The sequence below is a fragment of the Hippichthys cyanospilos genome, chromosome 9, assembly GCF_059441005.1.
Source record: "Hippichthys cyanospilos isolate Australia breed blue-spotted pipefish chromosome 9, RoL_Hcya_1.0, whole genome shotgun sequence".
NCBI classification, from domain to species: Eukaryota; Metazoa; Chordata; class Actinopteri; order Syngnathiformes; family Syngnathidae; genus Hippichthys; species Hippichthys cyanospilos.
The window spans coordinates 13,246,440-13,497,500 of record NC_142377.1 but is presented as its reverse complement, the minus strand read 5'-3'; the positions used below and the strand labels follow the sequence as shown (position 1 = coordinate 13,497,500).

General features: G+C 39.5%; 22 protein-coding genes across 65 annotated transcripts in view; 10 read left to right on the top strand and 12 right to left on the bottom strand.

The window, feature by feature from the left end:
• Positions 1-8,410: 8,410 nt before the first annotated feature.
• gdf11 (growth differentiation factor 11) lies at positions 8,411-32,084 on the bottom strand. Of its 2 annotated transcripts, none has more exons than XM_088423297.1 (3): positions 31,186-32,084; positions 14,437-14,810; positions 8,411-11,348 (listed from the first exon to the last, which is right to left on the bottom strand). In XM_088423297.1, exons 1-3 carry the CDS (start codon positions 31,598-31,600, stop codon positions 10,968-10,970), a joined length of 1,170 nt encoding a protein of 389 aa, XP_088279423.1. In that variant the 5' UTR covers positions 31,601-32,084; the 3' UTR covers positions 8,411-10,967. The 2 variants fall into 2 exon arrangements, with proteins under 2 accessions (XP_088279423.1, XP_088279424.1); XM_088423298.1 differs by having other exon boundaries at positions 8,411-11,345.
• A 3,014-nt stretch (positions 32,085-35,098) lies between these two features.
• Positions 35,099-39,584, top strand: LOC148418973 (uncharacterized). The gene is made up of 6 exons (XM_088424469.1): positions 35,099-35,299; positions 35,574-35,648; positions 37,272-37,310; positions 37,459-37,620; positions 37,697-37,780; positions 38,944-39,584. The coding sequence occupies exons 1-6, from the start codon at positions 35,207-35,209 to the stop codon at positions 39,394-39,396; spliced, it is 906 nt and encodes a 301-aa protein (XP_088280595.1). The 5' UTR covers positions 35,099-35,206; the 3' UTR covers positions 39,397-39,584.
• A 1,107-nt stretch (positions 39,585-40,691) lies between these two features.
• On the bottom strand, positions 40,692-51,360 carry avil (advillin). Its single transcript, XM_088424464.1, has 20 exons — positions 51,261-51,360; positions 50,076-50,179; positions 49,906-49,980; positions 48,740-48,936; positions 48,555-48,663; positions 48,356-48,466; positions 47,342-47,547; positions 46,730-46,808; positions 45,441-45,539; positions 45,198-45,351; positions 45,009-45,109; positions 43,667-43,804; positions 43,428-43,586; positions 43,175-43,354; positions 42,949-43,106; positions 41,941-42,085; positions 41,666-41,854; positions 41,330-41,398; positions 41,144-41,254; positions 40,692-41,050 (listed from the first exon to the last, which is right to left on the bottom strand). Exons 2-20 carry the CDS (start codon positions 50,133-50,135, stop codon positions 40,937-40,939), a joined length of 2,454 nt encoding a protein of 817 aa, XP_088280590.1. The 5' UTR covers positions 50,136-50,179; positions 51,261-51,360; the 3' UTR covers positions 40,692-40,936.
• Positions 50,906-56,611, top strand: olfml3b (olfactomedin-like 3b). 4 transcript variants are annotated; one of them, XM_088424467.1, is made up of 5 exons: positions 51,456-51,928; positions 52,346-52,406; positions 52,692-52,900; positions 53,552-53,837; positions 54,684-56,611. In XM_088424467.1, exons 3-5 carry the CDS (start codon positions 52,802-52,804, stop codon positions 55,466-55,468), a joined length of 1,170 nt encoding a protein of 389 aa, XP_088280593.1. In that variant the 5' UTR covers positions 51,456-51,928; positions 52,346-52,406; positions 52,692-52,801; the 3' UTR covers positions 55,469-56,611. The 4 variants fall into 4 exon arrangements, with proteins under 4 accessions (XP_088280591.1, XP_088280593.1, XP_088280594.1 ...); XM_088424465.1 differs by lacking the exons at positions 51,456-51,928; positions 52,346-52,406 and adding an exon at positions 50,906-50,950; XM_088424468.1 differs by lacking the exon at positions 52,346-52,406.
• Positions 56,612-56,914: 303 nt separating this feature from the next.
• On the bottom strand, positions 56,915-60,811 carry cdk2 (cyclin dependent kinase 2). Its single transcript, XM_088424470.1, has 7 exons — positions 60,314-60,811; positions 59,072-59,149; positions 58,879-58,999; positions 58,628-58,798; positions 58,420-58,521; positions 57,851-58,054; positions 56,915-57,657 (listed from the first exon to the last, which is right to left on the bottom strand). The coding sequence occupies exons 1-7, from the start codon at positions 60,427-60,429 to the stop codon at positions 57,553-57,555; spliced, it is 897 nt and encodes a 298-aa protein (XP_088280596.1). The 5' UTR covers positions 60,430-60,811; the 3' UTR covers positions 56,915-57,552.
• Positions 60,812-63,166: 2,355 nt separating this feature from the next.
• On the top strand, positions 63,167-69,797 carry pmela (premelanosome protein a). Of its 2 annotated transcripts, none has more exons than XM_088424439.1 (12): positions 63,167-63,325; positions 64,285-64,380; positions 64,476-64,622; positions 64,816-64,950; positions 65,057-65,218; positions 65,294-65,578; positions 65,906-66,613; positions 67,454-67,612; positions 67,698-67,800; positions 68,173-68,378; positions 68,462-68,552; positions 69,349-69,797. In XM_088424439.1, exons 1-12 carry the CDS (start codon positions 63,265-63,267, stop codon positions 69,491-69,493), a joined length of 2,298 nt encoding a protein of 765 aa, XP_088280565.1. In that variant the 5' UTR covers positions 63,167-63,264; the 3' UTR covers positions 69,494-69,797. The 2 variants fall into 2 exon arrangements, with proteins under 2 accessions (XP_088280565.1, XP_088280564.1); XM_088424438.1 differs by having other exon boundaries at positions 67,451-67,612.
• Positions 69,798-73,430: 3,633 nt separating this feature from the next.
• prph (peripherin) lies at positions 73,431-78,294 on the top strand. The gene is made up of 9 exons (XM_088424411.1): positions 73,431-74,021; positions 75,423-75,483; positions 75,825-75,920; positions 76,466-76,630; positions 76,710-76,835; positions 76,924-77,144; positions 77,220-77,272; positions 77,523-77,596; positions 77,700-78,294. Exons 1-9 carry the CDS (start codon positions 73,474-73,476, stop codon positions 77,769-77,771), a joined length of 1,416 nt encoding a protein of 471 aa, XP_088280537.1. The 5' UTR covers positions 73,431-73,473; the 3' UTR covers positions 77,772-78,294.
• Positions 78,295-78,829: 535 nt separating this feature from the next.
• timeless (timeless circadian clock) lies at positions 78,830-89,872 on the top strand. Its single transcript, XM_088424409.1, has 29 exons — positions 78,830-78,979; positions 79,545-79,670; positions 79,787-79,940; positions 80,099-80,213; positions 80,472-80,534; positions 80,643-80,744; positions 81,523-81,678; positions 81,785-81,918; positions 82,030-82,117; positions 82,191-82,367; positions 83,304-83,625; positions 83,779-83,948; positions 84,334-84,459; positions 84,991-85,142; positions 85,214-85,311; positions 85,376-85,508; positions 85,668-85,869; positions 85,960-86,099; positions 86,193-86,272; positions 86,813-86,936; positions 87,027-87,109; positions 87,210-87,364; positions 87,442-87,658; positions 88,023-88,091; positions 88,172-88,290; positions 88,452-88,683; positions 88,872-88,923; positions 89,008-89,081; positions 89,181-89,872. The coding sequence occupies exons 2-29, from the start codon at positions 79,589-79,591 to the stop codon at positions 89,300-89,302; spliced, it is 3,741 nt and encodes a 1,246-aa protein (XP_088280535.1). The 5' UTR covers positions 78,830-78,979; positions 79,545-79,588; the 3' UTR covers positions 89,303-89,872.
• A 2,941-nt stretch (positions 89,873-92,813) lies between these two features.
• LOC148418966 (transmembrane protein 198-like) lies at positions 92,814-106,742 on the top strand. Of its 4 annotated transcripts, none has more exons than XM_088423648.1 (5): positions 92,814-93,206; positions 104,049-104,289; positions 104,831-105,406; positions 105,476-105,553; positions 105,918-106,742. In XM_088423648.1, the coding sequence occupies exons 2-5, from the start codon at positions 104,133-104,135 to the stop codon at positions 105,968-105,970; spliced, it is 864 nt and encodes a 287-aa protein (XP_088279774.1). In that variant the 5' UTR covers positions 92,814-93,206; positions 104,049-104,132; the 3' UTR covers positions 105,971-106,742. The 4 variants fall into 4 exon arrangements, with proteins under 4 accessions (XP_088279774.1, XP_088279771.1, XP_088279773.1 ...); XM_088423645.1 differs by having other exon boundaries at positions 92,816-93,206; positions 105,476-105,624; XM_088423647.1 differs by lacking the exon at positions 92,814-93,206 and adding an exon at positions 94,017-94,132 and having other exon boundaries at positions 105,476-105,624.
• Positions 106,743-107,982: 1,240 nt separating this feature from the next.
• mmp19 (matrix metallopeptidase 19) lies at positions 107,983-112,187 on the bottom strand. The gene is made up of 9 exons (XM_088423642.1): positions 111,395-112,187; positions 111,237-111,322; positions 110,437-110,567; positions 109,592-109,804; positions 109,277-109,522; positions 109,083-109,205; positions 108,639-108,803; positions 108,417-108,544; positions 107,983-108,334 (listed from the first exon to the last, which is right to left on the bottom strand). Exons 1-9 carry the CDS (start codon positions 111,488-111,490, stop codon positions 108,110-108,112), a joined length of 1,413 nt encoding a protein of 470 aa, XP_088279768.1. The 5' UTR covers positions 111,491-112,187; the 3' UTR covers positions 107,983-108,109.
• Positions 112,188-112,552: 365 nt separating this feature from the next.
• suox (sulfite oxidase) lies at positions 112,553-119,399 on the bottom strand. Of its 2 annotated transcripts, none has more exons than XM_088423640.1 (5): positions 119,279-119,399; positions 117,206-117,279; positions 116,347-116,518; positions 115,245-115,517; positions 112,553-114,967 (listed from the first exon to the last, which is right to left on the bottom strand). In XM_088423640.1, exons 2-5 carry the CDS (start codon positions 117,265-117,267, stop codon positions 113,750-113,752), a joined length of 1,725 nt encoding a protein of 574 aa, XP_088279766.1. In that variant the 5' UTR covers positions 117,268-117,279; positions 119,279-119,399; the 3' UTR covers positions 112,553-113,749. The 2 variants fall into 2 exon arrangements, with proteins under 2 accessions (XP_088279766.1, XP_088279767.1); XM_088423641.1 differs by having other exon boundaries at positions 117,206-117,313; positions 119,279-119,374.
• A 1,238-nt stretch (positions 119,400-120,637) lies between these two features.
• On the bottom strand, positions 120,638-125,867 carry mcrs1 (microspherule protein 1). 2 transcript variants are annotated; one of them, XM_088423481.1, is made up of 14 exons: positions 125,593-125,867; positions 124,275-124,417; positions 123,984-124,122; positions 123,730-123,894; positions 123,488-123,597; positions 123,294-123,402; positions 123,069-123,207; positions 122,739-122,814; positions 122,473-122,501; positions 122,302-122,394; positions 121,881-121,963; positions 121,704-121,791; positions 121,497-121,624; positions 120,638-120,881 (listed from the first exon to the last, which is right to left on the bottom strand). In XM_088423481.1, exons 1-14 carry the CDS (start codon positions 125,623-125,625, stop codon positions 120,795-120,797), a joined length of 1,422 nt encoding a protein of 473 aa, XP_088279607.1. In that variant the 5' UTR covers positions 125,626-125,867; the 3' UTR covers positions 120,638-120,794. The 2 variants fall into 2 exon arrangements, with proteins under 2 accessions (XP_088279607.1, XP_088279606.1); XM_088423480.1 differs by lacking the exon at positions 125,593-125,867 and adding an exon at positions 124,886-125,093.
• Positions 125,868-126,562: 695 nt separating this feature from the next.
• Positions 126,563-134,892, bottom strand: cyp27b1 (cytochrome P450, family 27, subfamily B, polypeptide 1). The gene is made up of 9 exons (XM_088423331.1): positions 134,599-134,892; positions 133,332-133,522; positions 131,398-131,588; positions 131,056-131,256; positions 130,529-130,689; positions 129,021-129,187; positions 128,865-128,946; positions 128,583-128,780; positions 126,563-127,972 (listed from the first exon to the last, which is right to left on the bottom strand). The coding sequence occupies exons 1-9, from the start codon at positions 134,815-134,817 to the stop codon at positions 127,859-127,861; spliced, it is 1,524 nt and encodes a 507-aa protein (XP_088279457.1). The 5' UTR covers positions 134,818-134,892; the 3' UTR covers positions 126,563-127,858.
• Positions 134,893-148,739: 13,847 nt separating this feature from the next.
• Positions 148,740-155,110, bottom strand: mettl1 (methyltransferase 1, tRNA methylguanosine). The gene is made up of 6 exons (XM_088423626.1): positions 154,896-155,110; positions 154,642-154,769; positions 154,381-154,565; positions 151,551-151,664; positions 149,664-149,765; positions 148,740-148,933 (listed from the first exon to the last, which is right to left on the bottom strand). Exons 1-6 carry the CDS (start codon positions 154,973-154,975, stop codon positions 148,811-148,813), a joined length of 732 nt encoding a protein of 243 aa, XP_088279752.1. The 5' UTR covers positions 154,976-155,110; the 3' UTR covers positions 148,740-148,810.
• A 572-nt stretch (positions 155,111-155,682) lies between these two features.
• Positions 155,683-159,710, bottom strand: LOC148418960 (E3 ubiquitin-protein ligase MARCHF9-like). The gene is made up of 5 exons (XM_088423843.1): positions 159,584-159,710; positions 158,995-159,228; positions 157,071-157,226; positions 156,629-156,821; positions 155,683-156,213 (listed from the first exon to the last, which is right to left on the bottom strand). Exons 2-5 carry the CDS (start codon positions 159,196-159,198, stop codon positions 155,912-155,914), a joined length of 855 nt encoding a protein of 284 aa, XP_088279969.1. The 5' UTR covers positions 159,199-159,228; positions 159,584-159,710; the 3' UTR covers positions 155,683-155,911.
• Positions 159,711-163,292: 3,582 nt separating this feature from the next.
• On the top strand, positions 163,293-172,588 carry cdk4 (cyclin dependent kinase 4). 2 transcript variants are annotated; one of them, XM_088424047.1, is made up of 9 exons: positions 163,293-163,553; positions 165,697-165,837; positions 166,694-166,924; positions 167,019-167,154; positions 167,872-168,039; positions 168,972-169,081; positions 169,507-169,557; positions 169,632-169,767; positions 171,309-172,588. In XM_088424047.1, exons 3-9 carry the CDS (start codon positions 166,707-166,709, stop codon positions 171,408-171,410), a joined length of 921 nt encoding a protein of 306 aa, XP_088280173.1. In that variant the 5' UTR covers positions 163,293-163,553; positions 165,697-165,837; positions 166,694-166,706; the 3' UTR covers positions 171,411-172,588. The 2 variants fall into 2 exon arrangements, with proteins under 2 accessions (XP_088280173.1, XP_088280174.1); XM_088424048.1 differs by lacking the exon at positions 165,697-165,837.
• A 1,394-nt stretch (positions 172,589-173,982) lies between these two features.
• LOC148418958 (arf-GAP with GTPase, ANK repeat and PH domain-containing protein 1-like) lies at positions 173,983-194,828 on the top strand. Of its 2 annotated transcripts, none has more exons than XM_088423633.1 (20): positions 173,983-174,376; positions 174,661-175,821; positions 180,033-180,091; positions 180,175-180,262; positions 181,609-181,694; positions 181,784-181,925; positions 183,033-183,167; positions 183,252-183,373; positions 184,967-185,128; positions 186,815-186,898; positions 187,156-187,260; positions 187,346-187,505; positions 189,044-189,172; positions 189,257-189,394; positions 189,507-189,566; positions 190,416-190,567; positions 191,040-191,130; positions 191,952-192,174; positions 192,673-192,976; positions 193,527-194,828. In XM_088423633.1, exons 2-20 carry the CDS (start codon positions 174,732-174,734, stop codon positions 193,818-193,820), a joined length of 3,624 nt encoding a protein of 1,207 aa, XP_088279759.1. In that variant the 5' UTR covers positions 173,983-174,376; positions 174,661-174,731; the 3' UTR covers positions 193,821-194,828. The 2 variants fall into 2 exon arrangements, with proteins under 2 accessions (XP_088279759.1, XP_088279760.1); XM_088423634.1 differs by having other exon boundaries at positions 174,647-175,821.
• Positions 194,829-195,938: 1,110 nt separating this feature from the next.
• Positions 195,939-201,403, bottom strand: LOC148418957 (phosphatidylinositol 5-phosphate 4-kinase type-2 gamma-like). Its single transcript, XM_088424278.1, has 10 exons — positions 201,163-201,403; positions 200,722-200,819; positions 200,061-200,157; positions 199,585-199,734; positions 199,028-199,174; positions 198,692-198,730; positions 197,620-197,733; positions 197,165-197,420; positions 196,936-197,039; positions 195,939-196,828 (listed from the first exon to the last, which is right to left on the bottom strand). The coding sequence occupies exons 1-10, from the start codon at positions 201,295-201,297 to the stop codon at positions 196,748-196,750; spliced, it is 1,221 nt and encodes a 406-aa protein (XP_088280404.1). The 5' UTR covers positions 201,298-201,403; the 3' UTR covers positions 195,939-196,747.
• Positions 201,404-202,020: 617 nt separating this feature from the next.
• On the bottom strand, positions 202,021-204,505 carry LOC148418956 (insulin-like growth factor-binding protein 6). Of its 2 annotated transcripts, XM_088424280.1 has the most exons (5): positions 204,389-204,505; positions 203,760-204,033; positions 203,481-203,509; positions 203,293-203,412; positions 202,021-202,658 (listed from the first exon to the last, which is right to left on the bottom strand). In XM_088424280.1, exons 1-5 carry the CDS (start codon positions 204,428-204,430, stop codon positions 202,560-202,562), a joined length of 564 nt encoding a protein of 187 aa, XP_088280406.1. In that variant the 5' UTR covers positions 204,431-204,505; the 3' UTR covers positions 202,021-202,559. The 2 variants fall into 2 exon arrangements, with proteins under 2 accessions (XP_088280406.1, XP_088280405.1); XM_088424279.1 differs by lacking the exon at positions 204,389-204,505 and having other exon boundaries at positions 203,760-204,262.
• Positions 204,506-204,906: 401 nt separating this feature from the next.
• On the top strand, positions 204,907-219,402 carry spryd3 (SPRY domain containing 3). 2 transcript variants are annotated; one of them, XM_088424550.1, is made up of 11 exons: positions 204,907-205,026; positions 205,875-206,021; positions 207,179-207,254; positions 211,437-211,561; positions 212,950-213,082; positions 213,166-213,351; positions 214,889-215,038; positions 216,427-216,484; positions 217,119-217,238; positions 217,322-217,443; positions 217,527-219,402. In XM_088424550.1, exons 2-11 carry the CDS (start codon positions 205,894-205,896, stop codon positions 217,659-217,661), a joined length of 1,233 nt encoding a protein of 410 aa, XP_088280676.1. In that variant the 5' UTR covers positions 204,907-205,026; positions 205,875-205,893; the 3' UTR covers positions 217,662-219,402. The 2 variants fall into 2 exon arrangements, with proteins under 2 accessions (XP_088280676.1, XP_088280677.1); XM_088424551.1 differs by lacking the exon at positions 204,907-205,026 and adding an exon at positions 205,146-205,163.
• Positions 219,403-219,617: 215 nt separating this feature from the next.
• LOC148418954 (LIM domain and actin-binding protein 1-like) lies at positions 219,618-231,238 on the bottom strand. Of its 4 annotated transcripts, none has more exons than XM_088424517.1 (10): positions 231,220-231,238; positions 229,054-229,192; positions 228,831-228,876; positions 224,329-224,910; positions 223,002-223,056; positions 222,841-222,929; positions 222,353-222,431; positions 221,472-221,506; positions 221,254-221,387; positions 219,618-221,184 (listed from the first exon to the last, which is right to left on the bottom strand). In XM_088424517.1, the coding sequence occupies exons 2-10, from the start codon at positions 229,170-229,172 to the stop codon at positions 220,158-220,160; spliced, it is 2,166 nt and encodes a 721-aa protein (XP_088280643.1). In that variant the 5' UTR covers positions 229,173-229,192; positions 231,220-231,238; the 3' UTR covers positions 219,618-220,157. The 4 variants fall into 4 exon arrangements, with proteins under 4 accessions (XP_088280643.1, XP_088280644.1, XP_088280646.1 ...); XM_088424518.1 differs by having other exon boundaries at positions 221,254-221,384; XM_088424520.1 differs by lacking the exons at positions 228,831-228,876; positions 229,054-229,192; positions 231,220-231,238 and adding an exon at positions 228,351-228,495.
• Positions 231,239-233,204: 1,966 nt separating this feature from the next.
• znf740a (zinc finger protein 740a) overlaps positions 233,205-251,061 on the top strand; it is a 21,444-nt gene continuing 3,587 nt past the window's right edge. The window contains exons 1-17 of one of the 27 annotated variants that reach the window (XM_088424533.1): positions 233,205-233,535; positions 234,976-235,144; positions 235,295-235,477; positions 235,645-235,791; positions 236,217-236,337; positions 236,513-236,596; positions 238,973-239,056; positions 239,915-239,998; positions 240,404-240,487; positions 242,072-242,155; positions 242,730-242,813; positions 244,705-244,788; positions 245,114-245,197; positions 247,186-247,269; positions 247,580-247,663; positions 249,346-249,429; positions 249,763-249,846. In XM_088424533.1, coding sequence (XP_088280659.1) covers positions 235,100-235,144; positions 235,295-235,477; positions 235,645-235,791; positions 236,217-236,337; positions 236,513-236,596; positions 238,973-239,056; positions 239,915-239,998; positions 240,404-240,487; positions 242,072-242,155; positions 242,730-242,813; positions 244,705-244,788; positions 245,114-245,197; positions 247,186-247,269; positions 247,580-247,663; positions 249,346-249,429; positions 249,763-249,846 — 1,504 coding nt within the window. In that variant the 5' untranslated portion in view covers positions 233,205-233,535; positions 234,976-235,099. The remainder of the gene's footprint in view (positions 233,536-234,975; positions 235,145-235,294; positions 235,478-235,644; positions 235,792-236,216; positions 236,338-236,512; positions 236,597-238,972; positions 239,057-239,914; positions 239,999-240,403; positions 240,488-242,071; positions 242,156-242,729; positions 242,814-244,704; positions 244,789-245,113; positions 245,198-247,185; positions 247,270-247,579; positions 247,664-249,345; positions 249,430-249,762; positions 249,847-251,061) is intronic. The other 26 variants (XM_088424521.1, XM_088424522.1, XM_088424523.1 and 23 more) reach the window with 26 other exon arrangements.

The window sequence follows — 251,061 nt, the reverse complement described above, 5'->3', positions numbered from 1 at the left end:
GATGTGTGGATATACACATCATGCCACATTGTTTGCTTTGACGTGGTTCTCCCTCATGCTCAGCTGTACCTTTTCCTTTAAAACCCTTTAATGATTTCTTCTTCTGCATTCTTACTGCTCTGTCAGTGGAACACTGCATTCCTCTTGCCGAATAAGTGCTGTCTCACTCCAATTGAGCAGAGTCAATGTGAATGCCAGTGAATGGAGTGGGCTCAATGGGGGAAAATAAACAATTGCGTTGGTCCATGGGTGCAGCGGGGGAGAGCGGATGAGAGGAAGGGAGAAAGGCCTCCCTAACGTGCTAAGATTCCCATGGATACTTGCTCTTTGCTCCCTTTATAGGAAGATCTCGTAAACTTCTTCAACAGAGAATGATTTCTCGTTCCTTTCTCTCGCTTTTTTTATTAAGAGGACGGAAAGGGTGGTCAGCATCGGGGCGGTTGTTTAACATGGAGGGGGGGTTACATACTCACGTGCACACACACGCACACAATTTGTTCCTCACTTGTCGTGTGCAACGTTTCAGAAAAATAGTCCATTGTCTGGGTGTTAAAGGTTCTTGTCTTAGCTGTTTAACTACATCCAAAGTTCCTCCTACACAATAATGTGCAAAGACTGCGACCACCACTCTGTGACACCTCAAGAGGTCTTTTGACAAACACAACAAAACCTTATCCTAAAAAGGAATTAATTAATTCCTTGATTTTTGTTCATCTCCTTCACATATACTCACCAGCGAATCGATGTCATCCAACATGGTGCAACAATACACATAAATCGACCATTTACATCAGCTTGCAAGAGAAATTGAAGTTTTAACATTGTCTTTAAATAGGTGGCCACACAAATTAAAAAATAACATGGAGCAAATTGATTTATTTCACTGATGTCAAACAAATCATGGGTGTCACTTGCAGTTGCGGCATCTATTTGTGCAAACCAAAAAGTGCAACGTCACAGCTCCTTTTGTCCATCCTATTTTTTCTTCTCTGTGCACCTTGATAAGTTTAAGTAATATTGACATTTTCACAAAATTTCCTGGGGTCATACCAATAAATTTGCCTCTCACCCCACAGAGCACAAACAGTGGACTAATCATGCAGAGGCCAAGTATTTGGTATTATCATTCGTAGTTATTTCAATTGGGCATTGCTTTACATTTTAATGTGATGTAATGTAATGTTATGTTATCTCTTTCATGTTTATGGTTTCTAGTCAAGTTGTCAAGAATGAATAGCTGCAAATTACGTTATAATTATTACGATTTAGACCACACTCCTGTTATGTATTCTTTTGTGACTATGAAACTACCCCAGTTTAACAATAATTGAAATGAAAACCATTGTCATCTAATAGCTTAACGAATGTCACTGAAAACCAATCAGCTGGTGCTGAACTTACTTGTTCTTCACTTTTGTTGTGAACATGCAAAATTTGCCACTTAAAAGCTACTTACATTATAAAAAGGAGTCAAATACTTTAAGCTGAAGTACTGTAACACTCCAGCTCAAGTTGCAAAACGTTAAAACAGTGCATATTTTCTATTGTTTCCACAAATTAGTAAAAAATACAACTCACGACAGAAACTAAATATTTTTTTCCTCTGCTGAGTGAGTGTTATCGTTCCACCTCACAGCATTCGGTAAACACTCGACTTAGGGAGGAGTCATGTTTCATTTGAAGCCAATTGCTCTTGGGAGCTAAATGAGGAGCTTTGACAGAAGCCAGGAGAGGCCTGCCGGTCAGGGAAAACATAGGGTTTATGTTTGTCAGCCTTTTTGTATTGAAAGCCTGTAGATGAAACACCATAAACAAATAGTGGCAGGTATATCAGGGATTTATATTTATTTTTCTAAATCAGCTCAGCATAACTCAAATAAAACAGTTTCCCTTTGTTATTCTCTCTTGCAAAACAGACTGAAGTTGTATGATTATTCTTTGCACATATATAGATTGAAGCAGAAATTATGTTTGAATGAATCAAATAGTGTTGAATCGAAAATCATTGTGAACTGAAAATCAATTGTGAATTGAATCGATGACTCCAAAATTGAAAGAGACAGTCAAAGATTCCCACCCTTAGTTTTTCAACATCAAAATATTAATCATCACCCATTTACTTTTTAATTCAACAAAACTTGACCTCTCATGAACATTTTTGACAACTCAGCCTGCTATGTTTGTTTTGATTTCGCAGGTTACGTAGTCTCATTTTCACCCGAGATCTCGTTGTGGTGAGGTTTCGTCTGCCGGATCTCGTTATGGAAAAAAAGCCTCTTAAAAGTGCTATATTTAGGCCTGAAACAACATCAACTCTGCAATTGTTTTTGTCTCAGTGACAAATCAAGTAATTCATAATCAGGTAAACAATGAGCCAGAAGGGAAAAAGTGAAAATTAAACGCTTTGGAAGAACAAGAAGAGGAATAAAACACAAGGTAAACAAATGAACACTCAAAGTAAAAAGCAGACTTTTCTGCGTTTTTGGACACACACATTTGTAATTAAAAAAATAATGAAGGAGGTGTGGAAGACAAGGCAGAATGCAGACATTTATCACAAGTTAGCAAGAAATCTGGCTATGTGTAGCACAGGCCTAAATACAAGTCATGTGACGGGACAATGTGACCAACGCACCAACGTAACCAATGACAATGTAACCAAAACCAACTAAAACCCGGAACATGTCTGTGCTGTAATTGTGGAATTTCCTTTAATGAAATTATACTGCACAAATATAATTTTGGCGCTCTATATGTGGCAGTATGTGTGTCAATTTACTGTTTTTTTTTATTTATGAGCTATCCCATCAGTCGATTTTTATGAGTCGTATAAGCATGAGTCAGCTCTGCCCTTCTACACAATGGCATCGAACGTCAATCTATCCACCAAGCATCACATCGTTTCCGACTGTACTTGTCCTGTGATTCTCCTGGTATGTGGCCTACCTGAGTAGCTGGTAAGAGGTAAGATATCGTCCACTTACTTGTTCTTCAGTTTTGTTGCGAAAACCTGTTCACGATATTAGGGGTCGTTATGGGTCAGAAAGTCCAATGAAAGGCTCAAGAATGGAGTTCTGCGTTCTGAAAAGCATTAGGACCAAAGGGGGTGGGACGGTGCAGGGATGCCGGTACAAGAGGTGATTGTGTGATAAAAGGATATGTGGCCGAGCAGGATAGTAGTATTTGTTGATTCTTGTTTTCAGAGAAGCAAGTAAAAGGAGGTCCAGAGGTTGTCTTGATGAATGTTTTGATGGTGGCGTTTTGATAGGGGTAATTTTGGCCTGACAGGGCCCAGGCTCTCTCATGAATCAAAATGTGTCAGGCAGGCGCTGGAGATAGAGGGTCGCTCATTGTGGCTCTGACACCCAAGTGAGGGGCCGAGGCTGCTGGGGGTCAAGTGTGACACCTCATTAGGACGGTGTTGATTTAGTGCGGCCGCAGCGCAACAGACCTCCTCCCATGGGGTATACCGAGAGGCGTTTGAAGGAGGGGGTGGGGAGCAGCGAGCATCGGACAGAGAGTGGGGGCCTGTAAGGCTCCTCGCGGGTGAGCTCGTCATCTGACAGCTTGCAAATCACGCACCTATGCTGCATACGCTGCCCAGCCCCCAGCTTTTTATATGCACGCTCCCTATTCGATGCAAGCATTTATTTCACTCCAAATAACACAAGCAGTTCCCCTCAATTTGCTTTTTATGCGACATGGACCCACACCTGGTCATCTCCCCCACAAAATGAGCCCATGCAAGAGCCCCTGACCTGACAGCATAATTCCGACCTTTCACCTTTGATCTTTCGATTCGAAATTGTTTTCTACAACGTCAAGATGATTTCTGACAAGCCGCAGTTGTTCTCACCCAGCTGAAGCCTGAACTGGGGCTTTTGATTGATGTCGAGTCTTGTTTGTTTCTATCGCCCATTTTAAAAAGAAACCAAAAAAACAGTGGACAAATACCAAAAAGCAATCTTCCAACTTGTTATGAGGTTAACACAAAAAGCAAAGATGAAACTACACAATAGTTCAACCAAATGAGGTAAATAAATATTTGATAGAAATAAAAAATTAAACATTTTTGCCTACTGTTGTTTTTCTCATGTCAAAATGGAAGTGTATTACTAGAATCACGATTTTAAAACAAGTGCTTCCCTTTCTTGTGCTTCCATTGGTCTCACAATAAATTTGGATTGCTAATGTATAAACTAACAACCATGTGTAAATTAGTTTAGATCATATGTATTTTGGGGTGTTGGAAAAAACAAATTAAATGAACTTTGCCTTTGCGTTATCTGTTCATATATTGTCAATTATTTGACCTTAAGCTTAATTATAACAAAGTTATCATAAGAAAAGGAAGTACTACATGTAGGATGTTAATCTAAGTCAAAAGTAAACACAATTTAAATATCAGAATTGAAATTATGTCAACACAACGGCATTTATAATGATTGAAAGAATTCATAGCAATTAATCATCCTTATTCTTTGAGAGCAGGCTATGTATTCAGTAATCATTTTCAATCAAAGAACAAATTGGTTGAGTATCTTCATTTACAAAATAATACATTGCATTTAATGTCTGCACTGACTGGGAGACAAACAAAATACCCTAGAGGATCTTTTTTCATTAACCATGCATACCTAAATCTAGGATGATGGAAGGCACTGACTTCAAAATGAATTCTGAAGAAATGGTCATTTGAGTACCGTATTATTGAGATATCCCTTAATTATTTAAAAAGTGCAATGACACAACATGTATTCATTTTTGTTGCACAAATATACGTGAAGAGGACCAACTGTTTTGTCAAATAGAAAGACAGAATTGATATGTTTCTACTTTCTAATTTTAATCAATAGAATTTTTACGTAATCCGATATTGTATTCGTCACATTAATTAATAAATCTCGCCGAGACAAGATGATTTATGAACGCTCACAGTCCACTTTTGTTGCCTTTGAGATTTTACTCATTAGTCTGAATAATAACTGTCACTAATTCAAGCTGTTCTCAGTTGGCTTTTTGAATAGAGCGAGAGGGAGAAAGAGGCAGCAATAGAGAGGAGAGAGGCCTGAGAGATTAACTCCAGTGAGCTCACTCTGAGAGGCCCAGGAACGGCTGAATATTGTTCTAGTGCTGGGGAGATGGGGAGATGGAGAGTGGGTGTATGGGTGGGGAGGTGGCAAAAGGGGGGGAAAAATCCCTATGCAGCTCGAGAAATGAACTTGATGATCTCAGGGGGGCGGGGAGAGGATCGCCATTGCTTGCTCCTGACAATCAAAATTAGATTGGCCAGCGCTGTGTCAACACAAGACTCAGTTAAGGCATGACATGGGTGAGGGAGGGAGGGAGGGAGGGACGGAGGGAGGGCAACCCGCCCGGGCCGCCCCCACCCCCGTGGGTGCTTGAGAGATGTGCCATGCGAACTATGGAGACCCCACAGTGCCTTTCACTGACTGCCCGGCCCTCAAAGAAATACACAAGGCCTTTTTTAATGGCTGTCACTGTAAATGACAACGTCCAATATTTTCGGCAAAGCATTACATTTAAAGCAAAAGGATGAATTGTTGCGTTGCAATGTGTAAGATCTATGACCCAGATATATTATTTGTGGCGAATGGAGCTTTGCATCCTTCTAGCCCGCTTACCCAATATTGGTAAACCCCGTAATCAAATAATTAATCACCCTGAGTACGCCCTGAATCTCATTGAGGACAGATTGCAGAAGTTCTATTTTGTTGGGTGTGACTGCTGCAGTGCACAAAGCCGCATTCATAAAGGTGTGCTTGAAAGAGTTTGGCATGGAACGACTACAGCACATATTTTAGGCCTCACAAATCTTTTTCTGAATGAAAGATGATACATCACAACATTTTAGTACAGATTTTTTTTTTCAATATCATGATCATTGTTATTGCTTCTTACGTTTTCATATTTGCACAAACTGGGACACCACAAATGCAATAATAATACAGTAGTTGCTCAAGTTGCTCCATTCGTTCCCAAAAGAGAATCAATATATCCAATGCACTGTTCATGGAGGCAGCAGTAGGGCAAACAAGGACGTGAAAAGAAGCTTCTTTGAAATAGATATTGTTAGACACGAATGTGAATCAACATATGAATCGAGTGACTGGATTAAAAACACATGGATTGGATAGATGAATCAAAAACATTTCCACCCGACATAATTCACCAAAGTGCGTTCTGACAATTTTGTTGAATTGAAGTATTTTTACAAGATCATTAAAATGGATTTTACTGTAATGCGATCATCATATACTGTATGTGATCTGTTCATAATACAGTTTAGTTTTGATTAAATGACAGCCAGATCAAATGGGTAACACTTTTGATTTTGAGATTTCTCCAAATACCCTTGATAAGATCTTTAGTTTCCTTTTCCACCATCCCCAAATTTGAAATTGTAGTCATTTTTATGACCTATTTTCATTTTTAATTCATTTATCGATGTGTCTAGTATTGCCACTATTATTAACCCCCCCAAAACAACAACAACAACAAAAATTATAAAACAGCTTTCATTGTCATATGGTGCTCTACAACACTGTCAACTATAACTGTACCACAGTACCAAACGCATTGTTGGATGATTACCTGCCAGTATAGGCAACCTCTAAGAAGCCCAATCAAAAAATAAAATGTTAGCAACAAGGTTTGCTTGATTCAAACCGATAACAAATCAGAGAAGCTACATCAGGTCTCAACTTTTCCTCCTTCACTGCCACTTGTTTTTATTGTCATGGTAGATTCTTCTGTCCAGTCCTGTGCGTGTGATCTTTAGTGAACGGTTCCTCTGTGTCGACACACACCAGTTGGCGAGCCAGACAAAAAGGTGTTACTGATGACTGTGCCCAGTAATTGACGCTATTCACTGCTTGCCCCCAATTCACCTTCCTTCTCAACTTTATGGCTAATTGCCATAAAGCTCCTCCCAAATGCTCCCAGCCCCCAGCAGTCTTTCTTGAGGGCTTTGTGACATGTGCAATATTCCCGTTGGAGCGTACCGTTTCAAGAGTTTTTTTAGCATCGTCTGTTTAATGAGCTCGGGTCAGAGTTCATCATGTTATTGGTCGTGAGGCTTTTACGCACAGCTAGCTTGGCACATCAAACCTAAAAACAATGAAAGCATCAATCAATGTCCTCCCTTGTCCATTTAGGGCGACTATGAGCGATGATCCGCTCGGCACGTTGATGAACTCGAGAGGCAGGGGACTGTGAATGTTTGTTTATGTCGAGTAAGGATTTGTCAAAAGGTTTATGTCATTGCTGGCATCAGTCTCTTGGAGCTTGTACTGGGTGGCCTTTGTCCGTTTGCGTCTGTAAAGCACTTCGCTCTCACTCTCATTTGTCCCCTATTGATTCTCTAAATTAGGTTGATGAGAGGCCCTCCTATCAGGTGGCATATTAATTGGGTCAGGCTGGATCTTATATGAAATCCAAATAATGGCAACTCCAGCCCAAACACTGAACCTTTGTCCTGTGAACACTCTCTTTCACCAATTAGCCTCAAGCTGGATGCGTGGCTCGCCACCTCCGCTGATCGCTACCCTTTTCACAGATGCGCCACGCCAAGCCACGCCACCAGTTGCCGACATTAGCGTGTGCGTGGGACACAGAACTGCCCCGACAACACTGGCGGGAATCATACATGTCAGTCTATTTCGGAGTTTATCTTTGAAAATGAAAATAGAAGTAAATCGACTAGTTCTAGCACAAAAATTCTGCCTAACAGGTAGTAAATGTAGTGAAATAATAACTAATAATACCTTTTTGGTAAAGAGAATAGATTAAGTCCAAAATGAAAATTATAATTTTGTTCCAATTTCAAAACAAAATGTCTTAAACAGAAGTAATGAATTATAATTCAATCTAACACCACAGCAAAGATATAATTAAGTATACTTGGACTGTTTAAGGACAAATTTATTATTAGTAACTATCATACAAGTGAAAAAAGAAATCAGCCGTACAATAAAAACTAAATTTTAGTCAAAATGCTTGTATATACTCACCTCTATCTTTGAGGATTTTGCTTCGCTTTGGGGAGTTCAAGTTTCCAGTTTAAGAAGCAAACTGAAGAAGATGAGAAAACCAAGCAGGATTTGGAACTAGAGACGCCAACAAGAAAAATAAAACAGAGGACAAATTATCCTCTATTTCTTACCATGTGGCTGCTGACCACTGTAAAGAACGAGAGACATTTTATTCGAGCGGACTGGGGGTAACAAGAAATGGAGTGCTGTTGCAAAGTGGGGACTGTGTCTAGAGCCAAGGCACAGCAGGAGGAGGATAAGCTAACTTTAGCATATGTGTATACAGTAGTTCACATGTCAAATTTCCTAATTTTGTTGCCTAGAACAAAATATCAAGAAGTAAATCACCAATCTCATAAGCTAAATAAATGATTTATTGTACAAAATAAAAATGATAATAAACAACACGGGCAAAAATAACAATTGAACAATTATTCATATGCACAACCATTAAACTACAACGTTGGCGTGATTTATTTAAAACTACACAAAGAATGGAGGAATGAAAACCATTAGAAGCGGCGAACCTGTCCAAAACATCATAAATGTCAACATTTGGGTTGTTATTTACATAGAGGCTTTTTACTCTCATATATTTCTATGAAAACACTCGCACACATACCAGTATACAAAGACTAAATTTCAAAATGGCCATGGTGGGCACAGCTAATTCCATCTTCACATGAGCATCAGTCATTCTGTCAAAAAGTCCATTCCAGCCTGAGAGTACGGGGACCCTGTGGTTTTCTTTTACTCTTTTTGGGGGTCGTGAGTGTACATTTGCACATTTTAATCCATTTTTATAAGCTAGCTTTATTTTAGAATGCTAACGTGAGGTAGACAGACTTGGTCATTAATATGAATAAATATAGACAATTGACTAATTGAATCTTTTTCAACCACTTGCCCCCTAACAGCGTCTTCTTCCCTTTGAAAAATTCTAGCATAATTCCTGCAATGACAACACAAGTTACAGCACACGACATGTCGTCCTCTACTTTGGCTAACAATCCCTGGATACTCCTCCCATGCTTACATGGGCGCGTTTCCCTTAAAACACACACAAAGGCAAATCAGACTCTAAAGTCTCGCAAACTTTGTAGTAAAGTAGGTGGGCAGGCCATTTCCAGTTAAAGCATTCTGTAGTCATCGATGCAGAATTGTATTACACTCATGACTTGTCACCCAAGGTTTGGAAAGAAGGCCTTTCAGGCCGCTGGCATTGAACAGGACGTCCAGGTTCCAGGATGGATTGAATGTATGTGTGGAGTGGACAGGCCCCCGCTTCAGACAAAAGCCCGGACATCAAACGAGTGATAACTTTTTCTAGTTCCTCCGCGTGGTTCCTCAGCAAAAGTTTGAATCGTTTCCTTGAGGCTATACTGTCCAAGCTCGCTTGTGCTTGGTCAAAACACAAATAACACTTTACCTCCTCATGCCATAGTGCAAAATTTATTGTTGGTAAGGTAGAGTGCCCCCCCAAAAAGGTTTCCGTACGCCTTTTTCTTTTAATATATACATATATCATTTATATATAATGTCAGAAGGCTCTTCCTTGATCCAACAGCATAGTGCTTTCGTTTACAACAAATGGATATCTCTGCTAAGACATCCAGGAGACAAAGACACACTTTGAGCATACTAATCTCTACTGTATTCAAGCACTAACAATAGCAATTCTTCACGATGAGAATGAGCTGGGAAGAGGGGAGGAGGGGGTTTTGAAATGCAGTTTTCTAAATGACGGTTAGTGGCATTATCTGCATTGCCGTTTGCCTAGTCGCTGCAGTTGGGTCCCTTTTGATTTGACCTAAGCTCGCTAATGGTCGGTGAACTGGCTTGCTGGTATCATAATGACTTCCAATTTGTCGTTTAAGCACATGGACACTTTTTTTTTATTTACATCAGGTCAAGTTTTCCGCATGCTCAGCTTCCTGATGTACAGTTAAGATGCTAATTATTCATACCTTAGCCAAATGTTGATTTAAAGTGCAATGTTATTAGTTGCATGGTTATCGTTCAGCTCTGGTGAAACAGCAAGGATGCGAATAATTTAAAACAAACTAGGAATATGTCAAATATAAACCCACATAAGTCTCTAATGCCTCGTGTCATTTGGCGCTAAAACGATACCCAATTCATTAAATACAAATTCACCCAAACTCAATATTTGACCAGCATATGAATGATTTTGGCCTTAACTGTACATCTGAGATAGGTGCTTTAGCAGAACTAGCCATACTTTCCACTCACGCTGTCGTTTTTTTAGAGTTTTTACAAGACTCCAAATAAAACACATCAAAGCAGCAGTGAAAAGAGTTTGTAGATGCGCGAGAATGTCACACTAAGGTGTTATAGATTAAGGGTTTGGTTTTGGATCTCCTCAAAACGTTACATCTCGAGACATCCGTAAACAACATTGAACCGGATGTCTATTAAGCTAACTGTGGATTCCGGTTGATGTTTTCCCCCTTTTTTTTTTTTTTTTATAGATCACTCATGAGGAAGTGCGTGAACTAAAATGTCTTGAAACTTGGGACCGAAAGCTTGAGTCTCCTGTCATCTCCATCCACTAACATGGACTTTTCACAAAGATGCCATTAAAAACACAACAGAAATAAAACATGTTTGTCTCATTATCTGAAGCCGCACCACACGTTCACTTAAAATACCATAGTTCCATCACTCAGTCCCTTTTTTGATTCCTATTTCACACAGAGCTTTCTACAAGTTAGAATCATTTGAATTTCAGGAAATGGAACCCACTGTTTTTTTTGTTGTTTTTTTGTCTTTTTTTTTTTTTTCCAATCTGGTGCCAAGGAATGGGTTCTGGTGCCAGGGGAGAGCTCCATTCGCGTTTAGGGTGGTTTGATGGAATGGTGAACGTGCACAAACGTGTGTCATCCCTGCAGCCTAAGAGCAGCCGCATCGATCCACCACCATCCCAGGGATCTTGCCGTGGATGATCTGCTGCTTGTCGTTAAAGTAGAGCATGTTAATGGGCGACATCTTGGTAGGGGTGCAGCAGGGCCCTGCCGAGCCGCGGGGGTTGGCGTGCTGGACCAAGTGAGTGTGCGGGTACTTTTGCATAAACATGTACTCGCACTGGCCCGAGCAATAGTTGGCTTTGTAGCGCTTGGGTGCAATGATCCAGTCCCAGCCGAAGGCCTCGAAGTCCACCGTCAGAGGGTAACGACAGCAACGGGACTCGGTGGAGTGCTCGTCACAGTCCAGGCCCAGGTTTCTTCGAGAGCGTTTGGTCGTCTCCAGAACCTTCACTTCCAGGAACGGCTGCTGGAAACAGGGGCAGGGGCGATAGAAATAGGTGGTTATAAAGGGGGTGATGGACGGGTGGACTATTAGTAAATAGTCAATGGTAAATCTGTAGTTAAAGGGGAAGTCAAGTCCAACTGAATACAACTGTAATTAATTGCTTTACGTAATTAGATAACAAAGTAAATAACACATTAATTAAACGGACAAATATAATCATAGGTCAAGTTATCATTAAATTATATTACATGGAGGGTGGCACTTCCATGTTTGTTATAGCTACGGCCAATGGTAAATGCGGAACCTCCAGCTGTCTGTAATGAAAAACTGTCAAATCTTACACAGTGTCCGTTTAAGGTACTAAGGTAATACATTACTTCAAGTATAGAGGTAACTAATTACTTTAGGTCAATTACTAGGAAATTAAGTGCTAAAGTAATTGTTCACTTTGGGTACTAAAGTACTAAAATGATCCATTCATTTAAGTAGTAAGGTAATCAATTACTTTAGTACCGGTACTTAATAACCCAAAGTGATTGAGCCCTTTAGTGCCCTAGTAATTAAAGTAAATTATTACATAAGTACTTAATTTATGTGGTTCCAATCTTTTCTAGAGCCTCATTTAGCCAAGCATTTGAAAACTGTAGAAAATAACAACACTAAAATAAATATGTCTTTGAGTCTTTGCATGTGGAAAAAATACAAACAAATTGGATTTGTGGAATATGATGTAAGGAACAAAAATCACCCATTTTTAGCATCTCAGGGAGCGGCCATTTTACCGCTTGTTGTTGAGTTTTACTTTTGAATGTTTCTTTTTTGTCATGTTATTCTGAACATTTGTCTGAAAATTTTCACACATTACAGTATTTATTTTTTGATCAATCGAACCTCTCAATACATTATTATTAATTTAAAATTACTACATCGGTATGAATCTATGAAAATTATATTACTTTGATAAAATTGATTACAATTTATTAACAATTTATGAACATCAAACCGAATCATCCAGAATGACTAAGAAAAAATAGAGATTTTTTTTATGCTTATATTGGCCATCACTAGATGAAGATTAATTTCCACTGCATATAGTAGGTGGAGTTCCGAGTTGATTTCTGTAAATTTTATTCTCCAAATTAGCCATTCTTCGGGAGAGCTCAAAATAACCTAACTAATTAATTAATTTGAAGTGTGTGTTATGGCACACAAAGCTATAATAAATCAGTGGTCATTAGTGATTAATTTGCTCCAAAGCACATTTAACATCATACATAGATGCATTTATAAACATATATGATTACCCTTTCTGTAGTATATGGTCAGTGTGGGGCATTCTTCTGCATCATCAGAAGATCCAGTGGGGACCAAGATACCAGTTAAGGGTTAAACACAATGCTGCATAAATCTACTCTGAAATATTAGAATAAGACAGCCATGGACTTCCATCCATCAATCCATCGCTTCCTTCATCATTAGTTATTTCTGACAATAATTAACGTTCTACAGTGTGTATTTTTGTATCTTAGAATGATATTAACAGGCTTTTTTTTTTTAAACTAAGCTTATTTGTTGTCACCAAATATCCAATTCAATGCTTGTTTGGAAGTAAAATAATTAAAATGCTGCAAACTAAATTGAGTGACATTTCTGCAAAGCCTCCCACTTCCCTCAGTGATTTCAGCTGGACTACGATGAAGTTGACGTGACGCATGAGAAAGGCGATATAAACTGAAAGGCCAACGGGGTGAAACCAATTTTGACCTATAGGGTCCTTGTTGTTGGAATAAAAGTCCCAAAGGATAATGGAAACCTTTTTTCTTTGCTTATTTACTCTTCCTTGTTTTGAATCTTTTACTTTTTTTACTTCAAGAACAATAACAGACACTGCTGTGTACTCTGAGGACAACGCTTTATTAGCCAAGACACCAGAGATGACCTTTGATACGAGCCAAACAAGCACTTTCAAATATTTGGCGGAGCCAATTCTTTATTGTGGAAACTATGTCCACTTTCATTAAACACTAAAGATTTTAATTCAAGCCGGGTTTTTTTCTGTATCCTTCAACTCGTCTGATCAGATTCCTGACAATTGCAGGCCTCGTTTATCATAACAGCGATTTATTTATCTGTTCAATGCAAATTTCAACCTCTGTTTTGAATTGAGATTCAACGTCTGCATTGACTATTTTTCTGGCCACCTGGGGGCAGTAAGAACAAGTTGCAATCATGATAGTCTTGGCTTTTGCATAGAAATATAGTACGTTTGCAAAATGACTCCAACAAGCAACGCTTGAGCAAAATAATTCTTCTACTATTTTTTAAACGTATGCCTTGGTTTTCTTTGGTGTGATTGACATGAATACTTAGGAGTCTGGACTATTCCATACTGGAAAGTCTAATGTAGAACTTACATACATTATAAACATCCACTATCCAAATTAATAATTAAGTGGTTAAAGAAATGAATCAAACCAAAATATATTTGATAATTTCGATTTTTCAAAGAAGGCAACTACGACGCATATCTTAATAGTATTTTCTCAGTCAGCTTAATGAGGTGGATGAAGCTTTTATGACCTGACCTGCAATGACTTTCAATTCAGAGCTGTGCCTTATCAAAAGGTAAAAGTTTGGATTTTGTTTGGTTGAGACCATGTGATCTTGATGTTTTTTTTTTTTTTTTTTCAAAACCTTTGTCTGCTGCTGTATTACATGGTTCTACTACCTTTTGGTATCTTATTTGTACCTTGCTCTCTAAAATGTGTATAATTTGACAGAATTTTTCAGGCTCTCTAGCCACATTTCCAAGGGTCCGCAAAACATGACACTTGAAAATATCTTACATCATCAGTGAATTTTATGTTGTCATGTCTGTTTGTATGAAATTGATTGCAAAGCATAATTGAGACTGATTTTTTTTAATCTTTTAACTCAAATAACTTCAAACAATCTGTTCTGTATTATTATTATTATTATTTTATTTTTTTTATTCTTTGTATAGCATGTGGTAAGAACCGTAATTTGTGAAAACGCTATCTCAGTAGACATGTATTAGATTGTATTGAAGGGGATCCCTTGTCCCTGGGACAGGTCTGAGGGTCCTTACCAGCCCCTCCTCCCCGGGTCGCAGTGAGGTAACGGCCAGGTCATTGCCGCTCTCATCAAAGGCGTTGATGTCGATTCCCCAGTTGGTGTGGGGCTGTTTGAACCAGTTCTGCAACACGTGCTTGAAGTCAATACTTTGCCAGTGCCCCACCCTGGAGTTGAGCTCGATCTTGAGCGAACGGATGCGGATGTGGCGGCTGCCCTGGTCTGTCACAGGCTTGAGCCGCAGGATCTGCAGGTAGACTGTGGAGGTTTGCTGCAGAGGCCGTAGGTACACCCACAGCTGGGCCTTCAGAACCTTGGTGAACATGAGTTTGGGGCTGAACTTGAAGAAGCAGCAACTCGGTTTCCCATTCACCTGCACCAGTGGCTCCGCTGTGAAAGATTGCACACTCATTAATATGCAATGAAGCAGATAAGCAATGAATGACATATAAACATTATCACTGCCATGCTGAAAAAAGTATTCACATATAAATTGGGAGGTGCATAATACAGTATATGTAAAATGACAGCATATTCATCCAAACTCGTTCCCATAGTTAGAAAGTTTACACACTCCTGTTCGGATGTAGAATGTTTTTGTAGTTTAAAAAAAAACAAAAAAAAACAAAGACCAAAACAATTTCAAAACATTAATGTGAAATATAAGATGTACAATCCAAATGATTTAAAAAAAGAAAAGAACATGATAATAAACTATTGAGAAAATGTGGTTGCACAGGTATGCACACTCTCATATCAATGGGAATGTGGCCATGTTAATGAAAGGGTTAACAGGTAATCCATTACTTGAGTTGTGAGAAACTGATGCCATTTTTAGCTGACAGCAAGTGACAAAATGGCCGCCCCCTGAACTAGATGAGAGCAGGTGGATTCTGCTTCTTAATTAATACTCCAACGCAAACACCAAATAAATCGACAAACTGTGTTTGGAAGAGTGGGGGCACAGAACAAATAGAATCGATAAAACACCTTTTTTTAGGTTTGCTTCCGCTTTAAATGCCAACATTTACAATGCCTTAGCATAATATAACATTATAAAAAGCTCCAAATACCAGTCAGGATTATATTGAAAATTCTCAGACTTCTTCTAGAAAGCACAAACAAGAAGGAAAAGCCAACTTTTTAGAATAGATCCTCCTCTGCTCTGAGTAATCCTAAACGTGTAATCTCTTATAAAATGACCACTTTTAGAGCAGTGTTTTGGTAGCTTATAAATAATAATTATTGTGTTCAGACATTGACACATTGTTCATAATTTAGAGCTATATAAAACCAATTTATTATCATTTGTATTTGTTGTCGTAATTGTTATTAGGTGCGTCGCCCCATGGGACATGTGGGTGTCAGGAGCCCCCCACCCCCATCCCCATCGTCCAATGATGTCATGACGAAGTCTGTAAAGCACTGTGTCCAAGTGTCCAATAGGATTTAACAGATGTTACTCCGGTGCAGCTCCCAGCACCTTGGGGGACATATTTCCATGCTATATGTGTTTGTTATGGTATGCTGTGACAGATTAGGCAGCATTCCATTCAGCCATCGGTTTCTTATAAGGCTTGTCCTCATTCAGGACATAAGCGATCTGCGGCTGATTTGGTGCGAGGGGTAGCTAAGCAGCAACGCTGTGCTTATGTCAGTTCTGCCAACATCATTTCCCAGTAGTTAATTGTGAATATAGTACTAATTTGTTAATGCGCGATATTAATCTTTCTCAGCAGCTGCTTTTTCGCTCATCAGATTCCCAAGAATGCGTGCAAATTTGTGCTCAAAGTTCACAATTACATTTGGAACAAAACCCATGGGGAAGGTCATTCGTAGGTGGTTGAGAAAAGATGAAATGCAAATGTTAAACGTGAAAAGTTGCTTATTTTAGTCTTAATGAATTAATCTGTTTGATTTTTTGACTGCACTTAATTAACCAAATATTAACTAAAACACAAAATGTTTAATGTATACAAAAAAAAATTTGAATGTGCATTATTTGGAATAAATCAGTGCACCACTTGTTTATTGCGATAAATATATTTTATAAAGCAATAAATTTTTACTCATCAAATTTAATTCAACTAAATAATGTAAGACAGAACTATTGATAGTACAAATGTTAATACAAAATCACATTCTCACAACACTCACTTTTTTGCAAGAATGCGGCATCATCAATAACAATATCACATAATAAAAAAATTATGCAGCAATCATGTCAGGGCATCCTCAAAGCCTCCACCTAACTGGTTTGCACTCACTGAGATTGATAAAAAAAAAAAAAAAAAATCGTTCCAATGATGCTGACCGCCAATCAACAACGCCACACACATTATTTGATTAACAGTCTGCTTAAATGTAAAGATTTGCAAAGAATGGTCATGACATACTCCAGTCTGCTGCTTTTGCAAAACAGAATGACAAATGGAAACGTTATGCACCCAAATAATACCTAAATATTTACTGTAATTAACACTGAATGCTTAGATGGACCTTTTTTCTGAGCATGAAATGTCCAACAGCATTTGAATGTACCATTTTGTTAGCGGGCAAAACTAATAGTGGAGACTTGTGCCATATTACACAAGGACAGTGCAATTGACAGACGGTTTCTTAGTGTTCTTAATCAGCAATTGAATATGATACATATATATATATATATATATATATATATTTTTTTTTTTTTTTTTTGCCAGATCATGTATAAACATGACGTGGTGGCCATAAAAACAGAGTTGCGAGAAGGAGCAAAGCTAGCTGATAGCAACCCCTGCTGGGAAGGCCAGCGTAAAATAAAAGCGAACCACTTTCATTGCCTTCCTGTCTGTGTATTATTTGGTGTGTTTATTGTGAAGTCGGCCGCTGGTGTTTAACATGATGTTGTTGCCTTTTCCTTGGCTGTGGGCATTGGCATAGTTACGCAGAAGCTGACAAGATAATTTTTTTTAATCACTTATAAAATTGATTTGTGGACATTTTATATTGATTCTGAATCATGGTAAATAAGAATTTTGATTCATTTGTGAATTGATTATTTGGCACATCTCTAAAGGCTATGCAAATGGTCGACCTTTTCATCTGAATCAAATGAGTCGGGTTACAATTGTGATTACATGAGGACGGCAAAAACAAACCCGTTTGCATATTAAAACAAGGTTCAGTGATGGTGGCCAGTGGCCAGATGGTAACCTTAGATTCCCTTGGGTCAGTCATAATGAAATGGCCTACCACTGCATTACAACTAGCAAAATTACTTTTTTTTTCTCTCAAGCAGCTCAGTCTCGTAGCAAATCTACTTTGGATTTGGATTAAGGTGCACGTCAAAAAACATGAGGCGTCGTCTGAAATAGGCAGATTTATTCCTATCATGATCCCCTCGTGTTTTCGCCGATTGGCACCACATGTCAAATGTGCAGAGCGGTTCATTTACATAGACCTCCATATAATGACATCCATCCATTGCATTCATACATTCATTTCCATGTAAAGTGTTCATTTATTAAGGGAAATTTATTCCGCGCCTATCAGGCATAATAATGCGCTAACAGAATACAATAGAATATTTTATCTGTCCATTTGGGCTTGAGCGTATTTGACACCAATACCAGACGTAAGTGAATAAACTGTCACATACTGTCATTTGTTCGGCAATGGACTGCTGTCAGAAAAAGAAAAGATAAAATGTGCATGGACTTGTCAATCATTGCTCAATCGGAGGTTGCTTGGGCAACCTGCAAATGCTTCCTGGGTCAAAAGGTTATTTGGCACCTCGGCCTAGTTAAGAAATGGGATCAGGGGTCAAAACCGTCAGCCTCTTTACATCTCAGAGGTGCTGGGGAGGGGTGACACCTAATAGCCAGATTGAGTTTGAAGGTCAAGGTCGACCCTATGGCAATGCTAATATGTCTTTCTTCGTAATGCGACTTTTCAGCACAGAATCGTTGGCGCACAACCGAGCCCAACAGGCCTCTCGTTTGTTTTGGTTCTGATTAGGGCGGTGACCAAAAGTACCGGGCAGGGGGAGAACACTGCCCAGGTTTTTTGTATGTTCTTTTTTCTACGCTCAACAAGAGTCATAATTAAATTATGGCCACACATTGAGGGATACTAACCATTAGAAGAGTCCAGGCCACTGTTGAATAAGGGCCAAGCCCGGGGACAGACGTAATCCTTCGCCCTGTATGTCCAGGCCGAGTCATTAGTGCGTGTAAATAATACAGTGTCTCACGCTGGCCAAACAATATGTTCCTTTTTGGTGGGTTGCTGAGGTCATGGTAATTAACGTGTTTTCTCATCAGCGCGGAACTGCAAATGAATGATTCCAAGGTTTGCTTGGGGTTTACTTAACGAAGACGAGTTGTTGTTTCGGATCGATGAAGGTGACAAGAGTTTGTGTTTGTTGGCCTCCTAAAGTAAAGCAAACAACGTGCCAAACAATGCAAAGATGTAATTCCTCTTTCTTGACTTTTTCTCAAAAAGGACTAATCTGAGAAGCTCCAGTAAATTAGTAAGAATCTTTATTAAAAACACATGCCCGACATATGAGCAATGTCATGTCAAACAATAACTTCATTGATGAATTCAATTTGTGCCTTTATAGATCCTGTAAGTGCTCGAGTAGGAGGAGAAGAAGGAGGAGGAGGAGGAGGAGGAGGAGGAGGAGGAGGGGGGCAGCCTCCAGCTTTATTACACAGCACATTTTGGTAGAGTGATTCACTTGGGGGAAAAGCCAGTGAGTTTTGCTTGTAAAGCGCAGAAAACCAGCAGGAGACTAAAAGCCCTAAAGCTTTGGTTCTGATGCCTTTGCAAATTGGAGCTCATCTGCGTTTCATTTCCGACATAGAGTTCTGCACTTTTTACTCTGTTTTAAATGTGACTAGAGACATTTTGTGAGATCAGCGCATTCGGCACTGCTCAAGGACACACTAATTGTGAATCAAATAAAACACACACACATATATATATTTATATATACTCAAGCTGGTATTGAACTCTGCGTTGTGGGCAGAAGGCTGGGATAGGCTCCAGCAAGCCAACAAACCTAGTGAGGATAAACAGACCAAAAAATGTATATCTATATATCTATATATCTATATATCTATATATCTATATATCTATATATCTATATATCTATATATCTATATATCTATATATCTATATATCTATATATCTATATATCTATATATCTATGTACTGGCCTGGCATTCCTACTACAGCAGTTCTAGTCTCAATCGCTTGTTTTAAACCTTTCCAAAACAAAACAAAAACAACGTTCCTGCATCATTCTCATGTATAGCCCCTGAAACTAGAGCACCTCTTTCTCTGTATATAACATTAAAAAGTCAAGAAAAGTATTAACAGATGCTGTGTTTTTCCAAAGGAAATAGCCTTGTTTGCCTTTCCTTGCCATGTTTCATTACAACAGCAGCTTATTTCCCCGTGGTATAATTGCAAAATATGCAGCGCATGAATTTTACTGCGGAAGCACAGCAGGCCTGCAGGTAAGCCTATCAAGCATCTGCTTGACTCCCTTGGTACTTGTGACGCATAGTTAGCCCACAGTTTTCTATACGTTCAAGTACCGGTCGACATATAGAACATAAGGGTTTATTCAGTAAGCTGTCCATTTTAATATGAGACACAGGGCATTTTACAAGCCTCAAATAATCACATGGAGTAATGTTGTAGAGTAGGACTAGCAAACTGTTAAAACCATCTACCCAAGGGACGTTAAGCTGCAGCGATCCATTAAAAATGGTTGGTTGCAAGGACTGACTTTAAAGTTTAGATTGTATTTCATATTTTTATGGCATTCTTCTCGTTTCAATGTCACACTAAAGATGGCTGTCCACCTCTGGAACGTCACTCACAATTACTTTTACATTTGTAACTTGTATTCAGAAAATAAAAGAACTTTAATATTCTTGCCATTTATTAAAAACAGCCCACAAAGGAAGCCGTAAATACTGTATATTATATGCATGATGCCATCCAGGTGAAAGGACACAACAGAATGGTCATCTATTGTTAATGTCCAAATAGACAGCTCATCCTGGTATAAATCTAGATAGGAGTTTCATTTGCATATATATATCTATATTTTCTTTCCTTAATGGGAAATGCAAATGTGCCATTTTGTGGCGAGTGTGTGTTTGGCAGCCGTCATGTTGAATAAATGTGACTCTGGGGTATCCCCACGCACCTCGGCATATTAATCATCGTGACACGTTCACGACCCTTCTAATAAGACAGGGGCCACGGTGTACCCCTCCCTCCGAAACATCCCATCCCACCACAGCCCCTCTCCCTCTTTGTCTCTCGGCCAGTCCCGAGGGACAGGAGAAGGTGGTGGGGGAGGCCTGGCTTGAGCCGCGAGTGGAGGTTGGGGGGGGGCCTGAAGTTAGACCCCCTCATTCAGAAGCCCTCCCTCGAGACAACGGCAGGCACAAGACTCCTATTAGGACTGAGCACAGTAGCTCCCCAGAAGCAACAAAAGACACCTCCTAATGCTCTCTGTTCTAGCTGAGTGCACACAAACACACAGAGAAACAAGGAACAACACTTTCACGCACAACATACACCAAAGATGACTCCAAATTCAGTCAAAACGCAAGTTTTGGCGGTTTTAGAATCTGTTTTCCATGTGCTTTCATTTTAAAGCATAGTCGTCTCCAGCAGGACTTCGGGGGGATGGAGGGATGAATTGGGGAGGGGGGGGATGAAAAGTGCAGTGAACTGCAATAAGGTGGCCAGCTGGACAGCAGAAAGCACACTACTCTCACCGCCTGTGTTTTGGTGCGAGGCGGTAAGGTCATTTCGCTGCTCTGTTTTCCAAACTTTTTAGATGTACGTATATGCCACAGAAGTCCGCTTTTACAGTTAGGAAGGACAGAGTGCTGTTCTTATGTTAATTTAAATAAAAACCTGGATTTTTTGCTTTAGGCGATATAACAAATAAGGTTGTCAAGACATTAAAAAAAGGTGAGAGATTGATTTGGATCTGTAATTAGTTAATCTAACCAGAACATTTCTGATAAAAACTTTCAATGAGAATTTTTTTTGTTAATTTATACTCATATTGTTATAGTGACAAGTCAAAATATTTCTGCTGTATAGTAGGGACTATTTTCTTTTATCGTTTGCCAAATGCATAGATAATAACATAAAATAAAATATCATCAACCCTCACCTGCACAGACTTGTTCAAACACAGGTAGTTATTGAGTAGATTTGGCTTTGCTATGGCTTGCTATGATAGTATTTTGTCGCTATTTTCAGCCATGACTGCAGTTGCAGCTAGGTGCTTTGCATTTATGTGGTAAGCTAAACTTGAGCTGCTCCTGCTGTAAGATAGCTCCTGTTTACAAATAATGTGTTCCAACCATTTGGGTGTGTTTTTTTTTAAGTGAAATTTGCCAAATGGTGAATCTCACATGCTCCTGCAACATCACGTCTTCATCAGGTTATGCCAAACAAAATAAGACCCTTTACGTGTCCGCTTCAGACTGTTGTTCAACCCCAACAACTCAAGCACAAAAAGCAGAAAAACTGATCTAATCAGAATACAGAGAGCAAAAATTTAGAGATTCCAAATTGTATTTACATGATTAAAAAAGGCTTTAACTATGACTGTGGTTAATTGACCACTAGTAATATGCTTATATGACACCCCTAATTACTAATGGCAATTCAAACAATATTTATAACCTGAGTGTGTTCTAATCGATTACAGATTTAAAAACTTTGACTACTGAGATATGGATATGGCATGTTTTGTTAAAAGATATAGCTCTTAATATTCCTTTTTTAAATTGGCATATCACTTTTTTTGTTTTGTGTCCAGATAAAAGATATCCATTCAATACGTTTCAGAAAAAAAAAAGGTAATTCAAAACTTTAATTTAAAATGAACAATTTGGGGCCTACAGAGCTAGTCTGGTGCTAGCCTATGAACAAAAATATTGCACTAATCCGCACACTCAATTTACTAATCCATACCCTTCAGTTTACCAAAACGTACCCTCAGTTTACTAAGCCTTACCCTCAGTTAAGTAATTCGTTCCCTCAGTTTAGTAAACCGTACCCTCAGCTTTGTACCCCGTCGGGACCATTTAGTCCACACTCACTCCAAACGCTCAGTCTCCTCAACCCGCTCTCACGTCATCTCCCCGGGACACCTCCCTTCAATACAGCATTTACAGTAAACTGAGGGTACAGATTAGTAAACTGATGGAACGGATTAGTAAACTGAGGGTACGGTTTAGTAAACTGAGGGAACGAATTACTTAACCGAGGGTATGGGTTGGTAAACTGAGGATATTTTTTTTTTTCATACCTGGGCACCAGAGAGGCTCCGTAGGGGCCTAACTGTTTGTGGGCTATTTACTTATTTATTTATTATATTTGGTCATTAACATTAAAAATTTACCATATCAAGACTTTTAAAAATATTCATTTCACCAATGTGAACATGAATCATTGGCAGTTGTTGCCATTTTATCAAAATAATATTTGTTTATAAGTAATAACATGTTCTTAAAGTGACAATATGTAAGATTTAGACTGTTTTTTTATTAAAAATAAATAAATTAAATTGTTATAAATTTAAAAAACCTGCAAATACATGTGTTCTTACACATACTCCCTTTAAATAATAAATGTCAAAATGTTCCTACTGTTATGTGTCCCAAATTTCATAATTTGCTGTGTGTTGCTAATTACATTTTTTATATACAGTACAAGTCATCACTTCAATGAAGTAGAAAGCACTGTGAATATCCAGTATGCATGATCTTTGTACTCGATACTAGTGAAATTAAAAAAAAAAAAAAAACAACAACAACAAAACAGCTGCTGCCCATGTGCATTGACTATTTGAGTTTAATCGTAAAACTTCCGTCATATGAGCAGGTCTTGCAGGTGTCCTGTTTTTTATTTTTTTTGCTGATTAAATTATCTGTCTCTAATACCGGTAGGGAATATCTATACAGCATAAAACCATTCCTTTCCCCAAGTCAAACTCTCAAAAGCGTAATTGGGCCATGCATCTCAATAACATTCTTAATGGAGCTCACAGGGTGATGCGGTGATGAATACAACGAAAGCCTGCTCCCGTTTGCTGCTAAAATGAAGCTAATTAAATTTTCATGGGATAAAAATGTGGGAATCTGCTGTTAATTGTGCTGCCTTCTAACACATTTGCTCCCTCCCCTTAGAGGATCCAACATTATGCCCACTCTGCATTTTCCCCGCTTTAACGCCTCTTAGTTTTAATGGATTCCACCATAAACTGATGCCTTGCCTATACGACCACACAGAGGCTGAACGCATCCATTCCATGAACAATAATCCCTCAATGAGCTCCATTTTATCTTCTCACCCTCCTACCCCCACCCACCACCACCAGCACCTCCAACCATGTCCCTACACAGGGCTTAATTACTGGTCCGAAGTAATTATTTCCTTTATTAGTGAAACGAAACATCTGTTTCGAGTCTCCTTAAGTGTACCTATAAAACCCTTCTATGATTTCTGTCCCTTTAGGATAGAGCTGGGCTGCTTGTTGCTCCCCACGGACTAACTGCCTTCATTCCTCCACCCCCTTTTGTACACACAGCATGAGTCAAGATGCACCTAACGCCATTGCACACTCCCAAAATGTTTTGCAGAGGAGCCAAGCAGCACAAGCCAGTGAGATATTTCTTCTTTCTTCCTTAACACAAGGCACCATCAAAATGCACTTACCAATAGTCTTCTGCTACCCAACCTATTCACTTGTGTCCACTGTTGTGTCCCTAATACCACAGCAAGACAGCCCACCCAAACACATAGGACATCATATGAAAGGACATGATGTCCTCTACTGAGCACACTAAGACTTAGTAGGGTAGCCCCAATGAGTCAAAAGATACAGACCAAAAATAAATGACAGCTACTTAAATGAAAAGGATCTGTCTCAGGAGGAGGTATCCAAAATACTATAATTCTTTCATAAAATATGTGCTAAATCCTGTGGCAATATTGCAAATTTAGCAGGAAAAGTCAGCCTATTGGGACTGGCCCAGAGGAGCGTGGGAATAGAGGAAAGAGGGTGGAGGGAGCGAGATTCCAGAGGTCCCAGGCAAATTTTGTCCTTGTATTAATAGACTTTGGTCCCTTTGAAATTTTATTAGCCATAAAGTTGACAGTATGTTGTGCAATTTCAACAGTCCAGCAGACCTTTCTTGACTTTTTACTTCTTTTTAAACAAACCGGTCGTGCCCCGGCGGCCAAACAATTCAGCAGCAATCTTCCCGTTGAAGTCCCGCCATTGATGGCGGCCACAACACAAGGCGAACAAGTGTCATCGTCAAACTGAGACCTCAGTGGAATAAATAAATCTATAAAAACCTCACATAGGCACCGACTTGCCGCAAATAGCGACCAGTGAGTTGAAGACACAGTCCGGCTTTTTCTGCGCTGTCCTTTTAGCGCTCTCCCTCTTAATTTTTATGGTTCCTGCACCTTCAGGAAATGACCCTTTTATAGGGTCAACACTATAAAAGACTTGTTTTTTTTGTGGGAGTGGTTGGTGGATGTGTGTGTGGTGGGGGATAAGTGTTCAAGTTACTACCGGTTCGTCTTTGCTGCCAAAGAAAGAGACCTGATGAGGTTAATAGTCTCCTCTTCAATATATCACATAGCTGTGAACTCTGTGACCCTTTTTGTCAATAGGAGAACTTTTCTCTTGAGCGTGTGTGCGACTGTGTGTGTTTGTGTGCGCGGGTGTGCTCTAGCGTCCATGTGTGGTGACACCAGTCCAACATTGTATGTTATTGTATTTCTAGCAGCGTGCGCTTCATATACTGTACAGATGCTTGTACCTGGGGTTGTACTGAGTCTACCTCAGTTGTATAGGTTCTCTCAAGCCTTTCATTTGCTAACCTGGACAATAGGAAAGTGTGAAAATCCAATCAATGTCATGTTCAATGGAAATATGTAATTTTTTTTTGCACAATGTCGAAGAGAGTGATTTCCAGATCCTCTGCAGGATCAAAATATTGTCAGCTGGGTTCTCTGGTATCAAAAACAGGCTCAAAGTTTCTCAGAAAAATGACAGGACAGAATCTTTACAGTAACTGAAATCGTTTCCGCAAATATGATGTATCGCTTCTAGAACTGTTTGTTTGAATCTCAATTATCCGAAATAGGTTTCTTAACCCATTTCATTCCCTACAGGTTATAAAATATAGTGTTGTACTTTCTCCAAGACTGTTGACATACCTGTGTCTTCCAATGACGTATAAGTCGAGTAGTAGGCAAAAGCAATGTACATTCAGATCCATAAAGTTTAGGACAACAGTACAATTTTAATATTTAGCCAAATGCTTCAGAACTCATTAAATGGCACTTTACCCTGCAGATATACAATGACCTGTAGCAACCTGCAAAGGCAGCTAAAACTTTTTTTTCTTCAAAGCGTTATGCAATGGCCAAGTCAATCACCTGACCTGAATCCAAATGAGTATGCATTTTGCTTGCTGACGACAACACATTTGCAACACAGCAATGAGGGATGAAATCTGGTGATGTCTTTACTTTCCGGACTTTAAGCTGTAGTTGACAGCAAAGGATTTGCAACCAAGTGCTAAAAACTGACAGTTTGATTTATGATTGTTAATTTGTCCCATTACTTTAGTTGGGTTAAAAGTGGGAGGCACATTTACAAAGTGTTGTCATCCCTACAGTATATCGTTGATCTGATATTATATCTGATAAGATATTAATGAAAGCTGAAGATCTGCAGCTCCTCCACTTAGGAGCTTTTAAGCCTTCATAAAATACTTTCATAGCTCTTCAGAAGAAGCATTGACTTTCAACTACTTGAATGTTACTTTGTCATGGCATGAGCGGGTCTTTATCATTTTTATTGGTACTAAGTGAGTATGAGGTGTGGCAGAAAACTTGCCACACAAAAAACTCCAAATGTGCTGACTGCTTTCCGGCATAAACTCTTTTCCCATTGTTTACATGAATGAGAACGTCAACTCGGGCTCAAATAAAAATGATAATGCTAACATTAGCAATCGGGAAATTGTACGATAAGACATAAATACCCAACAGCTTAATAGTTTGCGATGAGCCAGAGGAAAGAGAAGTGTAATTCTGTCCAAATCCAGGTGACGGGGAGCTTAGGTTTTTATAACGCTCTGCAATGGTCATCATGGGAAACGTGGTCTTCCTTCAGGCAAAACATTATCGCTTTTTTCCATATAGTGCTGCTACAGTCAAGACAAGTAAACGTTCTTAAACAGATAATCCACTTATTCAATCATTTTCAGTCGTAAAAAGTTATAATTTTGTCTATAATTAATTTGTTTTCCTTGTGTACAGTCAATAGTTTCACAAACATATTTTGCCACTTGTCGACTAAAAATGACATAACACGAGATCTCATTTCAAATCCACTATGGTGGTGCTCAAAGCCAAAATGATGGGAATCGGGATGTCACAATATTTAGTGACATGATTCAAAGTTATCGCTCCAGTGACAAGCCGTGGCAGCTTTAAAATGAACTTTTTTTAAAACACTAATGACAGGCCCAGATGTGAAATAACAAATGGGCCTTGAGCTTCAAAACATAATTATTACTAATAAAGACCACAGCCGCTTTGAACTGCTCTGCACATCACTAGTTAAGCATGAAATGTACACCAATGTTACCTCCAGAACATACTGTATGGAGGTGGATGTTTCAGTACATTAAATGCCGCTCCATGATATAAATAGCTGTACATTTCCATGAAATTTCATAGTAATTAGCCACTCCGAAGCATGGACCCTGTAAACCCCCACTGGGGCACCCACACATACCTTGAGTGAATACTAAGAAGCAACTCTGGCACAGGTCCAGTTCAGTATGTACTGTGTGAACCCACACGGCCGTCAAAGGCAGTGAGCATGACCGTGAAAGGGTGATTGGGTTTGACGTGCGCGTGGAACAGTATACTGTTTGAAGTCCTTCTTCTTTCACAGAAAGGCAGAAAAGGAAGGCACTTATAATCCCGTGGGACCCACTAAAGCGTCACAGCCGGAAGCAAGATGCACTGGTCTTAACTCTTCCATGGGTACCGATAGAAGAGGGGGTATGATAGAAGGGGTAAGGTGGAGGCAGGTGGTTTTAGGGGAGAAGCAGAGAATGATAAAAACTGCAGCTGGCAGGAAACATGACTGATTGAGCAAAGATGTCATCCACACAAGAGGGCCCAAATAACACTTGATCAAGTTGCATTGTGCATGAAGATCGGTTACGTCTTGAGAAGATAGCACATACATATTTGGACTTCCTGATTTATGACTTCAAACATAACACAGGATACATACAAAATAGCGACGATACAAGCAACTCACTGCCTCACTCATTAGAAATAGAACCCACGCTCCTTGCATGGAAGTCAGGCCAGTGAACCAATATACTTCATCTTTTGTTTTAATTTTAAATATGTGAAACAAAGAAAAGGCTCAATTTGAGTGCGCAACGCAAGTCTGCTGCAAGGAGCACAGGCTTTGTAGGGGCAGGCTAGACTAGGTTTTGGTATTTTTGCAGATCCCATGCAAGCAGTTGTTGTGTGTCACATTTGTTAAAAAGCTGACTTTTAAAATATAAAATAAAGATTGTATTAATAATCAGGGTTTGACTTATTAAATTAGCTGATTTTTCCAAAAATAATTGGCCAAATGGCTGATGTCCCCCGATTGTTTTGACATTTTACCTTTATGTACTCAAACCAGCTCTTGGATAAAAGTAAAACTTGTCTTAAAGCTTCATTAATTTATTTTACTGTGCCATGGAATGAATTCCAGGAACCTAAAAATAAAGTTCTTTTAAATAATATGTAATATAATATTATATAATATTTGCAGTTGACCTATAATATTTATGGGAAATGGGTATCAGGCCGAGCTGTGAATATACAGTACCTGATGCTTATTGAAATGCATTAGAAGAAACAAATGCTAATTTATTTTATTTTTTTAAATTAAATGGCCCATTAATCAGTAATCAGTACTTTTTTTCTGCCAAACATTGGCATCAACGTCGGCTTCTAAAAAACAAAAAACAAAAAAAACAAACACATATTGGTAGGGCCATCATTAAAATAAAAAAAAAACTACAGAATTAATCATAGTATAAATAAAAATCAAGCATTCAATGAATTAATTTCCCATACTTATAATTTAGTACTAACTGTGTCATATCGATAATGGAAATTAAATATGATGACATTTACCACTCATGAAGACCACCACGTGTCAACACTGTCCAGAATCTGTCTTCTTGCACCTCAATAAAAAATGAGCATGAGTATGTAGTAGTATGCTTCCAAATAGGTATAAAGTATTGTCTACTTTCAGCCACCAAGCTGCCAGATGCACCAGCTGCATTTCAAAGGACGCCCCCTGTGTTTTATTTTCTGAATCATTCTCTGAACCACATTTTCCTTTTACCTTGTCACACACTTATGTTCCAAACTTATAAACACAGGTAGAAAACTCCAACACAGCTACCATCTTATACACACAACAATTCAGTATCAGACCAATTGAACAGGATAAAATTCTTTTGAAGCTAACATATGGCTTATACAATATTTTTCCATAGTGACTCCAAGATTATGGAGGCACTCTCTTCTTTGGTGAATGTGCTGAATGTAGATGTCACTTCGCCCATGACACTTTTTTGCTGAATGCCAATTTTTGTAGCAAGGATACTGTGCTCTGAATTATTTCATGTATTGTCTGCAAAATGCTGTAAGAATGGACAAATACATTTTTATTTCCTGTGTTTAAAATCTAAACCCAAGGTTTGGTTGCAAGTCTTTTTTTATGTTAATTGAAGTTCTGAATTTGTGCTTAAGGTTTTGAAGTTTTAATAATGCTTTTGCAATTGTGGAAAAAGTGTAGACAACGTTTAATAAAAGTTACTGAAGTTTCAAATAAAGATAATTACATAAATAACCTCTTGGTGTTGCAATTTAAGATGTCAAAATACTTCACCGAGAGTGCTATAAAGAATATAGATGAAAGACATGGATGGGTGGATTTATTTAAGATGCATTTGCAAGTAAAAATGAGCTCATTCAATCCCAAAGATATATTTTTGAATTTTTTTAGTCCAGATGTTCGATCCCAAGTACTTATTTACAGTTACAAAACAAACAAATAAATAAACAAACAAAAACAGTCCAAATGTTTGGCTAAAGGAGTAGTCCAATAAAGGTCGGTACTAAATAAATTAAACATCAATTACCTCAGATAATTAGGTAGTAGAATAATCAATAACTTCAGCACCTAATTGATTCTTGATTAGTATGATTAAAGGGCAAAGTAATCAATTATTGTGGGTATTCCAGCACTACGGTAATGAAACACTATAGTAATTTATTCCTTTAATAGTCAAGTACTTGAATACCTAAAAATAATCAATTACCTTAGTACTTAAGGATCTGAGCGATTACTATTTAATTACTCAAATTAATTGAATTGTTCCTTAATTCATATATATATATATATATATATATATATATATATATATATATATATATATATATATATATATATATATATATATATATATATATATATATACAGTATATGTACATACTTACACACACATAGGATTTAATGTAAAAAATGTCTTTAGGATTGAAGGAGTTCACTATGAGAAGAAACGTAGTAGACATTTCGAGAACATGGGCCATCTTTGTTGAGCGCCTTGTAAGAGCCGATTATTTGGGGCGTGTTTTATACGCCTTGTGCAGAATATATTACGTGTGTAAATGTTGTTGAACCCCACGATCCTGCAGGAAAAGGTCACACACTCCCCTCGACCCCGAGTGCTTCTCCGTCTTTGTGTACCCGCAGTGGAAAAAACGAGCTGTGCCTATAAACTTCGCATTTAAAAAGGCAAGTGCGGCCGAGGGGGGCCCGCTGCAAGAGGGGAACAATGGCAGCTTTTTGGACACACTTTTTCTCACTGCGATGAACAGCAGGGAGACCGGTAGAGGCGCCTATAAAAGAGCGATAGAGCACAGCTGCCAGGGTTCAGCAGTAATTTTATCAAATGTCTCCTAGGGGGCTCCCCGCGGTTTATCATTGCATTTATGGCAAACGAGAAGAACGCCAGCAAATTGTTCGTCCGCTGGCCGTGTCGTCATAACTCCCCACATTTAGAGCTCCGTTATCATTAATAATGCACTTGACATTCGGGCTGCTTTGTCATGCGTTCGCGCACATAAACGAGGGGAAAAAAGAGGGAAGGTTTCCACACGCTGACAGCAGCAGGAGGTGGACTCGTGAGAACAGCTGCCTGTTCCAAACGCACACACAAACACTCACCCGGGCGCACACGCGCGCCCACGCACACACTTGGTGAACCATCATCACCGTCATTATCATCATCATTATTAGCAGAGTGATTGTTTGCACCGTGGAAACAAAAAGTCCATCAGGCCGTGTTGAAGCTGCCTTCTGCTTCGCGGTGACAAGGGTCATCGTCAGGCTGGCTGAATATTGATTTATCAGTTTCACACGTAATCTCTTTCTGACAGCTGCCACCAACAGCTGATTAGCCAATTAGCAATGGTCTATTTGATTGCAGCAGCAACAGCAAAAAAAAAAAAAAGTGTCACTCGGTGTCAGAAACTCTAGTCGGCCGAGTTGCGTAATTACGCACAGTGCGCGTGTCGGAAGTGGTGAAGTAGCTACAGAATTACTTACGCTCAGAAGCCATGGTGATGACGGACTCCGTGGTGGCGTGGTACTCATCCTCCTCCATAAACTCATCCTGGGAGGACGCGTCTCCTTGGAAGTCGTGATGGTCCAGGAGTTGCTGGAGCGGAGGCGCCTTGGGCAGCAGTTGGTTGACCACTTCCCGGCTGATGTTGGGCGCCTGCTTCAGACGCAGCTTGCTCAAGATCTGCGACTTGATGGTCTCCAGCCTCAGCACTTTGCTTTGTTCCCTCCAAACGCAGGCGGAGCACTCGTGCGAACCGGCGTCCTCGTCCAGGAGCGACAGGCCGGCATCCGTGGGCGTCTCGCTGGCGGGAGGCAGCAGCAGATTGGGCTCATCGCTCCCCGACTGTCCCAGGGAAATGAGCACCATCAAGCACAATAAGAAGTTATACCTCGACATGACGATGCGTGGACACCAGGCAATGCAACTTTTTTTTTTTTTTTTGCTTGTTTCCTTTTGTCGTTTAACTCACGTTACCAGGTAAATCCCCTCTATTGGCTGTGCGTCGCTCCTGTCTTTATCAGAGTAGCATCTAATCCAACACCAAGAAGTTGCCTTTTGTAGTTGGGGGGGGTAGGGGGGGAGTGCGTTCCAGTGTGCCTTTATTGCAAGTTGACCAAATCTGATGAACGTATTGCCCGATCACGTGTAGTATGATGGTTGTTTTTGGCGTCGTCTGTACTAGTTTCAGTCCATGGAGGTGTGTGAGTGTGCAGAAGTGTCACTGGAAAATGTGCAAGTGCGGTCAAAAAGGGTGCTCTTTATATATCTCAGCTGCCCGCTGTCGTCATCCGTCTCCATTGGCTAAGATGGCAACAAAAGGCTTTTAGGTCTGTCACCAAGTCAAGAGGGACAGAGCAAAGGGAGGGTGTTAAGTCTCTTATTAGACAAAATTTGTGTGTTTTTTTATTTTTAGTGTAGGTTTGTTTTCACATTGAAGGTACATGGTCTTTAATTGTTTTATCACGTGTTCAAGACTTGTATGCCCCTCATAGCATACTAAAACCAAATAAATGAATGGATTTGTTTCTTCACATGTCAAGTTTTATTTCCCTGCGGCCTAAATAAATGATCATATTCGAATGTGTGACATATATGCCTTTTCAAATAGTGCAAAAATGATGCTGATTCATTTACACACAAAAAAACAATGGTCAACATGTGAATCTTAACATGAGATCATAACTATATTTGGACTTTAAATACTCAACGTTTTACTTTCCTCAAAGGGTCACTTATTTTATCTTGCGTTCCCATTCAGCCTCATGAAGTTCCGACCCTTGAACACATGTGCCAAGTACGTGCATGAAATTGATTTGTTTTAAGATACTTCGGCATATTACAAGTTGCTGCATATTTGTGTGCAAGATGCCTCCAATGTTCCGCTTAGTTTAGCCTTGAGTGTATCCGTGTGTGGCATCATTGACCCGCTAGTGACATCTGCTGGGGAAAATCAAACTGCATTTAGTTGCTTTCATGCACGACTTGTAGAATTTTTGATAATCTGCAATATTACGTAGTTCACCCATTTGATTCAATGAAACAGAGGGAATCATCCAAAATCTGGGTTCGATTCCGGCTCCAGCCTTCCTGTGTGGAGTTTGCATGTTATCTCCGTACCTGTGTGGGGTTTCTCTGGGTACTAAAGTTTTCTACCACATTCCTTAAAACTTAAATGGTAGTTATGTTGGACACTCCAAATTGAATTTAGGTGTGTGAATGTTCGTGCTTCTCTGTGTGGCTTACGACTGGCTGACAACCAGTTCAGGGTATGCCCCACCTGCTGCCCAAAGAGAGCTGGGATAACCACCCACCTGCAAGCCTGCAACCCGTGTGAGAACAGCCGGTTAAGAAAATGGATGGATGGATGGATGGATGGATGGATGGATGGATGGATGGATGGATGGATGGATGGATGGATGGATGGATGGATGGATGGATGGAATTTGGATGGGTGGAATTTGAATGACAATGAAGTTAGGAATGAAGTCACTGTGTGTAGGTGTGCAGCCACTGTAGGCATCAGTCAGAAAGAAGAACATTTTTTTCAACTGATGTGCCGGACTGCAAGCGATTTGCTGAAAAACAAGTAAGTAAAACGGCTATTGCACTTCAGATTCATTGCTGAAAATAAGAAACCAAAAGGAACTGGAAAATTCAGGTGGACGAATGCACATCAGGCTGCCATTTACTTTAATTGAATAGTCTCTAAGGAGGTTTTGTTTTCATTAGCATTGATGTGTTTGTTTGTATACCACTCCCTGACTACAGTTTTATGATGGGCTACTCTAGGGATAGCTCATGAGAATGCATACACTATATTATTAATGTGTTATTAAAATAATTATCCTTGTGTGGTTCCAGTTGAGTATTAAGTGCCATTTTAAACACAATATTGTATTTATTCTGCATCACCATCTAATATGACCAAATAAGTTTGTAAATTGTAAAGCTGTCCGCCCCTATTTTTACATTGTGTTTCTATGGCTCTATAGTCGATGAAACCTCGCCCCCTTAGTAGCTATTAAAAGATCTGGAGTGTATCAGTTTTGCGGGGGACATGTTTAAAGAGATGCAGATGTTTTTTTTTTCACTCATGAAATATAGATCACTTAAATTCATAACGTTATATTTTTATGCTTCTTGTTCGCATCATGATTACAGGTGACGTGGGCAAGATAGATTGTAAAAACAAACAAATATTCACAGTCCCATTTACATCTATGGGCAATTTAGAGGAATCAGTGGACAGATCATGCATGCTTTTGTAGTCAGGGGCCAAGACTGACAGGGGCTCATAGAAAGTAGTATTTCTCCATGCTCCTCCAAATCCTTTGTTGTTTTTGTTTTGTTTTTAATACAAGTACCTGTAATTGAATGCCTGGACTCTAAAAGAAGAGAAAATGTCTTTGGGATTGAATGAGGTGAAGGAGAAGTTAACCCACACCCCAAACTATATCCATTAACATGTTCTATCCAGCCTTGCTGACATAAAAACAACATCCCGATTAAATTTGTGGTTGTAGGATATGAGTTAAGCAGCAAAGTCAACACGTTTTTTATATCACAGGGGCTGTTTTATGTTGTTGGCTGAAAATGACATCATAGTTGCTTAGGCACAAGTACAACCAATTACGTCTCTCCTGTTCAATCATGTGATTTTCACAAGCTGAGTATTTCCTTAGTGCTGTAAAGTAACTAAATTAAAATACAGTATTTCAGCTACAATAAGTTGCACCCCTTATTTCTGTCTTGTTTTGTTTCGCCTAACTCAACTTTATTTCTGACCGGTCTTTGGGGAGGTCATTGATGTTTTTACCCATGCATCTGTGTCACTTTTGTTGGCAAACAACAATATATATTTATTGTCGTTGTTGTTGATACCCTATAAAAAGTATACAAGTGTATACAGTAGTTTAACAAGTTATTTAGATATACCGGACATATTGCTTCATCTTGTGATAATCGGTTATTTTAAAACTTGCTGATCTACCTCAAAAATCCTAATCGTGCGAAGTCTTATTTCAGTAAATTCTGTGTGGTTCATTTATTTATTTAATGGTGCGTAGTGAGATTTGTTGAAGTAACACGTTTGCATTTGACAAGTGAATTTAAGCTTTAATGAAAACTATTTGAGTAAGAACCATTGGCCGTCCATGTCATGTGACCTGTGAAAGTGATGCGCAAGACCGTCAATGCTGACTAAGGCTGAAAAAGTTATGATAAGAACGGGTACTTTACCAAGTTGTCATTTGTTTACGTTTAATTAGTTGAAGTTTTTTTCCCCAAAAATTTTGAATAAACTTGATTATTGTGGCTGACAGTTCAGAGCAATTTGTCCCTGGTGGCTTTCCGTATTTGACTGGGCCGGGCTTTGTCAATGTACTGTTACTTTACTTAACAGCGCCACTGGCTGCTAGTGTTGCGTAGGAGAAACACGCACAGCTTCAACTCTGAGGTGTTTGCCTTACATAAGCACACCTTGTAGAAAACGAAAACAAAACAATGCTTTCAGTCACTCTTGACAACAGCGGGTCGCCAAAGAAGCGGGCGTTCTCGCGAAGCGAAGATGAATCACTCCGTAGCATCATAAAGGAGGTGAGCGGAGAGAAAGAGTGAGCGGCTTGTTTTTTTCTTTTTCAAAAATTGTGGTGTTTAGGGTGCAACTCGAATGTGTTGTTTTGTTTCTTTAAATAGTTCAAAATCACATGATGTACTCAGACGAGTAAGTGACGATTATTGCGGCTCTAAATGACGTCTTCCGTGAGCGAGAGGTTTCAACCTACTTCCTCATACCAGCTAGCTGTGCTGGTGCTGTGTTGATCATGCTCACAGCGAGATGCTAAATTCTCTGTGCGTGTGTGCTTACCAGGCTGAGAGCTCATCCAGGCGTCTGACACGAAGCGACAGCCGACAAGGGACCCTGAAAAGGAGGCCTGACAGCCAGGTAAGGAGCCACAGTGCAACATGATTCGAGCTGGTACGTTTCACTGGTCTCAAACATAGGCGAGTAATGAAGTTAAAAGTCACTCATTTGGCGTTTACGAGTATGGTGCTGTGTCAGAAAAAGTTATATTCAAACACAGATTATGAGTTTTCCCCTTCAGCGTGAGCCAGCTAATCGATCGGAACAACTACAAAAAATCCTGCGGTGTTTGCTTGCTTTGATCAGAGCGATGTCAGGAAAAATGGTGCTCAGTCACAATCATCTGAGCATCTGACAGTTCCTCACCTAAAGAACGTCCCTGTGCTTACATCTATGGTAAGCTCTCTTTGGTATTGGGGGAGGGCAAGTCTCCTGACCTCTGCGTTTTGTGGTTAGTGAAAGGGGACGTGAATATTGTTTGACTCATTTACTTACATCTGTACAAAAACACAACATGCACTGGTCAGCTCCATACAATCTTATCAGTGCACTTGACAGTATCACAAATGAACTTTTGCAATTGAATTGTGCTGTGGCTCTGAGGCTTGTGTTAAGTAATAGGATGGGCGTGTCCACGAAGCCTCTACCGAGGCGCGCTTCATATGGGGGCAAGACCCAGAAATGACAACGGGTGAAGCCTCACTGTCCACCTGGATGACATGACTGCTCCAGGAAATGTTTCGACGGGCATTGCAAATATACCGTAACACGGCCTATTGAAACAAATGGCCATAGACTTCTCAACGCTGTTGAATTTTTGGGCTTATAGAAGTCCAAGGGACCACTTGAAGGCGCCAGAGAGCAAAAGAAGCACAATGAAGCGTTAAACCATGTGCAAACCAGTTGACTACAACGCTTCATGAAGCTTCATTTGGCCACCACTAAATTCAATGAAAATGAACCTCTACACCAGTGTGTCAATTATTTTTGCAAAGCCTCCCTAGGAATGGGAAAACATTTCGCACTCTCCCTCCCACACACACTCGCCGTGGTAAATATAAATGAGAACATTATCTCTAAAATTGTTTATGAATGCCTAAAATGGTTTCCTTTTTTAACGTTAATAAAAGAAAAAGAAAAACAAAAGTCAAGAGCATAAACGTTCCTAAAAACTAAACATATGTATGTATGTTTTTTTTTTTAACAAAAGGAGTTGTTTACAAAACTGCTTTGACGTTTTTTTGATGTTTCTTGATGTATGTTTTTTTTCTTAATGTTGAGCGGCTGTCATTATGTCATATGTGACTATGCACAGACGTAATCAGTCGAGGTCACAAAAAAGTGTTTCCATTCCCCTTTTGCAAAATATTCCTCATTCAACCAGCTCACTTTTTTGTGATTTTTTTTTTTTTTTTTTTTTTTTCCATTCCCAGTTTGCTTTTGCACAACTTGTGTTATGCTCAAATCTTGAGTAATGGAAATGCACCTAATAGCACTGCCTGGTAAATTTTAGATGGCCATTCAATTAGGAACTTTTTTTTTTAAGATTTTATACTTGATTCATTTTCCACAAACATAATGCAAATCGGCCATATTTAGACAAGTGGAAGTGTAGAGTAAACAATTGTCAAGCATTTTTCATTTTGACTTGACCTTCCAATTAATGTCAAGTGAAAATATTTTAAATAGTGTTTGTACTTACAGCAGTTGGACCAGGACCTCTCAATGGGACTCCCAGAAATGGTGACTATTTATTTCTTCTAAATATAACAGGATGCGAGTATTAATCATTTCCATCACATCTCTTGCTTCTTGAGAGCTTGTTAAGCACACATTCACTCCTACATTCTACCACGTGAATTGAGCCCACGCTGATTTTGTTCTCGTGTAGCTGGAGCTACAGACCAGTTACGACGAGGCACTGCACGAGCTGCACGGGTTGGAGGTGGAGCGTGAGGCTCTGTTGTTCCAGGTGGACGTCCTGCAGGACACTCTAGAGGGTGTGGAGGAGCTGCTGGCTGAGACCCAGAGGGAGGCCAGACAGGCTAATGTGGTACGCGGTGCAAACATTCAAGCAATTTGGTCAAAACTTGGCTTTCTGATAACAAAATAATCCTGTCTGCTTTCAGGAGTTGGAGCAAGAGCGGGAGGCCAAGAGGAAACTGGAGCATTTGGTCCACTCGCTAAGGCAGGAAGTGGAAACATTAAAAGAGGTCAATTGACATTTGATAGGAACTTTATCACATGCGATGGTTGTTCAACACACACTTCAACTGAAGATGCACAATCAGCGCATTCTTTCCATGCAAACTGAATTGAGTTGAATGTCAGGTGACATAAGCAGATGCTTGTCTTCTGCTTGTCTTTTTAAAGGATTCTGTCAAATGTTTTTTCATAAGTTGAGCATGTGTTATTTTTCTTTGGGAATTGCAGTAAGTAGATGCAACTATTCATTATTATCTTCTGTAATATACTATATACTAATTTTTCGACACCAACAAAATTGGCCTACGCTTACCGGTTTGCCATTAATGCGCGAGTGATAAGTATTTAAGGTCAACAAACGGTACATTTAGTTCACACATCCATCATGTTATATATGCATGTAATGATGTCCTTAAAGTCACTGACACGTGATGCTCCATCAATATTCCATGAGTTAACTGTGTGGAGTTGCCCTTAGCTACTAGAGGTCCTGTTCTTATTCTTAATGACAGGGCATATTTCATGTGTGATTTCCTCACTGCTTAGACATTTGCTTTAGATTGTTGTATTCTTGAGTATTACAGCTCTAGTGCTTTTTGGAAGTTCTTTATTTTTGGTAATCTCCACATGCTAATATTATCTTTACTGGAAGCCTGTTATCTACGAATTCAATAAGTTTTAAGAACACAAATAGCATCTGCCGTTCTGCCACTAGGTGGTCACACTCCAAAATGCATCTTTGCATGCCCCCCCCCCAAAAAAAATACTTCTGTGGTATGCCTTTGAACGTTTACTGTTTTTAATCACACTTTTTTTTTGATTCGGAAATGATCCCAAACGTCTGATGACCCATTTTTCTGGGAGTGTTTATCTTTGCTGCCATTGCAACACTGCCATGTGTCTGCAAGAAAGGTGTCGAAATCTGTGACGCAAACGTAGTTCCAGCGGTGCTTCTAGATTATTGTTTTAGTCGTCACTATTTATTTTTAGATTATTGTTTTAGTCGTTGTTTTTAGTAGTCACCCAGCTCCAGTTTTATTTCTTTTACCTGTGTTGTTATACTACAACAATGCAAAAACTTGGACCAAACAATGTCCTTTTAGATTCCATTTTATTGTGAGTTCTTAATGTGCTGGTCATTGGTTGCTAATATTTTGCTATCTTTTCACAGGAAAATAGCCATGCGCCTGTATCCGAGGACACAAATGAAAGTGAAGTGGACACAAAGAAACAAGACGAAACAAACAATCCCGCCTTGGAAGCCACACAATCTAACTTTGCCAGCAAAGCGACTGCTGCATCCAAGGATGTACGTCTGTCAAATGGAGACGAGGGGAGCGTGGTGACCAAAGTCAAGTGGGTGGCCAATAGCGCCCCCTCCCTCTCACTCAACAACTCGCTCCATGAGGAAGGGGTGCACCGGAGGCCTTATGAAAGCGGCGCCGGAACCGGACGAGACCCGTCCCCGGACAAGAGCGACTCTGACACCGCCAGCACATATGAGGACGCGTCTGCGGAGACTCCAGAGCAGGACATCATCCCTTTGGAGCTGCCTCATGACTCCGCAAGTAAAGACAGCGACTCCCTGAAGCTGAAAAACACTGATAGCTGCATTGTGTCTTAATTTATATTTCAAAACCGCACTCTGGTCTTTCTTTCAACACTACCAGTCTCAGGTAGTTCACAAGCTGGTAGGTCATCATAATCGCCAATCTTGGCTACGTCTTTTTTTATAGTCTTTCAAGAAATGTTTGTTAGTTGCTGCCTGGACGAGAAATAAAAGTTTATTCGTATACAGCGAAATTAAACTGAGCCCCGCAAGCAGACCGACTTTTTGGTGACATGTCCTCATCAAAGTTTGGTCTTACATCATCTTTGGGAGGCTAATCGGACATTTTTTTTGTAAGGTTGTAACTTGAAAAAGGGAATTGCTATTTATTCACTGCCGGACTGAGTGACTTAAAAAGATAGTTGTATTTTTGTCTTTTGTATTGTTGATTTTTGAGGGTTTAACTTTAGGGGAAATTGACTGCATTTGCACTTTCACAAGTTTGTGCTTTGAATACATTCCCTTAAGAACCAAACATGTCAGCAAGGGGATGGAAGTCCTGTCTGCATGGAAGACTGCGTGGTTGCACACTGGCAGTCCATTTTTCATGTCTGATTGCTGTAGAGCCCTTTTTTTTAAGATTTTTCTTTTTGCAGACTTTGGAAGCTGTTGATTGCATGGACATTTCACATTTTTCTCCCCACATGGCACATCTTTATACTATTGTAAACTTTTTTGCAAAAATAACATTTGTTATGGTGATTCATTTTTAAGCATCCGATTTTCATCATACTTGAAACAGCATGAACACATCCTTACATTTATTGTTGCTAATGCAATGAGCATGTATCACGTGAACATTTCTAATCATTTGCATATTTAGTCAAGATGATTGTTTTTGTCCTAATACTTGATGAGACATGCAAAGCTCTGATAATGATGCTGTCTACCACAAAGTCACTGGTTGTGTGTTGCCGCAGTAGCGCGTTCTCAAGTGTCATTAAAGTTCATGTTATGAGGAACACTGGCAGAGGATGTTTTGCTGTACTCAGTTTAGCAACTTTCAAATTGTTTCCTTCAATGTGTTAATTTTAAATGATCAAATCATGTTCTTTTTCCACAGGAAAATGCTAAAGAAGTATATTTTGTCTGAAATAAATTTGAATTGTTAAGTATGAATATAAGCAGTAAGTGTTTATTTGAGGTTACGTGACAGACGTAGATACAAATTTGGGGAAATACTTGGTCAAGCTGATGTGCTTCGGTTTCATATTCAAATTGGCGACAAAATATTCTTGCTTCTGACAGAACCCAAGGTTAATTAATACGTTGATATTATAGGTTTTTAAATCAAATTGATAGTCATCATCTTGGTGAACAGAACTTTTTTAGTTGGATGTGCTGTTACATCATTTGACCAGCAGATGGCAAACATTTAATCTGAAATTAACTCAAAACATTCACAGTGCTGCGTTACAGGCCCAATACGGTTATTGTGTGAAACACTGATGCAAAACACTCAAAAAAAATTACATTTTACACATCTAATTGTGCTTTAATAGTGTACGCAGTTGTTTGATATGTTGGGGAGTGACGTGGAGATATGCAGTCTATCTCAAAAGAGCCCCTTTTCTTTTTTCAAGTTGAGTTGTTTCCATTTTGGCAGGTTCGCAAACTGGTCTTTGGTGATTCCAAATATGTGGTAGAAGTCTTTGTCAGTAAGGTATCTCTGCAAATCAGTGTCAACAAAATGCAAGATTACGTTTTAAAGACTTGTTTTCTGCAAGTTTTTTTTCTTTCATGACAAACCAAAACAAAGTACCTCTTTCTGGGTGGGATCTACATTCCTCGGCAACTCGCTGACAAGCTTCTTGACTAAAACCTCAGCAGGAAAACACTGAAAGCGTGCATCTTTTTCAACACTGCTGTAAACCTTGAAAGTGACAGCATTCAGACGAACATGCTCAATAACTTGTCACTTCAAACATCTGTGCGTGCATATACATACATTAAAAACATCAACAAGGTTTGCTACGTTTCCCAGCTCCTTCTTTAGTTCCTCATAGGTCTTCCCCTCCTGCCACACCAAAAAAAAAAACACGTCATTAGGTACACTTTGACGTTTCAAAATAAAGGCTATTACAAAATTAAATATTACCTGGTCACATTTTTTTAGTTAGTAATACGTAAAAAAAAAGTAAACAAAGACCTGTAAAACGTAACCATTCAAGGTACATCTAAATCTTTCTGTCAATGAAAATCAAAATGGAGTACCTGTATTAGTATTTATTTTAAAGGCCGAATTTTTGACTCAATGTCTTCACATTTCAGTGAGCATGCTTACACTCCACTTGTAAGGATCCCAAGCAGTAAACCATCCAGTAAAGGTGGGCGGCTCGAATCCTTGCTTGACCAAGTAGATAGGGGTGTCAGGATCTCTGCCACCCGGGTGTGTGCGCAGGTACTCCTGGCTGGTCACCACTGCCTCTTTGCGTTCTACTCTGTTGGCCTCTTTACCGATCCAAAGAAACAACTAATATGACAGGATAAGCATTATTCTATCTATCAAGACAAGAAAGTGTTTTGTAGTTTTTGGTATGCTTCTTCCTCTACCCCTACCTGGTCCCATGTGTCAAGTAACATGATATCATCTTCGTTGAGATCATCCTGTGTAAATTGGGCCACTTCTCTCACAGTGATATGTCCTGACTTATTGGAGCATTCGAACAGACGTGGTTCGTGGTCCAAAACCGTCTGTTGCGGCCTGTGGACACACACGCATACAGGCACACGGGCATACAGGTAATCAAAAGGACAAACATTTACACACATTTGGACAGCTACACACTTGTAAAGAGCTGGGGGGTTAGCAAATCTAGTTTAATGCTTTGTAATGCTGTGGAGGAGGAACATATTTTTCTTTTCAAATTGAAAGCAAATTCATTGGAACTTCAATCAGCTTATTGCAAAATAGTTTTGTAGGGTTCCCTTCACAAAACATTGTATGCCTCCAGTCGTATAAAGTTTTATACGGTAGCGCAGTGACTTGTCTACCAGGAATGAAACAGATGATATGATTTAGCATCTGGAGTTGCTGAGTAAAATGTGCGCAGAGATACCACCACAAAGCAAATTGGAACATGACACACCTTATTTCTAAATTGTGTGATAGTGACTCTTTGTAAAATGTTGGAAGTTATGGTAACATTTATAGGAACGGTCATGCGTCTTCATGCACTCTTCAAGGGTACATGTACCATCATCGCACCGCCATTTGACAACCACTGGTTGAGTGCAGCAATTCTCAAACGTGGGGTACAAGCACCCCAAGAGGTATGTGAAGGGACATGGAAGGTATGTGAGATTTCAATAAGGCTTCTACTGTACATATCACCTTTCATATTAGGAGCAAATTAATTGGATTGTGATGCACCTTATACTAAATTGTGTTATCATGATCCTTGGCAAAATTTGAAGTTACGTATTTAACATTTTATACAAATGGCCATTGTAAAAAAAAACAGATGAAGTTACACGATCTATCTCCTTGAGTGCTCAAATAAAATTCACCACACGTATACAGGGACACTCATGCAAGCTTCAAACAGTACAGTCAGGCACTTTTACCTCTTGTTAGTGGCATAGGGAGTCTGTCCTCCTAGCATCTCCCAGAATTCATAAGGTTCATGACCCTCTGCTACAATCTGACCAGGGAGGCCTTGCGAGTTGTGTCCAATCACAGAGCTGATCTCCTTTGCCATGTCTCTCTCATCTCCACTCGATCCCTGAAACCACCAAACATTATTGGCTTCACCTTTGACACCATTGTTACGTGTGTGGGCCTGCTCCGTACCTTTCCGCACCAAATATAAAGTCCACTCTGACACTTGAGCAGAAACACGTCATTGGAGTTGAGAGAGGAGGCCAGGGCAGGAACCTCAATGGCTTTCGTATTGGAAGGCTCATAACCGTGAACCTGGAATAGCCGCACGGGTGGATCTGGCTCGGAGAGTCCTTTTCTCGATGAGCCTCCCTGACACACAAAATGGATTGCTTAACATTATATGGCCAAAAGCAGCCTCAAGTGTAATTCAGTCCTTTCATACCTCAAAAATGACCATTTTGCCTTTGAACATGGCTAAAAAATGTCGCGGTTCTTTCCCCATGGTCACCCTCACTTGAGCCGGCGCCCCACCATGTATGTGGTCCATATCTAGGGCATGAAGCACACACGCCGCCGCCTCATCCTGTGCGGCATGACGCCCCTAAAATAGTGCGTGATGATTTCAGCTCAGTTCAAACTCAAAACATGAGGCAAGAAGACGAATACGTTTTGGAGCTTCACCTGCCAAGTGTAGAGCAGATAGCTCTGCTTTTTGTTCACCAAGTAAGAATAAAGGATCAAGTAACAGTCTCCTCCATAAAAGTAGCCATGGCGTTGAGGGTCCACGGGCACCAGCTCCAGATTCTCAATTCTCCAAACCTGAGTGCAAACCAATCATTTCTTTGATCATTTCTTTCATCTTCAGTCAAGGGATGATTTGGACTTTTACTGTGATGTCACTTTCCTTAGCTTAGAAAAAAAAAAAAAGATTGTTGAAGTAATTGAATTGTTGCTATAAGGCAAACATTTCATGCTAGCATTTGATCATTACGAAACATCTAAATGGGTTTTTTAAAGGGGGTGAACCCAAACGTTCCTTTACAATAACATGATCCATGCATCCCAACTTGTTGGAAGACGGCATTCTGCTAAACTTTCTCAGTGCCAAGAACTTTGGTCATATAAAATACTGAGGTTGTGTGCTAGTGACAAGAATTCTTATCACTTTTTTTTTTTAATTCATGGATAGATGACACCCGTGGCCAGTGCTTAATATTATGCCAATCGAGCATTGTTGTAATGTAGTTAGATGCATACGCAAACTGTTATTTTGCCATCAAAAACATATTTTCGCTGTTTTTGTTCATGGTTTATCGAAGGGAAAGGCTGTTTATAATATGATTCAGATGCTACTAAAAATATTTGTCATAGTCACTTGTGCAGGAAACATTTTCTGCTTTATATCCAAAAAAAGCTTCTTGTCACTCAAATGACCCATTTTCAAACAGTGATTATTAAAGAAGGGAATAAGATAGAATCAAACTTTTGTTTTTCAAGATAAAGAATGGAATTCAATCTTTCATATGGTACAATGTCTACATAGTCATACAATCCAATAGGCTGTCGGCCTTGAAAGACGCGTCAAAATGCTCAAAATCGGCTGGCACACGATGGGTTGCCTTTTCAGATAACTCTTGGCACTGAAAGAGTTAATATTGTATCTTGTGGAATATGAATGAAACAGAAAAGTCCGCCTGTTTTTATCCACCTCAGCAATTTTGCCACTTTCTGTCAACTGAAAATGACATCACATTTGCTCAGAGTTCAGGCAAGGACCGAGGACGGCTCAGCTTCTGAATGTTGATTTAAAAAAAAAATGGCATATTTTGCTACAGAATAAAAATGCCACAAAAGCAGTTTTAGTCAGAATACTGTGTTTAGACTAGTGGGCTCACATGAAATATTATACTGTATGTATTTAAAAAAAAGTTTTTAGTTGACTTCCTCTTCATTAATATTCATGACATTAGTTTATATCTGACATTAACGTGGGAAGTAGATGTATTTTTGATATGCCGCAAACCTCCACTTGACCTGTGCCATCATCCACCATCCTCTCTTTCGCAGCAATCTCCGGCCTCTCGTGCAACAGCGACACATCAAATTTCTCCTGTGTGACCGTAGCTAAAACAGCAAAGAACAATGATCCATTAAAGCACAAATACCGGTAGCCCTGTTGAGGAATGTGGCACGCATATTGCATGTTACGTACCAACTTTGCCCATTGTGTGCACTTTTCCCAGGCCTTGTGTCTGGTCCTTCACTGTCCAATTCTGGAACAGCTGCTTGAAAAGTGCTGACTCGGATCCGTCACTTATCACCTCCACATTTGTCGTGCTTGGATAGTTTTTTACCTTGATAAATTCCTAAGAAGGAGATTCACAGTGATAGGATGTGACCGTAACATACAGGTGTGCATATACTTGTCAACAAGATGGGCTTGTGTTTCACTCACCAAAGCTCTGGTTATGGCCATCTGCCTCTCAGCTTTATTTGCCTTCTTCCCCTTCCATACAAATATCTTTGACCCACCGTGGTCTAGGATGTAGCAGTCCTGTAAACATGTGAGCAATGGTTGTAAAACTGTGTACACAAAGTGCCTCAACTACCATCATCGCAAACAATAAAATACAGTAGAATAACCAAAGAATATTATTGTAAAACCATTTTAGCACAATGCACTGTTTAAACATTGACACTTTAAAACCTGATCAGGTGTTCAGTTAAAATGTAAATAGAATTATTATATATGTATTGCACTCGTGATTTGTTCACATACCACTAGAGAGAACCGACACTTCAGAATCACTGGATCTCTCTCATCTATTTAGTAATACAAGATTGACCAGAGATGATACTAAATGGTTAAATGTGTGCGCTTACAATATTTATTTTCAGGGCAAAACATAAAAAAGTAAATATACATTTTAAGTGATCAATGTTAAAGCAAAACTTGAGATTTTTCCGTTTTTGTTGATTTTGGTAGTGTTGTATGCCTGAAGGCATTTCCCATGAAGACATATAGCGTTGTGAAATCGTTGTCTCGTTGCTTGCATTTGGACTGAATTACATTCTACGTTCCAGTGTATGTGTGAGGGATGAATTTAATTAACACTAATAGTGTCAAAATAATACCATACTTTTGAGATTGTTTTAAGGTTGGTAGTGTCACTATGAAACTATGAGCTAGCAAGCTAATGCCTATTTGCTACCATGCAAATTACCAGTAGTTAACATCAGCATTATAATTCTAAATTTAAGCATCCAGGAACAGAGCCAAGACAGCATTGGTTGGTTTTCCATTTATTTTGTCTCCTCAGACAAAACTTTTTATTTATTTGTTTGTTTCTGAAGCCTCTGCCATGATAGCAGTAATTGCATGTATAGTGCAAATTGGCTGCAGTCTTTGTAACAAATGGAAAACAAGGAAATGGGCACATGCCATATTGCAGTTGGCGCTTGTAGTTTGTGTGTGTGTGTGTGTTTGGGTGTTGTAGGGTTCCTGCCACCCTCCTGAATCCTCGTAAAAGAAACACACCCTCCTCACAGACATTCACGCGCCACGACAGAAGTCCAACTAGTTGTAGGTTGATGTTTCATCAGAAGTTTGTTAGTGTTGCTCTAAGTAAATAGCTTAGAAAAATGCAATTATACGACTTGATGTTAATGCTTGATGATCTAAATTAAATTACACGGGGGTGTACCCGTGTTACATTACAAACCAAGTCAAAGAAAGCACCTCACATTATTGTTGAGAAGTTCCTGAACCAGAGGTCTGCGAGCAACCTCGACGATGTTCATCTGCCCTTGAGCATCTGACACACTGAAAATAAAAATACAGAAAAATCCTCACATGGATTACAACAGTGGTTCTCAAATGGAGGTACATTTAACTGATTTTCTACAACAGGAACAGGTCTTTTTTCCTTTCAAATTAAAAGCAAATTATTTGGAATATGAAGGGACTTGTTACTAAATTGTGCTATAGTGACTCCTTTGCAAAAGATTGTATGGCTTTATTTGGTTTTATAGTTTTAGTATAAGTTTCAAATGGATGCACATTGGCATTAGTGCTACAATTTTCCATCAAAACAGCCAGAAATAAAAAAGATGGTGTTAGACAATCTATCTTATGGAATTGCTAAGTAAAATAAACCCAAAGATATAAGTGAGTTGCAAAGTGTAATTAGACACAGATGGTGCAACACGCCATGCTTTTTTTTCCCCATGTAAATACACTGCGATGGTTAGGGTTTACTTAGTTGAAAAAAATATTTTATAGGGTTAAAAAAGCTTAGAACCACTGGACTAAAAGAAAAATTGTGTAGTTTTATTGCGGGGGTGGGAGGAGCTTACTGGTAAAGAGTGAGTTTTTCCATTTGCTCCTGAGCAGGGGATTCATCAGGAGGTCCATCTGCCAGATGACTATGCCTCTCTCCAAGAACGCCAGTCAGCATATCCATGATATCGGGAAAGCTGTCCTCCATTTCCCCCTCGATCACCTTGATCTCCGCCCGACCTCCTCGCTCTCGATCTCGGATGTCTTTGGCCAACAGCATACCCTGAGTATCAAGATATGCTACTATGTTTTGATCTTGTCATGCATAATGAAACCCTTTATTTGTGCAGTATTGCAGTCATTAGTAAGTATTCAGATAATAGTGCATTGCTAAAAGTGTTGCATTGCATTGAAATATAAGCTTCTGAATCCAGATGTATTTTTTACCTCATTCCGTATCAAAAACAGATATTCATATTTTTTAAGAGTCCTTATATTGATATTTTTAAGAGCCCAGACATTCAATCTGTGGTACTCTTTATTTATTTATTTATTTATTTATTTTAGGAATTTCTAAAAATGGCTAGTGCTAAATTAATGAAGCACTAATGTAATCACTTACATTAGTACTTCAGTAGTTAACTTAAAGTCATTGATTACCTTAGGTGCTCTAGGCAATTAAGTCCTGCTTAAAGTCATTGACAATGAAGTAATTGATTACTTTGTGTACTTGTGCTCGAGTAGTTAATTTAGTATCTAGATTATTTTATTACTTTAATACTTTAGTAAACGAAATACTCAATTACTGTAAGCATTTTGGTACATCATTACTTAAGGTAATAAGTTATTTTAGTGTTTGATTACCTACCTAATACAATGAATTTTGGATTCTCAACATAAAAATACATATTTGGAACATAACGAGTTAAGGAGACTATTACTTTTAAAAATGTATTCTATTCCATTCTTTTCCATTTTAAACAACGTATAACTATCGAATATGTAATAAATACCAGTAAGGCTCTTATTTGGCTTAATACATATATCTTTCTAATGCTGTTGTACGGTACTACTAAAGCTACTCATCTTACTTTTAGTCTTTCCTGTTTGTTGCTGTTCGGTCCATTCCACTGGATGATGGTTTTACCAATGTCCAATAAAAATACATCCCCGAGGTTGAAGCTGCTCCAGCACAGCGCCACCTGAAACCAGTTGGAGCAGCGGCAGCATGTGTACACAAGGTGCTCTGTGCCCCGGTGTTACATAACCACCCTGAAATCCCGCGCTCACCTCCACGGCGACCACCCGTTTCCTCCCTTTGACATGAAGCAGCCTCTTTATGTCATAGGTGTTGATATCAGTATGCCGCATGCCTGATGCAACTCCACCTTTCTTGTACCTAAGGTTGTACAAAATAGAGTAAGCAAGACTGGTATATCTTAGCTTAAATTGCCCCAAGTTTCCTTTTCATTCACATTATTCCTGGCTTGAAATAGCCCTTGAACACGTCCGACTCATAGTGCTGAACCTCTCTGTGCTGAACTGGCGTGGAACCCAAATAGTCGTCCAACTGTGAAGTGTAAACTGCGGCTGCACCTTGTTCAGCCTGAGAGGATTGTGAGCCGATCCAGAAGTGGATGTCATAACGAAGGGAGCCCTTAACTTTCTTAGTCTGGAGATTCAAGTCATACAGCATGGTGACAGTAAAGAAATCACTTCATTTTCCATCTAAACGGCACAAACACTAGACCGGTGATTCTCAATCTTTTTTCAGTGGTGTGCCCCATGTGAAATGTTTTTTTTCAGTCAAGTACCCCTAACTCACAGGTGTCAAACTCAAGGCCGGGGGACCAAATTCGGCCCGCCACATTGTTTTATTTGGCTCGCAAAATGCTTATTTGAGTTTCTAGCTAAAAAACAGAACTTGCAAATTGTCTTAAAAAAACAATTTTTTTTTGTTCCCAGTCTGTCTTTTGAACAGTTTTTACTGGCCTCTAATTTCAAAACTAGGTAAGTGTGTGACAAAACACACTTCAAATGTATTCCAGCCCTCTGACAGAAACTAAAACTACAATGTGGCCCATAAAAATGAGTTTGACAACCCTGCCCCAACTAGTTCTTAGCATTATTGGATGGAAAAACAAAAGAAACTTAAGAGAGCTGGCAATTCAAAAGGTTTATAACTCCTGCAGACTGCCTGCCCCACTGTTTGTAAAAGACTGCTTTAAATTAAGAGCAAATTAATTGAACATGAAATACCCTATTGCTAAATTGTGCTATAGTCACGCCTTTCTGACATTTTAAGTTCTTTGAAGTTGTACGCGGATGCCCATTTTAATCACTGATGCAATTTTCCATCAGATAAGTCAGAAATAAACCAGGTTATACGATCGATCTTCAAGAGTTGCTGAATAATCGACACCTAGAGATACCACTACACATTTAATTCCAAAGTTTTATCAGACATGGATGACACAGTACTGTTTTGTCTTTTTTTTCCCCAAGTGTTTTTTTTTTAATTAATTTATTTTTTTAGTGTGGATACCTGGCTGAAAAAAGTATTTCACAGGAGGTATATCAGTGAAAACAATGTTGAGAACCACTGCACTAGACTATGAGGATGGATCTATCTTGCACTTACATGAAGAACAACATAGCAGTCCCCCTCATAAAAGTGTCCATATGACTTCTCAGGGACTTGAACAAGCTCCATTTTCTGTTTCACAAAGAAAGGATGTCTGTTTCCATCATTTCATTGTAAAAGTATTCATCACTGCTCTGGCAACATGCGAAGGGAAACTACACAAGTACCTCAATTCTCCAGATTATAATCCCAGGGGTGTGAGTTACGGCTCTAAATGTGTACTCCATGTTGCACGCAGTTGTTGCGGGACGCTTTTGTTGTTTCTCTTCACCTGTTCAAATAAAAACATCACCCGGGAGACATTTAGCCAACATCAACAGAAGTAACACAATGTTTCACAAACCGTACTGTGCAATACAATATACAGAACATACCTTCAAACAATTGAGTTTGGTTAACTTGTCAACAAAAAAGTACTTTATACAATGCAGCCGTTGAAAAAAATTTGCATGCGTTTGCATGTTTTAAGATGTGATGTTCTGCCAAATCACTTAAAAATTAGGTTAAAAAAAGATTTATTTGTATTCAAATTTCAACACACCTTTTCTATTGCTACCTGGCTGTAAATGCAACAGTGTTTGGATACTAAGAAAAAAACTCCCAAATTAAATCAAACAAAAAATATGCATGCAGCACGTAAAGACACATCTTGAACTTTGTAATTCATCATTTAAGCAGCAGCCGGAGCCTTCTGGAATCATTTTGTAACATTTTTGTATAATTTTGATCGGACTTCTCGTCTTACTTTACATTCCAAGAAAAGAGGATGAATGACAAGATTTCAACCTTGTAGAACCAAGATGTCTTATTACTTTTTCCATTTTCCAGGACTTCTCCTCACTTGTCGGCAGCATACTTTCATAAAATTTAAATAATGTTTTCAGCCTTGCAGAATCTGAAAGGGTATTTATTTCTTTCCCATTTTTCCAGGACTTCTCGATTGGAATGACGTCATACAAGTTACTGGCCAAAATGAAATGAATGACACACCATTTCAAGTTGAGACTGCTGGAAAATAGTTATGAATCACAGCGTGAGCACGGTGGGTCACTTGAGACTTTTTTTTAATTCAAGCGGAAAAATATGGCATAACAAGGAGATTGTTCCTTTCAGCTTTTTGATCTTGGAAGACTGCAGAAGGTGGAAATAATTACAGAACACCAGACTAACTTACGACTCATGCCAACTACTGTTTGGCTTCCTGCATTTGTCAACCCTTTAATTAAAGTTACTGTGATCTGGAATAGACAACAACCCAAACGTCCTTCAACAGAACAATGTTTAACTTGTGAATTCATCCACATTTTCATCTCCTGTAAAGTGAAGACAGGAAGCAAATTAATGATACTTACAAAATCTCAGCAGATATGAACAAAACGTTTAGCTTGTTCGGGATGTCTGCGTTGATACATTCTCCGTCTGCACACATTACCATGGCAACACGGGACTTTTAAGATCATGGAAAGAAAGGCAAATGATGACATAAAGAACATGAACTCTCTGATGTCATCCTGCACACAGCCACCAGAGAACCCTACAAATCCGCATGGTCCCTGAATTGGAGGTTTTTTGGCCAGTCAAACTTCTAGGAATGCGAAGAATCCCAGTAGACTTTCAAGTGATCTTGAGACGATCCCATTTGGTTTTGGATGAAGACCGGTATCAAAATAACAGATTAGTTGCTATCAGTTAATTGCAGTCATGGTTACATCAAATTAATAATAACTATGCTTTCTGCATGCTTAATGGACCTGTTTTTATGCGTCAATCCTAATGTGCTGGAAAATAAAAGGTCAAATACACCTTTAAGTGGACAGTAATTGGCTGTCATTGTGTTTGGCAAAACCTGAGAGGCTCAGGTCTTTGCCAAACTAAACAGAACACCCCGCGTTTGGACAAGTCTGCAACAGCCAGGATCGCTGATGTTTTATTTCATTTTATTTTCAATTGTTTTTATCCGTTGTCAAAAGAATGCAGTTTAATCAAAACTCGCCACACTTGGAACTGGTCTGAAATACTGGTAAATAGTTAAAATTGCATCTGTTAAAGTTGTTAAAGAATTTACAACTGAAACCACTTTTTGTTGTTGCTTAGTAACATGTTGTATAGTAACCAGAACCCTTTTATTCAGCCATCAAAACTAACGACATTTGGTAATTTTCTTTTCTTGGTAATTAACAGTAATGTAATTATTGGTTTTACCATAATTGAAACGTCAAAGTCATTATGGTATGGTGAATGCGGTATTGCAATTAATTTAAAAGAAAGATATCAATTTTTTAAGAGTAGTGAAATTTGTTATTTCCCATGGTAATTAGTTACTTTTTTATAAAGTAATGTATGTATTAAATAATGAGTAACTAGAAGTTGTTTATTTTATGAAGTAACATTCCCAACAATGATGAATAATTACTTTGGTTCCTTCATTTGTCATCAGGTAATAATAGCCAACGATGAAAAACGGGGGACAGAAGGCCTGTTTCTTCAGTGAGCAAATGGGGAGTGAAATTTCCTTATATTTGTTTTTTTTTTGAGTACCTTTTAAACATTTGTATTAAAACAAGAAGTTGCTCGGTTGGTAGAGTGGCCATTTTCTATCCTGAAGGTTGCAAGTTAATTTCCCAATCCTTATGTACCTTTTTTTTTTTTTTAACGGGTAAAAATTACTTTAAAACTCCTTCTAAAATTCATTTAGAATATTCCAGTAAATGATCTCTACTCGTTTTTTATTGTTTTCAAGTAAATATTACTCCACATTTCTTTTTGTGATGCATCTCCACCAGATGTTCCTGGCTCCTCCCTTCTAGCTCAGCTGGACATTCCAGCCCACCTCAGGGGATCTGCCGGCTCCACCACACACACTCGCCAGTCTACAGGAGCAGGAGGAGACAAAATGAGAGGACTCGTTGTCTTCATCAGTGCGATGTGCTTGGCCAGCGCACAGCACCAGGCCCTGATTGACTACTTGGAGCGCCGGCTGCTTGCAATTGAGGTAAGTCTTCTCTTTTTGTGTTCCACGAGGAAACTTCCAGGAATTGGGCAAAAGCAACGGAATGCACATGTGTGTAAATCCTGTGGAAAACTCAGCTTTGCGAGATGTATGGTCCTTATGTTCCATTCATCCACTTTTGAAATTGGTCGAACATAAACTGATGCAAAGATACAGTCATCATGTCTGTATTGTTAAAATGGCAGAACAAGTTGGAATTTCTGAGAATTGCATTTATCAGCCTGATCAAGGAAGTTGTTACTTGACCATCAATATCCTGTGGAAAGTCTCCAGAAGAGTCTCTTACTGGAGACTTGTTATACTTTAATGGTACAGTCACCATACCATTAAAGGATAACTGCTTGGCGTCAAGGAAAATTGAAGATGCTGCTCATATTACTTAGAATTTCTAACATGTAGTAGGCACTGAAATCCATGTAAATATTGTTGTTTGACATTCCTCTCTCAGAGTTTTACTTGTTAGTCCTCTTCTGGGTGGAAAAAACTCACTAGAGGGTTTTTTTTTTGTTTGTTAACTGAAGCATTTAGGCTGACGTCATGATTATCAGTGATCTTTCTCAGGGAATATGTTGAAGAGATTTTTTTTTCAAATCTGTATATGCATTACTGACCTGGCCCACTTCAACAAAACAGGACCGCATCTCCCTATGGCACGAGCAGGCCACCCGCTACGCCTCAGAGCTACGGGAACTCAAACAACACATGGTTTCTCAGCTGGAGAACCTGGACAAAGAGAAGGACACACTCCGTGACAACCTCGACAGCATGGGGACGCGTGTGGACCGGGTGGAGCGAGAACTGGACTACTTGGAGACACAGAACGGTGCTCAGCCATGCGTGGATGTGGACGAGAAGCTGATTGAGCAGCAGGTCACTCAGGTGCAGGAGAAGCAGAAGAACAAATACTTCAAAGTCACTGGTGAGGAAAAAAAAGGACTTAACAGGCATGCATGACCCATCTTTACATCACAAACTCATGAGAAATATTTTAAATAAACATTCACAGAATGTCACATAAATAAGAAACAGGTCTGGACTGCTGGCAGGCCAGTATTGTAACACATGCTTTAACATATGCTTTTGTAACAGACGCAGATTGTGGCTTGACTTTGTCTCGCTTTAATAATCAGGGAAAAAATAAAAAAGTTGTTGCTTGAATGGCAATCATAGAACCTGCTCCTTTGTACCTTTTAGAATTAATGATACCTTCACAAAGGCAAAAGGTGCCCATGACATGCGAACAAACACACCCCGTATCACCCACCACAAATGCTGACTTTTAAAATTTAAAACTCTTCTTTAGCTTTGTCCCAGAGGACATGATGTCCATATTTAAAAAAAAAAAAAAAAAAAAAATTGACATGTGGACTCATCAGACCAGAGCACACATTTCCATTTTGTGATATTTCTGGGTGCCGTTGATGTATGGCCTTTTCTATGCTTGGTTTGAGCTTGAATTTGTAGATGTAGCGTTAAAACTGTTTTAATTAACAAGCCATGTCCTTTACACAGTGATGATGGTTTTTATTGCATCATTGCATGGGGGACTACAGGTCATGAGAATTCAGTGTTGGTTTTTGACCAGTGGAATGTTGCCAATGGGAGACTTATTTCAGATCCTTTCCATTGAGAAGGTCATGACTTTTAAGTTGAAACTTAAAACAAAAACCAATGGGATTCTTGATGTGCATATAACATGGTACATTGGCGTAGGGAAACCCCTTGTGTTCCATGATGCAAATGAGTTGCTCTTTTTTTCGCTTAGATTGCAGCGACATGCTCTCCACCATAAAGGCCATGAAGATCTTGAAGAGAGTGGGAGGTTCCAAGGGAATGTGGACCAGAGACACCGGCGGTGGTTCTGGGAAGGTCTTTATCTTTAACGGAACCGATGAAGACACTATCTATGAATTTTCCACTGTCCAAGCCTTCACTCGTTCACAGGGCCTGTCTGACTCCAGGCAGCTCAAGCTTCCCTCCGCCTGGCAGGGGACGGGACATATCATTTACAATAATCACGCCTATCTTGTGATTCAGAAGGATGAGTTGACGCTGGTCAAATATGACTTGAGGAACAAGTCTGTGGCAGATAGCGTGGTGTTCCAAGACCAGGACTACATCCCAGTGTATAGTCTGAGCCCTGAAACTGTGATGGACCTGGCTGTGGATGAAGAAGGCCTTTGGGCCATTTACTCAACACGTCAGAATGAGCAGCACATCTCACTGGCCAAAATGGACTCTAGCTCGCTGAGCATCGAGCAGACATGGGACACAAGTTGCCCGAGACGGAACGCAGAAGCTGCCTTCGTCATCTGCGGCACGCTGTACGTGGTCTACAACTCAGAGCAGCCCGGCCGCTCCCACGTCCAGTGCGTGTTTGACGTCAACGACATGGTGAGCAGTGACGATGTGCCCATGGTTTACTTTCCCAAACGTTATGGTGCTCATGCCAGTCTCAAGTACAACCCGCTGGAGCAGCTGCTCTACGCCTGGGATGACGGCTACCAGATTCTCTACAAACTTGTCATGAAGAAGAAACTTGATATTTAGTACAGAAAAAAAAAAAATCGCCAACCCACATTGTGGTAGCTAATAAGTAGTTTTGGCCACACTGCATTGTCTGAACCTACCGGCCAGTGGACTTTATACACCTATTGGATGTACTTTTGTATTTCTTTGTATTGAAACACAACATGTTTACTGTACATCAATGAAAGTGTCTATTTCTTCACATTGTGGTTTATCTGCTGACAACATTCTGCCCAGATGGATCTTGTACTTAATAGTTTACTATTTTTGACATTTTTGTAAGGATTTGGGAATTTTTGTCTTTAAAAAATGCCTGCCATTTTTACTCACAGGGAGAAGTGTTGTCATTAAAAGAAAACAGCATGACACAGAGGGACAGTAAATATCTGCAGGCATACTGTAACCAAATTTCCTGCTGGCTTCCACAAATCTCTTACATGAGCAGTGGTTTGCCCTGATGGGTTTTTGTCTGGTTGTGATTATAGCTCATGAAGACAAAGCCAAGTCGGCCTGATTGAGATATAGTTTACTTAATCCAGTTATAATGAAATACAAACATGAGTCCAATCCCCCGAGAGTTATTCTGTGTTCCATGTAATCACATTTGACAGCACAAAAGTGTTTCAACCATAGCAAGCAAACCTTCAGTTCCAAATCATGGTAGGGCTCGGGGGGGCGATCAACCAGGTTGTATCAAAGAAACAAAAAAAAAAAAAAAAAAAAAAAAAACGGAAACAAGAAGATATTTTTTTTAAATACAGTAATTTTTGCAGTGCCCGGAACCAATATCCGTTGTTTCCGCACGGACATTAGATGCGATAGCCAGCTAGACACTTGGAAGTCTTCCGCCAGCAAATTTAACAATCCAAGGATTAGGCTGATTGATATAATTATTGAAATAGCTAAAATGAAAGTTGTATGTCGTTGCTGCAAAGCGGGGACGAATGGCTTGGAGATGGGAGGTGAAATCCGCTGCATCAGCACTGTCAAAGGGTTGCACTTGTGTATGTGAATGTCATCAGAGCCTTGAAAAAACACCTTTAACATTTTGTATTTTTTTCAACGTAACATTAGATTGGGATATTCTCTTTAGTGTTATTTACTAGCTTTCTAGCATCGTTGTTTCATCTCGTAGCTTTCTGTCAACAGGTTGTTTTTCACAAAATAAAATTTATGAAAAGTACCAGTGACCATTTGGTTATTCAACATAATCCACAATGCTATTGATTATTTATCACATGAAAACAAATTACATCTGTAATTTTTCACAGCCCTTTTTAAACTCTTTGTGTGAAGTGAATGATTTGCACTTGCATGGGTTTTTTAAAAGGTTTAGTCTCACATTACATTGAATTATATTATCTTAGATGTTTTCACTTTTGAATAGTAACTATAGTTTCGATCCAACAAGGCAATAAAAAAATGAATGCACAAAATGGCAAACAAAGCAAATGACTGAACTCTCAATAGTTACATAAACATTTTTATTTATTCTCAACTGTTAACAAGCAGTAGCCATAAAAAGGGCTTATAAAGGGTAGGTAAAACCTGGTGTACAAAAGATATGAAAGCACACAAAGACTGTAAATTCTGCAAAGAAAGAAAATGCTGCAACATCACCAACATATGTATGTAAAAACAAACAAAAAAATGTTTTCACTTTGGGTGACTTTTTATGGCAAGGAAAATGAATGAGCAATAAAAGTCAGTATTTGCACTATCCCGAAACTTGTGCGATCAATTTCTAAGTCCTAAAATTTTGACAAACTAAAGCCAAAACGAATATATAGCAAAAAAAAAAAAAAAAACCCACACACAGGTGTTTGGGCACAAACTTACAATACGTCTATGAAGGCCTATACAATTTAGAGGATGACAATTTTTAACTGATGAATGGCAGCTAAGGACAAATATCTAACAGAACAATGTTTGGTCTCAAGAACAGACTAGAACATTTCAGAACAGCTGTTTTTAAAGTATCAAATGACTTTCATTACGCTCAGATTTCTTCTCCACCTTTGTGAACCTACCATTGAGATCACTTACAGCTTTTTATGAAAATAACCTATTTTTTTTAGCAAGTTTTTTTTTTTTTTTTTTTAATTTCAGACTCTCAAATGAGGAAGAGGCATGGTGACATCGCGGAAGAAACGATGAACAAGTGCGTTCTTGGCCGACAACCTTTTGTTTGGATCGTACTGCAGCATTTCCTGAAAGACAAGTCCAATAAATAAGTCGGTATACTGTAGGTGCTGTGGTTTAAACCAGTCCTTCTAACCCTTTAGCTAATGTTCCACAGCGGAAAAACGACAAAACACACCACCTAATAAAAAATATAATAAGAGTAAATGTGACAGATAGGAAAAGTCATACACAAACACAATAAAAGGAAAACGTTCTCACTCGTAGCAGATCTCTTCCGTCCTCATCCAGGAGAGGAATCACTTTGGACAGATCCTGGCAGGCCCAGTTGGGGAATGACGGTTTGTAGTCAGGCATGGAAGTGACTCCCGGCCAGGTGGTCTCATCGGGGGTGCCAAGTGTGCGGAAGATGCGGAAGAGCTGGTCGATCTCCGAGTCCCCGGGGAACAGGGCCCTTCTCGTGATCTAAGAAAAAAGATATTTTGCTCAATGATGCAACCTGTGGAGATTTAGGTGGATGATGCAACCTCACAATCCACTCTGGGGTTTCGATATGTGGGAAGAGTGGAAATAATCTACTAAAGGTCATGGGAATCGAGACAGCATACATTTGTGCAGGCTTAATTCAATAAAAGTAGAGGAAAAACAATGTAAGGGCCAGCTAGCATATCTTCAATTGGATTGAAAAGATTCATATTATTTTCAGAGTCAGAATTTGTCCAGCACAAGCAAAAACTGAACAAAAGGAGGATATTTCCACATTGTCCAGACTACAAAAGTGCTCTTGACAGAAATCTTTAACAATCAATGAATTATGACAACCCCTTTACCATTTCAGCGAAGATGCAGCCTAGACTCCAAATGTCAACAGCTGTGGAGTAATACTTGCAGCCTAGCAGGATTTCAGGTGCTCTGTACCAAAGTGTTACCACCTGACACATACAGGAAATTTTGTAAAAAAAAAAAAGCATGAAAAAAAAAACAGACCTAAATGGGAGGTATTTACCTCCACTGACACAAGCGCACCCCCACATTTACCTCATGTGTGTACGTGCGCACAGGCAAGCCAAACGCTCTCGCCAAGCCAAAGTCAGCCAGCTTGATCTCACCCTGAGCATTGATCAGAAGGTTCTGAGGTTTAAGATCACGGTGGAGAACCCTGTGGGAGTGGCAGAATGCCAAGCCTTGCAAGAGCTGGAAAAGATAACTCTACAGACACAAAAGAAATATCTGTTAATCTGTGTTTATTCACAATCATGACGGCAAATAGATCAACTTAAGAGGTTTGCCTTAATCAGAGGGAGTGGGATCCCAGTCACTGTGGAAGAATCCATAAACTTCTTTAGATCCTGGTTGAGGAACTCAAAGACAAGGTAGAGCTTGTTCTCAGTGTGGATGACGTCATGTAACCTTAAATATATTAGAAGACATTAAAACTTTGGAAATAAGGAACCAGTATCCCATTCAGCAATCGGTGCTTACTTGACAATATTTGGGTGACTGAGTTCTTTCAGGAGGGAAATCTCTCGAATGGCAGTGCTCGGAACACCTTCAGTTTCCCTGAGTGGAAAACTGGAGTTTAATTCCCTTATTGTGCACCACATTTGAATGCTGTGAGGGATTACCACATGTGCCGAAGGACATGACCCGATTTTGTCTAATTTATCTGAAAATAAGTGTTTTTTTATTACTAGTAATTGGACGAAATGTGCAGGGAGCATATACAGAAAGCGTGTATTGAAGCGTGCTTCGTATAGGTAAGACCCGGAACTGATGACGAGTGAAGGTATGCTGGTTTATATTATAATAAAGTGAAAAATAAAGTGAAAAATAAAGTGAAAAATAAATAAATAAATATATATATATATATATATATATATATATATATATATATATATATATATATATATATATATATATATTAAACAGCTGTTATTTCTAAACACACATTAACAACAATAACAGTACCCTCACTTGCATTTTGTTCATAAAATAACACAACCACATTTATTTCAGTTCATAAATAACCAAAGAATCCTCCTCAACCCTGTTGACTTAAGGGTTTCTGGACCTCTTGGTAGCGCCATTAAGTATATGAAGAACCAAGACGATTACAACGGTTCTGCCAGCGGGCGAATCATTTACAACTGACGTTGATTGTCCGGCTAGGTGCTCCTAATCACACATGTTGGCATTTTCTACAGCAGAACACTGAAACTGATCAATGACACGTTGCAGTTTAGTTAACCAACCATGCAAAATATCACCTCCTCAACCCAAGAACCAAAACGAAGCTAAAACACGTGGATAAGGTCGGCGTGTGTTTACTCTAGCACGGATGGTACGATGGCTTACTATGGTCATTAGGACATTCACACGTCATGTTTTAGGGCGGTACCAGTTCTGGGCGCTCAGAATGAGCAAAGAATCGTTAGAAGTGCACCAATGAAGGCAAATAACATTTTGGACTTATTTCGAGTGAGAAATCAACATTGTAACATGGTTAAATTCTCCCAAAAGTTGAGCTTCCATGAGACGGCCCCTTTAATTAACCCGAACTCCTTTAATACACAATTGATATACTTTAATTTGTTGTTACGTGAAAGATTTGAACAACGGCACACAATTGTAAAAATTTGTTAAGAGTAAACCGTAGATGTCCAGTACCTCACGGAGAAAAAAGGGGGACTTGGTGACTCCCCAGGACAATCCTAGCTGACTTACGTGTCCAGTCTAATCTTCTTGAGTGCAACCGTTTCTCCGGTGTCCTTGTTCTTCGCTTTGTACACCACTCCGTAAGTGCCTTCTCCTATCTTTTCGACTTTCTGGAAGGAATCCATCTGACTCGGCCGGTGTTCGGAGTCACAGTCAAGTTAGCTCAAAGTCCGCCTGCGTCTTTTTGTGTCCACGCCAACAACCAGCGCGCGGACATTCATCCAACCACTGCTATTAGTTCAAATTCGCCCGCGTGTTTTGTACACATACGCAGAGCAGCCGAAAGAAAGAGTAAACTGCGAGCTAAAACAGCCCCTCGGGTGAACTAATAGTAAGCTAGCTCGTCGGAACAAGAGTTTATTCGACTGAAACGGCGTTAACAAAGCAGGGGTTTGTTGCCGACCAAGTGCAAAACACATAAGAACCAACAAAACAACGTTTCCCGCGTTGCCACCCCGAACGCACGTTTTTCTGACCCTAACATACCGAATATTACGGGGGGCGGTGTTTCTGTAAATGGCAATCGCTCATTCTGCGACGTTCTTCGTATAAAATAGTAGAAAGGATATTTACATTAAATACGCGAGTTTTGAAATGCAATTTATTTATTAGATTATGTCTTTTGGGGGATTAAAAAAAAAAACAGATTTCAGACGCGGTGCAGTCCAGTGAGGGTCACTCGGAGACAAAATCGAACGCTCATCCGGCTTCACAAGTCACGTGACGCGATGACGTTTACATAATCTGGTCTGTTCAATTCTAACCGAACACGTTTCATTAGTGAGTTCATCACCAAAACAAACTAATGTATGTGAAAGAAAAAAGGGTTTAAAAAAAACATTTTATACAGAACAAACGACCACATCTGTAAAGTTTTCCTCCAGTAGCGATAATATTTAATTTCGCTGCTTGTTGAAGCACAAAGGCATTTGAGTTTGCTGTATGCGGGCTCCCTCCAGCGGTAAGAAGTAAAATCTCCACCAAGAGTAAATAGATTTAGAAGAATAACATCTCCAACCGAAATACAAATACTGTGTATAGAATGTTAACGAACTTTAAACTGTGCATACAGTATTTTATTGACCCCGCGCCCCATTTTTCTTTGCTTCCTCAATTTAAGTACAGTGTTAATTTTTAAACTGCAAAAACATTACAGTGGTTTAATAATATTCATTATTTTGGGGGGACTAAAACTACTTCATTTTATTGTCAATGAAATTTTAGGACAACTGTGTTACCACACTATTGTTGATCCTTAAGATAAGTACTTTTAGTGTTTGGTGAATGAAGAATAATGCCATTCATGTAATGTAGATAATTTCTTGGAAGGTCCATATGATTTGTCGTTGCATTCTTCGTGGTATGTGCAGTCAGGTGCTCTTTGGGAAGGATTTATCCTTAACTCCTTGGTTAGCACATGGGAGGTCACATGCAGTGCAGCCTTACAGTCTAGCTGGCATGAGACTCTTGGGAGGAAGTCGTGAGAAACTAATCACCATCATGTACTAATAAAGGATTAAAAATCTAAACATTTTTTTTAAAAATTCGATCTCGCGGATTATACATTATCAGGACTCCTCCATGTTCATTTATGTTTTTGAAATTTAAAAATGATTTACTTCATTTTCAGTACAGTAAATGTTTTGTCATCCATCATGTTGTTTTTTTTAGCAAACAAAAAATCACAATACCATATTTCCAACATATTTAATAACTTAAACAAGCCTTTTCACTGTTCATCATTTATTCTTTTCTGTGGCATTCTGTATGATTGATAACATTTGCATATATATATTTAAATCATAGTTTGTTTAATTTTAACGTTAAGATGCTGCCTTCAAATTTTTCTTCGGTGTGTGAAAATTGTGCTTAACAGGCCACCGAATTTGGCAGTTGAATAATAATCAAAGTCTTTTACAGTCTCAATGTCTTCAATTTTTTTGTGCCAAGCTTGCTGTATTATCAATGTTCAGCTATAATGTGAAGGACCATTCTGTAGTGTAAATGCTGTAGCATTTGTCAAAAAAAAGTCAAATAAATCTTAATTATTTTATTTAAAATGTATTATATTGTTGAATGTTTTTTTTTTTAAATCCCTGGCCCTCACTCTTTCTGCACGTAAAATATTTTAGTGTGGATTTTATAATAGTTCCAGCATTAATGAATACTTGTTGTCTTATGAATGAAAGTGCGTCAAAATGGAGAATTGTCCTAATGAAGCACGAGTGCGCCTGCATTTCTGGTGACCAATTGTAAGAGTAGCCTGCGGTGAACAACCGGGGTTTGGAAAGATGGCTGTGGAGATAAATGGGCTCTATTGATTTGCCATTTGCCCTTTCATCTTGTGACACCCATGCACACATAGCTGAAAAGTCATACGTCACACACACGCATGAAATGTTAATGTGTTATGTTAATGCTAAATTAGCTGCATATTTTTTTATTATTATTACTTCTTTATTGATTAAAACCTCATTTGAATCTCCAACTAACCAGACAGTCATCCTCGACTGCTAGCATTTAATAGTCTTCAAAAACAAATGTAATATCATTAAATATAATTACACAGACTGCTTAGATATTTCATAGTGCCTTTCAGAATATCTGGTTAAAAATAAAAATATATCCAATAGGATTCAACTCATATTTGCACTTTGTGGATTCATCTAAAAATTGAAATAACCTACATTATTTGATGCTACAAGTACAGTTCTGTTTAAAAACAAAAAAATATATATTTTTTATAATACTTAATTAGTTGTGCAAAAGGGAGGCGGTGCCTGTTTGCAGACTAGCAGTGATGTCAGAGTGTAGAAGGACTGTTTATGATAATTCAACTTCAGGAGCATCTTAAAAAGAGTGAGAGGACTTTTGCAAAGTCTCTGTGGGCGTTGCGTTTGGGTTTCGGAGCGGTTGGTGAGGCTTTGGCTTCTGAGACCAGACTCACAACCTAAAACAAGATGAAGACTCTGGTACTCCTACTGCTGATGTCTCTGGCCTTGGCATCTACCATGGCACAAAGTAAGTCAGATAACTGATTTTGAATTAAATTGCTTAGTTTATCCTTTTCCAAACCCATGATGTCACATAATAAGATGATATGGTTCTGAAGCAAAAGTAAACAAGCGAAGTCTTGTTTATTACCATGACAGATATGATTCCACACTTGCCTCACATTGATTTTAGGCATGTCAGTTTGTTGAATCATGTTTGTTTAGTCACACTTGTACAAACAAAATATATGAATGGAAAGATTTTTAGAAAATGTTATGTTTTTCAGAAAAAAAACATAAAATCCGTAGGTGTTCGGCATGCATTGTTTCATTCATGATGTGCAGAAATGGGCACACAATAGAATCATATTTTTAATATTTTGGAATAATTACATGTTTTCATCAGAAACATAATATTTAATGTTGGTCGATGTTTCATTTATAATTAACTGTATTTAACTAACAAAGTTTCTACAGTATATGGACTTATCAGGATTTTATTTTTAAATTTAAATCATATTTGTGATTCTGGATCCATCAATGCACAAATGCAGGATAACACCGATTATCTGAAGGTCCATCAACCACAATTTATCAAACTGCAAACCAAGTACATACACACACAGAGCGGGGTGTGGGATCTCTCATTCCTGGAGGGAAGATTACTGATGCTGCTGCTCAGCTGATGGTCACATGAAAAGGCTTGAGGGGGATTGCAGGTCGTGTGATTTGCACTGCCTCAAACCCCCGCTCTCCTCAACTCCAACTTTGACCGCTTCTTGTTCTCTTTGGCTACTTTCGGCAGGTGTATGGGTTGAAGTAATTGTTTAGGTTCACTATGAGTACATCATACTAAGATGTGGTGGGAAAATGAATGAACTAGTCAAATATTATTTGAGGGATAGGTAGAGTTACACTGTTATCTACATGTATGATTAATGTTTGACTGATTGCTTTTAAACAAATGAACAACAATCCTTCTTACAGTTTCGCGAAGTCAGTTCACACGGTACCGCTCATGGAACTCTCGCATGTATCCTGTGTGGAAGGAGGGAGATCCAAGATTCAGAAATTGTTGGTCCGGTGAGGATGATGATTCACTGTCAAGATCGACAATTCATTTTCTCTGATAAAGCAATGTCAAGTTAACTTTTTTTTTTTGTCCTCTTCCTCTTCAGGTGGTAAAGTTACATTTGATTTGAAGAATGACGCACCCACGCTCCTTGGAGCAAAATCAACTTTTAATATTAATCTTGTTTTCCCTCCAAACCAAACTGTGCTCGCTGATGGGCAGGTGGTTTGGGAACGTAACTGCACTATTGATGGTAAGTCCATTAAGTGTGAGATCTTGAAGTGGAGTTTATTCATGACATACTTTGCATTTGAATGATGCTGTCAAACAATATGTTTTGTTTTAGCTTTCAGTGAATTTTAATTGCACTGGGGCATATCTACCCAGTACATGTGTTTCCAGTCTGGCAGAGTTAATTGTGGTAACATTTGGAACCTTATTTTCAGGTCAGCAGTATCAGGCAGGCCAGGCTGTGTATCCAGACCAAGGCAATGAGTTGACTGGTGTTTTCCCTGATGGCTCACCTTTCACCAGAACCCGAGACAGGAAACCTCGCTATGTGTATGTCTGGAAGACATGGGGTAAGACAATTGCAGCAAAAATATTAAACCATGACATTTCAAGAAACAGACTGGCAATGCACGTACAGTATATAGTGGTTTAAATTTATGATTCTGTATGTTCCAGGAAAATACTGGCAGGTGGCAGACGGCCCCTCCTCTTCGCTCACCATCTCAACAGATGACGTCTCACTGGGCTCCTATAGCATGGAACTTGTCATCTACCACTGCCGCGGAAAAAACAAGTTCATCCCACTTGGCTACGCCTCCACGATTTTCACCATCACAGGTATACCCATCAAACCGCTTTGCACCTTTCTTTACTTTTCCTAATGACACATGTAATATAACTCTTCATCATCAGACCAAGTTCCCTTCACTGTATCATTGGCTCAAGTCAATGACATAAACCAAGACGACTCAAACTTCATCCAGAATCGGGCCATTGCTTTCAACGTCAATCTTCACGATCCTAGCCAGTATTTGGGCAGTGCTGATATCAGCTTCAGCTGGGACTTTGGAGATAGCACTGGAACTCTGATCTCAAGGGAGCGCACTGTCACGCACACATATGTGGCAGTTGGGACCTTCAAACCTCAAGTGGTCCTGATGGCGAGCATTCCTAATGGTTGCGCAAACCCTTCTGCTGGTAAGATTTGAAATGTGCAACTTTTAACACACGTGAGGGCTATTGCATACAGTACATGAACAACATGATGGGTTTTACGGCACACTCATCATTCCACCAGATACTCTGCAGCCATATTAATATTCATGCTTGGCCAATAAAAATAATGACCCTGGGAAAAAAAAATATATATGTATATATATATATATATCCACTTACACATATACATAAATTAAAGCAATTGATAACTTTAGGTTCTATTGTATTACATTACTTTAGTTACTTCAGTACTAAAGTTACTGATTACTCTCGGTAAAGTATTAAAGTTATCGTGCACTTTTCCGTCAGCGGCTCCTGTTGCCCCTGCTGTACCAGCTGTAGTCGTTGTGACCCCAGCAGCTGACCCAGCAGCGGCAGATGTACCCGCCCCTGACCCAGCAGCAGCCGATGCTCCTGTCCCCGACGCCACTCCGGTCGAAGCCTCTGTGGCGCCGGCCGCAGACGCCGCCAACACTGACAACGCAGAGACCGCAGTTGACGAAGGAGCGCTGGAAGTTGAGGCCGTCTCAGCAGCACCTGCACCAATTGACGCCGCCGTTGCTCCAGCAGAGCAAGATCCAGCCGCCACTGCTGCTCCCGTCCCAGAGGTTGACGTTGCCGCTGAGGATGCTACTGCCGGCGAGGTGGCCACCGCTGAACCTCTTCAACCTGCAGCCGAAGACACAACAGAAGTTGAAACCGCTGCAGAGAATGAGCCCGCGGCTGACGCAGCTGATACCATCGCCCCAATTGCAGAGGGAGACGAAACGGCAGTGGATGTTGCGCCTACCGTCCTCCCCGATGATACCATAGCGGCGGGAGAAGAAGCTGTGCTGGCTGCTGCTGCTGAGGATGCTACAGAGGTGGTCGCGACTGAAACAGAAGCCCCTGTTGATAATGTTGTCGTTCCGGCAGCCACTGAGAGCACCGCTGTAGAACAAGCAGAAACAGCTGATGCTGAGGCAGAAATGACTGAAACTGATAACAATGTTGCTGATGCTACGCCAGCCCCAGAAGGTGTGTTTAAAAAAAAAAAGTTTTTTGTTTGTTTATTGTTTTTTTACAGTAATTAGAAAATTGGGGAGCGTCATCGCTCAACCACAGGCTTCACACTGTAAAACGGCTGTGAAAATACATCAAAATTAGTTTTTAAAATGTATTTTAATGCATAATACAAGGGAAAAATTGACATATACTGGTAATTGATGCCCATTACATTCCTAGGAATAGGTGACTACAAATGCTTTTAATTGAGAAAACTATGTGCAGTTACTCCCTTTATTTGAAGGTTCTTGCCAGGTAAATTAGGCAATGGGTAAAAGTGGATCAATAAGTTAATCAATTGATAAAATAATCTATAATAGTCAAGCATAAATAAATAAATTCTGCCTGAGGCCGACATGCTGAAATGCATTTGAATGCACCTCAAGTCGTGTGCCCATTGCGAATTGTCAACACTCCCGTCAGCAGCTAACTGCCAATGACGGAGACATGGGCCCTATCTTACAGAGAAGGTAAAATCAACAGACCTTTTTCTTTAAAATCAGGCCATTGTTTTATGAAAAAAACATTGTGTATCAAGTGGTATTGGTATCAGTAAAGTTGTATCAGTATTGGTGACTACAACGATGGAAATCACTCAAAAAACACATGTAAGAATCATTTATGACACATTTATTGTCAGTTGAATCGCTGCTCTGTATTGGCTCAAAACATAGTAGAAAAATTCAAGCTAATAATGCAGCATCACATTTTTGTAATATTTGATTTTTAATTACTTCCAGTAATGCTTGCAGTAAACCTGACAACAAACAGTAACAATGAAAAATCACCATGGTGTTACTCTAATATCAGCAGGTGATGAAGAAGTTCCAATCGAAGGAGAAGTCCAAGCGGAGGCAGAAGCAGATCCAGCACAAGTTGCCCTTGTGGTGGTCAAAAGACAAGCACCAGAACTTTCAGCTGACTGTATGGTCTACCGTTACGGCTCTCTCGTCACCTCTGTGGATGTTGTCCGTAAGTCACGTCGCTTGCAAGGATTCGACACTTATGTGTGGTTTAAATGAAATGTGATGGTCTCTTTTTTTTTTTTGCTATGCAGAGGGTATTGAAAGTGTGGAGATTGTACAGATGTCCAATGTTGTGTCATTGGCCACGGAGTTGGCTCAGAATGCCGTAGATGTCACAGTTAGCTGTCAAGGAAGGTGAGAGATTATTTGTATTCAAGCATTTGTATTTATGTCAGGTTTCATTACAAATCTCATTCATTCATAAAGATCAGTGGCATTGTTTAACCAAAGTACTCCCACATACTTGAATATTTTCTCCCTTCTTAGTAAAGCATGCAACTTAGCTCACTAAAACCTGAAAAATATTGATCAAATAAGACAATAACAACACATTAAAATGGCTATATTGCTAAGGCGTACTGAATTCTTAAATCTACAATACAAGTTGTTAAGACATTACCATTACATTGTCAATGAAAGCAAGTTGTTTTCAACACATTAGATTGGTCACTCATGGCACACTGTTTCATTGCTGATGTTTTCTGAACCTAATGATCTTTCCCCTAGTTTACCAAGTGAGGTCTGCACAGTGGTTTCGGATGCTGACTGTATCACTCCAGTGGAAACTGTCTGTAGCGCGGCCACGCCCTCTCCCGACTGCCAAATGATCCTTCGTCAGTTCTTCAATGAGTCCGGCGTTTTCTGTCTCAATGTCTCCTTGACCAATGACGTCAGTCTTGCGGTGGCAAGTGCTCGTGTCAGCGTGGCAGTCGGTGCGTGAATGAAGGAAACACTCATTTAAGTCGCTCAGTGATTCAATTGTTTACTCATTTGAGTAATTTACTTCCTATCACAGCCTCTGGTGGTTCCCCTGCTGGAACTGCTGCTATCATCCTGGGTGTGATGGTTCTTGCCTGTGTGGTGTGCTGTATTGGTTTGATGTATAGGTGAGCCAATAGATTTTGCTTCATTAAATGAAAAGCTTGACAGAGATGAAAGTATGCATTTTGGATGGAATTTTGAATTCATGGTGCATTCCTGAAGGACTTTATGGCTTGGAATTATAATTAATTAATTAGCATCATATTTCTGGTAGATCAAGTCCAAAAAAAACTTTAATTTAAAAATGTTTTCGTCCTATGATAGGGGCCATAGGTTTGTGTATTGTGAATTTTATTGCAGCTGAATTCGTCCTTTACAATAATGTCCAGTGACTGTAGGCCTCCTGCCAACCTTGAACAAGATTAGTGGTTGTTTATTTCGTTGGGTCATAAACAAGACCTATGGAAGTGCAGTGGTTCACGTAGCTGACTGGCTTGATTCCCATTTAATCCCCCGTTCAAATTCGCCACAAAATTGATAGGCAATTCATTCACGATCGGCTTCCTAGTAACCATCAACAAAATAAGCAACATATAAATGATAAATGATCATATAAATGAATTTTCATACGTATATACTGAATATGACATAAAAATAAAGCAATAATAATATCAATGTGATCCAACAAAAAGCCAGTTCCACTTAGATGAAAAAGAAAAATACATAGAGGGTAACATCAGCATATCCTGTGCAGAAGTTATAAAGCTGCTCATAACGGTAATGATGCTTGTAAATTTTTAATGGTATCTGACTTTCATCTAATCGTCTGAATTGCACCGGATCTATGCAAGACGGTAAAGCAGTGTTCTCATCTGTAAGGTGAAATCTCATTACCTCTTATCTTTACATGTCTTCAAACAGGCGCTTCAAGCAGTACCAGCCCCTGAGCGAAGACAACAATGGCGGTAGCTCAGCGGTAACGTCAGTGCCTTTGTTGCTGTGGAACTTGCTGATGCGACAGTCGCCTGGAGAGAGCCGCCCTCTGCTTCAGGGAAGGATTGTGTGAATATGAGCAACATAATGCACTAAAGGTTTGATTAGCATATATTTACCTATATACTCTATGATCATCTTGAAATAAACGAGAGCCAACTCCATTATGAAGATGAAAAAAGATGAGCAATTTTGGTATCTGGATATTTATTTTGACTTACAATATTTGTATAAACTGGCCAAATTTGTTGGCCTTATTTTATATATCGCCTGAATTGGAAAATCAATATTTGCTAATTTACTTCCAAAATTATTTAGCTCTCCTATATCACCAAGCACTGGTTCTGTAAGATAAATAAAATGGAACTTCACTTTAACGTGTTTCTTTTCCTCTTCATTGAGTCTTTTGTGATGATACTTACCCATGAAGGTGTGCATTAGAGATGTACCCCCCAAAAATCTATTCACACAAGAATCGATTCAAAGAGTCACAAAATCGATTTATTAATAAAAAAGAATACACTTGCTACCATGGAATAGGCAACAAACATCCTGTCACATGCCAAAGGCGTGCTGTAAAGGTGAACTTCAAAATAAACACACCAAATAATCCATGGACAGGAATGTGATATCAGTAGTTTGTTTTATTTTCAAGTTGCTTTTTCGCTACAGTGGAGTTTAAGTTTTACTGCTATGATGGCATAGCGCTTAGCTTGATTTATCCTCACGGCTTCATTTCTCTCCTCACATAGCAACCGACATCAACACACCGCCATTAAAAAAAAAAAAAAAAAAACACACACACATACATATAATCAGTGATTAAGTATGCCAATGAACCGCCAGGCAATTACGCTTTTGGCACAAGTCTTCAACATTAGCCCTAGGTGCTAACAATGTGGTGCATTCAAATGTAGCTCGACATTTCAAGCTCAGACAGAAAAACAGACCATCTATGCATCAAACATTAGTAACTGCAATTATATAAATTATACATCTTCCATTCTAGTGATTGGTACAGTAAGTCATGTAATCAAAATAAAGACTAAATCGCGGACCCAAAAATCAGAATCGAATCGTATTGTGAGACAGTCAGAGATTCCCGCCCTATTCTGCATGTTTGGAACATTCTTGTCACATGACACACTGTGGAGCCGGAAGAAAAGCTGACGTCAAAGTTGGAAAAACATTTCATTAAGGTAAGCAAACACTGTTAATAAATGATGCCCTTTATATCATTGTGAGCAAACTGCATGAGTCTGTTTACTATTAAAGGGTGTTGCGCTTTGTCCTCACGTCTGATTTTATTGATATGAAGATAATTGTGAAGCATCTGTCATCAGGAGGCACCTTGAAGAAGCGACATGATGACTTTCCTCACTGCCGTGCCTTTTATTTTTATTTTTTTCAAATGTGCTCCATATCTTCTAGCACAGCAAGATAGCGTTACTCCTCCGATCACTAAACAGTATTATTTTAATCTCTTGGACTCCATTCTTAACAACGGATGTGCCCGGCCTTGTGACCACCAAGCTTTCGTCATCATTTTTCACAACCCGGACGACAATGTCAGCTTGGTTAAACCAGCAGACGAGTCATCTGCTTCCTCATTGATGCCGCAAAGATTCAATCAATGTCAGAGAGGTTCACAACCAAGATTTGTCTGCCATATTGACAAAAGATGTCTCATTTGAAAACAGTTATCTATTTGAAATCTCTGTGCATTTCGCATGACAACATTACATGTTACTTTACATGCTCGTGTGCCCGTCTGAGCCAAGACCCTTGCTATATAACCACGATGTTGCTGATATCTAGATACCCATTAAGATATGAAACCTGACTCACACACCGCCAGTGGAAATGGAAACAGACATTGTAGCTCGAGCCTGTCGATGATTGGATTTATGGTTCCTCTGGGGTTTCTCTGGGAGGCAAAAGGATCAATCCCTAATGGTAACATCTGGTGAGGGCTTGGGTTACTGATAGAGCTGAATCCAACCTAAAATCATTAAATGTGTTGCTTTTTAATGAGTGCTGGCTTCTGCCACAACTAAATGTGAATACCACACATGCAGAAAAGAAGGACATATACCAAAGTATATTTAACCAAAAAGAATTGAGAAAGTAAATATGCTGTAACCATAGAGAATAAGAACATAGGGGGATGGGAAGGCTAGCTCACAATGCTGCTTGATTAGATTTCTGGAGACAAATATAGACATGGGTCATTTACATCACACAATACCAGACCTCGACGGTAGAAGACATGCAGGATGGGATGGAGGTATATAACATATTTTGCCAATTAAATGGTCAGTTCCAACTAGAGGAGGTAAATAGGATAGAATTATTTTTGTTCAAATGCCCAAGAGGAAACCCGACACTGATATTTAATCAGAAACAATGATGAATACTTTCTCTATTAAGGTTCTTTTGAACAAACAAAAAAGAAAACTGTCGTAGATAATACATATTACACTTGCTGTGTAGGCCTTTTGGTGTGAGAGTTTTAAGCAGAGCTGCATGCTGCACCACACCCAGTCACTACTGAGCATGCTCAGAATGACATCAACTTTGTGATGGGATGACAGTCTAATTAAAATTGCTATACACACACACACACACACACACACGCACCTACACACGCACACACACACATATCCATAATTTCTTAGGATGATAAAGCCACAACCCAAGCGATCCCATTAACCCAACCAGAATGTCAAAGAATCAATAATATGTGGATTACACACAATAGTGCAGTCTCATTTGAACATTAGTTTGTTCTATTACAAAAACATATTCTTTAAGACTTCCAGACTTCCAATACCATTACCTGTATGAATCAATTACTTTATTACTTAATTATCTAAATCAATCACTTACTTTAGTATTTATATACCTAAAGTAAACAATTACTTTAGCAACTATTGGATTACTTCACCATATAATTATAATTGATCAAGAACCTAATAGGTACTAAAGTACTAAAGTAATTGATTATTTCAGTTCACACTTTAGTGTATATTTGGCTAATTATCTAAAGTAATTGATTCATTTTTAGATGCCCATTCATTCAGTATCTTTTTTCGACCTTTTTTCCTTCAGTTAAACACTTGAAAAAAAACATATATATATATATATATATATATATATATATATATATATATATATATATATATATATATATATATATATATATATATATATATATATATATATATTTGGGATCGAAAGACATAAAAAGATGTATTACAACACGCATAAACTTTTCATTGCATGGAATTGTTCAGTATATCTGGGATTAAAAAGATGTTTACAATTTTTTGCGATAAGAGCTACAAAATGTGGTACAGATTCAACTTAATTTGTTGTAATAGCAATGCATTAAATTCTAAGCAGTGCTATTATCATCCTAAGTGAGTATTGTTCATTCCCCCAGATGTATTTGACTAGTGAGGATGACTGGATGTAAAGCATAAAAGCTATTGAATAACTGCAGAGTCATGGCGGTGCCACAGACGCCCAGAACGTCAATTAAATATTGAATTACTGTAAAAGGAGAGGCGGTGGAAAGTGAACAAGAGAGAGGGAGATTAATGGATCTCACAGGGCTGAATTCAAAGTATTTCATTATGAGATCAACATGAGGACAGCCTTATAAAAATGTAAGAAATATTAAAAGCGGGAGGCAAGCTGAAATCATATATTGAATACATATGAAGGAATTAAAATGGATTGAGCCAAACCACCAAGGAGGACATAACTCACAACGGTCGTGAGGAGAAATCTTTTGATGTTGAAACAGTAATGTGATGTCTTGTTAGAAGGGTGGAGCTGTCCAGACAAAAAGTGGTGCTGGAAGGACGGAGCGGCAGGCTCCCTCTCTTTGTGGAAGGGAGTGGCCTCAGTCGACAAGAGAGATGGAGAAAGGGAGGGCGGGGGTGCAGAATCACGAGCCACTATATAAACCTCCAGTACTGGCTTGAGGACAGTGTCCAAGCCTTGCCACTTTTCTTTCTCTTAAGAGATCAACCCAAGGCACCAACCATGAGCCATTCTTCCATGCATTCCTCAACTTCCTACAGGCGCACCTTCGGGAGCCCACATCCCATCTCTATGTCCTCTTACTCCAGCGTGTCCTCTCGTCAACCTGTCTCCGGGGGTCGCTACATGCGCTCCGTGTCACCCATGGTGTCCTCCCGCTCCACCACCTACCACCAACAGCGTTCCCGTCCCAGCGTCCAGCCCCAGCGCCTCACCTATGACAAGGTGGATTTTACCATGGCAGAGGCCATCAACCAGGAGTTCCTCACCACCCGCAGTAACGAGAAGGCCGAGCTGCAGGAGCTTAATGACCGCTTCGCCAGCTTCATCGAGAAAGTTCGCTACCTGGAGCAGCAGAATGGTGCACTGCAGCAAGAGCTGACCCAGTACAAAGGCCAGATGCAGCACGGCCAGCCCAACCGCGCTACTGAGATCTTCCAGGATGAGCTGAGGGAGCTGAGGCGCCAGATGGACGCCATTGGCAAGGAGAGGGACCAATACCAAGTTGAGAGGGACAACCTGGCTGAGGACCTGGGCCTGCTAAAGCAGAGGTTGGTAACTTAGATGTGCACCCAGGTATAGATAGATAGATAGATAGATAGATAGATAGATAGATAGATAGATAGATAGATAGATAGATAGGTAGGTAGGTAGGTAGGTAGGTAGGTAGGTAGGTAGGTAGGTAGGTAGGCAGGCAGGCAGGCAGGCAGGCAGGCAGGCAGGCAGGCAGACAGACAGACAGACAGACAGACAGACAGATAGATAGATAGATAGATAGATAGATAGATAGATAGATAGATAGATAGATAGATAGATAGATAGATAGATAGATAGATAGATAGATAGTGCTACAGGGCGTGGCCCATCAACAGACTGGATCATGCTGCGGCATGCTACAGGTCACGACTGCATCATCCTATTATGCGAAGACAACAAGGTGTGGTTGGTGTTGGTGCTGAAGTATTTTCTCATTTGAGATATATAAATGATTTAAACACTAAAGGACCCCAGCTTTGACCTTCTTGACTAACATCAACAGCAACCCCCATGCATTGACCGTTTTAGTGCCCTTAACTCTTTCACTACCATTGACAGCTATACAAGTAGATGTGAAAGAGCCATTTTAACAAGCCCTTGACAGTTGTATAACTTAAAATTTGATTTTAACTGTGCTAGCTTCTTTTTACTGCATTCACATTAATGTTCATTTTCATTGGCGTGCATACATAGATGTGAGGAGAGAGACCAGACAAAGGGTGGGGTCATTAGAAGAGCAGGGAGGAAATGGATGCAGCAGGGAAAAAAATAATCAATGTGACTCAGTGACTCCATTAGGTGAGTTTTCACTGTCCCTTCGCGCTGATTAAATGGTGCCAGAGACCCCATTAGGAAAAAAAGCCCCTTATAACCCAACATGAATTAAAGATGAGGCAACCATGTGACGTTTTGTAACTAATCTACTTAATGTCCAGTGTCTTCATGATTTTAACCACACAAGACAGATGATGCAGCGCTCATCAACCAAATGGACCGAAAACCAGGTTAAAGCAGGGAATCAGCAAACTTTTTTTGTCTATTGTAATGTTCAATAACAAGAAGTATGTCATCACAATAATTATATCATAACATAACTTTACTTTGGAAGCCAATCTGTCAGAAATAATATACAGTTGTCATTCCAAATTGCTCACAGTGCATTTTGTACATTTCTTCAGGGAAATAAAAGATGAGAAGCATGGTTAACCTTATAAAGTGAGATGGTGACCTTATTGAACTGCATTAGTGGAGAAGCGGCAGCTGGTGCTCCCACAAGGCGCACTTCCAAAAACCTTTTACAGAACAGTGAATCAACAAATTGATTGAGAGTGCCTTCCCTCCCTAGCTAATACCCTTTGTGTAAAAAGATTAGGAGTGCGTCTAAAGAACGTGTATGGATTTGTGTGTCCGCATAGGCTGGATGAAGAAGCCCAGAAGAGGGCAGATGCTGAGAATAACCTTGCAGCCTTCCGCAAGGTAAATACTCTGTTGACTGTCAAAATACTGTATACAAGCTGTATTCCAGGACTGGTGGCACCAACAAAAGGTATATTTCAATTCCAAACTGCAAATTCTTTCACTTTAAGTTCCTCAATACTCTTTCTCAGGCTTCTCTGTCATGTAATCGAGTACTCCTTTTGTAGCACCAGTCCTGGAACCTTTCTGACACACCTCCAAGAGCTCTTATATGGATGGATATGGATGCAATGATAGCTTTATTTCCAGTATACTATTGCAAGTTTTAGAACTAATAATAGATGAATATTTTCCCTACCCGCAGTTCCAAATGCTATGTCTTTATATTTTACCCTAACAAGGATGTGGACGATGCCACATTATCCCGCCTGGAGCTAGAAAGGAAGATCGAGTCCCTGATGGATGAAATTGAATTCCTCAAGAAGATGCATGATGAAGTAAGTTTCGATTACACATGTGACATGCTTTTTTTTAAGTATTTTTAAACTTTCTAAAGTTACTTGTAGGCATATATATGATTATATATCAGCTTTGGCACAATGGCGATTAAATTTCAATTAAAATCTGCCTCTCACAATGTGGCTACCGCGCCCCTTTCATGACGTCTGAAAAAGGATAAGAGAAAGTAAAAGAAGTGATGAGTGTAATAAGTTAAGTGTTGTTTTTGACTGAGTTACTGTGTAGCAGGTTAAGCTCCAACAAGCTAGTACACGTATACAGTATATGCTATTTTCTTCCTCCTAATGCAATGCGATGACTTAACAGTAAGACCATGAGGCTAACGTTTTGACTTTCAGACATTTGATTGTATTTTATTATTATGCCCTTTAACGCTTCTATTCTGAAAACGAGAAGGGTTTGAACATCCCCGCATCCCCTCAAAGAAGCAATATGAAGACAAGTGACTATATAACCATAGTAAGATGGTGCCCAAAGTTACATTGGTTCAACAAGAGTTTGTTTTTCTTGCTTTTTATTCTAGGAAATCCAGGACGTCCAAGTCAGTGTGCAGACTCAGCAGCTGAGGATGGAAGTGGATCACGGCACCCGACCAGACCTCACTGGTGCGCTGAGGGACATCAGGGCCCAGTATGAGACCATTGCATTGAAGAACATGCAGGAATCTGAGGACTGGTACAAGTCCAAGGTTGGCAACAACATAAAGGCACAAAACTCACACTCGAAGATATACTTAAATGCTAATTGTGTTATCATTATGTTTGTAGTTTGCAGATTTGACTGAATCTGCAAAGCGCAATGGAGATGCTTTGAAGCAGGCCAAGCATGAGGCCTCAGAGTCCAGGAGGCAGATCCAGTCCCTGAACTGTGAGATTGATGCACTGAAGAACACGGTCGGCACAACACTTGATCTTCTTTTGCATGACCTCATATTTCATGTATCACCTGCTACCTTGATGTTATTCAACGATGTAATTTCAGAATGAAGCCCTCCTAAGGCAGATGCGGGACATGGAGGACCAGTTCGCCAATGAAATCGGGAACTACCAAGACAACGTAGGTAGACTGGAGGACGAGATCCGCCACCTGAAGGACGAGATGGCTCGGCACCTCCGGGAATACCAGGACCTCCTTAATGTCAAGATGGCCCTGGACATTGAAATTGCGACTTATCGTAAACTGCTGGAGGGAGAGGAGAGCAGGTAAGCGAAGGCTGTCTTAGTTTCAATGATATTTAACAATAAACGTGCCCTGATACTTTGGTCATATTGCAACAGGATCACCATGCCTATCATGAATATTGGCATGACAAATCACCTTGGTGAACGTGGTGAGTATTAGTTTCTATTCAAACAAAAGAAATGTGTTGATTTAACAGGTTGCTTTATGAAAAGTCATAACGTCATTGTTGTCGTAAGGCCTGCTGCCACATGAATAATAACATTTTAAAAAAACATTATATTATTATTATTATTATAATTAGACAATTAGATTATTAAACATTTAATGTTAACATGTGAACAACAATGTTATATTATAGGCTGTAAATTGTATATTATGTTGCTTTCTGCATGATTCAGATTATGAACCAAGACCAGAGAGTGGCACTAAGAGGACTGTGGTGATAAAGACAGTTGAGACTAGAGACGGAGAGGTATGGAGAAGAAAGTTATACTTAAACCGTGTGATATTTTACCCATATTTTCAGTGGGCTAACCTATCTGAACCTTAATGATATTATCATTTTTTTTCATTAGGTGGTGAAGGAGTCCAAGAGAGAGGCGGAGAGAGATTCTGGCCACTCTGATAAAGATGACAAGGACAACTGAATAGAACCTTATTTGATCATGTGAAATCCTGTACCATGACAAGAACAAAAAAAAAAAAAAAAAAAAAAAAGAATAAAATTCCTTAATGTTTCATTGTCTAGCAAAGAGTAACAAAATGCAGGTGCAATGTTAAATGTATACATTTTGACTGGCGTGTCACTTTGGTGCTATCGTAGCCACCCAGCTGTTCCAAAACACAGCTGTGTCATCTGTGCGACAAAGCAGAACTGTAACCTGATCAACAAACCAGATGAGGCCTTTATTTACTGTGCAATCCCATCAAGTCCTTTGATGGCCACATGTTTGTAGCTCGCTGTGTGTTCAAAAGCAGTATAAGAAAAAAAAAGTAGCAACAATATGCATAATAGCTTCATATACATGCCACAGTGAATAAAAATTCATATTCCAGGGGCTTTGCTGTGTACCTGTAACAACTATATCAAAATGTGAAACAATGGAGGGGAAAAAAGATTTAAAAAAAAAACAAGTAATACGCATTTATTGGCTATATGGTCGGACACAATGAAGGGTTACATAATATTGCAAATAAACTAACCCTGAGCAAGTCTAATGCCTCCATTGATTGCTTCATGTGAAGTCACTGCAACTTATCCAATAATGCGTTTTCTAAAGGTGCTTCAGAACTGCTCACCCAACTCAACTTAATAGCTACTAAATAATTACTTGAATTGGTAGGTTGAGAGTTTAGTCAAACTCCACATTGTGAAGAATGTCATGTAAATATTTGTAAAGCTAATCAACAAAAAGGTAAATCCGTTTTGATTTTAATGTAATAACAAACACCAGTATGTAATGCAATACTGTAAAATATGTTTTACAATTTCCCTGCAATTTTTTAAAACTATAAAGTGTCAAACGAAAGAAATTCATTGTATCGTACTCGTTAATAAGTTAATTCTCGTTAATCGACTGTGCTGTATTTAGTTTTAATGGAGTCACATTTCCCTAGCACTAGATGGCGGTAAAATAAAGATATACGCTTTTCAATCACCAAGAAGAAGATGACACGATGACGACATTCTACATCCGGTTTTCTTCGCTTCTTGGCGCCAGATACGGGGAGTTAGTGACGAGGTGACTATGTTTTATTTGGTTGGCAAGATGACTCTCTTTTCACGGTAATATTTCTTATTCTGTGAAGCTTGGCAGTCGACATCCCAGGGAACGAATAGAACGACTACTATTAGGTGAGTAGAAAACTTGTTTTGTGCGATGACAGTGCCAATAGGTGTACTGCACATTGACTTCAGATGACATTTACTAGTATCGAAAAGCATGAAGCGAATACACTGTAAGAAAAAACACATTGACTCAGTTCAAATGAGGTAGCATATTTACTAGCAATTCAGTTTTAAGAATTAAAGACCCTTAAGAATTATCCATTTAGTTTGGGTAGCTTTAAATAGAGGACATAAGAGAATCAACACCTAAACAAAACGGTGGAGTTGGTATGAAAAATACAAAGATTCTAAATGTGTAAATAATAAGAATAATTTATTTTATTACCACTTTCAAAATATAATTTATCGTTAATTCTCTTTTATTTTCGATTCAAAGCTACTCATTTTAAATATGTAATATTAAGGGTCTCATTTTTTCTATTGACTGACTTTTACTCAAAAAGCATAGTGAACTTTAATTATATTGCTCGTTTCAATTGAGTAAATATGATTGTATTTTCTTATTTTAGTGCTCAGTTCATTTTGAGTGTTATTTTCATCCTGTTTTTTTTTTCCCCCCTTTCCTATGCAGATATTCACTTATGTTCTTTGCAAAGGTGTTAGATCTCATTCAAGATGAATTGTGAACTTTTGGCAACATGCAGTGCTCTTGGATACCTAGAGGGTGATACTTATCACAAAGAAGCTGATTGTATAGGTGTGTGGATCATACTTTATTAAATTTCCATATTGTTCTTGACCCTGAATAAAATGTATACAGTGTTAATAAACGTTTAAAAAAAAAATAATTAAAACATGTTTTCCCTGTCCCAGAGAGTGTGAAAGACTTGATCAGGTACTTGCGTTATGAAGACGACACCCGCGATGTCCGCCGGCAACTGGGCAAAGGCCACATTGTAGAACATGACCTTCTGCCTATTATCACTCAGCATGGGCAAGACAAGGCATTGTTTGATGCCTGCATACGGTAAACAACACAAGTTGAAACTTGCCTCATCTCAAATACTCCCACTGTTAATTACATTAAATGTTCTGATTATATGATAAAGAGTCAAACCTGCCATAAGGCAGCATTATAACTGTAGTTGGCGCCATGACACTAATGCTTATGTGTTTTTTTCCTAGGCTTATGGTCAATCTCACGCAACCTTCTATGCTCTGCTTTGGGAAGATTCCTGATGACCCCGTATTTAGACAACACTTTTTGCAAGTGACCTCTCATTTACAAGCATATAAAGAGGTACTGCCTCTAATGGAATCACTAATTCACTTTGTGAAGTTATATTATCGCTTGTCTGTGACTTTATCCTCAAAGACGGATTGTAGGCCGTAGGCAAAAAGTGCAATCCTTCACCTTCACACTTAAAACTTACAATAACCTGAAATATATGTTTAGTAAAGTGGCAAATTCCATGCTATTTACAGGAAAATCCATTACGTTATTAAGAAGAAGATCTGATAAAATCACAATTGGTGATTTTCTTTATTTTAATTTTAGGCATTTGCTACTGAGAAGGTGTTGGGTGTTTTAAGCGAGACACTGTACAACCTTTTACAAATGGTAAGTGATTGACAGGTGAACATCATGTCTTTTATACCATGCTAGCTTTTATTTATACAAGAACTTCCTTTTTTTTTCCTCCTTCCTGCTCCCATGCTTCCCTTTCAGGAATGGGAACAGAGGCAGGAAGAAGACAACCTTTTGATTGAAAGAATTCTGCTGCTGGTCAGGAATATGCTTCATGTACCTGCGGACCCTTTGGAAGAGAAGGTTATTATGCTTTGTTGTAGTAGGGCCCGGCCGATTACGGACCTTCAAAATTAATCAGTCAAATGGCCAATATTTTCCAATTATTGGCACTTTTTACTTTTATATAGTCTAACCTGTCTGTAGTAGTTGTATATAAGTAACATTGCTGTCATTATTTATTGAGTCAAGTCAAGTTTATTTGTATAGCCCTGAATAAAAGCAGTCTCAAAGGACTTCAGAGGTGAAGAGAACATCATAAATAAACAACAGCATCCCCTGAACAAAGGTCCCAGAAAGAGAAGGAAAAATTCAAAAACCCCATCTGTGGAAAATAAGAAACCCTCAGAAGGGACCACTGGTGGTACTCATAAATCCATACCATAACCTTGTATTATCAAATATATATCATGAACTATGTTGATGAGGTCATTCTGCGAACCTCTCATTCAAAACAAAGCAAACTTTAACTTTTGCAAGCAATGATTGGTGAGTAATGCAAAGAACGGTGCAAAGAATTTAACTGTTGCTATTGTACACACAACTTAATGCCACTGTTTGTTAAAAAAATAAAATCATAAAATAGTGCAGCATCAATTGGGCATGAAAATCTTAAATATGACTCCATGCAACTGTTGACATCTCAGGCCCTTCTTAATTTTTTTCAAAATTAGTCTATTTGCAGTACACGTTTTCATCTACACATTAGAAGTTGTTCTCATCAAGAAAAAGCATGACCATAATTTAGCGCTCCCCCCCCCCCCCCCCCCCCCTTACTTTCTTTTATATTCTGCTGATGCAGAGAGTAGATGATGACGCCAGCATCCACGATAGGTTGCTGTGGGCCATTCACATGAGTGGGTTCGATGACCTGCTCAAGTTCTTGGCGTCTGCCCAGAGTGAGCAGCAGTGGAGTATGCATGTGTTGGAAATAATCTCCCTCATGTTCAGAGACCAGGTTAGGCCAAATCTTTGTTTTTATTTTTAGCTATTTTTATCCACACTCATCAATGTCCAATTAGATAAAGAGCTTGTTGAATGAACTATGTTGTGGTGTGTTGCAGACACCGGACACCTTGGTGAGTGCGGGACACGCTCGGTCGGCAGAGGAGAAGCAGAGAGACACTTCAGAGCTGGAGGGCCTGAGGCACAAGGAGCAGGCAGAGAGACGTTCTCGCACACTGCAAAGAGGAACCAGGTACATGACATGATAGGATATTAACCTCGTTTTCCCTTTTTTTTTATCCTTTTCATCTGATTACCTGCTATATGCAATCTGCTTCTGAAATTGACTATTTGTTTTACTCAGACATTCCCGCTTTGGAGGGTCTTTTGTTGTGAAAGGACTCAAATCAATCGGAGACAATGATGTGATTTACCACAGGCATGTTCACAATGTGAGTATTGTAAAGCAATTACAAAGAAATGGTCATAAAAGTCATTGACTTTATTTCTGCCTTCAAATCACAGTTCAAAAACTATACTCATGACATGGGGAAAACTGTGAGACGCGTTCCTAAGAAAAATCGACAAGCCCTGGAATGTATGGACAAACGGCGCTCGGCTTTAAATGTTCGACTTTTTCTACGAGAGTTTTGTGTGGACTTCTTGGAGAACTGCTACAATCGCCTCATGTACATTGTCAAGGTCAGCATCATCCCATTTATTGTGATCATATAAATGATTGAAAAAGCTTGTCTTCACTACAGTAATCCAAAACACAATTCTACTTCCACTACAAGCTGTATTCTGAATAATTGACATTGTTTGATTGTTAATGTCTCTCTTAGAGTGTCAATAAATGCATATATTTTTTTAAATCTGACCAAAGTGTTCTAAACTATCTTAACCTTCAGTTAACTTTTACATTTCAGCTAACTATAAGAGTTTGTGTTTACTCTGGGAACACTCAGCTCCTTTAGTTTTTGCTTGAAATAAATAAAAAAAGACAAGTGAAAATTTCACTTTTATTTTAAAATGTTGGAGGAATGTACACAATTTACCAGTACTTGTTTAAGTTTGCATTTAACATTTTAGGACATCCTGAGGACCCTTTTCTCTCCCTGAACTTTGGGTTTTTACAGTTAAGATGTATGTGGTCTAAAATGTTTGGGTTTTTTAAACAACATTTTGCAAATTTGTTACACAAACAAAACAAGAACACACAAATAACAATTGCACTATGTGAAACAATGTTTTTTATTCGGTAGGGTTGATTCTATTCATTGTTCATTTTGTAATTATTTAATATGAACCAATTGGAGCACCACTCTGAATTTTGTTAAATACCAGCCATACGCTTACTATAAAAGCATTCTGTTCTATTCTGTACGCTCTATTTTAACAATGTTAAGACTTGGGAGTTTGTATTTTTATTTATTTATGTTTTAACGCCAATATTTTTCATTTACTGAAAATGAATATCAACAGCAAATATTGGTTATCGGCCGCCTTGACTACTACTAATCATTATCATATCAGCCCTAAAACCATATCAGTCTATCCTCTAGTTTTGAAGTACAGTATTAGCTGTTCCAAATGTATGAGTCTTGACGTTTTGTTTTCTTGCCTCTCCCTCTCCAGGAAAGCCTGATTCGTGAGCAGTCTCAGGAGCACGATGAGACCTACTACCTGTGGGCACTCAGCTTCTTCATGGCCTTTAACCGCGGGAACAACTTCCGTGCTGATTTAGTTTCCGAGACAATGTCCACCCGCGCTTTCCATTTTATAGAAGGCAACATCACCAATTACTATGAAATGATATTGACTGACCGCAAAGAGGCCACGTCCTGGTCCCGAAGGATGCACCTGGCACTTAAGGCCTATCAGGAGCTGCTGATGACAGTGAACGAGATGGACCGATCGCAGGATGAAAGCATCCGCCACAGCGCCAATGTTATCAAAAGTAATGCTACTTATGCTTTCCAATACAAGCAATGCACCTAGAAAGATAGCATAATATATAAAGTAACTAAATAGTATAGGAGTCAACATCATTTTTATGCTGAGCAATTCTGTTGTGTAAAACATTGTAATTGTTTTTTTCCTCACCTTGTAGGTAACATATTCTACTTAATGGAATATAGGGAGATATTTCTGACTCTGCTGAGAAAATATGATGGGACCAAGCAGCCGCTGTCTTACCTTAAAGACCTGGTGGAGTCAACGCATCTCTTCCTGCGTATGTTGGAACGCTTCTGCAAAGGTCACAGGAACTTGGTTGTACAGGTACAAATCATATATCAATTTCTCTCAGGTTTTCTACTTGAATATCTGCTTGAAAAGTAATCTTTGCCAGCAGAAACTTTAAAGCCAATGTCCAAATCACCGTTGACTCAATTGAAATAGAATGAGGAAATTCTACAAAATCAAAGAGCATTGTTATAGTTTATGGGGCACAAGTGGTTTTAAATAGTCAAAGATAAAAATTACCCATCCATCCATAAACACAAAGCAAATGTTGGTGTCTAAAAGGTAAAAGGTATTAATATATGGAACACTTCTGGAATGGATTTGTACAAATTGCCCTGCTTTAAGCTGTGTTTATATGTTAGTTGAGTCAAATCAATCACGCAACGAAGCAAAAGTTTCAACTCGAGATGTAATTTCACAGAAAAAGCGTGTGAAGCGGAAAAAATCCAAAAAAGACAAACAACAGCCAACCGTGGAAAGGACCCCTGAAGCTCTGGCAAATACTTTTAAGGTTGTGGAGGAACAACTGAGGGGTATACATTTTCAGGTCAGTGAAAAATAATGTTTTACGGCTTGTTTTATTTCTTTTAAAAGTATCCAAATTTTTTACTAATATCAAAAGAGTCAATATCTGCAGCCCTAATGGAAAAATACAAGATGCTCTGATTGCTGCCAAATTACCTCTGGCAATAGTTTGTTTTTTCTAATTGAAGAAAAGGAGGTTAAAATATTGATAAGACAACAACCGTTTATAAACACTGAAATGTTTTTATTTATACCAGTATTTACACCATACTCCGCAGCAACACAGGCTGTATGGTTTTTGGTAATTATTCAGTGTTAGGAAAGTTTTCAGCTGCTGCTGAAAAATGAGCCCGACTCCTTTTATGTTTACATTTGCATGCTAGCTCCTTAATTCAGTTAAAAGGATACATTGCAAAAACTAAAAACTTAATCCTATGCATAATTTAATGTTACAAACTTGACCAAAATCTCCTCTTGTTTTCCTTGTGTGAAATCGCGTCTCATGAGATTTGTGTCTCGTCCTATCCCTTTCATTTTCTGGTCTCATCTGCAGCTGTCCGAGTCTTTAACTGAGCGCATCGTGCCTTTCGATGCCACATCGGAAACTCCTCTCGAGGAGCAGCGGACCGAGGCTATGGTGCGGGTGCAGGACGCTTTGCAGGCTCAGTTAGGACCAGAAGCTTTAGCGCTCCTGAGGGCTGCCAGGTCAGTAGTGATACTTGGCATAGTTAGTTTCAAGCACCCCCAAAATCTGATCAATAAATGATTGCCTTCAGGGAAGTTTGGCCCGAGGGAGATGTGTTTGGCTCGACTGATGTGGACCCTGAAGAAGAACTAGAACTCCTCAAGCAGATCTTGCATGCGGAGCTACCAAGTATGCACACATTTTTACACCATGCCATCTGTATGCGGGATTCACTTTTTACCCTTGCTTTCAGGGTCGGCTCCTCCTCCTCCCGAGGCTCAAGTGGAAGAGGATGATGAGGATGGTGCCGATCTAGAAGAAGACGAAGAGTTGGAGGCAGTCCAGGTTTTGGAAACGGAGTTCAAATTTCAGGACTTTATCAAGAAGTGAGGCAATAACTTATGAAAAATGTAACATTGCTTTACAAGTCCTTCAATACAGGAACTGCCACCTTGCCCATATCTTTGTATATCCTCAACTTTTGGTGCCTAAGCTGCTTTTTGCCTTGACATTTTTTGTGCCATTTTTCTCTTCACCCCTCACAGGTTTGCCAACCCCAACATTGTGCGCCCATATCTGTTCCTGCTCAAATCCTACTCGAAAAACACACCTCACACAAACCACTGCATTGTTCGTATGCTGCATCGTGTGGCTTATGACCTCAAAATGGACGCGTTGCTGTACCAGCTTTCAGTCTTCCATCTCTTCAACAAAATCCTGAGTGATGCAGCTGCATCTGCTTACAAGGTTGGTTCAAAGAGAAAACTTTTTCAGCCAGCAAGGAAACGATTGATAACGTTGCAGCCCTTAGGTTAACCTCCTTTCTGTTCTGCACAGGAGTTGGTCACGTTTGCCAAGTACGTGCTGAGACGTTTCTTTTCCCTGGCGGCCACCAACAAAAAAGCCTACGTTGAACTGTTATTCTGGAAAAACGTTGGCACAGTGCGTGAAATGACTGAAGGTTACGGCAAAGACGGGTCGGTCTTTGTGTTTTCTGTACTGTTAACAATTTAAGGCTGTAAAGTGGCTTGAAACATTTCTAATGTGGCCATTGGTCTTACTTTTATCAGAGCTGAAAAGATGCCAGCTTGGACTGAAGAGGAGGAGCAAGAATTGCGCAATCTTTATGAAGAGCATCGGGACTCTGAAGGTTTGCCGTTTCTTTACTGATAGCGATTCTGTTTATAACTTATACTGTGAAGGCTGAATGTTTTTTTTAATATGTTTCACAACATTCAAGCCTTTCTCAGCAAAAATGCAAGATTATTTCCCAATATTATTTGAACGTAAATGATTCAGCTCCTATTTGAATATTGTCATTAACACACCTTTAGAATTGTTTTCAACATGTCCAAAATTCCTACTTCCCAAAAGTTCTTAAATTCAACAATTAAAATATCCACAAAAATGTGAAATCCTTTTTGGTTGGGGTTCTTCCATAATTTCAAAATTTTTGCAGATTCAGTCTGTTTCAAATTTAAACTGTGCGACTTATAATTACCTATCCATGCCAAATGTTCCCATACGTTTTTGGTGAGCTTTTCCTCTATAATATCTATATTGCAGGGACATTTTACATTTAGCCTTTCAGCAGTCCCACACATATTTTTTAGGTATTGCATTCTCTAGTGTTACATGATGCAAAGGGAACTATTAAATCTTACTGTTGCTAATTGTTGACTTTTGCCAGTGCCAGACATTGTGGAGACTCTACTGCCGTTGCTAAGCAACAGTACACGCACACGGAGGCAGGTTGTGATCCAGATGGTGCGCATGGGTCTGGTGGACAGCGCCAAAGAGCTGAAGAAACCCAAGTATGGGATAGGGTGACTGACACATAATGTTCTGATGTATTAATATGGAATCGATAACTAATCTGGTGAAAATGATTTTCTTCTATTTAGGAAAGGTACTGGGATCGTTCTATGGACTGAGGACCAGGAACAAGAACTTCAGATGCTCTATGAAGAATACAAAGACTCAGATGGTATTTACTGAGTGCTTGATTTACTCAATCATACAGTATTATTGACCAAAAAAAAATTAGTTTCAGTTTGATATGTGTTATATTTGTTTTGTCTTCGTAGATGTTCTTGGCAACATCCTTAAAAAGCTCACAGCCAAGCGCTCCAGAGCACGCGTAACGGACAAGCTTCTTAGTATGGGCCTGGTCTCAGAAAGGCGAGAACTGTACAAGAAAAGGAGTCGAAATGCTCGTCCAAAAAGCTCCGGCACACAAATGGTATGTTTGAACAACTGTTTTGAGGTGACTGAACAAAGCAAAGGAAGCTTGAAAAAAAAAAAAAAATCTTCCTACAGAGTGAAGAGGATTTCCTCGCTGGACTCATGCAAGATTTCTCTGATGAGCCTCTGAACAGAGAAACTGATGAAGATGATTCTGAAGAGAGCGAGGACGACGATGGGCAGGAAACGGAAGAAGAAGGAAATGATGGCAGCAGGAGGAGCCGAAGCTTTGTGTCCAACGGCGAGAGGCAGGCTGACGTCAGCACCATGGCCACGAGGCTTCATAATGAAGGTGAGACTTAGGCAAACTTTCAGCGCAATATTCATGTTCATTTCTGTGGTTTTCTGTGGAATAGAAGTTCATTACATGTTAAGTTGGTCATACTTTAGCTAGATAAGGTTACCAACACACTAGGAACACCTCTCAGTATGACGCAGAGCATTTTATATTTATTTTGGATAGTATTACGCATTATTAACACATTCACTGCCATCGACGTCTATAGGCGTCATTGATCTATTTTTACTGTGCTCGAAGTTTATGTTAACATTCACTGCCATTGGCTGCAATGTGCAATGTCCAAATTCATTTTAGGAAGGCTTGCAGTGAATGAGTTCATCTATTCATCTTGAGCTTTTTTTTTTTTGTCTTCCAGGCATGTCTGAAGCCCTTGAGTGGTTACAACGTTGTATGAACAAAGCAGCTACGTACCGGGAAAAAGATGGTAGGATTTGTCCGCAAGGGCATGTTGCACTTCTCTGAAAATATGTTTAAAACTTTAATGTGATGTCCTTCTTTGGCCAGGTTTTTCTCAAGCTTCACCGCTCGTCCCTCTCACTGAGGCATGTGAAGACGCCATGGAGGACAAGAGTTTTCATGCGCTACTACGCAAAATAGGGGTGCGACCACCAGCTAATGAACAGGTGGGAGTTCCTGCTAAGTATTACATTGGCAGGTTTCAGCAACTGCATCTTCTGCCTTTGGCGATCATTACGTGCTTTCAAATGTATTTTGGAATTCAAAAAAGAAAAACGCCTCTTCAGTAAAGCCTCACGTTACATTTTCTATAATGTGTGCTCTTTAGGAGAAATTTTGGAGAATCCCAGAAAAGATCAGCCCATCTCAGCTACGTAGTGCAGCTGTGTCTCTCAGTCAAAATCAGGAGGAATCTAAAAGTCAGGAGGTCCTTGTGGAATACGCCAGCCCGCCTGAAGAATCTCAGGAGGAACATAGGGAGGTTTCAAATTCACGAGCGGATGCTTTGAGAGCCCTGTCGGTTGCTCGCAAGAAAAAACAACACTCAAGCAAAAATGAAGGTTCGTGTCTTTTAATTACAGTTCTCTCCTGCTGTCAAGTACTCGGCTGTTAGAAAATACAGTGGACTTTTGCTTTGCGATTGGGCAGTTTGGAGGAGTCGATAGTGTCGCATTTGACATCGTTTTCTGAAGCCGGTAAATAGCATGGAAAATCACACCATTCTCTACCACCATTTACTGTACTGCAGCTCCTGATATGGATTTAGCCTCATCTGAAGATGCAGACAGTTCATTCGAGAGGTATGATCACAACTCAATAACTAAAATTTGCTCAAATGTTTCCTTTGGACATATCAAATTTCTTTTCTTATTTACGTATATCAGGCCTCAAGGGAAGACAACCAAAAGAAGCAGGGTGTTGGATGATGATAATAACGATGACGATGAGGAGAACGGGGGTATTGTATTTTTATTCATTTACACTTTTCTCTGGCGAAAACCTAATACATCTGATTTGCTCTCAATTACAATATGTGTCTGTCAAAATATTTTTACAGATGATGGTTCCACCACTGTAATGGATGTGGATACAAATGGTGAAGCCAATTCAGATGAAGAAGATGTTACGGCACCAGTGAAGCGTCGAAGGAAAATGGCGTTAATTGATGATGATGATTAGTGGACCATCCTTCTAATGCGTTTCAATACAGTGTAAAACAACTTAAAACAAGCCTTTCCTTCAGGTCTAATGAGCATTTTTTAATCAATATTTTTTATTCAAATGGTCACTTATATAACCGATATTTTGTCCTGGTGTTAAGAAAAGCATTACAGTTTTTCTTTTATATCCTGTTATTAAACTTGATCGCTGTTCATTCAAAATATGCCATAAAAATGCTTTGGCACAAATCAGGTCTAATTATTTGTAATTTTGAATAAAGATCTGTGGTCAGAAAAATATAGCAGAACCTACTGTACTGAGGTTCATTGTATACCTGCAGTTCTATAATTGAACACTAGGTGGCATACGTGCGAATATTTGTTAACAGTATTACATTTAGATTGAATTACTGTATTACCTTCAAATTGTTGTTTAATACGTTTAGATGCGTTTTCCACTAGTCACATTATGATAGATAATACAAGTGATTTATTAAGTATTCCCCTATTACCAATCTATGGTCTTAATTATTTCATGAGTTAATCAGTGCGTTGGAAAATGTGTACAAAATTAAACTACTGAAAGGTTTTGGATGAAAGTTCTCATCTTTGCAAACAACCGTAATAAGAAACAGTTAAATGAATATGTCGGAACTCAGTTTCATATCTCCATTGTCATAAATGTATTGAGAATTTTTTTTTCATTTGGGCAACAGTTTTTTACGTCAGTATTTTGGTACTGCAATTTACTTTTAAAAGACATATCTTGTTCTACTTTTTTAAAATTTAGTTTCATTTTATTTTACACTTACTTTGTCCTTTTTATTGTGCAATGTTTGGGACTCCAAACATTTCTTTTGGGACCCATAGTTTTTAGTAATGCGAGTCCCAGGTCACCCAACACTTTCCAAAGGTAAAATGAGCACAGCATTGGGGCATAGGTGGGGAACTTATTTGCTGATCAAGAGTCTTTTCAGTTTTATGAAGTCCCCTGAGAGTCTTTCTCCAGATGTAAAATCATAATATGTCACAATTGTGGGTTACATGTTCATGTGTTTTTTGTCATATCAAGTTTTTATTTGTTTCTAGAATTGCATAGCAGGCCGGATCAAATGTTCCTATGGGATGTATGAGGCCCTTTGGCAGTAGTTTTCCCACACTTGCTTTAGTGGCTATGATAAGTTAAAACGGACACAAATAATACAGACAGCCCAGTAATTGATCTACACTGAGTGTCACATTCACTACGAGTTTTCTCCAAAACAAGGATCTTCCGCTTGACAGCAGTTGCTGCCTTTAGTCATCCTCATATTCCAGCTGTGTGGGAGGTGGTCTCTTGTCCTCACATCTGGACTATGTTAGCAACTTCCTGTCACAGCATCTGCTCTGCCCCCACCTTGCAACAGCCTCAATCCTGTGGACCTGTTGATCCACACAAAGTCATGAGTTTGTGTACATAAAATGGTGGGAGGGTTTGTGAATAGTTTGAGGTGCACATGTGCCTAAGAAATAATGTGCGTTGGAAATTCAGGATGACTCATTTTTTTTTGTGATTAGACCTTAAAAGTAACCCCGGCGCCTTTATTGCATACATCTGAAGTGCAGACACACACACACACGAGGTCATTAAATCTTGCAAAACGCTTGTCTGAATAGATGCCAGATTTGTGTCTCTCAAAACAAAGACTAGCTTTTCCTTTGAAAACTAACAAGAGTATTAAGTGTTTCAATGTGCTCAGCAATTTTTTGGCCTACAGTCTACAGTTTGCTTGGGACATTAGACTCATTCACCTATGGCCACAAACTGTCAGTTTTGCCCTCTAGTTTAATGTGGTGCTTAAAATATGGGTGAGTCCTACTTGTTGCTAATGTAATAATTTAATAGAGAGAGGAACCACAAATTGCAAAACACATGATGATGATGATGAGCTTGTTTTTAATATAATTTAAAATACCAGATGGTTTGCTGTTGGCAAGAAAAGACTCGTCTTTTTAATAGTTTACAAAAAAAACATTGTGTTGTGAAAGCAGAAGTGCACAAGTAACCGCACAAATTGCTTATGCACTGTGTAACAAAAAAATTAAATTGATATTGGCTGAGTAATAATCTTTCTTGAAATGACAGGCAGTTGCTCGGGACAAGCCTGGACACGTCGCAGTCAGAGTGCATCTCACAATCTGAAGTATCTAATCTGCTGTCAAATCAAATGGAATGGAGAAGTTCTACATATAGTGTACTTTTAAATGTGCACTGCACACTTTGGTAATTTTGAATTTAATAGGAACACAAACGGTATAATGAGAACAGGAGTTAATGTATGTGAAGTTAATGGTAAGTACATATACATACAATTGATGCAACTGTGTATTCATATTATCCAAATTTTTCATGTTGGTATTGACAAATGATTCATTTTTCAAATGATGCGTGGGAGAAAAAGCTAAATAATCCCAATGTATGTAGTTTTATGGAATATCAAAGCTGCCTTTTATGATGTGAGACATATTCCCAAAGGTCTGTGTCACTGGCTAACAACTGTGTGGGGAGGTATAGCACTGTACTCAAAATGACAGGGACGTAGCCAGAATTTAAGAGGTGGCGAGAACGTCACAATACCTCAGTGAGGTGTGGCATGCACTGTTCAAGGTTTTATCAAATAATATAATACATTTTCTTTACATGATATTATTTTAAATGTAACTGCACTTAATATAGGCAACTATCAAGGGGTCTAAGAAAACAACATGCATGTAAAAGTTACCTAAAAAAAAAACACCGGGCGGAACTATTCTTATGAACACGGGGACTGATTTGATAGGAATTTATGTTAGTGAGAGCAGTGTATTGACGCAGTTGTGCATTTGAATGTCAGTAAAACGGCTGTTTTTAGCAGAACCCTCATTTAATCAAAATCTAAATCGCCAATTTGCCAAAAGAGATTTGTATGTATACATTACACTGGGAAGAATTAAATATCATGTTATAGGTCCTTTAAGGTCTACCAACAGCTCTTTATTATCTGATTTTTGAAGCAAACCCGTGGGCCGAAATTAAGCCTCCTAGTGGCCCACCGGAAAAATACACACTGCTTCAGACGGCCCACTCCCGTTAGCCTGCAAGTCATAAATCTTATGCACGGTTAATGCAATAGGTATATTCTTGTTTATCAATTTTATATAGAATGATTTTTACTTTTCCAGCCCGTTTATCGTTAAGAATAACGTTAAAGTATTGGGAAAAAGGCAGAAACAAAAAACTAGAAAAAATACTCTTTGTGACAAGATGTACGCTATAATTATGTCTTATACTTAAAAAAAAAAAAATAAATGTAAAAAGTGCATAAACAATAGGAGTGGGGCCCGTTTAGTTCGGGACGTGTGGGGCACCCTGCCTCGCATAAAATGTAAGCGCCGAGTTCAAACTGGATACCCCAACCCCTCCTCTTCCTCCCCTCCAACGGACTCAAATCAACGCTACAGGAGGTGAAGATTGAGAGGGATTTGCCCCCGACAAGGGAGAGGGGGGAAAGTTTTAGAGAAGTGGGAGAGAAACGGGGGCGGTGCGTGACAAAGGGGGAGACTTTCCAGCGAGAAAGAAAGCGCTTGGACCGGGATTCGTTAGTGGAGCCCGAACCTCCTCCACTTCCACGGCTTAACTCAAATCACGAAATCGTTAACCCTCCTCCAACTTTTTTTTTTTTTTTTTTAAAGAAAACTTTGCACAAGGAGTGAAATGATGTTGTTGCAGTGTTGTAATTGTAGTCGCGTATAAAAAAACAAGGAGCCCAAGGAAAAGTTAGGGAAAACCGGTTTTCCCAGATCCGTTCCCACCGCTTTTGTGTATGTGAATGGTGGAGCAATTTGACTGCTGACAGCGCCAATTGTCCCGCAAAAGTGAACGTTCCAAACTGCTGGCTCCCTTGGTAAGTTTTCTTTTGTCAATCCAACATACCGTGCCATACGTTTCTGCTTTTTGAATGTTATAATCTTAGTTTGTCCCAATAATGAACATGTACATTATGACTATCAGTGATCACAAAGTTTTTACAAAACAATGATAGTGAAGCGTTTGTATTACGTTAAACTCCTCCTCATGCAGAACATGATTTTAGGAGGTATGCTGTTTAGTGCGGCGTGTGCGTGTAAACGATGATTCCATTTGTTGACATTTGTAAAGCATTCCTTTAAAGCAACAGGTTCTAATTCCATTTGTTGACATTTGTAAAGCATTCCTTTAAAGCAACAGGTTCTAATCTGAATTTATAAAATTTGTCATGGGCAGCATACGAAGGATACATATATATTACACTGGGAGAATGAAATATCATGTTAAAGGTCCTTTAAGGTCTACCAAAAGCACTTGATTTGCTGATTTTTGAAGCAAACACATTAATGTTGAATTTGCTGCCAACTCGGGTTTTATTTATATCGTCTTTAATTTACTGTAAGCCATGTGCTCTGAAATAACCCAAGTGTCCAGTGCGTATCGTTCAATCTATTTAAAAGACACAATTTTAGGTTTGTACATTCTACGCAAACCCGAAATACATTCTTCTCTTTACAAGGCCAACATTTCTCCTTGTGGCCTACATGGCGTGCCGGGAGTTTGAGCCCTGTGGTTGTGTTCTGTGATGTAGGGTAGGAGTGCCTCTTGGTTTTGGGTAGTCAGATGACAGCCTACAGGTTTTTACCAAGGACTTGAAGGCTGTAGTTACAACCCCCACTTGAGTGCACGCCACCATCTCTATGTGACCTACTCTGTCAGCCTGCACCAGATGGCTTTGCCCCTTTGAGAGGCAAAGAGGAAATCCTTCCTTATTCTGGAGTAGAAGAGAAGACAGGAAAAAAGGCAAGATAAATAAGACTGTGCATGTTGTTTTGCTAGCAATCTTTTTGACCGTTTTTCTCAAAACTGGGGGTTCCTACAGCTATGGAGTGACAAAATCTGTAGAGAAAATGACCACAGGATTTAGACCTTGAGTTTTTGGCGCATGTATTTCTTATTTACGTATTTCGCCAAGTGATCCCATACCTATATATATATAGCCCGTACCTATATATTCTTTGTCTATTGCCAAAATCGACTATTGCTGGGGTTTACTGAGTCAATTGTGTAACGGTTCTTTGTGCTGTGTGTTTTATACTACTCTCTGGTGGCCCAGGCACACAGAATATGACAAAAAGACTTTAAATGTATTTGACATCATTACAGTATTATAAATAGTAATTTTCCTTATTATAAAACTTGGGTTTTTGAGTTAAAGAGGTTCACAATGATTTTAAGATGGGTGTTTTGAGTTACGAGGATGGTTACCGAACAAGTTAAAAAGCGTATCTCAAGGCACTGTCATATTTTATATGGTCGCAGAATGGGTTTGGTGTAAAGGTCCATGACCTGCACCCTTATCCACCAAATTTGGGATGAACCTCAAGAGAGATGATGAGCCAGGAGGACCTCAAAAGTCTTCTTCTGGATGACTGAACCTTCCAAAATCTTGTCCATATTACATGTCCATTCAGCTCTGGCGTCCCAAAGCTTGAGTTTGAGTTATGTACTGTAGGCTGCGATAAACCTCTCTGTCTTTATCCAGTTTCATGACAAAAACAATCACTTGAGTGTATTATACTTGATAAGCATTTGAAATCCCTTGTTTTACATTAGCTGTCCTATCAGGGGAAACATGTCAAGTCAAAACAACTCAGTAGAATGTACAAGACCTCAGCGTGAAGAAGAAACTGTTGAGCTTGTCTCAGTCTTGTCTCTCCTTATAAAATAACCCACATACATTCAAGATTCCTCAGTAAATGCAGTTTGACAGTGAGACTGCTGAATAATGACGTTAAATGTGAATTAACCCGCAAAAGTGCTGAGGAGTTGCTGTGGGCTTCAGATTTCGAGTGCATGGCATTCCTAGCCTTAGTAGTTTTGTCCAGGTGGTGAGCACATGGTCACATCCAAGCAAGGGAACACTGAGCTTGTCTTGATGAACAACAGCAGTGAAAAACAGAGTGGGGCAATCTTCCTCTCCTCAAGTTTTCAAAGGAAGTAAATTGTTTGATGTACAATATGGATTATCTGGCATACTGGGAATAGCTGAGGGGTCTAGATACTGTAACAATCATAGCCAATAGTGGTAATTCACTACAGTCCTAGTTTTAACAGAGGTTTTATCACTCCGTGACAATCACACAGTAAAAATGTGTTTTATTAGGGCTGTCACCATTGAATCGTTTTGAAATCAGATATCCTACTGATTATTCCATGAAATTATTAATCGAGTCTCCCATGCCCCCCCCCCCCCCCCCCCTCATTAAAATAAAATGTGATAAAAAGTTTTAGTTTACTCTGGTTAACATGAATTAAAGTGAGAGGATATAAATACTCTTTATTTATTGTCCACACGTTGCCTATGCTAATTGCGATTAGCATTATTTCGCTTGCATTTACCATTTATGGGCAACAAACAGCAACTGTTATTTAGTTCACACCCACATAATGTTATATGTCCATTACCTATGTATTAGTGTCTTTAAAGTTAGTTACTTACAGACTATGCTTCAATAAAATTTCAAGAGCAAAGCTAAAAGCGGAGCTGCCTGTTATGCAAAAGGAAGTCAATAAAGGCTTGCTAGTCTTCTGCTGTTGATTCTTCTTGGCAAGTAACTGTTTCATGCCTGATAATACAGCCCTAGTACATTTTGGGATGTTCACAATGTCCTTTCCTTTGTTTTGGGAAGCTCCATGTGCTAATATTGTCTTTAATTAAAGCCAGTTAACAACTAAGTCGTTTTTAACCCCTAAAATAAGATCAGCCATTCGGCCAACAAATGGAGCCATATATCCAGATTATCTTTGCATATGGGTGTTTTGAGTTTTAAGAACAGTTGAGGAAGTAATGTGACTCAGTTGATTGCAATAGTAGTGTAGAAAATGGTGATGTGTAAGCATAAAAGCCTAGGACCGATCTTTCCATTATTATTGTTAGCTGTGAAGTACTTGTTTGTTCCTCGATTGAACAGTTAACACACACATGTGCATGTCATTTGTTTTTGCAGACGACGACTTTCAGTGCTCAGTTGGAAACAATAATATTGTCATGCCCCCCTTCCTTCAAAAAAAGGGTGAAACCAACTTTCAAAAACGAGTTTTTTTAGTCTTCATTACAAAATGAAGAACCTCAGTGTCACAATAAAAAAAATAAAAAAAATCCAAGCACTGATGTTCTGATCGGTTAGTAACAACAGATAACTTGAATGCAACAGTGTGGGCGTTGTCTCCAAAATAGAGGTTATGGCTTTGTAACAACAGCAGAAAGAAAAACAATGTTGAAAACCACAAACAACCCATCATGTCCTCACATCTGTCTAAAGGCTACTTTTAGAACTGTAAACACTAAAGATTATACCTGTGTCATGGGAGCAATTTTGGGGAATGGATTGAAGCAAACCTGCCCCACCTATGTTTATTTCCTTCCTAATTATGATGCTGTGTTGGACTGGAATATGTAACATTTACCAGGCACCTTCTGGTTATCTATGTTTCCCTTTGGATCTTTTATTTCTTTGGTGTTACAGTTAACTAGACAGAAAAATTGGAGGTTTTGTGTTTGTTTTGAAAATATGTTATTCTCTTTTCCACTGGTGGGGTCGCTGTCAAGGTACAATTATTTTCAATTGCTCTCAGACCGTACTGTATTTTTTTTCTTTGAGAGCACCTTTCATTGTGGGGAGCAATTGGACTTTACTGCAGTTTAAAGGGCCCATATCACGATACTTTAAACTTTCCACAGTTACTGTAAATATATGCATATAAATTCGACACGTTGGCTATTTGATTTTTAAATATGAGATTTATAGTACCCATATCTCTAACCTGGAAGTGAAAAGTCTTGTTTACTGAAGCCGCACTGCTCCCCCTGTGGCTGCCTCGCCCCTTTCATGATGAAGATCAATGCTGGCCGCCAAAAAACATCCATCCATCATCTTGATTGCTTATCCTCATGAGGGTTGCAGAGAACTGGAGACTCCTCCGGTGGAGTGACTGAAGGGGCCAAAACAGACGTTTTACTGACATCAAAATGTAAAAAATTGTCAAAAGACCACACTCACTAAGAGCCTTTCCTCCTATCAAATCAGTCCCAAGTTTCACCCCTGGGTGATTCTGTTAAACAACTTAAAACAAGAATCTGTTACTATACTGACGTTGATTGTCCTGCTGTGTGCTCCCAAACACATTTTTGCAACCAAACATGCATATGTATTTTGGTTCAATTCCAACCTGTAATCTTAACTTCGTCATGCATGTTTTCCAGACACACCCAGCATTAGATAGAAACTCTTCTTCGCCGCAAGATGAGTGTTTTGACTCGACGTATCAGAGATGTAACCACAAAGTGGGCATTAATTTGCCTGCCGGTAAATTTCAGAACTCGCTGAACCGAGACATAGCGAGTACATTCACGCGGCATCACGCATTCACATGCGCCCCACTGTGTAATTTTTGTTGACAGTGACAATATACTTTTAGCGTCCGCAGCTTTAATGCCTCACAGTCCGAACCTAATGCGGGGAATGTCCCGATTTACTCTAAATGTGTGGCCGTTGAGATGTGATTAATATTTCTGAATTACATTATAAGCATACACTGAAGACATGTGACTGCCCTCTTAACGGTCCTCTTTGTGTTGCTGTTCGCTTGCGTCTCAAAGTACGGACTCAGTCTTTTGTTGAAAGACCTCTATTGTTCAGCCTGAAATTAGACAGGCTTTAATTAGGTGAGATTATACTGAATGCATGTGTCTGTTGGGGGCGTGGGTTAGGGTATTTATAAATTTGATTATTACAAACCAAAAGGACGATTTCATGCTAGCACACGTTTTGGATATGTTTTAAATTTTGAATAAGAGTTTTAAAGTTCAAATGCATCTTGTCAGGGGTTAATATTATTCAATTTACAAATCAAAGGGTCAAATTCATCAAAAACCTTTTTTGATAGACGATGGAGCATTTTGAGACCTAGTTTAATATAAAAGTGTCAATCTTCATAACTCCCACTTCTCACCAGTGAATATTTGCTTATATCTGCACGCTTCCACTTAAGCAAGTTTTATTATCTTTGTGTTGAATCAAAATAAAATATTTGTTTTTAATTTGGGAAAAAATATCATCATTTTCGCCTTTTTATATGTTACAGTCAAATCAGAATGTTAGTTAATTCATTTTACTGCACTGTCAATTTGAAATAATGACCTTTTTTTTAATTAAAAAGGGGAATTAATCCACTACTAAACTAATTGTTAATTGAAGCTCTACTTGAGCCTTTTCTTTTTGTTTAATCACTACATCTACATAAGCTCTGGGAAAATTGTATCTTAACATTGTGGAAAATATATTTGGGGCTACTGTACATTCAAATCAACAATATGGAAAGGCAGATTTTTTTTAATGAAACTTCATCAAAATGTATTAAAATTATACAATTAAAATGATACAATCAGCATAAAAAACTGAAATATGGAGATGCAGACATGAAGATTGGAATCAAAGCAGGACTGCAGGTTAGCTGAAAACTTAGATTAAAAATATGTAAAAATGAATAAAAAGGACTCCAAAAGGATATTAAACCATACTGAAAAAACAAATGATTGCAGCTATAGCTTAGCTATAGTTCTTGTTCAAGAGTTGAACAGCTGATAGAGGGACGGGTGTGCCACTGAGAAACAGCTGAACAAATAGCAACCAGAGGAGAATTATTGACATTTTTGGCATCTGAGCAGGACAAGTGGCACAGAAACTCAACCTGGAAAAATGATTGTTGTTCATGTTGCCTTTAAAAGCTGATGATAAGTTTAGAAACCGGGAGTGTACGCTCACTGCCCTTTAGATTCATTTGTGGGCCATGCTACCAATTTATAGGCATCTATTTTTTTTCAAATGTTTTCTCAGCAGCATAAAGTTTGTCATTATGTAAGTTCTTTCAGGAAATCAACTTGACTATTCACAACACCCGGCAGGATCCGCCTCGATCATGCCTGCGGGATCACTTGGTGGCGTTCGCTTTAGATTAGTAATCCAGATCCAGAGACGGAGTTGTTTTCTGTTCAGATTCTGGTGTCCCATTTTCTCGAGCCGAGTATGCTAATGTACTTAGCATCAAGAAGTCTTCTTCAAAGCTGGTGTTCACTCATCTGAAGTGCCAGTGTTGGTGATCCGAAAGCTTGCCTGGTCTCATTGCCTCGTGTCACAAAAACAATGATAAGCCCCCGTTGAAAGCCGATGTTCCACTTCCTCATCAGGTCCTTCCTGCTTCACCAAAGCAGGAAGCTTACTTGGGGCCCAGAGATGCCCTGCTCAATAATCTTCAGAGGGAACGCAGATGTTATTGGGAGGATGCGCAATAACTTATTTGTGTGTGTGTACCCGTATATTTATCCCCTGCTCAGCATGGAAAACCCATTTTAAACCCACTGATAACCACATTTTCTCTAAAGCTACCATTGTCTAGACTTGACAATTTTTTGGCTTGTGGACATTTCCAGTAGAAGACAGCCTGATTTATGGCTCCAAGTGCAGAGCACAGCTTGCATTCTTTGGTACCTTCTGCCAGACAACCAAATCATAATCTTATCTTCTCAGCTGGCCGCGGCCATCAAATCTGGACAGATGTTTTTCTTGCCTATGCACGTCCAACTCTTGATTAAACACGCCCAAATTAGCTATGTGCGGAACTTGGAGCCAGCTCGGCCTCCTCGGCAGCTGAGCACTCAATTGTGCATTACACCAGCCCCCTGCTTTGTTCGTTCGTGGGGAGTATTCTACAAAGGCATTTTATGAGATGATTTCTAATGCAGTTTGCATTAACTGCCAGGCCGTATCGAAATTAGAAAAACCCTGTACATGGTGTTCTTGTTTAACTCTGGCAGTCACTAACATAGGTTACTAATAATGCCTGGACTCAAAACCCAAATCAGCGATCGCTGTGCGCTTACCATTTAATCACCAAATCCGAATCGGAGTTCTTTTGGTGAAAATCGCGTCATTGTCCAATCATTAAAAAAAAAGCTAAATGTGATCATATTGTAAAATGGGCTGAACTTGTTTAAAGAACGTTATCAAGCTGTCAGATTCACTTTTTGTAAATATATTTACAGATTTTCATTCCTTTTTCATTTAAAAACGCTTACTTCAAACTAGGGTTGGGCATTAATGCAAATTAATTTGATTATTTTCATCATTTTAAAAATTGAAGATTGTAAAATTAGCGAAATCATGAAATCAGTGTTTTGCAAAAGTGGCAGAATGTTTGCTATACTTTAACCTCCACGACCACATTTGGCCAACAGCAGCACACCGTTTTTTGTTGTTGTTTTTTTTAGTGTTGCCCATATGGTGTTAGCTGGCTTGCACTTTTATAACAAATGAGCTTTCATGTAGTGTAGTAACTCCCAGCTGAATTTTTAGTGCATATGATGCAAGCTCAGTTAGCATTCAATGGTCCATTTGCCCCAAGGTTCAAGTCAGGTTAATTGAATCCTAAATTCCCTGTAGTAAAATGAATAGTAAATGCTTCTTTCTGTGTGATTGACTGGCAGTCTGTCCACTTTCCAACGGTTCTCACCAAATGTTAACTAGGAAATGCTGCAGCTCTCGTGGCCTGCGCAGAATAGATCAACGAAACTTTTAAGATCCCCTGAGGGGTAACTAATTGTTCAAACAAGGGCTGTCTTGCTGTCTTGATGTAGATGTTTCTTTCTTGCTTAATTTACCGAAATTCCAAGAATCTTTCTGTAGCAATTTTAAAGAGCAAGAAATCATTTTTGATGAGCTTGAGTGGTAATAGACGCCACGTGTGTGGCTGTAGGGGAAAAGAACCATGTGATTTCTCCCAGTCTGTCAGCAAATGAATATTTCATTGAGTGCCTCATAAAGAGTTAAGTATCCGTCACATTATCTTGTTCTCATTCATTATTCTTAGTTTTTTAGTCTGCTGCGCTTAGTTGATAGTCTTAATGTTTTAGTTGAATATATGGTTTCAGAGTTTAGCATTCATGATCCTTTAATTCAAAGCTCTGCTACACTAGAGGCAACCTCAATCGTCCGCGAGCTGGACATAGCCGTTTGTCTTGTTGGCTCTATTCAATTAGTTGCCGGGTGATTTGAACCAATGCCGAAAATGCGGTGTGGAAACATTGCTGGAGCTCCATCTTGAAGATTGATCCTGTTGCTTGCCGTCAGTCCCTCCTCCAGTCCCTCAGCTGCCATCAGAAGGAAACGCTTGGCTCCCGTCATAAAGCAAACATTCGGTTCTCCGCTCGTATCCTTGGAGCTCCCAGCCGTCGTTACTTGGGCCCCTGTTTCAACGCGCATGGGTTCTCGCAAGTGCCGCTAGAGGTCACGGCATGGGCCTCTGAGTCTTTGTGATGGCCCACAATGGCTCTATTCTCCAACGGCGGCGAGGTCTTCTAAAAGCTGCAAGACATTGGACACCATTGTGAGTCATGGTAATATGATGCAGACACATGGGAGTGTCTATGTGTGTTCATCTAGACTTCACTTAGATGGCTTTGGAATGCTCACACTCAAAAGTGTTACTTGAAGTGACTGAGATGTTTGAGCAAAGTTACCCGGACACCAAAAATGATGTTGCCAGGGGTGCTGGACTTTATTAGCCAACTGTTGACTTCATTTTGTTTTGGCAAGGTAGCCAATGACATCAGATTTGAGAAGCATTACAAAGGCTCAATTCAGTTCAACATCTTCTTTTATGGCTTTCTGGAAAGGTCCAATCCAAGGGGAAACAAATTGTTGTTGAGTTTTCGTAATTCCACGCATGTACGAAAAAAGTGGTTCTCAACCTTCTTTTTTTCAGCCAAGTACCTGCTAAACAGTGCAAAGTCATTTTGGATGCAAAAAAGGAAGACAAAACAGACTGCTGTCTCTGATTTAGTAACCATTGGAACTATATTGGCAGTGGTATCACTGGGCATATTTACTTAAGAAACTCCAGAAGATCGATCAGTAACATCCCGTTTTATTTCTGACACTAACAATGCACATCTGTATGAAACTTAGCAAAATACTAACATACATTTTCAAACAAATCACAATAGCACAGTTGAGTAATTGTAGCTTTTTCTTACAGTTAATTTGCTCTTAATTAGAAAAAAAAACATGTATGTTCCTGTCCCAGCATTAATACCCATTAAATTAGATTTTCTGAAACCTGCAGAAATTTTGTGAAAATCTCTTGTGAAAATCTTTTGTGAAAAAAGTACCTTAACAAAACTCCAGGGGCGCTCGTACACCCATTTGAGGGCCACTGTAATGAAGTAGCATATTCTATTCATTTAGCGAAGAGTTGTTGCTTACCTTCACAAATAAAGACTGGGCATATTTTTTACACTAACGAGCAGTTTTTGTTGTTAAAATGTCTCTGTTTTTTTTGGTTATTTGAACTGTACAGGAATGGCAGAGTGCGTTCTAATGTTCGTGTTGGTAAAACAAGTATTTCAGGACACTTGATATTGACTGAACAAGTCCCTATTTCCTGTATAGGTAGGATTGAATAAAAAGGACCACATAAAGCACCAATGTTACAGATGCTGCTATTCTCAAATACAATTTAAATGTAACCCTTTAACTGGGCATAGCGTCCGCTTTCGGCTGTGACAGGCAAAACAGCCGGGAGCATTCATCAACCGCCGTTGCTTAAATTCTAACGTCCCCCTAAATTTCTATAAAATTCTGAAAATTCTTGCCTGTTTAGGACTTAAAAGTAGAAAAACGTGTGCCTAATGAAGGCGGTTTTTGCCTGTTTAGACTATCGGCCAAAAGCGGCCGCTGTGCCCAGTAAAGGGTTAAACAGTAGAGAAACTGTCAGTCAAATAGAAACACATTCCTTGAGGCTGCAATCAAGAGATGGAAGAATGTCTCTAAAGAAAAAAAAATGGCTTGATATGTTCAGAATATATTCACATTTATTTTAACTCTGGTTTTGTGTGGCCATGATCATTAATTAAGTAATGTCGCTTTCTGCATGTTTCTAATGGTTCTCAAGTCCTGAGCGGTCATGTACATGGCCTTGATGGAATATTCTACGTTTGTGCCTTGTCCTTCAGCTGATCGTAATCAAAAGCAGAAGAGAAAAACCAAAAAGTACACGAGTGAGAAAAAGTTTCCGAGGAGGCCCCATTTTTTCCATGTAAAGTCATTCCCGGGAAACACATGAAAGTACACGTTTTGTGCGGGACAAAACCTTGAACTGTCAAGTGGAATAATACGCAGCGTGCGGGACACTTCTTGTCGAGGAGTTGTGACGAGGCAAACGAGCGTGTGGGAGCCCCTGATAGTAAACGCAGGGCCATATTTTCCTTACAGTTTTTTCTTTTTGTTTTTATGTCTTGCCGCTGGTAGAAAACGTGAGTCGGTTGTAATCGGATCTCGTCTGTGGTGAGCTCATGTCGGAGGCCTGCTCGTGGTCCACCCATACAGCCGTGTGTGGCTCCCTCACATAAACCTCCTAAAAGTCACAATCCGTTTAGTAGTTGCAGCTTTAACTCAGCGGCAACAAAGACACGTCTTTACAACGTTATGTAAAAGGGCACTGAGGCGACGCAAGAATAACAACTGTGCATATAGGTTTGTACTCAAATTGCAGTACAATAAATATATGTGCTTCTCAAGTACCAAACGTTGCATTACAATAACAGTATTACATTTTCTGTATGTATGACTATTCACATATACCAAACCTTTTGTCTTCATAGCACCCAACGTAGCTGAGATGGACCTGAGATAACATTAGCAGCAAGTCTACTTGTGTCCCGGTCTTCTGGACCTGAAACACCAGAATGGCAGAACCCACCGGGCTAAGTTCTGGGTCGGCAACGGGGGCTGGCAGTGTCGAGGTAGACCCCTGCAGCCTGGAGATAGAGAGGAAGTATGACATCATCCCTGCGGTCATCTGCTCCATGTGTTGTCTCTTTGGCATCATCTACTGCTTCTTTGGTGAGAACTAAATCATCATCAGTAATAATTCGCCCAGTACTGAATTCTGGTTTCCCATGGGACTGGTTTATTAGGAACGACTCTTAGTGAGTATGGCCGCTGTTTTGCATTTTAATGTCAATTTTAATGCCTGTTTGGTGCCTTCATTCACTGGCAGACTTGCTCAAATACGGGGTGTTTGCGAGTTTAGTTTGTCACAGAGCTTTGCTATAGCTTGCTACATTAGCATCCTTGTTGCGATTGTTAGCTATGGCTGCAGTCACAGCTGAGCGCTTTGCATTTATGGGGTCGGCTAAATTTGAGCTACTTCTGTGCTAAGCTATCTCCTTCTTACAAAGAATGCATATCGCTCAACCTTTCCAAAATTTGACTTCAAATCCATGATGGTGTCTAAAGCCAAAATTTGACTTCAAATCCACGATGGTGTCTAAAGCCAAAAGGATGAGTTATCATCTCCCAATTTTACTGGACCTGAGCGTATAAGTTATGACTTGTAAATTGTTAGCGATAACAACGTCCCTGATGCCGTGTCCTCTTGCAGGTTACCGTTGCTTCAAGGCGGTCATGTTCTTGTCGGGGCTGATGTTTGGCTCCGTCATCATCTTCCTCCTGTGCCACAAGGAGCACGTGCTGGACACTCAGCTCAGCGTGGAGGCCAGCGCCGGCATCGGCCTCGGCATCGGCCTGCTCTGTGGCCTGGTTACCATGCTGGTGCGCAGCGTGGGCCTCTTCATGACGGGCCTTCTGCTGGGCCTCCTTTTGGCTCTGGCCGCCCTGCTCCTCACTCTGCAGTTCTACACGCCCACCACGGTGTGGGTGCCACTGGGCACGCTGCTGGGATCGGGCATGCTGTTTGCCGTTCTGACTCTGCAGTGGCAAAAGCTCTTCACCATCCTCTCCACGGCCGTGTTCGGCGCCGCCATCATGACGGTGTGCGCTGACTACTTTGTGGAGATGCTGGCTTTGGCCACGCACGTGTACGGCTGCCTGCGCCTGTCGCCGGGCCCGCCCCTCTGCTGGTACAGCTTGGTCATTCTGGGCATCTGGCCTGTCCTCGGCCTCATCGGAGTGCTGGTCCAGTGGAAACTGACGGGCGGCGGCTTCTCCCACACGGAGGGTGAGGATGAAATAGTGTGACGTGATAGCGCTCGTGAAGTCACGCTAACATTTGCCCTCTTGTCTTTAGTGGTTTTAAGCCGGCGTCAGAAGAGAGTGCAGCTGATGCGTATTCGAGAGAAGGATGCCCGGAAGCGTCAGCAGGCAGGTGGGCAGGAAGGCACGTACCGCCGTAAAGCCACCCCAGTCAAACGTTACGCTGGGGACCTTCTGGCACCGGTCAGTGTCACCCAACATGGCGTGTGCTGTTGTTACCTTCTATTTCACAACTTGTTTCCATCTTGACTTTCTTCTTGTTTATTGCATCATAAATTACACAGTGGATTCTCAGAACTCAAAACCACGTGCGTCTCAAAACAACGGAGCAATGAGTTGCCTCATGTTCCATTTAATTTTCTCTTGATTTGAAAAGCAAATCTACTGTTCCAATATTCCGAGGGTCCACTGCATACTTTGTCCTACTCTAAACCATAACTGTCAACAAGCTCAAACTGTCTCTACATGTTTCTCAGAGCTACCTGCAAAGTCTGCGGGACAGACAAATGGGCACCGGCACTTCCCTTAGCAGTCAGAGCACCACCAACCACACCATGATCGACTTGGACTGTGACACGGGCTCCACGGTGCCACTCACGACTACGACTCCTGTGGTCAGGGTCTGAGCACAGTAACCGGCTTTAAGAGAGTGGGACAAAAAAAAAAATTGGGACATTCTGGTTCTGTTACCATGCTTGTGATGTTCTGAAGAATCTGCGAGACCGTTTTGTTGTTGATCTATCTGTGAATATGGGATTACCAGTGGAGAGGGATGCTGCTTTTTTTTTTTCAAATTGAGAAAGGAGAACGTTTAAAGCCACTACAACTGCGGTGCTTCTCAGAGGAACAAGACACGGTCCTCCATTTCTGTAACAGAATCTTGAGGTGTACTTCGATTAGATTGAAAATCGGACATGTACTGTACCTCAAAGTTAATTGCATTGCCATTAAAGTGTTGCGTTGTTACTGTTTAACATTGAAGGATGTGTGAATCGATTTTTAGCTGCAGTGTCAGGAAAATGAAGGCTACAATTATGTCAGAGTCAAGCAAAAAATTACTTACATTACAAACAGTTGTGTGTAATAGCTTGTTTTGTTTTTTTTAGCTGCACTCAAGACTTTTGTGAAGTTCAAGTCTGGGCTTGTCAAACATTATTTATTTGTCATCCAAGTTAACGGTAGGGATTTTAAACAAGTGTGTCATTGGGAGCTGTGTTGTTTGACTTCGGCAGAAACAATTCAACGTGTTACCTGAATGTCATGTTGATGGAAATGCATAAAATACATGTGTTTTGATACTAGTTCAATGAGTGCCATTGTTTTGTTCTCTTTGGGCTCTTAGCAACCAGACCTTTCTCAGGCAATAAAGAGGTCATTGGAAGGATTTCCTATTCTGGAGTTGGTCGTAGCTGCCATGCTGTGTGCAGCCAAGATTTTTTTCTTGTTGCTCACACAAGGCAGGAACAAAACAGCCTTTCATTACTTCACTTCTTTCTGTCTTTTTCACGAGTCTGTGCATCACAACACAATTTTTTGTCGCTTCTGGCATCATTCTGTGTTTAATTGTGCAAAAATATCATACAATCACAGCTTGTGTAGTTTCCCGGCGGTCCAGTGTGAATCTGCACAATGGAAGTACTGTGAATCAAAGAGTTCCGGTCGCCTGCACACTCCCATCATCACGTTACGTCCTCTTCAAAGTATCAACGCTCAAAATCCAGCACATAAGATTTTTTGGGGGGGGGGGGGGGGGGGGGGGGGTATATTTTACTTACACTACATAAATTATGCTTTAATTTCTTAACTGATTCTATACAAATTCTATTATGTCTCAAAGTTATTCACAAATCTTGAGTCGGATAGTTTTTTCTTTATCCACAAACATCCGCTATTTTTTTCACGTTTCACGTTTCACGACTCATACAGTGTTTAAGTCTAGCTGTTTGGAGGGGGGGGCGTAGTTTATCAAACCTATCTGGAAAAACGCAGGATTCTAAACTTTTCTTTGGTTAAAAAACCTCGCTATACAAACATGTACCCCCCCAACCCTCACGATAAAAATGCCGTACTATACACTGCTTTTTTATAAGAGAAAAAACATCGGTAAACTGCTTTTTTTGGCCACTGTAGGGATTTTAGTGGAAAATATATTTTACTTACATTACATAAATTATGCTTTAAATGGCTTGGAATAAAACGGGGGGGGGGGGGGGGGGCACATTAACATTGTTCATTTGGAATTGAAAATTTCCATTCGATACATGGGTGTCGTATTTACGCATATACCCCTCCCCGAAAAAAAACCCGCTAAAATATCGATGCTGTTGTTTTTTCATCAGTAAAAAAAAGCCGTGCTATAGGCAAAACTGCCCTCTAGCGGATCAAGGCGAGATTGCCTTTTGACATGAGACGCGAATATCTTGAAAACAGCGTGACGTTTGTCTCAAAAATAAATGTGCACGCTCACACGCTGATCTAAAAAAAACTTCCCAGAATTCAATTATTTTCAAATGACAAATCGCGATAGATGGTCACAAAACATTATAAAAGCCTGTATTTATGATCTGGAAACCCATAATATCACAGAAATATTTGTGAGTATGAAAATGAAAAAATGTATTTGTGTGAATAATTTTAAGAGAAGTTTCTTCCCGTAGTCAAGCGTCCCTCAGCATCGCATCCAGCGCTCTTTCTTGCTCATTGGGTATCCTCTGTCTACTCTCAGCAGCTCACTAAGACGCCAGTAGTCATCCCCCTTGAAGAAGTACACCCTGCCGTTGGTCCAGGTGAAGGCGGCGTCCGGGCTGGAGGGCACGCCGGTGAAAATCATAGATAGCGGCCTGGGAGTTAATATATTGTACTTGAGCTCATCCCACTGCCAGAAACTGGAGCCCTGCAAGCAAACGGGTGCCATCAGAGACAGTCCACCACCGCGAGCGTATGATCCAGTCTCAAGATTGATGCTCAACATTTACCTTGATGAAAATCAGCTTCTTGTTGTTCTCCATATACAAAGCTGCATCGATGTTGGGAGGTATTCGCTGCATTTTTTTAGGGTAGCCGTAGTCCAGCACAAAGCCAGTGTATCGCCACACTTGATCACCTACATTATCCCCCCCATCGTCAGCCACCGGCAGATTATCCATCAGCAGAAAATTCCATCTATTAAGTGACCGCAGAACTTTCAGGGTGTTTACCTTTAAGAAAGTAGGTCTTATCAGTCCTTGGCGAATGCACTGCTGCATCCATATTGCCAGGGAGTTCCTTCCACAGCCTGTCAATCCTTAGTGGTGTGTTGTGTCCCAGATCAGAGATGGTCCACATGTACTTCCCGCTGAAAGCAAAGGTCTTCATCCAAGGTCCTGTTTAGATGAACAGAAACATCCTTAATATCTGTTATGCAGAAACCCTATTAAATCTCCATCTACCCTCATAAGTGCCTCTATGTGCCCTCATTTGCGGATCATTGCCTTATCGTTTAACCTTAGTTATAACTTTACATTAACCCCAATGATATGACACTGGAGTGAATGTCTCAATCTTGTTGCACATATGTGACTACAAATGTATAGTTGAATTTACATTTGTAAACTTTATCATGGTGGTTTTATGATGCCTGAAGCATTTGTCAGGCATCATACCAAGCAAGATGGCATCCAGTGTGGCCGTGCATGGGTCAGGTGCACTCTCTGTATCATTGGTGCCTTCAGTAGGAACAACACTGACTGAGGTTGTTGGACTAGAAATGTCAGAGGTGCGCTTGCCTGAAAAAAAAAAAGAATATTTAGAGCATGTTTTAATTTGTCGTGGTGACAGTAACGTTTCAATGACTCACCATACAGAGCTTGGATGCCTCGCACATCATCAAAGTGCAGCTTGAAATTGCTACGGTAACCGATATAGACGGCGGCCATGAGGGCGCTTCTGAACTGAGAATGACCCAAGCCGAGAGCGTGGCCGATTTCATGGGCCGCCACGATTCGCAAATTTGAGCCGTAGTATGATCCCTCCGTCCAGAACTCATCCTCGTCAAAGTGGACCATTCCAGATTCTGGCGGTTCTGCGTGGGCCAGTACATGACCTGCAAGGAGTAGATGGTGGTGATGATGATGATGATGCTACAATCAATTAAAAAAAAAAAAAAACTAACCTTTGCCATCAAACGGGGTGCTGCAATAGCCATCTCTCCCGTGAAAGGTGATTCTGATGTCACCTCTTCCGTATTCCACCTCTCTGAAAGTCACATCTGTCACGTCGCTCCAGTACTTGAAGGCCTCCCGGATAGCGCTTTTCACTTGGTCTTTCTTCATGTCTGGCGTGTAGTTGTAAATGCGGTAGGTCAGGTTCTTCTTCCTCCAATGACCTGCAAAGATTTGAATGGCATCAATGACGTGAAAGCCAACTGAGCAACAGTGTTTAAATACAAATAGTGGAGCAACACATGTTGACAGGCAGTAAAATAATATTCGATATCGCAAAATAATCTAAATGTGTTTGTTTTCCTTTTAATATTGCTATATATGTGATTATTTTTCAAGGTTCTCTTCATATTTTTTCTAATAACAGGAAATAAATTTATCTGTTTTACAATGAAAAAATAGCAGATCTATTTTATATAAATGTTTAGTTATATAGGCTAGGCCTTTGTTTAAAATAAGTGTAGCTGAATCACTAATTAATGTGAAATACAGTTTGTTTACTATGACAAATTCACAAAAGAACAAAGAACAAGAAAGATATATGGCGGAAACATAGATAATGTTAAATATGCAACACTAAATTTGTGAAGACAACATAAATAAACAAATAAATACATAAATAGACTACTGATGGACCAAAATGAAGTGTTTTCCCTTAATTTCAGCCAGTGTGATTTCAAAAATTGCAATCTGGTACATTGTGGTGTTACTATAAATTTGATGAATTCTTCAGAGCTATTAGAGACCATCTAGCTTTCCACAGCATAGCCATTAATACTCACAAAATATTACTCACCCAAGACTCTGTATTTATGTTGTTTCTTGTTGAAGGGGTCCTCCAAGCCACAGCGAGGTTTCCTCATGATAGTTAGGGTGGCCTCATCCAACTCTCCACTGGCGGGCAGCTCATTCACCCTTTGGAAGACCCTGGAGCCAAAAAAAAAAAAAGGTACTCCTGAGCTGGTTAACAGATTCAGCACTGTATCTAATATTTGGTCTTTTCTAAGAGTGTTTGGTTGGGGTCATATTTTAATAAAATGTCTATTATTGTGGACTTTCTTCATCTGATACTATTTGACATTATTTTTTTACAAGATATGGTTGAGTACCGATTTCAGGGCTGATACCGACATTATTTCAGGGTATCGGGTTCTCATGAAGTCCTCTGATACCAACTACAGATACTTAAGAAATAATAATATCAAACAAGTAAGGGGGGATTCTGGGGACAGCGGTTTAGGGGGGCTGAGCATCCGCTGAGGCAAGATGGCTTGAAGAATTTTGAACATTTCAAAATAATATCATTTCCACTTTAAAAAAACATTTCAAGTAGCATTAGTAAATTTTATGGGTGCTGGAATTCATTTTAAGGGTGCTCCAACAATAGGCTTGGAATGCCTATGAACTAAGTCATGGTCTTAATTTGAAATGTGGATAGTATTGTTGCTGGCATCAGTATTCAAGAGTAAATAGTCATATTAGAATGTTTAAAAAAAAAAAAAATATATATATATATATATATTAGGTAATCATGTTGCTGACATTGTTAATCGGTATAAACATAAAATATGCAAAATATGGCAAAAAATTGGTTACCTGAGAGCATTTATGACCTCCTCCAGATAGCTGGGGTCCTGTGGATCTGTGGGTTCATTCAGGTAGCCATATTGCTTCAAATAGGCCTGTTGATGTGCCGAAACAAAAGTTGAGTTCCTGTAATAGTAGTCGGAGTAACACACTGAACGGTATCTTACCTGCGCCTCATTCAGTTCGCTCCACTGCACCACTGCACAGAGTGCGCCGCTGCAAGTGAGCGCCACCGCCGCCAATAGAAGCCGGCTACGCTCCATCTTTGAGCTCTGAGGTTTCCAGCTCAAAAAGTCACCTCGGAGTGTCCGGTCTGTGAAGGCGGCGGCACTTTTAAAGCGGGCCTGGCGTCTGACTCAACCTTGTGGAGACGATGAGCCATCGGGGAAGAATGTAGATTTGAGGAACAGGCTGCACTAAATCTGTGTGTGTTTGTGTGTGTGTGTGTGTGTGTGTGTGTGGTTGGACTGGCCAGCTGTTCCCAGTGGAGTCACGGCGCTCGTCTTTGCTGGATAAGCGTGTGTAGGGTCAACTGCCTTGCAAGCAAAACTGAGCAGAGAAACTGTCAAGGTGCATTGAGCAACCTAATGCATTGGGTTAAGGATTTGTCCCAGGATATTGGCTTGAGATTTTGATCCAAAAAAGGTGGAATTGGTGAATTTAACAAGCAAAAAACGAGGACGTGATGAAATGATGACAAAACAAATGACATTTTTGTGGGGCTACATTTGGATAGCTTAAGCTTGAACTCATTCAATGCCAAGGACGTAATTTCACATTTTGTAAGAGTCCAGACAATCAATCCCTTAAGTATTGATTTAATACTTAAGTATCTGGAAATGAATGTTGTTAATGTACTTGTATCAATTCAATACTTAAGTAACTGGGATTTATTGTCTAGACTCTTAAAAAAAACATGAAAATATGTCTCTGGCATTGAACGAGTTCATGAGTGAGAGGATTACTTACTTTCTTATTTTAATTTGGATTATAATATTTTTTACAAGTACAAAAGCCAAGCCCTGGTCTAGACAAACCGCTTCATCTTAATACAGAGGTGTTGATTTTATTAGTTTAATAATAAATACACTTTTTTTTTGTTTATTCTGGTCTTAGTGGCTTGCAATTCTCAGCAGCACACACACACACACGCGGATGAGTTCATGAATGAGTAATTGCATCTGGTTTTTACCCTAAAGCCAAGATGATTTTGATTGATCTATTCTGCGTACCCCAATGTTCGGGCAGCCATGAGTCACAGAGATCCGAGGGAGCATGTTGACAGCAAAAAAGTCAAAACAGGACAGGTCCACCGGAAAACACAGTACTTTTTTTTTTTTAATATGACAAGGCTTATAAGTGTTTCTGACAAGTCTTGAAAGTAACAGCAACAACATATGGGGTGATGTGCAAGAGGAGGTTGCACAATCCTGTGTGCGTGTGACCAAAACAACAGCATATTACACGAGGCCCGAAGCCACAATAACCAAAATACCCAAACAGGATGTGGCTACGCTTCTCAGAAGTTGTCCTCATTTTCCTTTCAAATCCCTGAGCACGGAAGCCACATCTGCCCCGCATATAAGCACCTAGGTGAGCACCTTGCTGATGATCATCAGTGTGAACGCCTGCAGTTTTGTCAACTTCGGTCGGCAAAGCGGAAGACGGGCTTGCCAAAGCCTACGAATGTATCACCGGCATGTGAGTCTGTTAGGAGCACGTAATGTAGACCAGCAACCCGGAAAAACTGCAATAATTGACACAATCACCTTCTTATCTCAAAATTCAGGTGGCTGGAACATCTCTGCGTAGCCTGCACATAAAAAATATAGTGATAGATAGATATCTGTATAAAAGATGAAACTATCTATCTATCTATCTATCTATCTATCTATATATATATATATATATATATATATATATATTTTATTTTATTTTTTTTTTTTTTCATGTATCATTCATTCATTTAGTATCAGTTTTGTCAGATCCAATTTATCTCTCTGATCACTGTTTTGTCTTTTGAATAGTTTTGTCCTTCATTAACAGTGGATATTCAATACTGTATTACATTTTTGCAAACCGATGCCCGTATGAGTACTGGTAGATACCGATACCAGTACTACTTTTGAGACACAAAGTCCAACCGCACCCCAAAAACGATTACCCAGAGAAATCGATTACTTTAAGGTATTAAGTGATCGATAATAAAAGTTCTTAATGACCTAAACTGATTACTTTAGTACATTCCATTATTATACACTCTATTAGCCAAACAGGTGAACACATTTGAGAAAAGAATCCCTTGGATTAAATGTTTGGAGTCTTTAAATAAAAACATAAAAATGTCTTTGGGATTGAATGAGTTAAAGAGGACGCCAAAGATATTTAATCAATGCTCAAACAGCCTTCCATACAGACGCCTGTATTGGTCGCTCCGCATCTTGTTGAGACTTCCAAATTCTAGAGAATTGGAGTCATAGCCTGGAAGAGTTTTGGATGTTGTTTGAGGGATGTTATCAAGTCTATTCTTCATCGTCGCTGATTGTTACCTTCACCCTGTGCCAGGCGTTACTCAGCACCCCTCTCAGGTTCCAGATGGGAGCGACCGTGTCGGGCTGCATGTTGTAGCTGTTGTCCACGGCCTTGCAGACGATCTCCATCTGGCGGGCCCCTGGAGGAAGAGGGGCCGTCAGCTCCCACAGCTTCCAGGCCCAGGCTCTCCCGGGCGGGGGCGAAGGCCCCGGCGTTTGGTCTTTGTCGCCGCTCCTCAGCTGGGCCACCTGCCACGTCTTCCCTCCATCCAGGGACACGTCCACGCGCACCACTTCTCGTCCTCCGCCGCTCCACGCGTAGCCCTTCACCGTCACCTCTTCGGCGCCGCGGGGGACCACGGCGCCGTTCGCCGGCGCGGTGATAGCGGACTGGACGGGCAGCTCTTGAATGGCCGGAGCAGACTTGAAGTCGACGGTGTCCCAGTCGGTGGTGGGCGAGAAGCCCTTGTAGTCGTTCTGCTGCCAGTGGCTGCCGCTCTCCTCGGCGCTCACCGTGATCTTGGAAAGCCACTTGACGTTGCGGGCGCCCACCGTCCCGGGTACCACCACGCGCACCGGGAAGCCGTGGTCGGCCGGGAGCGGCTCTCCGTTCATCTCGTAAGCCAGCAGCACGTCGCCTTCCTCGCTCGTGGCCTTGTTCAGCGGGATAGACGCGCCGTAGGTTGTCCCCGTCACGTCTTTGTCCAGACCCTCGAATTGCACGTGGCGAGCCCACCGCGCCACGTCCGGACCGTAGCCGGCCGCCAGCAGCACGTCCCGAAGGCGGGCGCCGGCCCACGTGGCGTTACTTATGGCCGAGATGCCCCAGTTGAGCCCCTTCACCTGCTTGACGGCGTTCATCTCGGAGCGCCGGTTGCCCGCGCACTGCAGCGTGGCCGTGACCGTGTGTTTGGGGAAACGCTTCTTTAAGTCCTCCAAGGACAGCTTGAGACCTCCTCCGGGGAGGCCGTCCACGTGAAGTTCATATGACGCCGGGTCCACCTGTGGAACGGGTAGGTGGTTCCTCTTGAAGAAGATGGCGGAGGGAGTGATGAAGTTGTCCGAGAGGAGTTCGGGAGGGGGCTCGCCGTTGAAGGGCTTCAGGCTGTTGACGCGCAGCGCGGGATGTCGCTCGGGGTCGGAGGAGTACGGATCTAATGACGCCGCGCTCTGCTGCTTCTTCTGATCCTCCGCTCGCAACTCGCCAACCTTTCAGACAAATACAACTGAGATGAGGATGGATGTCTAATGGCGTAGCTACGGGTGAAGAAAATGTGTGATTTTTTTTTTTATTTTTTGATTCTTCTTCTTCAATGTTTTTTAATAAGGTATGTAGGTAGGTAGGCAAACCTAAGTAAACCTAGGTAGGTAAACCTAAGTAAAAAAAAAAAAATCTAACTCATTTCACTATTTTGGCTGAAAATTTTTGTGACTGAAAATTCTGTGCACCACGTTTCATAATGCTGCACACACATTTTTTTTGTACCTTATATTCAGAGAGTATGTCCAGCACGTGCTCCTGGTTGTGCACCGCATAGAGAGCCCAAAATGGTTCGAGGGCCCCGCCTGCCGCCAGCAGGATTTTATCCCCGCCGGGGTGCATGGAGACGAACTCGGTGACGTCGTAGACGCTGCCTTTGTAAGTGACCCACACCCCATCTTTCAGCGACCGATGCTTGGTGACTTCTTCTTGGCTGAAGATGGGAAGTTGGGAGGTCTGCTCTTTGACCTGAACACTTAGCACGTCGGTGTGTTCTGCCTGCACAGCATAGACAACAACAACAAAGACGTTTTTATCATCAAAAAGAACAGCGTGTGAAATCCAGTTAGTTCAGGATTACTTTAAAATAGACGATGACGTCTTTTGTACTGAATCATTTCTCATCAGTTAGGGAGTCAGCCGCACAATCCAAACTGGGATTTATCCAATTTCCCCTGACTTTAAAGCGATCCGACAGGGATGCTGAGTTCAGGAGGTGCAAGCTGAGTCACTGGATGTGACAAATGTGCTGAGTCGGCCTTCTGCTAGATTATTTGCAAAACCATGGTGTGGGCGTGGCAGCCAACAACTCAACTGAACATTGCGGACAAAAGTAACAAAAAGTAACAAAGTTGGAATACTTTTCTCTAATACATTGTATATACATGATTTTGTAATCTCGAAAAAACTCCATTTCACTCTAAAAAAATGACTTAAGTCTACAAAAAAGATATGTTATCTAGAAAGGTTTTTTTTTTTTTGAAAATATAAAATTTGTCATTGCGAAAACATACAAGTTTGCTCTCAGATATCAGATATACTTCTAAAAAATAACTAATTTTACCTGGAAAACAAGAAGGTTTTCATCTCAATCTTGAAAAATGACAGCTTTTCTTTTAGAAAAAGTACACCTTTACCGTTAACGGTCATCAAACCTCAAAAAGACACAACTACAACCTAAAAAATAAGCAAATAAACAACTTTCAAATTATACTTAAATGAAATAATTAAGCATTTAAACATGAAGGTATTTTATATCAACTGCTGACATAAATTAACCTATCAATGCGAGTTCCTTAATGTAGGTTAAGGGGGGAAAAAATTAGACCTTGTGATAGTGGAAGCCATATGCCAGAACAGCTCCAGTCCCAACCAGAAGTCCCGTTAAAGCTTGTCTCAAGTTTGGACCGTGCCCGGATTGCTCCCATCTCTGCTCCTTGTCGTTGCTGCTGCTGCTGCCAATGAGACGAAGCGCACCTGCAGCAGCCAACTGTTGGGGTCTATAAAAATTGAGATCATCACAGGAATTAAATATTAACTCAATCAATCCCTAAAATATACAGTATGTTGACATTTTTTAAGAGTCTAGGTATTTCTTTTTATATTTTCCTTATTTTTTCAAGTGTTTGCCTTCACTGATGCACTTGGTTATTTTTTTCTGTTTTAGACTAAGCTGTAACCCATATAAAAGCTGTAAAAAAATACAAAAAGCAGTAGCTTTTTCCTTTTGTTAATGTTAAAAAGGATACAGATGGAGGTGTAATTGTAGCATTTTTATATATAATAATCCTGTTTGATATTCACGCGTCAAGTGGGGGGCTGGGGGGGGGGGGGGGGGGTTCTCTTTCCTGGGGCAAAATATAATTGCAAAAAAGCACAGATATAACCTAAAGTAAGGAATTACTTTAGGCAATTAGGTACAGAAGTAATTCATTACTTTAGTGCTTCAATACCTAAAGTAATGGACTACTTTAGTACTTTTAGTACCTAAAGTAATGAATTACATAAGTACCTATTTTATTGATTGCAAAATTTGTTGGCCATTTTTAGACGCTCCTTTAGCCAGACTTGAAAAAAATATGTATTTAAATATATGTAATTGAATGTCTCGACTAAATGGATAAAAAAAAGGGTTTTGGTATGGACTTTGGTATATGACTTAATAGGGATGAGAAAAGCCAGAGTACCTTTGAGGTGGGAGGGGACCAAATGGAGTTGGACATCGTCGACAGTGTCTAAGCAGCAGCATTTCATTGAAGTTCTGTGGAAAGATCAGATTGAGATTTTGTCCAAATCTAAAAAGTCAATAAAAAGTGGTTATTAATGTAACAGTCAGGCAGTCGCAACATATTCTAAGTGACTAATTTACTTAAAAGAATGGAAGGAAGAGCTGAGAACACAATAACACATTAGAACAGCTTACTTTACCGAATACAAACAACACATGCTGGATGTCAAGCACTAACCTTTTCCCATTTTTTTCTGTTTTCACTGCAGAAAACAAAGTTTGCATATTGCCTAAACTTGACTAGCGCCCCTCCCCCTTCCAAAGCCTTATTTTTAAAAGCCGTGACTTCTTATCGTTTTTCATGTCACAGGCGGGTTATTCGGACGGGTTGCAAACAAATGTGAATGTGCGCGGACATTGACTTCATCCCATTTCTGTTTAAACCTACACACACTCAAAGGTTTGTATACTATACATTCTTGTCAAAATGCCAAAGTACACATCTTAAGTCTACACCTCCTACTGAACTGGCCAATCAGCAAAGACCTTTAAAACTGAATGATTTAGGCACTGACGCTATCAGCTCACTTAAACAGATTATTTACAAGTAAAACACTTTTCAGGAGAGCCATTATGCTTATATTAAACCCTTACATGATATGGGGATGGTGAATTTGGGGTTTATAATTATCCCAGTTTGAAAAATACAATTCAAAGCAATTCTTTCTATGTATTGATATAAATTCAAATTAGCTTTACCACAATGCTGTGCTCTATTTTGGTGAGATGAACTAGTAGGGACCAAACAACAAAACCCTACACAAATGCTGAATGCACCTTAAAGATCAATAATAAGAGTTCAATTGTTATACTCGTAAATAGGTAAATAAATAGGTAAATAAAAATGAAGTCAATAAAGTCCAACTATATCTGTTAATCAACTGCTTTTTTAATCGAATCTATTTATTAACTAGTTTAGGTAGTTTATGATCAGAGACGTTGTCTTGTGATACTGTATAAACTGTAAAGTGGATAAACTACAAGAGAGCAACTGAAGAATTTACTCAACTCTTCATCAGTTCATTTTAATTTTAAGGAGATATGGGGGAAAGGCCTTAAGTTTAGCCAGATTTAAAGACTAGAAAACCTCTCCATTTAACTCCGCATTAGTTTTTATTTACAACGTCATTTGATTGCACGCAATGATAATGACTGACGGATCTCAGCCATAAACGCATAAATTATTATATTGCTGTAGTAACGGCGCACCTTTATTGATTTAAGGTCTTTCTATCAACTTTTCAGTAGCTTGTGAGAAGTCACACGATTTCCCAGCACACTTTATATCGACCATCTAGCCCACCAGCAGATTGAAAAGAAAAAAAAATCACGTTCTAGTCAACCAGTGGTATGAATAAAAAAAGTACAAATATTTTGTTGCTTTATTTTTCTTTTCCTCTTTTTTGTGCAAGAACCATCTCATCTGCAAGCTCCAGTAAACTGGCAACTCATTCGATCTGATGGAGCCAAGAGTTCAGTACAGGATTTAGTATTAATTTTACTTGTAAGACTCATGTTAAGGAAGTGACACGCATGCAGCTAAACAACTTATACGAGCAATAAAATGCGATTAAGACACTAAACTAAAGTGAAGTGACAAACAAGCGTCGCCAAGACCTCCAAGTAAACATGACTCAGTTCTCGTGTGATTTATTCACACAAATGAAGGAGCTAAATCATAGCATTTCCAACATTTTTCTTGTAACGCGAACGTCACATGGAGCTGTGTACTCTTGCCAGGAAAATAACCAGATTTTGACACTATTAGGACAAACTGCGTACACATTTGTAGACGTGTTCCTATTTTACTAGATTTACATGTGTCCTCACTGCTAACTTTGCTAACAGTTAGCAAGCTTTGTCACTGTTGGCTAGGGCGCAGAAAGCATCAAGTCGTGAAAATGTGCACACGAAATAACTTGTTGTTTTACGCATGCCTTGGAGGGATGCAATTAAAGAAAAAAAAACTTACGTGCGCTTTTAGACCTCCGCTTGATTGTTGTTAATGTGTACCTGCCACGCAAAAACACACACACACACAAAAAACCCGACATGCATGTGATGTGAACTCAGCGGCAGGAACAGATAAAAGGAGAAAATTGGCAACCGGGCAAAGCGGTGTTCAAGATAACAAATGTTGCGCAGTGTTGAAAAATTCCTGTCGAAATTACTCCGCCACACAAAAAACACAAAAAAACTGACGGCAAGTTTTCTCATAGGCATCAAAAACATTCAGATTACAGTAACGACGGTGTAGGCCAACATATTCACCAGGCACATTTCATAAATTACGTTTAAATTATTATGAGCAGCTCCCAAATATGTGTCGAAAGATGGAATACAGTATTTGTTTTGTACATGGAGTGAATCTCCTTGTATTCATTGTTTGCAAATGTGTTTACTTTAAAAGAAACATTTAACAAAACGTTCTTCTACGGTTCGATTCCATTCTTGCTCATCACCTTGATTAAATAGAACTGAACTGTACTAAGAAAAAGAAAAGAAATAAACAGCTCTGAAATAACAAATAAAAAAATGAAACTCATTTAATTTGGAAGTACAGTATATACATTTTATTTTCAAGAAATGTCCATGACATAGAACGACAAGGTATGGATTAAAGGGTCTAGTTTAAAGAGTAAAAAAGTGTTTATAGTTACACTGCAGTGTTGCAGGCACATGTGCTTAAATAAGATAACCAAAGTATTGGACAAAACCTAAATGGTTTTTAGTCTTCCACACCACCTCAAACCAAACTACAGTACACTGAAAAATAATGACAGTTACGTGGTCATTAAAATACATTTTAAATATTTTAATATACTGAAAAACTTGCCAGTCAAGTTTGTGTAGAGTTCTGACAGCTGCATTTTTTTTTTCATTAGACTAAGGTCGTTCCAAAAATGCACACATACACACAAAATAAGTTACAAGTGCTACACTTATTTCCTTTAAGATTTGACAAACTGTAGCACATTGGAAATAGTGATATTTTCGTTCACTGAGTTCTATCCTTTTGCGTTTGTACGTGTATGACTGTTCATGAAATGACATAATTCATCTTTTTTTATTTTTTGATGATTATGTAGTATAATGCTTTTGTTTCCCTTATTTAATTTTGATTGAGCTGTGCTTGCACCTTTGTGTCTTTTTTTGTTTATGAAACCAAAATGTTATTCTCAAGTCCCTTATTTGGTTCTTAATTTCATGTGACACACCATTGTGACAAATGCATCAAGAAAGGCAGCGGTTTAGAATTAGATACTTTCTTTTACTGCGTGTCAGATGGATATTTAAGTGCAAAGTGTGACAAACACGACAGAGAATTCAATTGTATGTGTACATCGGTTTATTATTGTGCAAAAGATTCACTACACAAGTTAAATAAAATAATCTGGAAAGTGGAAAAGCGCCTCTACCATGAGAGCGTCTACAGCACAACACAGAAAACGTCCGAGAATTTCCATATGCAGCGTGTAGTCCAGCGATCACTGTTGTGTCATCTTGGCTGCCTCGGCTTTGATGAGGGAGATGAGTTCCAGGTTTATTAGAAACACGAAGCGAAGTCCTGCGATCTATTGAAAGAGATGTAGCCTGTAAACACCATGTCACACTGTGTGCCCAGATTTGAGCCCAGAACCCCTCAGGCACTGTTATTCCATATAGGGGCCATCATTATCGAATCTTATTAAAATCCATTATCTTATCACGTATTCCATTGAATAATAATGCACTAATAATAATCTACTAAAGTTGGAAGTGAACTTATTTTTTGTGTATATTCTCTTGAGATTTACGTTGAGTTGGAGTGACTGGATATGACAACCCATTGTTCAAATTTGCCTAGGTCAATTGACTAGCGATCACGATTAGCATTAGCATTTAAGGTCAACAAAGAGTATCATTTAGTTCACATATACATAATGTATATGTCATTTGTTTCATGTACATTACACACGAAATAGTGTCCTTAAAGCCACTTACAGGAATGTTTCAACAGTATTCCACAAATAAACTTGACAGTGAAGCAGCCTGTTAGCCTCTATGAGGTCAAAAACGTTCTGTTGTTCTTCTTCTTCTTTTTGATGAGTGAAGTGGGCACGTCTAAAACTGAGCCACTACAGCTTGTTTGTAGTGACAAGTTATATTCTCAGATAATACAGCCAAAATGCTTTTTGGGAAGTACACACCTCCACTACTGAGTTGTTGTTGAGTTTCCACTTGTTGCCCGAGAGGACGGGTCTGCCATCGATGTAGATGGGCCGCCTGCCCTCGTTGGCAATGAAGAAATCCCCATTGTTTTTCAGTTTAATGATTCCTGAGAACATCAAATGTCATTTTAGTCTCTTTTTATTTATTTATTTTTTTTTTTACATTTTCTCATCACATTCAATCACCTTGTTTTCTTGAAATTTTCCAGGCGGGCCCCTCTAGTGACAGATCCACATCAATCTGTTTATCTTTCGTTGCCCGGCCTAGTGTAATCTGAGTGAGGAGAAATGGAAAGACAAAAAAACTCAAGTGCAACTTTAACTTCTCTTACAGGAACACAAACGCCTCCGTGTCAGAGTTACCTCTCGCGACCTCATGAGGTATCGCACCATTCGTCCTCTGAGAGCGGCCAGCGTCTGGTTGTCAAAGTCAGGCATGCTCATTCCTGCGACACACAGTTGCACTTTATCACAAACAAATCGAGATGTGATGTAATATAGTAAGTGCGAACAAAATGTTACCTTTTGTCCCAGCATTTATAGACACTATACTTATAAAAGGACATTTTATTTTAGCAAGACAGACTCATTTTGTAAACTAGCTCCTCTGCGTTAGCAGCCATGTTGTTAGTGTAAACAGAAAATGCCTGTCAGTGACTTTGCACTTTGGAAAGATGGAAATCATCCTGACAATCTTGTTTTGAACGCAAATTCGTCAAATTCGGTTCATCTCTCACCCCCTACTTTGGCTACTTTTTAGTTTAAAGAAAGACTCTATTTCTACCTGTGATGCTGTCCACAAGGACCTGCCAGCGCGGCAACTCTTGCTCCAATTGCCTGATCTCCCTTTTTTGATGACGATCAGATATCATCAGCTCTGGATTGGAAAAGCAGATTTTTAATGTTTCCAATCCAGACAATCAACGATACAAAAAGAAACGTTTACCCCTCTTACCGTGTTCCAAAACTTCATCTTTAGTCTCCCTGAATGTGGACAGGATTAAAAAAAAAAGAATACATCAGAGGCATATTTCCTAAATTATATATCTTTTAGAAACGATCATTCGACATTTCCATCATATTTGGTAAAACTGTTTCTAAACAAAGACACCAAGAGGCCTTTTGCTTGGACCCGGATAAATCAGAACTATTATCATTTGGTTCACATTTTGAAGCACCCTAACAAAACAAATGCATAATCCAAATTAAAGCCTGCCTTACTTTAACTTGACTTCATCAACGATCTGCTCAGCATCAGAGAAGTTCAGGACTTGGTCCCCCTTTGGGAGCGGCTGGACTGCAACACAACAGATGCTAAAATTATTTATGCTCTTCATTCAGGATTGGATCACATTTGGATTTGTAACCAAATTACGTTTGTGTCAAAGAGTTAGTATAATGTCAAAACTATTGTGATTGAGAAAGCTTAACCAATTCAAATGCTGATAAATTCAGTGAAAGGAACTGACAGTAGTAGACCAGATCTAGCATCAATCAAATTAAACTTGCCAACTAAATACATTTCAACTAAGTATATTATAAGTCCCTCACCACTCTGGTCATCCAGTAAGTAGTACTGCTTCAAAAGCTGCCAGTGAACCAGTAGACTTTTGGGGGTTCGTGACTGGTGAAAAACACCCGGATGTTTACTGAGAAGATCCTGGAATGTGTCTAATTTGGGCTGACTTGTCTGTTTGATGGAAAAAAACAAATGCAGAAGATTCAATGACATTGTTACAAAGGTGAGACAAAGAGAGAAGACTCATCCGTACTGACCGAACCAATCTTGGCCAGTAGCACTTCCTCAGCCTGGCTGAAGAGCGCTTTGCTTTGTATTGCCGCTACGGCTTCTGGATGAAGCTGCCGCATCGCCTGCCACGCGAGTCTGAGCAGACACGACCACAGGGAGGAAGGTGAACGATAAAAATAGTTGGAAGAAGAAGATGCTGTTTGCCTGCCCGGTGTCTTACTTTGAGATGACTGGATCGTAGAGCAGCGCGTACCATCGCTCTTTAATTTCCCGTAATGTGAAACGACAGCTGAATTTGACCCCCAAATGAACAGATGTAAGGTCGGTTGTCTGCAGGATATAAACGCGTACATTTTCAATCATATACAGAATAGTAACACTTCGTTACATCTACAGATACAATTTTATTTAAGTGTTGCATGTTAAATAATAAATATCCCTAAATATAAATTTAAAGCTCACCTGAAGCACTGCATTAATCAGCAGCAGGTCATCTGTAGGCTTCCAACGACCTAAGTCTTTTGTCATATGTAGCGGCTGTTTACTTTTCTTCACTCTTTTGGTTATCGGAGAAGGATGCATCAGCATTGTGAGGGGCGGTGTTAATGCTGGTCCTGCTTTTGCCACCTGACATCATGGCATAAGGGCATTAATAAATGATTGCAATTAAAATGAAAGTTGAACTTCTATTCTCTCACTCCTGCGATTTTCTTTACCTTCTTTTTCTCGCTGGAAGAAGGCTCACTGCCTGAGCAGCGTAAAGGCTCCATTAGAGGAGGACCTTTAACCCGACTTGACGATTTCACAAGGCTGCTTTCCACCAGCTCATCATCAAACTTCTTCCTCTTTATTGATCTGCAGATGTCGTTTGACAACATTGACACAGTAGTTTGCAATTCAAAACTCACAATTGTCCCAAGGTGCAAGAAGTAAAAGGATTACATCTTCATTCATCCCCAATAGAATCTAAGATCCAAGTCAGATTTTGATAATAGATTGAATGTAACCTGGATGAACTCCTGCGTTTGGGAACACCAAAGGCTTGAGTCGCTGTCCTTTTCACGTCTTTTATTACAAGTGACTCTTCATCTTCTGAGCGGCTGTGAGAACCTGCTACTGCCATCGACACACCAGGCTCAACCGCTTGCATCTGCTCCAAACAGAATAAAAGACAAAGAAAACAATTTGTCCTGTTTAACGATTGGACCTAAACTCCAAAACTCGCATTCGGCACCAACGTGAAACTGTCACAATAACCGTAGCCATGAGCGCATAGTTCAGTTGTATAAGCATGACCAATTAAAAACCAATCTTCCGAACAATGCAATGCATGTTATGCAACTTACTATACAGCTAATATTTTTTTGTTTACATGTTAGCGTTAGCCACAGAGCCTAACCCACTAACAACAAAGTGTTCCACTTCGCAACGTATGCTATGCCAATCAACACCAAAATAGATTAGAGTGAATTGTACGTGTTTAATATGATTCTAGCGGGTTGGCTTTTTCTCCTATCTAGCAGTTGCTGAGACAAATCAATATTTTAATGTGAGCTAAAGTTAGCCGCTGTTGGTTAGCAAGCTAATACCCGCGAGGTGAACGTTCCTCGTGACTCACCGTTCCTTCGTTGGCTTATTGCAGATTTAGATTCAGTATTTATGTACGTGTGTATTGAATATCTATGTGTAGTAAATAAATACTCGTAGACATGCGTGTTACTGTACTACGCAGCGAGACTATGACAAAATACAGTTAGCATAAATCTCGTTATAGCATGTCTTGTTCGTTGCAGTCATGTTTTCTTCTTTTAAGCGTCGATGTTAGTTCTGGGTTCACGGTGCACTAGCGCTATCTTGTGGACTGGAGCAGTGTGATTTAAAAAAAAACTGTTACAACTACATCACCACAGAAAATTTACTCCCCAAAATGTTTACAAAAGCAGTTACAAACTACAGTTAAAAAAAAAAAGGGGGGATGCTATTCTCACAATTTCAAACCTTATCAATGAATGACCGGGCTCAACTATGTTTGTAAAATCAGTATAAGAGTGACGTGAACGCCGATTTTATAGTTTTGTTATTGTAAACAATTGTTTATATGTAGTTGCCTCTGGACTACATTACTCTACTACAACTATTACAACGAATAACTTTTTTGGCATGACATTTTAACCAAGTATGTTTTAAAGCCGCATCTAATAATGACCTGGCCCAACCGTACTGCACGAAAATCAAACATAAACTTCAGCTCAAAACATAGCACGTGGCTCGTTTTTAGTCTTTTTTTTTTTAACCTTCTTGTTTGTTGAGTCTAGTCATACTTACTTTTTTTATTTGAAGCTGTGATATTCGTAACATGTTTTGCAGCACACTGACGCCGCCATGTGGACTGGAGAGGAAGTGATGTGGTAAAAGTAATCGGTTTTACAACAGCTACACCACTGCGAATTTACAAAAGAATATTCGTAAAAAAACATTTTAGTATTCTTAAAAGCCTTGTTTGTAAATGAACTACACGTGCAGTACGTTTAGAAAATCAAACACGGAAGACTGAACTCATCAATTGATAGTACAGTATTAAACTTGCATCTACCGTACTGACGCAATGTTCTTTTTCTTCTTCGTTGTTTCGACTCATTTTTCTCCTTGTGAAGAAGCGGCGATGTTAAGCATGTTTGTGATGCATTACCGCCGTGTTGTGGACTGGAGAGTGAGCAGCGCGTCACAAAGAATTTGGTTTTATTACAATTCAACGTACTATATGTAATCAGTTGGGTTTCTACTACTAGAGCAACATTATAAAAAAGTATAAACAACAAACAATAAAAAAATAATTTCACATGACTTTTTAACGATTTTAAGGACTTACCGATTTTAAGAGCCCACTTTAAATCAAGTTGCTCAAACAAAGAGTTTCTGAAAAATTTAATACAGATTGAAAGGATTACAATAGGTAAATGGTACTGATTAGGTGGAGGGGCCCAAATAGTTTACTGTATGCTATCTAGTCGATACTGCATATTTACAGTAGCAGTACGCTTATTGATCGCTTTTTATTTGACGCAAAAGTAAATATAACGAGTAGTCTAGACACAAGAACTTTGACATCCAATACCACATTTCTGAGAAATTTATGTCTATGTGCCAAAACTTTAGCTCCTGACTTGCCATTTCTAAGAAAGTGCAATCATTTGGATTCGACCTGATATAAGAGGGCCAATGATAAAAAGTTGGACATTACATTGGCACTGATGGACGGGGGTGGGGGACACACATGCACACGCAAAAAGCAATGTTCATGTACCTGGGATTTTATTGTCAGGTAGTTTTATGTTAGATTACAATAAATACAGAATTCAGACAATGTTGCTACACAACTGTAAAAAAACACGTGAGGATATCCTTAACAATACAGTCAGATTTACACAGGGAAATCAAAATATTTGCACCACGATTGTTTATGCAAAGACATATTTTTAAAAGCTGCCACTTGGGTGTCGATTTTTTAAAAGTACCCCATCCCCAATCTTTTTTCAAAATACTGTATAACTGCCTCATGATAATGCTTTTCATAAACACATAAAGGCTTTGAGTGTCAAGTCATCTCTTTAACTATGCATAAACCTTTTGTACTCTGTGAGGCTTTTGTGCATCTTCACAAAAGTGGAAGGTTCAATGTAAATTGCCCTCAAGCTTCATACAATTTGGGGCTGAAACGAAACATTCTTAAAAGTCAGACAAACCTGGCATTCAATCGCCACACGTGACATTGAACAAGATACCCGCTTATCAGTTTTGCACGTTTTTTGTGTGACATCACCACAGTAAAAAAAAAAAAAACAATAAAAAGTGACGGCAAAGAGGAAGGGGTGTGGGGAGAACCATAAAACTGGAAATGGAACTTACTGTTAACAATTACTTAGCTGCTCAAGTGAGCAACACAAATAATAACAAAAAACAAACAAAAAAACAATGACCTACACACAATTTACTAAGCAGATGCTAATGTAAATACACATATTACTAATTCAAACAGTACAATATAAAACACCACTAAGTAATAGTATGGATCCACCAACAACTGGTGAGTATTATTGCTTGAGTTCAATTTGACAAACTCACGTTATTATGATTATTTTTTGCATTTGTGTGTGTGTGACTTGGATAAGAATAAGAACATTTTAGAATGATAAAGCTTTCATGAAGGTGACATGAGCCTAGATTTAAATGACTGCCCTAGTTTCCTATAGGAGAACGGTTTAGAAATTAGAACGTCGCACACGTTCACGATACATTAAGTTTGAGTTTGGCATTTCCACTGAAATGCATGAATGGTGTTCTGGGGAGCGTTTATTCAACAACATTCATGGGCGCTCTCAGACTTTAGTGCAAATATGTCTTATCGTAATCTAAAAGGCTAGTTAAACTGGCCTGGAGCACCAGAGCCACTGCTCTCCACTCTAGGAGCGTCCTATGGGATTTCAGTCTTTGTGATATGATCCCAAACAGGTCGTCGCCTGCTCGCCGCGTGCATTGTGCTCTGGGGAGCCGTGGTCACTTTCACGTAACTCAGCCCACTCCAAAGAATGGGTCATCGTTCAACAAACTGCAGGTTAATGACATTTTCAGGAACGAGGAGCGTCCGCGTCATGGGCTTCACAGAAACCCCTTTTGGGTCCGGCCGCACGTCGAACTCTATCAGGATCTAGCGAGACCAGAAACACAAAAAGGAGACTGTGATGTGATCAGCAAGAACAGGATCTCCCATTACTTAATATGACACTGTGAACCATCGCATCACACTGGCTGGGCACACACAATCTTGGGTACAACTGCACACCTGTATGGCGTAAAAAAAACTGTAGTGACTATAATTATGATAAATTGTGACTCACACTTGTCAAAGCGGCCTCAGACTGTTATTAATGTTGCAAATGGCAGTGCGTGATCTTTATTAGGGGTGGGAATCTTTGACAGTCTCTTGATTTGATCTGATACAGATTTTTGGATCTACTATTTGATTCAGAATCAAATTGTTTTTATTCAAAACTATTTTGGATTGAAAATGACTTGATTGAGAGTGATTTCTGCTTCAATCTGTAGATGTGCAAAAAATGGTTATGATCTACTCCTGCATTAAATTAGATTTGCTGATACCTGCAGAAACCCTGTTAAAGTCTCGCGTTCCCGCTGAAGTGCCTTCACGTACTCCCATTTGAGAAACGCTCGTTTAAAAACCCAGAGTGGTATAATGAACCTTATACTCTTTAATCTAGATGGATGTTTACAGAACAAAAAAAAAAACGAGTCCTCACCCTGGCGAGAGCGAGGTAGAGCTCCAGTTCAGCAATACGTCTGCCTATGCAGCTGCGTTTTCCCACCCCGAACGGCACCGAGGCGTATGGGTGATGAGTGTGGTCCTTCGTCAACCATCTGTGCGGCAGGAATTCATTTGGATTGGGAAATACGTCTGGATCCCGTGACGTCGCAAAGTGGCACAATGTAATCAATGTCTGGAAAGATTGTTTTCTGTGTTAGTCTTATATGATGTTGATCCTGCCGAAATTCCGATATATCCGATTCCTACGAGTACTCACATTTTTAGGAATGAGATAGCCTCCGACCTGAATGTCTCTCTCAGTGATGACTCGAGCATTAGCAGGAATAACCGGATACAACCTGGCAAAAATCGCCATATGTGAGCATGATCAAACTTGCTTGTTTTAGCGGGGCTTCTTTTGGAGGGATCCTACCTGAGCACCTCTTTGACTGTTGCTTTCATTAGAGGCATCCGTGCTACATCTGCTGCTTGGGGGACCTTCCTGCCTTCCAGTACGGTCAGAACTTCATTGCGTAGTGCGGCCTGCACCTCGGGGTGACGCGATAGCTCGTACAGTGACCAGGACATCGTGCCAGATATCTGAAGGATAACACAGACATCATCATGATTATGATTAAAATATATTAAAAAAAAAAAACAGCAGTGCTTGCCACTGTACCTTACATTCAAATTTAAAACCATATATCCAATCAGGTTTGTCCTGATTGACATTTATTACAGACATTTAGTAATTACTGGGGATGGGATGAGATCTCCAACATCGAGATCTCGCAAGATTAGAACATCACCAGATTTCTTGTCCCGGTACTGTACTGTATTTTTTTATTTTGTTAGATTTTTTGGCAGTGGAGTACACAGGAGAATTCTCTGTTTGTTAATACTCACTGCTGCTTGTTAATGTTCTGCATGGCAGAAGATCACGCCGCCAAACATGTATGGACACAAAAGCCTTGCTATGCTTTTATTTTGAAGTTTTCCAAGAAGCATGTCTGGACAACAGCTGATTTGCACAGGCTGTTGCTCCCGGAGTGAGCCGCAAGTTGCAACTCCTGATATAAACAATGCAACGCTGCTTTGAACTTAAGTTCAATTCCCAGTTAAGGCGCATAAAACGACTTAACTACGACAACATTTTATTTTATGGCGCCTGTTGCCAGACAATTTAATAAACATAAATGACTGATCACACTTTGATGCAGGCAGCCTGACAAAGTTGCTGTTCCTACTGATCACTTTTTGAACAAACCTGGCTGACTAAAATGTATATTCCATTGTTCCGCCACATTGGCTCATTAACCAAAATTTACGGGGAAAGAAAAAGGACTAAAATGGCAGCGTTTTAAAATATAACAATGATGTATGACAGCATCACGATGGCATCCGATACCAGTCACTGATACCAACGTGCCCTATAATGGTCGTTAAAGGACATACATGCCAGACAGAATATTTTTCCGAACAAAATGTATTCATATCAATCCTCTCATATGTCCTTAAATTTTGATTTTTTTTTAATTAGTTTTCTATAGATATTTTTAATAAGGTTAATATTGATGCTTGGATGTATTACTATTGCATTATACTTTGTTAATTTAATTTAAACTGTCTGATGGCTTTCTCCGTTACAATATTGCATACAAGTACTATTTTGCACATTTATCTACTTTCATTGACTCAACAATAGTAGTGGTATTGGATACTTGGTATCAGGGAATAGAATCAAGGTCTTGCACTGTCTGTTCTGATAAAGAGTATTATTGAACACCCCGGGATGCTTTATAACACCAGATGATTTCTATGATTACGATGTAATATTTGTGGTATTACATGTTGCGGCTGATCCCCTACTGAACACCCACATGCCATACGTAATGGCCGCCAATGTAATGTATGTACGTCATGTGCGACGTTTGGTCTTACGGTGTCGACGCCAGCAAGAAGTAGCTCTGTGATATTGCTGTAAACAGTCTTCATGGGCAAATCTGTTCGAGACAGGAAGTAGGCAAGGTAGTGGCCCTCGACTTTTTTGCCATTGCTTGTTTTCGCTGCTTCCCTCAGGCGCTGATCGATGTGGCCTTTAGCTGGAAAAACGGCATAAAGTCACAAAAAAAGTGTACAGTAATCACATGACATCATGACATTATGAGTCATAATCCAGCCTTTACATTGCCGTATCTTGTAGTGCGTGCAGTTTAAGGATGATAATCTCTGGTTTGCTAATCTACTTTGGATCCGCATGATTATTTTAAACATGTTCGATTTTCATGTTTGTACTCCTCAGTTGGGCATACATATTGGATAACAACCCATAATAATTACAGCAAGTGTAAACATTGATTTTCTTTTTCCATCTGGAGCCTCATGCAAGATAGCATAATTTCAGCCTTTTTAATGATATGATTTGATTACTCAAGCACATCTCATAATCTCTCAAGTATGAAACCTACCAAATTCAAACATGTTATCCCAGCATTGACAAAAGGTGTTCCAGGGTTTGGGGAATAGCAAATGCATCCATTTTGGCATGACCATAGTAAGAAGCGTCTTTACAAACATGGTGTTGATGGACTCGATGAAGAGCTCTGTTTCTTTAGGAACAATTGGCTCCAGGCATCCGATTCTGGACTCAAACAATACCGAGGAGATGCCTGTTAAAAAATTGGGAAAAAAAGAATCCAGTCAAGTGTTTTTTTTTTTTTTTTAAATGGTCAAGACAGGCTTTAACCCACATGCATGTTCAAACTATCAATTTCATCACAAAACCAGACTTAAACTGCGTTTCACCTCACCCTCGAGGCCGAAGTAATAGAACTCCCTGGCGATGTCGGTCACCAGGCCTTCGGGATGTCTGCGCAGGCGAAGTTTGCTGATGAGGTCACCGACCACGCTGTTCAAAGTTTGGTCGTAAGCTTCCACCGCCTTGGGCCGCAGCATGTGTTTGGCCAAGAGGCTTCGCACCTCCTGCCACTCCTCGCCTTCACTGAGCATAACACAAAGTAACATTATGATCATCAAAATGTATTGTCTCCTTTCCTACATGGAAATTGTTCATTTCAGGTTACAATTAGAGCAGAGCGCATTTCTATTTGCGTCTCGTTTTATTCTTGGTTCCTATCAATAATGCAGTGCAGTTTGAGGCGGAACTAATTGTTGCCTTAAATTTCCGCATGGTCAAATGTCCTCATGTGAACCAGCCTATTCGTGAGTTTTATCGTATTCTCCACTTTGCCTCTCAAGAGAGCAAAGTTATTGGCATCCCACCCAAACAAATGAGATATCATTGGCACGGATATCTTCTACTGAGCACACTATGACTTATTATATAAAGATCTAGAAAAAAAAAAAAAAACAACTAATGTCTACTACTGTGGACACAAACGAATAGGCCGGCTCTCAAAATGAAATGCAAAGTTGCGTGTATTCATGTAACTGATGCAAGACTTTTATGTATTTTATTTGTTGTATGTTAGTTTTAGCAATAAAGTTAGATTTTTGCTGGCATAAATTCTGTTCCTCTATATGAATTATACACTTCTATGATGTCAGACTACTAGCTGAGGTAAACTATCTTTCACATCACTGATTCTAAAATTGTGGTCTAGTATGAGAAAGAATTGCAGCGAATGTTCACTGCAGTTGTATTTAACTTTTGATTTCAATGCATTTGCATTTAAGTTTGATAATTGTTTGTTTTGAAACATTTATTTATGTAGATAACATATTTGACTTGTGTTTGATTAACACTTTGGCCTTACTCTGCACTCTAACTTTTCAGTGCCAAGCGATATGGGAAACCCCTAGAGGGCCAGTATATTTAGCATTTTCACTCATCTTTCAAGGCCGACAGATTATTGTGTGCTATGTCTATAGAAATATGGGTAGTATCATATGAAAGCTTGATTTCTACTTTGAATTGCATGTAGGTAATATCTGTGTTGTATTCAATGGTCACAGTTAGAGCTACTGTGCTCAAATGGCTTATATTAGAGAATCATTGGGGTGTCAGCTACCCTCCATAAAAAAGGTGATTGACAAAAATGTTATTATTTATGATTGTTATTACTATTTTAAAAGATAAGAATTCTCCTCCATGGCACTGAAAGCGGTAAAACCATTTGGGTCAAAAATAATCCTAATAAGGGTAAAAAATGGACAAAATCACCGTTTTGGATTACATATTCAACACATAACGTCTGAGCATATCAAATAAATAAAAAAATACATCTATATATCCCAAATTAGTTTTTGTTAAAATTTTGTTTTTTAAACAATTCCTCATTTGGCCCCCCACAAAGTTGCAGTTTGTTTAAGATTTAAACAATTAAGGGCGCAGGGCTAATTCAATAATTGAATAAATTGTGTCAGTCAGTTGTAACCCTGACCGAGTTTTAAGTGTGCTAGTGCATTTTAATGTCAGTGACTGTGGTAGCATATGACCAACATCTGTTTAGAGGCTAGTAAAAGTAATTACAGCTAGCTACCCAGGTGGCGCACCCAATTTAATCTTTTGTGCAACATAAACCAATTATAGAGTTAGCCTAAAATTTGGCACAAAAAGTCATCTGAAAATTAGCAACCCAAAGAAAAACTATTTTAATGTTAGTTATGATCGTAACATTTAACCACCATCTATCTATAGGCAAGTAAAGGTAATTGCAAAAAAAAAAAAAAAAATAGATTAGGTGGATTTAAAATTAAAATCCATCAAACTTTGAACACTTACGATGTCAAGAGTCCGTAGTGTTGACCTCTGAGCTTCCTGTAGTCCTTCCAGGAGGAAAGGTTAGAGCGCATGGGGCGTTGGCCCTCTTGCCTCAGCACCTGCTCGATGAGCGCCGGATCAGCCACATGGACTGTGGTGATGGGTCCGAAGCTCGCTTTCCACATGGGACCATACCGCTGCACTCCTTCCAGCTGGGACATCAAACACGCGTCGGGTCATGACACTATCACGCTTATGCGCATCTGGAGGGCTTGCATTTCAACTGAAGGTAGTTAGATTGTTGGCCTCCGACAGTTGTCATAACCATCACAGTCCTGCAAGGTGGTCTTTTTGTAATTACCTTAACCCTTCAAACACTTTATAGTCATGCTAGGACAACTAAAAGACTGCATTTCACCTCAAATGCTCCTATGTATTCATTTGAAATTCAAGTTTTTGGCACGTCAGTGAAGCTGGAGACAGTTTATCTAGTGATCAAAGCTTGCAAATCATACGATAGGTATGTACGCTTTCTGCACACAGTAACAGTCAAAAGTATGAAAACACCTTCAGATTCAAATGGGTTCAAATGCTTGAGGAGTCAAGAAATTCATTAAATCTGAGCTGTAAGCCATTCCAGGTCATAAAGCTTCACTCACATCACAATGCTGTCTGAGGAAAAAAAAAATATGCAAAGCTTGGCAAAATCTAAAAACTGAAACGTTTTTTGGCTTGAATAACAGTTTTAACTTTTAGTATCTGAGTCCATGCTGCTTCACAGTCTGAAGGACCTCAGTTTTAATTCAAATCCACAAAAGGAAAAATAACAAACACAAGTGATTAAATCCATTAATTATGAAAGAATTTGAAGGCGTTTGCAAACATTTGACTGATTGTGTAGATCAATTGTCTAAAACTGCCAAAAAGCATTAATTTAAAAATGAGTGAAAACTGCACGAGATGATTTATTGGTTGATTTGTAGCTACAAGAATATTTAACAGCGCTCTCTGTGTAATGCAATGCAGCTCCAAAACTTGGCGCATAAAATAAACGATAATACCATACGGTTCCTACTTTCTTGACTCAAAGCATTATTACAGAAAGTTTTGGGGGGATTAAGCCTGAAAGTACACTAGCTTTTTACAGAGTTTACTCGCTCCTCCTCTGAAGCACCAATTAGCTATAAATAAGCAAAAACTTTTCGAACCCTGAAGTTCATTTGCATAATGCATTCGTATGTCTTTCAAATATTCTATCTGGCTGCAGACATGTCGAACGTGCTTCTACCTGTAACTGGTGCAGTTTGGACAATCCCCGGCGGGCGAATAAGTCCCAGGCGAAGCCGAGCACCGACGGCCCGGGCATGTCGTCCAGAGTCCTCACCGTCGTCCCGTCGGGACCCGCCGCTGCGCCCTCAGCCCACCTATCCATCCACTTGAGGAGGGGGAAGGCGCTCCGGCCCGATACTCGTAGAGCTTGCTGCAGCATCTTTCTCACAGAGATCATGAAGCGGTCGCCGCACGCCGATGCTCATTTTCTCTCCCCCGTCGGGCTGCAGGCTCTATTTATAACCCCGCGACCTGCTCCTCGAACCCGAGGAGATAAAGCTGTAAATTTTCTGATTCGGGGCCAATCGTGGTTGTGTGTACGGCCCAGGTCCCGCCCCCCGCCTGGATGAGACGACGGAGCCTGGAGGTGTGTCCAATCACAGGGCCGAACAAGGACCATCCCCGAGAGGCAGCACACGTGGAGCTCCAGGATAAATAATACATGATTTGTGTGCGTGTGCGTGCATGCGTTTGTGCGTGTGTGCGTGTGTGTGTGTGTGTGTGGCGGGAGATGAGGGGGGGTTGAGAGACACCGCTTTATCTCGAGCACTTTGCTCCCCCACAGGCCCTCGAGGTTGACACATTTAGTTAGTTATCATGCATTTATGCATTAAGGTCATTCAAGGCGAATGTTACACATGGGGATAGAAGGCCTACATCACAGGATGCAAGGTGTTTGTGCACACTGAGACATTTGCAGATTGGTAAATTTGGTAACACACGTAAAGCACCTGTTTTGATACTTAGGAAGATAAAAAAGACTTAGTCGCAGGGATGATTCCAGAATCACAAGTTTTCTGAATCATGTTGGCCTCATAGTTTGGAAGGCCTGAGTGCAAATCCTGTTTCCAGCCTTCTTCTGTAGCATGTGTGAATGTGGCCCCTGTGCTTGCCTGTGAAAATTCTCATTCCGGGTTAGGGCTTCAGCTATTGACTAATTTTTGTATTTTCATAACCTGATGAAAATTCTAATCAATCTGCAAAACACTGTCAACAGGCATCATAAAATACATTGTCAGCATAATTAATTTCGGATTGGCTTGACATTTTTTTTCTGACGTAATAACAGAGCCTCTGGCTTCACAAGGGAAAGAATCAGAGAAAACACCACAAATTCACAATGGCATTGTCTGAATAAACTCCCAGAAGTAGCCCAACACTCGTACTGTACAAGTCTGTGAGCCCAAGCGATCGATCGCATTCTTTTGGGAAGCAACCTAATGGTTGAGATGGTTTCTCAAACTTCAAATGGATGACCTCCCAAACCATTTGTCTTCTCTGTCCAGAAAATGTACAATGTTGTTCTCAAAAGAGCAGTGTTTCACTATGAGTTGCACGTGGACAACTGAGTCTTGACATGAACTTAGCCCATCTGTGTTGTGACATGCATCTGTTTGGATTTCCCAATAAATACATCAGTAAATTCCTAAAGTGCACTGGACAGCTTAGGGCAGGTTCTCCCTGTGCTTTCTTGTAATTCTCTAGGTACTCTGGCTTCTTTCTGTTTTCCAAAAATGTGTCTCTTGCGAACACTTGGTTGTTTATAAGCTCCAATGAGTGATTGGCAACAAGTTCAGTTGTAGCCCGCCTCTAGTTTGAAGTACCCGGTGACTCTAACGAGGACAAGAAATATGGTAAATGAATGGAAAATTCACTAATGAAACCCACATTTTTTATTATGGACTATAATGATGTATGGAACACATTTTTAATGTGCTTTCAAAATCACTTTTTATGAGTTTGATTATTTTTTTTCATTTGGGGTCATCACCTTCAATGACATGCTGTCGCTTCCCCAGCCCTGCTATAGATTGTTATGATGTCCGTCCGTCTGTCCGTCTGTCCGTCCGTCCGTCCGTCCGTCCGTCCGTCCTTCCGTCCATCCATCCATCCATCCATCCATCCATCCATCCATCCATCCATCCATCCATCCATCCATCCATCCATCCATCCATTATGTATATTTTGTGTCCTCAACGGGGTCACAGACGAGCTGGGCCTATCCCAGCTGACTTTGGGCAAAACCCGGCATACTATCGGCAAACAGCCATTCAGCCTCACTATCACATCTATGGACAATTTCAAGTCTTCAGTTAAACCAGTGCTTCTCATTGATATTTTGCCACGCCTACCCTAGGAAACACAAAACGTCCCCCCCACTTGATCCGCTGACTACAACATTTTTATAAATGATAATCTATAAAAATGGAATAAGCATACCCAAACATTTATCCTTTTTAACATTAACAAAAGAAAAAAACAATACACATCAACTTTCAACAACTGTTCATTATTTTTTTTTACAGCATTTATACAGGTTACAGCTTGGTCTAAAACTGAAAAAAAAAAAAAAAAAACAAGTGCATCAAAGTGCCTGAAACTAAAAAAACATTACCTGGCATTACCTCACGTCCCCCCCAAGGGGGCCGTCCCACTATTTGAGAATCACAGAGTTAACCGAAGATGCATGTTCATGAAATCCATATTTCTGACAGTAGAATGACGACTTCAAAAAATAAGGCGATGCAGATTCCATCCTATACTTGAGCATGAGTCACAAAAGGCGCCTGAAGAGGCAAAACATTTGAGCTAATTTAAAGGTGAACTGGAATAATAGGCCAGTCTGGTGGTGGACTAGTATTTAAAAGTGGCTCCACATAATTATTTTTGCTGACTTGCTGGGTTTTCCAAGCCCGGGAGAAAAACCTGACCTGATTTAATTTGAAGTGGAATTCGTGTAAAGTGCCATGTGTGTGCATGGCGTTAATAAGCCAACGGCTATATTCCCAGTCTGCCTCGGGGTCTTGGCTGACCCTTATAGGAGGCGCTAACCAGAAGTCTTAAACAGCAATGTTTCAGGGAAATACAGGGGATTTATTGATAATCAGCTTTATGGAAATGAGGATTTGGTGACATTTGGAATCAGTGCTGTACTGTATCTATAGCGTGGTAAAGTCAAGTCGTTGAACATACTTTCCACTGCCTGCACATACCATAGTAGCATTTGTCTATTTCCAGCTTTTTTTCCCCTTTGTAGCCACTGTATCCTAGCTTGTCTTTCGACAACATAGAAGTCCAAGTTAAAAAAAAAAATAAAAAATAAAAAAAAAACAACAAGCCACATCATTACAAAGAGACATTGCAGCAAGACATTTCATCCCATTTTCCCCCCCCAAAAAAACACAAAAGCGTATTCACAAATTGTTATAATTTTAAAGCAACGGAACGATAATTCCTCAGATATCAGCAAAAAAAAAAAAAAGTAGGTTAAGGAGCTGCTCCAATGACCCGTGTTATTGCGTCCTTTGCTGCACCTCATTTAAGTGTGCTCACATGTATGACTAGGACGATCAATTACGGCACACATAAGATGATGACACACCAAAGTCAGTACTTACCTTGCACAATCAAGACAAACACAGATGCTGCACAACTGAAATCAATTAAAAACATGGACAACTTTAGTCCTAATCATCAACTAGTGTGATGCTAATATGAGAATAAAAGTCACAGCACATGAAGCAAAGATCAAACCTCGGGAAGCGACTAGACATGGGACGTGTACACGAGACGTCCCAAGTGGAAGACGTTGGCTTATCTTGAAGGTAAAAGCTAAACATTGACACAAACAGTTTTTAGATAAGCAGGCCTCAATGTCTGGTGGTTACAAAATTGCATTGCAAAATATATCATATGTTTATTATTATGCCGCAATGCAGCAGAATTATTTTTGCTTAATCTATTTACAAACGTAGAATGTTTAGAAATATCGCCTAGCACCTAACTATACCTGCACAACCAAGCGAGAAAAAGTTTGCATTCTTCAACTGTATCACTTACACGTATTGAGGCGCATTGCTTGTCTACTTACTGTAACACTATTATTGCTTGACACTTTGCTTGAATGTATTTTTTTTAATCTACCGAGGAAATTTTGCAAGGTCAGATCGCAATTGCTTTTTGTAAATACTGTTTCTGCACCCATGACGATAAACCCGCGTTTCACACCACTGCAAACAACAATCTACTAAAATTAGAAGGCCACTGAGTTATCGCTGGAACTATTGCTGGAAGTTTGCATTCTAAAACTGCTGTCAACATATGAAGGTCGGCTCACTTCATTTTTGTTGCATATCAGAGGTGCACAGTTAACTACTGTCATGTCATAGAAAAAGCATCAAGAAGACATATGTTTAGTCCAGGTTTATAATAGTTTAGCTTCTTTATTACAGTTATTCAATTTGCACGTTTGTCAGTTTCTTTTAGTATTACTGTACTTTTCAAAAAGGAAAAGTAAATTACAATTGTCACCGAACTGATCTTTCTTATTCTATAGCTACTGATGTACAAACAGCATGCACCAAAACAGATTTCAAATGAAACCTAAAAATCATATGTATAATATGAACTGACAAAGAGATAAATGGAAATATTCGCCTATAACTAGTTAGGTTCATAAACATAAGATGTAGTTGTGGTTAGTTTCCTTTTTTAAGGCATTTATCTTTGTGCGAACCCTGCGATTAGCTGGCAAACAGTTCAAGATGTACGTACCCTACCTACTGCCCAAAGACAGCTGGGATAGGCACTGGCAACCCTGTGACTCTATGGTGGATGGATGATTGGCTGGATCAAAAGTGCCCAAACTTGTTTGCCCATAAGTTCAATGTTTTTTCTTTTTGGGTGAGCTAAAATTATAGGCAGCTGATACAGCACAATTAAATAACACACTCAACACAATTAAATGGAATGCACACAAATCAGCATTAGCAATATTAGCTTAGCGGCTGCAAAAAAATGCATGTTGCGCGATGTCTTGCGATCCGTCGATGCAATCGACCGGTCGATCGTGATCGACGCATAGAGCACCCCTGGTGTGAGTAACATACTTTGATTTCGGGGGGGTACTGAGCACATACAAGAGGCAAGAGATTCGAAATTTCTCTGGGGCAATTCTTCTTCTGGTTCAAGCAAAAATGTGTGTATGTGTTTCACCTAGTCACACATTTTCATGGAAATCAAGGGTGCAATTTCTTGCTCGCAAATGCGTTCTGCCACTCATTAAGAAGCTCATTCGCGACCACACAAGCCGCCGACGGATTAAACTCTGAGCCGAATGTGATATAGTATTAATGAAGAGACAAATGAGGGATTTATGTTGATTATGAAAGAACACAAAGGGGTGGCATGAAAGAATAGCCTCTTTGTGTCGTCTGGGAACTGATGTGGCCCAGTTGTAGATCATGTTCTCCAGGGAGGTATTTTTCCTCATTGCGTTGGCCGGGTGCCCGGAGGGGACACGGCGCTATTCTCTCAGACTAGTATGTTAAAGTTCATGACTGTAGTCTGCTGGTTGCAGAAGAGTATCTTTGTGCACGCGTTAGCTTGCGCTCACGCATGCGAGTGCAAGTGAGACTGTGCGTGCGTAAGTGCTTCTCGTTCAGAGGATTGTGTGTCCCTCCCTTAACAGACAGGGGATGACTTTGTATTTATGAGTCGGGGCAAATCTGATGCCACAACTCCCTACACTCTTTTTTTAATGCGCTTCAATTAAAAAAAAAAAAAAAATCTGTCTAAATAAAACTGTTGGAATGGTACGGGGGAAAAAAAGTACAGCAACGGTGGCACATTTGATCAATTTAATTGAGTTTTGAGTACACTCAAAAACAGAAAAGTTGCATTACGACTTAGTTAGAATATTTTACAAGAATACAAGTTATAATTGAAGTTGAACGGGGCTGTAAAAGAGCTCATTATTACATTTTTTTCCCCATGAAAATTACAACTTTTTTCTGGAAAAGTAAATAACATCACTTTTGAAAAATTCTATTTTATGTTATATGCCAGTGTTATGACAGTTTATGGTGTATTTTAGCATGTCTGAGCACCATTTCGAAAACACGTTTCTAATTACAAATCAATTCTTCACTTTTAAGGTTTAATATCACCCATCCCATCATTTTGTCTCATGAGAGTCGCAAGTGTCCAGGAGCCTATCCCAGCTTCTTTTGGGTGGAATGTGGAATACACCTTGGCACATATGGACAGATGCAACCATTTGCGTTTTCATTTTCATCTATGGAAAATGTGAGTTTAATTGGATTGTACACTTATTTAGACACTTTCAGCAGTCAAAAGTTAATAATTTGTCTACAGTTAAGTTGACAGCTAAATTATTTTTCAGTTACAAGTTAGATTTTAAAAAGAAACATTTTCCACTTGCTGTGGGTTGAAAATGACATCACATGCTCAAGTCTCAGCTAATGACCAATCCCAGCTGACTTGTATTCTGGGCTAGGACATGTGATGTCTGCAAGAAGAACTAAAAAGTATCGTATCGGCGATACCGGCACCATTATTTACTTGGTATTGATGAATATACCAAAACCTCAAGTATTGCACAGATTTAGTGCTGATGTGATTAAAAGAGTTTAAGAATTTAAAATTGTTTTGGATCAATATGAAGGAATCTAGCTCTGCATTAAAAAGTGTACCATACTATATGTGTGCCTGAATGTCCTCAGGCTCACTGATCTAACGTATAAAATGGAAGTTTGTGACAAAGGGCATGGCTGTTTCCAAAAGAGACGCTGTCGCACTGATTCCAATGACATCATTCATAATATATATTTTTTTAAAACGCTGGAAGGATTAAAGTTGGATAAATAGGGAGAATGGCTAATAATCACTGTAAGCTTGAGGTTGCTCCCAAATTTAGCTTGACCAATGCCTTGATGTCACTTGGCTCACTGATTTTGCTGGACCCAGACTACCCTGTGATGGGACACAAAATAGGGGGAAAAAGCGCTGTGGTCAGGTCCATGTTTAAAATTGGTATTGGAAATCACAGTCATCGAGTCGTCTGGACTGAAAAGTGAAAGGACCACCCACTGTGTCACCAGCTCTCAACTTGAGTTAGTGCCCATCACATGGGCAATCTGGTGCCAAGGCACATTGTCCGTTGGCTTTGTGGTGCAAGAAAAAAAAGTGAAAATCATTACCTTCTATATTTATCTTCACTCTCCAAAACACTTTGACTTTTTGGGGGATTTTCTGTTTGATATTCATGACTTGAACCTTTTTCCAATCAGAAGCCTATTTCGGTTTCTACAAAGTCCTCAGAGGGCCATACTAACTTCTAGAAAAAATAAAAGGGAAACCATAATCAAGCACATGTTAAGGTTCATTATATATTACAAACGTTTGGGGTTCAATATTTTTTGGCCTTCGACCGTCCCTCTAAGGCGTGAGTAGTTACAATTGCATGGCGGGAACATATCAAATTCTCCTGCAAGTTGTCTTTGACCCAGATACTGATTTGGGGAGTGTTCATCTGATGTATTTTTGCACCAGACGGCCTATAGAACTGAAGAAGTGTCTGATATAATACTGACGAGCTCTGTGACACTTTAAAGGGCAATGAAACAAGATGCTTAAGCTGTACAGTTGTCAAGATAATTTTGGAGTCTGCTTGACATTAATATTAACAACGAACTAGATTGTCATGAGATTTAAGAAACTTTGCTACTTTGTATAAAAACCATATTCTCACATTTTGATCATGTTCAAAACTTCTTTGCGCCACCATCTGGCGACCGTCCGGCCATCATCCGGACCCAAATGAATCGCAACAAGAGCAAAGGAGTCGCTCCATCGCCTACACTTGCCAACATTTGCCCCTCAGTAGGATAGGGGGTTAAATGCTACTGCACAAAGTAATTTTTTTTTTAAAAGATGAATTCATTAAGAGTTGTAAATAGTTTATCTCAATGATCCCTTTTTAATCTTGCCTCAACATTTTTGAAAAACCCTCAACGTGTTTTTCTTAAATTTAGATACAGTGTGTTATTATGGCAGAACAAAAGATTAAAAAAGTGTCTTCAGTTGTTTATTTACTTTGACTTAACAGATGCTGTTGTAACCTGTAATCTTCTGCAATACTATATTTGAGACTAGTCCCAAGTAATATCTGCAACCTTTGGTGAGGAGCATCAGAAGGAATGGTGCTGTTTTCTATTGCAAATGACCAAATATTCACAAATTAGCATTAATTTGCTCAAGTGCGGGGTGTTCTTGTTCTTTAGTTCAGTTAGAGAGCTTTACTATGGCTCACTACTTTAGCTTCGTTGTTGCTATTGTTAGCTGTGTCTGTAGCTAAACTTGAGCTGCCTCTGCGGTAAGCAAACTCCTTACAAAGAATGTTTATCACTCGACATTTATCAAAGGTACTGTCGAAGCATTTTCTAAAGTTATATTTAGCATTAATTGGACTGACAAATATCACATGCTCTTCCATTTTGATGTAATAATAGAATTTTAACTTGGATTAGCAATAAGGGAAACTGTTTACTTGAGCAATGAAGAAACAAGGATTGGATTGATGGTAAATGGCTTGTTTCAGGTGCTCCAGCTGCTCATTGTGTTAAAAAAAAAAAAAAAACACTTTTATGTAGCCTTTTCCATTTATTCGTCACCCATGTGTAGGACTTTAAGGTATGTGGTGATTGGCATCTGTAGAATTAACAGCATCTGGATACCACATGTATGTGCAAGATCATTTTTATTGTCCACATGATGGATGACGACTACTATGGCAACGTGTGCCGCTATAGTGAGCAGCTCTCTTCTGTGATTTGCCACCGAACAAAAAGTCTGCTCAAATCTACCTAATACAAACTCAAATGGCGATTCATGTATCATAACAGCTGGCTGACATGGTGTGATTAGTTTGCATGCTTGACTGCAGTCCAACAGATTTTTACTCTACACATTCCACCGCAATGTAATACAATCCACGCGTTAAAAAAAGTTTTTGCTATGGTTGAAGTCTTGTTATTCTTTTACCATAGAAACACAATTTGAGTTGACCTTATAAACATGCTTTTGGCACAGAGAGGCCTGAGTCCACACAGATTCAAACGCATGACTTTTTTGCAGTTGTGGTGAATAGAGGCAGACCATCCAGATGTGCAGAACATCTGGTAGAGTTTCAAACGAGTTTTAGAAGGATGGCACTGTAACCCGCAGAAAGGTGATGGATTTTAGGGGTAAGTACCTTACGGATGCTATTTCATATAAAAATTATATATTTATACAATTTTTTAACCGATCGAATCATAGACCCAAAAATCTGAATCAAATCGAATCCTGAGAGAGTCAAACATCCTCACCCCTAATTCCACAAAGCATGAAAAGTTGAATGATTGAAGCAAAAGTTTGCATTTTCCGATTAGTGATTTATTGGGCCCTATTCGGCCCATCGCGAAATTGCAACTAAGACCGTTTGAACCATGAGGTGATGTTTATGTTGCATTATGATTGAAATGTTGTATGTGACCTGTTAAATTCTTTTAAGAACACTTAGTATCTGGTTATTTTGAGGGCATTTGAGCATGAAGCTCCTTCCAAAGGCCAGGTCACATTCTTACCTAAAGCTGTCATCAGTGTGCACATGCTGAAACTATTACTTTGCTCAACCTTTTACATTACTGACAGTTTTGGGGTACGAGTTTCAGGATGGTTAATGTTGACATAAGAACGTTGGACCTCTCCCTGTTGCAAGAGTGCTCCAAATGTGTCAGATTTTGGGGGCATGTCTTAGGCATGACCATTTTCATGTTATCAAATTGATTTAGGTCTGGGCTCTGTTTGGGTCATTCCCAAAGTTTAACCTTCTATTAAAAACATTCTTTTCTTAATGCAGCTGCATCCATGGGGTCAATGTCATGCTCAAAGGTGAAATTCCTCTACAGCTTGAACTTTTTGAGTTGAAGGGTTTGCGCTAAAATTGACTGGTATTTGGACCTGCACATAATCCCCCTACCTTGACGAAAGCCCCTGTTCCAGCTGAAGAAAAACAGCCCAAGGCAGGACACAGCCACTACCTTGCTTCACAGTGCATATGCTGATTTTTTTTCTGGTGATGCATGGTGTTATTTTCATGCCAAATTAAATCCACTTGAAATTGTGTGGGAGGGTTGTGCAAAAGAGAGACCTTGTTAGCACAATGTTATCATATTGTGCCATGCCAATGAAGTACGGTATCAGCAAACGATGCTCCAATTTTTTTAATTCATTTCAGGGGGCGCAAATATGCAGTTGGTCAAAAAATTCCTCTCAATGCATTTTAGTTGACTTTTGCTGTTCATGGGCCAACCAGTTCCAAGGAATACGAAAAATGTACCATATTTTCAATGAAACTGCCCAAGTTGAGTCAGAAACAAATGGTTTAATGTGCTAAAATCATTTTATCCGAGTCTTATTGGGATCCAAATCTGAGAAAAGCCTTGTGATCTGATCACTTAGTGTAATGTTGACATCCGACAGATGCAGAGTGCCTGGGAATAACTTCAACCTTAAGGGACAATTACGACATCAAAGGGGAAAAGCGCTGAACAAAATCGCTTTGGTGTCTTACTTGGTCAGCTGATACAGGGTGACTTCCATAATGAGGCAGTCATGATGTCATAAGCCGCAGGTGTAAACACTAAAGAGAGGGTACAGCTGTTTGCCACTTTCAAACGGTTACTCGTATCCATAAGGCATTTTGAATATTTCTAACAAACGCATACCTTGATTTGATCTCATAATAATACTGTAGTGGGTCAAGATCAGCAGAATATTAACATTATGACCTGAAACTTGACCTGAAAGATTAGAGGGAGCAATTTTAAATCCCATAATCCCTATTAGGGCAAGCAGTCAAATGAGGTCTGTGGCCTGATGGTGGAGGTTACATACATATAGAAATACACTACGTATATCCTTCATGATGATGAAAAAATGCAGATTGAGAAAACTGAGAGGTGATTTTCATAAGACAACAAGCATGAGTTGTGAGCACATACCAATAAGGAGTGGATGATCTGTAAGAGAAAAGAGCACCACAGCCTTGGTAAATTTGCACAAAAACCAGTAGATAGTACATAGATGGTAGAAAAGCAGCAGTTCTTTCATCCATAACTTTTTTACCTTGAAAATGTTGAGTGAGAGGAGTTTCCTGTTGCATGTGCATGATGAATCATCTCCAATTTGTTGTGGCGGGAATGCAATGAGTCAGGAGCTGTTTAAGTCTTCAAGCTGAGTTTGGGTCTGACGAGTACCCTTAAAAAAGTAGGTTGCAGGAAATTCACGAGTTATCAACAGCTGCCTCTGTAAACACATCCAGAGAAAGGAGTGATGACATCAACAAATCTGAGGTCCAGATGGGACAAGATGCAACTTCCGCAACATGTTACCAACTTACCATTGACTGTTATCCAATACAAAAGGTTTCAGTGCTCACATCAGCTTCACCTTCACCTTTAAAACCTTTTTGTAAAGGGCTTTTTCTTCCTATTTTCATCCATTTTGTTTTTGTAGCGTCACAACTATCGATCTAATCAACAAAACCTCTGAAATCAGATTCAATTGCCAATTCAGGGCGCTAAAACCAAATGAAAGTGATATTTTACTGTACAGTACCTGTTGCAAGCATTAAATTATATCTTTTAGGTCTATGAAACTGGTCTAGACTGCACATCTTATGGTTAAAAGAAAAAAAAAAAAGACGGGCGCACAAAATTGTCCTTGGATGTGATTGGGTGCGTCTCAATGTGCCATGCAATTGGCTGGCAACCAGTTCAGGGTGTACCCCGTCTAGACAGCTAGGATAGGCACCAACAAGCCAGCGACCGTAGTGAGGATAAGCAGCTATGGAAAATAGATGGATGGACTCTGTACGCTTTGACGATGACATCTGAAACAGGAGCTGTTCCTACTGATCACTTTTAACAAATCTTTTTAACAAAATCTTTTAACAAAACTCACTGTATTTCTCTGAGTACAAGTCGAGTATTTTTTTTACTTTTTCAACCCCCATATTAGAGCGTGACTTATATTGGCGTAACTTAAAACCGGACCAATTGGGTCCACATATCCATGCTTGAATAACATTGATTTGATTGTAAAATAAGTAATTTGTGTCATTTTTTTTCACGTGTCAGATCGTAACTTCCACACTCTGTTCTCACCACAGTTGTTACTTGGGTAAAAGAAAGCTTGGCAGAAAATCTCAAGTAAGAAGATCAGCAAATAATTTGACCATCCATGCTACCATGGATGTAACGAGCTTGTTTGAAAAAAATGACGAGGAAAAAGACCATGTCCAATAGTTACATCCATACATTGGAATAGGAGGAGCTATTTAGCATGTCAGATAGTGATGATGACTTTTAGACAAATTAATATTCAGCTGTGTCAAAAAATAAAGCATTCAAATCACTTTATTGTTGCAAGATCAATTTCAGTAGTTGGGTCTATGCGCATGCCTAGATTACTTCGCAGTCATCTTGTTTCCACCCCTCCGACACCATAACCGCAACAGTATGTTACTCGATATGCGATGTAGAAATGCCTCTAAAAGTAATTTCATCATTTTAATAACATACACTGAGTGTTTTAATTGGACAGCCATGATGTAGGTAACCACTAAAGCCAGGGACAGACTTATAATGCCGTTTTTGTAAAATTAATCCAAATTGCAGTAAAAAAAGTGTGTGTGTGTGTGTGTGTGTGTGTGTGTATGTGTGTGTGTGTGGGTGGGTGGGGTCGACTTATAAGCGAGGTAGACTTGTACTCAGAAAAATACAGTAAATGTGCGCCACGTGATTCTTACATCACTTTGTCTCACGAGCCAAAATTTACGGGGAGTTGTCTAAAATCTCAGTTTATATTTTACCAAAAAAGTTGATAATAAAATCAATCATAGAGGTTGATCATTCATAATTATTTGGAAATGTGTTATTTGGTCTTTTGTGTTCATATTTGCTTTTCACAAAAGCCATTCCCGCACTATGATATAAAACAACTTTTTATTAAAATACCAAGTCTTGAGACAACAGAAGAAATTCAGAATCAGCTGTGGCAATATATTGTTTTTACAAAATATTGGCATAAGACAGTTTGTAAACACAGCAAAAAAAAATATGCCATAAACCACAACTAACAGGAACTGTACGCATTTTGGTAAACTATTCAGTAAATAACTGCAGCTAAAAAATAAGCCTGACCTGTTTGCATGCTTTATCGTAAATTTTCTTTGTCTTTTCAGTAAAGAGAAATCGGTTAACGATCTGCAAAATTTTGATTAAATTTCATGATTAAACCCTTGGCAATATAAAAAAAATATATTAATCTTGTGAGTCTTCTCGTCTTGTGGGATTTGTGTCTCATCTTATTAGTATTATTAAATGACCGATATTGCATGACATGGATTAATAAATTTGAAAGATGATGAACACACATCTGGACAAATGAACAAAACCAAGAAAAATGGAGAACTAGGAGAGAAAAATAAGTTCTGAGGGAAGGATGAGGTGTTTTTCCAGATGATTGCAGATTTATATCACTAATCTCATTAATACTGATCGCTATTAAAATCTGTCAAAAACTACATCAAGGTGAATTATTCTATTCACTATCTTCAATTACTGACACAAGTACTGGCCTGTCCCTAATGACATCCCCTGCAGCAGAAATACTTCCAAACTCAAACTTGAAAAAAAAAAAAAAAAACACCCAAAGTGCAAAAATTAACTAGATTTCAGAAAGCTGACAATTGGGTCACAAGCTTCTCTTGGCACCAACGACAATAAACTAAACTCTATCTGCAATATAGAAAATAGCCGCTATTGTCAATTACATTCTCGTGTAGTTAGCCTGTGAGCTTGAACCTGAGATTCAATATCTTAGCACGGTCCAATGAAACCATAGATGATGAAAAAAAAATGAAAAAAAATCGCACCCATGTATTAAAACATGGATGTGGATGATGGACATGAATGAATTTTCTCACTGAGGCAATCCAAGAAAATTAAAAAAAAATGTAAGAGTGCAAAATGTGGCTGAAAAAAAAACGCTTTTTTTTTTTTGCTTCCACTGTATGACAGGCCTAACACAATGATACACATTTTTTTCCCCAGAATGTTTTATATGAAACAATGGAGAATCTTAAAATGAAACTTCAGAAGAAGAAACTAAGAAATAAAAAAGCAAAAGCCAAAACTGCACGCATCACGTCTCATGACAGTGCATGAAGAAACAAATGAAGACTACATCATGTGCCATAAAACAACATTTAATCTTCCATGATGCGCCACCAAGAGCAAAGTTCCCTTATTGTGTCCGTAGTTTTAGGCCAAGACTGGATCTTCAATCCGCCGAAAAATAGCACGAAAATTTTGTCCTCCGTTTCGCTGAACTTTCTTTCCCTCCTCTGTGCACACACCCAATCGAGATATTATGACATCATCGACCTGCACAATAAAAAAATTAATAAATTACCAGTGTGTGATTATATAGATAGATAGATAGATAGATAGATAGATAGATAGATAGATAGATAGATAGATAGATAGATAGATAGATAGATAGATAGATAGATAGATAGATAGATAGATAGATAGATAGATAGATAGATAGATAGATAGATAGATAGATAGATAGATAGATAGATAGATAGATATAGATAGATAGATATCCAGTCAATGCATTCTGTGAACCAAAGGAAAAATGTTTACGATCAATAAGATCAAATGTTTACCATAAATATATACAAATACATACAAAAAAAAATAAATATATACAATACGGTACACACTTTAACAATATACCTATAATATAATACATGTCTTAACATATTTACATTATATCTACTGCAATTATTATCGACACCAATTGAAATGCATTGGAGGGAACAAATGCTAATTTAAAATAAATTTTCAAATTAATCAGCTGATTAATTGGTAACGTATTTTTTCTCCCAAAAATCAGCATTAACTTAAAACAAATCCACATTGGTCGATTTATCATTTTGAAAGGCTGCACTACAGTAAACTTTAAATATTTACCAAAAGTTCTCACTTGATAAGTTAAACCCCTAAAGAAATTTGGAACACTGCACGCACAAAAAGTGTGACCTCCGTGGAGCAGACAGAAAACAAACACAGTTGTGTTTGTCCTGCAAACACAAAGTGCTCCACGTACCAGCTCCTCATTGGGGACCTGTGTAAACAATGGGTGATCCCTGAAGTGCTTCACCATCCAAAGGTGGACTTCCTCCACATCTGTGATAGTGTAAACCAGACCCTAAGAAGCAAAAACAGAATGGCCGGTAAAATTTAAAAAATAAACAGTATATTCACCTTAAATGTGAATGAATGTATCAAACATTTAATTCACTCACCCCAGGAAAGGTTTAGAACTGTTAGCTTAAACTGAAAGCATATCACAAAGCCCCAAATTGGAATCATACCGTTTTAATCTGATTTTACATTACTCTTTCAAATAAATGGCCTACAGATGACTTTTCACCGGAAATGTGCCCAGATATTACCCGTAAAAATACCAATTGTGAAGAAATAACTGGACATCCTTGTAAACCAAGCTTTTTAACAGCCACGCAGCAGAGAAAAAACAGACATAAAAACACCATAACTTCTCAGACTACACTATGAAACCCACCAGTTTAGAAAGAAATAACTACACGTTATAGAACACCAAACCTAACAGTCATAGCTTGTATATAAATTGCCACGATTAACTCATTCAATCCCTAAGACATATTTTTAAATATGAGATAATTTTACTCATGAGGGTAAGCATTCGATCCTAGGTATTTATTTATTCATACAAGTGGTGAGCTAAAGGAGTATCAGAAAATGGATGCACTGAATGAGTTCAGTAGTTTGGTTTGTAATGAGTGAACACATGCCTTTTAAACCATTCATCCAGCATTCTGTCACTTTTGCAAAACATCAATTTCATGATTTAGCTTCTTTTTAAATCTTCATTTTTTTAAATGTTGGATTCAAATTATTTAGATTTATATCCCAGTCCTAGGTTAAACTGACACGAACCTTTTAAAACAATTAATCAGTAAATAGGCAGTGAATGAGTTTACTTATTCGCTGCCAGCCCAGTAAAAATGCATCTTTGATCTTTAGCCGTCACTGGCAGTGAATGAGTTAAGCAATAAAGCGGAAAATCATACAAACAATATATGAATCCAAGTAAGGCGGTAAAAACTTTTTCAAGGTACTGTAGGTATATTTGGTGGCTTGCAACTTGGCCTAAATCCAAATGAGGGTTATGGAACCATGACAGAGTTCTGTGGTCCAGTGAGAACTATTCCACTTACTAAGATTGCTGTGTAAATTGCATCGAAAGGTTTCATCACATGTGCCGAGCAATGATCTTTGGCAGTATGATAAAAATAACCCAGAGACAACACAGAGGTTAATCCCCTATGTCGCTGCAGTTTACATTGGTGACAGCACAGATAGCTTTACGAGAACAAGGACTTCTTAGAAAACTCAGTCATGCCACACGTTACATATTGAATTGCACTTTACCTCACTTTTTTTTCCCCAGAGGAGCCAACATGGGAAAGACTGGACACATTTTTTTCAGCTCAGCTGTCTCAAAAGTCAATTGTGTTAGAATGCAAAAAAAAAAAAAAATCTTGTCCCTTGTTGGCTGTAAATCATTCTTTGTGGGGAGAACTGTATCATGTAAGTCAACTTCTATGACAGTCGTCCCACCTGCCAGCACAATTATGGCTGCTTGCCAAAAAGAGAAGGCCGTGCATGCACACACATGGCAAAGGAAAAATCAGAAAGCTTAATTTGGCACAAGGCCCTTCTCTGTTAACAGAAAAAAAAAAAAAAAAATATATATATATATATATATATATATATACACATATATATACACACACACACACACACACACACACACACACACACACACACACATTGGGCTGACATCTGCACAAACCGGGAGAAAACCTATATTATTATTTTTTTTTTTTTTATTAAACCAATGAAATTCAGCTTCACTTAGTGACTGTGCTTTGATTTGTGTTGTACATACCCCTATTCTCAGTGTGTAGGCATACTCTGCCAACAACGTTGGACTGATGATCCTCCATTTGTGTTTGGTCTTCTTAAAATGAGGGTCCGGGAAAAGGAAAAACATTTTACTGAGCTAAAAAGAAACAAAAACGGTTAGAAATTCCTCAATGAGCCCCGAGACAGAGCAACTTTGAATCACTCTGATCCACATACAGTTGTAGTTTCCATTTTTAAAACAATTACTTTGAAACAATATAACGCAACCTTCTGAACATGGCAGTCATGAGCTTTTTGATGTTGTTGATAGAGAGAAAGAAAGAGAGTGAGAATAATTAATTTCGGGTATGGATGGAAAGTTGTGAAGGTAATCATGGGGCCAAAAAAAAAAACAAGCTACAAAATAAATCAGTAAGACAGAAAAGTGTTCCCCCAATTGAGGAATAATAATAATAAAGTGTAATTTAAGCTTCTCTGAGCTTGCAAACGTCACTTCAATGCCCTCGGAAAAGAAGTGAGCCATGATTGGTCATTATGTGAGCCCAGAGCAATTGTGATGTCATTTTCAGTTGACAGCAAGTGGCAAAACGGTTGCCCTCTGAGGTGGAACAAAACAGCTGTATTTCGCTGCTTGATTTATATTCCACAAGCACAATACTAACTAGAAAACTCTGTTTAGAATATCCTTATCTTATTATTGCAAGGAAATGTTTGAATTGATTTTAATACCTTCTTTAATGTTTTCAAATATAGTCAGTTGAAATACCGTAGTTTAATTTACACAGAGGTGCCCTAAAATGGATTGTGCTCGATTTTAGAGGTTTTAATATACGTGGATAGCTTTTACAATCCAGCATATCAAACCCATGCCTTGTGACACGAATGGAAACAATCAGCTTTTTTACACACCTTTGAGAGGTGTGCAGCAGTCATGGACCAGGAGAGCAGACAAACATACCAGTAATTGACCACGCTACAGTTAAAATATATTTTACAGCCTAAAGTTTAAAAGTCACTCCTTATTATGGTGAGCTGTCAACACTTTCAAATCTGCCTGTGAGATCAAATAATCTGTCTTGTTATATAAACATAGCATTTATGACATCATGCCAAACTTGGCACTAGACCATCAAATGCTTTCAATCAAGTAGTGAAGAATTTCATACATACTGCAACAAGACTGGGGCAGGTGGTAACTAGTAATGCACACGTTTTTCCAAATTAAGTATGTTCTATTTTTGTTCAATTTTCTAGTCAATGCATTTTTTTTTTATCCTCAATAATCACTAGGGCCCAGCCAGTCTGGATTTCAGTCTGAATCCATCTATTTTCTATAGCTGCTTATCCTCACTAGGGTCACTGGCTAGTTTGTGCCAGCCATCTCTGGACAGCAGGTGGGGGGGGGGGGAACACCCTGAACAGGGCACACAGGAACAAAATAACAATCACATACCCAATCACGCCTAAGGACAAATTAGTGTCCAATTCACCTAACATGCATGTTTTTTGAATGTGAGAGGAAGCAGGCCTGCCTGGAGAGAACCCACACGGGCATGGGTAGAACATGCAAACTCCAAACAGGAAGGAAGCTGAAACTGACCTCGGGACTCTGAATTGTGAGGCGGACGTGCTAACCACTCTTCCACCATTCGCCTCAGTTGAATACATGTATTTAACACGTTTATACTTGATTTAAGTTGTACTATGTAGTATTTTTTAAACATACTGCCACTTTATGGTGTGTGTAAAGTTGAGACATTTAGGTGACTTTGTTACACAACTAAAACAAGCTAAAAAAAAGTTGTGCAGTAACATGTTAGATTTCTGTCAATGAATAGAGATCATCTTACATTTCAATAAATAATAATTCAGATGGGCACGTGACAATACCGCATGTCTTTACTGGACTGAGACCAACACTTCAAGTTGTCAGTACTAACAATTGTGATTGATATCAGTATTTTAAGGAAAGATCCAACAATGCACATATAGTACATGTACTGTATTTTCTTTAAAGTTATTTGTCATTGTTTTTCAGAATGTTTTATAGATCAAGAGTATCAATGGTTTTGGTACTTGATATTGGAATAGGGGCCTACTCATGAGTTGAGTTCTCATATTGGGATTGGTTTGAAAAAGAAAAAAATAAGTGGCATCAAATGTCCCTAATTCCAATTAAATTATTGTGGATAAGGAAAAAAAATCTACAGACCCCTGATCAATTTATAGTTTTGTTAATATTAACAAGACCAAGTTATGTAAAGCTCAATGCAACAAAAACATGAATTGTTTTAATTTTCAAGAGTATAATTAAATAACAACTGAATAATATTACATTGCTGCTGCTTTTTTTTTTTTTATACTCAGGCCTTTTGAGGTGAACATTTAATCCAACGCAACTATGACTGTGGTACAATACGTTCACTGTGTAATCTAACAGAAGAATTAACAAAGCATACATTAATGCTGCTAAATGGAAGAGATAAAAAAAAGTGTCTCGCACTGATATACTCTAAACTCAGCTGATGCTATACCTCCTACATCAATCACTCCATTGTTGTACAATCCTGGATTTTTTTCTCTTTCTTAAATCCCTTCGGTAATTCACTCCATATGTTAAACTTGAGGAATGTAATTATTTTGTTCAAAAGAGTACTCTTGAGAACATTATATTAGTTTTGCCTTTACTCAGTCAATGGCAAACCTGTAATTCATATTTATAGCACAAAATTATATGTGACTAGGAACAACTAAAATGAGTAACTAGTTTTCTTATGACAGCAGACGTTAAGATCTTACGGTGTAAAAAATGATATACAAACGCATTGACATGGAATGCATGTACATCCTACCTGTCCCTTCTTGAAGAAGTTGGGAAGATACTTCATGGCGTTGCTGCGAAGACAGGCAATGTTCTGGTAGCTTCCTGGATTGGTCTCACGCAAGGACTTGATACGATCCTGGACATAATCGGACACTTTGACCCGGATCTCCAGGCCCAGCATGAGTTTGTCTGGGAAAAGTGGAGCAAGCTCCACTGACAGATGATGCAGAGTCACAAATGCCCAAAGTTGTACCAAAACTACAGGTCTAAAAGATTACGACGCAATTACCTAAAAGTCCTCCATAGCCACAGCCAATGTCTGCAAACTCAACTTGTGGAGTTTCTTCCTGAGACTGATCCTCAGTAAAAAATTGTGGATACAGCTTTTGCCAGTCCATCTCCTCCGGACACACAGGACTGACAAGACGAGAATAAAAAGTGATTCCCCAGGAACAAAATTAGAATGAAAAACAAGAACACCGTTTCGTGGAAGACGCGAAATGTATGTTCTGTAAATGTTGAAAAGACGTGGACGTCACTTACTAATCAAACGAATGATGTGCCATCGGGTTTGAATGTGCTCGTTGTCTATAATAACGCTTCTGCGGCATTGATGAACTCATCCTGGCTTGAACACAGATGCCACCCCTGATAACGCTCAAGTTTTTTTTTTTAAATATATATGTATATGCTACTTCTAAAACGAGTATTCTTTCAGAACACAAACTCGTGTAAGGTTTGCGCTCGCACGCTGCATTCAAAACATGGGTCGCATATTTTTGACGTCATCGTCAAGCGACCAAACAATTTGTTTATTATTTTTATAAGTTTGTCACTACGGTATTCAAAATCTGGAAAGAATCTCGACAAACCGAAAAAACATTGAAATCCGTGGATGCCTATCCAAAGGTTCTCTTATTTGTTGCACTTTTTGACGCTAGTTTTCACTGGAAAAAAAATGTTTCACACAAAAATTGGTCTGAGCAGTGTACAAAAATACACACATAAAATACATTTTTACTATAGCTTGCAAAACAAACCTTTGTTGGACGTAGTTTTTGAACACTTCATATGCGTAGTGTACATTGTACAAATGCCTAGTTATCATCCCAGTGGTACATCGAGCTACAAGTTGAGTCACTTTAAATAACAGCATTTCATTTATACCTCGTTTACATGACTATTTGACGCAAGAATTTAGCCGTTCTTTCAATACGGATTTTTATTAAGATTTTTAAATACATCAACCTTTAGCCCTGCAAGTTCAAAGTTTCAATAGCTACAATGGAGTCAAAATACACACCTTCAGAAAAACAGCTGACGACCATGATTGGTCCTGACACTGAATGAATGACAGGAAAAAAAGAAAGAAAAAACAAAAGATACAATACAACCTTAAAAATATACTCGTTTATTTTTTTTTCAGCAACTCCAATATGACCAATCCTTTCACCCTTTGGCTACATAGACAAAGTATGTGCTTATGTGTGTTCTGTCTGGACGGAAGTTCTTGGCAGTGGCTAGGTTGCAACATCCGTTCATTTGTTTGCTTCTGACTGCTATACGGTGGTCACCCTCATGACAACTTCATGGTTGATGGTACGGGTGGGCCTTAGTTTGTTGAGGATGCTCAGAATAGTATTGCCAATATAGAGAATAATGCAAGACCTTGAACGTCGCCTTGGCTCCTGCACATTGTCGGGTACATCCACAGTGTTCCTTTCTTCACCACCAGCCCCTTTGCTGTCGGAACTGATTAAGTCTATCGTTTTCTCATAATCCAGCACTTTCCACTTCTGGTTCATTGTATGCCAGCGCCGAATAATCCTGTACACAGCCGGTCCTTCTTGGATTAGAAGTCCTGTGCATAAAAAACAAAGGGTAGGAACAAAGGAAGTTTAATAGTACTTTTTCAAATATGCATGTGAAATTCTTGATTCTTGCGGTGCCATGAGTATAAACAGCAACCCTGAGGTGAGGTTTCTTAAAGCAATAGAACAGACATTTAGCATTCGTTAATATCAAGGCACAAATCAATTACCAAGTGTAAATATTTTACAAATTGGTCTGGTTTATTCAATTCACACATTTATTATACAGTGTATGTGTGAAAAATGCTCATCAAAGTTTGCAGAGGCCTTTCTTCCTAACCATAACATGTATGGAAATGTATGAAGCCTGGAACGCAGCTACAATTATCAAGAATGAATAGCAAATGCCTTAAATTTCGATCAAACTGGTTCGGAATATGTTGCTTGAAGGGTGCAGTGTCGTACCTAGACAAACGAAGTCCATGAAGACATACATGCCATATAATATCTGAAAGATATAATCCTGACGCTGGAATTTGGCAAAGGGGCTGACAAATGACCACATAAGCCAACTAAAACTGGCCATGAGGAATAGAGAGCCCAAGATGATGGCTGAAATCTGTACCTTTTCAATCAAGTTCAGAGAAATGGATTGCCACTGCAGAAACAAACAAGACACATATAAAGGGGTCAGTATCACTTTAAACTAAGTCAGTGGTTCTGAAATGAGGGTACATGGATCTCTGCGAAAGCACTTCAGAGGGTAAATGAGCCTTCGACAGGGTTTCCAAATTAAATTTTATGCTTTTCAATACTGTAACAGCGACAGTGTATTTTCTTTTCAAATTAAGAGCAAATAAATAACATGAAGCACACCAATCATGGATGACTCAAGCCATTATGGTACCTGCAGTGGGTTCTTCATGCAAACGGAAAAGACCCGGTACTTGAACCGGCAAAGCTCACAACTCCAGGACCCCGTTTCCCCGATCCAGCGGACAAGGCAAACTTGGTGAGAGTAACGGACAGAGCCATCACAGCGACATGGGCTCAACAGATCTCCCTGAAGAACACAAAGTAAGATAATTCATGTTCTGCTCTAAATCCCCAAGAAGTGAAAAGGATCTGTTAAAATGATCAGCATTAATGCACGCTGATTGGTTGTGTTAAAATATTGACCATTATCTATAAATAAATGAATAGTGCAGAACTATATTTACAGTTGTCCTTACTTTAAGTGTGAGTTGGTGCGTGAATGGTTGTTCATCTCTGTGTGCCCTGCGATTGGCTGGCACCCAGTTCAGGGTGTCCCCCCACTTACTGCCCGAAGTCAGCTGGGATAGGCACCAGCAAGCCTGCTACCCTTGTGAGGATAAGCGGCAATATATATATTGGATTATATATACAAACATACAGTAATTATATTGTATAATTATTGTATTTTGTCGTCCAATTATATGCTAAGCGTGTGCTTCACTTTTAGATTTGGTTAAATATTCGTATTTTCCCTTATAATTTATGTTGTTTTTGTTTGTAGTGGTTGCATTATTACCAAGTGTTTCAATATTGCTACTGTGACACACCCACCACTCGAAGAGCGCTGTATAAAGAGGGATACATGTAAGTCTCGATGTCCAGTGGCACTATACTGCCCCTAACAGGTCAAATTTGTTAGTACATGCCACTTACTTTCGCATCAAGTACGAGATCTGAATTTTGAAATTTCTCAAGCATCACATTTCAATGCAAACTTGGAGCAAAACAGGGTGTGTATATCCTGCCTTGACTAATTTTTCATTCAAATTGTATTTAGTGATCCAATTTAGTTATTTAATGTCCAGTTGTAATTTAAATTTGCACAATTTTGTTCGATTCGGTCAAGTTTCACTTTCATTCTTATTCTTTTTTGGATGTTTTGGCACGGTGTGGATAATTAATTCTACATGGGACACTTGTGATACACTGACATACATTGGGCAACATCCTAAAAAATGACATACTGCACCGCTACAATTTAAATTAACTTATTGATCCCTCAAGCTTGTGCTTTGATATGATAGCCAGCAAAGCCTGGTAGCTTTGATTATCAAATCAAGCAAACCGCCCTCTAAAGCAATGGTTCTCAAATGGGGGTATGTGTACCCCTGGGGATATGCGACGGCACTTCATGGGGTATATGAAATTTTAACCGGGTTTCTGCAGCTATCAGAACATTTCTTTTTTTTTAATGTTTGACAGCAACAGTGGAATCTATTGCTAAAATGTGTGTCAGTGATTCATTTGCAAAACACTGTGTTCATTAGAGGTTTTACAGGATAAGCATTGTCATTAGTGACACGATTTTCAGGCAGATGAGCCAGGGATAAACAGATGTTGCTCCATATCCTGGAGTTCCTGAATAAAATACATCTAGAGAAACCGTAAGAAGTTCCAAAGCTTCATATATTTAGATACAGATGGTATACCACGTTGTCTTTTTCAAAAAATCTAAATTGTTATGCAGATAATGAGGTACTTGGTGGGAAAATACTTTTTTGCGTATGAAAAAGATTGAGAACCACTGTTTTAAAGGGAATTTCATTTTTCAGCTGCTGCTGTATGCTCTGATTTACAGGCGCATGTTCATTATCTTGTTTCATTCTCTTTCAAGTTTACTTCAGTGACTGGAAAATCGGCCTGTTCGACTGAACAGAAAGATGTGGTCAAAGGAAGCCACGACTTAAAAGATGCATGCATGACATCGGGTGAGTACAGATTCATTGTACCTTGTGCCATCTAGTTGTTCCACGATATGCAAAGTTTGTATTGCATTGCGTCGCATTGAAATGTACCTTGTCTGGACCCTGAAAGCAGATGCGGCACTGCGGGGTACGCATTCCACTTTCTGCAAGACTGTGGAAGGATAGAGCATCCTCCTGCAGGTGCTTAGCTCTATCATCCTTCTCCTTCCTCTCCTCCTTCTCCTCTTCCTCTCCCCCTCCCTGGCGAAAGCGGGCGAGTGGCAGCCAAGAACAGCCTCCGAGGACACCCGTCATAATGGAGCCCGTGTCGGTCCTCTGCTCCTGCTTTATTCGGAGCACAACACCGTTAGTCAGCTATCATTCTCTTGAGGGCACGCTATCCAATAGCGAACGGCTATTGACAGATTAAGCTGAGCAGCCAGTAAAGGAGGACCCCTTTTTTGAGCGCATTCTTCACTTAGTAAAAAAATATGACTATACTGTATATCCGTTTTTAGCCGAATTCACTAAATGCACAAATTAGCCTCATCTATCCCAAACTGTCCTCCCCCCTTTTTGTCAGTGTATGAGTATGATAATAAACCATGTTTACAAACTAACTCTCTTCAAGAGATCGTCCCGACGCCACTAATCGTAATAAGCAAAAGTGTCAAAAACAGGTTGGTCATCTTTCAATCACCTTCTTCTGTCGGTAATTATCTTGTCATAACGTGGACATGAACGATGGCAATTTTGCTGAATTGTGACAAAGATGACGCGTGTGTTGATCATCTTTTTTCCGGTGACATAAATGACTTCACGAAGAGCAATCGCATCTCTATCAGTGCAGTACGCAAACAGAGGCAAATGAGTAGTCGTAATGATTGAGGATTTTGTTTTGTGTATGTGGGCTGATCTATCTGCACTGGGGTAAAAAAATGACTTGTTAAATTTCATTTGGTTTTCTTTCGTGATGTAAAAAAAAATTAAACATGAATATTTTCAGAATGAAACTGTGTACTGCAATTTAATTGGAAAACAGTCAAATATTCCAGGTAGTGAATAAATACAATGATCCTTATAACCACTATATCCCCGTTAAATTCTGATATTTGAAGTTCACCCATGAACAGGTCAGCTTTGGGAAAAACCTTTAGGAAAAAAATGATCTGTTAAGTTGTTTTATACCTGTAGTTGATCGGATGTTTTATAGTGGGAAGGAGCGACTCCTGCAGGACTCAACTTGCATCGGGTGGTTCTTAAAAATTCAGTTGACGTTTTCTGAAGAGCGCATATTAAGTGTTAATGCTGTTGTGGTACTAAATACAGCTGACAGTATTCTTAGGGTCAATTGATGCGACTCCTCATTCCTCTTAAATTCAGCGCACTGAAGGAGTGCAGTCAACGTTCTTTGGAAATGCAAGAAAATCACTATCAGTGGATGATATAATGTTGGTCGCTAAAAAATGGCCACTTGGAGACCACCGTCAAGCCCAAGCATTTTTATGTAAGGATGCAATACCACATTTTACAGACTGTCACCAGAACGAGTACTCAACGGGAGTTTCCACCAATACCAAAACCAACTACAGAGTGCCAAGTACCTATGTCACTAAAATAAAAATATTCCAATATAATTTTTTCCCTGAAATTTCATGTTACTTACAGCAATGTTCAATTCTTCCAATATGTAGGCTACACTCAAAAATAATTTATATTTATTTTAATCATTTATATAGAGCATATTTATATAGAATGTTTCAGTAAATACATTTTACTTCCACACTTCTCACAGTGTACTTTAGTGATCATAAAACTGCTCCAACAGTATGGCCAATACAAGTACTGTACATGTATCGGCTGTCATGGCGATGACTGATAATCAAATAAGGCCAGGTATCGACCTGGTACCAATATTATGTACCGGTACCCACCTATACTCATTTGTATGTGACATTAAAAAAAAATGCAAAAGAGAGGCCCTGGATGAACAGACGGCACAGTTGCCAAACCTGACCAGACAAACAGTTGAAATAACCAATCAGCAAACAGTGTGCATGCCGTCATTAAAGCTTCACATGGAAGTCGAGTAAATTCAACATGGCTAGTCGGAGAGCCCGTAGTGAATGAGTGTGAATGTCACTGCTGCGGTAAAAATGTGATGATTCATGGTGTTATAAGTGTTACAATGTTTGGTCATTTAACTCTTGAGCGCAACAGTGACTGAGACAAATTACCGTCTCTCCCACACACCACCAATGCCGAAAAGTGATGTTGCTCACAAAGAATGTCACAGTAAATAAAATAATTTGATTGCAATGATAGTTTTGAACTGGGCCAAACAGCAGTCAATGAGAGTCCTTCCAGACCAACAATATTTCTCTCAAGAAAGTGAGTGTCAATACTAAGAACTGGACATTCTTTGTAAATGGTTAAAGCCAAAATGCTGGTCACAGCAGCTGCAAAGAGGCCTGGAGCAACATTAAAGTAGCTGTAGAAATTTTTTTGCAAGTACAGGCTGTGTTCAACACGTGATGACATGGACAAAGGTAAAGTTGCAGCTTTTTCTTACAAAGACAAAAACTCAAAGACTGCCCAATTATGAAAACATTTGGTTCAAAAACACCAAGAGAAAAACAATCAAATCAGCATCACGCTTCAGGGGTGCTTTTACTTATCAATCCAGTTGAAAATGATTACTTCATACTGTCGTGCTTTGTTCTTTGTGACTGATTCGTCAAATAGCTTTTGACGCCTCACATGATGACATTCAGTGCAGCGCCATCATATTTATGAAATCTGTAGTTCGATTTCGCCCCTCCAGAAAGCCAGAGGCGGTCCTCCCAGGCTCACAGAACCACTGTTACATACGTAACTGTCATTTTATTGTTTTGTTTTCTTGTTGTGAGAATCTGAGGAAGTTGAAGCTGGAGTCAGCACTTGTCTCCTAGGCACTGGACTATTTAACTCCTAGACCTCAGTACATGCAGCTCCAAACCTGTGTTTCTAAGACTGTCCAGTGTAGTACAGGGACCCCACAAGGAACTGTTCTGTCACCCTTTTTGTTTACCCCGTACACATCGGATTTCCAACGTAACTCAAACTCCCGTTTTCTTCAGAAATTGTCTGATGACTCAGCTGTGATGGGTTGCGTAAGGGAGGCTATGTGGGACAGGACACAAATAGGGAATTTACCACCTGGAGAAACCTTAACCACCTGTGGCTGAACATCTCAAAGACCAAAGAAATGGTCTTTGATTTCAGGTGGAAGAGGCCCGAACCTGATCCCGTCCTGATCCTTTAATGTCTGCGAACCATTGCTGTGCTCTTTTTATGAGACTGTTGTGGCCAGCGCACTGTTTTAAAGGGTTATGTGCTGGGGGGTGGGCGCTCGCACTCCACACAGAAACACACTCAATAAACTGATAAAAAAGGAGGGCACTGCCATTAGCATCATTTAGGATTTTGTAGAGTACGCCTGAAAGATGTTCTGCTGCTGTAACACCTCAATTTTCTGCAAAGGAGGGATCTATCTATCTATCTATCTATCTATCTATCTATCTATCTATCTATCTATCTATCTATCTATACAGTAGACTTTAAAAAAAAAAAAAAAAAAATATATATATATATATATATATATATATATATATATATATATATATATATATATATTTTTTTTTTTTTTTTTTTTTTTTTTTTTATTTGTACATTACATCAAGGTTCTTTCCCGCTGTACCGTCAGTCTTAAGTGGTCCTAATGCTCCATCCCCTTTGGAAATAAAGGAAAGTAAGGGGAAATAAATGCAAAGTAAATAGGCAGTGAATGTAAGGATTAAAAAATAGAACTTCAAATGTTTCAAGTGCAGTATTTATTAGAGCGACTGCTAAGGTTAAGAATATTCTGAGATAAGGCTGTATACATATTAACTGGATAGTATATACTGTCAACACACTCGTTTCCGTGTATTAACTGTAGGTATACTTGTTAACACAAGTACCCTGCTGAGCAAGAGTACCCCTAAAATAATACATATCTTCCAAGTCTTGAGTTTTGTGAAAAATAATCTGTAGTCTCCACTTTGTTGATTGGCACTCTTATTGTTAACACTCAATTATTAGTACTGCATGATCTCTGCTACCACGTAAATACTCTTTGGTGCGTTAATTAATCAATAAATAAGTACGGAGTCTATAAATTTATTACAAAGTATTCTGCACTAATTTTCTTAACAGGCGTCTGACAACATCCATATTTAAAATCCGGAAAGGACATTTTGATGTCACTTTTGACACTCTATTGGATGAGTGAACAATATTAATTATAATACAAATATGCTTGCCAGTTTCCTTATCGCGGTGCATGCCAATGAGCACTGCTTCTATGTAGCACCGCCTCCGAGCGGATTTTCTTGAAGCAACAGGAAGCGACAACCCCCCGAAAAGAGTGCAGACTGCGAGGAAAAAGAAAGGGTGGGAGCGGAGGTCCAACTCCTATCGATTGATTTGTCTTTTCTCGATCGAGATCCCTGGGCCGGCTGCAAGACTAGACCTGGCCGCCCCTGAGCCCTTGTGTGTCGGGGTAAACTTCGACGTGGCACAGCATCGAAAAGCATGTACGCCTCATAAAGTTCGAAAAGAAGCGGACCCGGTTCTGGAGAGAGACCAAGGTACGATAGTGTGAAGCAAAAGTGTGTGACAAATATCTTTGCTTTTTCCCCTCGTGTGGGTAACAGCTTGGCCCCTAGTCGTTTATGTAAAGCCGCACGTGCAAGTTTGTTCAGTTCTCTTTCTTTTGGAGTGTGCCTCGTCAGAGAAGGTGAAGGTGTGGATGCAAACGTTTTTTTTGGGTCACTTTTTTAGTGTTAACTTATAATTAACAAAAGACGACGCCGCACCACGTGTTGCGCTTCCCCCCGTTCTGGCCTGGTTCTTTCACTGCCTCCGCCCACCGGTCTCCTGTGTCCAGATGGCTTAGATAACTAACAATGTTGCAGAGAAACACATAAATGTATGTTTTAACCGTCAAACAGTCCCACGATAAAGTTAGCTTTAAGGGATGAATGAGTGGGCTCCGTGTTCAGGTGAATGACCTCAGTGTTAGCAGACATCAATGTTGTCTCCAGCTGTTTTCCCTGCTGGCGTTATTGAATAATCAAATGTTATATGCTGCCTTGAACACATTGGACTAAAATCACAAGGCGACATCATGTGATCCGCCTCTAAGGTTCAGGGTCCGAAATTCAAAATTGTGTCGCGTTTTAATTTTGTCACTATGCATTAGTTCAAGTAATCTTGTGTCCTCAACATGCATGCCAGTTTCGATGCAAGGCCAAAATCGGTGGTTCTGTAAGTGACCAAACAAAGTACAAAGCTCTTCAAATACCACCGCCGTGACCAATATTATTATACAGTAGAAAATAATGCATACGCCATGAATGTTCAAAGTATGGCCCAGGGGCAGACTGCGGCCTGCCATTCATTTTTCAGCGGCCCTTGGAATATATAATTATTGACATTTGGAAAGGCCCACAAAGCTATTGAAATGTGAAAAAGAAAATTAAAGCAGACTTCGCATAGTTCCATTTTTCTCAAAAGAAAGTTTGGACACCAAAGTGTTCACCAAAAAACACGGCAATTGCTTTTACTCAATAAGTATTTCAAGTTATACAATAATTTGCAATCCACTGTAACAGTATACAGTCTTGAGTGTTCACACAGCACTTAAATATGTAGAATAAAATATAAATAGCTGGCTATGATTTACGCGTACTTAATCTACTGTAAATATTTGAACGTTTAATCCACTGTAACATAATGCACAATTTAGCAGTGTATTTAGTGATTTAGAACAACTGGTCGTTGTCTTTACCCTTCTTATTGCTCAATGTCGGTTGGGAAATGCTACAGATCAACCATGACGCGAAATGAGGACAAGCACTATAGAAAATGGATGGCAGAGGTCGTGTGGTCATTTGTCTTGACTTCATAATGATTGCCACAAGAACAAACTTGCAGTAAAAGACATTTGCTGTGCATCAGCTCATATAATAGCCATCAAACACAGGAGATTCTAGGCAGTGCCTTTCCTAGACTCCCGAGCACCGCCAGGTAACCTCATTGACTCCCCAAGAATTTGTATAAGCACACGTATATTATATTTATTAACTCATTCAATGCCAGGGATGTAATCTCACTTTTTTTTTTAAGAGTTCAGACATTCAATCCCAGATACTTAAGTGTCAAATTTAATGAAAAAATGAAAATGCGTCCCTGGCATTGAATGAGTTCAAAAACAAAACAACTAAATGCTTCATCCTTTAGCAGTGTCGCTCAACCTTTTTTCTCGAGAACTCTTTGGAAATTAAAAGATTAAAAACACGTTGTGTAATTGGGGTTAGAGATGTGTGCACATACAAAATATTATAAACATGAAGTGTCCTTTTGGGAAATCGTCAAGATCTGCTGAAGAAGTTATTTACTTAATTTGAAATAACATTTTGAAGTGATAGACAGGCGATACTCGTTGGCATATAATGTCTTGGGTCAGACCGTTCTGATATGGGCTGTAGGGTTATTCTTTGCCCACCCACCCAATATTTTTTACCACATACACGGGTTGTGAAAATTATTAATCACTCGCACACTTTAAGTTGTAAAGCTGGCTGGAGTTTTAGCCTGCATTATTGCTGGTGAGGTTTTGCTATTGATCCGAAAGTAAAAATGCGATGATTGGATACGACAACAAAATGACAATTCTTGTCGTATACAGCAGGCATGCGTTTATTGAACTTCTGATCTTTTTCTTATGAGGCAACCTTGCAAAAGCGAAGTTACATTCCGACATGCTGTGAACAAGTTGGACCGCCATTTCACAGCATTAATATTTTGGAAACCGACGAGAGGGACGCACTACAAAAGGCAGTTGATTCATTGCCTGAAGTGTTTGGCTTTGTAAGTGCTTCTCTTCATTTGTCGCTGCACTTCAATCACTCTCCCCTGCAGACACAATCCACGCTGCGGCCCATTTCTCCGCCTTGAACAAGCTCTGACCCAGCAGGGCTTAGAGGCACCATCAAAGTCACACACACCTCTTGACAGCATTAGTTTAACCAAAGAAATTAGGCCTCTCGGGTAATAATTGATCTACAGAACAGCCCCTTTTCACAAACAAAAAAAGTGATGAGACGGCACAAAAGCCTAAATGTTTGGCATTTAAATTAGAAATGTCAAGAGATGTAACAATTAATAAAGTTCTGTAATTCATTGAAGTCTGAAAAAAACTTACCTTTCTTTTAGATTAATATATGACAAAAAAGTGGCTTAAATAATGTATTTTCTTTAATGGATGCATTGTATTTGAGCCTAGTCCCAAGTGCGAACCTTTAGTTTCAACCATCAGTTTTAAAAAAAAGTTTTTTTTCTTTTTTAAATCACTGAAAAATGTTAACATTGATTAAAAAAAAAACATCGTCTGTCCTGTCTGTCGCAGAATTGCTTAAACGCAACTCTCACTCCATTTTCACTTTTTCTTTTGCTCCTAAACTTGCAGGTTATGCCAAACACAATGACAGCCAATCAGTGTTCATTACAGGAATGACCTTTTTTTTTTCCAACCCTCAACTCAAGTACAATAGGACAGATGCATAAAAACGAATCTCAAAACATCAAGTTTGATAAAGAAATAGATTAACGCTGCTAATCTGTGTTTATTTAAGAAGAATAGAAGAATTTGCTCTCTGTGGTCATCTCTGCTTGTTCTTGTATTCTATTCCAAGATCATGTAATACAATCTGTATTTCTTTCTCAGTGTGAAACCGGTCATGGCCCACGGCACCAGCGTCCAGTATGAGCGAGTGGCAGAGATAGGCGGCGGAGCTTACGGGACCGTATATAAGGCCCGTGATACGGAGAGTGGTAGGTTTGTGGCTCTAAAAAGCGTGCGGGTCCAGACAGACCATAATGGCCTCCCCATCTCCACGGTCAGAGAGGTGGCTCTGTTAAAACGACTGGAACAGTTTGACCACCCCAATGTGGTCAGGTAAGATAGTGAGTGGCGGTGCACTCAGCCTGTTTTGTGTGGTTTCTTGTCAGCGCAGCCTCAGAGATCCTCACTCTTCTTTTGACTCTTCCAGGCTTATGGACGTGTGCGCTACCCAGAGGTCGGAGCAGGAGACTAAAGTCACTTTAGTCTTTGAACATGTAGAGCAAGATCTCAAGACGTATTTAGAGAAAGCGCCTGCTCCTGGGTTGGCCCCTGAATGCATCAAAGTAAGTACAGCAATTTTAATCATGAGAAATTGTTGGATCTAAACTCATTGACCAACAGAACAAATTTTGACATTTATAGTTCAGGTTTGAGAGATAATGTTGGAGAGATAACAAATTTTTGATAAGTTACAGATTGTTGTAACTCCGTCGGATGCACTGGTATTGGTGCTGAACCTTTTCAAATTGCCGCAAAACTTTCATTGAAGTTCCTTCAAGTACCCCCAGGGGTACTAGTACTCCAATTTGAGAACCACTGCCCTACACTATGAACAATTGTGTCATTTGTGTGTGCTTAGACAGATATCAAACTATTTGTCAAAAAGAGATGTTTGAATGCTTCAAGGAGTTTATTGACTAAAAACATACACAAACAGAATTTCATGTATATTAAAGCCTACATGGCTTGCTTTTGCAATGCTGTGCTAGCTTAATGCTAACACTTGTTGAAAAACACTGAGCAGGCTAACGATTAACATCCATGCAACAGTATAATGCTTGAAATAGTGAAAATTCAAACACAAACATTGAAACAACATGCACAGAATGATGGTATAACATTTCACATGGGCATATATTGTTTCTATTCTGTTAAGAATATGTACCATTGATCTTTCTGTTACTACCTGCAATTGTCGTTTTATGGGAGTGGGTATCATTAGCTTCTTCAACTAGGACTTTGTGGTGTCTGGTGACATGTATCTGCTTGTTTTTGTGCAGGACTTGATGAAACAGCTGCTGTGCGGTCTGGCATTCCTACACTCAAACCGTGTGATGCACAGGGACCTGAAACCGGAGAATATTTTGGTAACCAGCCAGGGTCAGGTGAAGCTGGCTGACTTCGGACTGGCGCGCATGTACAGCTGCCACATGGCCCTGACTCCTGTGGTAAGAACCATTGTGAATTTTATGCATTTATATATTTTTCATGTATTTAGTTACACATTAGCTGGATGTTAAAGGAACATGTTTATAAATATATATATTGTGGCACACTTTCAATTGAGAAATAGAATACTTTCTTGCTGAGAATGCAAACAAAATAATGCTTTGTTTATTTTTTTTATTCTTGGTCAAAAACCCATTGGTATTTTTGTCCTTTTTCCATTTTAAGGGCTCAATCCCCCAAATTTCTTTGCAACAATATGTTGTAAACGCCCTCAACTATTTTAATGTGGTCATCTGATTAATATTGCAATTGTGGAACATGATCAAACATAAAAATCTACCCATATTTATAAATCTCAGGGGGTGGTCACTTTTTGTCACCTGGAAATGACATTGCTGTTGCACTGTGATGTCATTTTGAAGTGCCAGCATGTGGCAAAATGGCCGCCCCCTTAGATTGCTATAAGCGGGTGGGTTTTACTGCTTGATTCCTATTCCACAAACACAATATCAATCATAAAGCTACATTTACAGTAGTAACGTTGCATAGAACATAACGAAATATATTTTTAGGGTTGACTTCCCCTTTAACTCCAAATAAGAACTTGGCCAAGAGAATTTGGGGGCTAGCATTTTTTTTACTATTTTGAAAGCAGAATTAGAAAAATAAGTCATTTCAGATTTATATATTACATCTAAATCAAGGTTTACTAGTCCATTATCTTAGCTCTGTGTAGCTAAATTTGAATCAACTATACTGAAAACATAGATTTTTGCATTATTTTAGTCATAGTCATTATATGTGGATCTGTGGACCATGTCAATGAAGTTAAACCTTTTTTGTTTGAATGTGAGCACCCAAGCTGTCAAAGCTGATTTGAACAAACAATGTTGACATGGTCGTTGACTTTGGCCGCATGGATCTCTGTAAGGTGGTGACACTGTGGTATCGGCCCCCTGAGGTTTTGCTGCAGTCGACTTACGCTACACCTGTGGACATCTGGAGCTCCGGCTGCATCTTTGCTGAAATGTTCAAACGCAAGTGAGTCAGCAGAAATACTAATCGAATTAAAAGACTCTGCTTCTGACGTCACTATAACGAGAGTCACTCTGCTAGAAGGGTAAAAATTGGATTTTTAATTTGTATGTAGAATGTGGGGTTTTATCATGGAAAAAGTTGTTTAAGAACACCTTATTTTATGGTGTAGTGCGGTTGTACACTGTATGTCACGTTCGTTCAAAATTGAGCTGAAGTAAAGGCTGACTTTGTCACACGGGTGCAAGCGTACCTAATAAGTTGACCTAATGATTAAGTGTCTCCTAATTGAACATTCAGCTCATTTGCATTGTGAAATAAGTTCTCATTTTTTAACTGTCATAATGACCCTACTATTGGAAGTTCTATTCACAATCTGAAAACCCAGGAAGCAATTCCAAATCTCATACTTAAACTGCTATTTCTGTTAGACCCTTATTCTGTGGAGAATCCGAAGTGGACCAGCTCGGAAAAATTTTTGAGTGAGTCACACATTCATGAAGAGTTACCTCACCTGATTATTCTCATTTCTCATAAATTGGATGTGTCATTGCAGAGTGATTGGTCTTCCACCTGAGGAGGAGTGGCCTACTGGTGTTACACTTTCAAGAAAACACTTCCCCCCTTTCACGGCTTGCCCAATAACTGACTTTGTTCCAGAGATAAATGAGCAGGGGGCACAACTGCTGCTGGTAAGATGTCCATGAGTTGGAAGTGAAATGACGGCATATGAGGATGTTAAGACAACCGCAAGCTGAGACGTCGTCCTGACTGGGGAAATAAAAATAAACAGGATTGCGCCATGTTGCCATGGAAATGTTATTTTACAAATTCAACAAAGTGTTTCCAAAAGATCCCCTGAAATGTGACAGGTGGCATTATAACCATTGAACACTATCATGTGAAAAATGACTCAGAAGATTTATGTTTCAATCAATATTCCCAGAATAGGAGGACATTTTAGCTTCAAAATTCTTGAAAAGTAAACCTTCACTTTTCAGATTTTCTGCTACATATACAACAGTAATAGATAGTTAACTATAGTAAGTAAATACAGTATATATTTGTATAATACCGGTAAGTGTTGCAAAACTGCTAATATTAGCTTTTCTTCAGGAGTAGAAACTATCTGTTTAGCTAGCTGTTACTGCTGACCAAGAGGACAAACTTACATATGTACTTACAAAAGAAAAAAAAAAAAAAAGTCTCATTCTTAGTCTTATGCATAACAGTGTTGCATGAGGGAGAGTGAGACATTCAAGTAAAGCTAACTTGCATGAAAAACAGGACATGCCTTTGCTCCACCCGTTTTTTTGAAAAACGTTAATGACGTTAAGTCCAGCGTATCATGTTAATCTGCTTTCTTCTTCTACCATGCTAATAAGGTTATGGTAGTTGGGTTGCATGCATATTGTGGGATACACAATCCGTTAATAATAATTATTATGTGAAATGTTTGTTAAAACAAATGCTCCTACAGTTGCAAGAAACGTCAATGAAACAAATTATACCAACAAAAAATGCATTTTCATTCCATTTGAACTGTTTCATTTGAGATTCAATTCATTGCAGGGTGTGGGACAGGAACAAATGTAATTTTGGAGGGTACACCAGTATTTTTAAAACTGTTTTCAAACATTCGTTTCTCTTATCTTTTTTTTTTTTTTTTAGATTTTGTATCAGGGCAAGTCAGTTTATTCTGAAACTGCATGATTTAGTGTTTTGCGTGTGGATTATTTAGAATTTGATTGGTGGGATGTAAAATGTTCTCCAATTCGTGAATGAACCATTCATTGATGTATTGCAATGGTATTTCTTTAGAAAGCATAATGCCACTCTCCAAAAAAATAGGTATTTTGTTTTTTGCCCTTGAAAACCTCCGTATTATGCGTATGGGTGCATGTGATGATTCATTTATTTATTTTTTTTGCCCTCGAAAAGTGATGTAGTAAAAGTTATCCAAAACAACAACCTTGATCGGACAACTTGACCCTGATCATTCTTTTTACCAAGAGCTGCAAATCTCTTTCGGTTGCCTGGCAACTGGCCTCATCCAGGATGAAAGCAAAACATCCTGTAAAATGGCAGCTATCAATGTTTACAAAGCGGATTCTAAATCATATTTTAAAGCTGATGGTCAGCTTGTTTAAGGCTCACCTTTTCACATCATTCTCAGCAAGACGGCGAATAAGCAAGCGGCACTTTCCTAATATCTCACTCTTCTTTCTTCCAGGAAATGTTAACCTTTGACCCATGTGAAAGAATATCCGCCCTGAATGCACTAGATCATCCGTATTTTCGCAATGAGGAGATATTGACTGAGACAAAAAGCTGAGCCGCTGCAATAAAACGCAGCAACAAGAGAGGTAACAGCCCAGCTTTGGCCACAAGATTCACACTCAAGAAGTGCCTCCTGTGCCCCGGGATTTTTTTTTTTTTTTTTAACTCTACTATCGGAAACAAAAGGAATCATATTGAAGAAAAAAAAATCTATGTATCACTGCCAGGTTTTTCCAAAATGTAAATGTCACACTTATTGATGTTAACATGGCATGACTTAATTGTTTGTGTTGTGGCTGTCCCTCAGCATTTAGTTAAAGGCTCCTCAAAATGACAGAATTGACATCATGGTCGTGAGCATGTCTTGAATCAATTGAAATACACAACTGAACATCAATCACACTCAAAAAGTCATTTTGGAGAAATGTTTGGCATTTTTGGATGACGGAAGAGGTGGATTTCATTTAGATTCCAGTATTGTTGTTTTGTTTGAAAACCCTCTAAAATCAGCCTGCACTGCAACCGTAAAGGAATAAAAGAAAACACTTTAAATCACCAAACAACTCTATGACTGAAAAGCTTCATTTTGTGTCAATGTTAAAGACTGTCTCAACCTTACTGTTTTTGTTTTGTTTTTGTTTTCAAAGTACAACTGCAGAAAAAATGTTTCCAAAACTATCCCCTGTTCATACCATCAGTCACGCCCACACGGGGGTGACATAGCACAAACAAATGTCTGTGTGTGGACCAAACTTGGCTTGTATAAGTCGAAGTGAGCAAAGACTGCAATAGATAGGAAATGGGCCTTAGCAATTGAAAAGGTCACAGCAATAAACAAATCAACTCAAGTCCCACTATCCAATTATGTGCCAAAGAGGCCTCCTTCTCCCGTACCTGCACTAAAAAGTGAACCAGAAGAATCTGCACAAATAATAATACTACCTGCTAACTCACGATTGTGAATCTGTGATGTTCCAAATTTTAACTCTTAAAATGCCTGTGTCATGTTTTTAGTTTTTTTTTCTTTTACATCCCCTTAAAAAATATCTCAGAATACAGGTAACATCTGCACGAATTGACTACATGCAGAGTCAAACAAGTCGTCCAATTCAACCCCTGAAATTATGTTATCAATATATAAGGTGCCTCTATCCCACTTGCAACAGTCATAGTTGCGTTGTTTATTTTGTTTTTGTTTTTTTTAATTGCGTTAATAAACGTTTTAATCTCTAACTTTATGCTTGCTGTCTGTTGAGTAGATCCATTTTATGCATCAGGTTTCTTGTTCCTCGGTGGCACCTTTTGATAAGGGGAGTGTGGTCTTGAGCTGCATTCTTTGTAAATAGGAAATTGTTTACCACAGGAGCAGCTTAAGTTTAGCCTACCACATAGATGCAAAGCACTCCAGCCACAGCTACCAATGCCAACTAAGATGCTACTGTAGCAAGCCATAGCAAACCCAGCTTTCATGTAAGCCCGTAACGGACAGAGTGGTTAATGCTTTATTTTAATGTGAATTTGTAATTATTTGCCAATGGCAAAAGAAAAACAGCACCATTCCTTCTGATGATTGAAACTAAAGGTTGCAGCCAGCAATTCAAACGGGTCTCAAATACAGTAGAAGGTAAATGGTAACAAATGCATTTTAAAAAAAAGAAATGATTGAAATCAAAATTTGACAAGACGTTTAACAACAAAACAGGTGGAGGGTTTTTCTTAATTAAAAGATTAAACAGATCAGTTAATTACAGATCTTAAATGGACAGCCCTCTTTAAAACACTCATTCATATGACCCTCCCTTTTCGCTTTTTGCTAACATTTTTCATCTTATAACACAAAGTTGATGCCCAATCAAGATTCAGACCGTTTGGCCTTTGGTAGGGGGAGCACACTGAAATAGCAGTGAGCACTGTTGCGAGGTTTGGTATTCTAAATGCTCTCCTGGTCTTCGTGTGTGGAGTTTTTATTTTCGGGGCATGAGGCCTCTCTCCATTCTAAAAATGTACAAAAAGTTTTGAAGCCTCAAAATAATCCATAGTTGTTAATGTATCACAAGTGGTAGTTTCAGTCCAGTGTGTACCCTGCCACCCACCCAAAGACAACTGGGATCGGCTCCAGTTCACTGGTGACCCTAATGAAGACAAGTGAAAATATATGGCATGGCCAGCCTTGTCCAAACGTGGCGACATCTTGCCTCCCAAGATGTCTTTTTTTAAAAAAAATTATTATTCCTTTCCTCTCTCTCCTAAATCGGCCATTTTAACATTTCATTTTAATTGTAGTCTACAAGCGTAGATATGCTAATTGTTCTGTGCATCTTTTGTATGCGAGCGGCCAGGCAGTGAGCAGGCACTGCCCATAAATTGCTTTGGAAAGGACAGAGGGAGGGAGAGAGAAAGAGAGCACCAGGGCAGAAGATCTGGCAAGAGGTTTGCACCCCCCCTCCTTCTCCTCTGTCTCCTTTGTAATGCCGATAAAAATCTGACAAACGTGAGCAAGAACCGCTACCACATCCCAGTTAGCTTCTCCTCGGAGCCAGCAAGTCCAGTTGTGCTGCAGGATTACGGTAGAGTAACTGGGGGGCTTTGAGGGGAGGAAAAGAGGAGGAGGGGCTGTGGTGAGCTGCTGGGCTTCCTCTGCCTTACAGACACGTTTTATTGACTTGCTAATTGGATGAGGCACTCGGAGGAGAGGATGCGGTGACCGAGAGCAGCGATACGTGCACAAGGAAGAATCTCTTCCTTTTTTTTGGAATCCATCACAACAGATGAGATTTTTTCACAACAGCGATTACCTGCTTTTATGCATGACATTGTCAAATGGAGGCTCCAGCTGCAAGACGCATCGTGACAAGTGAATGATTTCCTTTTTTTCGCTCCCTAGCAGGCTCCCTTTCATTTTTTTTTCCATTTTGGATTGATCAGCAATTCATCGTCAGATGTCCTGTTTGATACCAATTGATCGGCAAAGGAATCCTTCGTTTTTGCACGGGGGTCTAATTTATGCGCGAGAAAATGACGGTAAGAACACAATTCAAGAAAAAAACAAATGTGTACTTGCATCTTTTCTTGTGCAGCGATGGCTAAATGTATATGAACCTTAGAATCTGATATCTTTTCATCTGTGTGTCTACCTGTCAGATTTGTACAGGAGTTTAGGATGTATGAATGAATCAGCGGTAGTAGCAGTGTGCATGGATAGGGATTAAGTGAGGCAAAAAAAAAAAAAAACCAGTCTAGACTGGGTTCGCCATGTAAATATAGTCTAAAATTGCCGTACGATTATTCTAGATTCTCTTTTTCAGTTGACTCTCGCTGCCATGACTGAGGTTTGCATTGGAGAGAAGGTGCCACAGTGCTGAGGTGTTGTGTCCCAATGAGCCAAGCAGACAACCCACAGAAACGCACCACCTATCTCATCTCCCTCACTCTGGTGAAGGTTGAGGCTTTGCCAGAGGATGGAGCCGAGAAAGAGGGGGAAGGGAGCCCGAAAGCAAAGGAGGAGGTGAAACATGCCCCAAAAGAGGAGGAAATATGCGTTGCTCCACAAGTGTCAAATAAAGAGCGCGCACAAGTGGGAGAAGAAGTGGGGCAGGTGCATGTCAAGTATGGCAGTCCTAATGAGAAAAGGGGCAAAGCTGAGAGGAGAGACCAAAAGGACATTGTTCCAGTGGCTAAAAGCAAGGACTCCACCATGGTCCACCCCCCGTTGAGGCAAATGGTGAAGGTGTACAGCGGCAGCAGCTTCGAGACCACCGTACGCAGAGAGGGACCTCGCAGCGATGCCTCGCGCCCCAAGACGGAACTCTACCGCGAGCCCCCTAGGCTCTACCTAAAAGGCGAAAACGGAGCCGAGCTCAACAACCGCTCACGTTGCAGCCTCCCGTTTTCAGTGCCGCCTCAGGTCAGCCAGCGCCCCGAAGTCCTGATGAGGTCTCACACGGGGGCCAACTCGGCATGCTGGAGAGAAGCCAGCACCAACTTGTATCACTCTGCCAAGACCCTGGAGCGGAGGGATAACCGAGTTGGGGAGCAGTCCCCTTTAGTGGCAGCTACGACTCTGGGGCCTTACAGGGCATCTTGGGCCGACAGCGACGGCAGAGGGACGCTCATTCGTCCCGCGGCACCTCTCAGCGGCGGCTATTCCGGAATCATGAACAGGGAGAACTCTCACGAGGACAGGTTTAAGGTTTCCTTGGTTACACCGGGTACCTGCGATGTGAACCGGCCTCAGAGAAAAGCTACCAGTCGCACCCTAGATAACAGCGACCTACATTGCCTCTCCGAGGACGCCAGGAGAGGGAAAGAAGGCCAAGGAGGAACAATCCAGAGAGCTCCCGCCCGTGACCGCAAGATGCTCAAGTTCATTAGTGGGATTTTCTCCAAAAGTGCAGCTGTGCCCCCAAATGTCAGCGCTGCATCCGTTCTGTATCCCACTGTGGAGAGGGGCTCCAGCGAGGAGGAGGGTAAGTTCTTCAATGATTCATCTCTCAGAGAACATGACAGAGATCTATGGTGGGCTCCATGTACTTTTAACATACACATTGGCCTTCTAATTGGCCCATTATTTCACACTGGGTAGCTTACCTCTACAGTCACTGACAATGATGCTACCGAGATCATCACATTCCCGATGAAAAACCGATTGCAAAAATACATCCTGATCTCCTCTTACCCCTCAGAATTCAAATAAGGAAGAAGCACGGTAGAAAACTCATTCACTGCTAGTCCAACAAAAATGGATCTTTGATATCAGCGAGTGTTAAATGTTCTTCCATGACATGGCAGATCAAGGCATGGTAGTATTATTTATTTAACTGCTAGTAGTGCATTTTATTTCTTGGAAATATGCCAACAACGACGCAAAATTGCTCATTCACTGCCTGCCAAGTAAAAATGGATCTATGACGTTTATAGCCGTCAATGGCAGTGAATGTGTTAAACAAAATTTTCAAATACAACCATACCTAATATTACGACTAACTCAGCTAGTTAGTCACTACTATAAACATGGCATTTTGATTTTAATTGAGTTTGTGGAATATGAATCAGATAGCAAAAGCTCTCTTCTTTTCAACAAACACAGTATTAATCAGTGCCACGATGAGACTAGTGGGGGTGTATAGAACATGTTATCGTCAACGTTTGGAGTTGACTTCCCCTGTATTTCCTGATGGTAGTTTTTGAGTTATCGACAGAATCATGATTTAAAAAAAACGATGATGAATTAATATAAGGGCTATTCTGACAATGTCAATTTGGTACTACACTTTCTTGCTCTTCCACATTGGTGATTTATAATACACTTGCAAATGTGCGTATTTTTGACACAAATGAGGGATATACAATACAAAGTCGGCATACCCCTATTGAAATGGCATGTTTTTATGGCATAAAATGTACCCAAATACGCATACAACTAAAGTGCTTTTTCACCAATTATGAGGTTTCAATTACCAATCAGTGGTTGCGCAAAATCTTCCAGCGTCTGCTAGATGGGAAAAAAAGGCAGAAAAAGCCTTCTAACACAGCTGATATGTATTTTTTTCAGGTAAGGTGTACATGGTGTAGGTCCCAGTTAATAGTAGAAAAGGATTTATCTTGGTCTATTTTTTTTCCACAAAAACATTGCATTTGAACAGGAAATTCAGCATTTTACATTCATTATAGCATAGACAACACACCATTCGAATAACAGGGCTTATTTATTCGATTGTCTACAGCTGTCAACATCTCTCCTGATAATAGCACTTGGGGGTTTATTTATTTATTTATTTATTTATTTGTTTTTATTGGCCTTCATTATTAATTGCATTTTACTGTGATTGACTCAGACTTCTGAAAACTCTTGGAATTTGACAGTATGTTGAGCTTGTTAAATAATAATCCGTTAAATAACACCAGGGGCCTCAAATGTGATTTTATCACAAAGAGTAAAATGCTTCGGTCTTGTCAAAAACACAAACCGTGGCATGATATATTGACACTAGTCAAGTGAATTTAAGGAGTAAGGCGCGTCCTTTTATCAAGCCTTAAAATGACGAAAGTTGTCTATGATGGTGATTGTGGTATCGAAGTGAGCGCTGAATAATTTGTCAGGAGTAAGTGGGACATGAATAATTAAGGTTGGGGAGACACAGAGCTGTGTTCATGCAGAGAACAACCTACTACTTCGTGCTCTGCGCGGCCTGGTCATCAGCATTCACACTGCCGACGCGTTGACTCTTGGACAGTAGCGTTTTCTACATTTTACCTGTAATCATTAGCCTACGGTGTCGTAAATAAAACAAATTGGTCCTTACTCTGCTTCTATACACAGTGAGACACTCACACACAGAAGTGGACACAGCCTCTTTATGCCTCTCACATGTCGCCGCAACCAAGAGAGACCATTCATTGTATGGAGGCTTCTGGAAAAGGGAGTTGCCATGGCAACAGCCAGCTGTGAGAATTGTTATTTGGTTGGTGGTGTGATGCTGATTAAGGGGAGTGCGGGGATTGCCCAAAGATGGAGATTAGGGCACGGAGTGGGGGGGGGACTGTCGTCAAACGGGTTTTAAGGTAGATCGTATCCCCGATGTGGCAAACGACAGTGTGGGGGTGTTTTGTATCATCACAAAAAAAAAACGTGTGTGTGTGTGTGTGTGTGTGTGTGTGTGTGTGTGTGTGTGTGTGTGTGTGTGTGTGTGTGTGTGTATGTGTGCAAACAGACTGAGTCATGCAGACTAACGATGGTTTCCATGGACACATTAATGTTCATCTCTTAAGTGAAAGCGCCCAGGGTGCTTTAACATTGTATAGCAAGAAATTATTAAAGCGCTTGGTCTTTGTCTTGTTTTTTTTTAAGTACCCTTATGACTGTAGTTTTAGTTCATCATTCATGTATTCTGTGAGGAAAGAATATTTAAAGTGGGATATGTTATGTCTGCAAGTGTAGAGCGCACAACTCTGAGGGAAGTCAAAGTGTAGGCTATGCCTCTTAAAGGCAAAAGCAAATACGTGTAATCAAAAATATGTGTAATCACATAATGAAACTAGAGTTTATTTTTATACAAAAATACTTATTTTCTTTAAAAAAAAATGATTGTGTATGATCCTCTATAGAGGTGTGCCAAAAAAAAGATTCACATAGGACTCAAGATTCGCATTTACTACGATTCAGAATCAATATATAATGTGTCAAAATCCATTTTATTTAAAAAAAAAAAAAAAATCTCACGTACGCTTTGTGCACTGTGTGTTGTGAATTGTAAAACAAAATCGAGTTCATGCCCAAAGAGACACATGCTTCAACCACTGTACTATGGTTAGCAGATCAATTGAACATGGGAAAGAAAGGTAGCCAATGTTTTAATTAATGTACATGCATGTCCATCAGAAGGCAAATCCTACTTTGCGGAATTCGCTTATCATAAGTTTTTTTTTTTTTTTTTTTTCTGGTCGCACTTAACCGCGAAGAATGAGGGAACATTGCAAATGTTTTTTTCATGAGTATGAAGCTCCTACAAGTATGATTGGGGCTAAATGAGTCACCTTTTAGTTTCTACTTTGATTAACATTGGGCAATATTCAAGAGATTTACTGTAAATACTATGTTGAGTCTAAATAATAACAGTGATGTCATGAATTATTTGTCAGAAACCACTGATAAAGCAAAACGTTTAAATTCACTTCGCAACATGATTCATTTAGCAAGATGCTTGTAAAATAGCAGCTGTATTTCACTGCTCAGAAAGGCTAAGCAATTGCATGAACTTGCAAAATTGTTCACTATGATTCTGAAAATGACTCATTTTTATCAAATCAGGTGTGGAAAGTAAAACCACGTTACAAAAATGATTTAATATCATTTGAAAACCTATTTCATATTAGTTAGCAAAGCTGGAGGACTATTACTTAGACACAGTGGGGAAAACATATATAAAATGATTCGAAAACATTTGAAGAGACTAGACAGTAATTTTGATGACACCAAATGCACTTTTATAGTGACTTGACTCTATTAAAATAAATTATCCTGAAACCCAGCCTATTCATGCGTTTTGTTGCATTCTCCAATTTCTCCCAGCAAGACAGTAATATTATTTGTATTGCACCAAAAGACATGAGAACTCACTCGAAAGATCTGAATGTCTTCCGATAAGCACACTAAGGACTAGAAGGGTAACTTGAATGTCAAAAGATATCGACTAAAAACAAATATTACAGTGGACACAAATTAGAGAAAATTTCAATGGGTCATGTGTTCAAAATATAAAGGAGAGTCTAATTGTTTTGGAATTTTCCTGTTTGGGTTGACCTTTTTATGTCTAACTGGGCACAATAGTTTAGCAACCACCTGCATAACAAAAACACCTTGAATATAGCATTTAGAGTGTGTGTGAATTATGGAGTAGGGCAGGCATCAGCTGTTTTATGTTCGCAGAGAGGAAGCTTACCAGCTCACACTTTGAAAATCTCTGTGATAGACGACAGCTCAAGGACAACAAGTCAGACAACGACTCCACACAAATAAAACACATTGTCAGCGAGACATTTTCACGGGATCCTCAGTCGTCATGATGTCTCTCTCGTGAAGAGAAGCAGGACTAAAAAACTGTTCAAACGCAGCTCCACTTTGTTGTGCACCAAACTGCCGCAACTGCATTTATTAACCACATTCTTCTTTTGGCTCTAGCTGCATGCACCAGCAGTCAGGAATGGACCATGACTCAAACTGTCCAAGAACTTCACCTGGTAAGATTGTCTACTTTCATTCCGAGCTTTGATATTAAAACCGATTTTGAGCGCATTTATTCATGTGTGTGTTTGTGTGTCAGGCTGTGTTGGGAGGTCTGTGCAGCGGGAAGTCTGCGCTGGTCCACAGACACTTGACAGGAAGTTACCTGTCATTGGAGAACGCTGAGGGTCGGTTTCACCTCTCATCATCTCCACAATCTTTCATGAGAAATTCACTCATTGACCTCAACCATCATAATAAAAATACTCTCATTTATACCCGTGGGCAATTTTGACAACTCCAAGTGCAATTCCATTCCTGCATGCCATACGGAATATAAATGTTTTTATTAGGGTTGAGACGAGACACAAAATGCCACGAGACGAGATGTGTCACAAGACTTGAGTCTACGAGAGGACATTTTGGCAAAGTTTTTACTATAAAACAATGACAATTATAATTTTCCCACTTTTCAATGTTTTCATTTTATTGAGCAGCCTGCAAGAAAATTAACAAGCTGGCTAGCAAATTCAAACATAAACAGACGAGGCGCTTTTGTTACAGGCTCATTTTTCAGATGAAGTTGAGTTAGTTTACAACATGCAGCTCGTGTTAGCTGCTGTTGTTGGTGTTTTTTTTCGTAGTGTTTACAAACAGGCTGTCTGATATGCAAACATTTTACCATTCATTTCTTCAACTGGAAAACCGAAATATCACACAGATTTTAAAGTAATGCGTGCGTCCTGTATTTCTTCTATGGGGCTGCTTACATTGATTTTTTGGGGGGATTTGAATAAAATGGTGAAAGACAATTAAAAACACAGATGATTAAATAATGCATTTTCCCTTAATAATGAATAGCAAAAATGTATATTTTTTTGATGATTAACACATTTTTCAACTTAAATCTGAACTATGAGATTTTAGAGAGGTTTCTTCCCATATTTTTTTTTCATTAACATGACATCAGATCCAGAGAAGAAGCATTTGACCCATCCTGGTATTCTGATCCATAAAATTGATAAGCAACAACAGCAGTATTGGGCTGTCAGCATCAAAGTATGCAGTTTTGATTCAAGTGCCTCTGATATGTAATCCGACTGCTCCTGGGAGGACTCGAGCGCTGCTAGCTTGCGGCTAATTTATGCTAGCTGTTGCGCTAAATGCTGCCAACAAAAAAATATCATCTTGATTAAGTCGTTTGTTATTGCCATGAATTAGTGATGCTTCCAGGAAGAACTTTTAAATAAAAGTGTTTCAGTAGTTTATGTCCATACATTATTTGGTATACTAAGATTATTTTGAAGTTTTGGCTGGCCTTCTCAGCAGATTTGGCAGCGCGCTTTACTGTCACGCAGCTCATTCTGTTGTGTATTAAAATTCACAAAAAAATAATAACAAATAAAAAATATATCTCGTTCTGCACAGGGACCAGAAATCTCGTGGTGTTTTAAACTCGCGAGATCGCATGTACAAGCTCTTGTCCCATCCCTATTATGTATCGCGAGTCTTGATGATTATTTGTATTATCTAGGTCGTCAGTACATTAAGGATGTCTTGATTGATGGACAGAGTCATTTATTGATCATCAGAGAAGAGACTGAACTCCCAGGGGCCCAGGTGAGCTGGGAAACAATTTACGCTTGGATATAAATGATTCGGTAGCATCTCTTATGTATCGTAAGATTCCTTATCTGCCTCTCCCTCAGTTTGCAAGCTGGCTGGATGCGGTTATCTTGGTCTTCAGTTTGGAAAACGAGTCCAGCTTTCAGGAAGTGTACAAGATCTACCACCAGCTTGCCGCCCACCGGCCTGTCACCGAGATACCTTTTGTAGTGGTGGGCACACAGGGTGAGACAGTTTTGTTCTATTGGTAGGTCACTTTTTACTCATTAGTTTGAAGCAGCGCATCAGTTACACATGTGAGAGGTCCAATCCAAGTGAATGTCTTTGTGTCAAGATCTGGAGCAACATAATGCTAAAAGAGACTTTAAATAGATCTGCTTGGCTGGATTGAATGGTAGATATTTTAGATATTTAGCATTTTATGCAAAATTGGTGATTTGCTACTTTACCGATCGTTCGCTGACATGTGATTTGTCAAACATATTAGTTTAAACTTGCAATAAAGTGTTTTAGAATGATGTTACCCTTACGTTGTTGTTGTCCTGATAGCAGTTTGTCAACTCTGCAGAAATAGTCTTGAAAATGTATTGACTTATTTTGAAATGCCCTATGACTGTGACACGTACGCTTGGACAAGCACTACCAAATTGAGCCACAAACCATATACCAATTTACACAAATAATTAAATCCAAATCACTGTCACACAAAGGCGAAACACTCTTTTTTTATTATTATTATGATTTTAACAAGAATGTCATCTTTCAAATAACAAATAAGTTTAAATCAGGTTGAACCTGATACTTTTTGTCCTTTTTTAAATATGGCTCTGAAGTTAGGTCAAGGATTTGTTTACTTCTATTTTTAAGCATTGATATCTGTAACCTTTTAAAATTGGCTAAATTTATAAATCATAGCTAATGTAAGGAACTAAACTGTTTTTCAGGAACAGGACGGCTTTTACTCCTTTTACCTGATTCTCAGTGTATTCTCAACCTACTTCACTGCTTGCCTATCTCACACACACCCACTCACTCCTCTTGCAAATCTGCTCTGAATATAAATGATCTGACTGTCTGAGTCGTGCCATGTGGAGGCGAGAAAATGCATGCAATTGGGTCTTTGTATCTTCTGTGTGCAGACATTTGCTAATAGGTGAAGAAAGGGACGCAATTTAAAATATAAACGACCATATAATGCACTGCAAGTATTTCTCAAAGTGGCCTCGGAATCAAACCCGCAAGGAGATATCATACTTTATATATTCTCGGCATTTGCAGTAGACTTATTTTCCCTATTTTCCATCATTGATTTATGATTTGTGTCTCCACCAGATAAGATCAGCAGCAGCAACCCCAGGGTCATTGACGACGCCCGGGCGAGGCAGCTCTGCTCAGATGTGCGCCGTTGCACGTACTACGAAACTTGCGCCACCTACGGCCTCAATGTCAACAGGGTCTTTACTGATGGTATCTTACAGCCTCATCAACAGTCACTGTATATACAAATATGGAAAAAAGGATCATTTTTTATGTACTTTTTTTTTGTGCTAGCTGCTCAGAAGATTATGGCTGCCAAGAAACAAGCCGCATTACTGGCTTCCTGTAAATCTCTTCCAAACTCTCCCAGTCACTCTGGAGGCTCCACCCCGGTGTCTGGCGTTTTTCCAGGACAGGTAAAGTATTGAGAATATGTCACATTTAGCCCTGTCGCTCGAAAAATTCTAGAACGATTATTCTATGGGACATTCCATCAATTCCATCAAATAGTCAGGATAATTTAATTTTTCGATTGGGTATATTACAAAAAAATCCCCCATTTAGTTAACTTACCAATTGCTGTCATATTCAGTGTTGTTTTGTGATTAAAAAACATTTAACAACAATTTGGTTACAATGTAATCCTGTGTTGAGCCAACACACTTTGAAAAGTTAAAGTTGAACCTTTGATTGTAAATCACCAAAAAGTTAAGTGAAAATCTGTCACATTTTTTATTAATTTTAAATTATAAAAATTGAATGTTACAAGTAGGGCTGTCAGTATTGATTTTTTTTATAAATGATTATTCTTTTGAATAATTGATCAGATAATGAAATAAAAAATCCTTAATGTGTATTAAAAAGGCATTTTTGTTTCCCAACTGCAGGTTTTTTTCCCCAATTATTCCTTTTCATTTGGTATTGTTTAGTGATTACCAACCAAACAGTTTAGCAAAATCAAGAGGGATTAATGTTGTGCTCGCCAATCTATTCAAAACATACTCAATTACTGGTTGGTTATCGTTTTCCCAAATTAAATTCAAATATTTCCAAATGTCTTTTTTTGAATAACACAATAGATAATCACCCTACTTTCATGACGGTCTACAAACGGTCTACAAACCTGAGGCTGAATTGGAGGATTTGGACATGATATGGACATGTTTTGTTAAATATTCACACACAAATGTCCCAGATTTAGACAAAAAGATCATGTCATTCATTCAAATGTTTTGATAGAGGCCCAAAAATCAACTGAAAACTTAAAGGGACAATGCGTAAGATTTAGATTTAAGATTTTGTGTTTTTCATTAAAATGTAATAAATGATTGTTAAGTTCACCAACTTGCACATAAATGCATTCTTAAAGACCAACAGTATTATTTAAATATAATCGTAGGTCTAGTTGTCATGAAATGATATTACATGGGGGGTGGCACTCCTCCGAAGGCTGCTGTGTCTGTTATAGCTACAGACAATGGTAAATGCAGCATCTCCTGCTCTCCGTATTGAAAAGACATCAAATCAAAGACAAAACAAGGACTATCTCTTAACAAACTCGGACTGCTTATATTAGAGCAGACCAACCAAAATGACACAAGAGGTACACATGACAATAAACCCAAAATGACAAACCTATGTAATACAAAGCCGCATACAATCAATGTATCACTAAACTGACTTAATGCGAAAGTGAATTCAAACTAAAACAGCAGAAAGAAATACTCCACAAATACAATACTCCACAAATACAACCACAATTGCATACCCCCATCCGGGAACAGGAACAGTACAGGAAATAATAACGGTCCTTGAAATGTAATGTGCCTCATACCAATCTTCGGTAAAAAAAAAAAAAAAAAAAAAAAAAGTTATTTGTGTTAATTACAGTTTTCACAAGCACGATCGTGGGAAATATTTAAAATCATCTCACACATGCTGCTATTAACGGTCTCTAGTCACTGAAGACATTTCTCTCTCCCTCTTTTCGCCCTCTCTCTCGTTTGCAGGCCAGTAATGGGGGTCAGAGTAGCGATTACTCCTCATCACTTCCCTCCACCCCTGTGATTAGCCATAAAGAGATTGGCAGGTCGGCAAGAGGAGAGAAACAGGACAACGGCACTCCCGGCTCAGTCCGCTGTGCGACCCGCAGACGCACCGCGCGCTTTTCGGTAAATATTGCCCATTTAAATATGTTAAGCCATTTGAAAAATAACGCTGTAAAACAACGACACTGGTTGTATCCATAATGAAATATATTAGCTGAGTCACCCTCCACCACAGAGGTGCTTGTTCTTTTTAATTAGCCTGTACAGAGTATGCATGCCGTAATCCCTTTGTTTCTCTGAGGGCTCCCTTCAATTAGCGCTGTTTAGCAAGTAAAGTCGAATTTGTCAGCTGCTATGGCTATAATGTGGGTGTCATTTCTGTAATGTGTCAGCCGTGTAAATGACTTATGACCCGTTTGTTATGTAGCTCTCTTCTCTCCCAGTGCTGCCATTTTCCAATTGATTTTTAGATTTTATGCAAAAGTGAAAAAAAAAACACTAGTTACAATTATACAACATTTGTTTAACTGCTTTAATTAACGATTACAGCTGTTTCAAATGCTATTTGTTGCACAGCTCCATGCAGTTATGTGATTTTTTATATTCTTGATGGGTTCTAAAATTCACTGCCAAACATTACTCAACCCTCACCATGAGTTTCACGCTGTCAAATATAAATCTAAAATAATGCTGACAATTTTGTGTATTTTACTGCATAATTCCTTATTCCACTCTGTATTCAGTTTTCAAAGACTCTAACTAAACATTCTTTTTTTTTAACCATCCTTAAGCGTATCGTTAGTTGTTCGATGGTATATTTCATTACCATTGCTAACGTAGCTTTATCGTGCTAGCAGAAGGTGGCATGGTTTGTGCGCAGTTAGCTGTGAGACAGACTGTTTCAGTGCCTCAAACCAGCTGGCGCTGATACTGTGCTGAGCCAGGAGCAGAAGGAGCAGCGAATGAAGATTTGAGGCCTGTGCAGACTCCACAGAAGCCTTGTGCCTCGTTTGCTCAAGGTGGCAAAGACAAGAACCAAGTTCGTAATGGCCAGGGCATTTCAAACTTCATGAGAAAGGCTAGTGTACAAATTACGATTAGATACGGTTACAGAACTCGCCACTATATAAAAACACAGCCCAAAGTAAACAAAGACATTTCTGGAGAAATTGCGTGTAAATGCTGAAAGATGAATTAAATTATGGAAGGATATGGAATGCTTTGGAATCGTGCGTTAGAATGGAATAATTGAATTAGATTGAATAACATTGAACAATTTGGAAGAGCCATTGAACAAAATGGCATTATGGAAAGTCATGATTTTTGGGGGGGGAATTTGGTTTTACTTTGAAAGTAATTGTAGTATTGATGAGCTGAACAATTTAATGAATCGTCAAAAACCCTGGAAATGAGAGCGAAAAGCTAGTATGTTTGGGGGAAAAAATGGAAAATACTTGCCCTCAAGGACCAGGATTGGACACCGCTAATCTAAGTGCACAGCGATGGAAAAAAAGAGGCTTAATAGAAGTGAAGTTGTTCGATTTGGTTTGTCCAATTCGATGTCACCACAGCAAGTCATGACGAAAAAGTTCCGTTTTGTATGTTAAATGGTGAGGCATCCTATTAAAGGGGATGATGAAAACCTCTATTTCTCTTGTAAGTGTATGCAAATCGTCGATGAAGAGGGGCGCCGAATAATAACTGGCCTAGGGCGCCACATTGGCTCGTGCATATTTACTTCCCCTATGAAATAGCTTGAGCGTCACCACACTTCAAAGCACATTCCTCGTCTCCTCGTGTGTCTTTCAGGGTCGGAGAGGCAGCGACTCAGCCAGGCGAAGCGCAGACTGCAAAGGAGATATGGGAAGCGGGCGTTTCATTCCTATCAAGCAGGTAAGACAAAGATGCAGAATACAAATCTCTAGTCCCTCCAACGAACTTCAGTAGAGGACATCACGCCAGGGCTCCCTACAAATGACACATGTAAGGACGCCCGTCATTGTGTGAATTAATGCACACCCCATACGGTTAGCTAGATAATACACTGTGGGAGTTTTTGGCTGCCGCCAGCCTTCACACTGCCTAACCGTATGAGATGAACTCACAAGATATCAGTGCATTTTCCCTTTTTTTTCTGTGACCTCTGTCAGGGCTTCTTGCTCAAGCGCAGTGGAAACTCGCTCAATAAAGAGTGGAAGAAGAAATACGTCACCCTTTCCAGTGATGGCATACTGTCATATCACTCCAATGTCAATGTGAGTGTGTGTTTTGGGGGATTTTGATGCTGAGACATGAGTTAGCTGCGACTTGGTTGTAACGGAGGGTGCTTTGGCATGGCAGGACTACATGCTGAATACCCCTGGGAAAGAAATGGACCTTCTGCGAGTGACGGTGAAGGTGCCGGGAAAACGTCCCCCTCGCGCTGTTCCTTCCGGCGGACCTCCGGTCGGGCTCAATGGGAGGGTCAAAGATGTGCAGGGACCAGAGGGTGTCAGCCTGGGTGAGTAAAAATACATCGCTCTCTCTCGTATTCTTTGATAGATATAAAATGTTGAAATTAGTGCGGTCAAGAGACTAAAATTGTTTATGTTAAGATCTGTAAGTGTATGGTCTAATAGATATCATTTTAATCTCATTTTAAAATTACTGAGAAAAGCCCTCATCCAGATTTTTTTGAATAAGATACATTGTTTCAATGTGGCAGCTCAAAAGATCATTCAGTCATTTATTTTCTTCACCAGATGCAATTGTAAAAATGTACTTTTTGCTGTTTTTGGTAATAGTCCCAAGTGCTGGCTGCAACCGTTCATTTCTACCATCTGGAGCAAGGGTTTCATTTCCTTTTGTCGGATGCAAAATGATTATAAATCACTGTTAAAAAAAAAAAAAAAAAAAAAAAGTCTATCGTATTCTTCAGAGACTGAGGTGCTCACGAGTTTAGTTTGCCCCAGACCTTTCATTATGGCCCGCTAATGTACTATTGACATTGAAGTCACTATTGGGTTAACTGAAGTCACTATTGGGTGCTTTGCATTTATGTGGTAGGCTAAACTTAAGCTGCTTCTGTGCAAAGAAAACATCTTACAAAGAATGCATATCACTCGACCATTATCAAACATGCTGTTTCTTTTTTTGTTTTTTACCTATTTACGCCATTTTCACAGCTTCCTAAATTTGCCCTGCCATCCACAACAACAGCCTGTCAGGTCATGTCAAACAATGACAGCCAATCAGTGTCCATTTCAGGTTATGATTGGACATTGTTTTCCAACCCCTACCAATTCAAGTACAAGAAGCCTAAATCATAAAAGCTGATCTAATCATCATTGAAAAAGCAGAAAATGAGACAAATCTGAACAATGAGATTACAAAATATATTAACTACAGTATAACTGCAATTAGTTGATCACAATCAATCTGTTATTCTGACATCCTTATCAACAATGATGAATAATTCTTAGAATTTTAGTCATACGATTGTAGTTTAAATCAGAATACTTTATGACTCCACCTTCATGGAAATCACTCAAATAGCCTCCTGCATAATCCTCCCAACAAACAAGCAAACGGCCATGAAAAAATCCTTGGCTGAGCAATTAACTATAGCAAACAAGCAAGCAGTTGAACCAGACGGGGAATGGATAGAATAGAGCTGTATTTATTCAACCATTGATTTTTTTTTTTTTTTACTGCAGAGAAAAAAGCTGCAGCAACAGTACCACACAAAATAAAATGTAGATACATCACATATTTTCAAATCAAATATTGCATATTTACGACATAAACAGTAGCAGTGAAGTGGCAAGCAAATGGTGCCAGAATATGTATAAATAAATAAATGCTATGCTCTTGTGAATGGAACAATGGAATAGGAAGAAGCGGCAGCCTTGATGGGACAGCTGTATATGAATAAATAAATCATATTGACACTGCTGTGAATGTATTTTAGAGCACTTCTTGATTATGTAGTACAGCGGAACAAAGAAGAGTTCGGACTTTTTTTTTTCTTCTTCTACATTGACTCAACTGTCGTCATAGTTCCTGTCAGTGCCAGCAGCATCCTGCAAGTGGATGACATGGAGGGGCTAGGGGGCGCTCTCTTCCTGAGGGGTAACAGAGGCGTGCAGCGATGTTCCTCCAACGTTTCCAATCATGCTCAAAGTGTCGGTGAGGGACAGCAACAGAATTCTTGAGATACTACTGTATGTATCATCGTGTGAGATGATTCAATGCCTGCAAACGTGTCATCAGACTCCGCAGTCGAGGGCGTGTCCAGCTCCTCGTCGACCAAAGACGTTGGCTCCACCTCCCCAGTGGAGGACAGGAAGAAGCATCGCAGGAAGAAGAGCATGAACCAAAAAGGGGACGCCACCATTGGACAAGCAGATGGTGATGAGCTTCTCCATATTTAAAATCATAAATAATGATACAATAACTAGTTATAAGGATTTTGCAGTATATTCTCGCAATAATCATTTCTACTATTTTGTATTCTTTCCAGCCAAGCGCAAAATGTGGAAACTCAAAAGCTTTGGTAGCTTAAGGAATGTTAGCAAAACAGGTACTGTTTGTTCATGTCCTACACTTCCGGCCTCTTTTTGTACTTATGTGTCACAAAAAGCAACGGCACCACATCATCTGGTGTAAGGCTACATTTTCCACTACGTGTTAACGTTAATTATCTTATTTTTAATAATTAATTTGTACAGTATGCTGTATAATGACAAAAGTATTTGGTAATATAGATGTTAGGTTTTTTTGGGGGACTGCTTTTTTTAAAATTATGATGTCGTCCATTTATCATATTGTAGCCAACTAAAAAATATATCCTCCTTAGACACAACCCACTGTTTTGTGTCCACTATTGTGTTCATTTTGCCTCAGCAAAAAAAGTAAAATCAATTGTATTGCACCCAAACAGATGAGACTTAGTAGTCTAGCTTAAATGAGTCAAAAGATAAACCGTAGACCAAAAACACATCATTTATACAATGAAATAAATCTAATTCTATCACCAAACCTTGACTGTACATGCCTCCCCTTCTTGAATTGTTGTGACACTCTGGCCACCCCACAAAAAAATTTCCGGCTACGGCCCTGTCTGAGACCCATACTATTAAATTGCATCCATTTTAAAAGGACATGTTTTTGGTCTATATCTTGACTCATCTGAGACATTCTCTCCTTTCCAATAATGTATCATGTTTGGATGGGATGCAGTTAAGTAACTTTGCTGTCTTACTGAGACACAATAGACACAATGGTGGACAAAAATGAATAGGCTGAGTCTCAGGAGGATATATAAGGAAATATGTTTTTGTGCATTTTAAAAATCATGCAGAGCAATAGAAAAAGGGCAAACATTTTCCAAGATTTAGAGTTTATACGTTTGTGTGTGTTTGTGTGACAGATGAAGAAAACAATGACTTCCTGATTGTGTCGAGTTCTGGCCAGACGTGGCATTTTGAAGCCCAGAGTGTGGAGGAGAGGGATTCCTGGGTGCAGGCCATCGAGAGTCAGATCTTGGCCAGCCTGCAGCTGTGTGAAAGCAGTAAAAACAAGGTCAGACACACACACAAAATAAAAATCCTGCACCTTGTTTTCAATGCGTCTGCTGTCTGCTTACAAAGAAAGAATGCACCTCATCCTTGATTCATGACCCTACAATACGTTCGTGATGGCTTTTGTCAAAAAGTAAAAGTCAGTATAATTGATTTTCCACTGCTGAAGTCACTTCATCACAAGCGTGTCATGATTTGAGGCCTGCTCAATATTGTCTTGTGCTGTTATCCGCACTGCAGCAAGGACACATCCTCGGATGAGTGCTTAAAAATGTAATTTCCTCTGATATCTCGAGTTCATTCAGTGACGCAGTTTTTTTTTTTTAAATGGAGACAATTTACCTCGGTTCAAACCCGCTTAATACAGGCAATCATTTTATAGAAGCTTTTTTTTTTTAGAGGACAATTTGGTTACAATCATTTCACTCCATAAAGAAGAGAACAGCTAACAGTGTCCACTGTGTTTTTCGCAGGCTCGCAAGAACAGCCAAAGTGAGGCTGTGGCTCTGCAAGCCATTCGCAATGCAAAAGGAAACAACTACTGCGTCGACTGCGATGCTCCCAGTTAGTGACAAATCGGTCTTCCCCTTCTTGTGTCTGTCTACCGTGTCATGTCTTACTGCTGACTATTTCAAAGCTATTCACGTATCAGTCATCCTTCATCTTCTCATTGCTCTCATTTGAAGATGAGTAATGCTTAACATAACAATAGAACAAAGTCAGCCATTAGTTATTGAGAAATTTCTCACATTTCTGCACACTCGACTAATCACAGCGGGAGGGAGGAGAGAGGGGGTAATCTCAGAATGAGACAGTGCATTGCAGAAATCAGTGTTAAAATCTTGATAACAAGCTGAGGGGAAAAAAACACTTTGATGGCATGTTAATTGTGCCACTGAATCAAAAATGGGTCACCATGATGTGGGAGGAGGGGGACTTTTCTTCACTAAAAATAAACATTTTCCTTCTCAGTTACTATAGTCCACTTGAGGTAGTTGAAATGGATAATATTCGGATTTTATTATAAGTTTTAATGTGATTATTAGTATAGTTGTAATTTGCAATGGAGTAAAACATCATACGAGCTAGAAACAGGCTAGCTGGCTAGAAACAGCGAAGCTAATATAGAAATTAATACCTGAAATAGAAACATCTAGCAAGCTATTTTGCATTCTTTCTGTCATGTTAGTAGTACACTTCATAAAAGGATTTTATAGCTGTCAATAGTAGCGAATGAGTTAATACCTCTTCAACAGCCTTTATAAAAAAAAAAAAGATCACGTTTTATCCTAGTAAAAGCAGGATGTTGTATGCATCTTTTCTATTGGATCGTTTTAGATTGTGCTTTGATGTGACTTCAAAAAAAATGTTTTTTTCTTTCTAAGATCCCACGTGGGCCAGTTTGAATCTGGGCGCCCTCATATGCATCGAGTGTTCGGGGATCCACAGGAACCTGGGGACACACGTTTCACGCGTTCGCTCTCTTGATTTGGATGATCTGCCACGAGAGCTCACGCTGGTTCTCAGTGCCATTGGCAACCACATGGTTAACTGTATATGGGAGGCGCGCACGATGGGCCACCGTAAACCCCCGCCTGATGCTACCCGGTAATGAGTAATAACAGTGCAAAAAATTGTGTGTGTGTGTGTGTGTGTGTGTGTGTGTGTGTGTGTGTGTGTCTGTCTGTCTGTCTGTCTGTCTGTCTATCTATCTATCTATTTATCTATCTATATATATATATATAAACATATCTATCTATATATATATATATATATATATATATATATATATATATATATATATATATATATATATATATATATATATATATATATATATATATATATATATATATATATATATATATATATATATGTGTGTGTACAGTATATATTCGGTAACTGATTAGTTTTCAATTAATTATTGCATCAATGTGACAAAACATAGAAAAAGTAAAATGCATCATTCTCACGAGAGAGGGCGATGATGTGTGAGGATCGCTACGCAATCATTTGCTGGTTCTTCTTGGCCGCACTGATCAACCAATCAGATGACAGGAAATTTCCGCCTGGCTGTACCTGAAGGTCTATGTTATTTTGTTCCAGAGAGGAAAGAGAGTCGTGGATTCGGGCCAAATACGAGCAGAAACTCTTTGTGGCGCCATTGCCTCCTCCCACCCCCAACGAGGGTCCCGACATCACACTGTCGGGCCGTCTTCTGCTGGCTGTGATGGAGCACAACCTCCCTAAGCTGCTTCTCCTCCTTGCTCACTGCACGAAGGACGACATCAACGGGCCCCCCAGCATGGCGTTCTCCTCTCGGTCCCTCCTGGCGCTGCGGCTGCCCGGCTCTGCCCTTCATGCTGCCTGTCAGCAGGCAGATGTGGTGATGACACAGCTCCTCGTTTGGGTCAGTTTACTTTCCTTTTTTTATGCCAATTATGAAATCGAAAGTGATGTAAAGTTCTGACTTAGTCTGACTCAATCATGGCTGACCTGTTCTGGGTATTGGTCATGTGGCATAGCCTGCACTGTGATTGGTTGTTACATCAGCCCATGTGGTCATTTTAAGCCAACAGCAAGTAGCAAAATATGTTTTTATTTTTAAAGGGATAGTCTACTTGTTTAGCCATTTTTAGCAGTACAAAGTTGATATTTTGTCTATATTTATTTTTTAGAAACATACTTTTTCGAATTGTCAGTGCAGAAAATGTCATATTATTTTTTCACAATTTCATTGCTGGTTTGGTTAGCAATATCTCAGAAAATATAGTCCACTTGTTTAGCCATTTTTAGCAGTACAAAGTTGATAATACTTTTGAAAATGCCTAAAAAAAATAAGGGTTCAATTTCTTTAAACTCAAATGCAGAAGAAAAAAAATCAAGTGTATAGTTAATTCTGCATACAATTCGCATTATTAAATTGTGAACCCTATTGTTTTTTCCCTCCTTTCTGTCAGTATGGATGCAATGTTCGGTACAGGGATGCTCAAGGTCAAACGGCGCTGACCCTGGCCCGCATGGCAGGGAGCCAGGAGTGCGCCGACATCCTGCTGCAGCACGGCTGTCCCAATGAAGCCTCACCTTCCGTCCCTACAACTGCTGAATTTGCGACGGCGGCCAACCCCGGCTTCACCGTCGCCATGACGCCAAACCTGACGGTTGCCACGACTCTCAAGATCTCACACAGAGGGGGCGGCGGCGGCGGCGGCACCGGTTTCAGCTACAGCACATCAAGAAAAGCTGTGTCATAAAACAGGAGGGGTATTTTTTTTTTCGGGGGTGGGGCTGCATATTCAGGATGGAGGAGCACATTTTCCATGTGGCCAGATGTTGCACTAGTGCTGTGACACAAGCTCAGATAGACTGTGTGTTTGTGTGTGTGCGTAAGAGAGACAAAAAGTGGCCACAAAGATCAAGAAAGGAAAGAAATTCTCAAGGCCAAATGTAAAGAACTGCAATAAAATAACAAATTGGTCTGTATGTGTTTGAAATGCCATCACTTTAGAGGTATTTCCTAGAGTGTATATATTGTGTTGCATTCAATGCAGCCAAACAGTTCTGTTGCTTTCGTTTGAATTGAAAATCTAGAGATATGATGATAGAATTATATAAATGTAAAACATAAAAAAAAGTGCTTAATTTGCAGCATTGTTATTGTACTTTTTGTACAGGTGGTCCTGTGTACAAAAGCGGCTGGAGAAGACAGATTTACAGATTCTTGCTTTGGTGTTTCTTTGATAATTAACTCTTGACAGCTCAAGACTAAGATTTCTATGTAATGTTTGTATCACTGTGCGCGACATCAACACTGTACATGATTTGTGCATTTTCGATTGCTTGAACGTGACAGATAAGCAACAGGCCGCTATGGTGATGTAAATATGAGCGAAGGAAATGCCTTCATTTCAACTGAATGTATTTAAAAGCGTCATGTCGCTTTATTGGATGTAAACGGACTCTCCTGCTGTGACAAATAGATTAAAAGTATTGGTTGATAGGTTGTTTTTCCACAAACGCGTGAGGATTTGAATGAATGTTTATAAATGGCTGATAATCAGTGTGAGGAAAAGAGGAATGTTGCCCACATGGAGATTTCAAGAGTAGCATATAAGAAAAGTCATTTCATTCATACTCGCTGTAATGTAATTCTGTGTTCATCTAATGACTGTTGCTGAGTATACAAGTCTGTGCTGTAAAGAGTATTCATTTGTATTTTTTTACTCATGCAATGATTCATAAAGCATCCATTATCAATACACGCAGATGACTCCATGCTCTTTTCATTGAGCCAAAAAATCCAAAGCGGAACATTTCAGATTCTGCCTATTTATTTCCGCCGAACTGCGGAGAACATGTTGCAGCTCAGCAGTAATGAGCCAGAAGAAATCACTTCGCACTCATCATCTCACTGTCAGATTATCTGCTTCTTGGCTTTGGCCTTCATCTTTCTGGGTCACAGCACTGGCCTCAGTTTTACAACCTGAACCAGCTGATTTATGATCGAAAGGACAGTCACTTGTTTATAAAAAAAAAAAAAAAGCGGGGGGGGGGGGCATCAATCACAAAACATCACGAGGAATTAGTTGATGGAAAAACAGAGGCAACACTGTTTCGACTAAATCATAACCAAACTTATACACAGAGAATCAATTTGCTTTGACTTCACGGTGAGGTTTGCCTTTTCAATTCTTTTTTTAGGCTAAAACAAGGGGACGCTTGTGGGAAGATTTAAATAAACCAATCTTCTAAATCTTTGATGCTCTTTTTGAAGCTTCTGCCAGAATATGCAAGCAAAAACAATCCGCGGCCAGTTGCGATGTCTCTAAAGAATCGGGGCAAAAATAAAAAGCTTATGTAGGCTAGAAACAGACCGATAAAACAAATACACAATTGGGAGGGGATTTTATGTGATAATCGATGGGGGCAAACGCACCGAATACAGCCAAACGCTACAACAACAGGAATGACTCAAACAAAAAAATAAATGCAAACATGCATACAAAAAAAGCAGCAAAATAAGATGCAATCACAAAAATGAAATGGAAGCAAACCTTCAACAAAATTAATGCAAAAAAAAAAACAACACCTACAGAAAAAAAGACAGAACATTTTTGTGATTCCATCTTATTTTTTTCCACCTTTTTTTTGGCATTTTTGTTTGCAGTTTTTTCTTGTTTGCCTCATTCCTGTAATTGCAGCATTTTGGCATTTGCAGTACATTTGTCCCTGTTGGCCACCATCATTTTACATCTGGTCTCTGCCGGGATTAAAATGCCCAAAAATTAACGTGACCAAAAATACATGTGTCAATTGCAATATAGAAATTGCTTCATTATGTGATCACCGACACCAAAACCACCACAAGACTGAATGATCAATCAAGAAATTGGCAAGCACCTTTATTTTTAATGTCTAAAAACATACTAAATTATATTCCACGGCACAGTACACAAAATGCCTGTTCAAAGACACATCTTTTTAATTAGATACTTTAATTATACTTAATTAAATACTGTAATTATAAAGACTATAAAATAAGATCTTCAGGACAGTGCTACAACAGCATATTTATTTTGGTTGTGCAAAATCAGCATGTCATTTCAAATGAAAAAATGAATTGATGGTGTCAAGAATGTAAAACGTTAGAGTAATTAATTAAGCTTTGTAATTAATTGACCTAATTAATTAGTTTTAATCGCACTTTAAAAATGTCTGAGAAAAACCCCCTACCATTTTTTTTCATTTTGATACATTGTATTATTGTGGCTGATCAAAAGTGATATGCAGCAACAAAAAAGTTATTCCAGTTATTCATTTTCTTGAACAGATGCGGTTGTAACCATTTCCGCTGTATTTATTTTGATTTAACATTTATTGAATTTTCTTAGGTCAATGGTCAAAAAATTAACCTCAAAATACAACACCATCCATCTTCTCCATCTCAGAGGCACTTTTATCTGAAGGCCCCACTGTACTTCATATAATAAGCTACACCTGATTTTATATGGATCGCAAATTTGTCCCAATAGTTGTACAGTGAAAATAAAGCAATAGCGTTTATTTTAGGTACTTTTGACCTTGTAACAGCAGATTTGAAGAAAATCTAATGCCGTTTTTTTTTTTTTTAATGATCTCCACTTATCACCTTGCATGTGTGAAAGCATGGCTCTTTGGTCTTCTAGGCAAAAATCTTGGCGATGAACTCCCTGAAACGCTTAGCATACTGCTCAGGATGAACTGTTGATATTTCTGCACCTGCCTGCAACCCATGCACACACACACACGCGCACACACACACACGCGTACACACACCGATGTCAGGATGAATAAGTAGCATCGTCTGCTTTACACGACACCGATGCTCACCCCATGTTTGACGGCCTTGGCTGCGTGAGCCGCTTTCTTCTTGGTATCGTACTGCGTCAGCACATCAATCAGACCCATGAAATACACTTCTCTCCGTGGTGCGCCTACACGGGAGTGAGGGAAGCTCAACGGTTCAGCCTTTTGCTGATTTCTTTTGAACTCCGTGCACAATCTGGCAGAATCGGTGTAACTTGGTTTTAAGGCAGGCGAGGAGCGCCCGCGGACTTACCTACGGCGCTCTCGATGGCGTACACGTCCACGTAAGGGTCGAACTCCCCGGGACCCATCGGCTTGAAGGAGTTCATGTAGCCAGCGATGCCTTCCGGTGAGGTAGAAGCTGGAAGTGTCGATTGGCTGCTTTCATCTTGATCTTCTTTGCCATCGGACGAGTCCAGTTCCATTTCCTCCTCTTCCTTCTCAGCCCTCTCCACATCATGGATACCCAGCAGAAGGCTGTAGTCCATGATCCTCAAACGCACCAGGAACTACAGAAAGAGCGCAAGCTAGCACAAATCGCACTGAATAATCATGCAATCTGTCAATGGATATCAACTCACACTGAGACAAAAAATACTATTTCTAGTTGGATGTTCTGAAAAAATTGATTTGAAAATTTCATTAGCTTTGCTCTAACCATGCAAAGATTTTTTGTAAGCATGACAGATATTACAAACAATCCCTTACATCAATATCTCTGTTCAGCTTGTCCATGACACTCTCCTTCTCCTCATCACACACATAAATCTTTTGCATGTTGTTCATGAAGTCGATGTCTTTGTAGGTGGGAAGCTCCTTGACCTGGAAGAGCAACAAGGCAAGGCAGCTTTATTTATAGAACACATTTTATACACAAGGTAACTCAATGTGCTTCTGATAAGGAATATAACAAGTAAAGTGTCACGTTCTGTTGGGATTTTGTTGTGGGTTTATTTTGGGGGGTTCTGTTCTTTTCTGTTTGCGTAGTTCCTGTTGCTGTTCATCTCTCATCACCTCGCGTTAGTTTTGATTTGGTCCACCTGTCTGCATTTACCTGCCCTCCTCATGTCATCCAATCAGCTTCCTTTTTTGTTTTGTGTCTTGTCGTTAAGGGTGAAGTGTTTTTTAAGTCCCCAGTTCGCGTTTAACTAGTTGTTGGGTCATTGTCAATGTCTATGTTTTTCCTTGGTTTTTTTTTCTGAGCCTGAGCCCTAGTTTTTCATAATAAGTTTATTCTTGTATTTTTGGTTGTTACTTTGCACTTTGGTCTGCTACCCTGAATTTGGTCCTCTCTTCTTACTAAACATCTGTTCTTGAGTCCACCTTGCTTCCAGCTTCCCTGCATTTGGGTCCTCTTCTACACTCCACCACGCCAAACCATGACAAAAACAATAAAACCATAATACAAATGAAAAGAAGTTTAGTAAAGTGGCTTAAAAAAAACACAGTGCAAGAACAACATTGGTAAAAATTGATTTTAAAAATGCTTAAAACACATTCATCACTATCATAATGAAATATTGTGAATAAGTATAATTTACTAAATTTCTAATGAATTACTATTATTATTATTATTTAAATCACAGTTTCAATGTAAAAAAAGACAACAACAAAAAACACATTCACTCATAAGATAGGGCAGTCTGCAGTCTGCCAAAGCAAGCTCACTGCAATCATTATGCTGCCATTATTAATGCTACAGGATAGGATGAATTCATCACGCATGCATGAATTTCAATCAGTTCTCACAGCACTGACACATCCTTTCATGTGAACTCACCTTCTCTTTAAAAGTTGCTTCTCGAGACACCAGGGAGCCCTGAGGAAAGGAAAAGACCACACAACATTTCTCATCCGCGTGGAGCTCAATTAGACTGGAGACTTATCTCACACATAATTTCACTGAGCTGTCGACATATCACTGTCTAATAACGTGCCCTGTCAAATATCTTAGTGGACCTTGACACCGTGCATCAGTACGCATACATTTTACTCATACATTTAGACTAGTTATATCTGTGCGAGGGTCATAAACTCGAAATTGCAACTTGAAGTTGCTGCCAGTGTACATTTAATAAATTAAAACAAACACTACTGGCAGGCTTGCCGGCTTTACCTTGAGGTCATATTTCTTGTGTATAGGCAGCCTGTGGCTGAACATGTTTCTCATGACCAACAGGTAGGTGTCCTCACCCTCCACTGTGATTCTGTACATGGCCAGGAACTGAGGGAGCAGTGTCAAACCGTGACAGGTGACAACGTGCTGCATGGGAACAAAAGAGCTCTGTTTCATACTTTTTCTTCATTGATTGATCCGACTGTGTGAAAAGCACATTTTGACTATTTGCCCACTATAAAATGTCAGTGGTGTTTCAACAGTTGTGTTAAGTTTGAGGTCAATTCATTTTCCCTAAGGTACTTGTTGCTGTGGAACATTGAAAATGTGATGACCCAAAACTTTCAATGTGTCTTTCACAGAAGTTAGGCATTTCAAGCTAGCAACTATCAGATTGCTGTAAGTCCATTTTAGGGGTACTTCCATGTATTCTATATCATTTTACAGGGAAGTGCAGCAGGACCCATAAGGATCCTTTACCGGAGCCGGTCACAAATACGGTTCATCATTACCATTTCCACATTTGTGTCATAGATGCTTTCAATATTGTGTGTCACCTGGTGATACTCAGAAAGGATGTTGTGCATCTCTGCCACCTCCTCACTGGTAATTTCTTTGACCACCAAAGTGCGGTCATATGATGCCAGCAGCAGGCCCTCACATGTCCCCTCCCCGTCTCTGAGGGGCGGACTGCGAGCCAGAGACACCTGTAGATGAAAACGCGTCCTTTTTACATACCGCATTTTGTACGCTCTTTAACATGCAAATTCTTTTCCACTGAAATGCAAATCTCCACAAACAGGACAATTGGAAAATATATTGCATGTATTCCGTATTTCCTGCAATGTTGAATCAGTAAAATGAACACAGAGTACATTATATTTTTCTGTTTAAACTCAAAAGTGTTCTGTGGGGCATAGAAATGCAAATTTCACACAAAAACATGCAAATTTATTTAAAGAGTAGTCAATACTACATGATTTCAGCCCTGTGTTTTCTGTTTCAGATTTTTTTTTTTTTCCTTGTTCTGTACCTGGAAATCCTGGTCCTCAATACCAAAGCGCTCACGCAGGTTCCTGAAGACTTGCGGACAGTACTCTTTGAATTTAAATTGCCCTGGGAGATTCTCTCTGAGAAGCAAACCACACATCGAAATGGCGATGATTTTTCGTGTATGAATAAATCGCATTGAACATAGCAACATGAGTACATCCACAGGTATTCAATACATCGATCACGATCGTGGCTGCCTGATTAATTCCTACTTGGCTAGCAATAAATGAGTCAAATGATGTGTTTTTAAGATGTCAACTGAAATGTGTGTGAACCTTTGGTGATTTAAAATCATAGAGTAAGTACAAGTCTCTTTGTAGTAGCATCACATGACAAAACACATTTTATTGTTTTTTTTTTTTCCCCAAGACTGTTACACAACCCGAATTCCTGAATGGATTAAGGGATTATTTAAAGCTATTCATTTTTCCAGACTTGAGACTTGGAGAAACTACTTTTTTTCATGTATGCCAAAAACTTGTGGAAGTCTAAACATACATAAAATTACGCCGTACATCATGAAGCAAAAGACGATTCTATTTGATCTTTTAATCAAACCGTTTTGGTTATTGTGCCACTTGCGAAGTGATGCAGTGTTATTCGATAAGGGCGGTCTCATGAAAGGGAAGACAGTACGGTACTTGTTGAAGAGGTGGTGGTTGACTTTGACCTTGGTGCTGGCTCGGAAGTCATCTGGAAGCAGCATGACAGGCACGGGCACTTGGCTCAGGTCGTTGATCTGCGCACACATTAAATCAGCGGTGGGAGTGATTTCACAGGTTGCTCTGTGAATTGTGTGTTTTGGGGTAATATGTTGGAAAATTAAAATTAAAAAAATCAATAGAACTGCATCTCCCCCCAGACTGGCTCACTGGGCATCTGCTCTCTATGCCAGATGGCCAGTTCAGCCCTAGAATTAAGGATATTGAATCGACTTTTGCCATTCTTGGTTTTACACAATTATCGGTAGCAGTCTTTACACTGTTACATTAGCAGTGTGAGCAGTAGTGCTACCACTTTTGAAGGACACACATGCACACTCACACAAAAACAGTCAAATCAGTTCCCAATCACATACCCACCGAGTGATTGACTCCCCACATGAGCACGCTAGAAACGGGCTCCCCGGCGCGGAAAACCTCCACTTTCTGCTGCACGAAGTGCTTCATCTTTGTTTTCCTCCTGTGAGGGACGCGTGACGAGCTTGGAGAGGACATTGGAGCACTTTAGCGCGACTCAAGACTTGCACGACTCCGTCGGTGTGCAGCGTTCACCTTGCGCCGTAGCGATCTTTGCTAAAAGTGGGCTGTAGGAGTGATGGATCAACTTTCTGCTGCAGGTTGGTGGCATTGTGACGCAATACCCACCTTCATCGGTTTTTTTCCCCAATCAACCAGTGACGTGAAGGTGTGCTGTAGATAGTCTTCATATTTAATAGTAATGTATTTTTCTTAAAACTCGTTCAGATTTTAAAAAGCTAAAGAAAATTATTTTTTTACGTAATTCTTAAGTAATGAACCTTATATGGCATTCAAATTGCAGTCACATTTGCTCATAACTTTAATGAACTCATTGGTGGTCAATTAAGGAGATAAATCTGTGAAAACAGCAGCATGACATTTAACAATTAAACGTTGCACAAATCTGAAATGTTAAACACTTGAAAAATCATAATAATATATGTATGTAACTGTATGGAAGTCATAGTTTGTAATTTTTTACAAATGGTTCTTCTCAATAGGAGTGCTTTCAGATTCTGTTGTTGACCCTGAAGGTTCCAACTACTCTAATGGCTCAGCTATTCTTTCAAACTAATTTTATATTATTATTCTTGAGGTATTTAGTCACATGATAGTAAAAAAAAAAAAAAGTAAAGTACAACTACACTCTTAATTAAACACTTATGTTTTTTTAATAATTTAAAAAAAATCAGGTTCCAAACTGCAAGTTGTTTCTTTTTTCTTGAGCCTGCTAATTCGCATTGGTTCGTGCCATAAACATTATTAATAACTACAATACCATAAAAGTTCTGATATTGTAGTTATTTATTTCACCATTATTTATGGCATAAATAATAGTGGGAGGAACATAAATAAGATGGTAAATATGTAATATATACAGTAGGTACATTGTTACAATAGCAGTGGTGTAATAATACTGATCTTATATATGTTAAAAGAAAAATGTGCCGAGAAAGAAAGCAGTTTACCCAAACTGAGCAAACTACATGTGATAATTGGTAAATGGTGTACCTAATGTTGCGTCTACTGTCTGAAAGTCTTGCGTAGACGTCTCTCATCAAAATAGTTCACTGTATGATCGCTAGAGAGCACCAACGGTCAAAATTATACTTGAAACCCCCTGAGTCTCACTGAATAAGAGGCACAGGCTTGGATTACATGAAAAGTTTGAGCAGGTCCTCTTTTATCAGCCGATGCTCGCCGTCTAACTCCGTCCTTTCTTTATTCCAACATTCTCTTCAGCAAATCAAGCCTTTGTGTTTTTGTGACGTCACTGGCATGCCACTCTCATCAACACACCAGCACCGACCGCGTTGTTTACCTCGAGACGACCAACACTGTACACAAATAAAGCACATACAAATCCAAAAGTGTTCACAAACATATTTATTTACAAGATTACTAGATCGATCAATCCGTCTCCATCCATCCATTCATCTCTACCTATCATCCAAATACTTTAGTAGTTATCGAACTATTTCGCGAAGTCGCTGCGTGTTACGTGTGTGTATGTTTATATTCCGTCAGAAACACACCTTTTGAAGTTTCCGCCCAGGTTTCTTTAAACAGCCACGTTTCCCAGGTACGATAACCGACTTATTTTATTTTAAACTGTAATTTTACTTACGATAGATTGTAAAAAAGATCAAACAGATATAAATATATAAATAATTTACTGTACGTATACAGCAAGTTTTAATTTTGACACATTTTAAAAGTATATTTTTAGATATCGGACTATCTATGTGAATAATGTATTTTTAATCGATTCACATTTTAAATGTAACATTCGGACTAGCTATGTGAATGTTTTAAATTGATTAACATTATGACTATCTATCTATCTATCTATCTATCTATCTATCTATCTATCTATCTATCTATCTATCTATCTATCTATCCATCCATCCATCCATCCATCCATCCATCCATCCATCCATCCATCCATCCATCTTGACTTCAATAGCTCACCTGCTTCTTTCTGAAGAAACCGCGTTTATCACAGTTGGGCATGTAGATATCATGATGGGACTTGAATAAATGGCTATCAAGGCCTCTGATAAGTGTAGTTAGCAGCTTTCGACATGGGGCCTGTCAGTTGAGCGGCGATTGATCATTAACTGTCTCCATTGCGTAATAGAGAAGAAGATGATAGTTACCTCTGTCGGATTGTCGGTAGGTACGGGATCTATAAGGACAGAAACAAAACACATTCATACTTGACTACTGAATGTGTTGACACCTAGAATCAGTTAAAACAAATGTCCGATGCGCCAAATGTTTTAAAACGTGGTCATATTTTCTCTATTATAATTACTTTATTAAAAAAAAAGATTGCTCAAAACAAAAATCCACCAATCAGACAGTTTATCGCATTTACTGTTGATGCATGCACATCCATCAACAACGCCTGTCAGGCACCAAACCCGAAACGTTACCTGCCGTCTGACTTTTTTCCGTCCAGCTGATGACGCTGAGGTTGCTGCAGACGCCCCTGCCCTCCAGCAGGGTGCGGAGGGGCCGCGGGTCATTTGATTCAGGTGCACAACGCAGACCGCTGGCACAGCTCAGAGTGTAGACCCCACATGGCTCTCCGATGGTCAGGGCGGTGACATTCAAATCTCCCGGCACGTGCATTTGGGAAGGCTTTCCTTTGCAGCTGGGACATCCTCTGGACGACGCAATTAGCGGCCTTGAGCTGGAAAGCAGTGGCTGCAGGAAAAGCAGCCCCAGCACATTCACACACAGAAGCATCTTAGACTTGAAAGTTGTCCAAATCCTTGATTTGTTGACGCTTGTTTTCTCCGAGGGCCTCGGAAGCTTCTTTGTTTATTTCCACTCAGCTTCGAAAAGTGAATAGCAATTTGGTCAAGCCAAGAAATGGTGATAATGAGGCTGACAGATAGCACTGGCAGAAGCTTTTAAAGGGCCAAACCAGAGAGAAGAGGTATGGGAGGGAGCGTGGTGGAGAATGCTAGTTTTCCCTCTCATTTCCACAGAGCTGAGCACACCCCATTTCTCCTTGTCACACAATCACATACAAACACACGCACACACACGCTCATACCATTTGCTGTCTGTCATCTTGAAGGATAGTCGTGTTTTCCATTCCAACGTAAATCAGAAGTGACAGTTGCTAATACTCTTCTTTTTGCCAGTCAAAGTGTAATCCATCCAAATTAACAAAATCCATCCAAATGAACGAATACGAGCAATGAAAAAGTCTATCCATCCACTGGTGTTACGGTAATGCTATTTTCAGTATTGTCATTACTTCTCCTGATTATTATTTGACCTGAACAACTTAAACAAGAAAAAGGATTACTCTAGAAATAAATACTAATCAATATAAGCATAAATAATCAAAGTAAAATGCACCGACTTTATTTTGATATTATTATTATTATTATTAAAATATTATTGTTGTTATTATTATTACAAATTATAATTTTTGTTATTATTATTTGCTCACCTTTTCTTTATAATTTCTTTATAAAGCTATATCTTAGCGTCGTTACATGCGCTTGAGAGCGCACTTAGAAAGTACTCACAGGGACGTTTTGTTAGTCCGCTGACTTGATTGGTTGCAGAGGCGGAACTTCCGGCAACACCGGTTGGACAGTGGACACGAAGTGAAAGACTTCAGCTGCGTAAAAATCGGAAGAAAATACGAAGAACATCGAGTTACTTTACGTCTTGTAAAAAGTAAGAAAATGCGAAAGCGGGACTTTAATTAGTTTGAGTTAGAACTGAGGGATCGTTGGGTTGTCAGCGCTTTTGATCGCTCAGCTCGAAAGTGGAGCAGCTAGCCGACCAACCGCGTCGTTTTGGTGAATCTTGCGGTGTGTTTGCTGACCTAGTATATACGCAAACTAAAGTATCGGAAATGCACTTTTTACTCTGCCAACACGTCCCCTTGATTTTGGAATGGTTCTTGAAGTGTTGTCATTTGGTTTCTACGCTGTGACATACAGTAGCATGTGATTGCGGGAACGCAGTAAGAAAAAGTTTAGTCGAACTCACTTTTCAGGAGTTTTAAATCAAGCTCAGCATGTCTGTGTTGAACTGTGATCATCTTTTGTTGTAATATGTTCTAACATGTTCTTCTACTCTACTTACCTCTTTTTGATCTGCTTTCCAGAACCTGTTTGCATGGTTTCTTAAGTCTAGTCTTGTTCTCCCATTGAGTTGTCAGAGCTATTATGTGTCATCATATCGTCATCATATCCATGTCTAATTACTTAACCGCATATATATATATATATATATATATATATTTACAACTTTTTCAAAATGTATTTATCCCAGACAGTGCTACTTTTATTGAAATTAACAGCATTTTTTTCAAAGATAATTAGGCCTTCAATGAACAGGATATATCTATATATTTTGCAAATAAACTCAAAAGTGATATTGCAGTTGTTAAATAGAGGCTTAGTTCTCTGATGGTGTAGCAGTTCACTTACCTGTCTTCCCATGCACGACTGTGTTGTTTCCATTTCCACTCAGGTGTTGAATGTTTAACCGGGTGGTTTGCTTTCTCTGGCCTGCAGATTGTAATGATTCTCACAAATGGACGATATCAACCTCCATTATCGCTTTTTGAACTGGAGAAGGCGAATACGAGAAATTCGTGAAGTGCGACCAGTGCGCTACAAAGAGCGCCTGAAAAGAATGCTGAGGGATGGTGACATGCTCAGGTAATGCCAGAGAGTGTACCTCCACACTGATTATGTTCTATTTCACCATAAACAAAAACATTTAAAATCCATTAAATTGTAGGCTGTCTAAATTTAGTTGGAAAGCACACTGTAAACTAATGATATATTAGCATATGTAGCACCCTTAGTGGCATTCAAAAACCAAAGCTAATGACACATTCTGAGTTCGGAGAGTTTAACCTTTAATTATCTTTATGACTCGCTTTTATGAAAAAGGGAGTCACGGGAAGTTTATTTTGCGTGATAGCTTTCCCAACACAATGTGCCTACCAAGCAAAAAAATGCAAAAGCAAAAAATATGAAAATGAAACTTAGATAAGAGATCTTTTATTTTATTTTCCTTTGTAGAAATGTGTGTGCACTGTTCTGATTTTTGCACTAATAACCTGGTAGTTTTCTATTTTGCATCGAGTCATTGTGAACAATCAAGAGGGCAATACAATATGTAAATCATCACAAAATGATTGGTTAGACCGGCAGAAAATGACTGCAGTGTAGCATAACCACAATGTATCTGATACGTTCACAGTTTAATAGGTTTTATTCATGCAAACTGAATTAATTAATAAAAAAAAAAGTTCATTAGCTAATGGCTAATTAGCATTCTCTTGTATTCATTTATTACAATGAGTATGATACGGCATATCAAAATGTATCAAAAATGTTTTTTTTTTTAACAAGTTGTAACTTTGGGGGGGGAAGAAAAACCCCAAACGTATGCAAGCAGAGCCTTGCCTACTCAAGGTCAACATTTGATAGAAAACAGCTGGTCTCGTCAATAAATGCATGTACTTTGTTGTCCTCCTCGTGAGCCAGCAACTCATTAAGTTCTAATATGAGTGAGTTCATTTCATACCTGGGGAATTTCTCTGTTGATCCCGAAACTCACCAGATGGGCTCCCTTCACCATATATTACAGAAATGCACCACCTTGTGGCGGAGTGAAGTATCACCTTTAAATACACATGCACATGTTGAGCAACTATACATTTTATATGGGTTTCAGATCAAGGTTTTATGAATGGATATCGGGCTGTGAAAAGAAAAAAACATAACCCCTAAACCCTGCCGTAGTTATAGTTCACACACCAAAGTGGTTATTTATGCTGTATTTTTGTTTTATTTTCTCTATGCAGGTACCATGGGAACTCAGATGAAGTTGGCTGTTTTGTGGCGGCGAGGCCATTGTCAAAGAGAAGTCGCTATTTTGAGGTAAGAGTCAACGTACTGTAGTAAAATGAATTCAAAAAGAAATGCACCAATTATTTTTAGTCAGTATGTGCATGTACAAAAGGTACAAGGAAAATCTTTCCAGCATAAATGATATAGGTATCTTATTGAGTTAGGGTTGAAGCTCCGGATTGCAAAACCGCCTGCATTTATAGTAGGTGCTTTCTTATCTTATTCTGTCAACTTTTATATAATTTTCTGATGCTTTATGTTTGCCAACCTCTCGGTGGCAGGTATTGTACAATAATATGAAGTCATAATTATGGGATCGTGACAATGCTCCCCTCTGTGGGTATGTAATGGGGCGTGTTTATAGTGCTCTTCTGACAAACGACAAAAAAATTGGCTGCAATTGCGGTGGGGTGTTAGGCCCATAATTAGTGTCTCTTGGGTGTGTTCGGCAAAAAGAGCTTACTGTTTGCACCGCTGCTGGCCCGCAGGCTTCATCCATCTGCGCTAGAAGTCGACAAAACCGCCTTGGTTTCGAGTCTGGGTCAAAGAAATGCTGTCAGTGAATCAGTCAGGGAAGTTGGGGATAAAACTGGAATAGCTCCCGGTGGGGATGTAACACCACATGGACGCCTTTTATGGCGTTCCGCAAAGCCGTCACATTTTCCTTGCTACACCTACACATGAGATAGCTCATCGAATGATGCACTTTTGTTAACAATGACCTGTCCGGGATTGTCTTTTACTTTTCCGTGAATGGGTGCGAGTTCTTAACCGTCAGGTTTTTTTTTTCCTCCTCCCTTGTCTGTAAGTCTACTGTATAGAAGATATTATTCAATGGAAATCATCTGCAAATTAGGTAGATTTAACAACGTTTCATAAGGAGAGGACACGTAACAGACCTTGGGTATTGGTTTTGTGTCTCCACCTGCATGATTCATTATAATTGAGAAATCAAGTTTCTGGATACATGACGATATAGCATCCAAGGTCACATGTGGGCCGTTCAAGGATACGGTAGAACTTTTATTTGTTTTAGATTTAGAAACAATCCTTCCCATTGCGGAAAAAGAAATCTATTTTTGGGGTAATCTTTCAAGTCATGTACAAACCCATATTTCACATTCAAAACTGTTCCAATCAGGGATGGATTGAATTTCTGACCACCAAAATTTGGGAGCTGAAAATGGCTAAAAACACATTTTCAGTTTTCACCAGAAAGACAATTAAATCACAAAGTATATGTCCCAGGAAGGATGTTGAGTGCAGGCTTTTGTTTAGAAGTTGGTCTTCTTAGCTGTCGTGGTGGTGGAGTAGCCAGCTTGAGTTCAGTTCTCGCGACTCAGATTTTCATGTTTTCACATCACAACATCAACGCACCACCATTTAAAAAAAACAAACAAACACTGAATTGCTGATAAGGATGCCAAGAAACCCCTTAACAGATTTCACTGTCATTGTTTGATACAGCACAAGTGTCTCCAGCATTAGCCGTTAATTATGTATGGCGTGAACGTGATGCATTCAAATACAGTCAGATATTTCAAACTAAACAAAAGTGTCAGTTATAATGTTAATAACTCCAAATGTCTAAATCATATGGGCTTAGCCGCTTACTATCAATCTATAATGGCTGACATATATCAAGAAGAAGGACGGGGGAGAAGTTACTTTGACGTTTTACTAATGACAATAAATGGTCCATTTAGTCATATTTATTTATATTTACTTTTTTACAATACTTAAACAAATATTCTAATGGTTGCTATGTCAATGAATCAACGAATAAACCTCCATTTACCACAAAAAATTAGTCCCTACTTGTGGTGTAATAGTCTGTTCCTAAAGTTGATTTGTGGGGCAATGTATGAAAAACGTTTTTTTTAATGAAATGTTTTGGTCTTTAGCCAAACGTTACTCATTTTCATTTCTCATCTCATTCAATCTTTGGCCAAACATTTTCATTTCAGGGCATCCTTAGGTGAGTATGAGCATGCATGTTACCATAGCAACAGTTTGATCAGAACGGGACAGTATTTCTTCATTAAACAAAGAACATTCTGTTTTACAATATCAGCTTACCTCAGCCTTACTTGCCATGTCGGAATCTTAGTTGCTGGCCTCGAAAAATTTACGAGTCAGGGTGTGAGCACTGACTACATCATATGTTTTGTTGATCTGAACATTCATCAAATCACCTTCCAAGTATCTTTTCCTCCGTAACATTTTCTTGTCTTATTTCCCGGAGGGATTTGTGAAGCAAAAGAAAGAAATATATTGTCGTATCTAAAAATGTCTTCATCTTGGTTAAGTCATTTCAAGCAATTTCGGTGTGTATATTATCGTTGTAACGTCTCGATAGATATACGGTTTGCACCCTCCTGTTCAAATCTGTGTTAGGTGTTCATTTAATGAGACCTAGATGGGTTATTTCTGATTCTTTTTCTTCTCCATTTTTGTGGCCTAAACCCCAAATAACGCAATCGATTTTTTTCAGTAATTATTGCATGTTTTACGGTCTTCTCTCCTCAACACACCAAATTCAAATGATAAGTTCATTGGTAAGCTCTGCAGGAGCTTGAAAATGATGCCATTTTGAAAAATGGCATGATGTAACCAGCTGGGTGAAATTTCAGCTCCCCGGTGTCTTTTTTCAATGCTTTCCCTTTGATGAAATGCCTTTGGTGAAATGCCGTTGATGTAAAGATCAAAAGATTGGACCAAATACTGCACAAGAGTGACACACAAATAAGATAAGCCATTCGGCGACTAGATGGTGCACCAACACAAGAAAATTGAGTTGAACATCAAGGCTGTCTTTTCACACGTTTCGGGGCTGCAACATTGTTGAAGTATAGTTCCACCTTGCAAAAAATGAATATTTATATCTGTCACTTTTTTTTTTTTTAATTGGAATTGATCCAAAATGTCTGACATCCTCAGTTTGAGTGAGTTTCCCTTGCCATCTTTGCAACACTGCACGAAAGGTCCGTGTAGAAAACGGTGGCACAAACACGGTTCTAAAAGAGCTGCAAGGCGGATATTTTTAGTCGACCTACTTTTGAAGTGGACTTACCCGATTTGATCGACTTATTTTCACCGTCCCGGTCTCCTTTTCACTTGCTTCATACAGGTTGATGAGGTAATCTCACAGAAACTGTTGATTAACAATTTTTTTATTATGACCGCAGAACATGTCTTCTGACATGGATGTTTATGAAGTGAGAAGCTCCTCATTGCGTCAATTTGGCCTTAATAATTTGAAGCATGATATCCTGACTGGATCCAGATGATTTTTTTTGGCTGTGGAATCGGTGACAAATTCAGCTCGTGAAGGACTACGTGCTTCTGCCTACATGGAACATGGCAGCTGAATGCTGGCCAGTGTGCTACTGCGCAGACATTTCTAACATTTTTTTTTCCATGTTTTGGTGAGTTTATATTTAGAGGCACACTCTGTCACCGAGCCAAATAATGACCACAAAAATCAAACAAATAAGCATTTAAGGAACATTTGGTTGTCTTATTGAGTATTGAACTTTGGAGGTTGCACCATGGATGATTTACTGGACCACTTGCAGTGGCAGAAGGAACCATGTTCAAACTTGCCGAGCACACCCACGCAGCCCGGTCTACCGTGTAGTGATACAGTAACTACACCTTTTAACCTTTCTACAGGCATGTGCTTCCATCTTATGACTCACATTGTGGGAGGCACAGTGGAGACGGGAGGGAAGAGGCGATCTGCGTCAGTGGGGTTGAGCGCCTAATCAGCGACGCGACCTCCTCATAGATCTGATGTCAGTAGTTATGGGCCATCTGACAGTTAAAAAAAAGAAAGGATTTATTCCCTTCTCAATCATGAGGGATCTTTGAGGGATCTGTTGATGTCATGGGAAAGAAATTGAGGTTTCTTTTTTTGCTTGTTCTTCGTCTGCCAGCTGTGCTCCAGCTTCCATGTAGGGCTTCCCAGGAGTCACGTCACACACTTAGTATTCAGTTGTGATAACAGCACAGACCGGTTCCTAGCTTCGCTCTGACTCAGTAGTTTCAGTATGAGTTGGACATCACAGCCGAAATTAAAAAAAAAAAAAAAAAAAAGTGTGTGGGGACATGTGTCTTTTAGGCACACTCATTTCGCCTTTTCAGATTTTTCTTTGAACTTCCACTTTTAGCATAATATTCATACTGATTTGTTCATGTGGCTTCTTCTAGGTAACAATCGTCGATACGGGAGTGAGAGGGATGATTGCTGTTGGTTTAGTGCCTCAGCTCTACAAGCTGGACCATCAGCCGGGATGGCTTCCAAATTCTGTGGCTTTCCATGCAGATGATGGCAAGTACGTGAGACAATTTTTTTTTCGAGGTATGCAAGGCATGATTTGCAGTCATGTTAAGGAGCTAATAGCATAGCTGTTGGCCGCAGCTCATTACTACTTTTTTTTAACTTGACATGCCTTGAGGGAACTTGCGGGAAATTTGACCTATTAATGTACACACGACAATGATTGCGCAACATACTCATGCGCATTTGGTTTTGTATGCGCTGTGAATTAATGTGAATGCAATACCTGTAACACTTCCCCTTAAAAAGTCTCACAGTGGTGGCACTGGAGAGAAATCAACAGCACCATCTTCTCCAAGTTGTATCAACATACAGCAGGATTAAGGCATTAAAAAGGAATAAATACTAATAATATTATAATAATAAGAATAATCTTCGCCAAAATACAGACGTTAAACAATAGGGTCATAGAGACATTGATTTTCTGAGGCCAATGCTGATTCTGATTCTTGGCGGATTAAAATGCCGATTAATCGCCTATTATAACGATAGTGTGTGAGCTTTAGACCGTTTTGCATTGCGGACAGCAGGAGGTGCTGCATTTACCATTATCCGTAGCTATAACAAACATGGCCGCCTCTGGAGAAGTGCCACCCCCCATGTAGTATAATTTAATGATAACTAGACCTACGATTTACATTTAAAATATATTGTTGGTCATTTAGAACACATTAATTTGCAAGTTTTTGAAATGTACAATCATTTAATTGAATGAAAAACGGTCTAAATATTACACACTGTCCCTTTAAAAAAAATCTATAGTGGAGAAAATACTGTCTGTTTCCGCCTTAAGCATTTCAATGGGTAGCAGTCATTAGCAGATTTTCACCGGCCTGGTACCTACTTCCCAGGAAAAGCAGATGAAAACTGTAAATGTCTTGTTAAAAAAACAAAACAAAACAAAACAAAACAAAACAAGCAACTCTTTACTTTCCAGTTCCCAGAATGCATTGTGTAGCTCAATGCATTTCAGTATGTGTTTGTGTTGCCTGTAGTTGAATGTCTGTCATATTCAACACGTATATGCTTTTTATTTATTTTTTTCGGCAACAATCTTATTTACTTTTTTATCAACAAATTCACGATGCATGATTAAGTATACAAGATTATGGAATAGCTATATGCGTAACGATTAATGACAGCATTGTTACTTGTATACCATTGCTGTAAATAGATAGGGATCATAATCAGCAAATATTAATTTGGCCGATGTTTGAATGGTCATTATTGGTCAATGTAATGGGCCTGCTGATTAAACGGTCTGGCCACTATTGAAACATGCAGCAGTATTATAAATCCTTCCGATGTCTGCCTATCAATATCTGTTTTTCCTTTATTGGTTCTCACGTCAAAATTGCTGCATGAGGTCCCGTCTTTTTACAGGTTGTACAACGGCAACACCGTAGGACAACAATTTGGCCCAAAATGCTGCAGAGGGGACCGAATCGGCTGTGGAATATCTATAGATTCCGATGATGGACAATTGACTGTGTTTTTTACCAAGAATGGCAAAGAAGTAAGTACTCTGGAACATCGCTCGTTGTGCGTTGTTAACGACCGATTTCCTAAGTTTCGAGAATGGTGTAAACACGTGTCCAGGTTGGTAGCGTGGAGATACCAGCAGCTGAAGCGCTCTACCCCGCTGTGGGAATGCATTCACTGGGTGAGGAAGTACTGCTGGACTTGCACGCTGAATGGAGAATGGAGGAGGATGATGGACTGATGATAGTAGATAGCCATGAAGATGACTGGGGCCGTCTGCATGACATTCGAGTGTCCGGCACCGTAAGTACGAAACGCATTGAGGAGGATTTGATATGACTGAGGCCATAACATAGCAATGGGATTGAATGAATGTTCCTACTTCCCACTTTTTAAATGACAACATGAATCATTACTGAGTCAATACCGCATGCGATGCCAAATACAGAAGGAAGCGTTCACAAATTCTAAATGATAAAATCAAATCATTATTTTGAAGAGGTCATTGACCTCCCTCCCATTTACGATCCCCACCCACTTTGGAGACGTCCAGACTGCAGTGTTGGTGTCTGACTCAGATGCTGATGTGCACTAAATCTGAGCTCAATTATAGGAGGCAAGATGGAATCACAGCTGAATAACCCTCAGGCACCAGCAAATAACTTCCACGTCAGCAACACCTTTTCTTCATGCGTGATTTCGACACATTAGTCCCCTATAATTTTAGGAACATCCACGGGAACGCAAAACAAATATTTACAGAATCGTTGAGTGACAGAGGAAAATGCCCTTTTATCACTAATTAGGCAGATAGATAGATGAATGGATGGATAGATAGATATGCTGTAGTACGCTTACTGTACTCTTACGGTAATACAACTAGACCATTTTTAGTGTTTTTTTTAGCCACATAAGTTGCCACCTGTTGCTTTATTTTCGTCTTTAAAGTAAACATCTTAATTTCATATAGATAGATACATTGAGAGAGATAGAGCACCCATATTTGTTTTATGCAAAAAGTATATAGGTAGATTAGTATGGATGATTGTTTCCTGTCACTGTTGTTTGTGAGGAAGAGGAATTGACATATCTCAAGGAGCTGTAAAAAAGAAACAAGCGCCGTGCACCGACCAAAGGGCAAAAGCAGAACGAGGTCGCTCTTGATATTTCTGCGCAAAGCGATAACAGCATGGCCTCGTAAACTGCATTCCCCACTATCACAAACTCATTGTTTACATTGTTGCCAGATGTCTCGCCCACCCCTTTAGTGTAGCAACGGCTTTTGTATCTCGGGCCAACCCAAATGAATAAATGTGGAGCGGTAACCAGACCGGAAAGAGACCTTAGAAGAGCCATGTTCCTGTCCGCTCTCCTCGCGAGATAAAAACCTAGTTGTCTTCCTTCCTGTTTGATGTTTATTAAATGTTCTAGATTGCCTGAACCTGATTGATTGATGGATGGATGAATGGATGGATGGATGGATTGTAGTCTTTATTTACTATTTGCAAATACAACAAAACAGTTTTACTGTAGTTTGGAAGGAAGGATGCCAACTCTACCTACCAACCAACCTCTTGATCTGAAGCTGGTCCACATTTCAAATTTCTGTTTTGAGTTGTAAAAGTTAATTATGCTCAGGAAATGTGCCAGCTCAGTTTGTATTTCATTGAGCCCCAGCTTCTTGACAGCGCACATTTATTTTTATAAGCACCGATAATAAACTCTTTACGACATCAGTCGTTTTATTCTTTTCGGCTGTTTTTAATTAGACGCATTATGACAAGTTCGCTCTCCTAACAAATGCTTTGGGAGCTTGAAAATGAGCATGTTGTTTCCTCAGCTGCTGGAGTACACGGGCAAAGGCAAGAGCATCGTCGACGTGGGCTTGGCCCAGGCCCTCCGGCCGCTCAACACGCGCTTCCACTACTACGAGTTGGAGATCACAGACGCCGGCGAGAAGTGTTACATCGCCCTGGGCCTGGCGCGCAAGGTACCAGATCACAGGGTTCGACGATCGGCGCTGCGATCACTTTTCCGGAGCCTCGCTTTGACATGTTTTCACTGTTTCCAGTCGGCGCGATGATGGATGAGGAAGGAAAAGCTAACAACAGAATAAATATTGTCTCATTGTGCCCTCACATCTGCGTTTCCGTCCAAAGCAGGTTGTTCCACTTAGATGCTAATCTGCCTCATTAAGGGGGAAGGAGTAGTCACATTGGGGGAACTTAGTTATAATAGGTGTTGTTTGATTGCAAAATGATTCACGTTCTGGAAACGGAACGAAGACCTGTTGAATGTTTACGCATTATCCAGCTATTGTGTCATTGAAATAACACATTTGAGAAGAAGTGGGCCTCAGATCTGGAGATGTTCTGCCATGTGCTCATTGTTTTCACTTTGGCGGCAAACTGACGTCCATTTTGCTTTGTGCCAGCTGTGCGCGACGCTGCGAGCGGATCTTTGTTGCACTTTGCGCCCTTTCTAATCTCCGTCTGAGTCTTCTGGCGTTGGTGTGCGAAGGCGTGTCGCGACATCGGAGAATTGAGCTGTCATTTTCCTGATTGTTTTTCCTGGAATTGTTTTTCCCCGCACGTCTGTGGTTTTTGAAAGTTTTTCTTTTCAGCCGCTCGTCTGTCATTCCTTTTACTCTAATAATCAAAACAAAGGTATCTTTTTTTTCTGTCAGGATAACAGTTTGTTCTTTGCTCAGTCCTTCCACAAATGTTTTATTCCATGTTCTCTTCGGGGGAAAACTAATCAATCTTTCCTTCGGGGAACCTGCCTCGGTCTATTGATCACCATCGTGTTTCGGATCGGTCAAGTTAGTGCCATTCCTAACTCGTGCCAGCCGTGTTCTTTCACAGTGAGGGAAAGTCAAGGCCGATGATGTCAAAAGCATTTGGAACAAAAGTGTTCATAAGATTCTTAAAACAACCTCACCCTGTTAAATGCACATCTTGAAGGGTTGAAGGCTATAGCTAGCACAATTGCTCAGTCCAAACTAGAAGCCTCTGCTGTCTTTCCTTTGCAAGGTCAAATCTTTCATAAGGGAAAATTCCTTAGACTCTCAAGACAACCTCACCCTGCAGCACAATATCAAGACTTGAAGGATAAAGCTTGCATGAGCGCAGAGGTCACGCCAAACCTAATTCAGCACTTCACTATTGTGCTCATCTTAAAAATATAGTACAGTGTGTTATGGTGACGTATAATGATTGAGCCATCTGCTGGCCGCTATGCGACACCATGTGTAACATTGTGTTTAATTATTAGTACAGTATATTGCTTTCCACATTGGTCTTGTAAATCTGGCCCAATATGCACAGGGCCAAAGCCAAAATGTAATTGTTTCTTATGATTTTTCAATGTATCCCACAGGATTATCCTAAAAACAGACATCCAGGTTGGAGCAGAGGGTCCATTGCGTACCATGCCGGTGAGTTCCAACTACATTTTCTCATGAAAAAAACAAAAGACTTAAACTACTGCTGTGCCAGCCCCTTCTGACTGAATAAACTTTGAAACTACACTTGTAGTATTATCTAAGCTATAGCTATACTTGGGCATAGTAGTTTGGTCAGAACTGCGAAAGCTAGACCGTGTAACATTGTTTCATTTCCAGCTTGCCAGCACGAAAATTACATACCTTGCATCTGTATAAAACAAAACTCAATAAAGGCATATGATGTTTAGCAAAAAAGTCTTAACAGAATGTAGCAATGTGTTCCATCATGTTTGAATTAATTTGCGGTAATTAATATGCAACAAAGTATTGGGTACGGGAGCAATATTTTTAAATGTGGTTTTTGAAGAATATTGCAGAGACAATGCAAAATGCCATTCAACTCTTGAATTTAGAGGTTTCATTCATCCCATGTGAGGAATAAAAATTTTCATCACTAACATTCACACATGCTTGGCTGAATGCTAATAGACAATGCAAAATGCCATAAGTGGGCTAACAAATAGCATCTATTTGAGAATTTGCTTGAAGTCATGATTTGCCGCTCGTAGAATCTGGACACATCTCGTTTTGCGTCACAGTGAGGTAACGGCAAATTCTTTTGCAGACGACGGGAAGTTGTTCCAGGGCAGCGGCGTCGGCGACGCCTTCGGACCGCGTTGCTTCGAAGGAGACCTCATGGGCTGCGGCATCATGTTTCCTCGTGACTTCAGCAATGAGGGCGGAGGCGAGTGGCCTTCCACTCCGTCGGACGGCCCCGCCGGCACGTGCACCCTCTCAACTGCCCGGCTTTCTCTCGCTTTGTTTTAGATAACGAGGACGACTGGGATCTGGAAATGTTCGCGCAGCCCAGCGAGGTTCAGAACGACTTGTACGCGTGCAACGATGACGAGGACGACGAGGGGGAAGTCTTGGAGGGAACCAAGGTCACGGTGAGACGCTGCCAAAAGCGCTCCAAGCTAGGCGCTCCTTCAGCGCAAACCTCATTGTCCTCCCCGCTGTCCTTTTGCGGCAGGTGTTCTTCACCCGTAACGGAAAGGTAGTGGGTCGCAGGGAGGTTGCCTTGCCGGCCGGAGGCTTCTACCCCACCATCGGCATGATGAGCACTGGGGAGAAGGTAAAAGTGGACCTGCACCCACTAAGTGGCTGAGCCACCACGGGCTTCCGATTACCTCGTCGTCAACAAGCTCCTCCACGTCGCTTGTGAAAGTCACATCAAAATGAACCTGTGGCCTTCTCATGCTGTAAGAGTCAACTAAGTTTGATTCCGAATAAGCCAAATGTGTAGTATATTTTTTGAAGTTCTATTTGAAGCACACAATTTTTGCAGCTATAAACTTGAGTCCGATAAACGGTCCTTTACTGACACCCGGTGGTGAGAGTGCTGTACTGTAGCCATTGGTTCACTTCCCTTCAGCGATTCCCAACCCTTTATTGAGCCGAGGCGCTTATTTTTATATTAAAAATCCTCACGGCAAAAAAAATAAAACAAAATAACGACAAATATCAAATAATTTCCGAATGTGTGTGAAATTGGGCCTGTTGGAATTGACCATAAAGCTTACATTAAGTGAATTGTACATTGTGCCATCTGATGGAAGAGCAATTTGTTGCCCTCCCTGTGAGGTTTCTGACATGAGATTTGTTGAAAATCAATCATTTTCAGACATTTAGACACTTTTTTGCAACTGTATCTCACACTAATGTGCCAGAGCAGAGTGGTTGGGAAACGCTGGCCAAACACATCACTATCTAAAAAAAACAAAAAAAAACTGTTGTCAATTAGGTGATAAAATCTTTGATTTCCCTCGTTTTCCAGTGACAAGAAAATGAAGCCTCCTGAACCGTGTGATTTTTTTTTTTTTCCCTCCTCTGGATGATGCTCTAGATAAAGTCGAGTGCAATGGAAATGCATTTAATTATCACTACATCTGTAAATCAAGAGTGCCATCTAGTGGAGCAAAAGTGGTTCATGAGTCTTCATTTATCAATCACTATCATTTTCTTGGTCATTTGTACGTTATTAGCAAATTACACAACATTTTGCAAGCTTTTTTTTTTTCAAGTTGCATGTTTTAATACTAAAAGGGAAGATTGATGGATGATTGCTTAATGACCAAAAAGATACATGCAATTAGTTCAAATGTTGACAATGAAGCCATAACTAAGATTTATCGCTCTCAGGTATATTTAAATATCGAAACCCATCATTTTATTTATTTAAGTCACGGATATCCATTGCATTGGATTTCCTTTGTTCTAATAAGCAAGCATGATTGTTTTTGACTCTTAAGACTTCCCACTTTTCATCTGCACATCACCGGTTTTATCTTCCTGGCATCAATTCTATTCTAGACTGACACAGAATAAAGGCTGTGTCTTCAATCTCCTCCCACATACCACGAACATATATGCTAGGTTCACTGAGCACAGAATTGAGCCAAGGTGCAATGTGGGCTAGGTTCCATCTTGGCTGTGAGACTTGAGTTGCAAAGGCACCATATACTGTTATAAAAAAAAAAAAAAAAAAAAAATCAACTAATGGATGTTCTAAAGCTTTACTCTGATGAATTTGCATCAGAATAGCCAAATGCATAGACCATTCTGACCAAAGCGCCTGAGCAAACGTATTTCCTCACATAAGCATGTACTGTAAATGTTTCATGTCATGGTTTTACAGAGGTTCAAAATTAAAAAAAAAAAAAAAAAAAAGCCAAATGGTGCCTTGGTGCATTTTCACCCTCAACTACCAAGCCAGGCCTTTTTGTTATGGCTCTTTTGTGTGAAGCAATCGATGGTGTGTACAAAATATACAAAAAACATTTCAAATGTGGTTTTATATTTGCTGGTGTCTTTTAGGTGCATGTACATATTAAATGCCCTATTCTGTATCTACCTGCTTTTCTTTGAACATTTCAACATGCAGCACACTTGTGCTGTCTTACCCCCACCTTTTGATTCTGGGATGAGCTTTTATTTGGAGAGCTGGATTGAGAAAATTGGGGGAAAAAAAACATTTCCGAGGTGCACTACATGTTATGTAGTTTTTATGTAACCCAGCAATTAAAATGACACGTCCGCCGCCCACCCCCAAAAACAAAACAAATGCCTTTTAACATTTTATTATGCTTAACTTAAAGCAGTACTGCTGAAGTGGAACCCATACATGGTATTTAAAAATCAATAGGAAACCAAAAGCAGTGGCACTTTACATGCAAAATCATTTGTTTTTTTTAAACTAGTATAGAAAACCAAGTAGGGAGGGGGGGGGAGTCTGAAAACAAATCAGGAGCGCTTTGTCAGCATCTTTTGTGGCAGTAAAACAATTCAAGATCTTGACTTGGTTGGATTCATTCTCAAAAGAAAATTGGACATTTCAACTTCCTATAAGAGGCTAATTATGGCAACACCGTAGTATATTAAGGTGTTCGGCAAAAGTAAAGGCTTTTCCGTGATTCGTATTTACCCGAGAAGCTTGTTTTCAGTCTTTCTAATTAATGTCTTTATAGCACGGTAGGAAAGTAAACGAGATAGTTGCTCCAGTTCTAACAGTATAGAAACAGAAATGATGTAAAGCAATTGACAAAGTTAAAAGCAAAAACTTGAGAAACAAGTCTTTAAGAAAAACAGTTTGATTTTGAGATGCTTAGTCTTCACCGTCGTCATCGTCATAGTAACGGTTCCTCTTGATGATGTCCTCCGCAGTCAGCTCGGTCGTATCGCTTTCTTCTTTGTCGTCCTCCCAGAAGCCGACATCCTGCGAGGCGCGGTTGTGTTTGGGCTGCGCGGGGGGCGAGGGGGACGCCGAGATGTCAGGAGAGACGCTCGGGGAGCCGTCTTGGGCCAATGGGCTTCCTTTCTGTGCGTCTTCATCGCCCTCCTCTGGCCTACTTTCATTGACCGCTTCACTAGCCGTTTGCTTCTCTATCTCATCTTGCTTCTCTATCTCGCCTCGCTTCTTCTGCAGCTCTACTTGGTCTGCTATACCTTCTTGAGGGGCGCTCTTTTCTTCCAGGGACGCTTTCCAATCCTGTAGGGCCTTGAGAGGCCGGCGAGGCCCCCTGGGAGCGGCGATGGGTTCGGGGTCGGGCCGGGCAGCCATGGTGAATGGCCGACTGCGCTCCCTTAGAGAGGAGCTCCTCCTCAGGCTCGTCAGTTCGGCGCGCTCCGCGCTGTGGGCGGACGGAGTCGGGGACAGCGACTCACCCTCGGGGGGCCACTTGGCTCTCCAGGCTCGTCCCGAGGCACCCCCCTCCAAGGCCGGGCCGCGCAGGCTTGCGCCGGCGCTGGGCGCATCGGCGGGGGGCGGCCAGGCGATCCTCAACCTGCGGGTCTCGGCCGGCCTCTCCGCGGAGCTGGCGGTCGTCTGCATCCGGGCCTCCAGGTGGGCTGCGAGGTCGGTGACTTTGATTGTCGGCGATGCTTCGCCGGTCTGGGTCAGCTGCTTGTCTGACATGCTATCTACTGATTCCGCTCTACTCCTCGCCGCCTCCGGTTCTTCTCTTGGCTTGGCCGCCTCCTCTTCGCCTTCGTCCCCGTCTTTACGAGGCGCCCACAGCTCCTTGTGAGGCCGGTGGCCGAAGCCCTCGTCGTAGTTGCCCTTGGCTTTAAACAGCTGACTGAAATGAGGCTTGCAGTACACGTTGCCGTGCAGGGAGGCAAAGTTGCCCAGGCTGAAAACGGACAGGAGACATAATCGGCGAAAGTTGCATCGACCTCAACATTTTGGACGGGAGAGCAACCTGAGCTTTGTGCTGCAGTGGACACAGCGGAAGCAACTCTTGTGGTAGATGTTCTGATAGGCCGCCAATCTCTCCAGAGGATACACCGTTTTCAGGCAAGCAACGCATATCTCCTTGACTGGAGGGCAGAACTTCTGAACACACACACACACACACACACACAATTGAATGCGTCGTATGCATCTGGTCTGCTGACAGAGCTGTGCTGCTGGACTCACCCTGGATGCTTTTGGGGCCTCAATGCTGGTATCCCCTGAAACATCCAACACACACAAACCGGATTCATTTTCATTTAATGCTACTCGCTAACAGTTGAAATGACTATTATTCAGTTTTAAGTGAAATTGAAGGATGAACCTAAATTGTGCAACAGTTGAACATTTATTTGAACTTAATTTGACCTGCAAAGATCTCAGTGCATGTTTTAACTGTTCACTGCATTTTACAAGCGCATTCAAGTATGCAGTTAGTCAAATCAGGTTCACCTGAGTATCGACACCCACATTAATCTTGAGTAAAATTCTATGAAAAAAGCAGAAGTCCGAGTTGATTTTTTTTTATGCGTCCGCATTAGTGTAAGAAAAAAACAAGGTTGCTGCTCTTAAATCTAATTATGATTTGAGGAACCATGTTAAGCATTGTGTACAAGGCGTGGCCATGAATGACTAATTTTAAGGACTGGTTGCACCGTCAATCTCAGTAACAACCACTTTGCAAGAATGGAAATGAACAAAACTCAAAATAATCACATGGGCTCACGCGACGCCTCCATCCTGTCCGCACATACTTTCTGCTATCGTCCAAAAGTCTGGTTTGTTTTAAATGTACTTTCTGCTATCTCCCAAAAGTCTGGTTTGTTTTACATGTACTTTCTGCTATCAGGCTGTTGTCCACATTTAATACACGAGCTTCCCTTTAAGCCTTCATTTTTGTGGGTATGTCATTAAGGTATTTTGACGACCGGCTTGCAATGATGCTAGCCATTTCAGATCCGAACCACTACTACTACATTAAGCCGTGCTCGGTCTAGGTCACATACAAGGGCAAAAAAATGAAACGGTACCACTCGAATCATCTCATGTCGACGCCAGTGACCTACCATTGCACTCGAGTCCAGGTGACACCTTCTGAAGTGTAGATAGTGATATTTTGGAGGGCAGTACCTCTGGTGTCACAGCCTGAAGAACAAAATAGCTGGTATGATAATCACGGTGGGAACCATTTTAGGCTTGAGGCTTGTAGTGAGCAATCAATACACAGATAATGCTCACAGTAACACCTCCACTTGTCAAAGTTCAAATTCAATTTACATCTAAAGCAACTTGTGAAACCTTTTGAAAACATTTGTTACATTCCATTTCTTTCCCATAATAGCTTTCAATAGTTGTAAGTAGAAAAACAAGAATAATTTTGCTTTGGGTTCAATAATTTTTGAAAAATAACCATGTTTTTAGTTGGAGGACGATATATCAGAGCGTGCTGCATTTTCATCACGCCTGAGTCAATCTGATGAGAACACCAAATGCATTTTATAGCAATATTTCCTCTGATATGTACAAACGGGGAGGAAGCCATTCTTTTACTCACAGATTTAGTGTTGCTTTGTTTGGACACAGCAGCGGAATATTTGGCCAGCTTTTCCCTCAGTGACGTCTTCTCCAGCACGCGGTCACACACTGATGGGAGCACCACACACAAAGCTCATGTTTTTTCTCATTCTCATTCTTAGCTGAAATGTTAAATCTCACCAGGGGTGTGCTCCATATCTTCTGATGAGGCACTTAGTAGAGTTGACCTGGAGCCCTGGATGAAGGGAGAAAATGATGGTTGAACACTGGCACCGGCCTCTCCCCTTAACCTTCAAGCCTAATTCAATCAGTGCACTTTTATCAGCTTATCATTACTCACAGGCCACTTCCACAAAAGCGAGGCCGCCTTCCTGCCTTTCAACAAGATTGTACTGTAAATGTTACGCTCCAATACAGTCTAGACGCCAGTTACAAAGCGTCGGCCTGAGCGCGCCGTACGTCATATCGCCAAACGAATGCTGAGTGACCGTCAAGATGAGAGCGCAGTGGGAAAATGTGGAAAGTGAGATAGCAGAGGTCTGAGTGATGAAACAACCCTAGGTCAGGAATGCTCCCACATTCCTCACTTAGCCAAGGTGAGCACTTGGATTTTTTTTTGTGTGTGTGTGTTTTGAGTGAAAGGAAAGAAATTCATTCTTTAAAAGCTTCACATTACTTGGTACAGAATACAGTATGCTACTTCAAGACCAGGCAAGGCCCAACTGTTAAAAGATGAAAACAGACGCTATAGCTAAATCATAAAAAAAAAAAAATGGGTGAAAAATTTGAGAGGCTGTCAGCAATGACACCCATTCAATGACTGAAATGCACTTGAGAATCTGGACACACTCGACACGTAACTACTTCAACCACATGTGCATACTGCCACTTCATATCCAGAAATATATACATTTTTCAGTGGCAAAGGCTCTTTGCTTTTGAACCATAGATACATAAATTTAGAAAATTACTACTTATCTTATGTTGAAGAAAGTTTGTTGTACACCTGCTATACAGTGACAAAGTCATTTCTTAAATACTAAAATGTTTTAACAATATTTTGTTTGCATTCAATTTGATAAAACGTTTTACTGTAGACTGAAAATGACAATACTGTATAGTACTTAACTGTTTTAACCATGTGGTCATAAAGAACATTTTATTTGCAGTTAGTTTGATGTAACCTTTTTCTGTAGACATAAAAACACGTCACATGAACTAAAGGCTCAGTTAACCAATCACGGCTCACCTTGTTTCCTGAGTTTGGTCACCTGACCACCACAAGTTGAGCAGTGATTGGTTATTACTTGAGCCTTAAGAAAATGCGGCGTCAATCTTTAGTCTACAGCAAGTGTCAAAATGTCTTTTTAAAAGCAATCATTGTACACGAACAATTATTTGGTTATCAGAGACATTTTTAAGGCTGATAATGGCTAAGTGTGATTCACTGCAGTAGTGTGTCATTAATTTAGAAATATGAGGATGATTCCGCAAAACAGTTGGTCACCTTGAGTGAGGTGTCATCTGCCTTCTCAAACTTCATCTTCAGATTGTTGAGTGGCACTTTGGGCTTTTCATAGGCACGGTGAGAAGTCAGAACTTGTTCGTCAGGCTTTTCGTGTGCTTCGCTGTCTGTCGGAGCATCTTTCTCCATCCCACGCTTATTTTCTACTTGCGGTGCAACTGGGGTTGTGAGGCCGAGATCTGGAGCCGTGAGGACGGGATCTGGTGTGGCGTGATATGGGGGCTCAAAGACGGGATCTGGAGACACGAGGATGGGGTCTGGGGTTGCGAAGACAGGATCTGGGGTTGCGAAGACAGGATCTGTAGTAGCAACGACGGGATGGGGGACAGGTGGATGAGGTGGCTCTTCGCGAGGCGGCTTCCAGACCACAGTGCTCTTTGGAGGAAGGGGCTGTTCGCTGACAGAAGTCGATCTGGTCAGGACAGGAAGTGTGCTCTGATTGTGTATGGGCGCGGAGATGAACGGAGTCTTGTCCTGATGACTGCCGTTCCCTGCTTGCTCCCAGCGCTTCTTCAAAACACTCAGGTTACTTGTGCGCTGGGAGGAGGATGCGTTGTCAAAGCCCTGAAAGACAAAAAGAAAAAAAGCAACATTAAAACACTCTTGTTTCCTGAGACTGCACTGCTGCGGGAGGGGGGGGGAGAGAAAGGAAATGCCACAATCTCCTCATTTGGCTTTTCTGGTCCATTTACAGTACAGCTGTTTAAAAAGAGTCCAGGAAAAACTGAAGATGATCTTGCGGCGGCCTGCTTGAGGCGAAACAAATGGCCCAAGACATATCTAACAGGGCTGAGCATGCATGCCACATTCCATTGTGAACAACAACTTCACCTAAACTAAAACACACTGAAGAAGGCTCTGTTCCCCATTCATGCGAATAATAAAGCATGCAGTGCAGCAGACAAGACACAGCAGAGCAACGGCAGGCAGATTGGTAACTGCTGTGTGACCTTCAAAAACTTCCTGATTTGTGAAAGAGGAATGACACGTTGAAAAGCGGATCTGTACACGGGCGTCAATCACGCACAGAAAATCTCAGTTTACTATGGGAGGCATGCTTGCCCAGCTATGAAACTTTAAACACAGTAGTACACTTACAAAAAAACTAATACGACAATTACATGGGAATGTTTTCATCATCCATTTATAAGCTCCCTGAATTGAACCAAAGTATCATAAAAGAGCAACGAATAACACACATTTGGATGCAGAAGAAAAAAAAAAAAAAAACGTTGTGACTAAAACAACAAAAAAAGCATCAGAGCCATGAGATAACGTTAACCTGTGGCAAAATCCAGCAGCAAGGTGTGTGAGAGTCCTCCGCTAGGTCCTCTTGTGATGAGAGCACAGTGGAAGTGTGCCAGATGTTAGCCGCCAGACTAAATAGGCTCCCACAACTTAAGTCCAACCCCTCAGACACCAGGAAAGTCAGAAAGCCCAGCAAACTCAAGCAGGAAATGATACATAGGAGAAATGTTAACTCTTTGTTTACTGCACTCGTTGCATAGAAAGCTTTTTATTCCAAGCATGAGTATGCGTGCCATACCGTTGCATTAAAACCAGATTTTGAAAAGCTTTAAATTCATATTCTCATCTGAATTAGCTCACTCAACTCCTCAAGCATAAACATGGTCCAAGTAAGTTTAAAAAAAATATACATTTCTCAGTGTGATCAAATACAATTAGGATTTTGTTGTCAAAATAATGCCCGGTTTACAAAAAAAAACTCATTTGAATATCCTGAAACAATGCAAATGAAGGCTATCTAATATCCATCCGTCCATCCATTTTCTGTAGCAGCTTCTCCTCACTAGGGTCACTGGAATTTCTTGCCAGCCACTTGCAGGGGATATCTTAATATTTTGATCTCAATTACTCCGAGTCATAAATAGATGCAGCAGTGTGATGCTGTATTTTACACCAATGCAAACAACAAGCAAACCTAACATCAATAATTATCTTTTTAATGGCAGACTATCCAAAAGGTCCATTATACATAGTCATTGGGGCTGATGAGTGGAAACGATAAAAGGCTATTTTTCTATGTGCTTGCTATGCTGCCATGAGACGAAAGCTTGTGAATGGATAAATGACTTATTTCCAACTTCCAGTTAAAGTAAAATTAGATGAAACATGTTTTACTGTGATTGAGGTGTGTACTTATGTCATAAAGTTGGTTTCATCATTATCACCCTTTCCTATATGTCTTTGTCTTTGATGTCCTTTGATTTGTTTTTCCTAAAGGGGGTACAGTATATTATCTGCCATTTTATATCCAAGCAATACTTGCCAACAATCCTCGTAGTTCTTTAAATGTTGACGTGGGCTTCTTGGCAGCATCTCTTATCACATTTCTTCTTGACTTAACACCAACTTTAAAGGGCGGCCCAGGTGTTGGCAATGACCCGGATGAGCCACATTTCCTCCATCTGTTAAAGGTCTTCATTGTAGACTATTTTGTACTGTTGTTTACCAAACGCATTACCCTGCCAACTACTTATACCCTCTACAATGTCATACCTTCTCATACCCTTTCATGCCTTTTACACCTTTGTGACCAGAGATTTTGCTTTATGATGTGCTCCAAAAATCATCAGGACATATTAAGAGAATGGCTGGACTTATATTCTGATTGGATTTTCACACAATATTGTTTTAGACACTGTTAAGATTGTTGTTCAATATATTCCGTTGATGGTGTGCTTGAGCACGAGTACTCAACTCATGAGTAGACAGATACCAAGTAGTGATACCACTAGTGATTGATACAAAACATTTCCCTCATAACACAACGACAGAGGATTAAAGAAAGACCTGCATATTACAATACAGTATAGCATTTTTTTATTTAATGAAATTAATAGTAATTTTCTATTTGTATGTATTTGTGATGTCAGTTCATGATCATAAATTTGGCCCTAGTGAGCAGCAGATAATAGTACTGGCTGCCATTGAAAGTGCAGATAGTTTGAAATAGAGAACGGTATCTCATTACTCGCCCATCCCTAGTAGAATACGGCCAGGTATCAGAACTCACCCATCCCTAGTATAGCATAAAAATTGGGGACAGGCTGGGGTCAATTACAAAACTGGCACTAGTGAGGTGAAAAGGGAGCATGGTGCTTTGTAAAAACAAAACTGCAAGAAGGAACATGATGGGTTTAAAAACATGGGTGTTCTCCATTGAGCTAAAAATCAAGTAAGAGCCAGGGGAGAAAAAGGAGAAGTGTATTTATTGGTCTTCCCTGCCTCTATTTAGGCAAGCTTGAACTCAGCCTAAACATTTTAAAACAAACTTACAACCTACAGTGATGAGTGTGGAAGATATATTTTGATGCTAAATCTGCCACATAATTTAACGAATCATTTCATTGCATCATCAAATTAAAAAGTATGTTTTCTTAAATTATTTCCTTAATGTTTTAACCTCTTTCCGAATATAAATAATGTAGTGTATCATAGTCTGATTTTCTTTCTGATTTAGCAATTATTATTCTATGATAACATTATCTTTGTCACAGACAAAATACTATTTATCACAAGTTCCTAGACAATTTTCACTGTTTACAACTGCACTATTCTAAGTTGTTTTTAATGAACAAAGAATCTCAGTCCCTTTTTCTGAATTGCCCTTTACATAACAACAACATGGCATGTGACGAGGTTTCACGGACAGACTTCATCCTTTTATTTCCACGCGGCCAAACCTAACAACAGTTTATCCTTGAAATTTAATGACTTACATTGTGAGAACTTGTGCACGCGCACACACACAAAAATGACAGATGGTCTTTTTATGCCGCTTAATTAAATCAGCCTCAACTACACCAAGAGACTAGTTTCTAGTAGTTTAACAATGTTACGTCCCTGAGATCATTGTTTTACTCCAAAAGTAAATATTTGGTTAACCAAAATGAATCTTCTTCAAAATTACAAAGCAAATTATTACTGACAAGCATTTGAACTTCTAGGAAGGCACCACATATCATACACAGCCATATTACCTTGATTTTTTTCATGATAGTGAATGGTCAGTTATCCATGTAACAATAATAATAATAATCATTAATCCAGGCATGTGCAGTTTGTATTTCACCCAGACAAAGCTGCTAACATACTGTAGAGTCGCAACACCAGAGACCTTTGCAAGCAGATTACACTGACTGAGGGCGGATTATGGGTTTGATATCCTGCCCATTGCTACAAGTGGCCAATGAGAAGTCAGCCAGAACAATGCCAACTGCCAAGACTTGTGTTGATGGCATAATGTCCAGTGAGGGCAAAGTGTGATATAAACCTTTGAACAAGAAGGGGCCACCAACCGCACAACCAGTTGGATACACACTTCCAAGTGAAGTCAACAATAATGATAATAGAAGAACAGAAGATGGAATTGGAAACATTCATATGTTAAATAAATTAAGACATTGGAGGTTGAGCTTGGGAGCATACAGTCTATGCGAAGTAATCGATTATGTACTTACTCCTTTTCTCTTGTTTACATGTAACTCCTCTGCAGCTTTCTGGTACCTAGAAAAAACAAGGTCACACACAACACAAATATTAGAAATCTACATAACATCCGTGTACTCTGTGGTAGTTTTTAATAGAATCTGCAACACAGGTTGAAATTGTCTTATTCATGCATATTTTTTTTTGCAGGAGAAACTAAATACATGGGCAACAGATATTCTTTTGTTGACTCACTTGGAGAAGCGCTCAGCAATGGCATTGCTTCTTCCTCGTCCACTGACAAGGGACAACTCTTTTGCAGTGACACGCAATGACTGCGTCACCCATGACTTGCGACTGAATGGAGCATCCATCTTTGCAGTAACCTAAATTCCTAGACATAAAACACATCATTAGTCAACACACACTACAGTCAATTGTCCTTAGCCAATATTTTGTGCCAAACAAATAAAAAAAACATACAGTGTAATATTCAACATGCATTCCTGGTATTGACACGTTCAAACTTGCACTCCTGTGCCTGCTTGATGGAAAATGAAAATTGAAAACAGCTAGGCTGTTATTTTAAGAAGGCCAGCACACACTACGCTGTGGATAACTCATTGCCGACTCGTAACCACATGGATCCAAACAGAGTCCCTATTTAAATTTACTCTGACCAAGCCATATCATAACAGTGGCAGACAGATGATAACCCTCTATTACCTATTCTGTCTTTAGTGGGGTGGAAATTCCAAAAGTCTGGGAATGACTACCACTCCTAGTGCTCACAGAGAGTTCTATAAACATGATGAGGTCTATAAACAAAGATTGAAGAGATAAACTCATATCTGTAAGTTTAAGGAGAGTCAGAGCACAGGGAGAGCTCCTAAGAAGCTATCAATAATATCATAAAAATCTGAGTACATCTCACGTGAGCTGTCAACATATTTTGTGAGACTTCAGCACAGTGAGTATACGTTTTTTGTTTGGCTTCCGTAGGTATTTTTTTTGCATTGTCACCACAGAGGGCAAAAAAGAGAAATAGGATGATTGAAGCAGAACAGGAAATTGGCAGTCCCATCCATAATAAACACTGATTAGGCTTACATGAAAATTTTCCATGTGGTTTTCATTTTGGTATATATACTGCATGTAGGTTTGATGATTGCATCAGTAACATGTCCAATAAATTTCTATGGAGAGAGGTTACAATATGAACAGAATTGGAGCAGGCAAACAGCAAAGATTTTGTTTGACCTTTAAGGCTCTACTGTGCTTTAAACTGCCCAAGGGAGTGGCACTGGTGTTAAATTCAAAAGTAAACAAAGCAAAGCGGGCACAAGTGTTTGATTGCTTTTACAAGTGCACTGCGCAATATTCACAACCAAGCACTGATTGTCTCAATATCTGGGTCATTCGCTCTGGCCATCTTACATAAACACTGCGATGACAGCAGATCTTGTGGACATTGGACAAAGTATTTAACAGACATTTATTAACACATTTCTAGGGCATCCGACAGTACAAAGCCAGAGATGCTGAATGAACAATGACATCAGCAAATGGATATGAGCTTCCCTGAAAAAGAACATGCTTTCAGAATTCTTCCCATTGTTTGTTCCTGTTAAATGAATTGAAATAACAGATTACCAAAGAATGTGGCGTGTCTCAGAGTGTGACACATTACATTGTTGGTTCTTTAGATCCTGTGTTGCCTAAAACGCTGACGTTTTTTGCTGAAGGCCTTGTGTGAAGTCATCATGACCACAGTATGACAAATGGAAAGGGAGTGCTGGCTTTGGATAAAATATTATTAGTGGCGTTCAACTGCGAGAATTTTACACAATCAAAAAGACAGTAGTCCTCGTCATATCAAAATAGTACAAGGTGCAGCCTCAACTTTAATTTTAACTTATTCAAGCTCTCCGTAACAAGTAACCACGACACACTCATGCTCATGTATAGACTAAGAAGCAACAAGGAAACCTCCTTATTGCGTAACTGGTTTCAGAAGAAGTTAACGATTTAAATCAATTTCATTGACTTAATGTCGATGAGTAGAACATTTGGGTAAAACTGGACAAGCCTGATCCCACTGACCCCTATACAGCTAGTTGATCATTAATATACTTACAGATGTGAAGCATAATGGCTGGGTATGACAGCAATGTTTAAAAAAAAAAAAGTAAGATACGTGTTTTAAATCTTGAGCAGCTGTAAAATTAGATCGTTAATCAATAAAAAGATTGGGTTTGCCGTAAACAAATGGACACGTTTGGTAATTCATCCCTAAATGAGCACCGAAAGCTCATTATGACCAATAAATATACGTATGACATGATTACATAAATGACGAATTATAACGAAATGTAGCTATATTTGAAAAATCTTACGGTGTCGTGTTAGAAGCAGTCTTACCTGTACGTACTTCCGTAGAGTTTTGACGAAACTTCGACACCTGACACTGGCTACAGCTTGATGCATGGTTGCCAGATTCACTCAATGGCCTCGGTTAAGGATATCTTGGCAACTGAAATGAATGTTCCCCCACAATATGGCCGTCTGTAGCATTTGCACAAGTAAAGTCATATTAACACTTCATAACATCACAAACCCCCGTCAAAACATTTTATTTGATACCAAGCTTAATCAAACCATTGGCGTTAAACCATAGAACCTGGCAACGTCTTTACGGCGAGGACAACTTGAGGTGGCTAAAAAATGAAAGGTGTTACAGGAGTGGAAGAGGCGGGTCATGTGACTGCATGCGCCAATGATCTTTGGTTTTACATTACTTCTACCTGGCCTGGTTTTGTTTATTGTTCAAAGTCAAACAGACACGTAAAGAACATTAATAGCTAAGTTGAGAATACATTACAACTCAATACATGAGAAAAGAGAAAAAACAATGGTGAAAACACCGGGGATACCAAACACCAAGTACTGTTTGACAGGGGAGTTGCCAAAGACTGTAAACCCACAAGCACCAATCTGTGCATTGCCTGGATTGACTACAAGAAAACCTACGACTCAATGCTGCACACATGGATACTGGATGCTTGGAACTCTATAACATCAACATGGCTTTAAGAACCTTCATCAAGAACTTTGTTAAGGCTGTAGAAGAGTCAAGTTTATTTGTATAGCCCTGAATCATCACAGTTTCCAATGGCTTCACAGGTGAAAAAGAAGTCACACAGAACGTCATGAATACACAACAACATCCCCTGAAAAAAGCTCCCAGAAGGGGAAGAAAAAACTAAAATACTCCATCTGGGAAGGTAAGAAACCTTCGGAAAGGACCGCAGGTGGGAGGAGTCCCTTTCCAGGCTCAACAAATTGAACTAGATGCAGAGTGATAAAAATAACACATTGTGCCATATATTGCACTAACTGTCCGGGGCAAAGATCCTCCTCACACTCTGGCCTAGTGGGTCCATCCTAACAAAAGCAACGCAGAGTTTCGCTGCTGCATTTTGTACTGACTGCAGACTTTTATTCCAAAACATTGGAAGTTCAGAATACAAATTGTTACAATAGTCACTGTATGATGTAACAAAAGCATGAATTGTTTCAGCAAGCCCCAGACAACTTAGCTCCTAGGATCATGGGGACACAGAAACCCCTCCACCACGGTAAGGTGACGGCTCATGGAGGGGTGAAAATTTTGATGTTTTTATCAAGCATTAACACGCCTTCTGTAGTCAGTAATTTTGCTTGTTTTATTCTGCTATTGTTGCTAAAACAACCTAATCACTCACAGTGACAAGAACAGCTATTGTTTGTCTCTGTGTGTTCTGCAATTTGCTGGCAACCAGTTCAGGGTGTCCCCCGTCCACTGGCTGCAGACAACTGCGATAGGCACCAGCAAGCCTGTGACCCATGTGAGGAGAAGAGGCTTTAGACAATGGATGGATGAATGGATAAATAATATATACCGCAATAATAATAGTAATACAGTAAGTCGTTTGAATCCATCTTCTGATTCATTATCTTTCTTTAAAACTTGAAGAACAGCTTCAAAATCCTGGTTGTTTAAATTATTTAGTATTTCGTGGACATAAATTAGCATTTTGAAGCCTTGTTCTAACTATAGCTAGCCCCAATCAAAAATGGTTTCTCAATATCATGTTAATAATAATAGTCATATTATTTTATAACAATAATGATTATAAAAACAATAACATCAATGCTCAATAATTCGTAATAAAATCGTGTTGAGTATTGTTATGTAAATGCCGTTTGGTTTTAGTTGACGATGAGAAGCAAATCAAAACACAGGTTTATTTGAAATGTGTCATCAAAACGGGATACTATTAATGTTATTGTTAATGGACATTCATTAGAAAGACGAGGATTTGAAGGGGCGCGGGTTGTTGTGCTGAGTGCTTCTCCGTTCCTCTCTCCTCCTCTTCCTCCATCTGCGTCTGCTCAGTCGCGCCTCTGTCCGCAGCAAACAGCGCTGGGGCAGCTACTAAGAAAAGAACGTCCTCACAATTAGACTGGAAACGTCGCGTAAACGCGGTGATCTAATGTCCAAATGCTTTCCACGCGCGCGTAGGGCTCTTTGAATCGACGCTGGCTTGGCCACCGAGTGGTTGAAGAAGATGATCTCTTGGCTCGGGGAGGCTGTGCTGCTACTGCGTGGGGGAGTGGGTCCTTACATCCTGTGGCGTTTCCTCTGTTTGTAAACTAGACGCTCGCGGAAAACCCTCGGCCGACCTAAGCTCTAAGGTACAACGTTCGTCTGTCTTTTCATTGCCTTTTCTGTATATGCTGAGTTTGACGATTCGTTTTGCGGCGAACGCTGCTTCGTTATAGACGCTCACGTAAGGACGCGAGACATTTAACTCGATGTTTTAGCTTCGACGTTAGCCATCACGAGCTAACGTTAGCTTGTTCGTCGAGAGGGGGAGGCTCTCCACGACGGCCATTATGAGCGTCGTTATCGCCCCATCTACTCTCGAGCGACTCAGGCTTTGTCTTCCAAGATTCGAGCAAATACCCGCGTTGTTTTATCCCCACTTTTCGAACGACACGCCCGTCGGGGTTCGGTGTGTGATTATAGATTAAATGGCGTAAAATAACAAACAATGAGTAACATTGCAGTGGGCGAGGGCGCTTCCGAGGCAAGTGAGCTAATAGCTACTTGATGTTCGCTAAGCTAGCGTCAGGTTTGGTTGACGCGCGAAGGCCAAGCCCTTCAAAATGTTGAAAAATAACTTCTCTCCCTCTAACAAAATGTACTAAGAAAATCAATGTTGTGCGCAAAAACTGCTCCACACTGAAGCATTTTTTTATGAACCAAAATTTTGTTCCCTTTATTACTCTGTAACAAGTGTTTAATAAGGTTAGCTTAGCAAAGCTAATAAAGCACTGCTGCATCTACACATACACACACACACACACACACACACATATATATATATATATATATATATATATATATATATATATATATATATATATATATATATATATATATATATATGCGTGTGTGTATATTACGTTTAGTTTCATAGCTGTACATCAGCATGATACGTTTCAAGATTAAATTACTGTACATTTTGCTTGAAATGCGTACTAACAATTTACTTGGTATCTTTTAATTTTGTGATTTACACAGTGGTTCTTTTGCCGTGACCGCAACTCGCCACCGTGCATTATTTGGCCACCAATCACTCGAGAAGTTGCCATTTAGTATTGTTTTTCTTACTATTGTACAAGAACACGCATTTCACTAATTTGGGCAGTTTTTCACCTGACAGAGTTAAAATACATATTTCTAGTTTTTTTCATTTTATTTTGAGCAACTCTGTGGTGGATTAAATGTCATTTTCCATATAACTCCATATCACGATCACTTGTCAACATGTTCCATGCTATGTATGTTGTCAATTATCATATATTTCTGTATTGTTTATAAACTCACAATATTATTTGCAATTGTAAGTTCAGTGTCCTCACGGATGTTATCTATAGATCCTTAAGGCCACTAAGTAAATGTACCATTGTACAGTAAAACCGCGTAATAGTGCAAGTTTATGATATAAATGATTATACATAGATAGGTAACATAGTAGCCCAGTAGCCCATACTTGGATAACCAAAGGCAAAAAGTGATGTTACAATTCCATGTGTTGTCTATTTCATCCACATCCTCCTCTTCTTCAGTTTGAATGCTAGATGAGTGAGGTGGGTGTGGCTTCCCACCAGCCTGACCATCCTGACTGACGGCTCTCTGGATGACCTTGTCCCCACCCCTGTCCCTGCGCTCACACACACCGTTACCACAGCAATGTCACATCTGCCCAGCAGCTCAGTCCGCGACCATATGAAATGGGTTTGTGTTTTATAACGCCAAAGTGGTTGCAAGTCACTTTTGATGAACAGTCTTGTGTCACTCAGGATGTTGTCATTGATAATTGCAGTGGACTAGATGTTTGTCAATAGATTGTTAATTAATCTTAAATCTTGTTTTTAACTTCCTCAGGCCGGTCTGCTCGGCTGTGAAGCGGTGCTCTCCAGTATGGCCCTTATGCAAGCCAGCACCATGGCAGCTCCACCCAAAAAAATGATGGCTCCACTTGGACACGCACCGCCACAGAGGGACGGACCTGACCGTGGTCCCCAGAGCCACATGATCCTCCCGTCTGGCATGAGCTGTCCACCCCTGGTTAGAATTCATTATGAAATTTGGGCTGGGAAATTGTGCTCAAAGGTTGACTTTTCCTCTGTACAAGGCAAAACGTATCTATTTGTACTACTGCCGTTGTATAGTGTTTACATTTTGAGGGAGATGGCAGCATTTCTGAAATAATTTTTCTGTTCTTTTTTTTTTAGCTGATCCGGAAGGAAGGTGAATTCCAAGCTCCGCGCCTGCTGGATGAGAAGGACATGAGGACCAATGAGGACCTGCAGCAGAAAAAAAAGAACAGGAAATCAGTGGCGCCCTGTAAAGTGAGAGAACAAGAGGGAAGGGGAGGGAAGGTCAGTGGTTGCGATTGCAAAACAGGGAACTGTCTCCGAGCGCCCCCCCTCTTGGGGCTCTCCCTAGTCTGCACATTTGTTTGTGTGCTTGTGGGTGGGGGAAGGAGTGCAGGGAAGATGTGGGGGTGGGGGGAGGGTCTGGAGAGGAAAGCGTGGGGGGGAGGGGAGCAGGGCAGAGCGGTGCACAATAACAGCAGTTGTGTGCATAACAGGGGGAGCAGCACCACGGCCTTTCGGAGGGGGTTGTAAGTTAATTCTTTATCCGTTCTAAACAAAAGTTTTAAAATACACATTGATAGTTGGATATTTTTATAGATTGTTTTCATTAATGAAATTGTCGGGAAAAAAAATGCAAACAGAGGCCTTAGTTTATGATGGTGCACAGGGACTGTTGCTAAACAAATATTGCTTATTGTCTTCCTCAGGGCACAGGTGGCGATGAGAACGGTCCAGCTTCCAAAGTGCAGAAAAACTTTATTTGCGACCACTGTTATGGAGCATTTAGGAGCGGTTACCATCTGAAGAGACATATCCTCATTCACACAGGTATGCTTCAATGCTATCAAACAAAGTGCCCTCAATACAGCAAATATACAATGGTCTGGATGATAGCACTGTGCAGCAACTGTTAAGGTTTGAAATGGCCTGTTTGGTATCATAGGTTTTGCCTCACAGAGGTTTCTGTGAGGGATTGAACTAAAACTGGTGCTCTTCGGTTTAGGGGAGAAGCCGTATGCTTGTGCCGTATGTGACATGAGGTTTATTCAGCGTTACCACCTGGAGAGACACAGCCTCATTCACACGGGTATGCGTCTTTTAACCGTACCCATTTTGCATATATCCTCCAGACTGTCACTGGAGTATACACTAGAAATAATGGACGGATGTTTAGGGTTCATTTTGTCTGTGGACAGTAATTTCCAACAAAGCCACCACGCCAAAAAGCAAATCTGTTCAGTGTGAAGCATTTTAAACACAACATTTGTCTTCTACGTTGTGTTTTCTCAACATCAAGTAAACCTGCTACAGACAGTTTATCACACAGCGTGTGGTCCATCTATGCCAAGTCCACTAATAAATACCCTTGCTTTTGTTGTTTAACAAGTTTCATGAATAGTTTCAGTGCATTATTTGAATTCATCTCCAGAATTTATATTTTTAAAGCCCAATATGTAGATGCTACATTTTTCACTTACCTGTGCTTTGTGGGTCTCTTCCTTTTGTTAGACCTGTTTTGGTTTCACACCAATGGCGTTCAAGTGTAAAACAGTACATTTTAAGTCCTTTTAAAAGCAAGATTTCTTGATAGCTCTTCAACTTGTAGCCCTTCGTTGTCTTCAATAAATAGGCCAGATTCACATTTCTGTTTAAATAATAAGAATAAGTCCTTTTTTTTTAAATAGAGAATAACGACTTGGGCATCAAAGGACTATGTGGCAGAAGCGCTCAGCAATGGCTTTTTACTTTTATACTATTTAGGATTTTTTCTAAATAAGTATTATTTGCTAAAGAAAAGGCAGCTTCTATTTGTAAAGTTTTTAATGACCCAACTCTAAGAAAGTAAATTTTTAATCATGCAAATGGTTTGACCACAATTATTTCAGAGAGGAGTAAATCAAGAACATTAGATGGTATTAGTGATTGTATCAACAGTTAATCAACTGCTCAATTTATTGATAAACATTACACACCTAAAATTGTCCAAATGCTATAATTTTCTCTTAGATTTCCCTAGTCCACTCTGTAAACATACTGATTAGCATTGTGTTGAATCAGAATGGTATTTTCAAATATCTACTTGTAAGTTGGAAAACCGTGGATCAACATTCTTGCCATTTTTCCGGCACGTCATGGACCAAACGAGCAACCAAATAATAACAAAAATGGGGATCTTTGGTACTACTTTTTCAAACCAATACAGGTACACAACTCTTAAGTAGTCAATGATACAAAGTACCGAACACAACTGTAATTCCTGTGCATAAGTCTCCCCCAAAAAACACAGATTATTTAACAAAAAAAGACCTATGCTATTATATATTTTTTCTTAAAACATTTTAGGAAATTAATGGATTTTTTTCTAATTGTCTTTTTCTATACATATATTCTTAAAAAGGAAGTTAACTTGAAAGGGCATCAAAGGGACCCTGTCTAGGAGCGTCGTCAATGTTAATTGGATGTCAGTTAATGGGAATGAGTGGAAAAAGATATACTGTACTTTGTGGTACTTTGATTTGGTTAATTTCTCTGAATTACAAATGTCTATTCTTACAATTTGCAACTTTTTTTCGTTGTTGTAAAACTGCTCCAAGCAAGTAATTGATACTAGAATCGATTACCGATACCATTTTTTTTTTCCTTTTTCAATGAAGAGAATAAAAACAAGAGGGGGGGGGGGGGGGGGGGGGGGGGTCTGATCTTGTTGAGATGTTGATGTAGTAAATACATTATATTAATTTACTGTTGCAATAATGTTTGTCAGATCAGGATTGTGTGTATGTGATTCAAAGAACGGCACCTTAGGTGGTGGAAGAATTACTGTTTTAATAGTGGTATTGGTGAAATGTGGCAGTGTAAGAATTATGCTTCCGAATTTATTGTAGGTGTTGATTCTTAGCATTCTGCATCCTTCAGCCTGCTGCAATTTGACTAACGGTTTCCAATTAGTCCTTTGATGTCCACCCACATATGTGCACATTTATGTGGCTGAACAGTAATTATCTGTGGCTTTTCTACGTTGAGGTTTTCAACAAAATTTCTATGTGAGTTTGGAGCAGGAATTGAATGGCAAGCTGTAGCATACCAGGGCAGGTCTTGCCTGGTAAAAAAAAAAAAAAAAAAAAACATCAAAACAGATAATCTCAAAGAACACCCGCCCCTCCTAACTGTTGAGAAAGGTCATTCATCATAGTAAGGTGCAAATGTGTCATCTTTCGCTGGCCGGTGTGATGGCTGTCTCCCGTGTTTCTTTGCTGTCTTGCTGCTGCTGCTGCTGCCTTGTGTGTCGCGTTCACGCATGCTTGGCTCACATCCTGTGGCTGCTTTTTGTGTGTGTCATAACTTCACACAGCAAATGCTTCCAAATATCAGAAGACACAATTGGACCAAAACTACCATTTCATGACTGTCCCATTGAATGGCAGGGTGACGTCGTAGCTAATTTGTTACTTTGTGTATGTAGGGGTGAAGCCGTACGCTTGCTCCATGTGTGACATGAGGTTCTTCCAACGTTACCATCTGGCAAGACACAGCCTCACTCATACTGGTATGCGTCTACTTACCCTAGTGTCTCTGGTAGTTGTTTATATAACTACCTGCTCGTAGAAAAAAAAAAAGATTAAAAGGGCCAAACTGATCAAATCAGCCGATTATGCCCCTTCAAACATTGCCCAATAATAATCTTCCTAATGGCTGATACAGGTTGATTATTTTAACTTTTTCACTAATGTCGAGCCTTTTTAGTGACGAAACAATACTATATGAACAGTAATTGGTTAATAAACAGTAAATGGGACACATTTGGTTTTGCAATACACTTAGATGCAAAATGAACTTTTTTCTGAATATTAATCAATAGAATAATCGATTCTAAAATTAAATAGAAGTGTTTATATTATTTAAGATACCAGTGAATCTGTATATAATAGGCATCTATTGCTATGCGTTGGCAGGAAAACAATGCTATTCATTATAATTTTTAAAACTAATCTGTCTAACAGTCAGCAGTTGGTTAAAAAAAAGCCTAAAAAATGTGTCGCTCGGGCCCTTAAAAAAAGCGCATGATATAAATCTCAATTGACTTTAAAATGGTTTAGAACTCAATGTTAGGAAGAATACAGATGTATCCAGACATGTTCCGAAATAATAAAATAATTGTGGGGTGTACACGAAAATGTACGAAACGTCAGCTTTTCCCCCTGCCGAATGCTCTACTTTATCCCGTGAAATTTTTTCTTTGCCCCTATTAAAAATTTAAGACAAATTTTAATGTGGCTAATGTAATTTGGGCTTCTAATTGTTGAGTGGGTGTGTGTATTTATAAGAAGAGCTACACGTGAGGGAACAGTTGATGGTTCTGCTTTGTTGTGTTCCTAGCTTCTACTGACATACTTTTTGTGTGTAGGGGTGAAGCCATACGCTTGCTCCATTTGTGACATGAGGTTTTTCCAACGCTACCACTTGGCAAGACACAGTCTCACTCACACTGGTATGAGGTTGCTCTTCTTTGATCCATTGAAATCTTCCTACTGGCCTAGTAGTCATTAACTTCCAGTTATTTCTAGAAGGGACTCCACTGGTCTTTTCAGTCCGGTATTGTGGTAGTGCTTGTTACTATTCGACTTGACCTTTGAAGCTGTTGCTCCAGAGAGATACTTGGATAGTTTGGCACACTTTGACCTTAGCCTAAAGACAAACATGTAACTCTTTCAACAAGTACTGTGGAAAAAACTATCAAACAATAGATCAGTGTCGTCTACTTATGCCACTGCCTTTGGCATGTCTGGATACATAATAACTGGGTGTGTCCTTTTGAGATCATTGTGGTGTTTTTTTCTTTTTGGGTTTTTTCATTTTTATTTTTTTACAAAACGTTTTTGCTCTGTGTGTACAGGGGTGAAGCCATATGCTTGCTCCATGTGTGACATGAGATTTTTCCAGAGATACCACCTGGCGAGACACACTCTCACACATACGGGTACATATTTATGCTTAAACCCCTCTCACCTTACCTCACATTGGAGTGTTGTAGTGTATAGGCCTCACCCTACATGGCAGAGCACTGGAACACAAAATGGCTTTTCCACTGCACAATACCTACACGGCGCTACACTCCATTGACCTATTTTTGCTGTCATAACTATGTGTACTATTTCCTGTACCTGGTCGTTTGTGATTCCAAGCATGATGTGACGACACCATATATCCTTCTGAGACCCAGCAGTGGGCTTTTTTTTTTTTGTCCATACCTGTTGACCCATTCGAGCTACCCTACTAAGTCCTGGTTTGCTCACGAGAGGACATCTTGTCCTCTCCACTGTTGTATCATGTGTTTAAGTGACATGCAATTTCCATTGCTGTCTTACAGAGACAAAATGGACAACGGTGCACACGTGAATTGGCTGGGTCTCAGAAGGATATCTATATATATAGAGAGTAAACTGTTGCAGTTTTGTCCCTACCTTTTTATAATACTTGGATACAAGACTAGAAATAATGAAAAATAAAACGTAGCGCTGCATCGATTTTGATAAATCGACTTATTTTCAAGTAGTTGTTAATCAAAGTAATCTGTAACCATTTTTGATAATCCATTAATCGTTTTGAGACCTAGATTAATTTGTGTCCAGCAACATTTGAATTAAAGGCTGGAAATGATGTAAAACAAAACTAAAAGTGCTACGACAACTAACTGAAAGCTAATTAGTTATCAAATTCATCTAACCATTTCTGATAATCTATGAAATGTTTTGACACTCAGTTCAATTTAAAAATATAAAATGCCTGTAATTTCAGACTGTAACCAGTAAATAGTCCCTTATTTAGATAAGCCTCCTTGCAAAACATAATTAAAAAAAAGATAAAAATCAAACATCTGCAAGGAATTTGCTTTTACATTACTATTTTTTTCCTTCGTTTTTAATATTACAGACCAATCCAGTAATTGCAGCTCAGTTTAGGCGTTACAAGACTGTCAAGTAGAAATAGTTAATTTTATATATATATATATATATATATATATATATATATATATATATATATATATATATATATATATATATATATATATATATATATATGGGATTGAAATCAAGTGTTTTGTAAATTCGATTCATTTATTAATTGACAAAATAATTGACAGATTAATCTGTTATTAAAATAATCTTTTATCACAGTCGTGAAATGAACGTATGCTAATGTTAGCATAACCAATTGCTGTGCGTTTTTTCTGAATGCCAAGCTAAGTATACAGTAAGCTTGTAAGCTTACTTTTTTTTTTTTTAAGTGGAAACCCAACAGGTCCATCCACAACCAAGGCGAGTCGTGTAGGTGGCACGCAGTGGAAAAGCAGTGCAAGACCAATACAGTTTTTCTGTAACTTATTTTATTTTAATTACATTTTATTTTATCGGCATGAACATGAAACCAGGAACTCATTAGCCATGATAGTATACAGAATATCAAACGCCCCCAAACTGAATTGTACAGTGTATGTAAAAATACTTTTGTGTTTGTAGCTGACAGGAGCACTTTAATAAAGTTTGGTACTGTATGCATTCAGGGGTGAAGCCGTACGCTTGCTCCATGTGTGACATGAGGTTCTTCCAACGTTACCATTTGGCAAGACACAGCCTCACTCATACCGGTATGCTGCATTTGTTCCCCCCTTTAAAACTTTTAAATATAACCCACCGTCAACACGTCTAACTTATTTGTTTTTAAGTCCTGTTTCCTACAATAAGTAATTGGTGGAAATTTTCCACTAAAACTAGGCTTTGTTGGAAAACCGTCCACTGAAAAAAATGTCCCTCTCTGTGATTGAAGATTGTAATGTTAGCATAGCATGTTTGTCACTGAGCACTTAATGACACCACCAATGAGCGGGCACATTACACAAATAAGATTTAATGGCAGACATCAGCAGTGGCATTTCTCCTTATTGAATCAAGATTTGGATCCTTGACCTTGATCCTTGAGATTGTACATTTGCAACAACAAAACTGTATGCAATGAGACTGAACATTATTAAAGTAGCTCCTATGTATTCTGCTTCTTTGTTACCGTACAACTTAGGTTATGATGTCTGTCAGTTCTTTCTGGCGTAATGTCTCATCTGCGATCAATTTGATAGCATGAACCCCGTAGCATGTCCTTGCATCTTTTACATGTTTCCTTTTTTGAATTTGAAAATAAATCTAACCTTCTTGTGTTTCATTCAGGAGTGAAGCCATATGCTTGCACCATGTGTGACATGAGGTTCATACAACGTTACCAACTGGAAAGACACAGTCTCACTCACACAGGTATGTCCTCTTTGTCGGAATGCGGCATGGGTCACTCTCTCATGGTCATATGGCTGCCTTACAATGGTGTTAACACGTGTCACGAGGTAGCCAAATGTTTGTGTAGCGTCAACTCCTTACTTCACAAGCATTCTGATGGAAATGAAAGTCCCCTCCTGATTTGCCAATGACAAAGGCCTGTTTTCAATTGTTGTGTTTGTGTTTTATCGTGGCATCGTACATTTAATAATCTTAACTAATCTGCTTTATTTCATCTGGCAGTTATTTCTCTCTTATTTATCAGTGACTATATAAAAGATTTTTCAGCTAGTCTTTGGTCAGAAACATTTTTTTGATGAGTATGAATTACACCCACAACGCTCCACACATGCCAGTTCTTGTCATTGCTCATTCTGTTTACTGACATTTTAGTCCTGCAATTTGCGATTATTTTAATAATCACATTGCTGCTACAGATGGAGTAAAAAAACATGTTTTAGTTTCTTTTTCTGTATTCAAAAACAGGACGTTTTCTCAAATTGATCTTACAGAAGAATTATTAACTAAGATTTGTTTGATTACTGGTTTGGTCTGTAAACTCGGAAAATTGGAAAACGATCATCAATATTTTAGCCAAATAAAAGCAGTTTTTTTTTTAAATGATAATAAATCGATAATAAATCTGCTTTCATACGTGACTAAAAAATTACCATTAAATGGTCAGAATTCTGAGGGATTTGATAAATTTTGGCCTCTGAAACATTAATTGATTGTCAAACAATTATTGATTATTAATCTGTTGTTGATCAACCACTGCACCTATACTGACATTGTCTTTTTTTTACTTGTGCCTTTAAAATGATTTTCATAGAGGTGTAAATTACGGACGCACAGACTTTATAGTATCGTATCATGTCATCAGAATGTTTTCCAGCGCGTCATTTGTTCAGTTATTGACTAGGGCCCGACCGATTAATCAGCTGGCTGACTACGGCCCTTCAAACATCGACCAAAATTAATTGGCAAGTGGCCGGTGCTGATTATTTTACCTTTTTACTTTTATACTGTATAGGCTAACCATGTACTTAAATTAAGAATAGATGTGTTAAATATGACGCCCATTCAACTACTACTAACACAGACACATATGACAAGAATTAATGTCTTTATAATTTCATTAATTGTGCCATGCAATATATTTCTGTAAACTGAAAATGATTTTTTAACAATAAATTTACTGTTGACCACTGCTCTTTGCGGGAAAGAAATATTAGGCCGTCCCAGGAATAGTGAAAATCTGCATATAAATAATACCTATTGAAATCCCTTTTTTTTTTTCAATATATCCTATTAAAAATAATCAGCTGATTATTCAGGATTTTTTTTTTCTCTGCCAAAAATCAGCATCTGCCTTAAAAAAAAATCTATATCGGTCGGGCCCGATTATCAACTGTTACATTTTATGTCTGATTTTACATTACAGATGTTACGTTCTTATCTATTGTGCATAGTTTTCCAACTGCCTAAAATTTTCTAACCTGCGATCAGCGTTGAAAATCAAGTTGTAGAAAGTAGGAAATCTCTTTGGCTATTGTGCTTGGTGAAATGTGTCCAATCAATTTTTCCTTTGGATATATTTAGATTTCTAGGTTTGCAGATTGGTTCTTTTTTTGTTCTCCGGATGATTTTTATTGTCCATCAATATTTAGAAAATTGAACATACTCATAGAGAGAAGTCTTGTTCAATTGGAATGGCAGATGCACTTCCTCACCTGGTGGAATCTCTGCAGCAAACAAAGCGCTGATGAGTGCAACCAAACTTTACTAAATAATTAGTAAAGTTTAGCGGCGATCATTTTTGGCAGTTGAATCATTTCTTTTCCACTCTAAAGCCGGTGCTTTGTGTGCATAGGGGTGAAGCCGTACGCTTGCACCATGTGTGACAAGAGGTTTTTTCAGCGCTACCACCTGGCGAGACACAGCCTCACTCACATGGGTATGCGCCTGCCAATCTTAAGACAGTCACACCATTGGGATGCTGCAACATCTGTTAATCGTTTGTGTTCTGACACATTATTGATGGGGCAGATTTAGTCTTATTAGCACCAGTGACCTCATCGGCTCGTGTAATGTGAGAGGATCAGAAAATAGTCAAAGTTTAGCTCAGACTTTGCCCATGTCACTAATGTTAGGGTATGACATTGGTTATTAACCACAGACATCAATTTAGCCCCGGATGAGTTGATTTTTCAATACATCAAGATTTCTTATTTCTTTGGGGGTAGCGGCACCGATTAATGCTGTTGATGCTTTGCATTTAGGTGTGAAACCTTATGCTTGCACCATGTGTGACATGAAGTTTTGTCAGCGTTACCACCTGGCGAGACACAGCCTCACTCATACGGGTATGGGTCCGTACACCGTGCCCAGTACATCCTGTGTGCACCTTTCCATCTCTCACTTCACTTCAGGGAAATCACTCATGTGGAACTTATCGTAGCCAATATCGGGAGTTTAAGTAAACCTTTAGTTTTTTGTGGATCTGCTAATACGGAGTCCCAATTCGATTGCTCGACATATTGGGGAGACCTTTCCAAATTGTCTTTTTAATTTTTGTAATTTTTCGTTGGAAAAAAATGTACTTTACATGGCGAGAGAATCAGAAGTTTAAACCAAGTAGCCATAAACCTGTAGAAGTTCCCCCACTCCCTGTATTTGTTTCTGTATTTTAAGGTTCCCACCCTGATCTATTTTCCCTTGATACGCTCAGCAGAAAATTATGCAATTAAGCCTGATTTGCACTCGTGGTCAGGATCTGGACATCCCTACTTTTATGTAATTTTGTAGTTAAACATCTCCAAATTACAATTTGCAAACATGGGCATAGAATGATTGTCCGAGGTGGTAAAGGCAGTGGTCACGTTGTTTGGATATGACAAAAGTAAAACTTATATGGAGCTGCGACTATCAATTTTGATAATCAAATAAAATATATCGGCTTCAAAAATATGACACGGTTTCAGTTCTGCTTGTTCAAATTGAGACCATGATTTTAAATCGACAGTGCAGACAATTCAAAACAAACGAAGTAAGATTCAATTACTGGTTTATTTCATAGAATGTCAGCAAAAAAAAAGGCAAGACATGTTAATCATTTTTTCCTCGGTCAAAGTAAATGTTTCAAATGAGAAATTTATATTAAACGTGAAGATAAGTCTGCTTAAGTAGAGGACTACAGAAATTGAATATTTACTGTAGAGAGGCTGAAATTCCAAGGGACAGTTTTTGCTGAAGTCTTGAAATGATTAATCAAACATCAAAAATGATTATCAATTATTTCGATAACATTAGTTGTTGATCTATTGTTGCAGCTTTAAACCTACAGTATGTAAAGCTTGTGAACATTTTTTTACCTCCAAGGAGAGTTGATGTACAGTTTTATGTCAATGCGACTTCTTAACAGTGCATTAAGGAAATTTAAATCTTAAAAGTATTTTTTCCACCCCAAGCGCCCAGATAGTCATAGCAAGAACCACAATAAAACCTATTTAGGCAATTAAAATAGTCCAAACTCAGGTTTCAGACTCAGACGCTGCATTCGAGGAAGTTGGGTGGTCAAATGTATCTTACTCTGATTTCTTCCAGTTCCTATTGCAAAGCAGCTAAGGAAAACATAATCACATTTTTTTTGGAGTTCAGTTTTCCTAGTCGGAGGCTGGGAAAAGTCTGAGTTGTCTCTTACCTCCAGTGCAGCATAGTAAACATTGGAGAGGCATTTGACAAACAGAAAGGGCTCAGAACAGCTTTTGTTTTGAAAGCAGACTCACTAATTGCTCAAATTTTACTCATAAGATAATAGGAGCTGAAATATACGTGACAAATAAAATCTGATGAATGGCTATCAAGGTTCAAGCATTCCATCAATGTTGTAAGGCCTGTAGATGTTGTCATTTAGCAAGACACTTGGAACTTTTGTTAATGCACCTTTAACAAGAGCCATTGACTTCTCTTGGGGCATGTTATATCTTTCTGCATTTTTTGCTTCCACTTTTGAGATGCTGCTTGCCTGTCAATCACGCCAAGTACGTTTTATTAACGAGCAACAACAAACCGCTACTGACTGACAGACATTTGTTACAACTTGTTTCTATTGGCTTGTTTGGGATGCTTGACATTAGCTTGCCATGGCTAGCATGTGATTGACCACAAAATCCGAAGCCACTTCCACTAAATCCTTTATGTCATGAAAAACGAGCTGAAATGTAAACATGCATATATTGTCATTGCAATGATTGGGAAATGTGTGGTTAATAACCAATAGCGTAGGTATGTTTACATCGACAAGTCTGCAAAGTGAAGCAAAAAAATTACAATGTTGCTACTTTGCATTCAGGTGTGAAACCTTATGCTTGCACCATATGCGACAAGAGGTTTTTTCAGCGCTACCACCTGGCGAGACACAGCCTCACTCATATGGGTATGCGCCCATCTTGCCCATGACACTGAACGTCACATTTGACTTGACATCACATCAAACACAAGCATATATGACGGACGCCTAAATTTTAGCGTAACTGTAAATACATCTTCGATAGCCATCTCTGGATCATTGCGTTCCTCATTTTGGTCATAAAGAAAAACAAGCGCTCATGCCTTTTAAAAACCTATTCAAAATGTTGGTTTACAACCCATCAATTCTGAGTACCAAAATACATTGCATCACTGTTGGATTGTGGACGTCCATACACCAAAGTGTGAAAGTAATACCTGTAATACTCTGCGTTTAGGTGTGAAACCTTTCGCTTGCACCATGTGTGACATGAGGTTTGTTCAGCGCTACCACCTGGCCAGACACAGTCTCACTCATACTGGTATGCGACAATGTACCTATCGCTCAATCTTGATGAACGTGTGCTGCCCATCGAGTTTTAGCACACGAAGCCTCGTTGAAAATACATAGGCAAAATGTGTGTGTGTTTTTTAAGCATTTCGGTATATTACTTCAACACATTTGCAATCAAAAGCATCCTCAAGAATAAGGAGGATGCTGTCTTAAGATATTGGAGTGTATTTTCACAATGCAATAGAGTGGGACTAATACAGCTGAGATGCCGACCCTCCTAATTTTCCAAAATGTCGAGGATGACGGAAATCAGCCCGATTGCTGGCATTATGAACATGAATAGGCCCTTCGGATTTCAAAATACTGCATCCTCCATTGTGTCTGTTATCTCGCCCAGCAGTTGGGAATTCAGGGCGCCCCCGCACAGAGCCAGACGCATTAATTATACGACATGTCGATGTTGCAAGCTCATGCATGCATGAGGTGACGCACCCGCACACATGAATTCACAATTACGTCGACTTGAGCACTGGTACAGTGGTTCTAAAATGAGGGCACTCAAATGCACGTCAAGGTTTCTGCATGTGTCAGCAAATTTTAACTCTTTGAGCGCCGTTGAGATAAAATGACGTCAGTGTCATCGATGTCAGTTCAGTGTCAACTTGTTTTTGTGAGGTTTTTTTTTTTTTTTTTAATGGAATTGAGTAATGAAACCGTTTATCCAGCATTGGTTTAATCTTCAAGTTGGGAAAATTAGAAAAAAAGGACACTAATTGGTCATTGGGAACGCTTGAAATTGGCTGGCAGCACAAGAAGAGTACAGTATATTTTTCTTTTCAAATTAAGCGCAAATTAGCATATTGGTAAATGGTGTAGCTTTTTTAAAAATGTTTGGCATTAAGACGTCATTTAATGCTGTGCCATGAACAGTATAGATTTCTAATTAAAAGCAAATTACTTGGATCATGATGCAACTTATGGCTAGATTGTATTTCTCTTTTTAAAAACGGCTGGCATTATTAGTGAAAGCTGTGATAGGAAGGTTACATTTTTCTCTATAGAGTAACGGCGAATTAATTGGTGCATGAAGCAATTAATGGGTAAATTGTGTGTGTTTTTTTTAAGCATGGCTGGCAATAAGAGTTTGTTTATTGCGGTTACAGGAAAAGTACATTTGCTTAAATTAAGAGGAACGTGAAGCATGAAATGTATTCTTTTTATTTTGTTAATTTTTATCCACATGTTGTTCCAACGTTTTTTATAAGACCTAGGTAGCACAGCACAATTGTTTTCAAGGATGTTCTTTTTTATTTTTAATGATTATTTATTGCCTTGCACTGGTTAGGGTCGACTTGGCTGAAAAAAGTATTTCACGGGGTACGTCATTGGAAAATTGGTTGAGAACTAATGCACTCGTAGACATCTGCAATGTCTGTGGTTGTGCCAGTTTCTTCCTCCCGGGCATTTGGGGAAGTTGGGAGGATTGGCATCTCTATTTGCGTCAGATAGTTGCATCAAATAAACAGTTGAGCAACGTGCCATATTTTTGTCTTGTTCTTGATGTAAACCGCAGTGCACTGATAGAGGCTGAATGATATCGTTTTTTGCATGAATTGGCGACTGTGTGGTTAATAACCAATCGTGTCGGGTTGTACTGGCAAAGAATGAAAGTGGAGTGTAAGTCATGTAACATTCCCACTTTGCATTTAGGTGTGAAACCTTATGCTTGCACCATGTGTGACAAGAGGTTTTTTCAGCGTTATCACCTGGCGAGACACAGCCTCACTCATATGGGTATGCACCCGCCCACCTAAACAACGACACTGACCGAGTTTCAATATAGATGGTGATTATTAGGCACAAGGCGGCTTCTTCAAACGGAATCGGTCGTGTGCCATTAAGCGTTTTCTCAATCGCAAACACTTAAGGAATGCTAGCAGATTGTGACATCATCAGCTCATGTTGTGTTAGCTGTGGATTTGAAAATTGGTCAAACACAACTTGAATTAATTTGGCTTGAGTTCTGACAATTGGTTAACAACCCATCAATGACAATTTGATTAATCGATGGATGATGGAGCCGAATGCCAGGTGTTGACAATTAACGTCTTAATGCTCTGCGTTTAGGTGTGAAACCTTTTGCTTGCACCATGTGCGACATGAGGTTTGTTCAGCGCTACCACCTGGCGAGACACAGCCTCACTCATACGGGTATGGGTCCGTACACCTGCCCCTCTCATCTTTCCAATCACTCAGTGTCCTTGTCGCAGTATTATTTAGACTTTTCTCGCTAATCCTAAGAAAGACGCTTTTATCGCACGCTTCGGTTATAGCTAATGACGCGACAAGATAACTTATTTTGATCGTCACACATGCTGATCTCTGAGACAGAGAGTGGCTCTGATTTGGATTTGTTTAATCCTCCGGTGTTGTTTTCTCACTGGGACTGTTTCCCAAGATGACCCAGTTGAATGCCATTAGATTACTGGATTAGATTAATTTCGGTAATTGATTTAGGTTTTCTTTTGTTTTTTTTTTTTTAATCCTCTCTGTAACTTAAGTAGCTTATACATTACATTTCTCTAAGGAGAAAACACGTTTTTTCTTCCCATTCAATTCTATAAGTCTTAGCGGAGTGACCTAAATTGACCTTAATAGGACATCAGTTGAAATACTGTACTTGACTCATTCAGTCCCAAAGATGTAATTTTACATTTTTTAAGTCCAGCCATTCAGTCCCAAATGTATTTTTCAGTGCGGTCAAGTGATTAAACATTTTCAACTAATTAAGTGCAAAATTTTCCAAGATTAATCTCATTTTTTATCAATTATTTTCTTCGATTGTTCAGGTCAACTGTCACCAATTAAAAACAAAAAAATAGTTTTGGATCCTCTCTGTTAACTTTGGTAGTTTTTACATATTACATTTCTCTAAGTAAAAAAAATATTTTTTGCCATTAATTCAGTAACCCTTAAAAGCCGGGTGACCTTCTTTAGACACAAATTGAAATGCTGTAACTGGGATTTGACTCATTCAATTGAAAAGAAGTACTGTATTCTTATTTGTTTAAAATTCTGCCATTATGTCCCAGATATTTATTTATAAATGTATACATAGTTGTATATAACTTAACGCAAAATGTTCCATAATTGCACTTTTCAAGTTTTTTTTGGTGGCGCTTTTTTAGGTTTTATTAGTTAATTTATTAATCAAGCAACCCTTAAATCCGAGTGACCTTAATTAATCCTTCATAGGACGCAAAATACGCTACTTGTAATTGACTCAGTCAATACCAAAGTTGTATATTTACATTTTTTAAGTCCAGTCGTTCAACCCAGATCTTAGGCTTTTTTTTTTTTAAATAAATTCATCACAATTTTCCATAATTAATCACATTTTTTGTTACATAATGTCATCAAATTAAA

What these genes read in the sequence shown, in the direction of transcription:
- LOC148418966 (XM_088423645.1), top strand. Translation starts at nt 104,133, where the DNA reads ATGGCAGAACCCACCGGGCTAAGTTCTGGGTCGGCAACGGGGGCTGGC. An exon ending in CGGCTTCTCCCACACGGAGG is followed by an intron (nt 105,407 to 105,475) that starts GTGAGGATGAAA and finishes TCTTGTCTTTAG; the next exon opens with TGGTTTTAAGCCGGCGTCAG. An exon ending in CTGGGGACCTTCTGGCACCG is followed by an intron (nt 105,625 to 105,917) that starts GTCAGTGTCACC and finishes CATGTTTCTCAG; the next exon opens with AGCTACCTGCAAAGTCTGCG.
- LOC148418956 (XM_088424280.1), bottom strand. Translation starts at nt 204,430, where the DNA reads ATGGAAAACACGACTATCCTTCAAGATGACAGACAGCAAATG. An exon ending in AAGATGACAGACAGCAAATG is followed by an intron (nt 204,034 to 204,388) that starts GTATGAGCGTGT and finishes CTTTTCCTGCAG; the next exon opens with CCACTGCTTTCCAGCTCAAG. An exon ending in GGAAAAAAGTCAGACGGCAG is followed by an intron (nt 203,510 to 203,759) that starts GTAACGTTTCGG and finishes CTGTCCTTATAG; the next exon opens with ATCCCGTACCTACCGACAAT.
- cyp27b1 (XM_088423331.1), bottom strand. Translation starts at nt 134,817, where the DNA reads ATGATCTCTGTGAGAAAGATGCTGCAGCAAGCTCTACGAGTATCGGGC. An exon ending in CTATTACTTCGGCCTCGAGG is followed by an intron (nt 131,257 to 131,397) that starts GTGAGGTGAAAC and finishes ATTTTTTAACAG; the next exon opens with GCATCTCCTCGGTATTGTTT. An exon ending in GGATAACATGTTTGAATTTG is followed by an intron (nt 130,690 to 131,055) that starts GTAGGTTTCATA and finishes CCGTTTTTCCAG; the next exon opens with CTAAAGGCCACATCGATCAG.
- mcrs1 (XM_088423481.1), bottom strand. Translation starts at nt 125,625, where the DNA reads ATGTTACGAATATCACAGCTTCAAATAAAAAAA. An exon ending in AAACGCAGGAGTTCATCCAG is followed by an intron (nt 124,123 to 124,274) that starts GTTACATTCAAT and finishes CGACATCTGCAG; the next exon opens with ATCAATAAAGAGGAAGAAGT. An exon ending in GAAAATTTCAAGAAAACAAG is followed by an intron (nt 121,625 to 121,703) that starts GTGATTGAATGT and finishes TGATGTTCTCAG; the next exon opens with GAATCATTAAACTGAAAAAC.
- gdf11 (XM_088423297.1), bottom strand. Translation starts at nt 31,600, where the DNA reads ATGTCGAGGTATAACTTCTTATTGTGCTTGATGGTGCTCATTTCCCTG. An exon ending in CATCACCATGGCTTCTGAGC is followed by an intron (nt 14,811 to 31,185) that starts GTAAGTAATTCT and finishes AATCTTTCACAG; the next exon opens with CGGAGCCACTGGTGCAGGTG. An exon ending in GACCCGGGGAGGAGGGGCTG is followed by an intron (nt 11,349 to 14,436) that starts GTAAGGACCCTC and finishes CCCTGTTTCCAG; the next exon opens with CAGCCGTTCCTGGAAGTGAA.
- LOC148418954 (XM_088424517.1), bottom strand. Translation starts at nt 229,172, where the DNA reads ATGGATGCTCCATTCAGTCGCAAGTCATGGGTGACGCAGTCATTGCGT. An exon ending in ATTGCTGAGCGCTTCTCCAA is followed by an intron (nt 228,877 to 229,053) that starts GTGAGTCAACAA and finishes TGTTTTTTCTAG; the next exon opens with GTACCAGAAAGCTGCAGAGG. An exon ending in AGATATGGAGCACACCCCTG is followed by an intron (nt 222,930 to 223,001) that starts GTGAGATTTAAC and finishes TGCTCCCATCAG; the next exon opens with TGTGTGACCGCGTGCTGGAG.
- avil (XM_088424464.1), bottom strand. Translation starts at nt 50,135, where the DNA reads ATGGAGTACACATTTAGAGCCGTAACTCACACCCCTGGGATTATAATC. An exon ending in TACTTGACACATGGGACCAG is followed by an intron (nt 41,855 to 41,940) that starts GTAGGGGTAGAG and finishes CTGTCATATTAG; the next exon opens with TTGTTTCTTTGGATCGGTAA. An exon ending in GGGATCCTTACAAGTGGAGT is followed by an intron (nt 41,399 to 41,665) that starts GTAAGCATGCTC and finishes TTGGTGTGGCAG; the next exon opens with GAGGGGAAGACCTATGAGGA.
- olfml3b (XM_088424465.1), top strand. Translation starts at nt 52,802, where the DNA reads ATGAGAGGACTCGTTGTCTTCATCAGTGCGATGTGCTTGGCCAGCGCA. An exon ending in GCCGGCTGCTTGCAATTGAG is followed by an intron (nt 52,901 to 53,551) that starts GTAAGTCTTCTC and finishes TCAACAAAACAG; the next exon opens with GACCGCATCTCCCTATGGCA. An exon ending in CAAATACTTCAAAGTCACTG is followed by an intron (nt 53,838 to 54,683) that starts GTGAGGAAAAAA and finishes TTTTTCGCTTAG; the next exon opens with ATTGCAGCGACATGCTCTCC.
- LOC148418960 (XM_088423843.1), bottom strand. Translation starts at nt 159,198, where the DNA reads ATGACGGGTGTCCTCGGAGGCTGTTCTTGGCTGCCACTCGCCCGCTTT. An exon ending in GCTTTCAGGGTCCAGACAAG is followed by an intron (nt 157,227 to 158,994) that starts GTACATTTCAAT and finishes TGTGTTCTTCAG; the next exon opens with GGAGATCTGTTGAGCCCATG. An exon ending in GCATGAAGAACCCACTGCAG is followed by an intron (nt 156,822 to 157,070) that starts GTACCATAATGG and finishes TTGTTTCTGCAG; the next exon opens with TGGCAATCCATTTCTCTGAA.
- mettl1 (XM_088423626.1), bottom strand. Translation starts at nt 154,975, where the DNA reads ATGAGTTCATCAATGCCGCAGAAGCGTTATTATAGACAACGAGCACAT. An exon ending in ACTTCTTCAAGAAGGGACAG is followed by an intron (nt 151,665 to 154,380) that starts GTAGGATGTACA and finishes GTTTCTTTTTAG; the next exon opens with CTCAGTAAAATGTTTTTCCT. An exon ending in AGGTCCCCAATGAGGAGCTG is followed by an intron (nt 148,934 to 149,663) that starts GTACGTGGAGCA and finishes TTTATTGTGCAG; the next exon opens with GTCGATGATGTCATAATATC.
- spryd3 (XM_088424550.1), top strand. Translation starts at nt 205,894, where the DNA reads ATGGACGATATCAACCTCCATTATCGCTTTTTGAACTGGAGAAGGCGA. An exon ending in AGGGATGGTGACATGCTCAG is followed by an intron (nt 206,022 to 207,178) that starts GTAATGCCAGAG and finishes TTCTCTATGCAG; the next exon opens with GTACCATGGGAACTCAGATG. An exon ending in ACATTCGAGTGTCCGGCACC is followed by an intron (nt 213,352 to 214,888) that starts GTAAGTACGAAA and finishes TTGTTTCCTCAG; the next exon opens with CTGCTGGAGTACACGGGCAA.
- cdk4 (XM_088424048.1), top strand. Translation starts at nt 166,707, where the DNA reads ATGGCCCACGGCACCAGCGTCCAGTATGAGCGAGTGGCAGAGATAGGC. An exon ending in GACCACCCCAATGTGGTCAG is followed by an intron (nt 166,925 to 167,018) that starts GTAAGATAGTGA and finishes TGACTCTTCCAG; the next exon opens with GCTTATGGACGTGTGCGCTA. An exon ending in TGGCCCCTGAATGCATCAAA is followed by an intron (nt 167,155 to 167,871) that starts GTAAGTACAGCA and finishes GTTTTTGTGCAG; the next exon opens with GACTTGATGAAACAGCTGCT.
- suox (XM_088423640.1), bottom strand. Translation starts at nt 117,267, where the DNA reads ATGCTGCTGCTTAGACACTGTCGACGATGTCCAACTCCATTTGGTCCC. An exon ending in GGTCCCCTCCCACCTCAAAG is followed by an intron (nt 116,519 to 117,205) that starts GTACTCTGGCTT and finishes CAATTTTTATAG; the next exon opens with ACCCCAACAGTTGGCTGCTG. An exon ending in ATGGCTTCCACTATCACAAG is followed by an intron (nt 115,518 to 116,346) that starts GTCTAATTTTTT and finishes TATGCTGTGCAG; the next exon opens with GCAGAACACACCGACGTGCT.
- LOC148418957 (XM_088424278.1), bottom strand. Translation starts at nt 201,297, where the DNA reads ATGTCCTCTCCAAGCTCGTCACGCGTCCCTCACAGGAGGAAAACAAAG. An exon ending in ACAAGAAATATGACCTCAAG is followed by an intron (nt 198,731 to 199,027) that starts GTAAAGCCGGCA and finishes TCCTTTCCTCAG; the next exon opens with GGCTCCCTGGTGTCTCGAGA. An exon ending in AAGCAACTTTTAAAGAGAAG is followed by an intron (nt 197,734 to 198,691) that starts GTGAGTTCACAT and finishes TTGCTCTTCCAG; the next exon opens with GTCAAGGAGCTTCCCACCTA.
- prph (XM_088424411.1), top strand. Translation starts at nt 73,474, where the DNA reads ATGAGCCATTCTTCCATGCATTCCTCAACTTCCTACAGGCGCACCTTC. An exon ending in AGGACTGGTACAAGTCCAAG is followed by an intron (nt 76,631 to 76,709) that starts GTTGGCAACAAC and finishes TTATGTTTGTAG; the next exon opens with TTTGCAGATTTGACTGAATC. An exon ending in CTGGAGGGAGAGGAGAGCAG is followed by an intron (nt 77,145 to 77,219) that starts GTAAGCGAAGGC and finishes ATATTGCAACAG; the next exon opens with GATCACCATGCCTATCATGA.
- cdk2 (XM_088424470.1), bottom strand. Translation starts at nt 60,429, where the DNA reads ATGGATTCCTTCCAGAAAGTCGAAAAGATAGGAGAAGGCACTTACGGA. An exon ending in TCCCACTCCCTCTGATTAAG is followed by an intron (nt 58,799 to 58,878) that starts GCAAACCTCTTA and finishes TTGTGTCTGTAG; the next exon opens with AGTTATCTTTTCCAGCTCTT. An exon ending in ACGGAAGAGATCTGCTACGA is followed by an intron (nt 57,658 to 57,850) that starts GTGAGAACGTTT and finishes CTTGTCTTTCAG; the next exon opens with GAAATGCTGCAGTACGATCC.
- LOC148418958 (XM_088423633.1), top strand. Translation starts at nt 174,732, where the DNA reads ATGAGCCAAGCAGACAACCCACAGAAACGCACCACCTATCTCATCTCC. An exon ending in CTGTCCAAGAACTTCACCTG is followed by an intron (nt 180,092 to 180,174) that starts GTAAGATTGTCT and finishes TTTGTGTGTCAG; the next exon opens with GCTGTGTTGGGAGGTCTGTG. An exon ending in CTGAACTCCCAGGGGCCCAG is followed by an intron (nt 181,695 to 181,783) that starts GTGAGCTGGGAA and finishes CCTCTCCCTCAG; the next exon opens with TTTGCAAGCTGGCTGGATGC.
- timeless (XM_088424409.1), top strand. Translation starts at nt 79,589, where the DNA reads ATGAATTGTGAACTTTTGGCAACATGCAGTGCTCTTGGATACCTAGAG. An exon ending in ACACTGCAAAGAGGAACCAG is followed by an intron (nt 81,919 to 82,029) that starts GTACATGACATG and finishes TGTTTTACTCAG; the next exon opens with ACATTCCCGCTTTGGAGGGT. An exon ending in GACCACCAGCTAATGAACAG is followed by an intron (nt 88,291 to 88,451) that starts GTGGGAGTTCCT and finishes TGTGCTCTTTAG; the next exon opens with GAGAAATTTTGGAGAATCCC.
- pmela (XM_088424438.1), top strand. Translation starts at nt 63,265, where the DNA reads ATGAAGACTCTGGTACTCCTACTGCTGATGTCTCTGGCCTTGGCATCT. An exon ending in GTATGTCTGGAAGACATGGG is followed by an intron (nt 64,951 to 65,056) that starts GTAAGACAATTG and finishes TGTATGTTCCAG; the next exon opens with GAAAATACTGGCAGGTGGCA. An exon ending in TGTATTGGTTTGATGTATAG is followed by an intron (nt 68,553 to 69,348) that starts GTGAGCCAATAG and finishes GTCTTCAAACAG; the next exon opens with GCGCTTCAAGCAGTACCAGC.
- mmp19 (XM_088423642.1), bottom strand. Translation starts at nt 111,490, where the DNA reads ATGGAGCGTAGCCGGCTTCTATTGGCGGCGGTGGCGCTCACTTGCAGC. An exon ending in ACATAAATACAGAGTCTTGG is followed by an intron (nt 109,805 to 110,436) that starts GTGAGTAATATT and finishes AAATCTTTGCAG; the next exon opens with GTCATTGGAGGAAGAAGAAC. An exon ending in TAAGACCTACTTTCTTAAAG is followed by an intron (nt 108,545 to 108,638) that starts GTAAACACCCTG and finishes GGGATAATGTAG; the next exon opens with GTGATCAAGTGTGGCGATAC.
- LOC148418973 (XM_088424469.1), top strand. Translation starts at nt 35,207, where the DNA reads ATGCTTTCAGTCACTCTTGACAACAGCGGGTCGCCAAAGAAGCGGGCG. An exon ending in TCCGTAGCATCATAAAGGAG is followed by an intron (nt 35,300 to 35,573) that starts GTGAGCGGAGAG and finishes TGTGCTTACCAG; the next exon opens with GCTGAGAGCTCATCCAGGCG. An exon ending in CAATGGGACTCCCAGAAATG is followed by an intron (nt 37,311 to 37,458) that starts GTGACTATTTAT and finishes GTTCTCGTGTAG; the next exon opens with CTGGAGCTACAGACCAGTTA.